General features: G+C 40.4%; 8 protein-coding genes across 23 annotated transcripts; 3 read left to right on the forward strand and 5 right to left on the reverse strand.

The window, feature by feature from the left end:
- Nucleotides 1-6,468: 6,468 nt before the first annotated feature.
- On the reverse strand, nucleotides 6,469-42,369 carry pigk (phosphatidylinositol glycan anchor biosynthesis, class K). Of its 2 annotated transcripts, none has more exons than XM_072363918.1 (11): nucleotides 42,247-42,369; nucleotides 41,984-42,037; nucleotides 41,819-41,910; nucleotides 40,790-40,925; nucleotides 39,137-39,248; nucleotides 37,702-37,798; nucleotides 35,470-35,587; nucleotides 32,851-32,961; nucleotides 31,480-31,652; nucleotides 20,808-20,883; nucleotides 6,469-7,827 (listed from the first exon to the last, which is right to left on the reverse strand). In XM_072363918.1, the coding sequence occupies exons 1-11, from the start codon at nucleotides 42,310-42,312 to the stop codon at nucleotides 7,711-7,713; spliced, it is 1,152 nt and encodes a 383-aa protein (XP_072220019.1). In that variant the 5' UTR covers nucleotides 42,313-42,369; the 3' UTR covers nucleotides 6,469-7,710. The 2 variants fall into 2 exon arrangements, with proteins under 2 accessions (XP_072220019.1, XP_072220018.1); XM_072363917.1 differs by having other exon boundaries at nucleotides 41,984-42,073.
- Nucleotides 42,370-44,099: 1,730 nt separating this feature from the next.
- On the forward strand, nucleotides 44,100-133,704 carry ak5 (adenylate kinase 5). The gene is made up of 14 exons (XM_072363976.1): nucleotides 44,100-44,452; nucleotides 45,783-45,969; nucleotides 47,837-48,004; nucleotides 51,944-52,116; nucleotides 57,602-57,715; nucleotides 75,993-76,184; nucleotides 88,298-88,388; nucleotides 95,651-95,724; nucleotides 108,396-108,441; nucleotides 109,280-109,324; nucleotides 116,736-116,899; nucleotides 129,402-129,518; nucleotides 129,874-130,074; nucleotides 133,045-133,704. The coding sequence occupies exons 1-14, from the start codon at nucleotides 44,393-44,395 to the stop codon at nucleotides 133,117-133,119; spliced, it is 1,707 nt and encodes a 568-aa protein (XP_072220077.1). The 5' UTR covers nucleotides 44,100-44,392; the 3' UTR covers nucleotides 133,120-133,704.
- Nucleotides 133,705-134,509: 805 nt separating this feature from the next.
- zzz3 (zinc finger, ZZ-type containing 3) lies at nucleotides 134,510-155,019 on the reverse strand. 6 transcript variants are annotated; one of them, XM_072364567.1, is made up of 14 exons: nucleotides 154,799-155,019; nucleotides 148,858-149,080; nucleotides 148,547-148,581; nucleotides 146,614-148,354; nucleotides 143,501-143,639; nucleotides 143,075-143,222; nucleotides 142,843-142,955; nucleotides 142,045-142,116; nucleotides 140,723-140,824; nucleotides 140,289-140,384; nucleotides 139,877-140,026; nucleotides 137,536-137,670; nucleotides 137,019-137,119; nucleotides 134,511-136,143 (listed from the first exon to the last, which is right to left on the reverse strand). In XM_072364567.1, the coding sequence occupies exons 2-14, from the start codon at nucleotides 149,013-149,015 to the stop codon at nucleotides 135,999-136,001; spliced, it is 3,135 nt and encodes a 1,044-aa protein (XP_072220668.1). In that variant the 5' UTR covers nucleotides 149,016-149,080; nucleotides 154,799-155,019; the 3' UTR covers nucleotides 134,511-135,998. The 6 variants fall into 6 exon arrangements, with proteins under 6 accessions (XP_072220664.1, XP_072220667.1, XP_072220665.1 ...); XM_072364563.1 differs by having other exon boundaries at nucleotides 134,510-136,143; nucleotides 146,614-149,080; XM_072364566.1 differs by lacking the exon at nucleotides 154,799-155,019 and adding an exon at nucleotides 154,493-154,559 and having other exon boundaries at nucleotides 134,510-136,143; nucleotides 146,614-149,080.
- Nucleotides 155,020-156,093: 1,074 nt separating this feature from the next.
- On the reverse strand, nucleotides 156,094-173,806 carry usp33 (ubiquitin specific peptidase 33). 2 transcript variants are annotated; one of them, XM_072364570.1, is made up of 24 exons: nucleotides 173,650-173,806; nucleotides 169,771-169,869; nucleotides 169,543-169,596; nucleotides 169,368-169,430; nucleotides 167,080-167,229; nucleotides 166,734-166,842; nucleotides 165,312-165,381; nucleotides 164,020-164,133; nucleotides 163,762-163,840; nucleotides 162,301-162,745; nucleotides 162,067-162,207; nucleotides 161,755-161,867; nucleotides 161,321-161,493; nucleotides 161,142-161,212; nucleotides 161,018-161,051; nucleotides 160,862-160,907; nucleotides 160,584-160,764; nucleotides 160,304-160,430; nucleotides 159,992-160,161; nucleotides 158,181-158,262; nucleotides 157,960-158,068; nucleotides 157,175-157,277; nucleotides 156,461-156,529; nucleotides 156,094-156,286 (listed from the first exon to the last, which is right to left on the reverse strand). In XM_072364570.1, the coding sequence occupies exons 2-24, from the start codon at nucleotides 169,852-169,854 to the stop codon at nucleotides 156,129-156,131; spliced, it is 2,745 nt and encodes a 914-aa protein (XP_072220671.1). In that variant the 5' UTR covers nucleotides 169,855-169,869; nucleotides 173,650-173,806; the 3' UTR covers nucleotides 156,094-156,128. The 2 variants fall into 2 exon arrangements, with proteins under 2 accessions (XP_072220671.1, XP_072220670.1); XM_072364569.1 differs by having other exon boundaries at nucleotides 161,755-161,870.
- Nucleotides 173,807-174,929: 1,123 nt separating this feature from the next.
- On the forward strand, nucleotides 174,930-187,985 carry miga1 (mitoguardin 1). Of its 3 annotated transcripts, none has more exons than XM_072364578.1 (16): nucleotides 174,930-175,013; nucleotides 176,236-176,392; nucleotides 178,400-178,571; nucleotides 179,472-179,599; nucleotides 179,924-180,056; nucleotides 180,179-180,315; nucleotides 180,502-180,625; nucleotides 180,862-180,962; nucleotides 182,032-182,141; nucleotides 182,246-182,318; nucleotides 182,546-182,632; nucleotides 182,720-182,818; nucleotides 183,879-184,013; nucleotides 184,124-184,177; nucleotides 184,344-184,460; nucleotides 184,937-187,985. In XM_072364578.1, the coding sequence occupies exons 2-16, from the start codon at nucleotides 176,294-176,296 to the stop codon at nucleotides 185,153-185,155; spliced, it is 1,788 nt and encodes a 595-aa protein (XP_072220679.1). In that variant the 5' UTR covers nucleotides 174,930-175,013; nucleotides 176,236-176,293; the 3' UTR covers nucleotides 185,156-187,985. The 3 variants fall into 3 exon arrangements, with proteins under 3 accessions (XP_072220679.1, XP_072220678.1, XP_072220677.1); XM_072364577.1 differs by having other exon boundaries at nucleotides 174,965-175,073; XM_072364576.1 differs by having other exon boundaries at nucleotides 174,965-175,067.
- fubp1 (far upstream element (FUSE) binding protein 1) lies at nucleotides 187,063-197,087 on the reverse strand. 5 transcript variants are annotated; one of them, XM_072364572.1, is made up of 20 exons: nucleotides 196,954-197,087; nucleotides 196,375-196,498; nucleotides 195,634-195,669; nucleotides 195,508-195,544; nucleotides 195,351-195,397; nucleotides 195,197-195,268; nucleotides 195,048-195,105; nucleotides 194,797-194,959; nucleotides 194,462-194,560; nucleotides 194,230-194,346; nucleotides 194,037-194,139; nucleotides 193,541-193,780; nucleotides 193,272-193,432; nucleotides 193,018-193,169; nucleotides 192,837-192,913; nucleotides 192,595-192,720; nucleotides 192,201-192,275; nucleotides 191,735-191,797; nucleotides 190,191-190,363; nucleotides 187,063-189,933 (listed from the first exon to the last, which is right to left on the reverse strand). In XM_072364572.1, the coding sequence occupies exons 1-20, from the start codon at nucleotides 197,044-197,046 to the stop codon at nucleotides 189,925-189,927; spliced, it is 2,025 nt and encodes a 674-aa protein (XP_072220673.1). In that variant the 5' UTR covers nucleotides 197,047-197,087; the 3' UTR covers nucleotides 187,063-189,924. The 5 variants fall into 5 exon arrangements, with proteins under 5 accessions (XP_072220673.1, XP_072220674.1, XP_072220672.1 ...); XM_072364573.1 differs by having other exon boundaries at nucleotides 187,063-190,363; nucleotides 196,408-196,498; XM_072364571.1 differs by having other exon boundaries at nucleotides 187,063-190,363.
- Nucleotides 197,088-198,976: 1,889 nt separating this feature from the next.
- Nucleotides 198,977-204,908, reverse strand: slc25a24l (solute carrier family 25 member 24, like). 3 transcript variants are annotated; one of them, XM_072364031.1, is made up of 10 exons: nucleotides 204,604-204,908; nucleotides 204,381-204,507; nucleotides 203,843-203,930; nucleotides 201,939-202,050; nucleotides 201,663-201,857; nucleotides 200,431-200,568; nucleotides 200,229-200,339; nucleotides 199,733-199,900; nucleotides 199,521-199,659; nucleotides 198,977-199,429 (listed from the first exon to the last, which is right to left on the reverse strand). In XM_072364031.1, the coding sequence occupies exons 1-10, from the start codon at nucleotides 204,724-204,726 to the stop codon at nucleotides 199,242-199,244; spliced, it is 1,389 nt and encodes a 462-aa protein (XP_072220132.1). In that variant the 5' UTR covers nucleotides 204,727-204,908; the 3' UTR covers nucleotides 198,977-199,241. The 3 variants fall into 3 exon arrangements, with proteins under 3 accessions (XP_072220132.1, XP_072220134.1, XP_072220133.1); XM_072364033.1 differs by having other exon boundaries at nucleotides 201,699-201,857; nucleotides 204,604-204,907; XM_072364032.1 differs by having other exon boundaries at nucleotides 200,431-200,563; nucleotides 201,694-201,857; nucleotides 204,604-204,906.
- Nucleotides 204,909-207,590: 2,682 nt separating this feature from the next.
- dnajb4 (DnaJ heat shock protein family (Hsp40) member B4) lies at nucleotides 207,591-213,575 on the forward strand. The gene is made up of 3 exons (XM_072364418.1): nucleotides 207,591-208,014; nucleotides 210,038-210,618; nucleotides 212,759-213,575. Exons 1-3 carry the CDS (start codon nucleotides 207,804-207,806, stop codon nucleotides 212,987-212,989), a joined length of 1,023 nt encoding a protein of 340 aa, XP_072220519.1. The 5' UTR covers nucleotides 207,591-207,803; the 3' UTR covers nucleotides 212,990-213,575.
- The last annotated feature ends 1,485 nt before the right edge of the window (nucleotides 213,576-215,060 follow it).

The following is a 215,060-nucleotide window of genomic DNA, read 5'->3' on the forward strand; positions in this document are numbered from 1 at the left end:
GCCCAAAGGTGAGGCACATAGATCAAGATAACAAAGGAAAATCAAGTACAGCAGAGGGACACACCTCAATTATTAGGCTGTAGAGCCTTCACCTTGATCGATAAAATGTCTTTAATCTGCATTGGATGATTAATGGCTCATTGCAATGTTGAATATACAAGTAAGACTGAGGAACAATTGCTCTTTTTCACGAATATAGCAATTCAAAGGCAGATGAATATTATTTTCATCAATCATTTTTCCCTTAATGTGGTCTCTACACTTCTTCCAAGTTTTTAATACAAAGCAGAATGTTCTTTAATAACTTCTCCAAAATGTTAGAAAAGCATGACAGAAAACCTTTTTTTTTTGCAGTAAAACCCAACAGCATTTTTCACAATTCCTATTAATATAATTACTTAAATTAACACGACCCAGAAATGTGACATAAATGGCTAAATGGATTAACTTTAGTTAAAGATAACTAATTGATTTAGGATCGAAGAAGTTTTTGCTAAAATCATCGACTTTCAAGCTGATGCAGTTGAGCACTCAAATGAAACTGTGTTTTTTGCTTTTTGTTCATATTCACAGACTGATTTAAAAATGGATATAGCTTTGGCATCAGTGCTGTTTTGAGTCCATGAACTGAGTTTTTAGCTATTGTCATCTTGGGTATTTTTACCGCCAGAAGCAACATGCAAGGGGTAAATGAGTGAGAACCTAAGGGCACCAAGCAGGTTAACTCACCTGTCACTCAAAGCAGCCCTGCAAAAGAAAAAGCATTTTTTAAAGTCTTCATATAATACAACCTCAATTCCCCAAAAAATTAGGATGCTGAGTAAATGTGGATGAAAAAAGAAACAGGGTCATGTTTACCTCCAAGTAGCATCTCCTCTCCTTTTAACAACAGTATGCAAACATCTGGAAAGCAGGCAGGTCAGTCCAGCACCTGGACTCTTCTACTATGAAGCCATGCTGTTGTAATAGATGTATATGACTTAGCATAGTCTTGCTGAAATATGCAAGGTCTACCCTGAAAATAAACGTCATCTGAATGGGAGCATATGTTGCTCTTAAACCTGTATGTACCTTTTAGCATTGATGCTGTCCTTCCAGACGTGGAAGTTGCCAGTTCCATAGGCACTAATGCACCCCCATACTATCAGAGAAGCAGGCTTTTAAACTTAGCACTAATAGAAATGGACTCGACATCCACAATTAGTCTGACCGCAGAACAGTTTTCCACTTTGCCTCAGTCCATTTTAAGTGAGCTTTGGTCCAGAGAAGACGGCAGCGTTTCTGGATCATGTTCACATGTGGCTTCTCTTATGCATGATAAGGCTTAGAGAGATAGCTTTAAGCTGCATTTTCTGGATGGCACAATGATCTGTGTTCACAGATAATGGTCTCTGGAAGTGTTCCTGAGCCGATGCAGTGATTTCCGTCTGTTCTGAAGATCACAGGCATCCAATGTTAATTTTCCTCTGTGTCCCTTGCATGCAGAAATGTTTCCAGAGTCTCTGAATCTTTTGATGAATGTACTTTCTTTCTTCAAAGTCTTCTAAATTTTACCTCTCTCCAGCTTAACTTCAAAGAGACTTTGCCTCTCTAAGGTGCTCTTTTTATACCCAATCATGTTACTAATCTGTTGCCAATTAACCTAATTAGTTATAACATGTTCCTCCAGCTGTTGCTCTTTAGTACGACCTAATCTTCCAGCCTTTATGTTACCCTGTCCCAATTTTTTAAATGTGTTACTGCCATCAAATTCAAGATGAGCTCAAGTTTTCTATGAAATAGTAAAGCATCTTACTTACTTACTTACATTTGATATATTTTCTACATTATATTGTTCATGAGATCTGCAAATCATTGCATTCTGGTTTTACTGACATTTTACACCTTGAACCAACTTTTTTTGGAATTGGGGCTGTGCAATCATATGAATTATGAAACAAAACTTTACAATTATAACAGTTTAGAACAATTAGTCATCCCTGTACCCAGTACAACAAAATTAAAAGCAGTCTGAGGCTGCATACCTACATCAAAGCTTCAGATTCACGCTGGAATGAAAAACGTTTATCACTTCCAAGTTTAATCATATTCCACCTCTGGTACAATGTTCTCATTGCATTTACTAGACTGAAAATATGTTGGAGATATGAATACTTTGATTTTAACAGTAAGTCTTGGGGGGGTTGACTCATTATTTAAGCCACCACCCAGTGGCCATTTGAAGAACTGCAGTTTTTTTTCTCACTTCCAAGTTGGCTTTGTGTTTTTCCCACTTAGGCTGCCACATGTTTTTTAATGTATAAATCTTCTTGACAGCTATATTGTATATTAACATTACAAAAAGGCTATCCCGGTCCCTATTGATCCTGCCCTTACCCTTAGAATGTGACTAATGAAAGCACAGTTGTTGGTCAGAGGTGCTCACACCATGAGAGCATCTTTCACGGTGCACTTCCTCATCAGATACAAGGACATGGCTGTCTCTCATGAATCGTAAACAGCCGCAGCCTAGCTAAGATTGCTCCTGACATTTTAGTGTAGAAAAAATGTGTTTTTATTTTCGAGATATATTGACCCAGCTGTGAATGGCTGTGCCCAATTTCCCTGAAGTGGTAACTGAACTGCATAGTAAAGGAAAGAGAAAATAGTCAAGGCTTTTAATCAAGGGCTTTCTAGAGGAAACTAAACTGATGTTCTGCAGAAGATGTGAGGACTACAAGATGCAACAAATTGAACAAAAATTTGAACAAATTCTTCAATTTGTTCAAACAACAGTGTGAACATGGAAATATATGGATATGAAACCAGAAAATAACAAAGAACATTTAATAAAAGAATATTTAAACTGACACCAACAAGTGATTCATTGATGTTGTAACAAAAGCTAAATCATTAAATAGTAAAATGTTGTTTTTATATTGCATCTTTTTGCTCTGCAAGTCCTTCTCCACAAGAGAATAACCATATTACAACCATAAAAGCAGGGTAGAAGAAGAGTGCCATTCACAGAACACCATAGAGGAAGAACGTGGAGAATCCAGTGGTTATAAATGCTTTTTTTTGTGACAAGTTTGAAATGGTTGACTTTGTCAAAGAAGTGAAAACATGAGGAGGTTAAGCAAGTTTGAGACAGGATGCATCACCCGGATGCCCAACTGCAAATGAAATGACCTGTTCAGTTTTCACCTGAACAGGTCATTTAGCCAAGCGATGCAGATGCAGTATGTTGCTGGACAGTGAATGGCATTTGAGATGGTCGCCATCTCCAACTTTATCACAAGATGTCAGTAACTGCAGCACAGAATTCCTTAAATACAAAATCAAGGTCTTAACAGGAAAAGGGTTTTAGCACAAGAAAACAGTTTAAATTAACCCAGAAATAAAGTTTTTTTTAAAACATGGAAACCACATTGGATCTGCTCAGTTATTACAGCTCAGGAGAGGTGCAGTGCATAGATCAGGAGAAGTAGCTGACAACTTAGAAATATTCTATGTGGTCTTTTTGAAAATAAAAAGTCAGAAAAGGAAAAGGCCCTTTATTAGGCTTAGCAATCATTCCTTATTGTAATTAGAGTTTACGAGTCTATGGTCATTAAGCTGTAAAAGTGACTTTCAACAGGCTTTCTATCTTTGTTATTAGAAATGCATGTCCACATGGGGTTATTCTCGCTATGCTGTCAGTGCTGAGATCTGCCTGTATCCCTTAGTTACCCTTTTTTTAGGTCACACATTGTGCTTCCGTTTGGAGGCCAAAACCAAGTCTGACCAATTGCAAGGCATTATGGTTATTGCTGAATTTCTCCCTTTCAAGCTCAAACGGTCCTTTTCGTCTCTTTTGTGAGAGCTCTGAGAGTTGTTAACCCTGAGGTGAGGGAAACTCTGGCTTTCCAGCTCCAGAAAAAGAGGTCACTTGACTTGTAACTGACTCTGTGAACCTGAACTGCTTGTCGGCAGGTTTTTGTCAATAAACTTAGAGTTTCTCTCTGGCTCATCCCCTCCAGCCGAGCCTGAAGAGGCTGTCTGACACACCGTTTCTTTTCGTTATCTATAGTCTGTATCAAAGCGCTTGTAAGCAATGTGCAAAAGTTTAAATCTTTTGAAATATTACTATCCTGGTTAGAAATCAGCAGATGTTAGAAGACTGCTGTTCTAAGAGTACTTTCATACAACTGATTTTATGATCAATCCTTCATCAAAGAGGTGTTAGAACATGTCTGAGTGAAGCTTTCGACTACCGAGTATTGGCTGCTCTAATCATTAAACTGAGAACCGAGACTCCTTTTTTCAGCTGCAGAGCCCCAGAATCATCATAACTGTGATTTCAGGTCTATAAGTGCATTGTGTCTCATCTGTTTGAGCCTATTTTTCATCCTCAGTTATTCATTGGGATTTTGTCTTGCTGCCTTACAGCTAAATACGTGTTAGAAAATACATTAAAATAAATTATGATTCCATCATGATTTTTAACGGGGAGCAGCTTTGACTCTGCCTCTGTTCCATCTTTTTGTTAAATAAGCACAGTGCTCCACATTGAGAAACATTCATTTATACCTTTACTGGATTAAAATGGAGCCTCTTTATTTATCTGTCGCAATGGTGAATCACACAAATTGAGTTCCATTTATAGTTTGATTAATTTTTTTCTATTTATGATGCACATACGTAACTCAGACTCACCTAAATCTTAGTCACTTTTTCTTGCATTCTGAGTAGAGGAGACGAGGAAAAGAGTTGCCCAGGGGACATACATTTAACAAAACTAGACATTTGAACCAACATCAGCTGAATATAGAGAATAATCATACACAGATGCATCATTTGCCCAGGAACACTAGAAGTAGTACTGGCAAGGGTTTGTAAGTGCAAGACAAGAATTTAATTAAACAAATCTTTTGAAGCTTAAGCGTCTATCTAACGTTTATTTAATAGTTTAAATCCACCATTTTTTTCCATATATATTCCATGTACATTTTCCTTAATTTTCTAGCCTTTTATTGTGTTTTATGTGCAGCCTAATGTGCAAATACAGAGCATGTTATATAGCTGGGCTCAAAGCATCAAGGATACAAGTCACAATATTATGGCAGTTAACTTTGATAGCAACGCACCTGAGTACAAGTCCCGTTCCACCATCTGCTTACAGAAAATTAGTTTGTGACTTTATGAGAGGGTTTCCTGTAACCATGTTGGACAACAGACGGGCCCAGCTTGGAAAACTTCGACATTTCATTTTATTTGATAAACATCAGTCATGTCCCCTTTATAAGACCGAAAAAGATTTCTCTAAAAAATGATTGAACTACTTTTAAATGAGTTGTTTTGTTGGTTTTACTCTGATCTGTTTGCACTCATTCAACAAGACCGTCATAAGTAACATAGACAAAATAACTGTTCATACAACAAGACTCAGTTCTGATTCAAAAGATTATGTTCACCCAATCAATATACTGTATATATAAAATAAACAGAAGAGAATCACTGGAAATTTTGTTGTGCGCACGTTTAAAGATTTCGTGGAGAAGAACAAAATCTGCAACAATTACTGTTGTCATCCCTGGTAATCACTGACTTTACAAACACTCTATGACAGGCGAAGCAGCTGGAAACCCAGAGTTTCCATGGAAATTGGACAACCTGTCAGACAATGTCTCCGAACGGTGTGTGCATTTGTGTGAAAATCATTAAATTTAGCAGGCTGCCACACAGGACTAATGTCACTGCTGCTCCACTTCTAAAAGACAAGTCTATGTTTATGCACTCACTGGTGAACACAGACGCTCTTCTTGGCTCGAACGACATGTGCGACAAATTTAGATAATCCTGCCCGGCTCTTCAGCCTCAACTCTCTCCGTCTCTTTAGAGATGGCTGCTCCAATATTGCCCTGTCACCGGTTTCTTCTCAATGAGTCAGGTGTGACAGAAAACAGACACTGATCTTTATTAGCATTGGGAAACCATAGTGACAGGAGTGGAGGGCCTCAGCGAGAAGCAGAGCGTATTCAATTCCATCTGCCGTTTTTGGAGTAGGAGCAAGAAAAACACAGGACATGGAGTCCATTCTGAAGAGGGTTTAAGATCAAACAATTCCATCTGTGATGCAGTGGCTTTAAGTTATATTGTCTCTGCTGCCAGCGCGGTGCACACTGATTGTGTGTGGAGAACTGAGCAGCTGCTCAGTCTTTTGAAATACAAGACTGCAAAAGAAAGGAAACTGCATTTAAAAGCCTCCATGGTCTGTTTGAAATGTTTCCTGTAGGGAAAAACAATAGAGCAGAAGTGTAAGTCAACTCAAGCTCCACCAAATCCAAGGATGTCTTTGTGGAATAGAAAAAAAGGCTTACACTATCTGTAGGATGGGATACCATCGAGATTTGGAACAGTCAGCGTAGATGTGATCTCTTAAAAGCAGATGTACAGTGCAACATTATTTAAGAGCAATTAGGGAGGCTTAAGAAACAAATCAGGCAATTAAGGATGTAAATTTATTCTTTTCATTCATCGTTTCATGTTTAATCATGGTATCAAAATCCTCCAATTGAGGAAATAAAAGGCCTGCTGCTCTTGCCTTTTTTGAACAGGGAGCAGAAAGAAAAAACATTTCACAAAATAAGAAAAAGGAAAGAAAAAAGGGCTGCATAAATAATGTAAAAGGTACACAGTGGCTGACGCAGCAGCTGCCTTCTGATACATATGGTTTCATTTCCAACTCCATCCATTTTCCATTTCAGCCGGGAGGGAGATTGGCAGCGGGCAGCCGATGGGCGGGTCTTCATGCCAAGGAGCGAAGATAAAGTACGACCGGTTCAATCCATATACCACAAGCATCAGTCACCCACTCCCCCACAAACAATGAGTCGAATGCAGAGTGCTTATGGAAGGTGAAAAGGCCAAGGTGTGGGTGCGTGTGAGGGGGGGGCACGTCACAGCATAAAGGAGGTTGGTTTGGGACGCCCAGTGCCTATTACAGTTTTCACTTGCTTTTTGCTCCTGAATCTCAAGACGCAAAATAGCCACGAAAAAGCTGTCCATCACGCAGAATACAATCAGCTGTGAACACGGCTGTGAAGCTAATGGATGTTTCCACAGAGAGGGCAATTTACTGAATAGGAAAGTGGATGGGTCCATCAAGCGAGATGGGATTATGTGCGATTGTTATCCGTCATAAGCGTGATACAACGGTCAAAGAGTGTAATGTATATGGACAGGGGAGACATTAAATAGTAATCTCTCCACAGCCCACTCACAGCCAATCAGCCCACTCTCATTGTGTGTTTTCCTTTTCTGACCCAGCAGACATTCCGAGTAGCACTTAAACAAATAGGCAGCCGCTGTTGAAATATGCAGTGCAACGCGCTCACAAAATAAATTTAATTATCTGCAGGCTCAGTTCACTGCATTTTAAACCTCACACAACTGAGAATCGGCTTCACAAAAAGAACATTGGACTAACAAATAAATATCTATGCTGAAACACAAGAAGTTGTTGTAAAATGGGTGCAAGGTGCACATCTGAAACCAAACAAAGTTTTCATTTAAGGGCAGAGAGCAATCATCCCAACAGTAAAAAAAAGAAAGTTTTCACCAAACCAGTCGTCGGTACTGCACATCTCTGCATTTTCAGTAATATAAGCCTGCTACCAACAGCACCGTCCCCCTAATATCCCCTCAGCTTTATGTCCTCAGATGTCCAGCAGGGCAAACGCTGAATCCTCAGAAGATGTGTTTGAGATGCTTGACGCCGTACGTCTTGAAAAACACCAGGAGGATTAAAGTCCATAGGCCCAGGATGAAGCCATCAGGAGGATGCCAGTCTTTCTGCTTTGGTTTCTGCAGGAGGGCGGGTGAGGAGAGGTGAGGAGAGGTGAGGTGGGGGGGGTGAGGAGGAGGGAAAACAGAGGGGGACGGGGTGAGATTGCAGGTTAGTAATAGTGTGTATATTTCTCCTGTTGAGGCCACCACTGATTGTTCTGTCATTCACACAGGCAGGCAGGCACAGAATCCCACATACACTCACTTTATCTCTTCAAACACTTTATGTGCGCTATCTGCAGTCTCACGTACACAAACACAAAGGTTCACACAGGAAAGCGGGTGGTAGAGCTCATCAGTACACCTCCCCTGTCTTGTGTTTGTCCCATTCACTGCCACATCATCACTTTGTGTATGATTATACTTTTAAATCTTGCTCATATTAAACATGCATCTCACAAGGAGCACATTTATATGCTAATGTGGTGGCAATATTCCACAGAGAGATGAGATTTAACCTCTAAAAAATCTTCCAAACTCCTCTGCCACCGATAAAGCTGTAGATGGGCTGTAAGGATGCACTGAAGAGATTTCTGTTATCCCTCGCTATACAAGCTTCCAATCGGGAATCACCGGTCAGGCCGGGCATCCCACAAAGCAAAAAACCTACACACCGTACAGTACTCCAAAGCCACTACACAAGTGCTACTACAGTCCCCAGTGTGCAACTACTTCTTCTGAAGGACATCCATGTTGGCTGCAGCAGAGGCTAACCGTAAATCTGACAGAATACCCCGGTGCCAAAGCCTCGTCCATCCAGCATCATTTGTGCACAACGGCACAGCCACAGGATTCATTTTAAATTGTATTTTCACATGGATCCAATGCCACCAGTAACAAAAGTGAAAACAAACAACCACAAAGGTTCTGCAGCACACCATTTTTACTGTATGACTAAAGAAGGTACACTCATCTCCTCACAGCCATACATTATCTGCAAAACACAGAATTAGCAGCTTCTTGGTGAACAGAGCGAAGCATCGAGGTTAATGAACACAAAGCACCGCGGACTGAAATGTGGCATCAAATGATTTCTCATCGCAGTCCTCGTTTTTACTTTGATCACATGCTTTCTGATTTGAATTACAGTTCTAGCACAGATAATTAGGTTCTGTTGAATGAAAAAGGCTCCAAAGAAAAACATGCTGATAATTCATTACGGTGAGATATTGAGAAGATGCCCGTTGGATACTGAACCAGATTTATCTGAACAATCATGTCCCACGACACATCGTTTTCATCAGGTGACAGGTCTGGACTGCAGGCAGGTCAGTTTAGCACCCAGAGGTCTTGTGCGCTATAGGCCCCTGTGGTGCAGGGCCCATAACATCTGATGGCTTTTTTTCCTCTTTACATTACTTTTACTTTTATACTTTAAGTAGTTTTGAAGCCAGTACTTTTATACTTCTTCTTGAGTAAAAAGCTTAAGTTGATACTTCAACTTCTACAGAAGTCTTTTTAAACTCTATATTTATACTTCTACTTAGGTAATGAATGTGAATACTGTTGACACCTCTGTCAGCACCCGGACTCTTTTACATAATGTTGTTTTATGTGCAGAATGCAGTTTGGCATCATCTTGCTGAATTAAGCATGACCTTTCCAGAAAGAAAAAAAAAGACGAAAACAAATATGATAATAATATAATAAACAATAATAAAACTATTACTCGTCTGACCGAGGTGAAAATTCACCTTAAATAAATTCCTGTTTCTTTCTCGTTAGCAGAGCCCTATTTAAAACGCTGGAATACTTTACAGTTGTTAACAGCGCCACATTATAATCGGAGTAGTGAGGGTAGCAAGTTAAACTGCCTTGCAGGCAGAATATTTCCTCTAATCTTCACGTCTCATTGGTAGCATTTAAGCTTTGAAAGAGTGAAGTTGCCTTGCAATTTCATTCAAATAGACAGTCTCATATTTTGCTGAATTTCCTCTTCAAACAAGAGGCGAGTACTGCTGAATTGGCATATGGAGAATGGAGTCCTCTGCTATATTTGTCAGCACATATAAATGAGAGGCTGGCACATTCAATACTGAGGCGTGTGCTGAATATGTCTGGTGACTGAAATTACCACCCAGTCGGCACCAAATGCCAATGAAATCTGTCTTTGGCAGCGTAAAATACACACTGGCTGAGACTGTAACGTTTGAACTCCTCTGTTATATTTAGTTTAATCTCCCTGCTGACTACTGAGCAAACTCTGTCCATCAGCCAATCAAATCAAAGCTAAACAATGGCTCAATCTCAAATAGGCTTTTCATCGGCGCTCCAGCAGCACAACGCAGCCTTATCTCCGCTTTAGAGAAGAGGTGATGATGAGCTCGGCCCCAGTGAATGATAAAGAATCTTCAAAAAACTGCACCTGGTCCATTTCATGAAATCTCCTTTGGAACAGTCATTATTAAATCTTTTTTTGCTCCACCTGGGAAAAATGACTGTACTTTCTTATTAGTTGAATAAGTCTTAGTGAATCGAAATTCATTCTCAGGAAGTGTGTACCTGTGTTCTCATGCTTCTCTGCAACCTGTGTGACCTGCACTGTTTTCTAAAGGTTGTTGTTACAATCCAAACTCCAGGTTGCATGATGACTTTGTCCATTTCCAATGTAGAGGGGCTAAGGACAGCAGTAAAATTGGATTACGTCTGACTTGAAATTTATTTAACAGCTCAATCAAGTCAAATCAATGGAGTTCCACTGCCATCCAGAATGCTAAAGCAGAGACTGCAAAGTGTTGGCAGCCCACGTCAGACCTGAGCTCGTAGATAGCCGTGCCGTTAGACAGAGTCAGGGCTGCAAGTCAGAGGTTAACAGCTGCTTATTTAAAGTGGCATTCACATGAGCTTTAATGTTCTGCTTTTAATCACATCGTTTTTCTGAGGAGAACCACAAAAAATTCAATTAAAAAAGGAGACTTATGTTGATTCTGACCTGGAGAGCAGCAGTGCAGCATCAGTGTTAGAGAGTTAACATGAATGTAGGAATGACAGCTACACAGTGGGTTTTTCTAACTATTAGGATACGTGCATCTCTGCCAGTTAGTTACAGGTAACTTTAAGACAAAGTATAAACTACACACAGTTTTTCCACACTTTGTCGTGTTTCAGACTCATCTTCATCTAATGCTCTTTATAGACACTTTTCCCACAGAGCAAATCAAAAGACTGGCATCCTACATCTCTCAGTGGTTCCTCAAAATGCAACGTGACCAGTCGAGCTGTGCCTGACAGAAATCACTGGACATAATACCGAAGACACACACCAGTCTGTGTAGGGTGTCACAATTAATGGAAGAATTAGGAGGAACATTCAAAAGGAAAGGTGTGCCAAACAAAAGACATGAGTCTGACAAAGCTGCTTTAATCCAGCACACCATGAAGGCTGTACATACTAAGGTAAAAGCTACACTACACTGTGTCTTTTTTTTCCATTGGAGAAAACTGTGTAGGCTGATTAACAAAAAGCATTTGAATCGACTTTAAAATGCGTCTGGAACATGAATTGTGGCGAATTCGAAGAGCTCTGAAAATGTTCTGTCAGCACCAACATCCTTCAACAGTGTCTGACTGAAACTAAGAACAGAGTGCTTCAACACACAGACTGACTGCAGTGAACAGCACAGAGAATGATGCTCAAACTATAAAGGGAAGCTTTTAGCATCTCAATCAATGGTGCTTTGTGGGAGATTGACAGAAACTACAGGAAACATCTCAAGCAACAGATTTTGGCCTCGGTTGTCTGACATCAGAACAACAGACATCAAAGTGGCTGTTTAGTCCAAAAATAGCCCAGAATTAAAAAGTCCTGAAAACATCATTTCACTCTAGAAGATGGAGTACATTCGGATGGAGTTTATGAGTTTTGAGCTACAGTTTATCATTGTAAAAATCGTTAAAAAAAAGATTACAAATAGATGTTTTAAGGTCTCAACTTTAGTCATAGCCTCTAACGCCATGTTTTGTGGTGCTTTAAATACATTAAGGCTGTATCTGAAGAGATTATATGTGAAACAGGAAGGCCAGGCTGTGCAAAGACTCATCATTTTCAAGGCTCGTCAGGCTTCAAAACCTTTATTTTTAATCAACGTAGTCGTCTACACAGATGACACAATTGCTGTTATTTGAAATCTATAAACTAGGGATGTATCAATTCTCCAAATCAGTTCATAGATTTTTGAATCGTACCCCTTTTTTGAGACAACAGCTGATTGGGCTCCTTTGAAAGCAGCTTGATTTGTCCATGATGAACACTCTTATGAAGCATACCTGAATGAACTCTAATAATCACAACTTTCACTAAACTATCATGCTGTAGCTCTACATGCTTGATAAGCAAGAGGAACACACCAGGCTGATAACTAATCAATATGATTAGTTCCACTCGAGTTTCCATCAATCAACCCCATTGAGGGGATTCTGGAAGGGGAAAAAAAATAGCATTCCATTACATATGTTACAGAAGTCATTTCATGTAGATCTGTGCTGTACAGAATGACCTCCTCATAAAACAGATTCTCAGATAAATGGTATTTCATCTCAAAACGCAGCTATTAAATCTTTATTGTCCCTAGAGTTCCTCCAACATCCCTCCATTTCTCTGTTAGGCCGTTACATTGTTTGCTTATGTTTAATTTCATGCATAAAGCTGCTGCACTTAACCTTACTTTTAACATTTCTCTTCTCTAAAATGTCCCATTATCACTTCTGTTCATGAGAGAAAGGCAAAGGTGGCGAGAGGGATCTTAGGTGTTTGTTTCAGTATTCTCTGTATTGTCACACCCCAATGTATAAATCTCCTGTGGTATACTTTAATTTTTAGTCTTTTATTCTATCATAATGGATTATTTTTCATTTTCAAATTTTTTTTTTTGCCAACAGTTTAAGATTTGAAGTCTTTATATTTGCATAGATTTGAGATTTTCTTTATTTCTTTAATACTAAATTAAACTAACACAACAGACAAACTATCCTTTTGTGTGAAAGAGGATCTATCCTCAAACTATGGTAAATGACTGATTACACCAAAATCAGCTTCTGTGTAGGAGGCACCCTGTAGCTATTCTATGTTTTTTGTTTTGTGAAAATTAAACTGAGGATATTTACATGATACTAAAAAACATAAACTAATTGTTGTGTTTTTCCAACCAAAAATGGACTTTTGAAATGCATACACACACGTTAATCTGACCAAAAGTTCATAGTCGGGCTTCTCAAAAGCAGAGTGACACCCACAGAATAATGCAGTTGGTGACCAGATCCCTCCTACATGCATGCGCTAAACTCTAGTCGAATGAGGCGTCTTTCTTGTAAAAACAGTCAATTGTAAGTGAATATTAATACAGCCAAATTCCCAATAAAGCTGCTCTGATTCACATATTTTTGTGTTTCTGCCCGTTACAAATACTGAACGTCAACGCGGTTACTCAAAGCATTTCTAGACCGAGCTGTGTTCAGCTTTACTTGCGTGTACGAAGATATCCCGCTATAAAGTTAAAAGGGGCAGAATGTCTTGAACATCTTCTCACACAGTCCAAGGCATTGCAGGGTTGGACGTACTTAGTCGATAATTCAATTCCCTTCCCGTGCATAAATACCAGGACCTTCTGATCAATGTGGACTTGTCTGTCCTAGTTTAGCTAAAACAGTGGGATCTACTCAAATCGAAAGTGAAATTGCCAAATGGCTTGAGACATCTTCTTGGATGTTTTCTGGTCAAACAGAGGGATCTCTCCCCCTGAGACATTTACAAAATCACATGAATACTGATGCACCACTTCAGACCCCCGTCACGTGGTCACTTACTTCAAACAGCATAAATGCAGCAAAAACATGCACAAACGCTGGCTTTTTCTGCTCTCAGAATCAAGCATAACAACATGTGAGTTGGGTTTCTTTCATCTGCAGTCCACTGGCCAGCAGGAAGACAAGAAGAGGAGCCGAGTGTTACACATCTGGAGGACGAGGCTGAGCCCGAAGCAGCATGTTAATAAGAGACGACTGGGAGCATGTGGCCAGCGGGGGCAGCTGACCTCTGAGACGGTAGTAAGCACAGGTGTGTGTGACTGTGACTCTTAGTGGGTGTACATTTATAGATGCGTGTGTGTGGAAGCTCCTGAGATAAAGAAGAGCAAAGGGAGATGGATCGAGTGTGACAAGTGGCCACATCAGCACAGGCCGCAGAAAGAAAAGCAGATGTCAAGAGGAAAGTGAGAAAAGAGCAAAACAGAAGAAGCCATTTTCAGATAACAGTCAGATGAAAGATGGTGATATACATTTTCACCAGATTAAATCTAATAAACTAAATACTGTTTTCACTTAGTCATTTATTTTGTCATAAAATATGTAGCTGGATCAATAATAAAAAAATCTGCATGCCACTTTTAATTGTTTCATATTAATTATATATTTAATCAGCAAAAAATTATTAGAGAGTAACAATTAGTACCAACTGCAATTATCTACTCCATTAGGACTGGATGCCAGACCACATCGATAGATTAGATTTGATTCTATCTATATCAACACATCATTAAGACTGCTATATCAGCTGGTATGACCTACATATTGCAAAACATTCGGGCATTTCGGAGCCTCGGTTTGAGTACAGAAACACTAAATGTGTATTTAGGGTAAAAGAACAAAACTGGCCAAAGAGTGACCTCATATGCTGATGCTCATATGGGAGGAAGTGCTGCTGCTTTTGGATATGAACTAATGTGTGAAGCAGGGCTGCATGGCACATGAAAAATTATCTTAAATCTAAACATAACAACTTCATTTAAAATAGCTTGGAAAGGAATTGTTTGTATTAGAATTATAGAGGTGATTTTATTGAGAAGAACATGGAAAATACATTTTTAAAAAGCTGCTAAAGAATGACTTTTTATCTTTTCTTTGTTGAACATTTAATTGCTTGAGCATTGAAACGGCTGAGAAAACAGCCCTTTGTCCCCATGAACCAGGGAACAGTCATTATTCTCTCCTCTCGGGAGTGACGCTGGAGAAGAATTTGAAAGATGGAAGCTAGCAGCAGAACTATAACGCATAGTCTTCTCAGCTTCCTGTCTAACCAGGGAGTGAGGTGGTTACACAGACTCCCCCCCTGTGGGTAGTGAGCTCTCTCTGGGGAAACCCATGGTGGCAGAGATGATGAGCACACTGCCCCTCTCAACACAGTCGGAGAAGTTCACCAGTAATGATGGTTGTGAGGATGCCAGTGCAAAAACATTTGGTGGATGCTTCATTTCCCTCAGACTAAGACAAATCAACTCCAGTCTAAGAGAAAGCCACATCACTGCTCATGTTAGAATGGAAAAAACATGCAACTAAACCTTCCTTTTCTTCCAATAAATGATCATTTTGCTGTGCACTTGTCATCCTTGTCTCTTGTTTGCAACAAACTCCCTGTTTTCTAAGTACAATTTAAACTGTGCTCACTCCCCTTTAAACTGTTTGACTGTAGATCAGTAATGTATTTCCTTTATTATTCCATCCATTGATCATTTTATGGTTTTAGGTCACTGCTATTAGCTCCTTTGACTGCCAGCTTCTGCAGCAAATCTGACAAATAACCACCTCTCAGTTACTGGGCTCTTCTTATTTAATTTGGCTTAAAACAGAGATATGCCACAGTGGTGCTCTGGTGTTTGGCCTTTAAACTTAATCCGTGACAATAAGGCCAACAGATTCTTCTCAAAATCCAATTTGTTAAGCACCCTGAGATCGGTGCCAATAAACCAAAGCAGAATGTCAATGGCTGTCAATGTTGGAAAATTCCATTTGTACTGGTATCATCTGGCTGTTTTTATACTTACTTACTGAATACTTTAGCCAATGAATATCTAGGGTGGCTTTTACAAAAAGATTGAAAATGGCCTCTTTAAAAACAGGATTTTCTGAAAAACTTTCTTCCCTCATTTGTTTTTGACATTTATGTAAGTTTTCTCTCTATCAAAAGAAAAAAAAATAGCATCTTTTTTAAATTAGGAAAAGCAAACATGAGGGAGGCAGGGGATAAAGCCACTAACCACCAAGATGAGAGAGCAGAAAGGTAATGAATGTTCGCTGACCTTCACCAATAGAACTATTCACATCCCGGCATCAAAGACAGGAACCTACGCTGAAGCAGTCCCCCCCACCACCACCACCACCACCGCCACCCACACGCGCACACACACACACACACACACTGTTGTGTATTCAATTCACCTGTAAAAATCAATTAATGGCTCCTCATCTGATTGATTCGAGCTAATTAACATGGATATGCGTGATGCTAATGGTCAGGAGGGAAGTCCGAAGCACCTTGTCAAACACTCGCACTCCAAGGACAAAACGACAGAGAATTTATGTTGTGCAGAACCGGATGAAGGAACATTCGCCACTGTGCACTGCTGGGACACTCCACTGTCTTGCCTTGACATTTATGCCTCCAGTAAATGCTGAGACAGTCAAAGCATTGGGTGTATTATTCACTCGTGAAACATGTTTTGCTTTTCTAGACAATATACAGCAGAATTTCAGAGCATCAAAGCAAATCCCAGCTGATATTACATTAAACAGACACAGATTGGGTTTGGCCTGTGATCCAAATAATCCTAACATGCACGTTTTCAGAAGTGACATTGTTGCAGGCTGAGTGAGGGTAGGAGGATTTGGCGAGCAATGTGAGGGAGGCGAAGCATTAATTTTCACTGTTTCCATTTTCAATTCTCTGGAGCCATATGGGGTGGCGTCAAGCTGGCAAAAGAACAAATAACAATTTGACGCCAGAGACCACAGCAGCGAGGGAAGGGGCGAGGGAGTACAATACACAAGAGACTAAAAAATAAGAAAAATAAGAGAGAGACAAGAGTTATTTCCAGAACTGAACATATTGTGATTAGACGCTGGCAAGAGAGTGAGATACGTGACGTTTTACAGAGAAGGTGGCAGTACGAAAGGACTCACACTTTCATCACCTTCAATGACGAGGCATTAATCAAGTCATCACATGTACGAATTACACAAAGTTAGTTTTCCCTCCATATAACAGGTCCTGTGCATCCACTGTGTGTTTTATAGAAGACAGTCAAAGAGACCAGAATAGGTCTGTTGTCTGAGGTTCAATCTTATCTTGATCTTCAGATGAGATTTCTGATCAGCAACAACAGCAGCATGAAAACAAAGATATCTCAGAGAATGCTGCACCCTGTATGACAGCTAATCAAATAGAGCAGCGCTGTCAATGGGCTTGATAGACATTGGTCATTCTGCTGCAGTGCAGATGGACTACGGTGAAGGAGAGAGATGACTCAGTTTGTCAGAACTCCCATCTTCAACCCAGCAGGGGCTCCAGCCGATAATCGAAATCCCTGCCAGGGGTCGTTGGGTTGCAGAGTGTGTTTGTGTGCTGCATGTGTGGATGCACTTTTTCTAAAAAATACGGGGTAAAAAGAAATATGAGAAAGACAGAAAAACATCAGAAACTGAAAATGAGCAGGGGGGGGGGCAAAGAGGGAGTGAGCAAGATATAGAGCCAAGTAGCAGATGGAGGAGACTTAATGGGGTGTGTTTGTGTGAGTTATTGTGCAAGTTTTCAATTGTGTGATCATCATTTTCAATCCATAGAAGCAAACAGTTTATGAGAAACTCTTATGAACAGCATGCAGCAGATCTGACGATTCTCAATATTTACAGGCCTTTTTAGGCAGTCCCGAGCAAATATCCCCCACTGGGGCAGACCGCCGCTGTTTCCCATCATGACTCTCAGTAAAGTTCTGACAGGACTCAGTCCTGCGGTCAGCTTTATTTCTGTGCTCAGGCTTTAAAATGGAAAAGCCCGATTTGAAATGTGGCATCAGTTCAGAAACTGAGATTACTTGTGTTTATACAATTAGAAGACAATAAAAAAAGTGTAACATTTTAACCATCAAAAATTGAATCGAAGACAAAACTCTGTTTGTGTTTTAATTCCAAGTCAAAATCCCTTGGAGGCACAACTTACTGTATGGATCATAACACTGAAATCAGAAGGGAAACCCATTTGATTTTTAAAATACTGCAACAAAGATCTTGAGATCTGTTGTCAAAGTCGCTTTATACTGCTTTAAAACAGACTAACTGTTAGAGCTTCTGCATTTTCAGATCAACAAAATTGAACCTGCAAGTGCTGACTATTCCAGGAATACTATAGTTACAATCAACATTAGCATTCCTGTGTTAGTGTCTGCCTGCTGGATCTCGGGCTGTTCAGTGTTCTGCCACCTCCTGAGTTGTCTGAAGGCATTTTCAAACCTCAAAGTCAAACTCGGGTTCATGTTTTTGTTATGTTGTGCGCATGCAGTCCCGTCAGGTTTGGCCTCACACTGCACACAGGTTCTACTCAGTTGGCCCCGTAATAATATTAGTATGGAGTTACCACAAGCAGCAACAACATCAAATGCAATAATCGAGACCAGTTTAAATTCTCATGAGAACTGTGATCTCACCGACAGGCATGAGGTGAAGGCCTCGGTCAGGTCAGGCTGGCTCGGACAGTAGTGAGCGGGAGTTTGGCTGTTTGATCCCGACTGTGGTCCAGAGTTTAGAGTTTCTAAATCTACTTGGCCTTGAGGCCTGTGTGATGTAGATTTCGTCATCCTCACCTGTCTGCAAGGGTCCATCGGGTCAGTCTGTGGCCAACCACAAGCTTCCTAAATATTTGTAACAACACCAACTGAGCATGCCCACAGCTGGACTGATCTTCATTTAGAAAAGCAGTGTGCCAGACACAAAGACAAGGAGTTGAGGAATAACACTGATGGTTGCTCTGCTGTTATCCACACCTCTACAATGTACCGTAGTCTGATTACATGCCAATAGATGGGAAACTTCAGCAAAGCTGACTGAAAAGGAAATGCGTATAAGACAGTTATACACTCTACACCACAATATAACAATCAGCACCACAGAAAATTGGCACTCTGAGGTATAGAAGGTAAATGACAAATGGAGGAATATGTTAGAACTGTTTTTAGCTTGTGTGGCTCATCAAATTCTATTAAAAAGAGTACATTGGCCATATTAATACAACTGTATTAACTGAAATATTTATTTATGTTGGCTTTTATTCTACGTTAACATAACAGAATGAGTTAACTTATTGAATAAATTTGGCTATGAAATAAAGCCGAGTTGGTAGTTGCATTGATATAGTTCAATAAAGAAAAAAATCTTTTAAATATTTCAGATGACATTCTATAATGCAGCATTTTTTATGTTTATTCCTCCCAATTCCCATCTTTTCTACTCAAATGAAAGGGAGTAGTTGTGTCACTGCCGGACTGACGTGGACAGGTTGGGTGAAGAGCTGATCTAATCTAAAGCAAACCCTGATAACAGATTGTGCTTTGTTCCGACCTTTTATTTCAGCATGTTCTGCTGGTGCGTTGACCTTATGTTTGTACACATACGATGGACACTTCAGCGTGGTGTTGAAGGGAGAGACTGCTCTTTGTTGGAGTGTTGGGTGAGTTGTAGCATCTCTGAAAACATTTAGCTCTCCTGCTACCAACATCACAACTGATGACAATTTCAAAACAAAGTCCCTATTAAGTGTCTGTCTGACACACACACACACACACACTACACACACACACACACACTACACACACACACACACACAAGACCTCAAGAAACACCTGTATGCTAAGAACATATCAGAACAAATTCAAACAAACACCACATTTGAAAGTTAAAGTATTAGTTAAACTTGTTAAAGGGCTGATATCAGTTTTTCTGTGTACTGCTCGAAGGAGCTCACGTGCCACAGTTTGAGAGCCATGGATCTAATGGAACACAAAGGAAGTGGACACAAAAATTGTTCAAATCTTTGTTGATTTCACTTTGGGAATAATACATGCGAAGCCTTTGTAGATGCTTTAACTTCTGATTTACTGAATGCTGAATTTCTGATTATCAAACATTCTTGTGTAGACATGCAGGGCATTAAACCCAGAGGAAAACATAAGGTCTATCATTTTTACAAAGTACAGATGGGCAGGTGAAATCCATCACAATTAAACCCCCAACCCCCAGCCTGAAGAAAAGAAAACTACAGTGCACAAGCTGATATTATTGCGATAGCTCTGCACTTTAAACCTGAGCTGCTGAGAGACAGCTGAGCTTCAAATGTAAGAGAATATCTGCTGTTGACTTATCTTTGGCAAAAATTGCTGCTGCTGCTGCTTTTTGTCTTTTTAATGGCCTCATTAATGGCCTGCTGGCCTGGAAACATCTTATAATAGTGATACAGGACCAAAAAACAGCTATTTTGGATGCAGAGCACATGCTCTAAAGGTGGATCGAGGAGGAAGAGGTGTTCATTTGTGAAGGTCGACCTGACTGAAAGCCTCAATCCATTTGGGAATGAGGTGAATGCACAATTCATCGCCACAGACATGCCTATCCATTCTGTCAGATTTCACGGTGGCCCCTACACACCGAAACCAGGAGGCAGTTACATTTCACACTTAGATCTGTCACCATGGAAACGGCACAAAGACATCTGTTGGTGGATATTGCCCCGAACTTTCTGCTCTGTGTCAAAATCAAGGACAAGCGAGGAGGTCTGAAACCGTCATAACCCCAAAAAACTATAAATGGCTAAATAAATACGTTTGTGATCATAAATGCTAATAAAATTAAAAAACAAAATCATTTGTACAAAAATAATACATTTTTCAGCTTTCATTTTAATGTTAATGTTATTTTGCCACTCACCGCCCCCTAATGTGCATATTGAAGGAGAAATGCTTACGAGAATGAATTGTGCAAACATTTCTTTTTTTAATCCATTTTAGCATGAGCATATAAGCTTATTTATTTAGCCATTTATATATTTTTGTATTAATTTCTAACTATGACAGTTCCAGTCGTGCATGGACGAGCTTGGGCACACTGCAGATAACACAGCCTGCGCATAAAAAACATGAGGGTGGGTTTGAGTGACCCAACCAGTGTTTGCATGGGTCTCTTACCTGATGGATGATCTCAGACACGGGCAGCTGGTCAACATAAGAGTACACCTCACTCTGCACCTCTTCGTTCACGTGACTATAAGACACAAACGGCTCTCTGTCAGCGTGTACGATTAGCAGTGCAATCTGCTGCAAATACACACCTTTTTCCCTCCAGATAAAACAATGTTTTTGATAATGATTTCATCACCAGAATTACTCCATTGCACCATTCACCACACTCAGCAAGAAAAGACAAAAATAAAAACAGATTATTTTGTGATGCATAAAATGCATCCTTTCTGTAACCCACTCACCACTTTTTTTATTGAGCTCCAATACCCCCCCCCCTCACAGAGCACAAGCTTTTATAAAAACCTGACAAACATCGATGCAATGTTTCAAACTAGCCAACTTCAACACTCAAAGAGTTTATTTCATATCTGTAGTTAGGTGTTTCTACACAAATACACAGCATCTCCTGGTGTTTCTGTAAGCCTGTCCTCTCTGTGCACAACCTACAGATGATCAGAACCACAATACAGTACGATCATGTTAGGGAGGAAGACACTGTTCCATACTTTTCCTTGCAGATTAGTAGCCTGGCCAAATAGCTGAAAAAGGATCAGTTCGGTGCTAAAAAGTACATTGTGTCCAAGTTGTACCAAAGTGGTTCTTTCAAGTTAACTCTGATGAGTTACTTACTGAGGATGAGCAGATAATGAAACTCTGGGCCAATTGCTGAAGGGCGATACGGATTATTTTTCTCACTTTCTCTTTAATGCCACAAAATCTAAGAAATATGCAGAACAAAAAACAATACTGAAGTATTTTAGCTACCATCTTTATTTGGGCGCAAATTCTATGAATTTAAAACATTTATTTGTAACCTTTCATATAAGAAGTTACTTTTCGAATACTTACAAATGGCTTTTTCAGCTTGTTAAAGCACTCGATTTCTCTCTGCTTACACGGCCAAACAAAATGAAATGTACAGAAATCTGTCAGTATCATGACATAGTCAGCGCAACACAACCAGGACACAGCAGGTAATGTCGGCCGCTGCTGTCACTCGATGTCACCCAATTTATAAATAGGCCGATTAGAGTTAACAAACCGAATATTGGCCGATGCTGATGTGCATCACTATTAGATACTAGATAGATTAGATACCATTGTCCACGTCATTTTGGGGCCTGAATTATTCAGAGATAAAAAAATTAAAAAAACAGAATGGAATTTGTCCAATTTTGAGTAAGAAATGTATAACTGCAAAACAGCTAGTTTGTAATCTTGAGGAGAAATTCTCTGCATCCAATAAAAATGCTAATTTTGAACATGTGATGAAAGATAAACAGAAGTGGAATCGATCAATGCATCTCCTCTACTCTGTCAAAAGCCACTTAACTTTATTTTTAGAAAGGGGGGAGTCGCAAGAATCCAAAATCTGCAGGGCGAGTGATTAGTGACAATTATTGGTACTTATAATTAAAAGTTAAATATAATTTCTACTTTTTATTTATCATGGATATTCACGTTTCACACTGCGACCAGAAAGTGTAATTATAGTAAAGTACAGAGTTTTATTGATAGGAACATTTTCAGAAATGCCACTGAATTTCCCTCTGCATTAATAAAGTATCTATCTATCATTCTAACATCCATTGAGCCTCCACATTTATATTTCAAAGTGTCAATAACAGCATTTCCTCATCAGAATTATATTCTATCTGCCAGAATAATTAAATTCTATTAAATGTGACTATGACAGAGAATGACAGACATACATTATGTCAGTCTGAGATGATGAGTTTCTTACTTATTTATATGTTAAAACACAGCATCAGAGTTCCAATTACTCTACATCAAATACAATTTAAAATGTCCACAATCACATTTTCAGAATGAAGAGAGGGAATTATGGATGTCTACACTATATGTGCAAAATCTCGAGTTTTTCATTTCTGATATCTGAAATAAAACTTATCAGCAAACAAAGTGGAAATTTCTTCATTCCAAGATGCATCACAGTTTAGGCGATGCAGATGATCACTGTGGGAGGAAGGTTTTCTAAATTTACTGTAATAGGATAGGCAATAAGGCAGATAGCGCAGAGTTTCAATAGCAGACAACTGCACACATCTGGAGATCTTCTAAACTGAACAGACAGCAATAAGATGATACACACAGTATGTATAACATCTGATTTTGTTTAGGTAATGTAACTGTAGCCAACAGAGGCGTTTTAATCCTAACCGAACGTCTCTAACCTACAGGCACACAATGATCTCAACTAATCAGCCAGAAACCAAAGAGGCACCGTCTGTGTCAACTTTAAGAGCTAAAGATTTATGGTCCTATTAGGCCAAGAACCTTTAAGACCTTGGACCGGCGGTATTTACTCTCATTACTCTCAAGTTTTTTTTCCCCAATAAATGTTATACCTGCACTCCACAGCCAAGCAAACACCCAGGTGAAGAACTCAGGAAGTAAAGCTAGTCGAGGAGCCATTACACGTGGTTCATCGACTTCCATGGTGATGGATTATACTTTTACATTATGTACACTACTGAGGTGGGTCACCCAGACACTAGCACTTATAAGCAGCAGCTTTTTATATCAAAATATAGTTATTTGATTTTTGATCACACTGATATGAGCAGTAATGAAGAAAAAAATGTGTACTTTTGAGGATACAGGACATTGAGATGCACCTCGTTTTTAAACAGGTGACCCATGAAGGTCAATACAGATTCACACTCCAAATGACTAGTGAAAAGTGGACTGTACACATACAAAATTTGAGTTTATTACAGCAAGAATTATGCTATAACTATATATAACTACAACAGATAATTCATTCTAAATCCCAAAAATTAAAAGGTGCAAATCTGGAATTAAAAGACCAACACACGTGACTGGATAAGTCATACCATTTGTCCCAGGAAAACTGATGTTTTGGCAATTTGAGCTGTTCATTTCGATCAGGAAGAACTGATTTATGGATATCAGCTATGTTTAAACTGTTTGCTTCTGTGTTACTTTTTTTCTTCTTTTCTTTCCAATGTCAAAACCAACATTTCATGAATGGCGAGAAAGCTTGTTTTATCCTTTCAGTTAGTGTACAATGACAAACGACCTCATGCAGGAGAAAAAAATCTCTTTAAATAAAGAAAAGGCCTCTTCTAAACTCTTCATTCCTTTCAGTAAGTTAACCTTGAAACGGTGTAATTGTGGGTTAGAAGTAATGACATATTCATTAACAAAAGCATTTAATTAACACAGCTGTCCTACAATGAATGCCGGCTGGAGCTCAGGGTCTTGTTCCACAACAGTGAAAAAGGTCCTTTTGTTGTAGATGATGGACAAATACGGTAAACATGAAAAACGACACAAAACTTTCAGATAAGGAACTAGTTATTCAGTTACTGGGCTTTCCAGCTTCAGATACTCAAAGATCTGATATATCAGACAAAAACTGTGGCACATTTCCTTAAAAGACGGAATAAGAGACAGTCCCACACACAGCTGCAGTAAATACCACAATAACATATCCATGTGTGAAACTATTCCCAAACACACACCACTTTTGGTAGCGTTTGCTTAACATTACCCACAGAAATTATGAATAAATAATATGCGTGACCTGTTTTTTTCTTTTGTAAAGTCTTCCCCTCCCAGTGGGAATGAGAAATGAGCTTTGGGATGAGTGATTGATAAGTCAGAAAGGATTTCAGAGAAGGACAAAGACTGTTTATTTCCTTTGGTTTCGTGGGATTTGCCAAACCATAGCAAAACTATGGTGTTCCACCAGTCTGATGAATAAATCAACTGGCCTCCATTCACTTGTTACCACCAAATCAAAGAACTCCTTTTTGCCTTTAAACCACAGCTTGGGCTGACACCAATTTAAATATCTAAACTTTCAACTTCATTTTCACCTCCACAACCCACTGACCCGCTGAGCAGAATACTCTCCAGTCCAGCTCTCACCTGACAACTAAAGCGAAATCACCTGATGCTGCCTCTATAATAACTATAGAACAGTATGCCTCGAAGTAATAAACCTCTCCCTTCTTACTTACATTAGCTTATTCATTCATTCACGCTGTCGATTGTTTTGTTACCCAAAGACCAAAAGCTTTGTTTACCTGGTGTTTGATTAATCAGGCTTTTTTTTTTTTTCACTCCTCAATGATAAATCAAACCTAAAGTGCTGCTTTAACTAAATAACTTGTTTGCTACAACAATTTGGTTGCAACTAAGGACAAATTCAGGATTTTAGGACTGAACAATGCGTAGGTCCAAGCTGACAGATCAGGCTTTGATAACTTCATCATATACACTATATTGCCAAAAGTATTCGCTCATCTGCCTTTATGCGCATATGAACTTAAGTGTCATCCCATTCTTAATCCATAGGGTTTAGTATGACGTCAGCCCACCCTTTGCAGCTATAACAGGTTCAACTCTTCTGGGAAAGCTTTCCACAAGGTTTAGGAGTGTTTTTGACCGTACTTCCAGAAGCGTGTGGCCTGGCTCACAGTCTCCGCTCTAATTCATCCCAAAGGTGTTCTACCGGGTTGAGATCAAGACTCTGTGCAGGCCAGTCAGGTTCTTCCACACCAAACTGGCTGGTCCATGTCTTTATGGACCTTTCTTTGTGCACTGGTGCGCAGTCATGTGGGAACAGGAAGGGGCCATCCCCAAACTGTTTCCACAAAGTTGGGAGAATGAAATTGTTCAAAACTCTCTTGGTATGCTGAAGCAGTCAGAGTTCCTTTCACTGGAACTACGGGGCCAAGCCCAGCTCCTGAGAAACAACTCCACACCATAGCCCCCCCTCCACCAAACTTTACACTTGGCACAGTGCAGTCAGACAAGTACCGTTCCCCTGGCAACTGCCAAACCCAGACTCGTCCATCAGATTGCCAGATGGAGAAGCGTGATTCATCACTCCAGAGAACGCGTCTCCACTGCTCTAGAGAGTGGCGGCATGCTTTACACCGCTGCATCTTTGCATTGCACTTGTATGGCTTGGATGCAGCTGCTCGGCCATGGAAACCCATTCCATGAAGCTGTCTACGCACTGTTCTTGAATTAATCTGAAGGCCACATGAAGTTTGGAGGTCTGTAGCGATTGACTCTGCAGAAAGTTGGCACCTCTGCGCCTCAGCATCCGCTGACCCATCTCTGTCATTTTACGTGGGCTACCGCTTTGTGGCTGAGTTGCTGTCATTCCCAATCGCTTCCTCTTTGTTATAATCTCACTGACAGCTGACTGTGGAATATTTAGTAATGAGGAAATTTCACAACTGGACTTGTTGCACAGGTGACATCCCATCAGGGTACCAAGCTGGAATTCACTGAGCCCCTGAGAGCAACCAGTTATTTCACAAATGTTTATAGAAGCAGTCTGCAGGCCGAGGTGCTTGAATTTACACACCTGTGGCCGGGGAAGTGATTGGAACACTGCGAAATCTGTGAGAGGACTTGTCTAAACCGAATAATCGATGCAGGAGGGGGGGTTGCATTGTGTTTTATCAGGTTTTAATGTAGCTTTACAATGTTCCGTGTCCTGAGGAACTGAAAATATTCATGGGGAACTGAACCGTGACAATTTTGTTAACACCAAAAAAACAAATAAATAAATATGACTGAATAGACTGAATAGATAAATAAAAGGGAAATAGAGACAACAATTAACCTGATAAGCTTTGCGTTTTACATGAAATATAACTATACTGCAACTATAAGAACTAAAGTTATGCTTAAAAAAGAGTTTGAAACAAAGTTAAACAACAGAAGTTAAGCTAACAGAGCAGAAATCCTGAATAATAAGACTTGGTTAAAAAGGCTTAAAAGCGTGCCATAACAAAGAAATGAGAAACAAGAGCCATCAAAAGAAAGACGAACACGTTGATGCAGCTAAAATAAATGTCCACTAAGTAATGGGAAGTAGAGCGAAAACAAATGACATCCCTGTATAAAGTTCAGAGAAATCCTCGTGTTGGTGGAAAGCACAAAAGTGCAATTAAAGGTAAGAGGAGGATGGCAGAAGAACTGCAGCTGAAGTCACAAATTGCCTTTCCCTCTCCCAATATGTATAAATTGCCCTTATGCGAAGCAGTAATTTCAGGCTCTGCTGTCATTATACCCAACACTTACACCCCATTACAATAATTTACTTCCACCAACTTGCCAATATTGCTGTGGAAGGTTGTGAAATTTATCTTGCCATTGTTTTTTTTTTTTTAAAAGACTGTAACATCACATTCTGACACAGAGTCAGACATAGCAGTACCAGCTAAATGTCACAGTCGAGTGGAGGTTCAAGTGAGTGGCTGTCTTTCATAGAAAGTTCAAGCCAGCCAGCTTCTGACAAAGTGGGCATTATCCTCCTGTGAGCCACCCTGACTCTCCTCCAACCACTGATGAAGCAACCTGTTCGCCTTCTTTTTGTGTTTCTTTTTTCACTTCAGTCACAATTGCTCAGTGCTTCTCTTTCAAGGTTTTGCTCTCTTGGCCTTTTCCTTTATCCTTTTCTGTGATTACATTGCCTTGACATACTCCTCTCAACATGTCTGTGCTGTAGGACAGATGTTTCTCTGACAGACAAGAGAAAACAGGATAAGTTGGCAAATGGGGAGATGATCTCCTGCTGAGCTCTGTATGAACGCTTTTTGCCACTGGAAACATGTCAGTGAGAGCACTGATGCCTCATCACCGCTTTACCCCCTCCCCCTTCAACTTAGCAAAGGAGATGAGCTCTAATTCAATTCAAACCACTTTCCACTTTATTTTCCATGACGAGATTTTTGAAGAGGATTTTTCAATCCACTTAAGTGATTCTAATGGATGTGGATGCCCCTGATTCCCCACCTTCAGCTTTGATATCACTGCCGTCTCCAGCTGCCATCTTTAGGTCAGACAAATTTCCTTTTAACACCTGCAATTTTTTAACCCAAGCAATTTTTGCAGATCCGGTTCTGTGCTGCAGGTCACAAATTACATTAAGCTTGCTTTATAATTCAATGGGGAATGAATTTGGCCTTAATTCGACAGTTGTAATCATTCTGGGAACAACGTAACCTGCAGGAGGATGCGTTACGGTCAACAACCAACTAGGGCTTCGAGTGGATAACTACAGTCTCATAACGGCGTTAAGCCTATGTCCATTAAAATGTACTCTCCATCCACTTAATGGAAGAGTCAGTCCTGAGGAAAAAAGCGGAGGTTTAGAAATGTGACGACTTAGAAAATGAGGCAAAGCGAGGCACGTATACCAGCACACATGTAATTGTCTTCTAAAAGATGGGTTCCACTTGTCTGAGTGGCCCAACAAGTTGAGAAAAGTGGATTACAGCAGCACTACATTTAATAAGAGCTTCTTTCATACGACTTCTCTGTGGGGACACTCTCTACAATCCATTTTCAGGTCTTATGAAACACTCTTATTTAACTTTAGCAGCAGCATCTGGACAGAGGTCTCATAAAGAGTCTGATCTGTGGTCTCTTTGTGATTACTTTCTGAGATCATCCCAATGTGTTGGCAAAGGTTACGACACACCGTGGTCCTGTTTTTTTGGACAAAAGCCCATTTTTTCCAGATTTTTTCACTCCTTGAGGCAGTAGAACATTTTTCTGTTAAGAATGATATTTTTACTGCTGAAAGAAACTTTCTGTTTCTTTCCAAGTTAGCAAGGACGTTAAATTATGTGGTCACACTTTGCTCGTCTCTGAAAAGATCACTAAAGAAATCTACAACTTTTCAATAATGAAAATAATAATAGTGCCCTAAAGGTTGGCGGTTCGATTCCCACTCTCACTGCTCACAGATTGGTGAACTGACAGCTGGAGGGTTGGCAGTCCTTGTCACGGCCGAGGTGCCCTTGAGCAAGGCACCGTACCTCCATGCTCCCCGCGCGCTGTGATTGGCTGCCCACCGCTCCATCTGTCTCTATGAGTGTGTGACCCTGTGCATGTGTGCGTTCAACAGGTGCCAACCTGGATTAAATGCGAAGGAGAAATTTTGTGTATCTACATGACAATAAAGTCTTAATCTTAATGTTTGCAAAGTAGAAAATCTTCCTACATCCTTTTCAGCGTGCTGTGCCTTCAGGAACATCTTATGTGATGATTACTAAAGGAGAAGTCACACTTAATCTATTTAGGCCTGACATTCACAGCCTGACACATGCTAGCATTAAATCCTTTCAAAATGTCAGGGCTGAATAATTAGCTGAATTGTATCACTATATCAATGGGATATTTTAATTTGAGCCGTTTTTGAGGCAGAAAATTCTGAAGTACGCACCCAGAATTAGAGAATTGAACACTTCTTTAGACGTCCCTGACCTCCAAAGGTGGTCTGTGAAAGCTTTCTGCTGTTATAGTTTGGAGAAGCAAAATGTCGCAACAACTAACCTCCCATTTGTTTTCCACTGTAAGACTTCATTAGAAACCTTTTCCCACACTGCTGTCAGACGCTAACAACATTTTCAGCCTAACTGTTGCAGATAGAAGCATTTCAACTCTGCTGTGCTCTCACCGCTGTTTAACTTTTGCCTTTCGTGGTATTCCATATGGGTCTGATGGCAAAGAATTTCAAACATGAGGCGAAATAGGACCCAATCCTTTGACTTTTGCTTTTTTTCAGACTCACACAGACATAAAGATATCCAGATGTTTTTCATTTATATCTGTCAGATTTTGGTCAGGTTTTATGACTTCCACTTATGTATGATGGTTCAGCAGAGTGCAGTGTGATCTAATCCTCATGAGAACTTGCCTAAAATGGCATCTGCTTCAATCTGGATTTTTCTTTTTTTTTTGCCATAAAAGTAAAAAGTGTGCGAGTCCAACATTCAGATGATAAAGGGAATAAAGACCTGCTTCTGTCATAGATAATCTGATTTTATATAACACCAGCTCAGACACAAAAAAATATTTGTGGACTCTGCAAATGTCAACACATATAATTTGATTACCAGTAAAGAATGAAATATCCCTGAGGTTAAATAAAACATCAATATAAATCATGTCATATGACCATAGTCAAGAGAATATGCCTGTGCCCCACATCTTGCAGTTTGCTAAAGGCTCAGATGCAGCCCAGACACACCCATCAGTCCCTGTGTTAACAACCAAATCGGAACGAGGCTACAGAAGCACTTTAATGTGTCACGGTGTGACAAAAAGCACCGTTAGGCTTCCTTAAGTCTTTGAAATTTCGCCAAAATGGTTTTTATCAATCTTAGAAATAAAAAGACACTGCAGGTGCTTCGGTGCATTACTAAACTTTGCTCTATTAAACATCAAATGAATTGCTGGGTTCTTTCTTTAGAAATTAAGATGAAATGTCTCCCTCTCCCTCTCCATAGGACTGAATCAGTGCTGCACCCAGCTGGGGTGTTTCTGTGCTGAGGCAGACCTAATGTGTTGGCCCTAATCAATAATAAGGTAATAGGGGAAGTTGTGTGCAATGGCAAACTAGCCTAGGGCCAAAACAGCCAATGACTAAAATCTGTATTGCAACTGCCTCTAATTAGTAATTAGTAGCCAGCCACATAAGATACTTTAATGCCTCCCAGTGGTTCAATTAAACCTATCTTAATGAAATTAATTAAAATGTGTGGTTGTATGGGAGTGGGAGTATGGGGGTGGGGGGGTATTCTTGAATAAAGTTTTAATTTCCTTTACATCATTTATTAGAGCACAATAAACTAGCCCCCTCCTCCCAGCCTAATGACTCAGTTGATGAGGAACTGTCATATGCATTGATTTATTAGCAGCATTAATTGTGTGTTTCTTATGACTGTGTTTAGAACGAGATCAGCGTGTGTTCGTGGGAGAGCAAACATGTCACCAGTAACAGAGGATGAGTTAGACAGCTTTATGTAGCCATCTAGTGGCTGAGCCCCTTTATCACAGCAATATGAGACGACTATATTGGACCACAGGGGCTCAATATGCCCCCAGCTCACAGCCACTTCTGAGGAGTGGCAGAATTCAAGTCTGCAGGTAGAAAAGCAAAGTGTCAAATTATAATCTTTGTTCTGCTCTTTTCTAATGCTTCACTGATTATAAAAACTGCAAATACAGACAAAACGGCCTATATATAATTGCCCCAGACAATCAAGTCACTGGTCAGCCTTACAATCAGCTCTTAAATTAGCCACACAGAAGTCATCCACTGAGTGGTTTACTCTCACAGAAACAGGCCGTTAAACACATCATTAGTGGAGAAATCAATATGCTGATGAGAGACACTCGAAACTGAAATCAAAATCTCGTTAGTTGGGAGCTAAACATAAAACTAATTTGGCCCTTGGCATTTCAGTTAAAGCACACAGAGGCTGACATTAGTGAAGGTTGTTATCCAGGTTTTCCCTAAACCACCTCTAACACCACAAAGAGCTTTTCAGATGCTCTTATCATCACTTCTACTGTAATACGTTGTGTCTCTGTTCTTCACAGGTATAAAATAAAGTGCATCTGGGAGCTAAAACTATGATCAACAAGGAGCAATTTGAGGTGGATTTATTGCAAATGTCCCACAGTGAAGCTGGGTTACTTTTAAATTATTTTTCTGATTAAAATGCCTGGACAAAGAATTTGACTGCTGAGGTTTTCCTACTAAAGTTACCATTATATCATTAAAATAAAAGCTAAAGCTCTGACTTCAGCTTACCTCTCCCTCCATTGCTGGATGGGGTCGGTCAAGTTGATGGCTTCTGTGGTGAGCTCGACTTTTCGGACGCTACCAAAGAAGTCTGTGATGAGAACACTTTCTGGATCCCTCAGGAACAGGTCGGTACGGTGGCCCGGAGTGGACACGCATTGACTCTTGGGACAAACTTTGAACTGTGAAAGCAGAGACAACAATCTTCACAATAGGATTACACACCTCTATTCATAGGAGCAAAGTGTGAGGAGCCTCTCATTGCTGCACATCAGTTGCAAATCTTTCAGTCTTTCAGTTTTTAAGCTTGATGAATTAAATGCGCCCTCAGATTTGCCCCATTTTACAAATAGAAACATTAAACCCAAGGTGACCATCATCTCTGTCAACAGAACATGCCTTGAAAAGAAATGTGTGTGTGTTAAAGCAGTTTCGTCAGAGGGCGAGCCATTTTAGCCTGGATTTAAAAAGAAAATCCATAGTATTGATCCTTAATTCCACAAAAAAGGACCAGAACAAAGAGTGCATCTAATGAGACAGAAAAACTAGAACAAAAAACTTGCACTAGTCAAAGCACATTGACTGAATAATGACGTGAGGTGTTTTGAGTCAAATCTCAGTGCAGCAGATATAATGAGCGGTCCCTGGCCCAGCGGATCTCTCCAGGAGTGTAAAAGATGAAAGAGGAGGTGCCGCTGAGACCAAGCCATGACCTGAAGCGGCATCGCCCCCGCCGTGAGTCAAAGTCAAACAACCATGACACAGTATTAGACATTCTGTTTCAAGTGTGCACACGTCCAGCGAGGCGTGTGTGACTTTCATCTGACTCCTTCAGGACCAGAAGTTTTTGACAACTCCTAGAGGAGGTGGATAGATTGTGTCACTCCATTTTAGGTATAAAGCCCAGACACTTTCAACAGAAAAGCGTCGCCCTGTCACAGTTCACAAATTTGTATTGACTGCGTGTTGTATTCTACTGCTGCAACTAGCAATTATCTTGAATGACAACTGTTTTTTGTCTGTAAACTGTCAGAAAACAGTGAGACATGCCCATCACATGGAGCACAAGTCCATCACCACAAATTATACAGACAGAAAACTGACAGAGCATTTTTTTTCCTTTTTTTAAGTTTTTTCCTTACTTGATGGCTTAAATGACTTAAATTAATTTCTAGTTTTATTTGTCAGCTATTTGCCTGTTTGACTGATTGTTTCAGCATATTTCTTTTTTATTTCATTTTGTTTGGTATCATCTACTCAATACCGTTGGGTTTAAAACGATGTATTGATGGGGTCTCGAACTGTGGGAAGTTGTGATCATCCTGTTAAATTTTTGACAAACTTGAGTATGAAAAGCAGTGAGTGCACACTCATCCTCACCAGATCATTCATGTTGGTCTTGCTCGCAGGGTGGATATCCTCGAGGAACTCCAGCAGGTAGAAGGTGTAACGGTCCATCAAATGGACTCCTATGGCCAAATCTGGCTGGTGCTAGAACAAAAACAGAGGAAAGAAAGTGTCAAGATGAGATGATTCTGTGTTTAAAAGCATACATTTAACTTCTTTTTTTTTTTTTTGTCATGTCAAAAACAATTACGTGTCATCTCCCATAGATTTATAACCAAGAAAAAATATCACTTAATATGAGTGAAAAGTCATGGTGAATATTGTAATTTTGTATGTGGAATTGTGAATGGGAAGAGAAAGAACTGAATCACTGCTCCGTGGTGACTGGCTGGTTTTGTGACTGCAATCACCTTACCCACAATACACAGAGCTTTGCACATAGTGTATGCACTGAATTAAGTTCTTCCAGAATTATTAAGAGATGTTGTTGGGATGAAACAAACAGAGCTGACACCAATTGTGGTGCAATGACATCTACTTTGACAACTCTGCTGCTAACTATAACTTTCTGCCTCGCCCATAAAACCCCCGCACAGAGGAGCAGGGTAAAGTGTGTAATGACCAGTGACAACATGTAATGTGGAGAGGAAATAGATGTCAAATGAGCATCAGGTCACAGAGTTACTGTGTACTTTGTGCAGCGCAGTAAGTGCTCACAGAAAGCTCAAAATCTTTGAGGTTTTACAATTACTCACACACTGAAAAAAGTACAAACAGCATTCGACAAAGAGTATCACATTTCACGCTGGTATAACAAGATTGTGAACAAACGTCTGCCTTTTTACACGTACACCAGTTTTGGAGCAACATCATCTTTATTTCTGGGAATGTAGTAACTCTCTGTGCAATATCTGCTGTCTGTGAGCATCATTTTGGTCTCTGCCAACTCCTGAGGGAAATATCTGGCTTCAAGCTGCTTAATGCTTCAATATCTTCCCAATTCTTTCAGAATTTGGGGCATTTTTACAAGAAATGCTTACTTTGGCCAGAAAAGAAAAACACACTAAAGCCTATGTTGAGACATGTGTTATGTGTACTTGCACATGAAAACTTAAACATCTACAGCATTAAGACAGACTTCTGGCAGAGTTTACTCACCCAGCTCCCTAAGAAGTTTTATAATATATATATAAAAAAAGAGCTAACCCATAAAAATAACCCATAAACAGCTTACAAAGTAAAAGCTGTGCATTCAGCTGGAATTTTGGACTCGTCAGCTGATAAAAGATGCAACTAAATTCAGGAGGCAACTGTGTTTAACATGAAAGCAACAAACCTGGCAACAGCTGAACTGATATCTGCAGCTTCCTGAATTTAACAATTAGTTTAAACATAAACGTCTCACTAACTTTTGAATGTTTCAGTGTGGCCTTTTTTACAATAACAGCCTGGTAGTGGGAGTCTTCAAAGAGCCTTTGTCTGTGATCACACACTAAAGGCGGTTAAAGCTGCATGTCCCTGGTAAAAGGTCAGTATGGTGCACTATGAAAAATGGATGTTGCAGTGCAGACCTCGTTAGGCCTGATATCACTGGTGAGATAAAAAGGAAAGATGATTTTCGGCCAACAGCATCCCCAATTTGAATGACCCCAGGCTTTTTTCAAGCATTTACACTGAAGGTACAGGGCAGATGAGGCAAATGAAGTCGCTTCTCACACCAGAGTGCTGGGAGCTGCCTACGCAGACAGTTAAACCAGGAAGTCTGCTTCTGCTGTTTTAACTCTAAATCTCTTTGTGTTAAACGCTTCTGCAGTTTGCGGATGTTTTTTTCTGTGCTTCAGTACATAATCGCTGTGAAACAATCAATGGCTGTTTTACTGCACTGAATAACTTCTTTACTATGACAACCGCTGCTGCCTGTGTCGTCTGCCACCGCAGCACCGGCCAGAGGAGCGTACAGGTCAACAATAAAGTGCGCTTCAGCTCCATTCACCTAAAATCTACTAATGTGGCACAGTTTTATAGGAGTGTGGGCGTTTTCATTCATGCCTTCGAACATAACTGCAATGAAATAATCAAAGTTAGCACGTTGTTCCTCTGATTTTACTGGCGTCTTGCCATAATCTGAGCCATTTGTCGCCATTCATTCTGCTTTACTCAACCATTGAAGCTCCCAGTTTGCTCGGTCTCTGCAGCTGCTTGAAGAAGAAGGAGTTAAATGTTGCATCTTAAAACAGTAACAATTATTCCTGATGTACAACATAAAATCAACAGATCTTATGAACTATTGTGGATATTCAACCTGAGTTGACTGAGATGTAAAAGAAGAAATAAAACACTGGATATAATCAATCAATCAGAAATGTTTTTGTGTTGCATGCCCAAGGTTCAGGGTCATTGAACCTTCTTAGGATGGACATTTTTTATGCATTCTCTCCAGGAAATCTGTTTTCCTGTGGTTGGAACAGAAGGAGGTGTGATCTTGTGATCAAAACGCAACTTAAGATAACACAGATTTCACCAGCATATGACTTTAACTTTAACAGACATAAAGAAACACTTCAACTTTATTTTGTAGTGACTGCGACGTGTGGCAACCAAATGGATGACTTCATTTAAATATTGCATAAATCACGATGGAAAGTAACTCACCGACAGGGAGTCTTCCCCAACCTGACTGCTGGCCAAAGCCATTAGGTTTGGAGAATAAAATCTTTCATACATGGACGCACCCTGACAGGTGTCAATGATGAAGAGCAGCTCGTTGTACCTGAACAAACACACCCAGAGAAAAAAGGAAGATTACACACATTCTCAAATTAAACCAATGAGACAACACACAGCTGGCATTACACTTGCCCATTTGCTCCAATAAACCGTTATCACACCAACCTTCTAACTGTCTTTCATATTGCAGTTACCATAGCGACCAAGTAAAACCAATGGCTCCATTCAGTCCTGTTAACACTCCCACACACCATCTCATCCCCACCCTTCCTCCTACCCTCCTGTTCTTCCTCTACACAGAGAAATTTCCCGACAGCGTCTTTTCTTGTTTAGAGAAACAAAGACTTTTAAATCCCGCTGACTGAACCGAGGTGATCTGGGGACAATGAAGGGGGGTGGCTGTAATGTGGCAGTTCAAGTCTGCAATTATCACATCAGCCTCATAGCTGGCGTCACCAAGCTTTTATCTGGGAGCCTGTGGCCTGACTGTAACACAGACACTCTCCTGTTGATGATGATGGGTTTGGAGGACAATGGAGGCACTCGCAGCAGAAAGGTGCCAGCTCATTTAGTCGCTTGTGATTTACAGATTACAGTTGTACAGCAGCACATTAAAAACAAACACGGCTTCATTTACAGGCAGAGAAAGGCTTTTTTTTTTAAAAAAAAGAAACAATTCAAGCTGAAATTAGTATGCAGCAATCTCCTTGCTATTATAGAGTGAAACGGATCAAGCTGCTGTGAAAATAAGATCAACACTTTCAATAAGAAAATAGGAGCAAGTTAAAACTTTATTCTAAATATTCAAATAGAAAGACTATTTGAGGCCTTAAATTATATTGGATGGTTCATGTTCAGAACAGATAAAGATTAAACGGTCACCAAACGTAGACATTTTTAAATCCAGGTTAAAAACATTTATTTTCTCATGTGTCTATGCATGAAATCTGCACGGAATCTTTTAACTTATCTAGACTGTTGCTTGTTTTTTTACATATTTTAATGTTTTTTCTGCTCCCTGCTGCAATGCTTTTATTTTATGTAAAGCACTTTGAATTATTTTGTACGTGAAATGTGCTATACAAATAATTTTGACTTTGACTAAAGATGGACAGATAATCAATGAAAGCCAGAAGCCTAATTTCAAAGTTTAGTCATCTAGATCTTTATCGGAAATTCCCCACATTACAGGAGACGTTGTGAGCAGAGGAGATCAGTGGATCGATTTGTCAGTTGATTTCACCAACACGGCTTAAGATTTGCTGCTTTTCTTTCCAAATTATAGTGACAGTGTATTTTGGGATTTATTTCAGAAAAAGCATCTAAGAGGCATCAGACTGAGCTAAAGTGAACTGAGACGTACGTTCACCAGAATGTGTTCCAGAGCAGACTTGACAATAAAATAAATTCTGGTTGCTGCGCTAACATCAACATTTTGTGATCATTTCATTAAATCTCATTCAATCTCACCTGGATAACAAACAGAAAGTGGCCTCACAAATGAAAAATGCAGCCAAGTCCTGACCAACATGTATGAATTTCATCGAGGTCACCCTTTCTGGAATAATGGGGCTAAGGGTCTTTTCCTGAAACTGTCATGTTTCCACGGTTACCCCGACCGACAAATCAAATATCGGCTCCATCAGCTTAGAGTGTGTTGGCTGTCAGCTGGCTGCAGTCTAACGCTAGATGTCACCACATTCTACACACTGGAAAATGTTAACATCTTTTGGGAGCTTTTTTAAGGAATCAGAAGATTTTACTTCTTTATTTAGTTTCATTGACTTCTTCTCGTTAAAGGTTTTGATATAAATACTGTCAGTGATGACACTGAAATCACTGATTCTTTAATATCTCAACCACTAGAAATTACCAGAAAACACCAAAAGCAGTGAGAGAAATACGATCATTATTAAAATTCTGTGCCACCAAACTGTTGATGCTATGAGTCACTGAAGCACTGCATGACATAAATCATTATGAAACATCCTGCAGAAGATTGTCCTAACCAGTAATTACTAAGTGTAATGCTGCTGCACAGCAAATAAGCTCTTAGGGAAAGTAAAGGTCAAGTAAAGTGGACTCGCAGTCGGAAAATGACTATATTTTATGTCACTTAGCGTAAGCCCCTTGTGTTTGATCATCAGGTTTATTCACCTCCTTTTCTGCCACATTTGCTCAAAAGCATCAGCCAGTTCCACATTACTGATCTCCTCCGAGTCCTGAAACTTCAGAAAGCCATTCCCGCCATGGCCTGTTGATGAAGTAAATATTGTTAATAACACACCTGACTTTGATTTATAATGAAATACAATCTCTATATAGAATACAATAAAACAAGACTATAAGGGATGGCAGCAGTATGCAGAGAAACATCTGAAAGGACAGACATTGGGAAAAAGAGATATTTTTAAATAAAATCTGAACCTATTGATTGAAAATTATTCAGAGGTTGACTTGGATGGATGTCGACTTTATTCTATGTGTAATAAAGTGAAAAAGAAACACCCTCTTTCAGTTTATAACAGCATTTCAGTCAGGTTGAGGTCTGGACTTTGACTGGACCATTGCAACACCTTGATTCTTTTCTTTTTCACACATTCTGTTGTAGATTTGCTGCTGTGTTTGGGATCATTGTCCTGTTGATGACACAGTTTCAGCCCAGCTTTAGCTGTCAGACAGATGGCTTCACATCGGACTCTAGAATACTTTGGTATACAGAGGAGTTCACGGTGGACTCAATGACTGCAAGGTGCCCAGGTCTTTACGTCCTACCATAGATTCATGGGCAGTAAGAATTGCTTCCCTTAGATCCAGGCCGATGTTTTTCCTCCATCGTATTGTGTTAACACACCTTAATAGTTCAGACCAGAAAACTAACAAAACTAGCTGAACTTTTAATGAGGTGCTCATATTTGTTGTTGATCATTCAATGCAGTGCATTTGATTAGCAGCACCTGGTTGCTGCTAACTCTCTTAATTCCTATGGAAGCAGTGCACTTTTAGGTCATGTGTTGTGCTCATCTGAGGTTACATTTTCCTCATTTTAATGACTGTTTATTATGTCCTGATATGTAAAAAGCTTAGAACTGAAGGAGGGCGTACTTTTACTTGAGTGTATAGAAATAGCACATTGATTTCTCAACTTCCGATTTAAATCTCCTTTTTCTTGTTCTTATTCAAAACAGAATAAGCAGACAAAAGAAGCTCATGTTATGATGAAGAACAGAATCCCAGCTTGTCTGGGTAAAGCCGTAAAACAGGCAATGTTTCTCAGTTTAATAAAGTTGGGAGTCTAGCAGTGTCAGATGAAACGCATACCTCACCCGAGACCACCGCTGCTATCTTCATAAAAGTTCATTAGCTTTGATTAAACTGAACATTAACCTTTTGGAAAAGAGCACATGCAGCATTTAACACAATAACCGTCCTGTAGCCAATAAGAACGGCTGCTGCTGAGGCTTTCATTTGCCAACTAAAATGATGAAAATATACAGTTGGGACTTTAAATAAATAACTTTCTAATGTACTCATTAAATAATATCTGCATTTACATTGTGAGGAAACAAACTTAAGTGTGTCCTTTAAGCACCTGTCAGGTATATGAGGATGTTGCTTCGGTCATCAGAGAGGAGGCGTTTGGAGCGTGGCGTGCTGGCGGGGAGCCGTCCAGTCAATACTCGCAGGAAGTTCTCAACGGTCACCTAAAATGAACAGGATATAGATTTCTGATCATTGTCGAGCTATTGCTCAGACTGAAAGTTATAGCTTATCTGTCTGAGACAAACAAAACACAGAGCAACTGTAACGGTCAAAAGCTTTTAGGGCTGACAGAGGAATGCCAAAAACAGTGGTTCCACAGTTCAAGCTAGCTGTACTAAAGGGATATTTAGGAGTTGCTTAAAGTTAAAGCTGTATTTGTTAGCAGTCAGTGTCTTACCTGCAGTACACAGCAGTCAGAGCGTAGAGTCAGAAAGATTCCTGACGTGGTTAAAGTTACAAACTGCTCATAAGAGGACGAGCAGAGTGAATTTGTCGCCATCTAAAAACAACTCAAATCTATAAAAATTTCATAGTGGCTTGAGGGAGAGCTATATTGTGGATTTTTACACTCCATTATTTCTGCATAAGACAGTTCTTTACTTTGTCAGATTCAAAGTTTATGTAGCAATACGATTCGCAGTGTGTTTTGCTATATATCCAAGTTGTAACATCATGTAGCAACATGGACTGTAAGTATTGCACACAACCCCACTTGGAGACAAATATCCCAGAAACTCGAATGTTAAGATGTTCATCCTTACAACAGAAAAAAAGTTTGGTCCTTTAGATTATATTCAATTAATCTAACAGATGCTTAGAAGTGAAAAACACATCTCAGTGTAATGGGGGGGTTTGAGTATTTTGCACACATACTTCTTCGTGTGACCGGGGGAAGTTGGGGATCACACCAACAACCGTCCAACTGAAAAGAACCCACTTTACCTCTTTATTGACAGCTGCCTCTTCAGGTGATTTCTTTGTTCAAGATTACTTTACAGGGGTTGGATTTACTTGTTATTACAGTTTAAAGCACTACTAAAGGCATCACTTCCACTAAAAGTATTTGTCCTTGTGTTACTCATATTCATAGATGGTAACGGCCAAATGACACCAAAAAGCAGCTGGTGATGTTTTAGTGCCTACTTCCATTCTCTATATCCAGGTGATGGTCAGTGGGGTCCGTAAAAGCTAACAGGCAAATCCTTTTTAACCTTTTCGACTCGTCTTTTAATCGCACTGTGGAATCATCTTATTACTTATCTGTTTTGCTTTCTTAAATCATCACAAACTCTTGTTGCACATGATTATGGCAAAGCAAGCACAGACAGAGCTGCAGTGATTGTTTGGATTTACGTAAATACGCGTACAAAGCAAAGTAACTAATGAAAACCGTGAGTAATTAATGATACAGAGCAGCCAGAAATATTTGCATAGCGCACCTTTTTATACATAAACAACATGGCAGGATGTTCAAATTAAATGTTCATGTATGGGAAGCTTAAAAGAAGATATGCGGGTTAAAACGCTGATGCTTGCTATATATACCAAACAGTTCTTGTCAAATCCTTGTTAAGCAATCTACTGCTTTCACCATTCAAGATATTGCATGTAAGATACATGATACTTTGCATATTCCTTATGATTAATTATCGATCAGAAATAGTTGTCGCTGTATATCTGCTTGACTGCACCGTGAACTGACCTCATATCCTCGGTAGTCCACCTCGACATCGTCGCCGTACACGTTAAGCTCCATGTTCTTGTGGCTAAACACTGTGGCGGGTTTGGGGTTTCTGTGGTTACATGCCATGTCATCAGCCAGCATCAGAACTATGTGGCTGGTCAAAATAAAAATAAAACAAACAGATTTAATATGAATGACATTGAAAAATGAGTAAAAAGACAAATGCTGCAGCGATGTAGTCAGACATGATGAGTGCTAGACTGATGCTGAGATACAGAGCATCAATTAGATTTTATCACATGAATTAAAAGCAGTTTTTACATACATACACATTGACTTCTCTCAAGTTGATGGTAAATTCAGTTTATTGTTGAAGTTTTAACTGTATAATAAATACAATGCGTTTTGCACAGTGTGAAGAACACAAAGAAATGTAAAACTATAGTTAATCTTCCTTTTAAAAAAACACATTTTCGACAAGATTGATGCAATAAGCGTCCACATTAAATTAAGGAAGGAAGAACATAAAACTGGGTGATCTATAATCAACTTAACCAGGGGTCCCCACCTCAAAGCTTTTATTCAAATTTATTGTTCGGGTCTTTTTTGTTGGTTTGTCTTGGCAGAAAAAATTTGGGGGTAGAAATTCAAATATCAGGTAAGCTGGAAATTCTAGCCACTTTTGACATTTTTAAACATGTTAAGGGGTTCAAAAAGCCTAATTTAATTTTTTTTTAAATACTTATTTATTATACTTATGGCTAAATATACTGTACATACTTTGGGTAAAAGGCTCAGGTCACACAAAAGGGGATCATAACACACTGTATAATGTAAATCTGGTGAAACTTTCTGTAAAAATGTCTGGAACTGGGGAGGTTGAGGATTGAACCAGCAACCTTACAATTAATCAACACAGATTAATTGTCTGCTTCTTAACTGACTGACTAATCACTGCAAGAATATGATTTAATATTTGTTGATGAACACCGATACGTCTTTTGCAATTCATGTCAATACCGCCTAAAACTGATTGGTATTCATTACCTGTCAGGGATGCCCAGCCTCTTAACACTTCTGTACACAGACAGAGTATTGGCCACATGTCGGTAGTTGAACCAGAATCTAGAGGTACACACCTGTTTATGGATAAAAAGGTCAGATAATCGTGCAAAGAGATAAAGAAGCAAGGCTACATTGATGAAAACTCACCAGGACAGCCCAGTTGTTTGTGTGGCCGCTGCTGAAGAACTGTCCTGCGCTATCCTGACCACCAAGTGAGAGAAGAGAGGACAAATAAATCTGTATTTTAATTTTAAATCATTTTGAATGATGGGAGCTATCAGACTCAGCACCCAAAACAGTTAGCATGACAGCACACAGAGCTAACAAGAAGGCGATTTCTCTGGGAAAACTCAACACAAAAACAAACAGTCATGGTCGTAAATAAGCTGCATGTGTAATAACACACTCACCTTGATGTTAAGGCTGTGGGTCATAAAGTATGCAGCAAATAAGCTTAGTAAACTGAGTAGTTTCATTGTGCAGCGCTGTCTCCACTGAAACAAGGAAGTAAAACTCCTGGCTCCGCCCACCAAGAACTTCCGGCTGGATGCATGTCAAAATAAAAGCTTAAATACTAAATTGTAAATATTGACGCCCCTGCAGATTTATGCTTATATTCAGAGTTGCATGAATCTTTAAATTAAACCTTCTTTAAATTCCAGAAATATGCCACCTTGTTTGCTCTGAACAAACACGTTGAAAACACGTTGTTGAGGGATTTTTTTGTGATCAGCAATGTGCAGGTTCAGCTGCAGCAGATATGAGAAACTATGACAGATTGAGTTTTAATTAATTTCATTTCAGTGGATCAGTGCTTTATTTGCTGAGAGTTTGACAGTAGTTATATGTTTTTATCAGATAAAACAGATTTGGATATCATTGCATGGACAGTTAAAGAATTTATATCAGTGTGAACAAATCAATTTAAAAGCCAAGACCAAGAGAACCAAGAGTATAATTAAAGTCATTGACTGCACCAAATGGACACCAAATTGACTCTCAGCTCTTGTAAAATGTTTTCCACTGAATTAATTGATATCAACCAAGGCAAATGTGCACAATCGGCTGTTGCTTATGTGGTTTTCTTTGCAACTTGTGACAATTTATATTCAATTACAGTACTTGAGGGACTATTTCACAGTTGACTGCAGGTTTAATTCAGCTAATCATCATGTAGCCCGATACGACAGATACCCTGATGAGAAATGGCAAATGTAGATTTGACATCAAATGACGCAGACAGCTTTATATTCAAATGCCCTCTCCAGGAAATTGGTAAGTGTCTCTGTAATGACACAGTTACCAGGTAATAGAGATCAAAATACATGAGAATCTGAGAGCCCAGTCATGAGGTGAGGCAGTGAAAAAAATTGTCCCTCATGAAATTCTAATGTGACATAGCTGCACAGCAAGCAGAGGGTCAGTTGGAAAGCAGCATCAAAATCAGTTTTGATACACAGCAGGGTGCCTTTACAGGGCAATAAGCCACTTTAATCCCCATCACCTACGTCTGCTGCATTTTAACCTACTGCCAGCCGGCACAGAACTCATCACAGTAATGTCCTCTGGGAGCAACTTCACAATAGAAAATGAAATACCGAGAATAGATCAACAACAAAGCAGTTCTCCTCTAGATAAATGTGACCATGATTCCATTTTTAATCTATAAATAAGCATTTCATTGTTAGGATGTTTTATCTTTGGAAGTGAATGATTCTTGGTCATGCATATGGAATGATCATCACTGTCTAATGCTTAACTAATCTCAGTTATTGTGTGATACAGCTGAAGAGACTTGAAGTCAGCTTTCCGGTTGTCAAGATGATCAGTGGCCTTTAAGAATCAAATCATATGGAACCAAGAGGAAAGCAACTATTCTTGCTCCTGGTGTGCCAAAAAGAAAAGGTCAGAATGACCAGTGACCAGAAGGGCTGCCATGCCCTTGGTTATGTTAAAGTGATGGGAAACTAAGCAGCTTCTTTGCACGACAAGCTGTTAAACGGTGGAGCTGAAAAATAATTGATGTGGGGAAACGTGAGCTTGCCAAAGAAGGAGATAAAAGAAAAAAAAACATTTGTGTGCCTTGTGCTGAAGGTCCTTTGAGTGCAGCTTGAAAGTAATACACTGACGGTTAAAAATATCTCTAAGCTTATTCCACAAAAATGTCAATAATAATAATAAGTTTCAGGGTTAACCGCGTACGCCACGTGGAGGCGGTGCGTGCGTTTTTTGGCACACTAGGCGCGCAGCCATTGCCCACTCAATACAGAGAGACATACACGCGCGCACGGTGCGTACTGGAAGCGAAGCACTGTAGGAGGAAAGACAGACAAGACACACATCCGCACCACTGAGGAGGAGGGTGGCGCGGTGGAAAAGCCTGTAGGAATCCAGTTGTAAAGTCCGCACAGGAGGAGAAAACATGCGCTGAGAGGAGATCTGCCAGGAGCTCGGTTATTAACCAAAGATTACCTTACAGCACTGAGATATCTGAGGAAAAGAGGGGAGAAAAAACACCACGGACAAGTTGTGATTTCAAAGGAAATCCTGCTGGAGATGAATACCAACGATGCCAAGGAGTATCTCGCACGGCGGGAGATACCTCAACTGTTTGAGGTGAGAGATGGTGCGCGCTTTATGGGGTTGGCATGACAGTACACGCTGATTTGACTGTGATATTTTTCTACCAAGATGCATGTTCGATGTTCTGCGATATGCATGACAGAGTCAGGGTACAGATCTTTCTTTTTTTGTGCTATCTGTCACGTCATGGTTGACGAAGATGTGGATACCAGGCGCTGAAAGCTTATTTATTGATAAAGTAGTGGTTTAGATAACAATTAGACCGAGCTGGTCCATAATGTTGCAAAACGCTTTTTAAAAGGGTGCCTAATTGTAGTGTGTGATCACAATTAAATCAAACAGACCTCCGACCTATTCAAGTTACTAGTTTTCAGCTGGACTCGTTCATGTATGGGGCCAAATTAATGTGAGTATTGTGAAAATAAACATATTGAAAACATATGAAAAGTTCATACATTTCAGTATTATCTTTGCAATAAATGAAATCATAAGACAGCATTGGAATGCTATTTTGGCAGCACACAGACATGAAAATACTACAAACTTATCGAGTGTCCAAAATTAACTAAAATTTTGCAAATAAACTTATGAGTCACTGGCTTGTTTCTAAGCAGCACTGATGGACACATCATAGTTTACAGGAATTATGAGATACAATATTCCTTCTCCTGAGAGGATCTTAAATAAGCTCCACTACTTAATTACTCTCAATCCCCTGTGTAGTGCAACTAATGTATGCAAGCAATTCCAGCAGTTTATTTACTGTCAGTTCAAATTACATTGAGCAGTGAAGTGGCTCATCATCATCATAACTGAGATTTTTCTTTTTACTGCTTACAATTGTTGCTCAGTAGCAGGGTATTCATTACTCATTATATATGTACATTAAGTTGTTTTTTAAAAACTTTTTAATGTGTTTTTTGTGCTACTGGTGCACAGAGTTATAGTGATGGGGCTTGAGATGTAGAAGGAAGTCCCAGAGGAAGATACTGTTTTGAAACATTTAGGACCAAGGGGGCAAATGTCAGACAAGCTCGCTTGTATTTCAGATTGGAGTTGGTTCTCACATTAATCACAGTCAAAGGTTTTGTTTCATGGCACTAACGACAGCGAGGTCATCTGGCTCCTGTGTTGATTTGCCAGCCTGAGTCCAATTTCATGGGTGTCTGACAAAATTAGATGTTTTGTTCCCCTGATGGACCCAAGCCAAGGCAGCAAAACTTCACCTCATTAAAGCGGGCAACTCAGCTCCACCACACTGTCACCGAACAGCACATCATAACAAAGATGTAACGTTGCCAGAGCATACATCACCTCCCTCACCCTCAAACCTCATCAAATCCTCTTCCACTGTTCTCTCCAGAGCCTGCTGACAGGTTTGATGTACTATCGGCCCGATGACCCCATCGACTATTTGGAAAGCTGCCTGAAGAAAGTCAGGGAGCTCGGAGGGCTGGACAAAGTGCGGTGGGACACTTTTGTGGGCCAGGAGAAGAAGTCCCTCCCTCCCCTCAACGGAGGCCAGTCACGCAGATCCCTCTTCAGAAATGGTGAGAATGCAGCACACATTAGAGCTGAAATAGCATTGTTTTACTGAATGAATTTTAATCAAATCTCAATAAGTATAAGACTATTTAATACACAAAAGATGTCAGAGACTGACACCAGGTTTCAGAGAATTATTTAGTAACAAAAGTAATTACAAGCTGCAGCCCTCAAACCCATCAAATTACACATTATGGTGCTGTTTTTACTAATCAAAATTCTGTCACAAAGAAAAAGGTGCCAACATATTCTTTTTTATCTTTATTTCTCTGAGAGAAATTGGCAGTAGTGCACGTCACATTCCTCTCATGCACAATCACAATCAAACAGGCTCAGTGTTTGAACAGGAAAGGGTGTTGACATTTTTACTGGACCTTCGGAGCCCCGTCGTATGTACATTCTTAAAACCTTTGCACTTCTCTTTAGGCTTTAAAGACTTTTAAAGTAAAATGAGATTAGATGCTCTTTTTTTATCCTGCTCTAGTTTGAAGCAAATCTGTAAACATCATCTCTCTCATTCCAAAAAAAAGAAAGAAAAAAAAGTCAATAGCTGCACCGACACATTTTTCAGATAAAACTTGTACCCCTAACCCTGTGTGGCTTTCACTGACCAGTTCAAAGACGAATTAACATATACAGTTGATTATTAACCACAGTGGGAGGAAAATAAAGTTCTCCATTCATCAGCCAGTGATTCCAGCTGCAGTTCCCAGCAAGTGTAACTGATAGCAACGTTATGTGAATGCAAAATGTTGTAAGAATTTGCAAAACAAACTCAACTTCACCTGAACTGGCCACAGGATAGTAACATTCTCATTTACCTAGTTTAACTAGGTTTATCTTTACTTCAGACATTAACCTCCCTGTTTGTGAAGTATGCAAAGCATAGGGCCAGAGATAGTTGCTGCCCGTTAGAATAAGATAGAATAGAATAGATTATACATGTACAAGTAGAAATGTACTGACACTCACATCACTCATTCTAAGAAACTGTACAGACGTGTAGAGATCATACAAGCAGCCGCAGCCAGATGAACGATAGAGGAATTTTCTGCTTTCAGAATTCTAAATTTATCTTCCTCTTTGTGTGATGTTGTCTTAAAGATGTCTGAAACCGTTGCCAGCTGCTGCCTTGAGCTGCTGGGAACTGGAAACTGATGAGGAATATTGATAAATGCACCTTGTGGCTGAGGCTCAAATCTGCCAAGTTAGAAAAACTCGATGAAAGAGCATCGAGTTCTGGTAACCTAAAAGTATTCCTACTGAGTCTAAATGTCTGATTGATACATTATAAATGTTAAAAACAGCCCAATTAAGTTAGAGATACAGGCAGCAGGAGCAACGTTCAGTGCTAAACTTTTTGCAAGAAATCGTATGTATTCCCTTTAGCTTGGCTTTACTATTGCTATTGCTGCAACCGTATGATCAGTACCATTATGTGTAATGAGATGATATCTGCTTTACATGTAAATTATAGCAGCTCTCACTTCCACTTGAGTAGCTTGGAGCAATGATTTCTATCTCTAGTAGCTGTTAATGTTGTTAAAGCTATATAATCAGTGCTTTCATCACTAGAGACAGCAGGATAATTACCAAACTGAATGAGGCACCACTGTTTGAATGAATCACTCTGATGACTTCACATCTAATTTAGTGTTTGATTGTTTAAATACACATGACTCTTGTTTTTGCTCTGCAGTGGGTTCTGCAATGAAAACACCTGCATCTATTAAATGACTGATGACACAAATGTGTTGCACTGCTTGGCTGACGAAATCCGAAAGCACAGTCAATGATCTTTTAAAAACAAAAGCCGACTTTTTTTTTCTCAATTAATTGCTTGTCTTGTGTCTGTGTGTGTCTCTGTGACAGTGTTGCCAGACAGCCCCAATTTTCCCTACAGAAGATATGACCGCCTCCCTCCCATCAGCCAGTTCTCCATCGAGAGCGACTCCGACCTGTCGGAGACAGCGGAGCTCATAGAGGAGTACGAGGTGTTTGATCCATCCAGACCGCGACCCAAAGTCATCCTCGTCATCGGTAAAGGACCAGTCCAACAGACAAATACACAAACACAGAAACTATACGCGAGTCTGCACTTGCATTGAATGAGAAAGATGAAACGCAAAATGACTCAGTTTATTAACCGTTTCCTCATCACTTGTTTTTCATTGGATGAGAAACAGCAGTGAAGATCCTGTTGGTGTGTGAAAACAAAGCAAAAAAACCAGTGTCTCTGATCAGAGCTCTATCTATTTTTATCAAAAAGTGAATGGATAAAAAACACAATACAAAGTGGTTTATGTTTGCTGGTTTATGATCTAGAAATATGTAATATGTGGCCTGAATGGGAGTCTATGACTTGGGGAGAAACAGTGTATGTGTATGTTTTGTGTGCATTATTCCTGGTTTTATAAATGTACCCCCGCCTCTTAGTTAGTATCAGCAGTGTAGATCGAGCTGCATGTCACTCTGTTAGACACTCACGCTCTCCTAATCTGATTACCTTGACTTGCCTGCATTAACCTGTCAAATACATTCATTAATCTTATAAATTAATAGTGGCAGTTGTAGTGACACTAGATTAGCTCTTCTGAAATGTTTTTATAAACTAGTAGTTTTTGGAGATCGAGGATGAGCTTGAAAGAGACTTCAGCGTATTTTGGGAGTCGTTCAAAGGGCGTCAGTAGCATTGTGTTATGCTTTTGGAGGATTTTCACTTTGTCTGTTAATTGGATGATAGATATTTGTCCTTGCAGTGCAAAGCCAATTCCTCTTCTTTGAGATCACATTGTGTCCTATTTAGAGCAAAAAGCAGGATGTCAGCCACTGTCGTCTCTGTGGAGGATCATGTTGAATGTTTTGTCCGTCAGGTTTGCAGAGACGGGCCAACAAACTCCTGTATGGTCAGGGGGACGTTGGGATGAGACTGGGTTAAGAACTACAAAGTGCTGCAATGCATACAAATTGCGTCATTATAAGACACAGGGGTCTTTCTGCGTCTCTCTTCAGCAACATCTCCAATATACCATATTTAAATGTTTTATTAGCTTTGTAGGTAGGGGTCAAATTGACAGCATGAATAATGTCTGCTTGAAATTTCTGGGATTCAATTCAGGGGTGCAACACATGTGAGGCAGCTGGATTCTTGTGAAATTCACAATTTCGAGCCGTCTACTTATGAATGTGTTTGTGGTTGATATATAGTGGTTCATACCAGTCAATCATTTCATACTGACAGCAGTGGTTGGGTTCTAGGTGTGACAACTTTCAAATAGCTTCTCCTAAAGTCCTCTGAGCAGATAGTACTGTACAATCAGTTGGATGAGAAGGGGAGATTATTTCTCTGTTGAAAGAAGAACCACAAATAACAATCTTCTCCCAACTGGCTTCGGCCAGGTTCCCCAAATGTCACTGATATGTTGAATTTCACTTATGATAAGACATTTAAACTAAACAGGGGCATATAAACTACTTCATATAAGTCCATGTCATTTATATACAGTATATATATATATATATATATATATATACTGTATATAAATGACATGGACTTATATGATATATATATATATATATATATATATATATATATATATATATATATATATATATATATATAAACAGAAAGTAGGGTACAGTGAAGTATTCTGTGAGACTGTGTACAAATTATATAATAGACAGTCTGGGAAATCCACTTCTTCAAGGCTTGAGAGTGAATTTACAGCAACATGCTACAACATGTAATGGTACGCTGCAGATAGGAGAGCAAAACTTATCACCATAAAGTTCCTAAAACAAGAGAAACACATAACCAAGTTCTTTTTGATGGCAACAAAACCTGCCCACCTTTAGCATTTGAACAGAGAAATCCATGGATCAACATGAGAGTGACAGAACTAGCTATTTCCCAACTATTGCAGGAACCTTCACAAAGTCGGTTTTGAGTAATTTGAGTCTAATTGTCTGTGGAAGGACTTTTAAGCATGTAGCATTCACTGGAATGTGCTGGCAGAAAGACAATGTAATATTCATAACTATGTTTTAATTAAAATGAGCCCTTTATAGTTGTAGATAGCTGCAGACGGGCCCTGCTACATTAAGTCTGCCAATTACACAGCCGTGTAATTAAAGTAGTACAGAGCACACAAATAAACGGTTCCTTCATAGTGGCCCCTTTGTAATTTTCACTATTACAATTGATTCATTTATGTGCTTGAAATGGGAAATGAGATCATTCAATGTGTTGCAGTCTGCAACTTTACAGCTACTGTAGAAGCTTCTAAATTCTACATACTATCCCTCTATTAGTTTCGATGCTACTGCAATGCTATTCCTTCACAATTGTTATAAGTGTTTAGTTGAGATCATCATGGAGAATGCAGTAACAAAACTAACTTGCAAAGTTGTTGCAACATACATGGGAGAATCAAGTTGTTGACCGAAGTATGCTAAAAGCCAGTATGCAATATGGCAAGATAACAGCTTTTAGTATTGGCCCTCTTCTTGCTGACCTATTAAATTGCAGATCAAAACAACTGACAAACGGTTTAGCTGGAGGCAAATCAGTACCATGTTGAAGTGAATTTGACAGCTTTACAGGCCTGTACATATTTTAACAAAAAGATGCACTTCATCCCTTGTGCTCTGTGTTGCTGGCATCTTCTTCTTCTTTTGTGTAACTGTAGAGCATTCAAAGAGCACCTAGGTCAATTTGAGTCGAGTTGAGTGTATACATTCAGGAGTAATTTGACCCTTAACTGCATTATATGGGTTTGTCAGTCCAGCTTTAAGAGATTTTCTTTTGTTACATGATAAAGGAAGTGTGCTGTGCAGGCTGCACCTAAAGCAGGAGGTCTTTGCTCCTGTTAGATATGGCTATACATTAAGGAGCAGCGAAAGGACTGAAAAGACGCAGAGAGCAGTGAAACACCAGCTGAGGATAACTCACTGTCAGTCTTTGCTTAAGGTAGTTAGGATGCAGAGTTAGGGAAGCAGTTGCGTGAAGTGTGGAAAAGGTAATCAGAGAGATGTTTCAGTCATGCCTTCTTTCACACCTCTGTACACAGCTTATTCACAAAGTTTTTTTCAGACAGAAGCTCCATTTCAGGCAGATTAGATGCAGTTTAGGAGGTCTAAAGGGATTGAATGATATGTTAAGTGCATCATTGCAAACACTAAATACCTGTAGGATACTTTTAAAGTCAACGTTTGGATTCACCTTTTACTTGCAATAATAATCACCCCAGTGAAACCTGACTGCCAGAAGTGGACCAACTGAGATCCGAACACAAAATATCTCTGAAATCTCTCATGTGCAGGGATTTTCTTCACTTGGTTGTACACTCTTCCCTCATCCCTTAAAAACCCTTCTTAACACTGAAGCTTGTTCTCTTACTGATTTCATGTCACTCTGGCCTGACTTTCGACCAGGTGACATTTTTGGAGCAGTTAATATTTCTATGTAAACTGGTCATTCTTGAACCCTGGAATGAAACACGATTATTTCTCATCATCTGTATATTATTGCCAGTGACTAGATTTCAGATGTGCAATATAACTCTGGTTCTGACATTTGCACATTTTCTTATATTCTGATCATTTCATTTCTAAACTTCAGTTTCAAAGCTTCTGAAGTTTTAAAACATTCTGTCACTGCTCAGCACATAATTTTCCATGGCAATGCAGTGAAAAAAGATGATTTGTTATCAAATGTAGGAGGTTCACACATACCTGTTTCCTTCACCGCACCATCTCCACATGCCCCTCACCCCCACAAACACTCGCACAGCCCAGTCACAAACACCCCTCTTCCTCATGTGCAAACACAAGCAGATTTGAGCACAGATACACACAGCCTTACATATTTCTCTCACTCATACACACACGCGCCTACACTTGCACGCCCACACGCATAATGTTTCACACTCACACGACAAAATCTCTCCCAAACATCAACAGCTCTCCCTCTGTGCCTAGGTGGCCCTGGCAGTGGCAAAGGAACTCAGAGCCTGAAGATTGCTGAACGCTACGGCTTCCAGTACATGTCTGTGGGCGAGCTGCTGAGGAAGAAGATGATCCACAATGCCACCAGCAACAGAAAGTGGAGTCTCATCGCCAAAATCATCACCAACGGAGAGCTGGCACCACAGGTAGCAGAGAAACATAGAAGGAGAGGGGTGAGGAGGCTGAAACAGTAGAAAATATTAGAGGAGGGATGACTGCCTAGCATGTCCAGTCACTGTCAGGTCGTTATCACAGCACACATGTTACAAGGGTCTAATTGGCAGTATCCACAGCACAAGCATGCTGGAGTGAGGGATGCTTATCCATCTTATTAGCATTCATCTGTGGAAGATAATGACTCGGCCAGAGAGGAAAATCGACGCTGACCCCTCTGTGGTTGTTTACACTCGACTCATTCAATCACCATAAAAAAAATACATGTGATACCCTCACATGTGCCTATTAAACATGTGTAAGACATGAACCATTCCAACTATGCACATCATCTTAACATGTAGCACCTGCTAATAAAACACAACTCTGTGCCATTTTTGAAAGTGTACAGAGCATATGAAATGAAAAGCTGCTGCTACCTGCAGTTCCTATGACTGAAACAGGTTTGAATTAGTTGTGATCAACAAACTGTCTCACCAAAGCTGATAAACAGCTGTATACATACCAGTTATGGTTCCATGTTTGATCTACAGTTTTACAGATTAGTCTGCTGGGAAAAATTGATAAAAATAAGATAAAATAATGAAGAGAAAGTTAGTCAGATTTCACTCTGGCCTGATGAACACACAGTTTTTGTCCCTTTTGAACTCAAGTATGAGTTTATTCAGCATGGTTTGAGAACTGTGGAGCTTGTTGAAATGTACAGCAACAAATACCATAAAAGTTGAGACTTTATGTAAAATGTTGATATACAACAGAATGAAATGATTTGCAAATCTCATAGACCAATATTTTATTTACAAAAGAACATCAACATCAGATATTGAGTTGGGACAGGCACATGTGTAGCATCCCCTCTTCTTTTAATAACAGTCTGTAACAACCTGGGAACTGAACCAACCAGTTGCTGGATCTTTGGGAGAGGAATGTTGCCCCATTCTTGTCTGATATAGGATTCCAGCTGCTCAACAGTCCTGAGTTGTCTTTGTCATATTTTCTGTTGCATGATGCTCTAAATGTTTTCAGTTGATGAAAGGTCAGCCCAGCACCTGGAAGCCATGCTATTGTAATAGATGCAGTATGTGATTTAATATGGTCCTTCTGAAACATGCGAGCATATGTTACTCTAATAGCTTTATGTACCTTTCAGCACTGATGTTTCCTTTCCAGATGTGCAGGTTTCCGGTTCCATAGGCATTAATGCATCCCCATACCATCAAAGATGTAGGCATTTGAACAGAGCACAGATAACGAGCCAGATGGCCCTTCTTCTCTTTAATTCAGAGGACACAATGTCCATGATTTCTAAAATAAATCTGAAATGTTGATTCCTCTGACCACAGAACAGTTTTTCACTTTGCCTCAGTCCTTTTTTCAATGAGCTTTGGTCCAGAGAAGACGAGAGTGTTTCTGGATCATGTTCACATGTGTCTTCTTCTTTGCATGATAGAGCTTTAAGCTGCATTTGAACATGGCAGAGTGAACTGTGTTCACAGATAATGATTTCTGGAAGTGTTCCTGAGCCCATGCAGTGATTTCTATGACAGAATCATGTCTGTTTTTAATGCTGTGCTGCCTGAGGCCCTGAGGATCATCCAGTGTTGACCTTGGGCTTTGTCCCTTGCACACAGAGATGTCTCCAGATTCTCAGACTACATCAATGACATCATATACTATAGATGATGAAATCATCTAGGTTTCCACAACTTTACATTGAGGAACAATATTCTGAAATTTCTCAGCAATTTGTAGACACAGTTTTTTGCAGACTACTTAAACTGAACTAACCTAGTTAGTTGGCAACAGAAAATGCTGAATGTAACATTAGTAACTATGTCACTTATTATGCCGTATTTACACAGTTTATTGGTCTGCTCAAATGTCCTTTTCTCAATGCTGTGAAACAAAAATATACAGTATAACAGGCTGTAAATGTATCAGACTCGCTCTTAATTCTAACACAGTGACTTGCATCCCGTCTATGTAGCAACAGTATCTGCACTCTATTTTTTTGTCCTCAGCCAGTGTGTCCAAACGTTCAGTTGATTCAACATTTATTCAGATGTCTACACATATCAACTCCCCATTTACTCATGGAGCCACTTACATCCACTACCATCTGTTTTCAGTAACCATGAAAAACAGAGAAACTCAATGCAGTAGCATAGAAACCCTGCCAAACTTGAAAGTATTGGACTATAGAAGGCAGGATTTGCATGTGAGTTTCAGGCTTCGGTGGCCTTTTTTCCTATTAACTTTGAGTGATATCATGCAGCCACTCATTGTCAAGCATTAGTGGATCACGTGCATATGAATGCCGCCTCAGAGCAAACTGATGCAGGCACATTGTCAGAGAAATAATGTTCACAGCATGCCCTTTGATTTAATAGACCGTGTCCATGTGCAAGAAATAGACAAATAAAAGAAAAACTGAAGTTATTGACTAAAAGATGTAAAACGGACAGAGTGGTCTGCCCTTGTTAATCTCTTATGATTTAATCACATTTAAAGACAAGTCTTATATCACTCACCAGCCGTACATAGACCAGTGTATCAAGAGTGTTTCTTTTTTTGCAGTGAGTGGTCCTTAAATAATAGCATCTGTTAAGTGTTTCTCTTTCATATAAAATGACCTAGAACTGTCTGAGTGATTCTGCTTGTCTGCATATATTTTCAGTAACATAATGAAAGCACCTGAGAGGATGGTCTTTACTGTCAACACGAGCACTATGATGAATCTGTGATGCTGCAAGGCCATAACATGGACACGAGTCCCCGCCTGCGTCATGACGAGCTCCTTTTAGCTCGTGTCCTCTCATGAATTATCTTGAGTTACTGCCTCGCTCACCATTTATCATCTTTTGCTCTCATGTCAGAGCCCTCACTTCTCCCTTGTAGCGATTCAGTCCAGATATCAGTCCAGATATCAGTCCAGAAAGCAGTGAGACAAACAGCAAAGTAGGTCAAGCAGCAAACATGTCCGATCTCATAAAGTGACTTATGGCATCTTGTCAGGCCCCTCATTTCCATTGAGTAGTTTGGTAAATAAGTTTAGGATGTCTAAATGACTCATCATGGAAAGATTGAATGAGTTCTAAATTGGAGAACTGATGACAGTACTGTTTCTGTGAATATTGCATTAAGATATATAAATGATTCACAGCTGGTCTTCAATGGTACCTCTGGTCATATACATCTTCTCCAATTTTATTCCAGTTGATTCAAAAGATTTTACAATCATTAATTAAAGTATTTGTCTGAAAGGAATATTTGGTTGCTGATCCTGCATGACAATTACACAAAGACTGCTTTAGATTTGATCATTTGTCAGAATAGGATAAACACCCTATTTCCTATGTCCGTAGGAAGATGGATCTCTCTCAGAAGGCTAGAAATTGATTCCTCTTGTCTCATCTTTTTGGAGACCAGAGTAACTGTAACCGTGTTCATTTGCTGCAAGTAATGCTGAACACACACTAAGCACCACTTCATGCTCAGCCAACGACCAAATGCTGTTTGTCTCACTGCTGGGTCATGTGACTCAGTATATTTATGAACCTATGTTCCCTCAGAAATCCCACAGGTCTTCTCAAAAGAGGCTCTTGGATGTTTGACAGCCTGCTCTAAAATTAAAGACTGAAAGCACTTTTGCTTTGATATTCTTAGACTGTGAATAATCTTCATCTTAAGAGGACCCCAGCAGAACCCAGGGTCAGTTTAGACTCTTAGCTGTATTACCCTGTTGAGTGGCTGTTTTTTTTCTTTTGAATCATACCCATAATATTATACTTTATTCAGGAGATTCACCCACTTAATTTATCCATTTATGACGAGCCAAGTTGAGTACTTGTGCTTGCTGATCAACCTTTTGAATTGTGTGTAGACTCCACCCACAAAGTGCTCTGTCTTCAGTGTGGTAGTGGTGCTAACCCACTCTAACTTACATCTCCATTAAATCCCATTCACATTTGGTATGTAGCAATTCTTTCATCACCCCTTGATTGCCTTTTGGACATTCTGTTGTTGCCTCGGTAATCATGTTCAAATGTTAGACTTTGTCCTGATTACAGTAAATAAGCATAAACCCATTTAATGTAATTCAACTGTAGTTTAACATTGACAATAATTCCTTCATTTGATTTCTACAACTATAATAGAAACAAGCAACAAAAAAGAATAAGAAATCCTGTAAACAGACCAATCCAAAACCCATGTGGCACACACATTCACATATTACGAAGGCTGATGAAACAGTTGAGCCTAAACTGTATTTTTGTATATAAATACTGACAGAAAACCCAGAAAGACAGCAAAGATTTTCAGACCAGTGAGACTTTGGTAGTGTGATGTAGTTGTGCACATGAAAAGTGCAACAGATAGTAGCATCATCATCATCCGACACAGTGCTCAAACAGACCATAAATCTTGCTGTGTAAAAAGGTTTCTCTAAGGCTTGATTTCATCAGGGTGCTCTGAGAGACTTCATGAAGTAGTTTAAAAGAGTCTGTACTGACTTTATTCTATTCTACAATATATATCTTGTACACATTTACTTCTTGCCAATAACACCACAATGCAATATTGATGCATGTGGAAATTACAGTCATACAACACTTGCAGGGATGCAGCCAAACAAATGTCTGAGCTCACAGTCTACTGCACCCGACAGAGAACGCCTGTAAGCGACTGTTGTGTATAATGAATGAGTAAATGGGGGAAATTCTGGGCCGAAATTTGAGGAGATTCTCTGGAGCTGCTGTACAGTGCTGTTGGTGGACCGTCTCTATGAGATGATCCAAACTCGATCCACAAAGTGGATGAGGAGGCTTTTCTTCGATTAGCTTTTCTGATTTTACTCTGTTTTATGGAATCTAGATTAGGTTTAGTCTCTACATAGTCTGCAGGGCCACTGCTCACATTCAGACGCAGGGGAGGAATTAAACTTCTGGATCATTCGTCTTATTTTCAGATCACAGCATTGCTCATGTATCTCTTCCGTATTGCAAGATGCATTCTGCCCAGAGAAATGCATTCAAACACGTTGACCTCCTCCAGCCATGAGGAAGTAAATGATGCTAAGACATGTTGGCACTCCCTGGCTTCAAGAGCTCTTCACTCTGCTGTGGTCATAAATAAACAGTATTAATTGTATTGCAGAATTGTCCTGTGTGCTGCTGTACATTTTTCCAAGATTCGCAGTGAGTTTTATACATGCAGTTAGCTTTACTGAAGCTGAAGTTGCTGCTTTATGATTTATGCTGAGTCTGTCTCCTCATGGAGAACCCACACCTCCCCTCAACTCTTCTTTGTATTGATCAAAAACCCATGAGCTCCCTTCAGATACAGCAGCTGTTTGTTTGGGTAGACTGGAAATCTTCGTTATTGCTTCTTTGACATTTACAACTGAGGCTCTGAGTGATGGTAATAAAGAACAATGTTGTGTTTCCTCTTTTCCAGGAGACCACAATAACTGAGATAAAACAAAAGATTATGAAGATCCCCGATGCCAACGGCATTGTCATAGATGGGTTCCCTCGTGATGTCGGACAGGCCTTGTCCTTTGAGGACCAGGTGAGTTTTTGTTTTTATGCATATCCATCCCCTAAGGACCTTTTTATCCTTGGGTCAGATGCCGTTTCCAAGTTTCTATCTGTAATTACTTAACAAGATGAGTCACTCCTGCAGGGTTGTTTTCACACACTTGTAAATCTCACTGAACTCTTAACTTTTTTTTGCTTAAAGAAGATAAATACTAAATAATGTGAGGACACATTTTCCATTATACCATGCAGGCAGTGTGCTTCACTAAGCTTGCTTGAAACTAACACTGAACTTTCTGAAGCAGTCTTACAACACCACCGGTTTTGTGGACTCCCTCTTGGTTAGGTCACTCACCTTAGGTCACTACAGTCAAAGATTGAGACCCTGCGAAGTTGAGGTTAAGGAAAGATTCCAAAAAGCAAATAATAATTGCTTTTAGTGTCAAAAGAGGAGGCCGGATATTCTTACTATTATCAACTTTTAAATGAGCACTCGCTAACTTCATGAGTGGGAAAGAACTCCTACTGTTTATTTCTTTAATTAGTTTTAGCTTTCAACCAGCTTGACTGCATGATGCCTTTCTGTTAGAAAGGTCACGGTCTCTATTTTGTGATGTAGACACGTCACACACAGTAAAAGATGTTGTCATTGTGTCAAACACACACAGAGAGGCATTATAACAGCCCAGTGCTGAAGGCCAAATAAAGTATGTAAATGAGTGGATCATACTCCAGCTGCTGGAGTGGTTTTCTGTCAGTTTGTTCCCCAGTAGCATTCAATCTGACGTTGGCTTCGTCAGCTGCTCTGTGGATTCAGTAACAGCCGCAGGGTTTGATGTGTTTGAGATCAGGGGCTGCGCAGCATTCAAGGGTACCTGTAAAGGCATTTATATACTTTTATAACTAATAAATATGAATCAGATGTGCAAAAATATCTATTATCTTTTTTATTGCACCATTACGATTATTTCAATAGTGTAAAATTATATTTTCACGTTTTTATCATGAATAATTTGCATTTGACATCAAGCAAACAAATTCTCTGCATGTTTTGAAACTAATGACAGTGGCTTTGTATATTTCATCTTACTCAAAAAGGGAAGAAGACAAATTTGTGTGGGTGTTTTCTTCTCTTACATAGGGTTTTGGCCCCAGTTTTGCAGAAGTTTGTAGATAGATTTTCAAAGTTAAAATGTTAACTTTCTCCTGATTTATAAGGGCTGCAGGCAAAATGCTTCTGAATGTAGTTGATAGACCTACAGCAAATCACAGCATGTGTGATTTAGCCCTGGTTTTAAGCCTTTACTGGCATAGCTTTGCCTTTCAGTTCAGCAAATAAGATTTGTCTTCATAATAATTAGGAATTTATGATATTCTCAATGAGGAAATTGGTAGTTACTGATGTGAACATTGACGAAGTTTCAAGCTGCTGGATGAGCATGTCTTAAGGCAGCAATTAGATGAGATCTGAATGGTGGCATTGTTAAGAAACTGCACTAATTATAATTAGAGAATGGCACCAATTGGAAGTGGATACAAGATATGTTGGGCCATTTTTTCTCTCTTTTTTTCTGACAAGCTCAAAGCACTGATTATGTAACTCTTGAAATTTAAGCCATCTGCCCCTTTACAACATTCAGCATTGATGAGGACACATCATGCCGTTTAATCTGGAAGCTCTTAACATTAACTTCTTTATTTATTGTTCTTGCTTGCACAATCACTTTGGTCATCCACATTTTAGAAATATGGATGTCTTGCTTGTGCTATCCCTAATCCACAGGTTTAGTTGAAGTATTTCAAAATGACCAAAAGAGCAGCTTATTAAATTACAGTGAGTGAACTGAGGCACACCAGTTTAGCTTTCAAACTCTTATTAAAGATCCATGTCGTGGTAAAGTGTGGAAAATGTGGTTTGGTGTTGTCTTGCTGAAACAAGCAAACTCCTTCATGATATATTACTATATTATTATATTATAGTACTATTTGCAGTCTGAACCTCACTTCTACTTTTGAGATGTTTTTCTCAGCATCATTGCCAGCTGCGTTTGATATTCAAAGGTTCCCTTTTTAGAGTCATTGACAGATGGAATTTTGATAGTATCTTATTTTCTTCTTTATAGATAGACAAGACATCTTTTGGCATATGATATAAAAGCTAAAAACAAGTTAGTGTGCCCTCGGCATCATCTGGATGTTTCATTTCTGCTCTTACATGACATTTCACATCAGCATTGGGCTGAGTTCACACCAGTCCCATTCGTAGGGCTTTTAGGAAGCATGTTACAGCTGCTGCCTCTGATCAGCTTTTTCTCTTTTCACTGCCCAGTCACTGCTCAGTGTCCATGAAATAAGCACATAGCTCGAGACTGGGCAAAGATGCTGCCCGTTTGACTGGCAGACTTGTTTACAGTCTTGCATTATCAAGTGTCTGCCTTATTAACAGTACTTGAGCAAGACTTCCAAATATCTGTCAGTTGTTCTGGATGTTTTGCTCTATTCTTGAAAAACAATATTAGCTACGAGAGTGAGCTGAATTCTTAGCAGGGATATTTAGAAAGAGTTTTTTTCTGGCAGCCTGGAGGCTATGCTAGGTTGTAATGTTATGTCTAAGAGGGATATGTTGGAGTTGGAGCCTTCTAATGGAAAGTCAAGCTTTATAGTTAATCGGTTAATTATGTGACACAAAGAGGTCGATTGCTTTTAGAAGGAGTGACACGCTTCAGCTCATTCAATCTTTCTTAATGTTTATCAACTTTTAAATGAGCGCTCAATAATTCATGAGTGGTCAGAGTCTATCTGGGTCAGTGTTAGGAAAGCCTGACTTCATAATCTGGTCATTAAAGCTACACCACAGGGCCAAGAGAGAAAGAAAGAAGAGTAGCAAGTCCCATTTGGAAAGGATAAACATTCCAAAAGAGGATGAATATTTGCTTTGTCCTGTAGCAGCTGAACTCATTGTTTCAGATATTATTCTGCTTCTCAGACGCAAGAGGTGGTAGTTTCCAGATGTTTTACAGAGAAGCATGTTCAAATTTCAAAGAATTGTTTTTATCTTAATCCTCCTTTTCATGTATAACAATAATTTGTATTTAATTCTTTTCTTTTCATGATTGCATTATTAGATAACTAAAATTGTCTGGATATATAACAATTAAACTTTATCATCAACTGATTTATTTATTGATTAATTCAGACACCAAACACCCAATATGAGAGTGTATTTTGTCTGAAAATGTTTAATTTTGTGCAGCCATCAGTCCAGAAGCAATAAATAAAAAATAGATAAATAAATGGCACAACGTACTGTATGATCTGAGAGCATCGAACCAGTAAATTATACTGAAAAATGGCTTAAAATATTTTTGTTTATCAAGATAATTCCAAATGAATGTAGTTCAGTCTGATGATAACTAATTTAATTGTTGCTCTAATTGAATAATTGACAAATATGTGAGATGTTTATGTTATTATTGATTTCCTCTGGGCTCTTTGTTGATGTTATTGCAACATAGCTAAACCTTCCTTGTTTTAGCTTATGGGGAAAAATGTGAAAACCTTTTGAATTTCTTTTGAAATATTTCAGGGATTGTTTGTTTCATCCTTCCTTTTTTACTTCACTGAGCCAAAGTCATTTGTTGAGGCTTGTTCAGTCACTGAACCAGCAAGTGTATCAATCAATGACACTGTGTTTTGTTGTTGTGTCAATTAAAGACGCTCTCAGGCAGTGTGAATATAAATAACAGTGACTAAATGGGTGTTTGTTGTGTAACCAGATTCGACTCCTCTGGAAGGGTAATTTTTTTATACTTTATCTCATCTTTGCAGTGACAACACATACAGTAAATGGCTTGCTAACTTACTTGGGCTTATTTCCACAAATTTTTAATAAGATACAGTTTGGTCGAAAAAAAAACATAACTGGACCAAACGTTAGAGCAGAACGTTAAAGGGTTAATAAAGGCAGCCATAGCTAATCAACTGGATGAACAGAGTCTTCAGTGAGTTGACAAATGGTGCAAAAACCTCACATACTAATCACTTATTCCTTACTTCACAATACTTTCTATGTAAGCACACATACAAATTGATAGTCATGAAAATATTAACACATTCATTGTGCATTTTCCTGCACATTAAGATGCAAGTGTGATACAGACAGCAAAGTTTTTGCACACAACAAAATGCATAAGACACAAAGCCAGTCAAGGGGAAACATACATAACTGAATAGAGTTCTGATTGTGAATCCAGAGTCAGACAGAATTTAAATGTTACATTTGTAAAGCTTAATGTGAGCACTCATACATAGTGACAGAATCCTCAGCACTTTATAGGGCTTTCTATTGAGTGTCAAAGCTTTTTAGCTCATTATTGTCGTGTTTTTGCTCATTGTCACTGCTCACACTCCATTGCAGCCTTTTCAGTAGACACACTTTGACTCCTTTTTGGGGGCTGAAGAAGCAATCATCTACCTGCTTCAGTGAGGCCACTCTCATCTGGACAAAACAGGCAGCACTGTGTAGATCATGTTCTTTGATTTCTCCAGTGTTTTTAATACAATTCAGCCGGCACTGTAATATGAGAAGCTCCAAAAAATACAGGTAAATGTCTCCACAGCCACCTGGATTATTGACTACATGACAAACAGACCACAGTTTGTGAGACTGAGGGATTGTGTGCCTGAGAAGGTGGTTAGCAGCACAGGAGCACCACCGGGGGCTTTACTCTCACTATTTCTCTTCACTCTGTGCACCCCAGACAAGTATAAGTCAGAGTCCTGTCATCTCCAGAAATACTCTGATTACTCTGCAGTTGTTGGGTGTATCGGTGATGGACAAGAGTCTGAGTACAGGGAACTGGTCAGTCACTGTGTGACATGGTGTGGGAACAATCACCTCATCTTTGATATAAAAACAAAAAAGATGATTGTAGATGAAGGAAAAGGCCACACCGTATACTGTGACAACACTCTGAGGCGGTCTACAGTAACAGTAACTGTACTTCTTGTGGAACCTTGGGTCCTTCAAAGTTTATAGAAAACAAAAAAAAGATACAAAAACTATGCCTTTTATTTACTTTACCATTTAATTTTGTATTTCCCTAATAGATATGATAATTTATGATCAATTTATTTCTATATTTATTTGTCTATATTTATTTTCCTTTGCATTTTTCCTCTAATTATTTTCCATCAACATTATGATTTCACAATGTATTTTTTACTTAAATTATAGTAATTTTTTTATTAACTGATTAAGGGGGGGTTATCTTGTGCCATTGGCTCACTTTCTCACCTACTGGTTTATCATCAGGGTGCAGAAACCCACAATTTCTGATAAGCATGACTTTCAGAGAAAAATTGTTGTTTTTCTTTTTTTGGACTGGGCCTCGGGAGTAGTCCCTACACAGCAGGACTAAAACCAACTTGCCAATTGCCTTAGCGTTTGCTTGCTTTTATCTGCAGGTTTATGCTCCTGTCAGTATCAGAGCCTCCATGAACAACATTGTTGTTGAGCTGCTCTCACTTTCAGGCTGATTTTTCCTACTGCAGAGCCAGTTGACCAATAGAGTATTTTAATGGAGGTCTTTTTTTGTGGGAAAGACTACATGATCTCATGGCACTATGCATAAATAGTACATCACTTCAGACTTGTTTTAATCTTTTTGCACATTTTCGACACTATTAAAACTTATTATCCCTTCACAGTACATAGTGTGCAACTGTGAGAAATAGCAGGTGGGGGGAAGTTAAAACAACTGTGGGAGATGTGTCAAATAGGTCTCGATTCTGTGGTGTCTTACATGACAGCCAGTAGACATCCATCACCCTACAACGAGCAAATAAACGGTGTTTATTGTGTGTACATTGTCGTGTAGCCAGACATCGCAACCCTACTACAACATGCTGGACTGTCTCAGAGGCCCATTTGCACAGTCCTGTCTGGTGTTATAGACCTCAGTCTCTGTTGCGCTTGTGCTCAGCACCTGTTATTGGGCTGCCTTGTTTAGTACCTCCCTGCCATCTTTCATACCAGCCTTTTCTTGCCACTGATAGAACTTGGTGTTATATTCCATGCAAGGGTGTATTCTTTCAAGTTGGTTCTTTCTCTGCCACTTGTGTCAGTAGTTTTAGGGACTAACTAGGCAGATCTTTGTTTTTTCATCATAGACAGTGGCTCTGACGCTCTCTAGCCCCTGGCCTCTCTCCTTCTGTGTCATGTACAGTCTCAGTATTCAGGAGATTGACAAGTTGGCATAGTAGTATCGTCACTGCCCTTAGAACAGTCAGTGTTTTGATTTCTGGTCAAGGCATGCCTCCAGCAACTTTGGAATAATACATGAAACAAAAACCAAGCCATGCCAACTCGGATGTCGCCTGAATTAATTCAGTCTGTGTCAGAAGTTGGGGGATCAGGACTTACTAATGAGACATTCAGGGACTAGAGCAGAGAATAGAGATATTATTTCCTTTAGGTCCCTATTTCTTGGTTAACGTAGCAGCTTTTTTTCTTTGTTTTTAGATAAATAGCAACTCTTCTATGGATGCTTGGTCTATGGCTGAGCAAATCATCTGAGGCACATTCTTGTGTGTGTACATTCTTTAGCCCATCACAGTAACCACTGTGGACGTCCAACCCTCTTTAATGTCTTTGTTACATCTTTTTGGCTCTGTGATAATTGTACCTCCTCATCTTGTCATTGTAAAGGGGCCAAGTCTCAGCATAATGAGAGCTCATAGTATAGTTGCTTCTGTCTCCCTGGTCCACATAATCTTACAGCAGACTCCACTCAGTACCTGCTTCCTGTCTGGAAACTGCCTGAGGACAAAAAAAACAAACAAAGAAACTGGAGAACATAATATGTGGCTTGCAGATGTACAGCAAGAATACGTTCTAACCATTTAATACCCCCACAAATAGGCACTCCAGCCTCTTTGATAGAGCTCACAAATGAAGTATTACTAAGGTTATAATCAACCACTCAAGCGGTTTCACATATGAAACAGTTAAGATTTGAATACATACTTTTCCTCAGCATCTATACATCTGCCGAGGGTGTAAAGGAAAATACACATAGTTTGAGACCAACTTGCCTCTGTCGCTGCACATTTTTGAGTAAACCACATTCAAGGAGCCTAGAAGTCACATAATTAATTCCTCATCTCATAATTTGCAAAATCATGACTCAAGACCAATAATCTCATGATTTCATTACAGCTGAGCACACACACACATATATATTATTGTCACATTATTTAAGTTGTTGTTGTCAAAGAAGGATCAAAAGACCTTAAGGACCGGTAAAAGTGTACTGAAAGCACGTAGATAACACATTCATGCAGTTGTGTTTAGAACTGTTTCCAGACGACGGGAGATGATGACCACCCAGCCGGTAATCACAGAGGCAGTAGTCACGGGATTGGCAATCAAATAAACTGACATCTGGTTATTAAAGAGCATTTTGCAGCGGCTCGGGAGCAAAGAGAGAAAAGCAACAGGGCTGGGCTGAGACAAATTAAGCGCTTTTACCTTGTCCTGTCAGGGTTGAGGCCAATAGGTTTCAAGTTAATGGGAAAAATCATGTCACAAAAGCATCAATGTGGAATATTTACATGTGGAGCACTTCAAAGGAATAGTCTGACCTTGTGGAAAATATTGCTTTAGGGTTTCTTGTCAAGAACTACATGATTAATGCTCTTGTGTAATTTACCATAAAGTATTTACTGTAAGTGATAAGCTTAACTTGGCAGAAAGACTGAAACAGGGGAAAGTGCTGGTCTTGTTCCCACGTACGTTCAGCCAGTTTGTTCCTCATTTGAAACTATAACTCTGCAGTCCACCATCATCTTAATGTAGTTACTGTGTTCCCGTAGCCGAATGTTACACTTCTGTAAAGTGTAACATTTATTAAGCCATTTATTAAGCAACATTATAAAATATGACAGTCTGTGTGAAGAATCCTGAATAGAGATCCAGGGGAGAATTTTGTAATGCCAGAAATGAAGACTGTATGATGCTTTTGGTGCTTCTTGCCTCTGAAAAGCCAATCGTCTGCAAAACAGGGACATATATCGAGACAATCATGCTGTAGCAGTGATGCACGACTGAGGTTCACAACAGTTCAAACTGTATGGTGGCTGGATTACAGATAGATTTTAAATATGCCCTGCTTTGAAGAGGCATGGAGAAGATATTACATCATAATTGCCAAAGTTAGCATGTAATAATGACCTTATAAAACTGCTCATGTTTTGGAAATTCAGAAAACTCAGGATATACAGGATATACTCAGGAGAGGTCAGGTAAAACGACAGAGATATGTATTTCAACCCTCCTCAAGTAATGCTATTGTAAACCCAACCAGTAAGTGACAAAAGTGTCTTAGAAAAGTGTCATTTATGAAAAGTGTGTTGGGCTCAGTCTCACATCACATAAAGGCCCACAATTGAAAGTGCAGCACTTACTGTAACTGCTCTATCAATCAATAATATGTGAAAATGCACATATTTACGTATTTGTCTCCTGCCACTTGTAGAGGCGGTACATGCCATTAGGAGTCGTATTGAAGGGAACAACCTGTGTGACTATTTCAGTTATAGAATTTGTTCAACATATTGGCTGAAAAATACAGTAAAACGTAGAAAGACAGTCTTAAATTCATACTTTGAACACAACCCTCAAATATAATGTTCTTTTTATGCTATACACGTATGACTGGAAACCTTCTCACTGGTGGATGAACCCACTACGACCAGCTAGACGTCACCATGGATAAGCACACTCAGTTACAAGCCCTCACTTTAGTGGCAGTTGTTGAGACTCCTCTCCAAAAGTTTATATCAGGCCTCTGCCCAAGACTGTTAGACCTGATCCCTGTCTCTTTACCGGAAGAGGGACATCCTTCTTTGCTCACTTTGGCCATGACACTCTGAAGGGGGCTGTTCATGTAAATTAAGTTTGTGTTGTGAAAGGCTGCACAGTCCAGCACATAACAGAAATACTCCCTCTCTCTCCAGTGTTGGCTATACAACTCACTATAAACTTCTGATAAAAAAACAACCTTGACTCACAGAAATGTGTAAAACAAAGTCAGTTGTGCTAACGGACACTAATTGAGTTTATTTTTTTCAGAAAACATAAAACGTTATGGACCTGTTCCCAATTGTTGCATCATGTTTCAATTCAGTACCAATTACATTTTTCAGCCTTTTGTTGCCCCCATTCCAACTTATTTACGACATGTTGCTGACATCAAATTCAAGATGAAATATTTACCATGTACCCTGCCTCTCGTCCGATGACCACCCCGATGGATTAAGCGGGTATAGAAAACGGATGGATGGATGGAATATTTACTATGTTTTATACGCGTTTTTTAAATGGAATATCAGTTTATTAGAATATCAAATCATTGCATTCCATTTTAATTCAGTTTTACACAGCATCCCAACTTAATGTATTATATTAATGTGTTATATTAGTGGGGGGTTGCTACTGTGTCTTGTTTACCCAGAACAAGTTTTCCACTGACTGTGTGTTGGAAAAAGGCTGTTTTAGCTTGTCTGCACTGCATAAAGATAGATTATGATTTTAGCAGACACTTTTATCCAAAGCAACTTACACTGGTTGGTAGTCAGGGTAAGGGGTCTTGCCTGAGTAGCACTACTGGAGGTAGTACCTTTCATGCAGGGGATTTGAAGCTATGTCACCCATGTGAAAGGTGGCAATCTTACCACTACACTATCCAGTTATCCTCTTGACACTTAAGTGTAGAAATAATAACATTACTAAGCACAACTAAAAAAGCTCTGGAGTTATAATTTTTTACACAGTAAGCCTAATGGTTTCCTTCTAATTCTAGTTTTATTGTAGAGCAAAGTCATAGCTGCAGCTCCCTGTGTAACGCACAGACAAGGCAGCAACTAATAAGCATCATCTGACTTTCTACAATTACTCTAAGCTGGAAAACAAATTTTGTTTAAAGTCAACCATTGTGGTCATTTCGTCTCTGGTTTTACGTTATTTACTGCACTAGCTTAAAGAAACCTTTTCTTCTTCTTAATTTTTTTTATGCTAAAGATGTAATAAATGCTGTTGCAGATACTGAAGTTCTCAGTTGCTAAGAAACATCTTTATCTCTATTCGGAATCTGGTTTCATATCTGACACATTCAGCGAGCCCGATCCCAATCAAACCTCCTCCAGACCCATGTTGACTACATGTCAAATGTGGCCTCTTAGTGAGCTGCAAAAATGTTACAAAGAGAAAAGAGATGGGAAGTGACAGAGCTCAGGGTCTATGTCATTATATGTGCACACTGATGTATTTCTCCCATATAATCAAATCATAGCCAGCAACAGAAGTTGTGAGTCTATATATAGACGAGTTAATTGAACACAGAAAAACAACTGCAGACGGGACAGAACAAAAGAGGGCATTATGGACGTTATGTATAATAGTTTTGGTTATCTGTTATCTGTTTCCACCCAGAAGTATGTTGTTCAGTCTGCAAATGCAAAATGTTTTTTTCTCAAAACAAACCTCCAAAATACAAAGAGGATCGGTATTGTTTCACATTCTGAAGGCTGCGACCAGCACTTTTACACAGTTTCACTGGAAAATAATAGTTCATAGTCGTCTAACCTAAATGTATTTTCTCCTCAACCATCACTCAGCTGTGAAAGAAATGCTGCACAGTCCTGAATGGTCTGCTGTTAAATGTCCCAGCGGGGCTGCTGAAAACACAATTTCTCTCTTCATCATTAGCAGCAGCAAAGCGCTTGTAGGCCGCAAGAAGAGCTCAGAGACCCAGGAAAGGAAGAAAGGCTGAGGTAGATGCTGCTGTGATTAAAGATGAAGGAGCCAGACAAATATAACGAAGTTAGAGAGTCTGGAAACTTTATGCAAACGTTTTTAAAACTACAGGCAGAGACTCAACCATTCAGATTTTAATGGACCGTGTTTACACGGATATGAATTCAATATAATGATTTGTGAAATAGTTTTACTTGGGATGATGAAGTGTTGTTGGGTGTATTTTACTAGTATTGAATTAGTGCATCAAATTGAATCAAAATGACAGTTCTAGAGAAAATTATGGGCATACTGTAGTTTAAGAATCTTTTTTTATGAAAGTGGTTAAGCTTTGAAAGGCTGACTGAAATGCAAGGCCATATTATTTATAGAGACTTTTTAATACAAAGACTATTCAAAATGCTTTATATGAAAACCTTTGATTTAAGAGAAGTGTAATCAATAAGAAAAGTCTTAAATATTTTTCCTAAGATCAGCCTTAAAATGTGAACTGAATGTTAAGAGGATGAAACATTTTCCAGGACAGCAGGTCCTTGAATCCAATTAAAGGGTGAAACGAAAGCCAGTACAAGGATCCTTAGGTCGTAGTTATGTGTTCTCTTTTCTTGGTGTTTGACCGCAGCATTTTGAATGAGTTGCAGATGTCTAATTATTGCATTTCTAAGTTGTAAGCTTGAAGAAAGTTTTGATTTAGGCTCTAAAATTCAAATCCAAATAAACAGTTTCACATATAATAATTACATAATAAAACTAGGAGTTGATTTTTAGAGCTTTACTGAAAGGAAACACTTGCCGTACTTTTTATTTCCATATTTTTGTGAATGGAGGAAGCTTTGCTGCAACCATTGGTTGTTGTCTCTTGAAGCAAAGGACTAACAGGTATGCAGAGCAAAAATTTTTTGGAGAGAGCTCTAGATAAACATGACTGTCTTAAGAATAGGAACAAGGAAAAGTAACTGCACAACCATAATAATAATTGATCCTAGTAGGACTTATTTTTCTACTGCCCACTTAGAAGTTTGATCTGAACCTCATAAAGAAGTCATCCGCAGTATTAAATGCGGCACTAAGATCTAAAAATACCAGGCGTTAGACTTATATAATAGACCCTTATTAAAGCAAGTCAGTTTTGTTGCTGAGACCTTACCTATGTGACCTTGAAACAGAAACTCTCAAGCAGCTTCTGTCCAGAAAACAAAAAAAAAACTAAAATGGAGAGAGAATGCAGAGACCTCGAAATGGTTAAAAAGGATACACTGACTTACCAATCATCATCATATAGTTCTTATCCTGATTGTTTTGTATCTTAATTTGGGATTCCCCAGATTTGCGATGTGGTCCTCTGAGGACCCACAGCGGCCATTTTCCTTACTCATCCCACGCTGCCCCTTTACCCTTTACAGCATCACAGCAGCCATTTAGTGGGCCTCTTCAGCAGAGCTGCTCCCTTTATAGCTGCCCAGAAAGACCGTCTACCCCTTCATCCTCCCTTCAAGTCTTTTCACAAACAGATCTGGAGGGGGCAAGACTGTCTTTTCATCCACGTCAACCTGCCTGTGGGTGGGGGGCTCGAAATCCAGAACAGACACACACATTGGTGATTCTAAATTGACCTGAATGTGACCTGGTGTGAGCATGAATGGTTGTTTGTCTTGTTTGTCTCTGTGGCGACCTTTACCCCATCTCACACCCAATGACAGCTGAAATAGGCTCCAGCCCCCCCAGGACCCTGAATTGGATTAGGCGGGTATAGAAAACAGATTAATGGATCTGAAGTAAGAGAATTTATCACTTTTCTTGAGATGAGTTGCAATCGTCCAGTACTTCCATGTAGAGTGAACTTCATAGGGTTTAGCCACGGTAAGTAAGACTCCAAACTGGTTTATAGGCAGCAGAAATGCCCAGGTCAAAGGGAACTGTGAACTGTGCAGGGAAGAGCTGTACAATAAGTCAACACTTCATATTAAGAGGAAAAGGATTGCCCATCAGTTTTTTCAGGTTTCTTGAGTTACAAACTGAAAAGTTTAAGAAAAACATTGCTTATTGAATCATTTACTGTATGTATTATCGTAGTAATCGATGTTCATTACTGATTTGATTTAAGAAATTGCCACAAAACTAGAAAGTTTAATACTTTAAACAAGATACTGCTGACATTAAAACTACCCTGTTAGCAAGCCTAGCTAAGTTTGGTTTGGCTATTGCTTGTTTTCTTGCTAAATATCCACATGGTAAATGACTTATAAACATTTTATTTTTGGTTTCCAGTATTTAGACATTTAAGCCGCCCATCCATTAGATATTCACTTTATCCACCACATGGTCACAAGCAGGATGGCTTTTGGCTTGAGCTTCTCTGTTGCTCCTTTGAATGCAAACAGGAAGTATTTGACTCAGGTTGTAATGGTCTGTTTCCACTTTTATGTGTCTTTTTATACACTAAACAGGTTATCAAGAAAACAGCTCTTCACTTAGAGGTTTTATCACAGGCTGCAAAGCATGTTTGTGGAGAGTTATTCATGTGTGTTTGTTTGGACAAGTTATAGTCGAGCCATTCACAGCTCCCCGATATGCCTGAGAGTAAAAACCTGTTGTTTTCCCTGAGAACTGCTGGATGGGGAATGTTGAGGGGGGAAAGTCCTAGAACAGTCAGGTTTATGCAGATGGATGTCTGATAGTCTACAGCTACAGATGTTCAGGGAAGCACATGACGGTAAACAACTGTGGACTGATGCACCTAGAAATTTAGTTCTTTATATGCAGTGGCTCTGACTGGTACAAAGTTTTTGTTGTTTTCGAATAATTTCCTATTTCTCATTGTACACATGCTTCTGCATATAAGTGTGTGGTTCATCAGTTTTTGCTTTAAAAAAGATGTTATCTCTCTTTTGCAGCTTAACAGGAAGCTGCTTGAATAACTGCCATAGTATTAGTTTATTTCTCCGCTCTCTTTGAGTTAGTTATTTTTACTTTGATCGACTGTATTTAGCAGAACGGATTTGTGGTTGGTAGACGGATCAGGTCAACTTCAGCCCTCAATTACACCTTCATTAGGTCTCTGTGTGTGTGTTCTTGAAATGAGGCCTATCATGCGTTTCCCAGCCCCTTAACAAAAGAGATAGCATCATCAACTGCACAGCCGGTTTAAAAATAACCAAACATGCAGTTGATATTTTTCTTCCCATGTGATCTGAAGACAGATATTTTAATGATTAAAACAGTGAAAAGCTTCGTGTGACAAATGACTGCAGTGTCCAACAGTCCATCCACATCAGCTAGACGACCTGAGAATAGTATAAGGACATGCGCACGGTCGCTATGGAAACTAAAACTTTCATTTGCAAGACTTAAAATATGAATCCCGTTGCTGGAGTGGCATGCGCCTCAGTGGATGCCGTTTGAGCTATTTTTGGCTCTGGCATTGCGCCAGATCAAATGCAGACTCTGGAGTGTTCATCATGTGTGTTTCATTGAAATGAAACAAACGGTAGGAAACCAAGCATCAAAGTATGAATAGTAATAAGCTTTTTATAGAGGAAAGTTTCCAGTGGTGGTGAGTTGAATGAAGAGGTAGAGAGAGATACGAGCATTCTCAATTGAACTCTCAACACGCAGCACACACATATGTGCCCGTTAGTTACTAAAGAATGCCTGTGTGAGCTCCTTATTATATGTTACATAATATTATATATTGTATTGAAGGTAATGCCTATACATGCTTCCACTTAGTAATATTATTTGACAGTATAACATCCTTTGTCACTATTTTGCTAATGTTATATAGTTGTACCTCCCACTAAGATCTTGTTAAAAGCTTTCATGGGCTCTCTTGAAGACATCAAGAGTTAGATGTTCAACTTCAACTTCCTTCAGCTTAACAGTTATGTGCTTTTCTTATGGAAAAGGAGAGAAAAGACATATTCAGCTGTTCTGAGAAGGCTGTGCGAGAGTGTTTTGGTTTTTTCTTTCTAATGGAATTGACCATTCACACACAACATCTTGTCTGTACCATGAGAAAAGATAGAGGAAAATTTAATCTAGGCAGCGGCTGAGTAACCAGAGCTGCTTATTAATGTTTACAGGGACAAAAACAGAGTGAACCACCGAGAAGCACGAAACAGCACCTTTCTGAAAAAGACATGCAGTCTAAGATGTTACATATAGGCTACGTTGTGTGGTTGTGTCTTTGGGTAAGGCAACGCAGAGACTTTTTTAAACACCTTCACATTTATGTTGTGAAATGTGTGTAAAATATGTTATTTGTGATTTAAACTAAATCATTTTCAGGCACAGTTATATCACTGCTCCCATGGCTATATCAACGAGTAGCGCTTCCAAGACTCTGGACGATCTGTTTTTGTTGAAAGGTTGAAAGGTGAGGTGAGAGGGTTTGAGAACAAGAGATAGGATCACTTCCCATCTAAAACAACCATAATAAAAATGTGGGAATTATTTTTGGCTGTTTTGGTCAAAGAGTCATTGAGTGGCCACTTTATTGGAGTTATGAGGGTTATGGAGTTGGATGTGGATAAAATTGGATGTGGTACTGTCAGTTGTTGCTGACCATTTCTAGAGTTGAGCCAATTCGTGCTTCCATGTAATAAAAAAAAGAGACATTTATACTATTGTTACAACTCATTTACATTATTGTAATGCCCTGTATTCAGGTCTCCTCTGGTTATCATTAACTGTTCCAAAATGCAGCAGCAAGGATGCTGACTAGAACAGAGAATAGCAAACACATCACTCCAGTTCTTTACTAATTTCCAAGGTTTCCTGCTTAATCACAAAATTGATATATAACTATGCTGATTACTTTCAAGGCTCTCAGGGGACAGACCCCCTCTTATATCGCAGAGCCTCCATTGCACTCAACTCCCTGGTAGCTTAGATCTGGCTCCCTCCCACTGTCACAGCTTAAATTAAAACATGACAGAGCTTATGAGTTCATGTTCCAAATTGTAGAACTATTGGTGTTGGGTGTAACATTGCTCCCCCTGTTTTTAAATCAAGTTCACAGATACAATTTTTAACCAATCATCCTCCAGTATGAAGCAGAATGAAGTCTTCAGTTCTGTTTAGTCTCCTTTCGTTTATGGGTGTTTATTTGAGTTTCACTAATAATCAAACAATATGAGTAAATTTTTTTGTCACAACTCATTTTTTGTGACAGAAAGATTTGTCAGAACAATGGAACAATGTCAAGGCTCAGTGGTGAGAGTGGGTCGTCCAATAACCGGAAGGTTGGCGATTCGATTCCCACTCTCACCGCTCAAAAGATCAAAAGATTGGTGAACTGACAACTGGAGGGGTGGCAGCCCACCTCTTTGCCACGGCCAAGGTGCCCTTGAGCAAGGCACCGTAACCCCATGCTCCCCAGGCGCTGTGATTGGCTGCTGTCTCTATATGGCCCTGTGCATGTGTGTGTTCAAAAGGTGCCAACCTGGATGGGTTAAATGCGGAGGAGTAATTTCATGTATCGTATTAACATGATAATAAAGTCTAAATCTTAAAGCAGGGTTACTCGCAGTGACAAACCAACAGCTTAATCACAGAACTTTGGCAGCAAATAAGCTAAATATTTTACCATTTAGTTAGAGGAGACCAAGTCAGGGCGAGAAGAGAGCATTTATTTGGAATTGTACTTGTCTTAGACCCAGAAACTCAAATAATTTCATTATGTCGTATTGCTCCTGTATTGACAAGAAATAATCAACACTTTTCTCATATGATACAATTTAGCTTTGTAAAGTGTGTGTTTACAGCTTGCTTTAAAAATACATTGTCATTCTCATCACATACAGGGTGAGATGTCCTTTGCTTTCACGTTCTGGTGCACATGGGAATTGCTCTACAGCTGCATATTAGTCGTTACCCTCCTGCGGCAGTAATTGATGTAGTGGCTGCATCAATTGTAAACTGCAACAGGACAATGGCAATCTTTAATGCTGGCATATCACTGAGTGACAGAATGGCATAAGGAGGTCAGAGGGGAGGAAGATGTTGACCCAGGAACTGAATTCTTGTTTGAATCCAATCTTGACTCTTGCTCTAATTCATTTAAAAACGTACCTGGTTAAGGTTAGGAAAACATCATTGTTCAGCATTCAAATACACAATAAAAATCTATTTATTGTGGAAAGCTTTGTCGAAATTTTCCTTGTTGCCATGGCAGCGCAACTTTAGGGGTACACTCCCCATGTGAGCTGCTGGACAAGTGTCAGTATGTGGTGCCTGTATGTTTGTCACTTAATGTACGAATGTCTTCTCCCTCAGTGTGTGATGCTCTTAGTAGTCCAGGCTTTTTTTCTTCCACTAATTTTCTTCTTTAATGTGCTCATGAAACACTTTTGGCTTTCAGCTGCATGGTGGCTTGAAGGCATGCCTCAAAGGGTGAGCAGCTCTCTCGCACTCTCCCATTGTGACCAGTCTGCTGAGCAGTGAGATCATAATTAATTTTCTTTAGGCAGCAGACTCTAAAGAGGCAGGAGCTAAACCCGAGTGTTTCACACAGATGGTGACAGGTGTTGCTGCAGCAATGTACATTATGAGAAAAATCATGTTTTTTTTTTTACATTGAAGAGCTTAAACATATTCTACTTAGCTCCAAAATTAAAAATTTGAACCTGTAAATGAGGATAATGCATGCTCCTTAACTTTCTTTAAATATATGTTCATATTATCTACATTGAAGTGGTTCAAAATGTCCTTCGAAAAAGCCCACAACTGATATGAAACAGGAAAATATTAAGCAAAAACGAATTATTTACACCAAAGTAAGACAAGTAACGAGTAACCACTGTGATAGTCACAGATGCAGATGTGAGGTATTGTATTGTTACATCATAAGATGTAGAAATACACTTTATAAATGGCTTCTCTGTGACATCTAAAATTAAAACTGCCGTCACAGTTAATCAGTGGGCTGCATGTGTGATCGCACCAGTTGTGTCATTTGCCATTTCATCACAAAAAAGAAACTTTCATGTGAGCATCTACAACCTCCTCTGTTTAACAAACATAAGTAATATGAATAATAAGACTTATAAATAAATTACAATGATAATAGCAATAAAATCATTATCTTGCAGGTTATGTTCTTATTTTCCTCTGGGAGAGTGAACAATATCAACCTGCCGGGCTCATGATCCAACCTGTGCTAAAACTGCTTCCTTGCAGCTGCAGCTGTGGTTCAGTACAGTGAGATTAGTGGGCTTGCTTCAATTTTTACAAAGGTCTTGGTTTGTGTTCCCTCTCTCCATACCTCACTGAGATGACGTCTTTACTTTTGTAAGAACCAGAGTTAAAATGTTCCCAACATTCTGACCTGACCACACTGGATTGAAAATGAGAGTGACCTTAGCTGCTGCCCTCGTCACTTTGCATCAGTGTTCAGCTCAGGGTCAGATTATGACCATCACATATAAATTAAGGTTTATCTGAGCCATGCAAGACTCACTTTAATGGCTCCACACACCCTCTCTCTCCACAGATCTGCACTCCAGACCTGGTGGTCTTCCTGGCCTGCACAAACCACCGTTTGAAGGAGAGGCTGCAGAAGCGGGCTGAGCAGCAGGGACGACCTGATGACAACCCCAAGGCCATTGATCGCCGCCTGACCAATTTCAAACAGAACACCATTCCTCTGGTCAAGTACTTCCAGGAGAGGGGCCTTATTGTGACGGTAAGGCAGGAGGAAAATGATGCACCAAATGTTTGAAGTGAACCTAACATGCATGTTTTTGGGCGGTGGGAGCAAGCCGGAGTCCCCGGGGAGTCCCATGATAGATGGATATATAATATCCCTTTAGGATAAATTAGGTATTTTCTTTCATTTCATTCTTTTTACTTTGTGTGTTTTTGAGCTGATTGTGAGAGGTTTAAAACTGTACATTATGTAAGATTTATTTGTGAACTGAAAGTGAAGGAGAACCACCGGGTAATGTGAGACAAGGAGCTTTGAGAGTCTCTTCGAGAGTCTCTTCAGTCACCTCCCTATTATCTAGCACTAAATCATATATTTCAAGCTTTCCACACAGTTATTGTTCAAATTTGAATGTCGTTAATTACAGGAATTTCACATGACATACATGTGACATCAGGCTTCATTGACTTTCATTAATCAACATACATTTTCCCACACATGTAAGTTGTTGGAGTGTCTCTTCTATTCACTCAAAACAAATTCCCCAAATATTCACTAAGTATTCAGTTAAAGCACCTTTGGTCAGTCTCAATTTTTCTTTAAAAAAATCATCTTTCAAGCTCGATACAGCTTTGCTTTGGAGGTTTATCCCATTTTCTTGGCAGATATGTATAAGCTCAGCCAGGTTAGAGGGGATTTCTGCAGCGATGCTATCCTGGTTCACATTCAAACTCTGACTCTGGTTGAGTCTCCAGGACTTGGTTCAAATCACTGCCTTGCTGACCCTTTGCACTTTGTAGAAGATTATCAGAGGGGGTCACTCCATGTTTATATGAATCTCTCTTTTCCTCTATTCCAACTAGCTTCTCAGCTTCTCTTTTTGAACTTCCAACTGTATGTTTCAACCTTTGTTTCTTCAGATCAGGATTTTGTCCCTCGTGATGAGCGAGTCGTGCAGGTGCAAAATGCCTTTTGGAAACTTCGCAGTGGGCTGCCATATGCTTTAAGTGAGGAAGGGCTTATGTCTGTGCACTCTACCATGAGGGCTTGGTTGGTGGTTTGCTGCACTGATGGTGGTGCTGTGGGTTTAGCCATCTTCACAAAAGAACTCAGGACCTTAATTATCGTGACCAATGACTTGGAAGTTATTCACCTGACCTTGATTATCCTGCTTGCTTCTAAACTTCTTCAGTTTCACACTGATGGTGGCTTCAGTGTGTATGGGCACTTTCTATGCTGCAAAAAATCTGGTATAATTCCTGAGATCTGTTCCTGGACACAGTCAAATCTCACAGTTCTATAGACATTATCTCAACTTCAGGACTTTGATTTCACTCTAACATAAACCATACGTGAGACTTAATATGTATTGTTGTAATAATATGTTTTTTTATGTGGAGATTGATGAGTTAAAAAATATAGTATCAAACATAACAAAACAGCATTTTTCCTATGACTGTTGATCGTGATAATCTCATCTTTGACCCCTAAACTGAGTAGTTCTTGGCATAGTCAAAAACATGTAAGCCGGGGCACCGTATAGCTCAGCTGGTTAAGCAAGCGTCCCGTGTACAGAGACTGTAGTTATCTGCGCAGCTGGCTGAGGTTGGATCTTGTTCTGAGGGCTTTTGCTACATGTCTTCCCCCACTCTCTCTGACGATGCTGAATAAATTCATATTTTTTTCTCTTTTTGAACGGGGTTAGTGTGGAATACTCATGAGTTGTCAGTATATTACTTGTAGTAACCTGCAGTTAGAGTGCTCTCACTTTAGAGAATGAGGGAGGAATTCTGACAGGGGAGCTAAGCTAATAACTACTCACAAGGCTGTCAGAGAATAGTCATCTCAGTTGATCAAAATCTCATATATTCATAGCAGTTCAAGCAAATATTTTATTTAGAGAATTTAATATCATGTCACTTTTCTATCAGACAGTTGTTTACATTGTCACTACTTTCTCAAGTCTAATAGAAAACACATTCAACGTTGCAGTCTCATCAGATGAAAATTTAATGAAGATGTTATTGGCATTAGAGAAAACGTTGAAGCATGACTGTCAGCAGTAATTTAGAAGTTTATGTAATTGTTGAAGAGATATGTGATGTAAACATTCTTATTCATATTGCATAGGGGTGGTTGGATACTTGCAAACTTGCAGATGTGTACATTTTGGTGACATAACTGAAGAGACTGCTGTTGAGGTCTCAGTGTTGATTGGGGACTCTTGGATCTCCATCAGACTGTGTGCTTTGTTGCAGTGGAGCATCAGCTTATCCTCGATATGTGTGAGTCGAGTGTTAATAAGAGACATTGGCTTCTGCAACCAACAGCCTGCTCCTCTGGTGGGAGTCTTATTGATCTGTCTCAGCCAAACTCATCTTCCTTGCAGCAGAGGGATTACTTAATAACTTCTCTAACTGTATTGCTTCTGAGAGAGACACTTGGTTTTTTTTCAATCAAACGTACGTGAAAGTCATTGTGAATCACACAACAAATCAAATGCTCTGCAGATTATGTATCGGGGCTTCGTCTTTGTCTGTTAACACATTGGATTTCTGCTTTACTTTCTGCTGTGTATTACAGTTTATTTATATTTACTAAAATATTACTACATTTTCTATACTACCTTCACTGTGTTCTTGTATGTTAGGCTCTGGTTTCATCCCTTTTGAATCTCATTTCGGTCGCTAGTGATTTTCACATCCATTCTTTCATCCTGCAGTTTTCTAACTCACTCATCATGTTTCCAGAGGCTAACATCAGCAGGTGACACCACTGTTTGTCACAGAGCTTACAGTTTGACAGGCAATTTCTCTTTTTGGGGGGTGGTTTGTTTGTTTTTAGATACCCTAACTGCCATATCTGTAGACTGTGGAAGTTTCTGTTTCTTGTGATCCTCTTGTGTGTAATGTGTTTTTCTGATGCAACCTTTGGGAGAAATGTCCGTGTGATATATGAAATACAGTATTCTGTGCATGTTGTATGTCATGGGATTTGAGGTTCAGTGCATTCAACAGATTTTTGGATTGAGTTTCTTTCCTTGTTAAACAAAAAACTCAAACCCTAGTTCTTTGTTTCGGGCGTCGTAGGTCTGAAAATACCTCGCACAGATTTGCCGTGGATTTTCACATCACACTCCCCTGTCAAGGTGGAAATATGAATATAAAATTATTTCCACCCCAGTTGCAGTTCAAATCATGCTGTACCTCCTTTGCTGTACCTCAGAAGTGAGAAGTTAAGTCTCTTTGGTTCCTTTTTGCTTTACTGTTAATGGCAAAAGCCTGTCACCAGCTATATAATCCACTTAAGAACTAAATGAGCTGGTTATGCTCTATTCGTACTTTCTGAGATCTTTTGATTTGGAAATCCAACTTTTCTCTCTATTTCAGAACCTGCCATTAAAAGATAAACTTCTCACATAAAAAAAAAAAAAACAAAAGAGACATTTATGGAGCCTATATGTGACCGAATAATTGCTACATTTTACTGGTGTTCTAACTAGCTGGGAAGTCATTATATTACTCTATCTGTGGCTCCGTGCAGCAAGGTTGTGCCTCAAAGACGGATCGGCGTCAGCTGCCCATGGCTGAATTGCAGATGAGGGTTATAGAAGAAAATGTGATAATTGAAATTTAAATCAGTTTGGTGTGTGTTAGCCTGAGTTGGGTTTGCTGTGTGTGTAAGTGTGAGCTCTAAGACTATCTACTGTTATCACTCTCGTAAGAAAATAATGTGCTTCAGCAAAAGTATGATCTCAAAAAAGATGGATCCTTTAAAAGATAATCCATTAAGACCTCAAGAAAATGCAGCCAGTGTATGAATATTTCACTTTAAATCAAGAGCATTTTATATGTTGAGACAGCAACACACAGCTCTTGTAATGTGAGGCTGCTGGGCAGTAAGGAACCGGTGAACTTCCACATTATCATCCAAATGAAAAGACCATGTTCCTCATCTATAACGCCTCCGACAAAGAGACGGAGAGGAGAAGACTCAATTTGACTCTGGTAGTCCCAGAACAGAGAACTCTTCCAGCAGCTCCAAATTAGTCTCACTTTCAATTTTGACTTTTTCATTTGGACCATAAGTCTGTATTTCTAGTGTACATTTTTCTAAAGGCGCAGGCAGGGCTCTGAACTCTCATGCATTGGGAGTGAGGCTCACACATCCATTTTTCATGCACTGATGATGTCACGGCATAAAAACAGGAGGCTGACACTCTAAATGCAGACAGAAAAGAGCAGCTGTCTGCAGCAATAGGAAGGTTTTCAGAAAAATCAGCAGGAAATATCCATTATAACCACCTGCGTAGCTAACTTATTCGAGCTGGTCTTGGTCCGATTTATGCAGTGACTGGAGAACTTTATTCTATAGTGCTGGCTTATCAATAAGTGTCAGGAACCACGTAAGGAGGTTGGAGTGGAGGAAGGCAGGAGGGGAATGGACATTCCACTACCAAACAGTGACAAGTTTTTGAGTCACTTTCTGCTGTTTATCTTTTGTCTTTATTTTTACATCCAGTCATTATTTTGTCTTCTTTTGCTCTACAAATGTAGCCCACAATGTAATTAGGAATTAAAAGACAGTCAGTTGAAGTTAGGAAGCCATCATAAAATACACAGTAAAATACATTTTATTGCTGATATTTTCCAAGTCGTCATGACGACACAGTCCACAATTGTTACATGACCAGCTCTGGAGAAGCCACACATCAAAAATGGACACTTTGGGGGTGTTTCAAAAGGACACAGCCAGCTCCGGACCAAGTGAGACGAGATGGGAGTGAGAGCAGGTTCTTTGATAAGATGTGTTTTGTAATTAGTTTTTGCGTCGGCAGACTAAAAACGTTGGATTTGAAGGCTGAAGTTGAAGAGAATTATCGAAATTCCAAAACTTTTGAAGAGAAATGTAAAATTTTAAACTACAGGATTAACTCCCCATGCTTTAAACTGTTTTGGACTGTCTCTTTACTTATTGTTTGGTTCATTAATTCTTATGTGACCAGAGTCTATCTGTACTGATGTAAAACCAGAGAAACATTTTCTGCAGCCTGCCACTTTCTGTAAATGTCTACACAACCTCTGCATTTCCCACCTGACTCGACTTAATTAAGACAAAGTAACGTCGCTAAGACACAGTAAAATAATTTCCCTAGAGTGCTGTCTGTTCAAAGAAAATCATATAATATCCTATTTCCTGTTAGCTTGTCTCATAAAATATCATTCTCAAGTCTATGTTGTGATTTTTATCAATCCCAGTGCTGTTATTCGGATATCAATGATAGATATCCTCAGCATATATGGTCTCTTGAGGATTTACAGCTACACTCCCTTTATTTATCTTAGTTTAATACAAAATGTCCAAATAAATTATTCTATTAATTTTAAGATAATAAAAAGGCTTTCAATTCGTTTTCCCAATCAGCCCGTTTTGAACTTTTTTCTAGTATTTTCTGAAATGATTGTGCTGTCTCTCACATTGTTTTGTCTTTACATGTAATGGCAGTTAAAGTGTTGTTGCCAGGCAACTGTGAATAAAATCTGGTCAAACAACATCCTCCAATGAAAAACCTTCAGGAAAAGGAAGTAGTCCAGAGATGTCGCTACAAAGGCCATGCAGTGATCAGGGTGGATTGATGGGTCAACAAAACACTGATGAAACATTTCTCATTTCAAGTTGACAGTCAGTGTATCTATTAAACATGACCGCATTATTAGAAATATACTTTATAGTGTAACAATAATGGATTAAAACCAGATATCTCATATGTTAATATTTTGTTCATTCATGTTTGCTTTGGAAACTACTTGTTTTTCAGAGTAATCTGTTCATTCTTGCTGAATACAAGATTTCAGCAGCTTAACGGTCTTTGTTTGTTGCCCAGTTCTCCTCTTTGTGATGCTCCAAATATGATAACACAGAGAGATCTGGACCACAGGCAGGTCGGTCAAGCGCATGCACTTGCAGGTCTAAAATAACCACCAAAAAACCTATAAACATGAACATTGATGTACTCCTCGTCATCAGACAGTGGCTTTTCACCTTTTTCTGATAACTGCCAAGTCTAGCTCATCTTTGACACTTGGAACTTGATGTTCCAAAAAACAGCTTTTTACCACAGAGAACTGAAATGTACCCAGACTGGGCTTAAATCCAGAGTAATGATGCAGAAACATTTTGTAGACCATCAGCTTATGTAAATGCAATGTTATGCAAACTGTATTGGCAAATATATAGATGAATTATGTTGGTTTTAGTTTCTTCGGTTGTGTAGTTTGTTGCTGAGGTAACAAAGGTCTCCTACAAGCAGTCTGACATGTGTTTTTGTAGAAACACTTTGAGAGTAATTTCCTCTATCTTAAGACCCGTGAGTAAAAGAAGTCTGCAGTCCCTAGCTGGGTGATTTGAACATTGAGAGCTTATCGATGGTTTGCCCTTCCTGTGAATTGCTGTTGCCACTTTCTTTCAGGCTCTCACAGTGCGTATCGGACAAACGTGTCACTCCTTCTTCATTCTCAGTGCACCTTTGGCTGGCCACATCTTCCCTGCAATCACACGTTTGACAGCTTGGAAATCAAAAGGCTGGCAGAGTCTTTAAAAGAAGAAAAAAACACCAACTTTATAACAAATGATGTTCACATTGAACACCAAGGTGATTCTTGATCATTAGAAGTAACACTTTAAGAGCTCTGCATAAGTAAATATTTTCATATAAGGAGAAGGTATGTTGAGTGGTTTTTACTTTATTTGCTCTAAAAAAACAAAGACTGTCTCTGTTTGACTTTAGTTGTTGAGCTTCTGAGCAGCTACAGGAATGTGAAAAAGAAAGTGGACTTTCTTTGACTCTATGTATCAGAATGAAACAAAAAAAAGATTATCTGGTACTCACCAGGTCATAGAATTAGACAAATACAATCTGTGTGGGTAATGAAGCACTTCCATTCACATTCCTTTGAAATCAGTAAAAGTGTATTTTTACTTATTGATGATACTTTATTTCACATTTAAATGAGAAACGATGTCTGCAGTCCCAATTCAACTTCTGATATGTTCCCTATATAAATAACTAGTTATTGCTGTTTAAAACAGTTACAAACACATAAATAAAAGCCTTCCAGTCAGTCAGTTATCATCAGTTGATAACAAATTATGATCTTTAACTACCTGAAACTGGTTTGATCAGAGTTTACCACCAAATTCCTCAGGTGAGCAACAAGCCGTCTCATGACTGCTTTGTTTGAGAGATGCAGACACTTTAACACTGCTGTTCGTTAAAGATTAAAACCTTTACAGCTGTGTTATGGCCCACTTATAAGAAACATCCCATGGTGTTCATTATCTCAATTCTAGATTAACTACTTTGTCCTAAACTCTAATTTTAAGGTTTGATAATATAGAATAATTTATGAAACAACAATCTGAAGCTTATATTGAGTTAAAGCCATACTATTTGTAGCTTTTCTGATGTTGTTTTTTCCTCTCAAAATGTTATTTTCAACCACAGTAAGCAGCTGTTTTCAGAAGGGGTGCTAGATCGAGTAGATAGACACGGTTAGAGATGAGCAGCTTATGAACAGCTGCAGCTCCACAGGTGATAGACAGCAAAAACAGAGCTAAAAGAAAGGGAATATTAGACTTAAATCCACCATGTGAACACAAAAAGGACTCTTTATGAGGTTTCCACCAATGGGAACGTCAGTGGTTTAATCCCTGGCTTGTCCAATGTCCTATCTTGTGTAAGACATTAAACTCCATTAATCTATCCATCTGTGAGATGCTGCCTAATGGAAAACAACAGCCTAGAGATTTGTTACCATCTCACAATTTACAGCCAGGGTTTGTGACACTTGACGTTTTGGCCATGATGGCAAATGTACTTTTTTCTGTGAGACTGGGTTGTTGGTTGGGTTCATTTGTTTGTCTGTTTGTTTGCAGGATTAATCAAAAAGTTGCTCATGGATTTGTGTGAAGAATTTACAAGAGATCAGGCGGCTTAAGAGTTATTGACTTTTGATGTCGATATGAATCTCCATCCAGGATATTTTACAGTCCAGAACTACTCTGGTTTCATCAAGTTTTCACAAAATTGATCATTTTCAGGAACATTTTCAGAGGAAGGAAGCAGTGTTCAAATCACCAATGATGGAGAAATTAAATATATATCATATCATACCTGAACAGAACAAAATTTAAATGTTCTTCCCCTTTCTTTCAGCTGTCTGTCCTGGTTTGAACGTTGCTTGTAAAATTTACAGAAAAACTTTATTCTGATCGGATATGTTTCTTTGGCTCGTCAGCAATCATCCCAGGTGAACAACCCTGACTGATGAATGCAATAACATCTTACGCTCAACTGCCAGGCCTTTACGTTTCAAAGTAATCTGTTCATTTTAAATGTCAGCCCCAATGTATGAAGTCATAGCCCCACACCAAAAGTAACCATCTCCACGTTACAGCCAGCAACCAGAAGTTGCTGTGAGGAGGGATAATTGTTTGTTGAGGAAACAAGAGAAGTTGTCCTGTCCTTGTAGGGAAACAGACTGATCTAATTATGTTTTTCCCGAATGATTTCAGCTGCAGCTCTCTGCCAGTGTGCTGTTAGATGCCATACAGATATAAACAAAGAAAAGACAGCTCCTGCTGCCTTCCTGGGTGTCTGGAGACTGTTAAAAAATATTTTTCATTATGAGAAAAAAATAACACTGTCATGAATTTCAACATTTCTCTGGCACTGAAATACAGCAGGACTACCTGAAAATATTACTCAATCCTCATATCTAATTCTATTTTGTTCTATGTCTGTTTCTATCAATAGGTGAGCCTTATGTGGCCTCTATATAAAATCTAGGAATGTTTCTCATGAATTGTTGTGGTGAGCAGGAGTCTGTTCAGCTCAAACTTTTGTGCTGGAAACCGAAAAAAGTCCAGAAGGAGCAGCTGCATTAAGCTGTGCATCAAAGACTCAAGCATGATTCAGCTGTTTCCATTAATCTACTTCTCCTTCTGAGATCTTTGAGATTATGGATGATGACTTCTATTTCACTTCCTCCCACCTTGATAAGAAGACGCATCATTTTTGTACTTTTTTAAGGAACAATTCTTTGGAGACATTTTTAGCCGCACTAACATCTGTGTGTTTGCACTCTCTCGTTATTGTATTGACAACGGATGTCTAAGAACACAGCGACTATTTGCTGTTGCCCCTGTTCATTTCAGGATGATTTATTTTAAGTTTAGTGTGGAGATTTGTGCATTTATATACTAGTTCCCTAATTGCGTAAGTGTTCTGCATTTAGAAATAAGCTTGACTGCAAAAAGCAGTCTTGATGATGTGACCTTGCCCAGCATAAACAACTTTTAATTAACTGCAAACATGCAAAAATTATTAACCTTTTTCCCCAGAAATTAGATAAAGTGTAAACAGTCTATTACTACACTGTTTTACAATAACACCTTTGTACTTGTTTTTAGATTGAAGCAGGAGGAGGTTTTGGTAGATTTGCAACTAGATAACGTTCACAATCAGACTCTTATTTTTGGTTTTGGTAAATGGACTGTACTGACCACTCAAAGCACTTCTAACACTGAATGCCACTTTCACCCATTCACACACATCCATACACCGATGAATGCATCGGTAGGCAACGTGGGGTTCAGTGTCTTGCCCAAGGACGCCACGACATGTGACCCAGGGAAGCCGGAGTCACACCACTGACCTTCCGATTGGTGGGTGACTGCTCTTCCTCCTGAGCTACAGCCTGCAGCCCTTGGTAAAAGTTAAAGGGGAAACAAATACTTTTTTATCAAATGTAAATTAGTATTAAATCAAATCATGATCTTAGATCAACATTTAGTGCCCAAACCTAACCATAAAAAAGCTGTAGACACTGTAGACACTGCTAGAAATGTGAATAGAAACCCAATCTGACACATCTGAATGAAAACAATACAAAGACAACAAATTATATGTTCAAACTAAGAAATATTAATGTTGTAAATATATATATAGATATATGCTTACTTTGAAATTTATTCCAGTAATATGATTTAAAAAGAGTTAGAACAGGAAATGTGAACCATGTTGAATATACGTTTATCTCTTGTTTGCTGTAGTCATGAAAGTGAAATGTTCTACCCCTCTGCTTCATGAAGGATTTCAGCAGTTTAATACTTTGGGAATTTATTTTTTCTTTCAAATCGGGGCAAATGTTTCCACCACTGACAGGTCTGACCTGCAGGCAGGACAACACTCAGCTGATCACAGTGGTGGTGGAACAGCTATTTTTTAAGTTTGTAGGATGTTCGATCCATAATTTTCAAGCAGAGCTTCAAATTTACATTCTTGAGACCACAGGGCAGTTTTTGATTTCACCTCAGTTTATCTTAAATGAGCTTCGGCCCTGACAAGGTAAGGCAGTGTGTCTAAAACTTTTTTTATATCACTCCCTAAAGAGAAAAATATACATAATACACAAAGTGAATTCATTTGATAAATGATACGGAAAGGAAATAATGAATAGTAAAGAGTCAGTGTGTAGTTCTACAGCTATAGGCAGGAATTACCTCCTGTATCAGTCCTTATTGCAGCAGACCTGAAGAAGCCTCTGACCTAAGACACTGCTGTTTAATTGCTGTTTTGTAGAGGGTGTGCAGTGTTTTCCATCATTTTTAGCAACTTGAGCAACTTTATTGCACAATCAGCTCCAGAGGTGTCCCCAGAGCAGAACCAGCTCTCCTTATCAGTCTGTTCAGCTTCTTTGTGTAAGAAATATCAATTTTGTTTGTGAATGCTTTGATGAACTGGGTTACCCGGCCCAAGTAAGTATTGTGTCGGTTTTTAATGCAGCACGGCTTGGATATCAGTCATGTTATCTACAAACATAGAATTATAGATTACATTTTTTTATAGTATGTGCTCTACATAATGAAATCTCCAAATATTTAGCTTTTTGGTTTGTTAAGAGATGTAATAACTGCTCACCCATGCTGTCCTCCTTGAATACCTCAAACCTTAGCCTTTCACTCTCTTGCTGGCCCCGTCCCAGCTTTTTTTAAAACATTCATGTACAGTTTGTGTCCTCTGCCTGATGAAGAGACGCTATACTAACAAGTTTTCACTCCAAAAAGTTAACGCTGCTAATCCGTCCTTGAAAAATTAGACTCTCTGAAAAGTCCATCGAGTTTCTTGTCAGAATTAATGGATTTTAGAGGTTTCCTATGCTGGTATCTGAACAAATTCTGGTCACGGAGACAATGCATTAAGTCTCTTTTTCTGCTGTGATACAGACAGGGAGAAGTCTGAGCTCCACAAATGGTTTTTGAATGCCACACTCATTGGGGAATACTCAGTCTGATCCCCTCTGCTCCTCTTCTGCAGGTAGACTCAGGGGAGTCTCCCACGCAGTAGACATTAGACAAAGGCTTCTTTTTTTAGGTTGTTACCATAGTAACCTCAGGAGGAAGCTGGCTCTTGGAGGTAGACTATCCTTATCATACATGTCTCCTGACCTCCACTCCCACTACTGACATTCACTCATGTCTTTATTTAGTCTTGACTTAGTAACCCTGCTGAGAGTCACACACCTAAAGATGCAGCAGGAAACAGGGGGTGGTCATATATTCATTTAGATTAGCACAAAGTCGTCTTTTGTCATTTAGCTGATTGTCATCTGCTCTGATGACAGCAAAACGACAGCCAAGAAGCAGAATGGAGGAGAGAGGAAAGTGTCTGTATCAATCAGCCTCCAGTTCACTCACAAACCAAATTCAGCATGGTCCATCTGCAAGAGCTGCATGTGCGAGGGAAGTCAGCCTGTCGTTGAATGATCGGAAAGAGACCAACTGACACAGAGGAGAAGCTAATTAACGTAGTGTTATTAAAGCTTCCAGTGTATGCTGAATACAAAATGACCCGAGTGTGCAGCTGCCAGCATCAGAGCTCATTTCCAACGTTTCATCTTATTAGGAGTCTCATTTCTGATGTCACAGTGGATTAAAAGACAGAGCTCGGTCACAGTGATTTGGTCGTCATGTTTCAGTTTCAGGTCATGAAGGTTTCAGGTTCTCCTGAACAAAAGGTGATGTGTTAAAGTCATTGTCTTGACAGCATAAACTCAGAAGTGAAGATTATTTTTATTTTACTTTCTATTCAGTTGGACGCTGACCGGGACGAGGAGGAGGTCTTCTGTGACATCAGCATGACTTTGGACAACAAGCTGTTTCCCTCCAAAGAGCCTGCTGCTGGTAAGATCACTTTATATTTTCTAACTAATGACACGCCTCTTTAAATGTTAATTATTAGCTTCTGCAAGATTATCTTGTTCAATATTTAAGCCTCAGAGAGAGTTTAGATCAGTGAATCATGTTTGAATTATTAAATGCTGCTTCTGGTGTTAAACACAAGGCAGCCAATATTGTTGGGATTAAAGACTTTTATAAAGTTCTGTAAATTAGGTGTTTGAAAGTACAATTATTTAGAGAACCTTCAGTATGTTCAATTACAAGTTCCCTATTTGATTTTGGTGTCTATAGGAATGAGGAATAAGCTTATTCCTATAGACATGGATTGTTTTTCTTACACTGTTCTGTGTCTTTAAGACATTTGAAGGAGTTCCACAACATTTAGCATGTGTACATGTACAGTGAAGTATAGCTGATCTTGACTATAACATTTAATTGGGCCTCTTTCAGCTTGTTAGCTTAGCTTTTTTTCCGTCGACCTATTAAGCCAAAGACAAAAACATTTAATAAACTACGGTATTCAGATGGCAGTGAATTCATATTTATTCACATTTGTTTTCAGGTTCTTCTGTTATTTAAATTGAACATTTACATGCGGGAACAATTCAACTCCCACCTGCATTATCTGTGTGTTTTAGTCCAGCTATGAGAAGTGTTATTTAATTGCAGAATTTCAGTTGTAGTAACATCTTTACATGTTTAATAAATATAATATGTTATTAGCTGCATTGACATGAAAGTCTTCTGTTGGGGAGAATGACTCCCTGTGGGTTGGACTTTTCCTAAGACTTTTTCATATAAACCAAAGACTGTTGAAGTGAATAAAACCTGTGCATTTCATTCTCTGAAATACATGAATATTATGCCTTTACTTTATTCCAGGATGTATCTGATAAGTTTAATAATAATGTTGCAGATTCACTTGAGTGTCAATGTATTACTAAATATTTTCAGACTGATAGTCTAGGACCATTTCCATGCCATGGCTTTTATTCAAGTATTTCTACACTGGTGTTTGGCTATTTTTGTTTAAATAAGGGAGTAGGTAGAAGTAGCATCAGATATGGGGTATAGTATTACTATTAGCCCAATCCTAATCCTTGAGCCTGCTGCATTACATACTTTACAGTTCTCTGCTCCAATACATCTGATTCAAATGAATGGATCATAATGAGGCTTCTTCAGATCCTGATGTAGAGCAGGGGAAGAGTCCAAAAAGCAAGATAAAAAAAACACCCTTTTAAATTGAGGTCATGATGAATTAAAGAAAAAAAAAACCTGGGTCATGGTTTATTATTGTGTTAGATTGCGTCCCAGTGAGTGTTCCCATACATAAATAATGTTGTCAAAAGAAATTTTTACCTTAATAACCGGGTTACACACACAGTAAGTAACATCCTCCAGTATGTTTACCAGCTACTTGCACATGTCTAAGATCACCAAAAGAGAGAACAAGTGAAAACCAAACACATCACCCACCAGCTGCCTGGTTACCACACGAGTTGGCATAGCAACCGGTGACAGAGGGTTAGCTGCGCTTTGTGAGAAATACAGACTAAACAAGGTTAGAATGTCATGCAGGCTGTTATGCAAGATCTGATAATCAACTGTTTATAGATCTGCGTTCCTGACTGAAAACACCTCATGTTGGTCTGAAGAATGTGATCAGTCTGCGCACTGCAGGTGTTTCTCCACCAATTTCATAACAGGTTTAGTTCTAGGAAGAAATGTTACAGCGAAATTAGTCATCAGAACATGCCTGGTTTTTGTTGCATATCACTCATTATTTTATAACATCATTACAGAGTGTAGGTGCAACTTGTAAATGTGCCCATGGAAGACATTTTGTGTTCTTTACAGATGCATCAAAACTATTTACACTGAATATAAAAAGGAGGAAATGGTTCATTATTACTTTGTAGTTCAGTTATGTTTCAAATGCATATTTTATGTATAGGCTTTTTACTTACACAAGCCCAGAACACGATTAAACAACTTCCTCTTGATTTGACTGATACAGAAACAGTTCTACATTTTCCTCTGATGGAAAGCTAAATAAGAAGTTCGATAACTTTACTCTCTTAGACATCTTTGTGGGCCCCAGGGCAAAGATTTGTGGTTGGGCTGATATTAGCCCCCCACTATAGAGCTTCTCAAAGGTAAATATTGTATTAGATACATGACCCTCACTTTTCTACAGTGGTGAACTGTGGCTGTTAGACAACAAAAGAAACACAAGAATGATGAAAATATTAATTATTATGAAAATAGCTGTTGATTGCCGTGATTGCAGCCGTGCCAGGCGGCTGGCAGCCATTCAACACTCCTATGATGGAAAAACACTACATTTCCTCAAAGCTATTGAACACTAAATATTCAAAAACAGAAGAAAATGTGTTTAATTATTGAAATTCCATTTGACTATGGCCGAAATGGTGATGTGGTGGTCAGCACTATCACCTCACAACAAGAAGGTTCCCATATCAAATTCGGGGGGGGGGGGGCTTTTCTGAATGGATTATACTGCAAATTAACTCTTCGGTTAATGTCTCCAAACAAACTCAGAACAGTTAAAAGCTGCAGCTCAAACCAGCTCAGTCCATGCTGTAGTACACTTGCATACGAGGGGAATCAGGTTATTGACCAAAGTATTTCAGATCCTATGTTACTGTGGGAGGAAACTTTCTTTCTTTCAAGTATGTAAAACGAGAAGCAGAAAGAGTCTGATTGACAGTCTGCATTTCCAAAGCAAAGTGATTTGCTGATGCTTTTTGTGGCCAAAAACACAATTTTTAAAATATCAAACTGATAAAGAAAAAAACGTGGATGAGTACAGTTTTATTAGGCTGTAATAGTGTGGACTTACTCATTTCTACTGTTATGCGGGAGGTATGTAATCCCCAATCGCATTATCTAGGCGTGTTAGTCAGCCTAAAGCTCATAATTAACAAGCTATTTTTTTCTTTTTTTTTAAAGCTTAGTGACAATCAAAACATATTACACAACTCCTCTCCAGTGCAATGTGCTTTATTCACTTTGTTTATCGCTGCTGTGTCAGTACGCGATGTGAAAAAGTTTCTGCCGTCTGAAATCTGCTGTATGGCTTAATTAACCCCCCAGAGAAAATCTTGTGACTGTGGGCTTCATAAATAGCGTAAACTGACTTCTGTATTGTTTTTGATGCATCGTCATGTCACAGCGCAGAGACGCAGCCGCACCGCTGCAGGAAGCCGAGTAAGAACCGAAGGAAGTGATTATAAACGTTGACAATTACAGAAGACCACTCAAGCTGCTTGTTCTTCTTCATTTTAAAAGCAGTCCAGTTTTATTGTGGATAGCTTTTGTAATTCTGTGAACAGTTTGCAACAACACATTCACGCAGGAGGAGACGGAGGCTCGTGTTAGGAGATGCAGAAACACCACGAAGGGGAACGCCAGTATGTTCAGATAAACCGCTGCCCAGTGTGAATGAAAGACTGCATGTTTTTCTGCTTTGAGAAGTTGACTTTTAAGTTAGATTAACCCACAATACACTCAGCTGTTTGCAGCATCAGGCGGTTGAGGCCAAGCACATAAAAAGACACATTTTCAGGAATCCTTCACACTCCTTCGTGCTACTTGACACTCTTGTGCAGCTCCTTTATACACTCTTCAGAGCAATTCTTTTCATGACAGCTTTCAAATACTCAAGAGAGGCAGAGGGAAAGATTTTATAAACATATAGCACTTTAGTCTGACGGAATTTAAAAAATACAAACAAAATGAGCAACATTCAAAGTTTTAATGATTAATAAGACATCTCTCAGTACCAGTGAAAGGCTGCTGAAAACTCTTAATGTTCTCCGCCTGCCTCGTATTTCCTGCTCATGCTGTTTTCACAAGACGGTCAGGTCACGTGTGCACGAACATGCAAACGTGTGCTTCTCTTTTGCAGTAGATGCAGCAGATGGAAACTGCAGCTCCTCTTCCTCTAAATAACCCACCTTTTTCAATGAAAAAAAGATTCCTACGAATAGAGTGATATAAAAGTCCAACATGACCAGTTTTAGAGATTTAGTAGGGTTTTTCTTTACAGGCTGCACCTTACAGTAGGTTTCTCTTTCAGTTTTTTGGTCAGTTTTCTGCACATTTTGGTCTGCATTGCTGCTACTCACTGAAGGTCATATTCTGTCCTTTAAGATGCCTGCAAACTAAGATTTGAGCATCCTGCAGTTCATTAAACTGTCACAAAATGTAATCTGTTGATCAGTGTCCTGGAAGATGAATTTCTTTGTCTTTGTGAATGTCTTTTATGTACATGAACAGGAAAAAAAATTACTGCTTTTTTATGGTCTATTGAAAGATTGTAAGGTGGCAGAGTTATTCATGCTCGTCATCCAGGAGACCACAGTTCTCATTCAGCTCAGTATATTTTACACAACAATTTTCGATCACTATTTACTTTCACTTTCAATAACTGTTTGGTTAGATTTAGGTATGAAAAACTATGTGTTTAGGTAAGGTTCATAGTTGTTGGTTCGAAACAGAGGTCGTAGCACTGCAAGATGGCAAACACCCTAAATTTCCAACATGGTTAGAACTTTGTCCCAGGCACCTCTCTCGCAGTGAAACGTAGAACTTTTGTTTTGGTCCATTTTTTTGTTCCATTGGTGATGTTTTATAAGAGAAAGTCTAAAGCCATGCTTCGGAAGCCTTTAAAGTGTTGTTATGAACTCAAGAGAAGTGAATTTTACCTCATGAAGGGTATAACTGCTGTCCACTCCAGATTCCATTTTATTAGGAGTTATTATGGAGTTGCACTTTCAGGTTTGTTCAAAGCAGTGTGATATCTTTACATTTCTTGAGGTTATTTTTCTCGTGTTTTCTGTGAAGGAGACGCACAATCGGTGCTCCGTCAAGAAAACCGTCCTAAAAGAAGTGCGTTATTTTTTTTAACGAGACACATAAATGCAGACTGATCTGAAATCTGTTTAGTCTGTAGCTTCAGTTTGATATTGTTTTATAGATAAACTGATGTTCTTAAACTGGATCTGATGTGGGAAAGTATGGGGGAAAAGCTGCAGGAAACAAAAAAGATTAAGCAAAAGCTAAAAATAGACTCTTCGAAAGGAGAGATTGGGCTCTGGTCCATCTGCTGCTTGTAGTTCCACCAGCGAGAGGAGGCTGCTGCCACTGTCCTCCGGCCTTGCCATCCACCGTGATTATCAACAGCAGGCATCCTGGACTGAAGTGCCGCTGACGAGCGCAGCCTCTGCCACCTGACATCACATAACAAAACAAAGAACCCCCACACTGTCGTACCTCAGGGCCTCACCTTCCAGGGACGACATGCACTCTGACATGTTGCTGACTCTAAAGTTGTGAGCTGTCAAGAGCACACGGGACAGTTTTTTTTCCCCCTCAGTGCATTCTGAAGCTTTTTATCATAATACATCTAAGAAATTCAAATCTCTCTGGAATCAGCCTGAGCGCCTGAAGCTGCATCGTTGCATAATCTAACGCAGCTTTTTGATCAGGAGGCGATGATGTGCAGGAGAAAAAAAAACACGCCAAAGGAAAGTGTTATTCACAACCCATTACCACAGAGGAAGGATACAAAGATGTGTTAGAATCTTTAACGCCACCTTCCAAGGCAGCTTTATAAAAAAATTAGGTCTGAGTTCAGGTGTTTCTGGTGCTTAAATCAACTTAAATTTGTGGATATGTCACTGTGTGTTTGTCCATGCTTTGCACGCATGTGCAAGACTACATCTGGTAAACTGATGTGAACATGAACAGTACAAATTTAATCAGCTCTTGACAACAAACAGCACCAGTGTTGATAACTGTATTACAATCGTGTTCACTGTGTTCAAGTCCTATATAACAAAAAATGACTCCTGACTCTAAAATGTTTTCTGTTTTTCCATCTTTTAAATGGTGAAAAGCAATCATTTGCCATCTTGTTAAGAGCTATAGATACCTCCCTTTGCACTGAGTAACAAATTAGGAGTTATTAAGCTTAGCAAAAAAAAAAGAAGCCTGAGCAAAGCAAAGTCCTTGCGCATCTTCAAATTACAACAATAATATATGTAAAACGAGGTCATTTCACCTACTTTGGCTTCATTGAGTCTGCAGAGTGTTATTTTCCAAATTGCCCTTGAAAGTGCTCTGCTCATAGCAGCAAGGATTCAGCTTAGCGCTGCTGTTGATGTAGATTTATCGTTGTTCTCGTCTGTTGTGGTGAAAGTAAAGCTGAATAAATCAGATTTGAGCAGGCAGAGCATTGGTTTCACGCTCTGATTGGAACTGCATCTTAAACCAACTCTGAATAAGGTCTGGATTTTTTTTTTTTTTTTAAATCGCATTTCATGCACTTTTTTTGTCATCCAGACTTTCCAAAATCAATTTGGACACAGTCCAAATATGCCAAGAAATAAATAAGTGAATTGTTGTTACAATCCACTGACTTGGCTGAGAGAAACGGTTAGAAAAGAAAAGGGTTTATTAAATTGATTAAACCAGATAATTAAAGTTAAAAACTTAGGCAAAGAGCAACAACGATGGTGATCTCCTGCAAGCTTCACCAGGTATACCTCATATCCACACCTTTTTAAGTTCAGCCAGTGATGCAAAACCAGGCAATGAAGCTCATATACCCCCCAAAGATTGTTGCTCTGCCACTGAAAGAATAGTGTGGTTGATGTCTCTTTACTACTGTTTTGAAGTCTTGACTTTATGATTTTGTCATCTGACTGAAAACCTGAAGCCTCTATGCAAGTCAATGGGTCAATCTTAAGACTCACCCATCCATTATTACGCATAAAATTGTATAGTTTTGAATTATGGATTATGCCATGTTTAACCTCACCAATAACATTTCCCATAGGGACTAAAACTGTTTTCTGCACCAGGCTGTAAAGATGTTAACACTTTATCTTGGGGGACTATGGATGTGTACTCACTGACAGATCCATCCTCTGGTGGTCATTCAAGGAACTGTAGTTTTGGTACTTGCATGTTGCTCCATATTTTCCGTCATGGATGTTGCCACATGCACAGAATACATTTTCAAATGGCTTGATGAGTTTGTGAGGAGTTATGTGTTTGTATTTCTTGCCTCTTGGCTCCAGCCTAATTATTTTTGCACATGAGTCATGAACTAGAACCTAAAACAGTACGGAATAATGTAATGTAATAATGACTAGTTCCAAAACACAAAGCTATGACTTAAGGCCTAAGTACATGACATATTGATGATTGTTGATGGATTTTTCTGTCCACAGGTCCAAGTGAGCTGGATCTCAGTCTGCTGGGTGAAACAAGCAGCCTGGCCGACATAGCCTGCAAGAACTATGAGGTAAGAATATTATGTACAATCACCAACTGGATGAGAATTTAGTGTCGAGGTCCAGTTTTAATTTGAGAAATACAGATGCTTTTTTAAATTCAAAACTCATCATCCCTATAAGTAAGCCCAGAGCTTTCAGCTTCAATTTGCTGAGAAAGGCTGTAGGAAACTGAAGCTTCAGAAATATCTAACTAAACTAAAAGTGTTTACCAGGTTCCACTGATCGACTGTTCACATGTAATGTAAAAAGACGAGAACCCTTCACTATAAAAAGATGTATGATGGGTTTGATTCCCACATCAGAGAATGTGTCTTAAATCGAAAAGCTGTTGTTTTATCTCTTAATTCACTCTTCATGAAAGCCTAGTAAACATCAGCAGCAGCTTGATAGATATTATTCTTTCACTGGGCTGTTTTATGGCATTACAGAAATCCAATTTCAAATCAATCAAGATCTCTATCAAACAAAAGCTCAGCTCTCACATTCTCCCTGCTTTTCACCTACAACATTACATAAATGACAACTGCAAATTAACTTTTCCAAAGAGGCAAAAAATGAGCTCATCATATCGAAGGCAGGGTGATTCAGCACTGCAAATGTCCCGAGATAGCGAGTAATGTTGTGTAATGCTTGGCAACGTTTCACACGAGCTCCATTCCTCCACACAATCTGCAGTCAGTGAAGCAATAACATCGACCTCTGTCTCATTTAACATCCTCAGAGTGTCTGAAAACAACATCTCTGTCCACTTTCTTTTCCTCTAAGAGCAGATGTAGGCTCTTTATTGCTGTTTTCAAACTAGTCAGGGTTTCCTAGCTATACACATTCTCTCTCTGCAGCACCCTTTGTCACATTTAGTCAATTGAAATCTTGGCTGGAGTAGTGGGGAAGTTTTGGCATTTTGTTCAGCAGTAATTCACTGGTAGTCGATTTAGAAAGCTCTCCTCTACAACTCTTCATCTTTTTTCTCTCGTTTCTCCTCTGATGAATAATCCATCCTAGCTTCTTTTCATCAGATTTCAATGACATTTTTTTTCCTCATGAGGATGAGGGTTAAAGCTTTGAGACCTGGGGGCACTTATCTTAAATTTACTATACTTTTACAGATTAGGAAAGCATAAACTATCATGTCCAAACTGGCCTTCATGCTTTTTAGGGGACTTGAGGAGGGGGTTATTCTATATGACTGTAATTATTGTCTATATTCAAACACTGATCTTATAGCAGTGTTTATTGAAGGAGCATCACACATTCTGGAAAAGAATAAATGGGTTAACGTAATAGGGAATAAATTAAAGAAAACCAAAAATTGCTTCCCAACTAATTTAGCTTTTTATAAAACGCATTATACTTCTAATGATATTACATAAAAACTGATGCATAAAATACTTAAAAAGTGCAGAATATAGGTAAATACAGAATGTACAAGTGTTCATTTATAAACCTTTGTGAAAAATATAGGAAAAATTATTATTTTATGTTGTTATTTTTTCTCATATTAGAGCATTTATTGATGTACTGCAACTGATTTTCTGAATAACTTCTTACTACTTCAAAGGTTTTTTAACTTGTTGTTGTTTAGGGATCCAGAAAGTGTCGTAACCATCTCTTTTTTCGCACTTTGCGTCATAGAATAGATTTTTTTTTATACATTTGAATTTGTCATTTTGACAATGTGAATTCATGCTCTAAGACATATTTTTTAAGAATGTCTTCTGACCTCTTACTGCGCAGGTATGGCCTATTAGCTTTTGTTCTCCTTGCTACTCCTACACTAAGCCATGGGAGAGGAAGCGTCATACAGTGGGGTTCCTTCTTAGCAGTAGGAAAAGCATATTTTAAGTGAAAGATGAATGCAGCCAAATCTAGAAAGCTTCTTGAGGGAAAACTAGCTCCAGAGGAAAGCAGACAGAGTTTAACTTTCAGAACCCAAAACACAGACTTAAAACTTCCGAGAACATCTGTGGAGAGACCTGTGATGAACCCAGGCAGATGAGCCACACAGAATCTGTCAGGTATAATGTTTTAAACTCAAATCCAGGTGTTCAGACTCGCCAGATAAGAATTGCCTGTATGATTGCAGCTAAATTGAGCTCTGCAGTTTGCAAAACAAATACAAACTTTGCTTTGTAAAGAATTTGTAGAAGTTCCTAAAAAAAAGTTTGGACTGATGTGGTGAGATCATAGAAGAAACTTGATATTCAAGCTCAATGCTGTTTGATCTCCATGAGTCATGTTCACAAATTGAATTACTCTCACAGCCAGGTGCTTTGTTACCTGAGAGCCAGCATCCTGCTGGGTGTCTCCAGGGCTTTGTGGTTGACTGTGATTTCCTAATAAAACACTCTTTGTCATGCCAGATAAAGGTGACCTTTAAATGAGGCTGATCGATAATTAAATGATGCCATCTACTCATTATTCAAACACATTCAAAGCCTGGATAAAGGCTGCTCTATCCATACTATGACGTGGTAATCCTTGAAGAGGAACTACAGAGTGGCTTCAAGGCAAGTAGAGTGCTAACAAAACCAGGCAGAACAGCTCACTGAAAACGGTGATGACCCAGTGCAACCCTTTCTGTGTTGATCAGTGACACAGTTTTTCTCTGTGAGGTTGAACAAAACCACCGGGCCGCCTTGTCAACCCTCATTTGTGGCGTCTGATATCAGAAGGAGATGGAATTTGCAGTGTTCTGATCAAAGAGGGGCGCAGAGGAATGAGGCAGCAAGACAGAGTGGATATTTTTGACATGGTGCCAAATCTCCGGGACATAACCTGCAACAATTCGAGCAGGAATTTGTTCATAAATAATGCTTTTGTTCTTTCCCATTAATAACTGATCACATATAGAAAACAAACATGCAATTTCTAAGTGTGGTTTGGGTGACTCAACTCCACTCAAAAAGCATTTATCGTTGGTCTCTTGTTTTGCAGCAGCAGATTTAATTAAATGGAAAAAAGTGGATTTTTTCTGACCTCTTTTTGTGCTCCATCACAGTAACTTTTGTATTAAAGAGAGGAGAAGCTAGTTTGCAGCCTGGGCTGTGCTTTTACTAATATGAAAGCTTATAATTCATAATGTGTACAACACTGACTGTATCCATCCATTGCAAGTGAGCAGGGAATTGACATTATTGTGTTGAAGCTGCTGTACTCCTTAATGTCGCTGTGTCATATCCGATTAAAGCACAGTTCATTTGAATCTCATGGGCTTTAGCAATGCTTTCTTTGCTGATGAAAGAAAAGCCACACTGCAGCCACTATTGCCATATCCATAAAACCAAAGATTAATTTGCAAATGCAGCTAAAGTCTGAACAATAAGTGCATCCACAGCCAGAGCTACTGCCAGCAGAGCCAGGATGAGCAGCTGCAGCTGAGCCCACAGCCACTGGCTGTATGCTGTCACAGCTCGACCTTATGAGAGGAGTAATGAGCAATCATCTGAGGAGTAATATCTTCAATTTTTACAAGATCCTCATAATGTATCCCTAAAATGTCAGCATCACACCTGCTCTGAAATAAAGGGAAATAAGAAAACTACAGCAAGGAAATGCTGAAGAAGTGCAGAAAAGAATTACCCACTGTGACCCTTCAGAGGCTCTTTAAACAATGAAAAAAGGGCAAAAACTAATTAGTATTACCACTTTCCTCTGTGACATTAACCCCTTAATTTCGACTGTAGTTTGTTTTCATTTTCCAACGGAAAATGACCTTAAATTTAGTCAGTAAATCTACAAAACTGTAAGGCCAAAGTGAACATGAGCGGACTGTATGGATGAGTTTAAAGTCCACAGCATAGGTAAAGCTGAAAGAATCTGCAACATTTTGCAGCCTTAAAAAACATGGTGTGTGTTGTGTTTTATTAATAGATACAAGCTGGTTCCAGTACAGGTGGAAGAAAATTAAATATTGAAAGAAGGCCATGAAAAGTGAGCAGTGAGTCACAACAGACACAGCTAATTTCCAATGAGGTGCTCCAGACATTTTTACGTTCTTTGCTCTTCTTTTAAGGAGGACAGAATCCACATTTATCAACCTTGCAGAGAAAATGTTTAAATTCTGTCTTATGAATAAAATTCAGAATTCATTGCTTAAGTACAGATAAAAAAAAATACATATTTATCAAACATGCTCATGCTGGTCATATGCACTTTAATAAGTAATCACCTGTTAATAAATCCGTCATATTCCAAACCACCGTGCTCATGGCATTCATGGTCATTTACACTGGAATGTCCTTTTTTTTTAAATAAATTTTACAAGGACAGAGCACAACAGAACTCATACCTTTGGACACACATATTGCCAAAATCATTGGAAATACATTCACTTTTGACTTGTTGCTGGTTTCTCTGAAATAACTGTCATGTGGGAAATGACAATCAACATAGATGGTGTAATCCGGCTGTTTGAGACACGCTCCATTTGTCTGCCGTCTCATGCTTGCAAGTGCTGGTGTCTTAAAAACCCCAGCGTGGACAAGACTTGCACTGCACCAGCTTTCATTTAATTAATATCTTTCTGCAACAAAGAGTCCAAATCACAGCATTCCATGTGATTAAACAGGATCTCTTTTTGGGGGCGGTATCTGCTCAGAGGTGCTCTCTCCAAGCAGGTAAACGCACTCTGAAGACGCGTTTACCTGCTTACCAAACCTTCTAATAAGACCAGATCGGCCATGATTTGTCTTCAATTATCTGCCTGTCACAGGTGTCTTTCGTAAGTTTTGACACCGGTTAGGCTGCATGTCTGTTTCTACCTAAACGTACTTACTTAGTAATTATTCATTTAAGGAAATAAAGAAATTATGAGGATGATGAGATGGGTTTTTTATGCTAACAATGCTTTCCATCTGCAGTTTCCTTCTTCACCCACTAGATTATGTACATATACATGCTGTGCACACATTCCTACATTTTAGCTGGTAAATTCCAGATATTGTGCGGGAATGTTCTCAAATACTCATTACGCACACATCCATGCACATGAACAATTAATAAATGAAGGCCCTGGTCTGTTTAAAGCAATGCTGTATCAAAGCTGCACCTAAAACCAGCCCTCAGCTACTCATATAGGGGCCTGAATATGTTGATACATGTCAACCTTGAACACTAGCACATAAGTTGAAGCCTGGAAGACTGATTTACTATCCTTCAAAACAAGAATGCAGCTGTCTTGGAAATATTCCAACGTACAGCTGCAGCATTGTTTAAGTCACAGTTGTTTCAGTACCTTCACTGTGTTCTAGCTCTCATAATCTCTCCACCGCTTGGCATGAAGTGTAAAAGATATGGATTTTTAGATCATGTTTTATATACGTTTGGAATGTGGAATCTCTGAAAACAGACGTATACGCTCGTTACTGTCACCATTTCTCGACAGTTACATCTAAACCGAATCGATCAACAATATTGGAATCTCTTCAAACACATCATACAAGAAGAGTCACTGCAGATGAATAAAGGGGATGACTCATTTCAAAGTCTGCAGATTTCTTAAAGGTTAAACAGCTTTGTTCACTGCCACTCTCAGTGATAAATATGCAGGATGCCTGCTGTATGAAGAGCATTCTCCAGCCGACCCAAGAGTCTCAAGACTCATTTTAACGACATGATAGTTCAATACTGCGTCCAGAGGTTTGAAATAAATGAGCTGAGGGCGACAGCAGCAGTTTATTTAATTTGATCATACGGGTGACTCACCAAGACAGTTTGATGAGAAGAAATTGTTTCCACAACTGGAGACAGAGGCATCTTTTGCTGTCGCTAACAAAGTCATCATCTGGAGATGTCTAGAGTTTTAGCCTCTTAAACACAGTCAATTAAACATTTTTGGTTAAGTCGCAACAACAATTTAGATGGGAATTTTATTCAATTTGGTATATACATATATACCAACGGATATACATGTATAACAATATTTCCCTTTAGTTTCTTTTTCTGTGTGTCTCACTGATTGGATGGAACAACCTCAGATTTGCCTCTTTCAAACACCAAATTCACCAAAAATATGTCCCACTGAGCAGTTACAGCAGCTTCTTATGCATTAATAGGTTAAGGAGCAAGACTGCAAGGAGCAAGACTGCATGGCTTCATCCATCATCCATAATGGATTACAGATTTGGTGCATTAATGGGCTGAAGTGCCTTAATTGTGTTACAAATGTGTTACAAATAGGAAACATTTATGTTACAGCAGACTTGATTATGTTAAAAAAAAAATTGTTTCTGTTTACATTGCAATGCATAACTTTAAAGCAACCCTTGGAAAGTTTGTGAACGTGTTCTGAAGTACATTGATTTTCGTGTTGCACATTTCTGGGCCTGAAACTGCCCTAAGCTCCCAGAGGCTGAGGTAGAAAATTGTTGCAACTCTACACTCTACTCTATGCAGTTAAGCATCCAGTGTGTAGGATTCAGTTGGATTCATAAACAGAAATGCAAAATAAGATTAATAACAATGTTATTGTTGGTTGCTGCTTGAAGGTGTTGATGTTAGCACTATCGCATCACAGCAAGAGCGTTCCTGGTTTGAATCTCACCTGTGGCCTTTCTGTGTGGAGTTTGCATGTTCTCCCCATGTGTTCTCCTGCTTCCTCCCAATGCCCAATAACATGCGTGTTAGATTAATTGGTGACTCTACATCAACCCTGGGAGTGAGTGTGCATGGTTGTTTGTGGCCATGTGATGGACTGGTGACCTATCCAGGATGTACCCACCTCTTGCCCAACGGCAGCTGGAATTGGCTCCACCCCCCTCGACACTGAATTTGACCGCCTCCCAAGCAAGCATTTCAGATCTTTTCTTCATATTTTTAGTCGCATGAGTTTTCCCACATACTTTGAAGGCATCACCACCTGATGTCTCATGATTCTCTAAAAATGCAATTCATATGCAATATGAGCATCAGTTAGATATCAAATATTTAAGGCCCGACTCTAAGGGCTTCCTCAAGATCAATGCTTTGCTTGGAGGAGGTCCTGATGGCCGACGTGTTGATTACTAAAGTGGACTCCATATGATGCCGGCGTCTGCAGAACCTTTTCATTTTTTCATATTTAATATTTATCAATTACCAAGCTGAGAAGATAATGTGAGGCCTTTTAAAGCAATAAAGGTTTTAGATGGTCTTTCAAAGAAACTGCAACGGATACTGATGTCATTTTAGGAACCGTTTTTCCCACTGTCCTCTTATAAAATGCCTTGTGAGTGTGTTTGTCTTCACTGCATTACATTAAGAACTGAAGCTAATGATGTAATCTTTCAGGAAATTTAGTTCAAAATTAAAGGACCTGTTAAATAAAATGTTACTGCAAATTTTAAACCCCAGATTAAACATTTCTTTAAGGTCTAAGAAATGTCTCAGTATCCTCCAACAGGTTATTTAGTGGAGTTTAATAAGTGTCACACCAACAGTGTTTCTTACCAGGTATTTTGATGCGTTTATATACATATTTGTTCTCCATCACGTGGAAGCAACGCATGCTGTGCATGTGTTTCTGCCTCTGAGTCATCAGACCATTTGGTGGAACCCACATGCCAAGCTGGCTTGTTGCTGGCACCCAACACTCCCCCGTGCAGAAAGCATATCCATGCTCTGCTTGTCTTTACCCCGTGTCTCCACTATTCTCCAGCTACAGCTACACTTGAACTCTCTGCAAGCAGGGAAATGTTGAAATCCCAACCTTTGCAATCAGAGCAGTGTGAGGTCAAGAGTTGGCTGTAGATGGAAATGTCAGGAGAAGCTGTTTTTCTGATGTCTGTCAGGAGATCGTGTTTGATTTCTGTTTTCTGGCAGTTTCTGGATCTCTGGATAGCTTGATTATCGTCTGCTTCAGAGCATCAGTTCAGTTCAGCACTTCGACTGTTGCTACACTAAGGGGAGTAGTTCATGGACGAAAACATTTGTATATTCATTAAATACTAATATGTCTTCTCGGGAACAGAAAAAGGCTTTACTTTGAATTATTTTGTAATCTCGTCTTCTTCATTCACAACAGATCAACATTACCCACTGTGGGTCATTGGTGTACTTGCTGATCTATTCCCCCATTTCTCCAAAATCAAAATGACAAATATACTCTTTGTCTGTCCTCTTCAGAGCACATCTGCGTTAGCTGGATAATGTCATTTGTCACAAATCACCAAATCTGTTACAAATCATTTCAGCAAAATAGATTGAATTTGCTTAAAAATTTAGCTACAATAGGATACAATGGGTTGGGTCAGCATAATCTCCTTGTTATGTTTCATGGTGTTTAAGCCTAAACCAAGAAAGTAAACTGAGGTGAAAACACAGCCTGACCGACATGGCTCAGCTACAACAGGGATCTGAAAACAGGGAGTTTTTTCACAGCGGGAGCAAATTACAAACAAAGGGCCGATGTGATGATTGGCCAATAGATTCCAGCTGTGCAGGGAGAGCAGAAAACAAGCCCACCCAAGGAAGCGACTGAGGAAGTGAAACAAGAAAACAAGTCATAACACAACAAATCACCCCTAAAACGAACTGAACAAAGCCTAACACAGAGAATATGAACACTTGAATTAAATTTATCCAACTCACATAATCAACTCGGATCAACAAGGACACACTCTCAGCGGCTACCTGGGTAATTTCCAGACTGACCACTTGTGAGTGATTTGTACTAAAGAGCTGGCTGAATAACTCTAAGGTCCAGGTGAAAGGTTTCAGTTATTTGCATTTTCACGTGCAAAAATGTAAAGAAAATGTTTTGAAAACTTCCGGTCTGCAGTGCCTGTGTGAAAACGACTCCAGTGATCAGTCAGCCGGACCTCGGCCCTAAGTAGATTTAGTCTCCCGATGCTTTGCTCTCGTCAGAAACATTACAGCTGTTAGAGGACTTTGTTGGATGTAAACATTTTACTTGGCGGTGTACTTTGAGTCAAATATGTTGAGAGGACCACGTGTGATGAAATGCGGCTGATTCTCCTGGAAGTTTGGTGTCGTAAACATTGTGACGTAGTTATTTAGTATCAGGGCCTCACACTTATGTTCAGCCAGGTTAAAAATATGTGGACCTTCTTGGACTTAGCAGAATACTGCAGCACACAATGATAATTTGTCAAAAACAAGAAGAAAATTGTTTGTTCTTGTTGTTTTTGAGCACCTGTTTTTATTCATTGTGCCGACACCTTTTCTGGGTCTTGTTTTTGCCAACATAGGGATGTATTAAGGCCATGTGACACCAAAACGATTCTACTAAATTACCTCAGCTCAGTTTGTAATGCCAATGTGTATTTCTATCCACACAGAGCTGGCAGGCAGCTCGCAAGTAATTTGCAGTCTCACAATCTTCACAGACACACTTGCTTTTCACTGGAACATGAAATAAATCATGGAGGTGGTGAAGCTCATGATGTATTGTTTGGGCTGTAGACAGCAGTTGCTTGTTTCAGATCTTTGCAAATGTGTTGCACGATTTGAGGGATTTTGAATGCCAACCGACACACTGGTGCAAAAACCGACTCTTCACGACTGTGCTAAGCTCTATTTGAATTATTCATCAGCATTTTAATTTTAACCTTTTCTGCTTTGTAATGATTTAAACAGAAATGAGGCAGCAATTAACTGAGAAGTCCATTTGCCATCTCAGCCCGAAATATTTGTCCCCTCATATTATCCCAGTTTTTTGGGGAGTTTTTTACAATAGAATAGTTTTTGTTAGATATTGGACTGAATGATTTGGCTTAAACAGCTGGTGAACACGTAAACATTATGAAATCACGACATTCTTGTTACTGTAAATGTTAAATTTATCTTCAAGGTTTTTCAAGCTTCAGGGATTCAAGAGTATCAAGAAGAAAATTAAGCAATTAGAGGCATAGATTATTAGAATATTTCTGTTTTACCAGTGGGTCTGAAACGTGTTTCTAATACCTTAAAGTTCCATTATTCGTGCTTGCAGGCCACAGCAAAGACGCTCTGATAAAGCAGCGGCTTCAACCAGTGAACATAAACTCCTTTTTAACTCTTAAACCCTCTAAGAGGTGGTTTGATTTTCCATTGCCAGAGAGTGAAAAATATCACATCACACACCAATGTCCTGATATCACCGGTGTTGTTTAGAGACACTGTTTTAAACAACAGTCGTGTCTTTTCCAAATGCTGACTAGTATTAATGGGCGCTGCTTCAAACAGGATTTATACTCTTCGCTTCGTATTGTGTATACGTATAAACTCCTCCAGCTTGTCATATTTAAAACACCCAACGATGTTTATAAAAGAAAGTTGCAAACGCCGTTTATAATTTCAGTTGAAAGAGACGAATTTGAATGCCGCTCAAAGCTTTATGTATTCTGTCTGGTCTCCATTAAGCTGCAGTGAAACAGCCCATATTATGCTCTTTCATTTTGTTTTAGGTTTATGATAGAAGACGTTATTTTTTCTAATTTTGCTCATTGCTGCTGCACGTCTTGTCACCTTGTGTCCGAAACGCCACTAAAATACCTTGTATACTCTGATTGGTCCAAAATGGTCGAACGCGAGGCAGCAGCTCTGTTCTTCGAGTTTGTTCAAGTGACTTTGCAATTGTGCTCCATGATGATATCATTAAGTAAAAGAAGAAAAGGCCAGACTTCAAACAAGGAATGACAGGCAGTTAAGGAGCCCTGCCTTCTGTTGGAGAGAATGAGACGCTTTGGTTTGGACTTGTGGCGTTAAAACCCTAAGCCAACCCTAACCCTTTAGTGTTTCAGCTTTAACCTAATGTGAAATAATACGAATTTATGACTCTTTAACAGTTAACACTTGACTCATTAGTCTCTCATTTGTGCCAGAATGATGCAGATGGCCAAAGCTTGAGAGGATAGTGACAGAGACCCGCAGCCATCGACTGTGACTAAGTCATTTCTGAAAATGGTCCCCAACACGTGAAGCTGTTATTTGTTTGTATATTTGTTTGACAGAAAAAGTTTGTTGTGAGCTTATCACTCGATAGTCATGACTGTGTGCTTGAGGCTTTTGAGTTTCAGTCCTCCTCCGAACTCCAACCATGAGTTCACTCCAGGGAGACAGAGGGAGACTCAGTCAAACTCAAACTCATTCTTCCTTCTCCCAGATACAGTTGATCTATTTGTTCTATCTTCCTTTGTCTCTAAGAAACAGTTTGTCGGAATGCATCAAATAACATGCTGGCCCAAAATAAATGTGTTACTACTTGGCACGTGCAGCTTGAGTCAAAGGCGAAGAGTGAGGCCGATAAATCTTAACGGATGGGGTGAGACAGCCTTTAAAGAACATCTAAACTGTTAGCCAAAAAAGTTACAGAAGCGGTTGGGTGCAGACTTCCCACACTTCAACTTTAAAGAACAAGGTTTTCAAAGTTAACCATCCAATAAGCTGTTTGGGCACAGCCATATTCGACCTTTCCTGTGTCCTTTTTCCAGATACTCTAGACAGTATCTGGACATGTGCCATCACCCCACATCGGCAGGGTCTGAACACACATAACAGCACTCGAACAAAAGGCAAAGTTGACTTCCAGCTGCCAGACCATCTGTCCCTGCAGTCGACTCCTGTGCAACAAGACATATCTCACCAGTGCAGAGGGGGAACGTAGCATGTATGTTATACAGCAAGGGAAAAAGTACAACTGCATCATGTTTTTAAGTCAAGTCAAACAGAGCTGGTCTGTCTGGAGTCGTGATCCTCAGTTGCTCTTCAGTTCCGTCTCTCCACATTGTTATGAAAGCTTGGATAGATGAACATGACAAATGAGAAAAGACACTTTGTACCTCCAAATATAAACTACTGCAAATTGATGTATTTTTCACTTATCTGGTCCCAAGTGAAATATTAATGGTTCCAAACTCTTGACTCTTCACTTGCTGTCTGGTGCATCTTTCATGTTTGAAAGCCTCAGTTGTGGAAATTCAGTATCTTTGTGACCATCTTTTCCAAGTTGATTTTAAAAAATGACTTTCTGTAACCACAGGTGAAAAACCCAAAACATTTCCACACATTTTATAAGCTTAACTGTTTATTTCACCTCTTTTTTACTAGAGTTTTGGCTTGTTTTTATTATTATTATGAATTATGGTGCACTTAAGGGTAAAATAATGCCGAGTATGTTTTATAGGAGCTCATAGTTTCTGCAGACACTTCCCCCTTAAATACTTTTAAGGATGCTGAAGTTGCTCCGAAATTTAAAAAAAAGTACTGGAGGAGAAATTTTTGGGATTTAGTTGTAAACATCTTTTTTGAAACCCAGTTTCATTTTATATTATACTAACATTAAAATGTGGTGAAGTTTAGTTTCACCACAGCTTCACCACAGCTACTTTAGCTTCTAAAAGCCCACAAAACACATGATAATGCCATGGCAGTTATTTTGATCTAGTTTCTACAAATCTCTGGTTTTAGCTTTAAACCAATGTGCTAATTTATTTCTGAATGAGACTGTACGAATGAAATAATGACGTTTATTATCAACTTCTGTGTGGGGGATTGTTTCTCTTCTATGATGAATAGCCATATACAGCCCGGGAAGTGAAATATACAAGCAGGTATAACCTTTGAAATGGGTGTAATATAGTTAAAGATGTTTTTAAAAAATGTAAATTAAAAATAAGAACATACATAAAAACCAAAAATATGACTATACTCTACATATAGTACATTATACTGTTGTTAATCTTAAATTTCTGTTTTTCTCCAGGTTGAGGAAGAGGAGGAAGTTGGCTATGCTGAAGGAACCACAGAAAGTGAGTTTATTCAGTCTTTGGTTTTTCACTTCAAAGGCGAGGAAACTACGGTAACATTCTTTCCCCTTTATATGTCCTCTGTGAGAAAAATACACCAGCATATCTCCTCCTGCCGTCATAAGCTGCTGACTGACTCCATTCGGCTTTTCAACACAACCGCACAAACTGTCCCTTCTCTGTAAATGCCACAAGTGTCATGTAGCTTTAATGCTATTGACCAGGCGTCTGAATGAACCTCCCTCTGCAGCCCTGTGAGCATACGTGTCTGTGTGTGTGTGCGTCGCTCTGCATCAACAGTATTGATTGGGTGACGTCGGGGGAGGCTCGCCTGTTGATTCACTACTGCCAGTCAGATCTGATGTTTATCTCATCAGCTGCACTAACGTCTCCCTGCAGCAGCATGAGACTGACAGGAGGACAAGCCTGCATTTGTTTTGCATGTTGACTTCTGGATTTGCATGAGCTGCACGTAACACATGAAATGAATTGTGTCTACCAGGTGTAATCATTTTTTCTGTGGTGAGATTTTGCATTGTGTGGCCAACAGTGGCATGGAAAAACAGAAACATTAACGTGATATAACGTCCTCATGTGATGCACAGTGCCTCTGTATATCTGCAGATTTCCTGTAAAATTCGTCAGCCCCAGTTACCTAATCAGGTCCCGCCCACTAGTCAGATTCAGGTTTGAAAGGTTTAGAATAAGGCCTTTCGTCGTCATGATAAAGATTTAATTAAAAGAGCAGGGAATGAATTGTGTCCTCACAAAGACAGCAGTACAAGGATGCGTTTGCTGCTCTGCACCACATGTTAAACTGAGATTTTCTCACTTCCGACAGGTTATTGTACAGAACAGAAGAAACCAAAGGTCATCTTCATGATGGGTATGTAACCCCCAACACACACACACACACACACACGAAACATGCAAATATTTCAGCACTGCTACAACACGCCTCATTAGCAAGATAAAAATGAGACTACAATGACCAGCTGTTGATTGTTCAGCGGGCTGCTCATTAAACTGGCCTCATACACACACACACACATTCATTCAGACTTCAGCTCAAATGAAAAGTCTGCATTCAGGATTGTTTCTGGAGGGAAAGAAGTGAATGCTTGTTCTCTGTATGAAAATTCTCAACTAGACTCAAATGGGCTCTGCAGATGTTCCAAAGTTCCATCTGTTTGCATTCTTTTGTAAAACAGTAAAGCATAAATGTGTATTAAGACAAAGCTGCTCTCTTTCACATACTTTTGTTTCTTTTGTGTGGCGGCTGAAATAAAAAGACACCCATTGTTACTATGTGTTGCCTTCTGGTCTCATAAAGCATGTCGTGAGTGTCGCTCTGCTCTAATAAAATCCTGATTTTATAGCCGCAGCGTCACCTGACAAAATCACCATTAAAGAAACTTACAGACAACATCTGTGCAGGGAATTCAGCTACAGGTACGATGATCACCCGCAAAGAAAAATAGCCTGATTCCAGTTCTGTGCATGTAAACTGTTACAAGGACTTTGGTCCAGTAAAATGCAAAAGTGGAGCTGTAATCTCAACTCACCTGTGCACGTAACCCTGCTCAGTGTGTCCCAGCTTAATGACTGGTACTGTACATCAGATGAAAAACGTAAAGGTCCATCCTATACTGATGCAGCTGTGTTATGTAAGGTTGGTTTCTAGCACCATTGAAGTTATTTGCATAAAACAGTTCTATTTCGTCAGTTTGGGGCTGTTTTCATGTTGCCAGATCAAATAAGGGATTATAAACGGGTGGAGCACATGCAATAGGAGTTTAAATCTCTAAATCTCAGTCACATAATTCATGGTTCCAAGCTGAATTACGGCTCTTTAACAGCCAGATCTAAGACAGCGTTTTTATACTGCTGACAAACATCAAAGGAAGTCAATCAAATTGTGTAACCAGCTTAAGTTAAGATTCAGCAACGATATTGTTAACACAGTCACAGTTCCCAGTCTGTGCAATGTGACAATTAGCTTCTTCTGTTTGTTTTACGTCACTTTAAACTGAACGTTGACTCTTGGACAGCTGGTCGGACAAAACAAGACTTTTGAAACAGATAAAAATCTGATGTGAAAACTAAAAGTTTTCTGGACACATTTGGTCTCTTTTTCAAGCCAGATGTTTGCTTTTATTAATCTTTTCTATTGAGCAAATTGTGATAAAATGCATTTTGGCCAAACAAAACAAGACAATTAAAGACATCAGTTAAGAAACCTATGGACATCTGTTCACTCATTTCTTTACATTTCAGTCTGTCAACCTCGATAAATACAACTAAAATCAGAAAAATCTGGAACAAATGCAACTTTGAAGCAACACCAACGATGTGGTCATTTAAATATCATTTAATCAGCTCTCCGTGTGTGTTTGTGTGTTCTGTGTCACAGCTGTGAGGTGTTAAAGCTAACATGAAAAATCCCACTGATCTTTATTAGCACCAGTTTGTCTGAATATTTGAGACGCAGACATTGAACCAGACAAAGAGCTTTTCAGATAATTGGAGGAAAATGTCACCTGCATATAAAGCAACTGTCATCCAGACTCAGATGTGTCCCCTGAGCAGGTTTTAAACCACATAATGAGAGGGCAGCCACAATTACAATTCAATCTCTTTAAAGCCATTTGCCATCCTGCAGAAAACAGGAAGTTCAGCTTTTGTTGCAAGTGTCATCTACTTTGTCTCATCTGAGGGGAGCCGGACATTAGTTTACCCTGCTGTGACTTCCTATTTTCAAACTCCAAAAAGCTCGAAACCAGCACGTTTCTCTGCTCTTCAACCCACAGTTTCTACTTTCTTTCCGAATCTCTAGGTGTTACTTACACCTCTTGTTCAGTAGACATTAAGTTGTCAAAACTGCTTTGATTTAAAGCTGAAAGAGAAGTTTTATCCTATATCATTTTTCTTCACATACTGTTACAAAAATGGTGGGAAAGGTTGCCCTGAAATCGTCATTTCTTTATGTTAAAGACACCATGAAACAATCAGAAACCATCATACGACGATGCTGTTTCTTCCTCTGTGACTTACAGACCTAATTATATTACAGACCTAGCTCATATAATGGTTTAGTCAATTCATGTAGTTCATCGATTAAAAAATGTAAATAAGCCTTCCAGTGTGTGGATGTGAGGGTTTTATTTCAAACTGATGAGCAGCTTGTATTGGGGGAAACTAAAAAGCATGCTAGATTTCGTTTTGCTGTTCAGATTACATGCATAATTTACCAGACGGCCCCGTGACATCCACAACTGCATGCCTCGTCACACAGACTCCCTCCTTGATTTTATTTTGTTCTCGCTTTGGCTTCGTTTGGATCAGAGCATCGAAGCTACTAGATAAAGATGAACATTTAGCCGTTGGCAGGACAGGTTTGACTAAACATCAGTGAATTATTTAATAATGAGAATGATTTAGAGTAATTCACTGCTCATTCGGGGTGGACTGGGTCATAAAGTCGACCTGGGAAATAGTTCCTGGTCAGCCTACTCTCTAGACAAAGCATTTCTCTGTGTCTTTGGAGACTCTCATGCATGCAGAGCACATCAGGAAATGAGCCGTTAAAACTCTTTCAGAATTAGAAAACACTTGTCTGCTCTTCTCAGGTAAAGTAATCGCCTCACCTGAGCCCTTGAGTAGAATCAATGAACTGCAGTCGAAGCTTTCTTGATGTAGAAACCATATATATCTGATATGAAAGTTAAAAAGTTATTGATCCAGTGCCGTTTGGATCCACCAGGAGTCTGTTAAACATGGAATAAAGTTATACTACCTATAGAGCAATAAAAAAACATTTACAAGTCATTTGAACAAAAGAGATTTGAAAAGAGAAGAAAAGATGCCAAATACACAAATTATTAGTAGTCTAACAAGGTTTTGGCTTGAATACTTTTCGTTTATAGCTGCATAAACAAACTAATAACTCACATATCCACTCACTCGCCATTCTTTGATGAGGAGGGGTTTGTTGCTTTGGGCCAGCTTTAAATCTGGGGCTGTGCTCGCTGTCTTCTGCCCTGGTCTCAGCTGTGTGTCTCACCCATGTCACCTCCAAATCTCCACTTTCACCCAGCAGCAGCAGCAGCAACATGAAAGTTTGGAACTTTGGGCACAATAATGCACCTGCCTCCAGCACCTTCTTTTTTGTTTTATTTGAAGTCAGTGCATCTGTGCTCTATCTTACTGACTGACAGTAAACGGGACTGAGACGGACCCACATGAGTCTTAGTTAATTGGCCACAAAGAAGGGATATGTGAAACTAATTGAAAGATCCAATCATATTAAATCGTTCCTCCATCACTCATCCCTCCAGGGGCCCAGTAACTACACATTATTGGCCAGTTTTATCAAGCCCAATTTTAAGTTGAATTTCTTTCCTTCCCTATTTTAATACAAAGTGTGCTTTTTGGCCCAATTTTCCAGCAGCCCGCTGAGCAAACTTGCACCCCAGATAGACAGTCAAGACAATTTTTTAAACTTGATTTTCACAGTGTTTAGTTTTTCTAATTTTACACCATTTTTTTTTTTATTGGAGTTTGATTCCCAGCCCTTCCTATTAGCTTATCTCACCAAAGCTCTACTCAGACTGCACCCAGGAGTTTGAAATCTTAATCTTACTTAACATTTGGAAATGTCAGAAACCACACATCCAAAGCTGGGTGATCTCCAAACATTAAGTCATGATTTGTACAGATAACATTCATCATCCATAGTTATGAATGCAGCGTCAGTGGAGAACAATCCCCAAAGTGTCCTCAGCTTTGTGAATACTGGCATTCAAAAATGAAAGACCTCATTGCTGTTCGGAGAAACATTTCAATATCAGGTTTTAATTGGATACTTTCTGCGCATTAAGAGGCGTTTAACTGGCACATCTCAATTAGTAGAAGTGAGAAGCTTTTCTCAGCTGTCAGCCATTTTTCATTTAGACTCATTTAGATCACCTTCTGAGACTTTGAGGAAATTAAAATGTAGAAGGGCAGAATACACAAATTAGATTACTTTGGCGATTTTCACTCTAGATACAGCCCTCTGCCTTCTTTGCCTCATGTAACATCTCTAGTCCTCATCTCTGTGTGCCATCTCGCTCTAATTTATTCCATCTGTCACTTTGGCTCCTATCATGGACAGTGCTGTGACAGTGCTGTTCACACATTGTGGGATGGTTTGAGCTTCTCAAATCTGAGCCTCCGCCTAGCTGAATGAAACCAGCAGCTGGGTGCAAACGCCTGCCGAACCTCAACAAATTGTCCGACTCTCAAGCTTTTATTTACTAAAAATAGGAGCTAAGGAATTGTGACAATTGTACAAAAACCCGAATTTGCAGTCAATAATGTTTTGATTTTAACAGCGTGTATTATCAACCTTTACATCTATATTCCATTCTTTCATCATCAATAGTATCATGACATCTCTATGTCAGAGCATCTTAGGCCTGAATACAAATTAAACTAAACAGACAGCTTAATTGAGCTTGCTCTTTGGTTTTATTGTGATTTTTTACATCAGATGTTTTGTCAGGATGGCTGCTAAGGGCACTTTAAGTTAGTCTGAGTATTTATCGATACGTTTCTTTTGTTCCTCTTGAGCTGTGTGAGAAACTGGTTACACCGTAGGCCTGAGGCTGCCTTATTTGCCTCTCGTTTTTAACCTCTGCAGAGTTTGTTTCCCCTGTTACTTTTTTCCATTCAGCAGTTTTTATTAGCAGACCAAAGAAATGTTGAGCTTCTTTGTTGTTGCTTTCATTGTCGTGTCTGTTTGGCTATGGGGCCATTAACGTTTTTCTATACAAATGATAAATTAGGGGCACATCCACAGTCACTCGTGGTAAAGATGGTTTAAACATTAGGCTCAAGCATGTGTACAGCATTTCAAAACTGTTATGCATATTTCTGCTTTTGTCATTCTACATCAATTTAGTCATGAAACTGCACAGAGTTTTATGCATTTGGCTCCAGACAGCCAGAGTAAACTGCTACAGGATGAATATAATCTCAACCATGGATGCTCAGCTTGATATGTCACTCTATAAGAAACCTACTTGAACTCCTAACAAAGTTGTGTAATACCTACAAAAAAAAGTATAGTACTACCTTTTCCTGACCCTTTTCCTGTTTATGTTTAAATCTCACCCGAGAATGGTTAGTGTTAGGAGTTAAAAGTACAGTTATGTATGTGGTTAGGGTTTGAAAAGTACACGCTTTTACAACGTACTCATTTTAAAACTCCTGGGTTTTATACTCCATCACACGACTCTTACGCTGTCCTATACAAAATAACAGCCTAGTAATCCGTGGCCATATCTCAACTCTTAACCATAGACTGACACTAGTATGTTCTCATGCAGATAATTCTTCATATAATATCTTTTCTTGTGAGACTGGGCCTCAGTTTTACACCAAACCATGACGACTTCCTCACTGTAACCAAGTGGTTTTGTTGCTTCAACCTCAAAAGGTCATTTTGGTGCAGAAACCAGCAGTGAGTGAGAATGATTCTCACAGATGACTGACCCACTGAACAGTGTAGTTGTGGAAAATCTTGCTTATCTGATCATGTGTGGCTTTCCCAGACTGACATAGATTTAGACATTTATGTCTTGTCCATGGAAAGCTGCTCAGAATAAGTTTAACTGGCTCACCGGTGACCCATTGACTGTCCAAATAGGTTAAATCAGTTCCTTTGTGTTTAATGTACAATAGATTAATCCATAATCGCTCCCGATTTCTTTTCAGTCGTCCCTGAGTGAACTAAGTCTGGCTTATGTCTCTCCTTGTTCTCTGAGGAAATGGAGATGAGGGCGTTTGCTTATGCATGTGAGCAGAGGGCAGCGGCACTCAAACTGCGGGAGAATATTGATGAATATGAAGCACATCCTGAGTTTTATTACTTGGCTCAAGGCAGCTTTTGATGAATCACTGTTTGTCACGGCTTTGTGGCCACGCAGTTCACCTGCCATCACCCTGCTCACAGTGCAGCAGTCTGACACGGACTGTTTTCTGACCTTAAGTTAAATTGAAATTGTAGCATGTTGCAAGTGTTTAAAGAAACATTATTATTCCCCTTTTGCTTTAAGCCATATAGCAGCAGCTCTACTCCCTCCAAATGGTCGCGCTCCATTGATACTCCATTTGTACTTAAGGGCTGTGTCTCAGGTAAAGACTGGTTGTCCTCTAACTGGAACAGGGCTGAAAGATTTAATCATAATCTTTTGTCCATGATGAATCTGTGGTTTCTGTGAAGAAGTGTTTTAAAACCTAAACCTCAGGTGAAAATAGCCTCCTAAAATCTGACAGTTTTCTTAAAACTTTGACAGACCAGGTCGCTGCATAGCTCAACTGGTTGAGCAGGCATCCCATGCACAGAGGCTGTATTTCTTCGACGCATCCAGCCCTGGTTTGAGTCCCAGCCTGGGGTCCTATGCTGCACCCTCTTGTCTACTCGCTGTCGAAATAAGGTCACGAGTGTCCAAAAATCCTTTGACAGCACTTTTCCCCTGAAATCTTTATTGCTAAGGTTTTAGATATGAAATTTTTAAAAAAGCGCTTGTGAGATGAATTCTTTGACCTTTATTATAAATGATTGAATTTGCCATTATGTTAATCTTTAAAAAACTATGTAGTGTTTATGAGTACACAGCTTACATACATTTCACCCAGTCTTTCCATAATTTATTGCTGAATGGAAGAAGATTCTTGCAATCAGGTTTGAAAATGTATAAAACACCTGAAAGCAGAAGTGTGGAAGCTGTTATAGCAGGGGACTGTTGAACCTTGAACCTTGAACCTGAATGATATGTCCTCATACATTTCGCCATGTAGCCTTAGGCTTTAATTTGAAGATGACAGTATTTGTTCAAATTTGGTCCATAGAAAGAGGGCTAAAAGGACGACAGTGTTATTTATTGTATTGTGTTTTTTGTTTGGGGCTAGGCTTTGTGTGCGCTTGAGGGTGTGTGCGTGGTCTGTGCTGTTAAAGTAAGCAGCAGACAGGTAAATTCAGTTAGAGGGAAGAATGATAATTATCTGTGATAACCAGGCTCCAGGCCCCTGGCAATGAATCAGACCTGTGAAAACACACATACAGACAGTTCATCCTCTCACTTGTTATCAGTTTCCTCTCCCACACACCTTTTTCCTCTGATAAATATCCACATGTAGACTGAGCACTCTCCTACACACTCGCTATCCGTCTCCATTGTCTCCACTCCCCCAATTTTCTCTTTTCTCTTTGCTGTGGGGATACTGACAGATCGCTTTGTCTGTATGTACAGGTGGTCCAGCCTCAGGTAAGGCTCTCCAGTGTGAGCGGATGGAGGAGCGGTTCGGCCTGCGTCGCGTCACCCTGGGCGACCTTTTGTGTAGCGAGCTGCAGTGTCACAATGAAAGAGGGCGCCACCTGCGGGACGTTCTGGAGAGAGGAGAGAAGCTGCCCGAGGTCGGTTTGGTACACTACTCTATCTTTAGGGTTCAACTAACAAATGGTGTTTCATGTTTCAGTACAGCAGTGGAGCTGAATCCACACAATTTTCATCCATGATTGATATTCATGACCACAGTCATCTTTTACCCCAAGTTCTGATGGCATTCTGCAAGTAGTACAAAAAAAGACAAGCTCAGACCTTAAGAAATATGGGCACGTGGTGCGCCCATTTTCAGCTGCATAATTTACTAATTTATCAAAACAAAACAGCCTTTCTGTGGAAATTACATTATATCTGAAGATTACATCAGCGAGCGGCTTGTCTGGAACTGATATAAGAATGGAGGTATTCACAATAAGCAGTGAGAGCAAAAAAATGTCCCGTGGCTGAACGTAAAATCAAAAATAAAGATGTTGTGGAAGACCTACACACAGGTTGATCTGTGGGAGGACTGGTGAAAAGGTATGAGCAGAAAACAAAACAAGATCTGAAAGATTATTATAAAAAAGAAAAAAGGTAGTTTTTCTTTTTTACTACTGAAGAGACTTTTGTCACTGAGCAGCTTCCAGTCTGAGCAGATATTCAGATACTAAGTAAAGTATTTTCCTGCCAAAAGGACTAATTCAGTAAACCAGAGAGGCAAGACTGAAGCAGCAATATCACAAAGCCAAGAGCGCCAAAAACCGTGTTTCACAGAGATTGTACAGCTGTAAACAGTTTAGAAGACAGGGATGACATGTCTGTCTAAGCTTATGTATAGGAGCTGGAAACAATTTCCCTGACACATTGTGTAAACTAGATAAATTATTCACATATCCAGACAGTCAGAGAATACAAACATGCTCATGAAGGCAGAATCGGCTTCATTTATCATCCTTATAAACACTGGACAATCTGCTTGTGGATGTCATGCAGCATGCAGGGACTCTTTAAATGTCACTGTGGTGATGTTAATAAGCTCACCATAGTGTGAAACCTCACACAGCCTGCGGTAGGTTCCTCATAGCGGGACAGCAGGCCATGGTAATGGTTTTGTGTAACTTTATGGCTGCATATCTGAGTTATTCAGGGTCAGATATTTAGAAAAACTGGGTATCATCAGTACAGTGACCTATGCAGAGTTTCAGAATTATATTGCCTAAGTGAAGCAGATGTAAGAGGTAGAAGTATACTATTACAGAACTCTGTGGCACTCCATGTGGGAATCTATCGGAGAAATATGACCAGCTGAGTGCAGTTTATGTAATCCCAATAACATGTTCCAGTCTGAATGATAGAATGAGACCAGTGGTGCCAAAAGCAGCACCGAGATCTAACAATTAAAGTACAAAGAGATCTGAGACCACAACAAGATTCATGCCAAGTGTCAAAAGTGCTCTTTCTGTGCTATGATTTAGCCAAAATTCTGAATTAATATTTTTTAGAGATAGAGATAATGCATTCCTGAGTGCCCAAATACAGTAGCTGCCAGCGTTCATTTAAGAATCTTCATAATGAAGCTGGATGCAGCTCCATTTATCCACAACACCAGATCAAAAGCTTGCTGTACTTATCCTGTTAAGGATGGTTTAATTTGATTGTTATTTAAGAGTAAAACATCTTTAAAAGACATTTGTTTAGATGAAGAATTTAGCTCAGAAAGCTGAGTGGTGTTCTTAGATTGTTCACAGAATTTAAGTAATTATTATGCCTGGTTTGGCTTTTCTACAGGAAAACTTAAAATGTTGTTGCTTTAAATTGTATCTCCTCAAACTACAAGTTGATTAATATTTCAATTCTAGAAGTAAGTGATGAACAAAGATGGTTCCTCTTTAAATGTCAGTTTTCAGTAAAACTCTAAATACTGTATCTGCATAAGCAAACATTCAGTCCTCTTTGAAACAGTACCTACAGATGAATGTGAGTAAAGATTTTACTGGAGTGTGTGTGTGATCTGTCTGATCTCGTCACATGATGCTTGATGAGGAACAGCCAGAGTTTGTAAAACGGCTTCTTTTCCTAACCCCAAACGAACCACACAGTAGGTGAAATTAAAAGCTTCAGATGGACACACAGGAGACTGAAAGAATGGTGTCCAGGCAAAACAAAAAGGAAGAGCAAAGCTCAAGAGATAACCTTCTAATCTTTTAAAGATCGCATACGATGGTGCCAATGAGAAAAGCTGAAACTGTACATATCTGTTTGTATTCACCTCAATAAAACTGAACAGCATCACTCTTTATTTGATAACTGAGCAACCTGCAACAACCTAGAAATATAGATACAAACTAAAGTAGAATAGTACAACAGCAGAAAGATATGTTTGAACAATATTAGTCAAAACAGCACGTTCTGGTAGGTCATCAAGGTTGGAAAGATCCATGAGATGTCAGGCAGCCACTCAGCACACCCACACTGTCCTTTAATGTTAAGATTAAGCATGTGATCATCCACCAGCGACTTAAAACTGGCTCATTGTTCTTAACTGTTCTACTTCCTGCTGTAGGTGATGAAGGAGCAGAGCAAATATTTTAATACCCATCTTTCCTTGACATATTAACATCGCCCAAATGAGACTTTAACCACATTATCAAGGTGACAAATAGCTGAGCTTCCTCGCCTCATTTATTTTGTCAGCATCCACTTCTGTGATTGAAGCAGCACAGACTGAGCAGTGATTCACTCTGCTGCTGGTCGGTAACTCAGCAGTGGTGGTCAGGAAGCTTTATAACTGAACTGTGCTGCCAGTCTGTGACATTTCACATCAAAACACTCTCTGCCCTCACTCACACACACAGTCATCCCAGCTACACATGTTCAAAGCTGTCCGTGTGTGTGTGTGTGTGTGTGTGTTCAGCCAGCATATTGTGTGCAGTAAACCTGAATGAGTGACAAATATTGATTGAATGTTGTTTATTCTTTCTCTCTGCTAGTGCATTCTCAGTTTGTCAGATCACACCGAAGATGAACTTCATTTGTCCTCGGAGAATTATTGAGCAAAAACAACGTTTATTTACCATCAAAGGCAAAATCTTGAAGATTTTCTACATTTTCTTCTTTTCAACGAATTCCATTGAAAGTTGTGCGTACAAAGCCTGATGTAGCCTGCTCATCAAAGCCCTATAATTGTCAAAAACAAACCCTCAGTGAGTCAGTCACACTGCATGACATGTTCTGTTGTCACAAGGAGCACAGCAGTCAATTTATTTCGAGCCAATCCCACATTCATCGCCCTGCTGCCAGAAAACACAGACCTGAGCAATGATTGTGTATTAATTAATTACTGAAAATAGTCTCCGACATTTACTTTAATAGCACCTTTTAAAACAGCATAATCCATGTGTTTAAGGTAAATTAAGCCACTTGGAACAAAACTTCACGTCAGTTATCGTTTTTTAAAGATTAACAATTTGGCTCCCTGCCACTCACCTGGTGGCGCCTGGGACAGTCTGCTCATTAAATGTGGTGTTTGTTCTATTAAGACTGCACATAGCACAGCTTTGTTTAAGGGTTAGGGTGATAAAACAGGAAAAATCTGTTTATCTCTCTTTGTCATTTAATACAGTTAAATTATAATACAGTTAATACAACTATTTAATCTGAAAATGATACAAATAGTGGATATGAGTTAAAAAATTAATTTTTTTAGTAAATTTTCTTGAGGCCAATGCCTAATGTTCAGGATCTTGAACAACAAGTCAAAACTTGTGATTTTTATGTGCACTTTGCTGTGAAGGGAAACTTTATAAATAGGTACATTTAAGACAGAAGATTTATTAGATTTTGCTCAAAAAAGATTAAAGAGCTGTGCAAAAAACAAAAAATCTTGCTAATGAAATAACTTGAAGTCATTCTGAACCATTAAACATAGTTCTGAATGACTGTAATTCAGCACTGCAGGGGGCTCATTGGATGCCAATGGCTCAGTGAAAATGTGCACATGCTGCTTAAAAGTGTATTTTGTGACTTTGACAATTGTGCACAATAAGACAGCCTCACACATCCCGAACCCCCCCCAAAAAAACCTGCTGATCATGACACATTTGAGCTACAAAGCTACTAAAGATTATATGAGATATTTTCCTTCTTTGCAATAAGATTTCATTGGAATTCTTACTGCTTGACTCAAACGTATTCTGCAGCACAGCTAAATAAAAGATCCACATGATTTCTTCTGTTCTGAGCTAAAATTATGCAAAAATCTTTAAACTGCTGTTTTCACACAAGATCTTCTGGTATAACATCTGTTTAATCCATTTATTTCTATAAAACAAACAAGAATGTGGACAAATCTGCAGAAAAAGACTACCAACTGTTGCCATCTGTGGGCATCCAGGCCATCAGTGTGAGCTTTTGTTTTTCCTCAGAAACTGTTGATTACTCCATGCCTCCATACTATTTGGGTTTCAGCTTTATTCATTCTTTTCTTTTCTTTTCATCCCTTGAGTTATCTCTTCAAACTGACCTTCATTCATAAAAACAAACATCAAAAGTTTAAAATCAATTCTAAAACGGACTAGAAGCCAGTGGAGCGACGAAAGGACAGGGGAGATATGCTTGTGTCTGGGCGTACTGGTTAAAAATCGGGGAGCAGCGTTTTGTACCAGTTGAATCCAACTAGTCCAATAGAAGACTGGGAGAGGCCAACATACAGGGCATTGCAATACTCCAGTCTCGAGCTAATAAAAGCATGGATTGCTTTCTCAAGGTCCTAAGAAAAGGCTTCACATTGGCCAAGAGACGGAGTTGGAAGAAGCTAGTTCTGACCACAGAACTAATCCGTTTGTCAAATTTTAGCCTGCAGTCGAACATCACACCAAGATTTTTTATGTGTGTTTTAAAAGAAGGGTACAGGATGACCGAGTTTTTTAGCAAAAGTGCGAGACAGTGGAGACGTACCGAACAGAATACATTCCGTTTTGACTTGTTTCAAAGTCGCTGCAGAGACAAATTAGTGTAAACTTACAATGAAAATAAAACCTTACCTTGAATAAGACAAAAAAATCCACAAACATTCTACAAGATTTCTTACAAGATACTTTAAATTTGATGATTATATTGGACTGATTTCTTTTATCTCACATGAACACAAACAATAAAGTAGGAAGAATAAAAAGACCAACCGAGTCTGCCTATCGCCACAAGATTAAAAAAAGTGATGCGCTGAACAGATTGAAGGCTAAATAAAAACCTCCCACGCACAGATTTACTTTAACTTTGTTGACTGGGTGGAGAAACCTGACCACTTCCTAGCAAAGCTCAGCTGTCTAAGCCTCTTACGGCACATTAATGCCATGCCCCATGTGTTCTCCAACGTGAGAACAGCTAAATGTTTTTTTCTTTTAATGACTGAGACGGTAATATACAGAGAAAATGAAGGACAGTGATTTAAAGAAGAATGAATAATCCCACAGAGGGTTTACTGAAGTGCACCTCTCCTAGTTTAAAGCAGAACATCAGAGGTGAGGGGTTTTATCTTCCAGTGAGATAAAATGCTCTGGCTCACTGGTGAGTGCAAAACTGTAACGATGATACACGGAGTTTGACTTGTTACCGCTCTGTTGCCTGGCAACACAGACGATGCAATTCATTATTCACTGTGAATCATGTCCTGTCTTTCCACATGTGAGCGATAAGTCTGCACGCAGACTGTCACACAGGAACAGCTGTGAGGTTTCCCTGATGTGAGGTGTCCTACATGTCCAGTCTGTTACAAAGTAACAAAAGTAGAGTTTTCCTGTGCATGTTTTCTGCCCCTGATTTGAGGCATCGCCTGTCAAACAAAACTACATGCCTGGAATAATATAGGAATATAAACCACTGTTTCCCCCGATCCCTCATTCTGCAAGTTTTTGTCTTGAAGTTTATCGTGTCGGCCTTTTCAGCAGTTAATGAGCGTCTAGCTGCTGATCTTTTAAATCAATGTATGCATTACAGAAATAATACAATGACTACAACTGTCCACTTGTCCAAAATGTAGTCTGTGTTTGTATGTTGCAAGATGGTGGCATATTCCTAGAATGTTGTTCTTTGTTGGGGAGGGTTCAGATCACATGAATAAGCCATAATCATAGATTTTTGTAACTGTAGCATTTTCAAACACGTATACCAACCTTTAAACATTTATTCTAACCAGAACCATGTATTTTTAACTCCTCATCATAATCATGTGCGGGTGGGAGCTCAGTTGACAAGCAAAGAATCTTAAATTGGAGGGAAGTAGATACAAGTTACAAAAAGTATGTCTTTCAAACCAGCGAGCTCTTGCAGGGATCATAGATTAACACTTACCCTTCTTCCTCTTTACAAGAGTTTGTCACAAATTCAACAGTTGAAATGTGTAAAGTTGACATCATCAGGAACATGAATGGAGAAGAAGGATGAATTGAAGACTCAATTTCAGGGTTTTAGACCAAGAATATACTTGCTTTTTAACCTTGCACTTATGTAGGAAGCCAGCTCCGTTATCAGCGGGATTGTTAAAATGCTTTCCTGTCTGCTGAAAGACACTGCAATCGTACGCATGTCTTGTCCATTTTCTTTGCCAGCTCCGTCAGTATGAAAGCAAGAAATGTTTAAAACTTCCTCCTCATTCTCCGTCTTGCTCCTGGTCAACATGCATAGCGTTTTTTGTTGTTTTATTCAATTCATCTGGGATTTTGTGTCCTTTTGGAAAGCTCAATTAGTCCTTTCCATTTGTAAACAGCTCCTCTTTCGACTTCATCATCATAAAATGTGTTGAAAAGAGTCAGCAGTATGAAGAGAAAAATCACTCAAGCAGCACAGTTTCTGATCCAGTGAAGACAAATCTATGTTTTGCAGAATATAAACTCAGTGGAAAATCTCTACAAATACAAAAAGCACACAATATGTGTTCTGTATGTACATTCTAGAAAATTCAATAAAAAGTAATCATAAGATAAATGCTAAAACTCACCATAAAAATCAGACAAAAGCTGACCAAATTTAATCGACCACTGCATCTATCAAGCAGCTCACATTAAGCTCAGCAACTCCACTGAAAAGAATGTGGGGAATACATTGTAATCTCAGTTTTCTAGTTTATCAGGTAACTAAACCTTACACCATCTAAAACAATTTTTCATTAAGGTCATCGTACTCAACATTTCATGGAACGTTCTGGTAATTTGGGAGGTGGCAGTGGGTGGTGCTGTTGGAAGGAGGATAGGAAACAATTACAACTCAGCTTAAAAACAAACAATTGAGTTTGCTCTCCAGTGATGTAAGACTAAACTGAACAGTTTAGTTTTTGCAACAATTACACTCAGCTGTGCTTTGAAATGGTCAAGATTACTCAAGATGCACTGCTCTTATGAAAAGAAATGATAAACTACAGATAGTTTGAGATTAGAGTAGCTAAATGCAGCATTAACGGGATCTCTGCGGTTTATGTTGTCATATGGACAATACAATTGCATAGAAAGCAATCACATAACCTTACTTAGCTGCAGCTCTAGTGCTTCGAATATACGTCGGTAAATAACTGCTTGATGTTACCTCAACTGCAGAACAAACAGATAATTCAGAGAGGTAGTTTTTTATGTATACACACACACACACAGCATATAATCTAACCCTCTGCTAGAGACAAAACGCTTGAAGGGAGACACGAGATATCCACACAATACAACCAAAAACATGACAATCTACCACAAAGCAGCTCAGTCCAAAATGCCCAGCAGCAATAAAGCATCATAAAACACTTTTCAAACAACCAGGAGATTAATAAACTTTCTAAGGGCTTCAGAGCTGGAGGCACTTTAAGCATAATCATTAGACAGTAAAAACCAAGGGAGCATCAACCAGCACATAGTGGAGAGCAGTTATCCACACAATCATGTTCTGAACAAAGCAGAGACAGCACCAGCACACCTCTGAGGCCTCTGTTTTACTTTAGCCCCAAGCTAATGTAACGTCTATGTGGTTGAAGCTAAAATGATGACAGATACTTTTCCAATGAATGATGCATTGATATTCAGTAACACAGACATGATTATATCCTCCTCAAAGTCATCCTGATGTTAGTCTATAAAACTGTGAGCAGTGTTTGAAACAGAGTTGAAGAGAAGTAAACGTTGCACCCTTCAACTCATTGAAGCAGGCACATTTCATTTTTGTTGTAGGGAGTTGAGGTCATGTGTCTTTTGTATCAAGTTCAAATAGCTCAGTGCTAAAAAGTAGCAACCACAATGCTTTCACCCATTTATTTCCTGTTTCCAACTGTTAAGTTTAGCACTTGAACTAGTTTTCTATTTTTTGGAGCAAGAATTGATCACATCTGGAGAACAGGGTGGAGCTGGAAACTGTCATGTCTCGGTGTGTTTGGTTGCCATACTGTATTCCCGCTCCCTCTGAGGGTGTCTTCATGCACGACACTGAATTCTAACTTGATAGTGTTTCTACTCTCAGACAGTACAATCAGCCTCCAAAATCATACCTCAGTCCATTTCTACTCATCATAACCAATCACCAAACAAAAGAAAAGAGAGAGGGTTCCAGATTTCAGCCCAATTCTCACTTAATAATTATCAGGTGTTGCATTCAGCGGTGCCACTCCTGGTAAGGTCCCTCCTTTTCCCTTTTTCCATCTCTGCAGAGGTCCTAACAAGATGGTGCTCTCATTCCAACATAATGTGACCAATTTTCTGTACATACAATAAGATGTAGATGAGGGAGAGGGAGCAAAGAATGCTGTGGTATGGTACCAACCATACAGCAAAATCATGCAAAATAACAGTAGAAACAAGGATTCATTTCATTTGTACAGCACCTTTTCTGTAAGCATGCAGAATAAAGTCACACAAAACTGACAGCAACGAGGGAAAAAAGTTGCAGGCACAACAATCACATAAATTCAGGCATGAAAATAAAAAAAGAAACCAAGTCAGTTCAAACTACAAAAGATTGTAAAAAAAAAACTTATTTGCAAGAAATAAAACCTGAAACAAGGTAAAAGCACTGAAAAAAAAGTCCTGAGAATATGCAATTCCATGAATGTTTAGTTAAGTTAAAGGACCTCCAAGAAAGAAGAGAGAACAGGAGCAAGGAATCATCATCTGAAATGGTTTACTCAGGCTTTGCTGTAAGCCTTGTCAAAGAGGAGAAGTTTTTGGTCTAATTTTACAAGAGACCCGAACCCAAAGTGGGAGCTGGTCCCACAACAGAGGGGCCTGATCGCTGAAGCCTCTGCCTTCTGGCTCCTGCAAACTCAAGGCACCACAAAAGCCAGCATTATAAGAGTTAAGTGCTATGTTAGGAAAATGTGGGACTATGAGATTAGTATTGATTTAAAGAAATAGAAATGTAAGGAGTAGAGTTTCCCAACACATTCAGCACTGCGGTGCCTAGCACTAAAATTTAGACCGTGTATTTGTTGGTGTACATCTTTTAGGATAAACCTGATGTGTTTCTAGATGTAGAGTAATGGTCAGCTCTATGATCAATAAGTTAATGATGGAACATTGTTCTCTTTCGAGGGTTTAAAAGTTGAAGCTAATAACAAGTAAGAAACACAGCGTTGCTGAGAGGAAGTCCCTCTGAAACCCCCATTATCATCCCAGTTAGATCAGGCTTATACGCGACCATCGGTGTCTTAGAGAAGACATCTTTCAATAATTCAGTGACAGTTTCAAGAACGCGGGTTTTGGTAGCGTCTTGAAATTGACATCAGTCACATGTCAGAGCTTGAAACCTCATTTAACAAAACCAGTATTTTGAGGCGCAGCATCAGTTTGATTGTAGAATGATTTTGAAAATTAGCACCAGCACACTAATCAGAAAGAGTGACTCTAACTAGTGACACCATGGTGACTAGTGGGGAAAATGTATTGATCTGATATTTCATGTTTGTTGAAGTTTTTCGGACGTCTTTTGGAGCAGGCACCTGGTGGTCATGAGTGGTATTGCATATTTGGGCACTAAGGAATTGACTTCTGATGTATACTATATATGATTTGAAAAGTTGCAAAAGCTGAGGAACAGCTCATTATGATGCCTTTTTGAGATCAATCGTCTCGCTGTCTTGAGATAACGACATGTTTATCCATTATCACGACAAAGCAATCCTCGTCATCTCGAGACAATGGCAAAATGAACCTATTATCAGTGCAAAATGAGCTTCATTATCTAAATATAATGAGTTGTCTCAATAATGCGTAATTAACCTATTATCAGTACAAAATTAGCTTCATTAGTTAAATATAATGAGAGTTAAATCGTGGTCTGGAGGTGACATTAAACTTGACTTGTGTAGAATTTACACTTCAAAAAGATAAAAAAGTAAGAAATATAAAAAAAGGACTTTTTGCAATCATGGCATTTGTACAATAAATGCCAAATGTTAGCGATTTAATGAGTGTGTTAATGAGAAGGGGAGATCATTAGTATCCACATCATTTCACTGCGACTCCCCCTCATTAAATTGATGTCACTTTTGGCTCCAAAAACAACCCAAAATGCTAAAATCAAGGCTTTAAAATGATTTTTCACACAGCTATGGTTAAAGTTGCAGTGCCCATGTCTTTGCTTCTATATGGTATATGGATTTATGCATGTGATGAGTACATGGCTGTTGTTCTGTTTAAGTCATTATGCAGCAAAATTTCAAAATAACACCTACATCTGTAGAATTGAGGGGTGTTAGGATGTAATGAGCAAGCTCTGCACCTCTGTACCATTAAACAATGAAGCTACAGCACACAGACAGAACAGGTGCCGAGGCTTTGAGTCATCCTGGTTACATGAGTGACAGGCACAAAGCCAATATATGGTAGCCAGTACATGTTATATCGAGCAGGATGCAAGCAATTAATTAGTAATTCTGAAGTTTAGCCAGCGTTATTAAACTTTAGCCACTTATGAAAGCCATCTGAACCTCTTCTAACCTGACATACCTGTTAGGATTGCATCTGTCTGGCACTGAACAGAACCTGGTCTGAACACTCTCTATCCATGCAAATATTAGAAAAATATTTTAATTAAAGCTGTTGTTGCTAAACAGCCTTCACCCTTGAATTTGTATGGGCTACACACAAATTAAATCTCTAAACTGTTTAGCCAACAGATTATGGTGTCAGGTTACCAGAATTTAATTTTCAGTGGCATTTAAATAGGCTTTTCTGTTTAAGTCACAGAATGCACAGGGATTAAGCAACAACAACAAAAAAAGCAGTGTAGCACAATTTAGCCCCATTTCCCTGGCAAATGTTATTTAATTAAGGTTTCCTTGTGTTTATCAGCACTTATTCAACACAACTCATTTATCAGGTGCCACTTTGCCAAATATCCACTTCGTGCAGACAGGATATGCAGTTCTGTCATTCATTTCTTATGTGGACAGCTTATGGGATGCCTTTTGTGGTACTTAATTTGTTGTTGCAATACTTCAGACACCACTGGCAGCACTAGCTAGAAGCTGAGTCATTTTAGCTTGCAAAGTATTAAACTTAGAAATAAAAACAACAAGATACAAAAATCAGGAGCAGAAACAGGACTGGTACACATGGTAGAGCTGTGACAACAATCTGGCAAGAAACCATGCAAAGCAAGGAACATATATACTGAGAGGGCTGATTGGATGAGTGGATGCAGGTGAGTAATGATACAAGGGACAGGTGGTAACGTGGTGAAAGTAAAAAGGCAACTGAGGATGTCTGGGGGTAAGGCAGGAAACACCAAATTAGGAAAAGCTCTACGAAGAAGCTAAGGGGAGAATCCACCAGAATATTATCAGATAACACCTATAAGTACAGTTGAACTAAGGCAAATAACATGCAAACTAGATGAGAAAACAAAACCCAGAGAATTTAAATAAATCATCAAACTAAAAGCAGCATCAAAGAGGTAAAAAGGTACTTCACAGAGACATTCCCACTGATGCAACAGAAGAGCTCTTTCAGAAGGCCTCGATGTACAGTGAATGTGAAATGTTCCGTTTCGTAGTTTTATTGGTGATTTGATGTGCACATAAATATTTTGTGCATGCCTGCTTCCTCTTTTGGTAAATGCCACTCAGCATCAGCAGGGGGCTTCCAGAATAAAAGCTGGTGTAGAAACTTCCCGAGCAAGTTTGCAGAGAAGCCCAGAAAAGGAGTTTTAGATCACCATAGCTAAGCGCCTCATGTTGTTCACCTGATTGTTATCAGTTCCATTAGGATCGTTTGACGATTTCCTATTTTTGTCTACAATGACCTTTGCACAATTGCTCATGTAAATTAACTGGTGAACAAAATAAATTCAAGCACCAGGTGAAGTTTTGAGTCAAAGCTTCCTCCTTCCACCATTCAGACAAATCCTAAAGTCAGATCTCAGTATGTGACAATGTGTTTGTCACTTTGTCAGCGACCTGCATGTTGCATGCTGCTGATTCCAAGGGGAATTCTTGGTTGACTCTTAAGTACGTTTAGTTATCAGTTGGAATTCTTGCAGGACTGAGTAACTAAGAAGGGGGCTGAAGGAGAAAAATGACCCGCAGATATACAGATATGATGTAAAACATTTGCTGTGTGTGTTCACCAGGACACACTGCTGGAGCTGCTGTGTGACGCCGTGGCGTCGTCTGTACGGCAGGGAAAAGGTCTTGTGGTCAGCGGCTTCCCCAGAGACCTGAGACAAGCGGAGGAGTACGAGGCCAAGGCAAGAGCACCAGAGTGCCGGAACACACAGCAGACATGTGGTCAGAAAGATGAATTAAAGATGTTCTCCTGTATTCACGCAAAGGAGCGCAAAGTAAAGGGATTCAGAGGAGTCATGCAGCACGGCCAGTGTGATAGATGAGAATTAAATGTGACTAAGCGTAAATGCAAGACTAAGAAATGTGCCAAAATGATGTTTGACAAGAAGGACACTCAATAAAATTGATTCAGGTGTTCAAATTGATGATTTGTGCATCACTCATGAAACAAGCAGAAAGATTAATTTGCCGTAGCTGACTGACAGAATACAGAAACTCTTTAAAAGCTGACTTTTCTCCTCCCGTGTTGTGTCTCAGATCGGGGAACCCAGCGCTGTGTTCCTGCTGAACTGCTCTCCGGACACCATGTCCGGTCGGCTGCAGTGTCGCGGGAAATCCACCTCCGGCTTTAATGCCGCGTCAGACACAGAGAGCACCCTGCAACAGAGGGCTGAGAGCTTCTGTAGTGACAGCCAGGCAGTCGCTGCGCACTACCAACGCAAAAGGCTTCTGCACACGGTAAGAGTAAGAGGAAATTGTCATTGCAGCCACCTATTTGAGTGGTCAGAGGTTGAACACCTCACTAAGACAACTTTCATCCCTTAAATGAGAAGTCAAACCCAATTTGTCTTTGCTGACATCCATGAGGAGGTCCTTCAGATATGTTCAACAAGTCCCAAAGTAATCGTGTCAACATCTCTCATATTTGGCTGTAAGCCCACTGGTGTTTACTATGTGAGAAGTGGAGACCGAAAGCAAGAGGGAGGCAGGGAAGGAACTGAAGGATGATACAGGCCTCGACAAGCCAGGATATCTTTTTAAATAGACATTTTTTCCTCCATTTAAAGAAACCATCAACGTCCAAATGAGAGTGCAGAAATTCCTACAATCATGCAAGGCAAGTTGGAGGCAACTCTGTCCACAATAACAAGATGTCAAAATGCAAAAGAAGAGCGCTTTGAGCTTCAGCAAAAAGTACGCCTCATTTGTGTGGATAGAAGTCAAAATTAAGTGTTTGCTCAGTGTGACGTTACAGCAAAAGCCGATGACAGCCCAGGGAAACATCAGAAAAGTGGTCTGTAGGTGCCATTGTTGTCATGGTTTCCAGCTCATGCTCATTACACAAAATAGTGGGCATTCATTAAATCCAAGTTTCTCCATGTACTATGTGTTAATGCTACTTCACATAAATGTTTTCCTTGTCTGCTGAGCTTTTTACACAAAGCTAGTTGAAGTATAGGTTCACATTTCATGTAAATCAACAGTACAGTGCTCATTAGCATTGAGTTTAGGCATTTTAAGCACAGCACAATTATTCCTCCTGTTCTTTTTGTGATTAGCACAAAATGTACAATTGTTGTTCTGTGCTGAAAAAATTAATAAACTGCTGCAGAAGCCAGTGTAGAGCTTGAGCTGTCTTTTGTCAAATCAAGGAGAAAAATGTGCTCGTTATCGTCCCTGCACTCAGCTCGAGAACCAGAGGAATCTGTGATGAGTTAAACAAATCACAGTTGTGCATTTGTCTGGCGATGAAAGGCTATCGCATCTACCGCAGCACAGCAACAGCACCGTCTAGACAGACTAAATGTTCATGTTATATCAAGGGAGTGGTGGATCACTGATAACCAAAATAGCTACAGCTACTATAATTAAACAGAGATGCAGCAGTGATGAGCAGGAAGGGCACATATTTATGTCGCTGTTTACAAATTGCCCTCCTCATTTTGTTCTAAGTGGATTTAAGATATAATTAACATCTCATTTGTATTCTATCTACAAAGCTGCTTTCATAAACCATCACAGTGGTGACACCAACCAGTAAAACTGTGTTTGTGAAAGTGAAAAACGGACCTGAAACTTACCTGAAGTCCCCAGCGTCCCACTACAAACCTTTTATTCTTTACATCTCAGGACGGAGCCCAAATAAATAAATAAAAGGAGAAAAGACTTCTGTTTGATCCCTGGAGCTTCGTTGAGGGCTCTGGCAGGTGATTGATTTCAAGTATATTATGGATAAACGCCCACAGGTGAAAGCAGGTCATTAATGACACCAGCAAAGTGGTCAAATAGTCTCATACATGTCATTTAACTAAGTTAAATTTAACTAAGTTAAATTACATGTTGGCATTCAAATGGGAGCCGTGATATAAGCAGCTCAAATGTACTAAATTGTAAGAAAAAATGGTGGAGCGCTTTCATTCTTGTCTCTTTTACCTGGGGACACGCGGGAGCATCCGTTTCCAAATGAGAGGACGTAATGACCTCCCACAATTAATTTCAGCAGCAGAATTCAGAGTGACACACCCTCTGGCCTTTCATCTCTTCTTATCATGCAGAAATCTATTTTTTCATGCTGTCCTGCTAATGAGGACTCACGTTGATAAATATGCAACGTGAGGGTCGGTGTCTTCCCAAATAACACTTCAACGTGTGGTCCGGAGAGGACGGGAATCGAATCGCCAACCTCCTCCTGAGCTACGGCTCAAAAAAAGAGATCAGGACAAAATGAACGTGTTTGTGTTGTTATGTTGAAAAATACCTGAGATTAAAGACTGACACCATAATCTTTTTATAGATATAAAATGTTTAGAAGTGGGCTCTTTTTTCACATATGACTGTCAAACCTGGGCTGATGCACCTTCATTGTACATCCATGTAATTAGTGAAAATACAGAGGCAGAACCGAGGGATGTAGTTAATCCGCCACTGATAAAGAGTCTGAGCAAAGGAGGTCGTAACAGTGGTGAAACAGGCTTCCTGTGCATGAGGTCAAGCCTGCACCTCTCTAACCAATTACGTTATCGTCACTTGACTCATTCTGCGACTGTGGCTTGATACACTCTGATGAGGGGCTGCGATGTCTGTTATGTGTGAGTTACTAAAGAAGAACAGTGACAGGTGAATGCAGACATCTTTTTTCCACCTGCAGATATGTGAAAAGGACTAAAGACTTTTATACAATCGGACATATTTGTGCATTAGCATGAGTCGCCCCCTGCTGGTCATTAAAGGAAATTCATGATTGGTTCCTCTGAACTGGTCTCACTTTTTAGAGCTGAATGCTGCAACATTTCCAGGCTCAGGTTTACTTCACCGACAGACAATGAAAGAGGGGCTCATTACACACAGAGAGAGAAGAATTTTTAATTACCTCTACAGCAGAGTTGGCTCTTTTTGAACGTTATTGCTGCTGAAAGATGTCTTAAAGGTCGGATATGATTCTTTGTGGGTTTCACTGACCTCACTGATGTTTCCTTTCACATGAGGACAGGTAGAAAATCATATACTTTCTGTTTGGAGGTGAGCCACTCCTTTAAAAATTTGTTGTTTGAACGTTTAAATGCCATATCAGGTGTGTGTGTTTTTAAATGCCACCGCAGGTATTGAGGTCATCAGTCTGCTGTCAGCTGCAGCAAACTGCTGTCTCTGCTGACTCTGTGTGAGGATGCTGATGGCTTCTGAAAAACTTCTGTCCATCTCTGTCTACAGATTGATGCCGAGAGGTCGCCAGATGAAGTGTTCGTCCAGATCTGCCAGATGATGGAGTCCTGTTCCCCCTTCTGATCCTACCCTTTACACCCCCACGTTGTGCTGTCCAGCAGGCCCATCTATGAAGACCCTTTCTTTCTCTCCCATCACCTCATGACCACTCCCACCTGCACCAGCTCATTGAACTCCAGTGGTATGCATGTCCCACCTGCAATCGGTTAAAACCTCTCTCTGCTTCTCACACTGACACAGTGCCTGGTTGTCACATTTCGCTTCACCCACTTGCATTATCCCCACTTCCCTCTCACATCAACCTCAATATATGCTGCCAGCTGCCAGACTGAGGCTCATAACTGTACAGAGACAACCGCATCCCCTGCTGTGACTGAGAGCATGCTGGATGTTCCACCAGTGGAGCTGAGCTGGAAAGTGGAAATGTCAGTGTGTGATCGTGCTCTCATGCACAGCACCATGCTTTTTATTGTAACAAGCATGCGAGACTTACAGTCTAGCTTAAACTGCCTTTTGTGCATTGGAATAATAAGCAGTGGCAAATTAAGAGTATTAGGATTGCTGCATTAGTATGTTTGCGAGCTCATTGTACAGGTTCTTGTTTGAGTCTGTTTATCTAACATTCAATAAAGCCAGTGCATTTGCTAAACGGTGTATTTGTAAGTGTGTTTATTTGGTGCGTTGCATGCGGGTCACAGCTGATCCAACAGCCCCATCTGCTGGTAAAAAGATGGCAACAACAAAAGCAGAAAAAATGAAAGCAACAAGAGGTTGGCGTCCCACTTTGAATGCACAAAAAGATGGTTTCTACAGCCACTTTGAAGCAGATCCACAAACTGGACTCTACATCAGAAAGAAAGTTACCTTTAACTGCATCTCTCTCTGCGTCAAAATATCTGAAGTCCTCCCACAAAGAAAATCTGCATCCTCACGACAAGTGCATGTGGTTCACTCAAACTCGACTACAAGTTGCCCAAAGTTAGGATGGTGGGATGAAGTCCTCTTTGGAAGCTTTTAACTGCCACTTCCCTTCAGCCAACACAAGCTTTGATGAAAGATCTGACCAACTGGATAGTGTAGTGGTCAGATTGATGCCCTTCATGTGGGATATGAATGCGAGTTGCTTTGGATAAGATCATCTGCCAAATGCATGAACATAATGTTCAAAAGCTGCAGGAATTTTACAGCCCTGGTGGGTTTTTTTTAAAAGTTTTAATCACCTAATCATTTGACTCACACTAAAGAAAAAAAAAGCGTAAAACTTCATTTTTGTTTAAAAAAAGAAAAATCTATCACTCAGGTGCACTTACAGTGAATTAGTGAAGCCCACAATTTAATGTGATGTTTTCAGCTACTTTAAACCCTCGTTACACCAATAAAATGTCCGTAAATAGTTTGGATCAGAGTGATCTCTCTTTATCAACACATTATCTAAACCTTAAGGAATAATACAGACTCAGATGTAGAAACACTATTTTCACATACTTTTATTTCCACAGTTCTCCTCTAGCATTTTTTTTTTTACATTATTTATTTAAATTTTTTTTCTTTTTTTTTTTTTTTTTACATAAGAACAGACTGTTATACACAGATATCGAAGCGGGGCAAAGGGGGTGAGGGAAGGAGACGAAAACCATACAAAATGTTGTCTACTCAAGCACAACAAAATCTATGTGTATAAAATTGTGTGGGTCGTTCCACTGTGGAGGCACCAGCCACTACCTCGATTATTCTTTCTGTTTTTAAATAGATTAATAAAAATACAATCTTTTAAATGGACCTTTTAAAGTGGGCTGCAAAATTAAAGATCTAGAGGTATAATAAAAGGATCGATAACGTAGGACAGAGGGGGTCGATGGAGCCACACAGGAAGGGAGAGGAAGTGGCCAGGTTCAGGATCCTTCGCTCTTACAAAAACAATGAAAAAAGAAAGAAAGAAAGAAAGATCTTTTTTGTTTTCTTTTTAAATGGCACACAGCAACTAGCAGTGGCTACTTTTCACTTTTCACCATATACTTGAACACTCAACATGATCAACAACGGCACACATTGGGAAAAGGAAAAAAAAAAAAGAAAAAAAAAAGGAAAATAAAAACACAGCTTTGTGTTTTTTTCCACGTTTTCATTCGCCTGCCTTTAGAAAGAGCTTGCTCTCCGTGCTGTAGTGCTTCCTTGTCAGACATGTTTTAGTGGAGAGAGCAAAGAGAAAGGAAACAAGAAAGTGTGTGTGTGTGCAGTTGAAAGGTGATGGGGTAGAGAGCAGCGTTGTGTGAGTGGTAGGGATGGCAGAACTTCCTGCAGTCTGCAGCCATAAACAGTGTCTGCTAAATTCCTCCCGCTGCACCCCGTGATGCATAAATACTTGATCTATGGATACCTAGCTAAAACATCTTAGACCATATACACACATACAAACCACCTATGCGTATCTCAGCTGACGACTTGACCGTCCACGTGTCTCCATTCGGCGGTGCTTCACCAGAATAATCATCAATTGTCCAGTTTCAAAGCAGCACAGGGAGGTAACTGGAGGCGAAAGGGGGGTGAGGAAAAGAGGGGAAACAGGGACAGCCCTCCTGGAGTCACAGAGCTCGGGAATGTTGCGTGCCTTCTGTTTTCTTTTTGTTTCTTTTTAAAAATAGTGTATCATTTCAAATCACAGATCCATTGAATAACCTGGCTAAGGTGGAGCAGGGCCTCCTTTTTTTCTGAGGAACCAACATGGCCGCCCTTTGCTCAAGTTAGGGAGGTCAGTTACCAACAGCCCCCCAACCAGCAGCACTGAGGTCTGCTCTGAGGCCCCTGGCTGTCTGCCTGCCTGCTGGCCTTCCTGCCTGGCGGCGGGTTAAGCAGTTATCTTGGACTTGGAGGATGGAGCCATGCACAGAGTGGCCTGTGGGATATGTGGAGAGAGCCTGGAGCTAGGGGCGCCTGGGACCCTGTCATCTATTGGCTGGAAAGTAGTTTGGGTCCAGGTAGTTGTAGCCTGTGCTCTGTGGCAGGCAGTAGTCCCTGTCCAGAAAGGTGTCTGCCTGGTACACCGGTTCCAGGTGGTGGTTCGGCTTGTGGGTCTCCGTCTTGAACAAGCTGGAAGATGAGCGAGGCAAAAATAAATTTTGAACCATTACAACAGAAGTTCTCAGTTCATCAATATTTCTGGACTTGGCAAGCTTCAGGTTATGGACTGCTACCCAGATATTATCCTCAAGGACTGCAGGGCACACAGGTGTCTGAGGTAGCAAAGGTCTGTGCTAAAAGCCACAGTTAATACTTCATACTTACAATTTACTACTTGCACATTGCTGGAGAATATGCTACTTTTTCCATGGCAACATTTATCTGACAGCTTTAGCCTTTAGCCAACCGAGCCAAATAAAAAAAAAAAAAAAATTAAATTTAAAAAGTCCTCGGCTGCTTTTCAAAGGAAACAAAACCAGGTTTAAAACCAGGGCAGCGCGTCTCATAGTTGAGGTGCAAACCTGAGATGTGCCTTAAAGAGTTCCCACTCACATCATTAACATGAACACGGGTGTTACCCTCTTTCAGGATGGCGCGTTGGGAGAATCAACAGACGGAAATGTCCTCAAATTGTAGAAAATGTGTGTTGTTGTGGATAGAAGAAAGCCCACATTACAAAAATACTTTGTGGGTGATAGTGTGAAAGTAGCTTTTGTTGGTGATTCATAGCAACCACGCTGCGTCGAGAAGAACAGTCTTTTATATTCAGGGAGTGACACCTCTATAAGCCACACTTTGAGTCTCATGTTCCTGGACACATCATTGTTATACTTTTACATTTCTTCGTGATTTCTCAGGGTGTTCAATAAGAACATGAAGAATACAACTGTGTGTTATAGACGTTTTGTCAGACCATCATTCTGGCAACTGTATGACAAAAATCCCATTCAGCAACACCATCAGTACACTGATAATCATTTCCATACATGCACGTTAACTCTCACCAGTCAGAACAGTTGGAGCAGAAATCAACCGAGTTATCTGGCGGACAATCCTGACAGTGCCACCGCACTCCCTGTATGGGCTCCATCCCGCACACGTCACACTGCACAAAATAAAACACAAACACATGCAACATCTGCAGAACACAAGACTGGATCAGTGTCAACGCAGTTTCACACAACACTCTCCAACACCGGAGACGTGATCTGAACGGAGGAGCACAACAGAGAAAGTGTGAAGCTGGATTACTGCTGTCATGAAGTTTGATGAGGTGAAAGTTTGATGTTTGAAAGCGTGCCAGTATTTTTTCAAGTGTTCAACAGCTGCCTCTGCTTTTCTTGAATCTTTCTTCATTAATGTCTGCACGGTTTATTGTTGCACAGTGTGAACACGTTACATACTCAGCAGGAACACTCTTCGTCTCTGCTAACCAACTTAAAATCTGACCAAGGAAGTCATTTACTCCACAGACATTAAAAGCATACGTATGTATAGATGTGATGAGAGCAAAGGTTTCACCTTATAGCCTAAATGCCGCATCCCAGCATTATCCTCCTGGATCTCCTGCAGCTTCTGTTTTTTCAGCCGCTTCAGCTCCAAAAGCTCTTTATACTCCGGTAAGTTCCTCAACTCCTCAGGGACACTCTCCTCTTCCTAGGTTTGCAGGAAGGAAGACGCAGACAAAGAAAGGAGAAATCAGCGGAGGACGGACAGGCATGGTGACGTGCAAAGACAAATCCTCTCAACATAACCTCGACCCAGTCTGATGAGGATATTCTCTTGATGCATTTGTACTGCAGAAAAATCTGTAAAGAGCATGAGTTTCATTTCAGGCCAACACAAACATAGACACCTGCCAAAGGTTACCTTCTGTTTGGGCTGTTGCATTAAGCATAGATGTTCTTTCAGCTTCAAGTACACAACTGAAAACTTCCCTGTGTTTCACTTTGTTATTCTGGTTTATATAAACCTCAAATTTCTTGTGTAGAAGAAGAAAATAGGGCCAAGGTACAACTTTTTATTTTGCTGAAACTATCAGTCACACTTGGCAAGCTGCTGACACAGCTGCCCTGAGCAAACCTTCATTCCTTCCTGCATGCACAGCCAAATGAAGGACAGCCTAGTGAAGTGAGAAATTATGGTGCATGCTGGCAGCACCTTTGTGACTTAACTCCACATAAGCAAAGTCAGAAGTTTTGTTCGCAGGCTGAAGAGACAGCAGTCTGTTCTCAGCAGGGCACAGAAAACTGGTTTTATTTAAAGGTTACTGATATCAAAAGGAGGGGAAGAAATGTCGGTGCACGGATAATGGCGAGCATCAGTAGTTCTGCAGTTCAAATGTTAAGAGAAATTAAGATAGCCAGACTCCCTGCTCCTATTTAGCAACTTTAAACAGTAAAAACAGTCCTGATTGAAGTGAAAATGATCACGGGTTAAACATCTGTTCAAGCAGAGCTAAGAACAGGAAACTAGGAACAGACTGAATGAAAGCACATTGGTAGGAACACAGCTGTGTTAAAGGGATTTAAAAGCTTGCATCATTTTGGAATAATCCCATATCGCAATATTTTCTTTTTCAGTGTTATTTATTTAAAATGATAAAGAATGACATTAAGTGCTACACAGGATCCTATAAAGGCCAAAACTCATGACAAAGCTGTGGCTATTTCTCTTTAACAAGACAAGGAAGAAGAGGAGGAGCAAACAGAGCCACAAATAATGTAGTTATCAATCATTAATCACTTTTTTCTTTCATGGCTGAAAAGAATCAAATAAATCCACTAACACCCGTTTATTTTTAGTGCTGTGGGAAAGAGTTTAACTGTCATCCGCTCCCAAGTCAGCTCCGCAACGCATCAATGGGAACACAACACCTAAGGGAAGGTGCTAATTTTCAGGGCAAATCTCACTTCTTCTTTACAGAGAAACATGCTTACTGAGCATATTTCCAACACTCCTGTGTGGGGCTAATGTCCGTTGTACAGGTACAAATTAAACTAGTCCAATTAGCCCAGAAAGTTGCCTCAGAAAACTGCCATCCAAACACAGCCTGCAGGGTAAAGTCTAAAACAATCGCTGCTGGTTGTCATTTTTTATTAACCTTTATTTATACAGGTAAAATCTCATTGAGACCCAGGGTCTCATTTGCAAGAGAGACCTGTTTTAGGTAGGCAGCAGCAAAACACAAAACACAGGGTGACTGGCAATAGAAAGGCATAAACTTGTTTTAGTGCAGTGAAATAATCTGTTTAAACACGTAACATTTGCTCTACCAGTGTGAGAAGACACGCACATAGGAATAAGATGGGCCCAGTCATTCCTGCTGCGTGGTGGGAAACTTAGTTTCTCTGCAGCTGATGAAAGGCTCACTGTCGCTCATATAGTTCTTCATTTATGGAATCAAAAATTGCTTATCAGCTTTTTCTCTTTTTCATTTCACAGAGCATGAAGGAGCTGCATACCGCTCACCAGCTGCAGTCCCTGTGTTTAGTTAATAATGTTGGGAAAAAAACTCTTGGCCTATCCAAGAGCCCTAAAAGTGAGTAAATAATCATTTATCACACAGACGAGGTGTTTTCCATTTGTATCATGGAGAAAAATTAAGCTGGAGCGACTCATTTTAATTAATTTGCCCTGCAATTTAAGTACTACACAGGCCAGCATTACAATGTTAATGCTGCACCAATGTCTCGCAGCCCTAACATTCATAAAATAAGCTCTGAAAAGCATATCATGCAGATTTTACTTGTAAGTCTTATCTCGCAGCAGCAGCCCATCAAAAGGAGAGAGTCAGACGGAACAGGATCCGTTACTAAATCATCTTCAACAACAGATAAATCAGAGCTGAATACGGACTGACCGAATCATCAGCAGAAGGGTCCTGCACGCTGTTGTAAAACGCCGAGCGCTCGTCATCTTCGTCCATGTAGACCGGAGGCTCATAGGAGGTCAGGAAGGTGGATGGTCGGTACAGGTGCTTATTAAGGTGGTGCTGTCTCTTACTTGAGGCCTGGAGAACGAACAAAAACAGTCATTGAAAACAACACATTATACATTATTCTAATGGATGTACAAAACCCTTTTTCAGAAAAGTTGTCTAAAATGTAACAAAAACTTGAATCTGTAATTTGTTAATTCAGTCAGACGCCACAGGACTGCTTCACTCAAAGCTAATGCAACAGTAATGAGTTAAACGCCAAGTTTTAACAACCATATTCATGAACTGAAGAAGATTAGCGACTCAGTATGGTAAGGATTTTGATGAATGATACCTTCTTAGTGTACATGCACAGGTTGGGTGTCCTTCCAGGCACAGGGATGCCAGCTTTCGTCAGTTTGATGAAGTACTTCTGAACTCGACTGGCAACCTGGAATGTTTTAAGAGGAAAACGGCTTCATTAATCATTTCGAACTGAGAAACAGCTGCTTGATGTAATTGAGGTCATGCACTTGTATCGTCCCGCTACTTGTAAAGAGGCACTGTTATTATACAAGTCAGTCTACCTTTTAACACTGAATGGCTTTTACTCTTGAAATGTACCAGTTTGTTTCCTTAGTAAAGGCAGAAGGCTCTGAAAACTGCTGCTTTTGCGAGATGAGCTGTCAGTATGTCTTGCTTTCTTATTTTTGAATGTGCAACCAAGTATTCTGAACTAAAACATTTATAGAAACAGCTCTGACAGGAATGCACTTTTTCCATCGTCACCTGCTTGGCAGTCCGATTGCCGAGCTCATCGGCAATCTTCTGCCATCTTCTGGACTCGACTTCTTCAGGGGGGAACTTAAGAAGAAGCTGTTCCAGTTTTTTCTGTCAAAAGACACAAAACATCCGGTGAAAAATGCAACAAACGTTCTCACTAAACCCCAAAAACAAATAAATGGCATCATAATTCATCTGTTGCAAATAAGCTAGGGCTGTGGTGGGCACTGCAGGTCCAGTCCTGTTTGTTAGGTTTTGAGAAGCGTTATTCATATGGTGACCACATGGGTGACTTTAGCATTGCATTCAATACGTTTAACCAACCACTGTGCATTTAAATCATCTGGACCAATCAGCAAATGGCTATTTCACGTATGGTTTCACTCATATTGGTAAAGCTATTATAAGTTATAAGTAGGAGCTAAAATAAGGGGCCTCATAAAGGAGCTCCATCACCTACATTTGGTCTGCAGTTCAGATTAAAGAGGAGGAACTGCCTCAATTAGCTATAAGAACGTATAAAAAGCTCATGTGGTTTTATAAATACTGGCAGAGCCAGTACTGTGCAGTCAAAGTGCACCAAAGTGGTTCCTAACCTAGAACCAGTTCCCTCTGTTTTGACCCTTAAAACACAGGATCAAGGCGTGAAAGAAAATGCTGCAACACTGGCATCATCTCTTTGCTGGTCCAGAGTAAAGAACTGCTTATGTTGGGGGTCGTGGAGGGTGAGGGGATGAGAGAAACTACAACTGTCTGAACGCCATGCTTCAAAAGAAAACAGTGGAGTATTTAGTTTGTCAAAGAGAGTTTAAAATAAAGAGCTTTAGCATGGATATAACATGAGCTCAAAATGTTCTGATGTTTTAATATTACCAGACATCAGTTTGCAGGGAAAGTAAGAAACACTGATCTGTACAGATAAAGCCATCTCCCTGCACTGCAGGCCTCTGATGAAATACATTAGAGGGAGTTAAAAATGTAGTGGGAGAGCTGTTAAAGTGACGTGATGATATGGCTCTGTGGTCAAATGTTGAACCAGCCCTGAACCGGCTGAACCGAGCCAGCACCTGGTGGTCATACTCATCCACCACAAGCACACTTTTCTCTGCTTCTATTATGTTCAGTCAGTGGCAGGGAAGCTGGAGCAGCCCCCACAAATGAGCTGAAATACTTTTTAACTGGGCAGAAAAAAAAAAAAATCTATATGTTCTATATTAAAAAAAACATTCCTTTAAAGCTGATGTGACTGTGTACTAATTAATTGGTAAGTGATTAATGGTAACTCCAGTGTCACTTTGGATCAGCCTGCTCTTACTGCAACTACCAACCTGTTCCTCCACAGTCCACAGCTGGTTGAACGTGTCAGGCTTATTTGGGTGACAAATCCTCCCCCTGATCATCTGTCAAGAGCACACAGTAGCAGGCATGTTTAAAAGACTGACAAGACAAAAATAATGGGCACGCCACCATTTGAAAGGATCTTTACAAATGAACTGCCTGGCAATCTGAATCCGTTGCTTTGACAGAGAAAGTCTGGCTGTCAGATGTGACTGGAGACGTGTCGCTGGGAGGATGCAGAACAAAAAACGGCAACTCCTTTGACTGACAAACAGAATCCTGTTAGAATTCAGACAGCATCGTCTGTGGTGGCTCAATATGAACAGAAAGAACAACGGAAATAATAAAGCGTTTGCTCAGAGTTAACTGCTTTGCACCTTCTAATTCAAATAATCAAGCAAGAGGGAAACCTGGATGTAGCTACGACTGAGAGAAAAGACGCACACACACACATAACTGAAGTAAAAAATTAAACATAATCAGAGAGATGAAAGAGGCCTGCAAGTCATGTTTCCATAGATACCACCTTTTGTGCTCACATGTTCTAAATACTTAACTGTGCTGAGAAGTAAAACTGAGGGATACGAGTTTGGAGGAGGTGTAAAATCATGGTAACCTGATGATTTTGAGGGGCGACTTGCTGGAGATTGGTGACTCATCAGCTACAGTTAGAAACTGCTGCCTCTGCATCTGCCGTAATGATATACTGGGAGGCAGCTACAGTTGTGATGACAGCAGTGGCCTGATCGCGTCGTACAGAATACTGAAATAAAGATGCTGAGACAGACCTGCGTCTGCCTGCCGTTCTCTGGGGCATCACTCGTGGGTAGAGAGGAGTACATGGTGGAGCATTCGCCTTCCTTCTTGGGCTCAACGGGACTTTTTGGTCGAAGAGGCAAACCTGTTGTCGAGTAATAAAATAAGTCTTACTGGTGTTTTTTGTTTGTGCAAAAAATAAATAAATTTAAAAAAAGGAATACTTGGCAAAAGAGACCAAATCCATTCTGAATTCATACATGCCTTTGTCAAAGATCAGTTTCAGCTGCCTGGTTTTGCGTTTCTTGTCGCAGAACTCCTTCTCGAATTCACCAAGGCCTGAAGTGTACTGCTCCCAAGCAATGTCAGGGAGCTGAACGACACGCTGGGGGCACGGCAAGCCCAGATTCACCTGAACCAGAGTCACAAGATTCAAGGGTCAAAATCTCACCAGAGAGCATGTGGCCTCCTTCAACTTCAGTCCAGAGAAAATGTGAACACAAAAGAAAACAAACCGGTCAACATTATGAAACTTCTCTTCCCTTTTATGTTTTAGGCCATAGATGTTTGAGGCTTTGAACCTTTTGCCTTAATAACCCTGCTCAGTCATCACTGACCCAGATCAGCATTTCTTTGTTGAGCACTACAACGCTTCAGTGTATCAAAGGCAAAGGTCTGCATTTTTGTTACCCGTTTCTGCAGCTGCTCTGCAAAGCTGATGGGATCCGCGAGTGCCTCTCTCTGATGACATGCCAACGTCTCCAGGTCCAGGATGGCCTGCGTACGCTGGGCCTCCAGCACTCCGATGGTCTGCAGCAGTCTCTGGTAACTGGCACAGTGACCCAACGTTAGTCATGGGAAGAATGACAGGAATGCTTTCATTTTTTAACCTGACACATGCAATGCTGCAGTGCATCAAACTTTTAGATGACAGCCCATGCATAATTCAACAATGGTGCTGAGAATCTAAACAGTTGCACAAAACATGACCCATTTTCCACTTATTCTGCAAGCACTGTGTTTACAAGTGTTATGACCTCTTTCTCTCCAATTACCTATGCGATTGCTGCAAACTGTTTATCTTCCTAAACCTGCAAACACTCACATTATTAGTCACTCTTCTGAGTGGCTGGCTGAAACTATGGTAAAGCAAATGCACCACAACACAGGCCTGGTCTGTAACCATCTCTCAGATTTCACAGCAAATTTCAAAACCACTGCATGACAAACACTTGCGTGGTGCAGCGCTTGAGCAGCCTTCAGCACTACAAGCCTGACCTTTCCACTCACAATCTCTGGGGCAACAGAACTGCAAACTACGCTGCCAATGACAAAGTGCGATACTGACTCAGAGGCCGTACAGTTTGAGAAGGGCGGATGGAAATCGACAGCATCCTAAAAGGATATAACCCAATGCAGGTGCTCGCAGGAGCAGAGTGGATCAATCTCTCCAAACACAACATGAATGAAAATCAATGCACAGGACACGATTTATTCAACAGCTGCCAGCAGCTTAAACTCCTACGAGCAGAACATTCGGATGAGTGAAGTGTGTTTAAAGTCAAGTTTGCCTCTCTGGTCAACACAGCAGCAGTTTGTGGCACAAACACCGTGTACATTTCAAGTTCTTCAGAGTGATTCTGATTTAATTCATGATCCCTGCAAGAGGCAGCAACAAGCAGATAGCTTCCTTAGATGAACACATCCTCTGTCCATTAATCTGTTTGGGGGAAATTAAGAGGACTTGGCTCTGCTTCTCATTACTCTGGACTCTTCCCAAGTGTCTGGGGACAAGTCTGGTGTTCCGTTGCCACCTACTAACAAACAATGCCCCCCAATGAAAACCTGGCCTGTACACTCGTGTCGATATATTAATGGAACTATAAAATATTTTGGCTTTTGAATTTTAAAAACACACAAACCTGATGGAGAGCAACAAATACAAGACATTTTTAAATTTAAATACATCAAGTCTGTGTCAATTCTGTATATTTATCTAAAATGTCTCAACACACCTCCCTAAAAGTGATCCTGGCTGCATTGATTGAATGTTTCAAACTTCTCCTTATTCAGCACAACCCAATCTTGGCATGCGGTTGAAACTTGATTAAATTACCCTGTAATATGAGAATAGTGAAATCTTACTCTAAAGCCTCTATCCAAATTTAAAACATTTACCAAAAGTGGTGTCAAAGACAAGGGGACTTTAGCTGAAGATCTTTCCGAGGCCACAGAAAAGACAAAAAAAAGAGAAAAATCTCAAGCCCTCTGCCTGTAAAGATGAATCACAACTCAGCTGACCGGCCACAGAGCCTGACTGAACGCAGCGAGGGAGCTTTCCACCAGCATCAACATCCAGATGTTGTATGACAACTAACAACAAAACTACAGACACAGGGCAGCGCTGTGAAATTCATTTCTCATACAACTCTTCTTACAGACGACAGATAACGGAGGCATGAACACTGTCATTTTAAAGTATAATCTTCTCAGGTTTTGTGAGACTGACAATTAGCAGTTAATTCACACAATACCCGCAGATTCAAGTGAGAAATAGAATTGTTTAATATGTCAAACCGAAACAATCAGACAGAGGCTATAGATAGAAGCCCATGAATACTATCTCAACTGCTGTGAAAATTCCAAAAATAACTGCTGTAAATAACCATCCTGTCAAATTGTTGGTGGTGCAAAGACCCAGATAAGCTTCAATGTTAACCCGGCATCTCTACAAATGTGTTACAGGTAGTTTCTGCTACCAGGATGTTACCATTAGATCTCTTTTGAGCTCTTTGGATTACGGGGGGGTTGTCTTTGTGGATTGGCCTTGCTTCCCACAGATCGGTATCTGGAGAGTTTGGAGGCGTGGTAAACACATAACACTCTCTGTTGTGCTCTTTGAGCCTTTCCTTGCTTGTTTTTGCAGGACTAACAGCTGTCCTGAAAGGGGAGTGCTGTTGACATATGGGAGGTGTGATTGGTCTGCAAAAATGCTCAAGTGGGTGGCAGGTGTCAAAGTAACATCCATGTGAATGCCAAAATGCATGTTTTCCCAATAGAACATTGCATCAGAACAAGATGCGAGCTTACCCGTCAGCAGTTTCAGTGTTCTGACTGATCAGCCTTTAAGGAGTGACCACAACTACATTTTAAGAAGTAAAACGCTGGGTGATGCTGAATTAACCACCACAACTGCAATGTTTCTATTCATTTTTCATGATTCTATGCGAGTGTATTGAATGTTAAATAAATACACATATTTATTATTGATAAATTAAAACAATTGTACTAAGCTTTAAATCAGATAAATCAACGGGATGTTATCAGGGTGGACAGTCATTGGCCTAAAGGCTCCCACAGCTAAGCCTCCCCGTCACTCTCCCTGGGACTCCAATGGAGGCGTGTGGGCGATTGCTGCTACCTGGGCCTCATCGTTTGAGCCAGCTGCCACTGGACGGCTGCACTCCCCGTGGACGCTCTAATAGTTCAGAAAGCTGTACCATCACGGCAAATTTTACACACACACAAAAAAAAGTGCAATAATATCGCATGGGGCTACTGAGAAAGCCGAAATCGTTACTGGGTAAATGACCTAATTAAGACAACGCTAAAAAAAAAACACTCGAGGCATTTTCAAAACGTCAGAATATTCTTAGATACGGGAAGCCCTCGTCGCTTCAGCTGCACCTCTTGCTCTTTCAAAACTACAGACCAGAAATAATGCAATAAATCACAGTGAGGAACATGTGTGAGAGCTGCAGCAACAACAGATTACGCAGAATCCCTGGGGAGCTCCCACATACTCTTTGTTGTGTTTAAGGGCCAGGTGGTCCGACTCAAAGTAATACACGTCTGGCTCGTCTTCTTCCTCCTCCTCCTCCTCCTCCACCTCGTCCTCCTCCTCCTTCTCCGCTGTTGCCTGGCTCGGTGTCAGACCCTTGTTGCTCTCAGTCTCTTGGTCTTGCATTAAGCCACTGCCCTCAACTCCTGCCCGGTCATCGGGATTTACAGAGACCGGATCCTCACTGGAGGGGCCAACTGAGTTCGAGCAAAGAGGTTCCTCCAGCATGGAACAGTCCTCCTCCACCTCCCCTTCTTCCCTCAAGGGACCATTGTCTGTAAGAGGAGAGTTGGGTTTGGAGGAGGACACTTTCCCCCCAGACGCAACTCTCCTGGGTGAAGTCCGCAGGGTGTATCTGTGTTCATAGAGCTCTGTAAAAGGAGGGGACATGCTGGATATTGAAGGGTTGCAACCTGGCTCTGTGGGGGAAGGGGGTGTTGTTAGTGGGGGTGTAGTTTCTCCTGAGTTGCTGTTTTTGATTGAACCACAGTTCATGTTCATGGAGGAGGTGGAGGCAGACGCTTCCTGTACTGGTGATGGTGGCCGGCCATTAGCATCGCTCTCACTTTCTGTCACCTGCTCTTCATGGGCCAGACATAATGGGTCACCGACTACATCAACCTCCATTTCCTCCACTTCCTGCTCCTTTGCCACTACCAACTCAGGAACAGGATCCTCTGGAGCACCCTCAAATGTTACTGCAGAGGAGACAGACGATTCCCCTGAGCCAGAGACCTCCATCTGCCCAGGGACAGAGTTTCTAAAAGGCACACAGGGGTCAGGGGATGAGGGAGCCCCCATCGGACTGCCATTGGGCAGCGACAGGAGGTTAGCAGCAGAGGTGAGAGTTGCACTGGGCTGTTCAATGACTGTGCTAGATTCCTCTGCTTTATTTTCTTTGAGTCCGTTAGAGGTCTTATGAACATGAAGGTGTGAAACTGCCCCATCACACTCCACACGACCGTCCTCTGCATCCGCCCCCATCAGCTCATCTTCCTGCTTACTGAGAACAGGTGAGGCAGGTGCTGCGTTAGCTGAGTTTTGGCTGAGTAATTCTTCACAAATGTCCTCTTTACTGGGCTCTGGGACAGAGACTGGACTTTGAGGTTTCAGAAGCCCCTGGTCCTCCTCCTGTCCCTGAGACTCCTCGGAGCGGGAGCACTGTTTCGCCCTTTTGATTTGGGGACAGGTGTCCTGCAGCTCTTTCTGTGTGTCACAGTTCTCGGGCTTCTTGGTACTAATGTCTTTTTCTAAGCAGGACACGCCCCGCTTCCTGGAACTGGTCCATTGATCAGCCTCACCCGGAGAAGCACTAGTGTCAGTTACGTTTTCCTGCAACAAGGCCTGTTGCTGGCCTTTTTGCAAGCAAGTGTCCTGCTTCTCATCCTGATTTGTGTTCTGTTCGACATCTTGCTTTGACTCTTGCCTAGAGTCCTGTTTTGACTCCTGCCTAATGCCTTGTTTAATGTCCTGCTTCGACTCCTGCCTGGCGTCCTGCTTGGCGTCGTGCTTCGACTCCTGCCTCGACTCCTGCCTGGCGTCCTGCTTGGCGTCGTGCTTCGACTCCTGCCTCGACTCCTGCCTGGCGTCCTGCTTGGCGTCGTGCTTCGACTCCTGCCTCGACTCCTGCCTGGCGTCCTGCTTGGCGTCCTGCTTCGACTCCTGCCTCGACTCCTGCCTCGACTCCTGCCTGGCGTCCTGCTTGGCGTCGTGCTTCGACTCCTGCCTCGACTCCTGCCTGGCGTCCTGCCTGGCGTCCTGCTTCGACTCCTGCCTCGACTCCTGCTTGGCGTCGTGCTTCGACTCCTGCCTCGACTTCTGCTTGGCGTCGTGCTTCGACTCCTGCTTCGACTCCTGCTTCGACTCCTGCCTGGCGTCGTCCTTCGACTCCTGCCTCGACTCCTGCCTGGCGTCCTGCTTCGACTCCTGCCTCGACTCCTGCTTGGCGTCGTGCTTCGACTCCTGCCTCGACTCCTGCTTGGCGTCGTGCTTCGACTCCTGCCTCGACTCCTGCCTGGCGTCGTGCTTCGACTCCTGCCTCGACTCCTGCCTCGACTCCTGCCTGGCGTCCTGCTTGGCGTCGTGCTTCGACTCCTGCCTCGACTCCTGCCTGGCGTCGTGCTTCGACTCCTGCCTCGACTCCTGCCTGGCGTCGTGCTTCGACTCCTGCCTCGACTCCTGCCTGGCGTCGTGCTTCGACTCCTGCTTCTTCTTGGGCGAGCGGGCCCTTGGTAGCGGAGACACTGAAGTCTCCTCTGGCTGGGCAATGCTGCGGTTCCTGAGGGTTCGACCACAAAAGTTCTCATCCAATCCATTGAGCCCAACTGATGACCTTGTGACACGCGAGGAACGGGACGCGGCCATACTACGGTGGGTGCCTACAGTCTCCTCATCTTGGTGCTCTCTCCTCTGCAGCAGAATGTGGGCACCTGCAAAACACACACAAACATATACAGATGAGGACAAAATTATAACCCCCTTATGAAATTTAAAGTTTTTGTCAAAAAAATCCCCAAGTGCTTTTGTAACAGCGCAAGGGACTGTAAACAAAGCATTTCTAAACATACTAGTTTTCTTTCGAAAGCATAAAGTATTTCTATTTACACACAAAAGCAGAATTATTTCGGGGAAAAAGCTCAAACTACCTGAGTCAACATTATTAGCCTCCTGGAAAACATAACTTTTTTTATTGAGCCATGGCACAAACCACTGCTTTGCAATGATGTGCTTTAACTTTGTCATGCTCAAAGCTTGTAAAATCAAATTATAAATTAGAGTTATCTTCCAATTTACGCACGGTATTAAAAACTTCAGCAAGGGTTTAAGCTTGAGAAAGCATCATGCCAAAAACAAAATAAATCAGTTTAGACGTAATGAAAAGAACGGTTGATGCTCGCAAAGCAGGAGATGGATATACAAAGTTATCACAGTGTTTCCAAGTGTCAAGATCTGGAGTAAGAAGTATCTTCAAGAAATTCAAAGACAGCCACACAGTTCAGAACAAGTCTGGCAGAGGTAGGAAGCAAAAGATTCCAATGACTGTGGAAAGAAAACTAGGGAGAGATGTGTATAAAGACCCAAGAACAACTGCCAAGACACCAGTGAAAGACTTAGTGGGGAATTGTAGTCTCAAAGAAGACAATCACGAGAACCCGACACAGGAATGGACTGCCAGGTCACAGACCAAGAAAAACTCCACTTCTGCAGAAGAGACGCCTTCAAGCCAGACCGAAGATGCTAAGAAAAACTGGAGAAAGATTATGCACACTGGAAGCACATCCTTTGGTCAGATGAGACAAAACTAGAGCTCTGGCCATTGAGACACTGCTTGTGCTTGGAGAAAGAGGGAGAGGCGTACAACCCAAAGAAAAGTGTCTCCACAGTGAAACACGGTGGTGGGAGTACTATGCTGTGGGGATGCTTCACTGCCTATGAAGGATTTGTGAAGATTTTGTCAGAAAGTGAACGTTACTGACCGGCCTGCACAAAGCCCTGACTTTAGATACCATGTGAACTGAAGACCAAGGTCCATGCCAGAAGACTATCAAGCCAGGAGGACCTTGAGAGATTCACCAAAGAAGAATGGGCAGGATCGCTCGTTGAAAACTACAACAAACAACTGCAAGCTGTTATCCAGCAAAAAACATACACAACTTAATATTAGCATCGGGGGGGGGGGGGGGGCTAATAACTTTGACCCTGCTAGTTTTTTGGTTGCGTGAAATTATTTTGTATCTGTGTGCCAAGTACAATAATGTGAGCATCCAAAATACTCTCTCAATTGTAGAATTAGTATTGCAGGAATAGTCTTGACTAGCTTCAGTGGTCAGCCATGCTAAAACTAAATGTGGTATTTCAAACTAGAGTTCCCAAAAGCGCTACTGTTAAATACTGCTTAGTTTCTGAGCTAATAGCAGAGAACTATTGATTTACTCCATCTTTGCAGTCAAGCAACACCTTCTGCCTACAGGCACAGCTAGATGTCTTCTACCAGGTCTGTACAAAGAAAATCATTCAAAAAGGTGGGGAATCATCTGAGACAAAACAGTAAAAAGTAAGGTCAGATCTTCCATTTAAACCAAATGAACAAACACACAGCCTCTGCAGACTCTTAATAAATGGCACACAGCTTCGGAGCCCATCTGTTTGCGCTTGGCAACCAAAAAAGAAATTATGTCTGCAGCCCAGCAAGCATTTAACTCGTAAAAAATTACCCCCAAAGCCGACAAGCTCTGGATTTTTAGAACTACAGATTGTCTGTTTAATAAATATAAACCATGTAAACCACTTATTTATTTTGTGGTTACAGATGCAGCAGTTTGAGCAGAGCTGCCCGGACCTTTCCTCTCATTGGCCACCTCCTCCAGCTCTTCCAATGAGTTACTGAATATTGTTACAGCAAGGGCATATTCATTTCCTCACTGCAGGGATTACTTCTTATGCTGAGTAAAACTAATGTGTTTCACTAGCTGACTAAAATCTACACTGTAATTCTTCTACACTGCAGACTTTGCTTCGTTATTGTACAATGAACACTGAGGGTTGTTAATCTCTTCAACAGGTATGCCAGGAAGCCAATGGACTGCTAAATATTTCAGTGCATATAAAAACTATAAAGCCAGAAGAACAAAAATTTTACACAAGTAATGGCAATAAACATCCTGACTCAATTCAAGGCAAAAAAAAAAAAAAAGTAATGCAACTGTCCCTTTGAGTCTCAAATGAAGATAAACTGGGGAAAAAAAAAAAAAATTAAAATATCCTGCCTTGTAGTGCGAACTGGACCATTGATTAAAACTAAATCCCACCAGTCAGTTATACATCAATAGAATAGTTTCATCATATACTTAATAAATATATTTCACAGATTAAAGAGTGATCAAATCTGAGTTTTACATAATATAAACACCTTAAAATGATCTTACTCAGGTAACACTGAGATTGTAACTGAAGTAAGATAATCTGGATAAGTAGAGCGGAGTTACTCATCAATGCAAATACACTGACACATACGCGCATCTAGTTTAATCAGCTTTCTTTCTCCATCTCGAAGTCAGAGTCGAGAGGAGGGAAACAACCAATATAGCTCAGTCTTCCAAATAATTCAAACAGTGAAACCACAAACAGAATAGGTATGCCACCATCTTAACAAAAAGATAATCAAGCTACCTGTGAAGCAGCCATCAAAGTAGTAAGAAATTTTAAGATTATAGAGAAAATCCTCTGGTTAGACACAATAAATACTCCAGAGCACTCCAAGTAAACACAGACAGGAAGGTTGCCACGGAGGTATCCTCAAGATCAGGTCCAACTAATATATCCAACAGAGAGGACAATGGAAATGTAATGCGGTAAAGGCCATATTAAAGGGACATTCAGTGGAAGATTATCTCACTGAATGTCCTTCTCCAGAAGACGAGACACAGTTTTTCATTGTAAGAAAGAGAAATATTGGATCAACTGACATTTCAGCTGTGGTGCTCATTTACATTAATTCCAAGTACATCAATCTGTGGGCCGAGCTCTGTCAAAACTCATTTAAAAGCTCTTTGTTGCCTATGCTGGGGAAGTCCCTCTCTTGTTCTTATTCTGCAGTTTACTAGCACAGCAACATCAAAGCCAGAGGCTATCTTTGTTACAAATACTATTTTGATCATTTTTCTGCAAGGAGCAAATTCAACAGTGACCTGGAACAAGCAATACCATATGCACATATTACTCACACTCCACTGAAGACTCCAGCTGAGAAAGCTAATGTGATTTCTCCATGCATACATGAAAAAAGAAAAAAGAAACTGATAAAGAAAAGCAGAAAGGAGGGGAGAAGGGGGCAGATTTTTCAGGCAGAGCACTCATCCTGGCACTCAATCCCAGGCAACAAATTCAGCCAGTTCATACCACCTGCTCCAGAAAAGTAGGAAACTAATCACTACATCAAAAATAATTAAGGTTACGCTTCCTTGTCCTCATAATTAACAACTGACATGGCCTCAATAATTAATCAATCAATCCTTCTGACGCTGCAATTAGTTGTCTGTTGAAAAGCTGCTCTAAGTTATGTACCCAACATAACAACAGTGCAAACCAAGCCATCACTGCGTTGTAAATCTGACCGCTCATCCTAACCCGAGGCTCCAACCAATGTCAAACATGCCTGACAGAGGTGAAATGGCTGGAATGCCATAAAATAAAGAGCACAAGTGGCTTTCATATTTCACAGTCCACGCTGTTGCTAAGTAGGTACCTTTTTTTCCGGAGGAGTAATTGTTAAACAGAAAGGATCCTTGGAGCTGCACTACTTATCGCCACATTAGTTACCGGAAAGTATAAACAGTGTTAACATTAAAATATACACACACACACCTTAGGCCAGTCATTGAAAATCTGAATAAGAGGTTGAAGGAGTTGATACTTTCAGGAGAGAGAATGTAAAGATGTAAAATATTAAAGATGCAAATGATTTTCGGTGGCCGCTACAATGATCCAAATAAACAACAAATCTGAAAGAGGCATTAACATCCTAACCCATAACTAATATGAGCACCAAGGCCCCAAGGTCTAACAAGGAGTTAGAAGAAGACAAAAGGTTTGGAGCCACATCCTGAAAAGCCAAAAACCACAGTTGCATTTGTATTACCATTAATAATTGCAAGGTTGGAACAATAATAATAATAATCCAACTCAAAGAAGTGTTCAGTTCAAATACAAGTTTAAAGCTCAAAGATTAGCTTATCTCTTAGACAGGGACCCATGTGCAACTGTAATCAACCCACTTCCTGTTCCTCTCTAAAGCGCTTGTTTGGCTGTCAAGTTATGGTAGCACGTGTTGATTTTCCTGCATTACAGTTATGACAGATCTGGTCTAAATGAGGGCCACTTTGTAAATATTCACGTTGCACTGTTTTAGTTGGATAGTATGCCTTAAAAGTCCACATACGCACAGAGACACGCACATTAAAAGTAAAGTGGGAAGGCTATTATTGACAAACCAGCTGAGTTTGGGGAGAGAAACGTGATAATGAAATAAGCTTTGTGCAGTTCTGTAGCGGTGCTGTGATGCTCAGCTCTACGCTGATCTAAAGTTCCAACACTTCAATACGGCCTACTGGCAACAAAAAATCCGCGAAGTTGTGCTGGCATACATACCGATGAGAATCGCTCAAATCCCAACATCCCGGGTAATCATATACCGCGAGCTCTATGCCACAAAGTTGGAGGCACGAGGATGCTGTTGAAACTAGCGAGACTAGACAGAGGTGCAGTGACACGTGCAGCCGGTTAACACTAGTGTGAAGCATGTGAACTCGACAAATTTAAACTTCAGTCTCGCGTTGGGCAAGACCACTCGACTGGTCCACGGAGCTGGCGACACAGCTAAACGTTAGCACGGTCCAACTTCTCAGCAAACCTTAGTTGAACTAGCATGCCGTTTAGCGGGCTAACCCTAGCAAACTAAATAACCGTTAGCTCTCACTAGAAGCTATATATCAAACATTAACGTTTCAGAGTCAAATCACACACTGTTGCAAAAGTTAAATGAAATATTACCTTAGACATCCCCCACGGCACTCAACTGACAAATACTCTGCAATCTCATCTTCTTTTTTCTTTTTTTCTGTTGTGATCGACTAGTTAGCTGAGTTGGCTAATGTTACCTTAGCTAGTTCTTCTCGGCTAGTTTTTCTGTAAACTGCATCGTGCCAAGGCGAATCGTGTCGATTTAATGAGTCCCCCTCTATCAACATTACTAGTTTCGGTCACATGCTAGTTAACTCAACAGCTGAAAGAAATGTTAGCTACAACAATACCACAAAATCTGGGTGCAGGGAATTACAACTAACAATGTGTTTCGCCGAGGTTTATGTTTCAGCTGCTGCGTTCAGACAGAAGTAGCATGGTTAGCAGCCTAACGACAGTTGTAAACCAGTTAGCAGCAACGGCTAGCTGCAGCAGCCTCATATTAGCTAGCCAAGCTAGCTGATTGTTCCGCGCATAACTTTGCCGATGTATTGGTGTGCAGCCAACAATTACGGTCATACGCATTTCTGGTGGACTAATAAATTCAAGTTTTTGCATTTGTTCTACTACAAGCAACTAACTGGAGGTACACTTCAAAACAGCTTTTGAAGCTCAAGAATTAGACATACCTCACTTCCGTAAATTTGCTTCACGTTCGGCCGCAGCCATGTTTTCAATCCAGTCAACTAGTCGGGGTGTGTGAGCCGACTCAGCCGCTCTCGTCAAAATGCAACACTATCCTGTACATTTTTGCCCTTGCCAACAGTGCTGTTGGTCAAACACCCTCGATGTCACCTTGTCTTATTTATGACCGTTTATAAACACTTTTTAAGTCACAGACAGCACACAGTATAATCGACTTCTCTCCTCTTATTTCTCCTTGTTCATACTCCAAATCAGGTAACGGTAACAAAATCAAGGGGGCAGTGTTCATTATATTTTCGTCAAGTTTTAATAGTGTCAGCCAGCAAAAGTAAGGATAGATCTCACTTAAATGCAGAAACTTGGGAGTACAGCATTCAGTTGACCCATCAGCCAGCACATTAAGCAATACCATGCCCATACACAAAAATAATGCCTTTAATTAATTAGATTGCGGATTACATACTACAAACATTTCTACTGCTGTACAATTTAGTGAAGATAGATCATGATTGCGTGCACATTTTATGAGCAGCTTTGCATTTACATGCAGTTACATGTGATGTTAAACTGTGCTTGGGTGTTAAGCATGCATTCATTGCAGTCTGCCTGCCACATTTTTTCTACAAAATTAAAAAAAAAAAGAAAAAAAATCTACTGACATCATTAAATTACTCAAGTGCTGAGTATTGACCAACATACTACCAGTATTGATACATTCAAATACAAACCAGACATCTGCGTGGAGCATGCCAATTTGTACGTCTACAGAACAGTGCAAAACACAGTCATTCCTGAGACTAGTCAGAAATTAGTCCCTTCATAACCTTTTGATATTAAATCACTTTAAGAGTCTCCCTACCATTCAGTGGACAATTTTTTAAATTTAAAAAAAAAAAAAAAAGCGTGCTATATCTACAGCATGATGTCTTGTGATTCATCAATATCAGCAACACGTGAACATACAGTATGTGCTTGTTTGGTCAAGAAGAAAAACACAAACAAAAGAAATATGGCATTCAGAGGAAATTTTAGCTGCACATAATTTAAATGCTTGGTTCTGAAAAATAACCAGACACGTGAGTTCTACAGTGCTAATAGAAATTTAAGAGCTCTTTATACAGATTTGTACAACACGACAAACCTTTTGCACGTTACACGTTAAATCCCTCTGTCAAAGGCAGTCGCGTAGCAGGGAAGATGAGGTCCTTTGCTCGAATGCGTTTGAAATAAAAGTGCAAAATAAAAGGCTATTCTTTTTTTTATTATTATTATGTCCTAAATGTTTTCCCCCATTGTCTGCTGTCAAATGCTTGATTAAACAGAGCGTGTCTCCACTTCGATCTTCTCTTCCGACTGCGACGACTCTACTTCCTGGTGGCTGACGTTTGGCCGCACGGTCACGAGTGGACCGCCGCCGTAGATGGAGTGGAGGAAGTTCCACGTCTCCTCAGAGATCTGTCCCGAGTCCGCACCTACAGGGTAAAAACAAAGCACAAGCATTTATTACCAAATAGTAAACGTAAAGATCATTTCAAAACACACAAAGGCTTTAAAGAAGTTGTTATATCGCAAGATTTATTCGTTCCTAAAGAATTAGACATCCATTTTCAGGCAGTGTAAAAGCATTCAAATATAAATACATGTACCTTGTTTGAGCGTTAAATGGCCGTTCTTGTTCACCGTTATCTTAGAATTATCAATGGGTCCTGGAGGATCTAAGATACAAAAGAAAAAACAGACTAAAGTCAAGTTAAATTCACATTATTCCTAATCTTTCCGGAGATGTATTTCAAATACTAACTGACTCAAAGAGCAATTATGTTAAAATGTCACATTTTTCTGACATGCAATGAAAAGCCAGTGCTGCTCCCCCATTTGCTACAGAGGAAAAACAACATGAAAGGAGCAGAAGTCAAAGTAAAAGAAGACGTTTGCAGACGTGTCAGCTACAAGCAGTTATAAATAGATATGACAATACCAAGCGAGAAGGAAAAAAAAAAAAAAAGAGAAACAAATCTATTTTGACACTTCATTTTGCAGGAGCAAGAGAGAAGCCCGACTCTGGGGGCTGCAGCAAATTCTTTGAAGATACATCAAGAAAAAAAGGTCTCCACAGTTTAATTTGAGAATTAGTCGTTTCTGCTAACCAGAGACTTTGGGATCTTCTATTTTTCTATACCCATCCCCCCCAACAAAAAAGCAAAACAAACTATGTTCCAGCTATTTGTTTTAGAAGACAAATCCACATCAAATTAAATCATCACCACATAACGGGTTTCATGGGGTAAACATGTGACCTTTTAACCAGAAATTCAAACAGGACAGGTAGGGGGGGGAGGAAAATACCCCAGACCAATTACCATTGTCTTTTCCTTTGACAAAGCCCTCCCACTCACGAAACCACTGCATGCTGATGCAGTATATGACCACCGGAGACTCCTCCTCCTGGAACGCCTTGTTCAGCTACAGAGAGGGAGGAAAGAGAGAGGGGGAAGTGGGGGAGGAGTGAGTGGAAGAGACAAGAGGGAGGAAGAAGGACGTAAAGGGACGGGGGAGGAGAAAGAGGAGGGGTAGAAGGGTGGGAGCAAAAAAGAAAAAAAATTAGGTGAGGATGAAAGGATTGAGAGGAGAAGAAATGGAAAACCTAATCAATTCTCTCTGGTAATTATTCCAATTAGAGGACAGTGTTAACACCACAGTGCACCAATTTCATCTTTCACAGAAATAACACAATCCCTGTTCTTTCACTCTACATGTCGGCTCACTGGAGCTTTTTCTTTTCTACACACACAAAACATTCATGTCCTGTCTGAGCAGCCATTGTGTGACTGGGCACACCAAGCAGGCATTAACAGCTGCATCTGTCTCAATGCATTCATGATAAGGCTTTTATCTGGCTCACGCCTCTCATCTGCTGTCGGGGTGAAGAGCACCAACACATGCAGCCCATCAACTGGTTAAACAGACTGGAGAATAGGTCTATATACACACACACATTAGTCGTGGCTGCGCAGAGGCAGAGAATACATCATCATTCACACCAGGTTTTTTTTTTATTGTGTCTGGAAGAGGCTGTGTTTTCTGCTCTGCTCGGGCAGTCACCTTCACAGCCTTTTAAGTAAATGGATGCTGAGAAAGCGCTCACCCTGATGAACATGTCCAGCTCGGATTTGCGCCGTTTTTCTAGTTTTTCTATCTCAATCTGACACGTGTGGCAGACGTACAGGTGGTTAACAGCTGGCCCCCCTCCGTACCTGCAAGCAACAGCACACAGAGGAAAAGATGAAATTCATTTAGAAGGGAAGTCACCCTGATAGCGGAAGATCTGAACATGTTTACAGCCAGTCTCACAACGGGCCTGTGTACCTGCTGTAGAGGTGATCCCACACGTTCTGTGGCAGCATCACCACCAGATCATCAATGTACGTCGCTTTGTTGGGTGGCACACCTGATGAAACACATTGGAACATCAAGCGTCACATCTCAAAAGCAACGGTTGTGTGTACACGTTTAACAGAGCAACAGATCGGGTAATCAAGTGTAACTAATCAGAAATCCTTGAATTATGGCTTTACGAATTCATCATCTTTCTCATTTCTCCCACAGCGCCCTTCACCAGAACAAAGGTCCCCAAACCAGGTGTCCGACCTCCCCAACGGGTCTCAAATTATACAAAAGGTGGATATGTTTAGTCGTTCAGGTGTCATCAAGGAAAATAACACCACAATGAACAGTCATATCATGGATATTAGCACTCAGACTGCCAAAACCTGTTGTTTAATGTCTTTTTTAAGATCGCTGGATCGTGGACGGGGCTTTCAAAAGGATGGGAAAATAAAACAGATACTTCAATAAATTATAGAGGCCTAATATTTTTGAGCTCAACAAAGCTCAACATTTCCAGTCTTTCCTGGTTCCTATGAGCTGCCCCTTTTATTGAATTTTCATGTCAAATTGCATACTCCACAATTTCGTTGTACCCTGGTGTGCAATGACAATAAAGCCTCTTCTATTTTCTATTTTTAATGTAACCTGCAAGGGCTCAGAAGCCTCAGCTAAACTTTTCTTATTCCACCCTTTCTAATGATTTATAGGACATGGCTGAACCTTAATAATTACACATCTATTAACTATATGTTGAATGAATTTCTTTCAAAACAAGCTGGTAAGCAAGTTGATGGGGACAAAATGAGAGCAGAATATTTGGAATTATATTAAATGAAAAATCAATTTTTTCAGTAATGTTGGTTCATCTTGAAAAGCCCCCAAACTCAAAATATACACAACTCCCCTTTAATGTTGAATTATGTCATCTTATTAATTTATAAGACATCATTAACACCCAGAAATCTTAAGAAAGAGCTAAGAGTGACAGCAGATACGGCAAAATGTCCGTCTTCAGCACAGTGGGTCTTTTAACTAAGATGGTTAAAATTCAACTGACCACTTAAATAATAAATTACTTATCGTTTCCTCTTAAAAAATATATTCAACCACCATTATAGGGCTATTTATCTTTTTAACATACATATTTCCATTTTCAAAGGAAAGAAAAGGTTCTCCTGAGCCTACATGTTGTCACAGCCTGCCAGAAACAACAAATCTGGGTGTACACTTGCACAGGAAAGTGAAAGTAAGCTGCGATACTTTCAGACTTGTACTCAAAAGAAAACAAGTGGTTGTTCTGCCACAAAGCAATCACTGTTTCGCTGCACTGATATGATCTCGGCTTATGTCCCTGACAAGCCAGTTAGAGCTGGGGGGTGCAAATAAGGACGAAACAACCTTCAGGTATCTGTTTGCACAATGAAACGTATTCCCAGTTGCCATATTATCAGATTTTTGTTTTCCTACTTCCTTTTCAGCTCTAAAACTTCAATAGTCCACTGATGGCAGAGCTCAGCTGCACAAGCCCTTTTAAGATATTCATCTGTGCAAAAAGAGGAAAGAAGGATCATCTGCAAAACAAGCAGTTAAAACCTTTTGAAGCCTGCTGTGGCATGAAGGAAAGGCAACGCACTCTTTGTGAAAATCAAACATCTCCACCAACAAAGCAAAGGCTGTGCTAAACAGGGCAAACCACGGTTTTCCACAAACTATTTGGACACAGGACAAACAAAAAAGGGCAATTTGACCTCGGAGCGGTTTCAGTATGGAAGTGACATGGTCATACGCACCTCCGTGCACACACAGAAAGTCGTCATTGGAAATGGGCCCCGGCTCAGCAAACGTCTTGAACTTGTTAAGCCACTGGCGGGAGATGTAGAACTGCAGCAGGCTGGGCTCCATCATGTTGAATAAGCCCGACACCCTCCTACGTTCTTTCACTGCGTCCTCGTTGCTCTTTCTGCGACAGAAAAGGAACACATTAATCAGACATGAGAATATCAAACCGGCACACCGAGTCTTAAAATGTTAGAGTGACAAATGAGGGCTTGTTTACAAATGTGGAGTAGAAAGTGGTGCTGACGTCTAATTTGCTGGCTTACTTATAGAAGAGCACATAAGCTTCAGCGTTCTGGACACAGGACTCAGACACCTCGGTCACACTTTGGTCATCGAATTCATACCACAGATTGTTCATATCATTCCTGCAGTATGCTATGTAGTGGCCACCTGGAATAGGACGAAGAGGGATGTGTGAGAGCAGCATTCAAAAGTACATGTGAATCTTATGTGCAGGCTTATAAATGCATGACGCTCGTATATGCCAACTGATGGCAGCTGCCCCGGTCTCCTGCAGAAAGGGGAGGAACTGTGCCCACTCACTGCTGGCAGTGCCGTGGTGACAGATGACTGACAGCAGGTCGTAGTTGGTGGTCTGGGCGGAGCTGTCTTTGGCCAGAAAAGGCTGCAGATCCAGGCCCTCGAGTGGAAACGACACGTGGGTGCTTATCTTGGTGGAGAACATCAGTTCGTGTCTGAAGCGCTTCAGGTGAACGCACAGGATCTGGAGCAGAGAGGTAGAACGTTCTGTCAGAATGTTTGACCGAGTGGATGTGGATGTGGGTTTTTTCTTTACATGAATGACCAGGAATTGTCTGTACCTCGGGCAAATTTTGCATTTTACAAAATTTGACCCCATTTCGTAATCTAAAAGAAAAAGAGGAGAGGAAATCATTACAGGTCTATTTGTTGTTTTCACGTACCCATAACTGCAAAAATAAATGGCACAACATTCATTCGTAAGGTGAATTACTCACTTTTTGCATTTTTCACAGCTGTACATATTGTCTCCTATAAAAAATTTTAAAAAACACACAATCATTGAGACATCAATCTTTGTGTTGGTGTTAAAATAACATATTTTTGACCTCATTCGCTTACCCTTTAGTTCATCTCTGGCAAAGAAAGCTGCAAGACAGTCTTGTAGAGTAACCACCGGGCCCCAGAACCAGCTAGGAAATACACAGAGTTGTTTATTTACCATTAATAGTATGTTATTAGATACTACATAATGTACTAGGTAGTACATTAAATATAAAGCACGTTTTACACACACACACCTCTTGATGTACTCCATGACAAATGCTATCCATCCTTGAGGTGCATAAGCTTCCCCACAGGAGCCAGCTTTTACCAGGGAGGTCTGGTGGGTGGATGAGTGGAGCTTGGCCAGGTCTTCCTTCCCCGGAATGGGCAACGAAATATCCTGGAAGTTCTCCAGGGTCACAGACACCTGACAGCCACAGACCGCAGAGACCGTAAAGCTTCAGCTAGGGTCACATTTTAATATTATGCTACATTGTCGCAGAATATCATCCTTACAATCAATATCCAATCATAATCAAAAGTTTATAAGGACATCGGAGCTGACCAATCATACCAGAAACACAATGTCCCAGCATCTAGTGTCACCCCGCTGTTACACACTGACTTTCAAGGCCAGTGGGAATGCAGAGCGGTGTAACGCACCCTAAAACTAAACAGATACACTTACCCGATCGCAGGTGAGGCACTGAACTGAGCTGACAATAGTCCCATCAAAGACATCCGAAATGACACTGCAGTATTTCTTCTGACGCTTGTTCTTTGGTGGGGTGAATGTGGTGACTGCTGTTGGAGGTCACAGGCAGAAATGTGAGAATACCGATTTACAGTTCAGTATGTCAAAGACAAAAGTCGGCAAAGATAGATGGGATATTGTTACCTCCCTACTCTCCTTACAGTACCAGCTTTCAATTTAGACGTGACTGCATCTGATCATTCGGATGAATTCACCATCTAACCTCTGCCAGCAAAAGCTCGGTACCTTTTTTGTGCGCAGGGTTCAGGCCGGGCCAGCCAGACGCAGCTTTTGGTGGGCTGCTGGACATTTTGGGAACGTGTCCTTCCATGGGGACTGGACTTTGTCGTCTTGTGATGTTGGACATTTGGATATCTGGAAAGCAATCTGGTAGAAGGAGGAGCAGGTTTTAGGTTGTTAAATTAATGCAGGTATACAATCAATAAAAAGATGAGAAGGAATGTTAGCCAACATTCTTACCCGATGTTCTGCCTTGAACCTTGATGGCTCCTTGGCTGCTGATAATGGGTGTGGTCTCTGCGGTGGTGTCGACATCTTTGTCGATGTCCGCCCCAGTGCTTCCACCCATAACACCGTTAACGCTACAGCGGTACAGATCATTAATCATGTTCTTCTCCTTCTGCCACTCCCTGTTGGTCTGGATCTCATCCTGCTCAGGAATCAGCATCTCTGCTTCGTTGGTGTCGTCCATCAGCACATTCCCACCCTGCGCCTCGTTATCGGCCCTCTCACTGCTGCCACAGGACTCGCATGACTGGAAGTCATTGTCCGACTGGCTGTGGTGGTCCTCCTCGGGGCCATCATCGACCGTGATGCCGTTGGACTGGTCGCAGGACTCTAGAAGCGGCTCCTTCAGCTCCTCGTGAAGTTGATCCATCAAGCAGCGCAGAAATTCCTGTGAGTCCTTAAAGGTCCAGTTAGGACAAAAATGTAAACAGTTTGATCAAGTTGCCAATAATTTGTAGCTGGTAAAATGAAGGTTTTTGCCTGTTTCACTGTAGTCTGGGGGGGACATAAAAAGTTAATTCCCTCTCGAAGAAAAAAAAAAATCATTACAATCTAAACTCCAAAGAGAGTAAAGCTTTCCCATAGCTAATCTTTTTTAAATTAGACACAACAACCCCTTCACCTCCTTGTTCATCCCAATTCTGGATCACTAAATCTGAAACCCAACACTCATGAATGTGTAATCAAACTCAACGAACCTCAGAAATCCAATCTCTCTCTTCAAGCCAAATTAACTCTCCTCTCCCAGGAGCTGGAATGTTAACTTCATTCATAGCAATGGAAAATCCAAAGCTGTGCAGCCCAGCGTGGCGTGACAAATGAATATTCCTCAGCTAACTCCTCTAAACAAACACTGGCAAGCCTAGAGGAAAGAGGCAAATTTATCATTTCACCGTCATTCAGGCTTACAGAACTCTCTCTTGCAGGCACTGGCCGAAGACAATGCTTCAGTTTAACATCTCTTAAAAGCCCTTATGTCTGTAATGTATTAACTTCGCTTTCAAGCACCACACAGAATCAAATCAAGCGTTTGCTCTTTGGGCCAAATGTGTGTGTGTTTTAAAATGCGGAAGGCCCTTTTTCTGATTTAAGCGAATGTAATTCTGCAGACCAACCAGAATAAAGTGGCATGAAGTGGTGGTGAAATAAAGGAGGCTGGTTAAGATTTGGGGCAACTTCAAACTTTGGGGTCAGAGCAGTAACAACAACCAGCTTGGCACACATTTCACGCTCAGAGGGGAAGCCTCAGAAAGACAAAAACCTCAGTAACAGACCTACTTCTGTATCACAACAGGCAGGGAAATACACTCACACAATGGCTGATCAATTTTTAACACAACACTGCTGAGCAACCGAGGCAACTCCATGATTAAAAAAAGTAATCTATCTATTTCATCTTCTGGGATGACCCACCTGCTGAGAATACCCTCTAAACATGGGGTTTACGGCTTTGATCCCCTGGAACAAGTTGGTCGGGACCACATAGGAGGGTCTGCAATGTGAGAAAACACATCGTGCTTTACAAAAAGAGCACAGGTGCCATCATAAAGTAAAGGTGCTTCTATAAAAATGTTATTCTGACAGGCAGAATAAAATGTGGCTTGTTGGTAAATAGGTTGAACGAATATATGTTTTAAATAATAACTGACAGAAAAAGTGACAAAAGCCTACCTGTTCTTGTTCCACAAGTCAGAAACCAGCTTCTGGTAGCTTTTGCAGAGAGCAGGCTTCTTGTCTGTTCTCACCAGGCCACCGCATTCGAGAAAAAACTGTGTCAAGGGCGGGCTGTGGGGAGAAAAAGGGATGGATATGTTACCTTTAGGAAAATACAAGATTTTAGTCAATATCTTCTTTAAGGAAATAAAAAAAAAAAAGAGAGATACTGTCCGACGATGATATGATTACCATCTGACAGTTTTTGGTTGCACAGTTCCAAATAGTTCTTTTTTCCACAACATGATCACGCAGCACCGCATCTGTCACAAACAGATGATAAACGGATGGGAGGTGAGATCCGCTGAGGTTTAAGCTTGAATTTCTCCAAAACTACCATCTCTACTCGGTATTCTTTATTCATCTCATTTCATTTGCAGACTGATATCACATATTACCAGATGTACTTTTGCCATGCAAGAAAACCCCCGACACAGTTGAAGGACATCAAAACAGCTGAGAGAGAAAAAACAACAACTGCTTTGGGGATTTCATCTGACGGATACAGAATGGACAGGAATTTGCAAGAATGAGACTCAGTACAGAATAAATAAGGCATGAAGAGTTCCTTCCTTTGGCAAGACAGAAGTCTTTCGGACTGAATAATGACCCAGCGGTAACTGAGAGGAACGCGCTCGCACAAATAGACATCAAAGGAAAGTTGGGAAAAAGGTCCCTCCTCCTGCAGCTGCGTGACTAAGATCCTCCTGAATTTGGAATGTGATTTAGATTGCAAATTTTGACCCACATCATCAGCAAAACCCATGGGTGGATGCTTTATAAAAAAGGGGAACTATTTTTGTTGCGTGTGTGTGTGAACAACAGAAAATGCACAAGTTAAAGTCATAAAGTCGCGTCAGACGGGACAATAACAAAGGGCCAGAGTGGAAGAAAAGCAGTGAAGGGGCCAAAGGGAAAGAGGAGAGGAGAAGAAGCACCAGAAGAGACGGAGAAAGAGTTGGTGTTGATTTGTAACAGAAGAGTCTACAGGGAACTACAAAAGGCCATTTCTGGCGTATCGAATGGTGCACTGCACCAATTCTCACTCAGTCATCGTTCTCCCTAATGAACACAGCCGTTCACAGCCGGTCATTTCTCACAGTAAGCAAGAAACAGGCAGTGAATAAAACAGCCAAAGGCTCCGGGAAAAAACAAAGGTGGCATAAAAGTGTGGCCAATGGGATGCAAGTAACATGAAGATATATCACAGGGAGCACTGAAAATGTCAGAGTAGTTGATGTGGGTCTCACCAGTTGGACAGGGCCTGGAGGGCGGCGTTCATGTAGCAGGTGTTGCCAATATTCTTCAGCCCCGTCAGGCCTGAAGGAGACAGAGCACAACCGCGGAGTTAGAGCAAGCCTCTCATCAAACGCTTGTACACTTTGATGGCAGATGTGATGTGTCTGCATGTTCACTCAGACACAAGCCATTTCAGGGATTAATATTTTACAGCAGGAGCAGAGAAAAGGGCAACCTGGTGCATTCTGGCTGAGCTGACATACAATACTGATATTTATGACTTGTAACATTATTCTTTGCCCCATTTCTGTTTTCAGTGTATCATATATGGAACTACTATTGAATGCAAGATCTGTTCTCAAACCGGCACTGAGAAGATGGAATAACAGATTTTGAAGATCTTTAATCGTGCATGAGCAGCCTATTCTGCAGATGATATTACACCTTAAAGCTTAGCTACTCCACCTCATGGTCACGTCATCCATGTTTGCGGCAAATGTAATTGTTGTAGTGACGAGTGGCCTTGCTTTAGCGACACCACGTGAGGTTTCAGACGACATGTCACAGCACTGAGTGAAAAATGGTGACTCTGTTTAAGGCTACAGCTACCCTACTGCGAGATCATAAAATAAGCAAAGGGACAGATAAAGCTGCATTTTTCATCTGTACTTCAGACACTGTAGAGGCTGCGCACATTATGGAGTCATAAGATGACAATCGGATGTAGCGGCTCGAAATCAAGTGGAATAAGTTCATTATATTCATCGTTGGAATGGGGTTTCAGCTGGTTGCTATGATAAAACCGTTAGAAGATCTGAGAAGCAGGGTGAGGCAACACATGAGCAGCCTTTTTCATCAGCTCCAGTTCTTTGAAGTCTGCTCGGTTTGTGAGGTCGTTTACAATCGAAATTTACTGTCCTTTTCAATTCCAATCAGAGCCTTCGCTTTGAACTCAGCCGACTGCAGATTGCTCTGCTCCCGTGTTTGAGGTGTTCATTTTTAATCATATGAAACTTGAATTAAAAGATGACAGAAATGTAATTAAACTTCAATCACTTTGGTGACTTTAAAAGTGTTAATTCATTTGTAAACTGACTGGAAAGAAACGGCAGCTGTGTTCAGCCGACTCTTGATCAGACTATGTAACATGAATACAGAAAAAGCTTTGTTACCATCATTTAGATGGTTTGTTTTCCTGATCTATTTGTTGATCTATTAGCAAATGTTGGCGGGAACAACTTTAATTGTACTTGACACCACATCTAATATCACTTGGTGTTCATTTGCAGCACAAATCCTACTTGTGAGCAGATGTAATAAACACCAAAGATTCCAACATAACACGATCAGCATATATTTTCTTATGCACAACTTAACTCAACTATGCAGTTGTGTCATTCATGATGCGCCATGTCAAAAAAAAAGACGCTCACCTCTGGCACGCAGGTCGTCCTCCTCCTCAGTCTCCATGTCCAGGTCTTCACAGCCTCCATTAGAGGGCACTCTCAGAGAGGTTGGGCTCACAGGGGACCTGCTGTTATCCTGGAGCAACGGGCACACACAGACATCATCATAAAAAGCTTACAGAGTGAGTGAATAACCCCAATGTCAGTGTGACTAAGCTTCTGGTAAAGTTGCAGTCATCATGCATCATGATTATGCAGTAAACTAAACCAAAGCCATTCTGCACCAGTTGCTGCTAAACCTGCTTCCTGGTTCAGACGAACAACAAATAAACCGTAGCTGTACAACACTCGCAGAGGGAAATGTTGCGCTTACCTGACTGGTGTTGGGCGGTAAAGGGAGGGGTTTGGCGTTGGCGTGCGGCGAGTGAGGACCTAGTTTACGTTCCAGGAAAACCTCCTTGCCACAGGCGTAGCACCACACTCGAAGCGTGGTCAGATTCACTGTGAGATTGTGCCTCGTCTCCTGCACACAGATACGTTAATAAAGATCTGGTGAACAGACATAGATTGTTTAAACAAAGTGAAACAAGAAAACTCTGCAGGATCAGCTGTTCTTTGCTAAATATTAACAGTTTCTTTTATGATAAAAAATACGTATAAACTACAGACTAAACTGTTACTCAGAATCTAGTATCACTGATGGTCGACCTTAACAGGAGTTTCTATTGGATAAAGCAACGGTTTCCACTCAAGGTAATTAAACTCAAAATGTTACAGTACGATTTTAGTTGTTTTTTTTTTTACTTTTAAATAAAAAAAGTAGTGACATTTAAATTTCAACACAAGCACATAATCCACCTCAATGAGGTGTCAAATCATCCTCGTAACGCAGCACTTAAGCACGCTCAGAGCGAGCCATTTGTGTCGGTTACAGGTGGAGGCAGATGGGTGCTGCAGAGGAAACATGGCTGAGTTCTCTTGACCCACTGCCACTCTGAAAAAAACACCAGCTGCCTGGCAGACTGACACCAGACCGAACGTGAGCAGCAGCCGACCAGCAGACTCTGTATTATTCATCAGGCCCGCATTAGCCCTTACACGGCAGGGCGGGGCCGATATAGCCGAGGTGACACACCAGACGGGGCACGCCCCAAAACTTCCCCATTTAAATATTTCATGAAGCGAAATATACCAAGCGGAGCATTAATAAAAATCCTAAATTTATAGGACAAATGTTCTTATTAACCCAGATAATATTCTGTCTCGCCATTAACTTCAACTGATATGATTCGCTCCGCAGCAGACACACACACCAAGAATAATACCTGAGAGAGAGGGAACAATGTAGTAAAACCTGTCTGATCATCTCAACAGCTTTCGTTAGGCACACAAACAGTTTGCCCAGAAAAAGCCCCGATAAAAGCTTTTTTTCCTGGTGCAGTGCTGGCGTCAGTGAAACATCTGCCGCAGTGTGCAATCTTCTTAAGAAGCAGGTTGGTTCTTAAACACACTCAACCGCTGGGTCTCCTGTCATCTTCTCAAGATGATCGCATCACTGAATTTGCAGAATTTCACAGAGCAAAACACTCTCTACTTTCAAAGCCCGAGTAGGTCGGCAGCAGGGCTTGAGTTTCTTATCTGCAGCATACAGGAAGATTCTGATCTAGTTTGAGGCGCACTTTATGGTGCATAATGATGTTTTTAATGATGTTTCAAATATGAAAACATGCAAATGCTTTTAATTGAACCCTGAGGTGTCGATTCAACATCTTATCAGTGGAATTAGCAGTAAATCTAAACCTCAAAACTCAGAGATGCTCTTTCGTATTCAATCTCAGTACAGTTTGGCTTCCACATTTATATTCCTATAGACAAAAAAACCATCAGATCTGATCCAGTTGTTGCTTGCAGTGATGAAAATGAGATTCAAATGTTTCTTCCCCCTCTGGCTTAAATAACACTAATTAAGCATTTGCACAAGGTTTAAAGATGCCTTGCAACAAAACCTTCTTACACCAGGAGACAGAAGCCCTTCAACAGACCCTTTCTGGACAAAGTTTGATGTCCATGATGGAGGCACCACTAGGCAGAGAAAACTAGTTGCCTTTCTTAATTAGTCTTCTCTCCTAACCCCATTTGGCTCTAGCGTGCAGAGGGAAAAAGTCTTAGTCAACTGTGTGAACCTCAGAGGGTGAGTGAGCTGCAGAGCAGCAAGGAGGAGCAGCTACTGTAACCATGGAGCTGACAGTGCTCGTGAATCTCCCCCACTTCCCAGGGGAATGGCAGTTAATAATGGATGATCCACTACTGAATCTGAACTGAACGTGGAGGCACAGGAACGGCTTGGTGGCTTTTAACAACACGTGCGCTTCAAAAAGTTATAAGATGCATATGCAGGCTGTGTGATCAGTGAGAAAAATGTAAAAATAAAAGCAGTGCTGGAGGTAGTTTCATTCTAAGTAATGACTCTTGGGATTTTGATGTGGAATTCCTGTCCTGGACTGCCATCTGTGCCTCCTCTGCTTGAAACTCCCTCTTTTGGTTTCATCCATTCCCAATTTAACATCACAGTCAACTCTTCATCCCTTTGAGTTGCTCTTTTCCACTTGGTCAGTCATTTCTCTGCTAAAAGACATTTGCAAAAGCTCTGAGATCTCTAACCTGCGAGTGAACAGTGCTGTGGTCGGCGTGAGATTCTCCACAGCCCACATATGCACAGCCATTCTGGAGAGAAAAACAACCACAGGATTCAGACACAACAGTGTAAAAAAAAGTGTTTTGAGGTCGTATTTGGCACAGTCAGATCAACATTTGTTCCTGGCACGCATCGACTTACCTCCAAACACGCCCACAGATTTGGTCCTCTGACTTTACAGTCTTGGCACTGGCCCTAAAACATATGAGGATGCTCAGGTTAGGAAATAATTTGGAGGAAAATTAGGCCATCACTTCTGATTAGTCATGCTACATTATTAAATGACTGAATAGATATATAAAACTGAACAGATTGAGTGGTAATCTATGTGTAGGTGAATGGGCAGGGTGGAGAAGGAAGGCGTCTCACATGGGACTTCTGTATCAGTTCCTCCTTGGTGATCTCCCCCACGCAGTCCAGGTGGGGGCAGTCGCAGCAGGACGCTGGCGGCATCACTCACAGACTGCTCTGAGGATCCAAAAGAGAAATAAGAAAAACAACATTCAGTTCAAATCCAAAAACTTCCTGTAGTCATACTTACAAAACGGTGGGGCAGCAACAGGCTACTGAAACCTGAGCCATCACCACACATGATGAGCTTTTCCATGCCTGCATGACTTAAAAGATCCTCTTAACATGCTTCACTGACTTGCCAGGCCGTGGATCAAGAACTCAGAACCAGACTTCTCTAAATTCTGTCACACCCAAATATGTGATGTGCATCTTAACAGCAAACCCTGGATTTAGAGCCTTTGTTTTGGTTTTGAGGCACTCAAAAGGAAAGTACAAGCTGCAATGGCGTAACAGAAACCGTGAGTGTGCAGTATGTAAATACCTTGTTGGCTTTCCTGATCACTGCCTGCCATGCATGCAGGTGCTTCTTCCACTCAGGCTAGCAATGATGCAGTAAAGCTAAATGCTCTGAAAATGAATGATGCATTGACGGGAAAGTCACACCAGTGACGCAGAGCATCAAAATTTATGGTCGCACCCAGTTTCCATTCCTGATGGCTAAATGGGAAAGTCTAAATCCAGAAAACCAGACAGCCATGAATCAAATGGGCTTATCTTTGACATTGTCATTTAGCAGAAAGACAGAAATGTTGAAGAATTACAGACACAGAACTCTAACATGCAAATAAGCTCAGGCCATCAACCTCTTCTTTATTCTTTCTACTGGATGTATGCGACATTACGACCCTTTCCTTCCACAGACCTGTCCTTAACTTCCCACCATTAGGGATTTTTTTAATAGAATTATCTATCCTCTGAACTGTAACCGTGAACCCTGGTCCTCACAGTGGAGGTCAGGAGATGCTGCTTCCTTTAATGTGTAACGCTAATAGGCCGTAATTATTGATCGCTGTGCAGAGGCAGTTAAGATACTAATTATATATTGAGTTTTATAAGCAAACCAGACAACTTACAAACCTTCTGCTGCATAATACAGGCCAAGCAAAACGATTGAAATGGCAGTCCAAATGAATGATGAATTCCTGCTGTAACTTTATTACTAAAACGGAAGCATGATAGCTACTCAACAAGACACGCAGTGTACAGTGTGATGACGAGAAACCATTGAGACTTCCTAATATCAGGCGTCTTAACAAGGCCACAAGGTCCCATACCCAAAGAAAACAAGGCACCAACTCAGACAGCCATCAAGGGGAGTGGGGCACATGCTGGTAGAACGACAGCGGACGTTCACGGGTTACTCAGGGTCTATCGATCTGGAGTTTTTTGTTTGAGAAACTGTTACATCATAAAACAAACGCGCCTCAGTGAACACAGGGATCACATGTCCCGCAAGTCAGAAATCATAGCAGCACTGTTTGGTCAATAATTTAAAGACACAACAAAGCACCTCTGAAAAAGACAAATAATGGATAGAATGCATTTTACAAAAGAGAAAAGGCACGAAAAGAAAGAAAACGAAAGCCCTCCACTGCATAATACAAATGATGATGCAGTGATAAAGCATTTATCAGCCGGCTAATGCTTTCCAAAAGTCCCCGCAGCATTTGATATTTCACTCTCTATCGATACTGTACAAGGAAGAAACACAGTATAATGAATATAATACCAGCCCTCTCTTTTTAATGAAAAGACCTCAGACTTTAAATTTGTATGGTACTCTGTAACAAACAACACACCAGATCGAAAGTCTGGCAACATTTATGCAAGACTGCAAAGAATTTACATTCAGTTCATCACATTTGAACTATACTGTACATTTTATAGATCTTTTATACCAAGAACGTGCAAGTTTGAGTTGTCTGCAAGCTTATATGACAGCTGACAGGCGGAAATCATAAAAGAGTAACACCCGCTCACACTTCTGTGTCTTTGGGTTATGAGGTGACTGGGTTTTGAGTCTAGAGACGCTGCCTGTTTGCAGCCACAAAGCACGACTATTACTCTTCCCTGCAAAAAGAGACATTTAAGCACATTGCTTTCGCTAAGTTCAGGTCAATTAAGAAATAAGCATCAACACAAAGAAGCAGCAGACTGAAGTCCACGTTCAGAACGTGCAGGTTCATGTGACTGTTTCCCCACTTCATCAACACCATCTTATCAGACTGGTTTACACAACATCTCTGCCTTTCATACAAATAATAAACTTAAACATATTGATAAGAGGCAAGGTTAGGTATATTTTCTTTTTATCTTATTATGCTCCTGTAATTACCCTGAACTTTGGAAGCAGCCGATCAAACGGTCAAGTGAAATAAACTCAGCTTGCCTGCAGGAATACACACCGACCATTACAGCTAGTACAACACACCAGGAAATTCTGATTAGCCAGTGGTTTCAATATCAAGCCTGCAGCGACAACGCAATGGAGAGAATATTTATGCAAAACCTTTCACCATGGCAAACTGTCCTTTCCGCATCTCCATGGGCAATATGACAACAGTGGAAGTAAACTAATGCATTTCTTCAAGGACTGTACCGAAGTCAAATGTCCTGATGATTTTAACTTTACGGCACATTTGAAAAGGGAAATATTTAAATTGCTGCTACCACTACAGTCATTCGTTCACTCTAAGATGAACATTTTAAACAACGAATAATCGGACAAGGTTATAAATTACAACACACTGTTAAAGATTTAAAACCTTTTGGTCTTTGAAGTCTTACAAACAGAAGCAAGTGTTTGCTTTTTTCCTTTCCTCTCCCTTTAACAATTTGACAGCCCCTCAGATTTATCCGAAATCCCTTCATTTCCAGTGTAGTTTAAACTAGCTCCACCTCATGCAGCTACAACAGTAGTATAACACTTACTCACTAATGCCTCAATAAAAGTCATCTGGGGGTAAATTAAGAAAAATCTAAAAAAATATATGCTTGTCAGAAGGACCAAACCAGTATTTATGCTATGTTATCTCAACTACATTGATGCTATTACTTCTGACTATCACTTGAGTAGTCCTTTTCATGCAGGACGTGTGCAAGTATCAAAGTATTTTAGCATTCCTGTGTTTAAGTGTGTAAACTTCACGTGAGCGCCTTCACCACCTCAGTTAAAGTCGGTACAAAGGGGTGTACATTCAGGGTGGGGCTTCCACACAAACCACTGCCAGCAAAATTTACCCTTTTAAATTCTATGATTGAGAGTAATGCATTGACACGAACAGGTACACACTTAATAAACGCAAGCTCATTTTCATACCGGCGTTGAGTAAAGAGGCTTCCCACAACAGGTTAACACAAAACACTGGTGAAAATGTGACGTTAGCTACGTTACCTGGAAGTCAATGGTAGCTAGGTGTAGTGTGTATAGAGTGCCGTTTTTTAACTTAAAATCAGCTGTTTTTGGTTTCGGTTTAACAGAGGAAGCTAGTTCCTAATTTTCAGATTAAACATCGCAAAATGTAGAAGTGTGTGGCTATGGCCTATGGCTGCTACTCATACCGAGCTGTCAAAGCCAGGCGAGGCACTGACAGCGTCACAAGCTGACTAGCAATATTTCGCTGTTAGCTTTAGCCAACTAACAGTAACCGGCCATCCCATAAATTTTCAGATTTTCAACCTAGCCCTAACGTTCACAACTATGTAAAAAAAATGGGTGTCTCTAAACAAAATATTTTTTTTTTAAGTGAGATGGTTCCGTGCTGATAACCATCTCGATTTGAACGTGCTAACTGATTAGCCTGCTAACGTTCCTGCTGATCACCGACGACTCCACAGTGACTACACCTCAGCAGCTAGCTGGCATCCAAAAATAAGAACAACATCGGTCCTTACCAGCTCAACAACAAGACACGCAGCTTCTCAGGTTGATCCAATTCTTCTTGGTGTATCAGACAAGGAATCAGTCTGTATTCAAAGACATAGTTCAGAGGACAATCCTTCACAGTAGCGATAAGGGATCCTGTCTCCCAGCGTGGTTGCTAACGTTACAACTGTCCCCGCCCCTCTTCCGGTTTCAAAAAAATCATCCCATCCTACTATACTGTATCTTTTGTTTTCATGAACTTTGTACCTAGTCAGGATTACATCTGTACATCATCTCAATGAGCCTATTAATAATCAATAAATAGTTATCTCATCTCACAAACATTGTCAGCTATAAGTTAAATGTGAGAACATGCTTCAAATAAGTGGGCAAAAGTTACCTTTGTGAGAAATTATAATAGCTATAAAGTGATAAGGATACATTTAAATATATTTCCTCAAGGATGAGTGGCCTACAAAGCGTGACCAGAGTCACCTGATACACAATACACAATAAACCCATCCCAAGTGCCATCTAGTGTGAAAAGGGAAGAAATACCCAGATACCCAAATACTCCCACAGCATATTTCTCTCATCAACAAAACACGTTTGGTAAGAATTACTTTTCTCCTTCTCTTTTCAGTAACTCGTTCAATTAAACTTTATTTTCGTCTATTTTCACGTTGATATTACAAGAGGGATAGCACAGCAATTAAAGCATAGGAAATCAGCCTGGGAATGAATATATATATAGATATATATGTATATATATATAGATATATATATATATCTATATATATATATATATGTGTGATGAGGATATATATATATATATATATATATATATATATATATATATATATATATATATATATATAGAGAGAGAGAGAGAGAGAGAGAGAGAGAGAGAGAGAGAGAGAGAGATAGTTAAAACGTGTTGCATATTTTGGTAAAAGTGCACTTGGTTTAAGGTAATAATAGGGATATAAGTTCGAGAATTGTTTTGGGAAGTTAACATTGTGACATGTAAATCAAATGTCCAATAAATCTGTCTCCTTTCAAGAGTGATATTCTTTACTCCAAAGTATTTTTTCAATCATTAATTTTCCTGTCTATTTATTTATTTATTCATTTGTATTGAACAGCACTTTAGTTGACTCATTTAAATGTAGCTTATAAATAAACTTGACTGTGTGATGAGGATAAATAATGTACGACTCGTGAATTGTCATGTCATCACTGACTTTGTTATGGCTGTAATACTAGGGAAAGCCGGATGATGGCGCAGAAACTCCACAACAACAATGACGGGATACATGCTTTCATTTTGAAGGCGAAGCCAGAAGAGCGCGTGGAGCTGCACAAGCGAGTCCTTCATTCGTCAGCAACTGAGGTCAGTTGGAGGACTGTGTGAACAACTGCGAGTCTGTGAAGGAAACCTCAAAATGTATCGGTGATATATAACTCTTTTATTATCGGTTTATCACATCCAATGAGCAGAACTGATCCGTCAGTTTGTTTAGTTTTAGCTAATATTACAAATGTAGCTAGTCCGCTAGTCGTTATTAGCCTTGTTAAATAAGTTAGCCTTTAGCTGTTCAGGCAGGCTAGTAAGTGAACCATGAGCTAATGTGATTATGAGTTTCTCTGCCTCTCATGTCGGCGGATTTATCCCTGGAAACACTCAGAAATCTTAAATCGTAAAATAAATCATTCATTGATTGGAAGAGGTTTGGGATGTTACGAAAGCTAGTATGATTACTTCACAATGCTTTACAAGCGAGCTAACAAAAAGTGTGCTACGGTACAACACATTACCTCCTAAAGAGAAAATTCTAAGCTAGAGGTACAATACCATACTGGATTGACAAAAAATCTAGTAATGTTCACAGTAGACCTGCATATTAGCATCCTTATTAATGTAATGTTCAAATGTTTTTATTAAACCCTTTTAAAAGCTATTGTTCGGACTATATCAGTCTTTTGATAAATCTATTGGAACTATCCCTTGAGATGTAGTAAAGTGTTCATGTTTGCAGAATGCAGATGGATAGAAATCAGTCAGCACTTGGAAGAGGCAACTTTTTAAATATCTTCCCATCTTCTCCTGAAAGCTTCTGAGATGAACAAACATCACTAAATAAGACATTTTAAACAATTAGAACAACGAATCGACTTGTCTTAAGGTTTTAAGCTTCAAAGACTTTCTTTTATCTATGTGGGTGATCCAGGAGTCGTGGTCCAACACTGCGTAACAGAAAGATAAGGCTCTGATTTACCTTTGCACTCTGACTGCTGCTTTTCACTGGTGTAATGTTGGTTGAGGTGTTGGGATAATTTCATTCCTTTTTGTAGATGCTCTCATAGTGTTGTAGTTTAGGGAAAAAACCCTCAGTTTAACAGGCTCAGTTCTTTAAAATGCGTTATTGTGCAGGTAGCAGAAGTGTAAAAGCATTTTATAATAAACACATAGTTGATTCAACTTGCTCTTAGTCTGGGCAAACGTTGCCTCTTGCATGTACTGTACAGTCAAGGTTTTATGTTATAGCGTCATTTTATCCCCTACTGAGCCTCCAAGGTTAAATCCTTCTACTCACTCCTGTCATCCTGTTCAGCTGCAGTGGAACGATGATGGGGACAAGAGAGCTGCCAAGTCATGGATAGAGAGCCATAATGACACATGAGACCCTCACAAGCTCCCAGCTGTCTGTCAAGACTGCTGCCCTGCGCATGGTTGACCTACCGCTGTCCGTGTACAGCTCCCTGGCACAGGTGAGCCTTTGTCTGGGTGTGGCAGGTGTTTCTCCACCTGTCGTGCTGCTATCTACCCGTGTGCACATTTGCAGCCTCATGTGCATGCTGTCAGTACATGTCGTGGAGAAACTGGGACCAGCAAGTTTCTCTTTTTTTATAAATACATATATTTTGTATTTATTAGTGCGATTGTTGTGAATCAGAACTAGTTGCCCATAAGGTCTGATATCTCTGAATATGGCATCGTTCCACTTCTGTGTAAAGTGTAACTTTAATCAGTAAAGAGTTTCTGGTGAATGCTCTTTGCAAAAGAAGGAAACATCCACACCTGCAGCTCAGATAACTGTAGGAAATGATGGTGTTTTGCAGGAAGTAGAAGCCAAAATGTAGTTTTTTCAAACTAAATAATACCTCGTGCAAACTGAGCTTTTTAAAGTGTTATTTGGAGACTCACTTTTGTATTCATCCTTAATAATGACAAAGATATTGCACATTAAATGCTCTCCGGGTTAATGCTCAACAAAGAATTCACAGGGGAATCTTAGGTATTTCCCACAAGGCTTTTTCCTTTTTTTAGTTTCTGTCTGCTTGTATTTGTTTGCTCCCCGGGGCAACAAATGTCTGGTATTTTCCATGTGTTACCCACATGCTGTGTGTTTATAGGATGTAAGCGTTTGCGTGGCTGGAGTCACGGAGCCAGTCTGATATTTTTAGAGTGCTCTGGTGGGAGCCTGTCTGATGTGGTCTTAGAATGGAAGCTGAAGCACTCTGTCCATTCACTACCCTTGTTAGACGGTCAATATTCTGACTGTCATGCCTCTTGACTGATTGTTCCTGTAATCTTTAGTAGCAGGGATGTGCTGGAGCAGAGTCTTTGTGGATAATTGTCTCATTCAGGGTTTCTAACTATAGACTTAGGTGGCTTTGCATGCCATCTGAAATTAACTCTATTTAGCAGACAGGGAGCTGATTCTCAGTCCTGCTTGTTACATCAGTTACATCAGTGTCTCTCTGCTACATTTTGATTGATGCAGTTATTTCCAGCATATTGTAATCAAGGTTTAAATCAGCTCTCCCGAATTGCTTTGAAGGAGGGAGGCATCGGAGACAGTAGCAATGCTGATTGTATAACTATTATAAGCATATGTGTAACTGAGTTATTTATAGGAGTTATTATTTACTCCTTGTGTTGGGTTTTTGTAGGGTGTTGGTTTTATGTAAATATTTAGTGAAAACAAGCAGTTTTCACACATGCACCGATACCCTGAAACTATCAACACGTTTCAGAGGGAACGCATACGTCTCAATCAATTCTGGACATCGTGTGCCCTTATTAGTGCATTTATTAGTATAAACTCCAGATGATTTCTGATTGAAGAGCAGCTCTATCTGTAGAATTCACAGCCGGTAGGAAATGTTCTGCTTTGTCCTAATTTAACTGTCGTCTGTGTTGCTTTCAGTTCCATTGTTGTTGGTGCTTTGACTTTTACCTTCATCTCATGCCTCTGTCCTAAATATGCTGTCATTTAATGTCTTTTTTTTACAACTAAACACAAAGTCTGCGGAATCAGTTTAAGTTGATGTAAGTATGATATGAAGTCCGAGTGATTGGAGGGACTATTTTTTTAAGGAAGTAAAAGGTCACATTTAACCAAACAGAAACAAGACCAAATTTCCAAATAAATGCATGTAGTTGCAGTTATTTGACAAAGTCTTGATAATTGTCTTTATTTAGCTGTTTGAAAATGACAAAATGCTTTATTTCCACATTGTTTTCCAACATTTAATAGACATAGCCAGAGTTTACGTCCCTTCAATTTTTGCTAGATTTGTAAAACGAACATTATTAATTTAACTTTTTTGAAACATGAAAGTATCATTTAAAGCTTTAGAGCTTTGGCACTTTCTGATCCCCACGCTCAAACCACAGGGTCAGTTTATGTGGGCAAGCAACGAGCTTCAGTTTGGTCAAAATTCTTCTTTAAGACATAAATATTGAACTATTCTTCGCTGTTTCTCTTTAAGGTGAGTGTCAGCACAGGCACCAAGAAATTGGTGGCTGCCACCGCCTTTGGCACTGTCTCGCTCCTCCTCCTTGCTCGCCGCTTCCAGAGGAGGAAGGGCAGAAAGAAAGCTCACTCGCCGCAATGGGAGCAGGCTGGTTTTGAGTTTTTCTCACCGGCCTGTGCAGAAAACGGTAAGACATCCTGATGCTGTGGTATTTCTTTTTAATTTTCACCAGCAGCTCACCGGCTCGTGACCTCTAATGAGTAAATAAGTCAATCTCGTGGTTTGTCACGCTGTCAATCTGCCATGTGAGGCGGCTTCTGTATTACTGTCAACAAACTCCAATTAAATACTCTAATCTCTGATTAGTGTCCCGAAGAGGAAGGCTGTTAAATGAGCAGTTCATCGGGGTGATAACGCACAGCACCGTGGTCCCTCAACGCAGCGCCGTAAGCGTTTACAAACAGCCTCAGTGGCGTCACAACACGGCAGGAGAAGCCGTGGAGGAGGTCATACAGGAAGTACAGTGTGCACACACAAACGTGGTGCACAGTTTGAACCTCTCTGCTGCACTTTTAAGCGTTTTGCAGAGTTGGACAAACTCTTCCTGTGTACGTCAGGTCAGAAAATGCTGGAGCACAACCCAACGTGGCACTAAAACGCTCGTAGCTGCAGCTATCACAATGTCAGTTTTGGTGCTTATGAGAAAGGCGGCCAAAGACACGCGTGTCCGAGTCTCTTCTTGACAAATAAACGTAGTGTAATGCATCGTGGAAATGCAATTAAAAGCTTAAGTGCTGCTCGACTCTTTGATTGTTTCCTTTCTCAATTTATGCCGACCCTGTCGCTCTGGAAATCAAAGCAATCTCAACAACTTGTGTATGAATTTCACTTCTAGAATTAGTTTAGGCCAAACAGAAAGACTGTCAACAGCCCACTGCCGCAAAGTTTAATTTCACGCCGTATTTGTCAGCAGATCTGCAAACAAAGCGTATCCACTGTGTATCCATGTTACGCGTCAAGATAGTGTGAGAGTCTACGATGGTGTTTTGATAAGTTTATCTCCCAACTTTCAACCTCATCTTCCCAGATAACACCAGCCAAAACATCACTTTCTCCTTCAACTCCAAGAATGGATCCTCTGGTTCGTGTTCTGGTCTGGTTCTCACGACAAGAGATTACAGAAAACTGTCTGGCTCTCTGCTGAGCCTGGCCTCGGTAAGACAAGTCCACAGTTTGAATAGAGCTCGGTGACATGACATCACAGCCCTGCTGAGCGTGAACTCTGCTTTAACTGTACGACACAGTAACTTAAACCACGATTTTAGATCAGTGAAAATGTTTGTTTTTTTTACTGATGGTTAGTAATAAATCATGGAAAAACTGTAAGTAAATAAACTGTAACATAAAACACAGAAATGTTTCCTTTTTGTTTTACTCTGCATTGGTATTATGTTGGTAATAGAGTTGATATGAGGTGCGTTTAACTCGCCGTACGCTCTGCTACTTAAAGGTTGACTGTGTTCCGCTTTGTTTCTGCAGGTGAAGAGCATGAACTCGTCCAGCAGCAGCACCTGTGCTAATGAATCCACCTGTTGGGACGATGTGGGGGACGCTGATGTCTGCAGTGTGGTCAACTTATCCGTCACCACGCCTGAAAATCTGTACCTTATGGGTAAAGAGGCGTTTATTCCCCTTCCTCTCACTATGTTTGTAATTAGTAAAGAGGACATGATTCCTCAGGTGCTAACTGCTTTAAGAGACTCAGTGTGTGTGTGTGTGTGTATTTCCTTACAGGTATGGATTTATTCGAGGAGGCTCTGCGGCGGTGGGAGGAAGCGCTGACATTCAGGAGCAGGCAAGCTGAGGACGATGCGAGCTGTGCGTCAGTCAAAACAGGAGCCGGAGACACCATCGCTGAGCAGAGCATGGAGGTAAGGGACATTCAGCAGACCCAAGGCTCGTGTCCACATAAGTCCTCTCTCAAGGAAATCCACTGCTGAGTTGTTTAAAGAGGATGTTAAAAGTAAGGTGAAGAGAGAACGATGCCCTTTATATAAAGAATTAAGGTAAAGTTGGATCATCTGTGTCTCATTTGTGTTTGCTGTCTTTGTCTTCAGGAGGTCATCAGCACAGAGTTCATCCACAGGCTGAAGTCTCTGCTGCAGCGGGCTTACCGCCTCCAGGAGGAGTTTGAGGGAGTGTTGGGCATGTCAGAGCCTTCATCCCACAGCAATAGCTTGGGTGAGTCGCCCCTACAGCATTATGTGTCGAAAACAAAGCATTGTGGGGTTTCAGTCCAGTCCAGTAACACAGGACTCAAAAGAAGGTCCTGGAACCTGCTGCAGTCTCCAAAATGTCTCATTTCATTGTGTGAAAAGAGACAAAAATGTTTGTGTGTAAGTTGCAGTCGGTGCATCTGTTTCAGTGAAACAATGAAAACTCTAAAGCTGTGTGAACGCTCTCATTCCCACTCCCAGATCAAATGGCAGACCTTCTGGCCGGAGAGGAGCTGGACGACGCCTGTCTGAGAGACAGCATCAGCATCGCTTCCACCGACTCTTTTGTGTCTGCTGCTGAGGTGAGAGAGGCGATAAACTTCAGGCTAAATCACCTCGTGCACACGGCAGCATTTGATCCTGGTGAACAAAAATGTCTTTGTGCATTTGCATGCTTGTGTAGATACTATTAGATTTAGTCTCATTGTTCCTTATAGATCAGCTGCTGTTGATTTTAAAACTTCAAAAGAATTAAAGTAGAGATTGAGCGCAGCAGCAACCCCAAAAAGCACCTTTTTCTGAAAGTGTCTGAGAGACCGAATCTCTACGTGTGATTCGCAGCAGGAGTTTTACTCAAATAGCTTTGATCTTCTTGCAGGTGCACCACCTGGTGTGCTGCAGAACTCTAGATCTCCTTTACTCGTTAAGTCTCAGTAGGGGCTTGAGCCGTGTATCCGGTGCAACAGGGACACATGACCCGCAAAGTACCAAAATAAAGTGGTTGTTATAAAAATAACATCCAGCTCGTTGCTGTGGCGAAAAGTTCAGATCAAGGTGTAAAAGCCCCCACCAGCAGAGATCTAATGATGATCTGTCACTGTTTAATATTAAACTGGGGGGGGGGGGTGACAACACATCTACAGCAGCCTCATTTTAACAGAATTCCTCAGAGCTTTACATTAATTCAGTCACATGTACAAACTTGTTCAACATTCACTGCCCAGTGAGTGGAAGACAGCAATTAAACACGTGTTTAGTTACCTAAAATAGACCTGAGCAGTCAACACGTAACCTATTATTACTCTGTGTCTGGTATTACTCTGCGCTCCACACATGGACACGACACAGCGAGCTGTTCAGAGCTGCAGAACTCCGCAGCTCAGCGCAATTTAAGAACTAGTAACAGACTTATTGAGGCTGCACGAATGCATGTCCGGCCTGTTTACCACCAGGCTCTTATCAAGAATGTGCAAAAAACGTGAATTGGAATACATGTAGGCGCTCGGATGTTGCTGTTTTCTCGTTGAACTCATTTTAAAAGCTCGGTGTCGGCCACAAACATGAACATGAACGAGTTTTGCACACTTCAAGCCTTCTGTGTGGCAGAAAAATGCTGTTTATTTAATCTGTGACCATCTGTTTGGCCCTCAGCTGTCAGAGCACAGAGAGCTGAGGAGTGTTTTCGCTCTGGGTCATCACCCTCTCTACGAGGAGGCGCTGCAGATGGCTGAGGAGGGCAAGATCACCTGCAGGGTGCTGCGGTAATTAGTCATCAACACATTGAATACAGAAGGATCCAGATTTCTGTGTGGTTTGTGATCATTCTCAGCTGCTGATTCAAAATTAAAAACCTTTCTCTTGATAGAACTGAGATTCTGGAGTGTCTCGGTGACTTGGATTTCCTAGCGAAGTTGCACTGTGTGCGTCAGGCATGTCAGGTACAGTCTAACTTTGATCAGTTCAAGAAGGTGGTTCTCACTATTAGGAATGTTGCATCAACTGCATATTTGGAACATCGTGGGATTGTTGTGCCAAACAGCCGCTATGTTTAGTCTTTTTCTTTCATTGTACAATAACAGCAGTACGAAGCCTTAACAAACCACAGAGAGCTTTGTTGAACTCTGCTTCGTCAGACGGAGTAACAAGATGTCACTTTTCTCTCAAGCTCATTTTGTGTGACCGGGCAACCAGGATGTTTCTGGCTGACACGGGAAAGAAGATACTGTCTTCCATTATTGTTAAAGCACATAAGGTGAGAGCGACGCCACGGCCGGTACAGATCACACAACATTGTCTGTCGTGTTGTGCACCAGTCACTCTGCTCTGTTTGCTTTTGCAGAGCCCAAAGAGATTTGAAGAAGTGTTTGAAGAGATGATTTCCTTCCTGGAGCACACCGAGCACTGGGAGAACACAGAGGTGGAACTAGCTACAAGAGGGGTCAGTGTGGCACGGCAGGGATCAAACCATGTTTAACATCTGAAACAGTGATGTACACGACGTTTACACACAGCAACAACAGCGAAACTAAGCCAGCAAAATGTTCATTCATTAAAAAGCAGAGATGGAATAAAAGCTATGAGTAAAATGAGTTAAAGAAACTATATCTAATGTCTAAAAAATCTCTAATGGCCTTAAAATAACATGAGACACCCACCACCAGATGAGACTGCCTGCTTTCTACTTCCACTGGGGTCATTTAGTTTGAGCCACACAGTGATTTACAAGAAGAAGAAGCCAGATTGTACAAGGTTACAAATGGAATTATCAGAATGGTGATTTATTGACTTTTTAACATTTTCTACAATATTAGAAAAGCGCCGCTTGCATTTTTAGCTGGTTCCTGGTTAGTTCAGCCTGAAAGTAATAAACTCCACCAGGAAGTTGTCAGGATGGGTTCTTTCGGTATTTCCTGTAGAGCATACTGTGACCTTGTTTCTGACACATCTACATGCAAGCAAATGCATTTTGGAGCCTGAAACCAAAGGTTTTGGAACACCAGAGTGAAGATAATCCCTGACTTTGGCTGTAATGTTTGTGTGTGGAGGTGTTTTTTATTTTATTTTATTCAAAGTGTCAGATTATGTGCAGTTGGCACCTTTGCCTGAAGTCAGATGATGTGTAATTTTCCACTTTGTTGACATGGTAACTAACAGGAGATGCCAGCTAGATATTGCCAATGCAGACCTTGTACATTGATAAATAAATGCACATAAATTTAAAGTTACTTTAGAAGTGCACAACAGAGTCTGACCCAGCTGCCAATGTCCCCAAACCAATCAGACCTTGAGTTGTTGTTGACGTGTCTGAAAACCCTGCGGCAGCTTCCTCTGTATGGTTGAGCTCCGAGCCCAGCCACTCTCCAAAGGAAACGCATTCAGCCGCTTGTATTCGTGGTCAAAAGAATGAAATCAACTGTGTATCTGATGAGAAATCAGTGAGGAGATGTTAATACAAGAGTAACGCTCTTTAAATGCTGTGTCATCGTCGTCCTCACCAGGTGAGACACTTTAACTTCTACGACATTGTGCTGGACTTCATCCTGATGGACTCTTTTGAGGACCTGGAGAATCCTCCCATCTCCATCCAGAACATGATCAACAACCGCTGGCTCAACAGTTCCTTCAAGGAGACGGTGAGTCAAACCACCAAGGGAATAATGACAAAGTCACACACAGGTTGCATGTCCTGTGAAGAAACTTGATAGTTGTAGTCATTCCTGTGGATTTTGTGTCATTTTCTCAGGCGGTGGCGTCAAGCTGTTGGTCAGTCCTGAAGCAGAAGAGACAACACATGAAGGTACAAATTAACTGTAAAAGGAGTGACTGCTGGAAGGCGAGCTGTGGCAGTCATTCAGCGTCTGTATTTCCTGTCAAACCTTTATCTAGTCTGTGGTAATACTTATCCAGTGTTTATAACCTGCGAGACAGGACAGCCCCTCTGAGACCTTTGCTGTTTTTCTCAGGCGCCAGACGGCTTCGTCGCCCACTTCTACACCGTGTGTGAGCAGATCAGCCCCGTTCTGGCGTGGGGCTTCCTCGGGCCAAAGAGCTCCCTGCACGACTTATGCTGCTTCTTTAAGGTCAGAAACCACGCCAGGACAGCTTGATATGTGCCGCACCGGGCAGTCGCTGGTTTCCCATCCAAATGTTGAGGGGAACGAGTTTGATTTAAATCACAGCAAATCTCATCAAGGCACCTCAATGATGCAGTCCAGTTCATACAAAGCCTAGCTAAGGAAATCTTCCAGCAGATTTTATGGTCCACATTAACACCTTTTAACTTAATTTTATGTCTCGAAGTGTTTCTTTTTAGAAGTCGTAACCGTTTCAATTGACCGATTACATATTTGTTTTTTTTTGTTTTTTTTCATGTAAGACCAGTTTAAAATGAGCTTTTCAGTAGTTTTTACATTGTTCTGAATGCTCACTCATAGTTCCAGAGAGCAGTGATCAGCTTTTCTTAATATCTTAACAGTTATTATTTTTAGAAGACCTAAAGCTGCTGGCTGAAATGGGTTTTCAGTGCACACACTCATGAATCTGGGCTCTCCTGCAGGACCAGGTGCTGCACTTCCTGAAGGACATTTTTGACCTGGACAAAGTGCGTTACCTGTCGGTGGAAACTCTGGCAGAGGACATGCTCCACCTGCTGCACCGCCGCTCCGAGCTGCTGCTGGCCTACCTGGGGGCCGACTCGCTGCGGCCCCTGAACGGCTGCAGCGCCCCGCAGGTGCAACTGGTTCCCAGCGCCCTGCTGGAGGCCCAAGTACAGTGAGAGGACACGCTCAGTATTTACTCTGTGGTAAATTCACACCGACCGTCGGACCAAAGAAAACTATCCGTAGGTGTGAGCGCACCTCTGGTCTGCGTCGTGACTCCACCGGCTTTCACATCCACTCATCACACCTCCCATCATGCCATGTGCTCTGTGGGTGTGGATCCAGGTAAAGTGTACAGACTGTCTGCCTCCATGCATGTTCATCACGCCTGATGTGGCCTCCTCCTCTCCTCAACCCTCACAGTGCCATGTGGGTGCAGTCACTATGGATTATCATAGCAATAGTTGTGACTCAAACTTATGAGATGAGATACCGACACTGTGTAAAGGTGTATTAATTGCAGTTAAGAGCAGCTTGTGTGACACTAAAAGAAGGTATTTTACCATATTTATTTTACTATAAAGCTAGAAGATGCGGGGTTTGGTTTTTTTTTTTCCCCAGTAGTTGTAGTTTTTCTTGTATTCATAAGTGGATCTGTGATCAACTTCAGCATTCAGACCTGAAGAAGGGTTTGTCAGGTTTATTGAATGTATCCATAATCACAGCGGACAGCAGCAGTTAGTCTAACCACTGTTAAGACTCGCACGCTGCCCATCGTTGAATGATGGAGCTCAAGTATGATGCAGGTGTGAAAGGAAAAAGGGAACAGGGTTACAAACTTCCATGAAATATTCTCAGTGCCCAATCCCAGCTCCTCCCATTGGGCCGACGCCCCCTTTCCTTTAGGTAGCAGTGGTCATCCATCTCTTCTGCCAGTGCGTGAGGAGAGCTACGTGATCACTACTCCTTCATGTCTAAAAAGGGCATGAAAACCTTACTGCTGGAACATAAGTGGTAGGAGCAGAGATGAGAACTTGTGCTGCTCAGTTTGTCACTGAATGTCAGACAAAGTTCTATTTAATGGTATCTGCTCATCGCTCACTGCCATGTACAGAACGCGCACAATTAGGAGTGAATAGAGTTTCTAGTCAGAAAACTATAGCGCTTGCCATTGTGAAGCTGCTGAACGGAGCCCCAAATAAATATAGTTAATTATGAAGACAAGGTGATCCATGAAGAAATAAAAGGCAACCGCTGCTATAAGTTGAGGTTTTTAGGCAAATGTAGATGGTAAAGCGTGGAACTGGAGCCCGTAGTGACTGTTTTTAAGGGTGTTTTGACTTAATGATAAACTGGATTATTGCTACAACATTAAAAGGGCTTCAGTTGACTTTAAACCAGCTCGACCGGTGCAGACCTCGAGCAGTCAGGCCGGATGAGTCCGACAGGACACCTTCAGCCTATAAAACTATAAAAGTCAGTTCCAACATTTACTCCAGTCACAGGTAGTAAATTTATCAACAATGTTGCTTTAAAAAAAAAAAAAAAAAAACAGAACACGCTTTAGTTTTTCCATTTCAGATACGCTTAATTTGTGCTTTTGTTGCATTTCTGTAACCAGGTTTTGCTTTGGGACATTTTTTTTTCTTCTTCCAGGGACAGAATGAACGAATAGACCAAAAACTGTATTATTGTACATATTAACGGGTGTCATTTGAAGGCCGACTTGCAGGTCGTTTTGTGCACTGAAGGAAATGTGTCGACTTTATTTTATGTCTAAATAAAGTACACAAAGACGAATTTGTCTCATTTATTACGTTGTGCCTCTGAAATACGAGTCTGGAACAACTCCAGTTTGTAACAACTTTATTGATGAACATGGCAACATTTCAATAGTCAGAAGTTAAGTCAAAAAACAAACCAATAGATTTAATATACACAGCACATGAAACCTTGTTTACCTCTAAGGCATGCTCCTTGTTTTGTCCTCTACACCCCTTCGAACTCTGTGTTGAAACAGAGCATCTCACATACACAGAATGGACACCCTCAATCAGCATCAAACCCTTTTAACTACAGAAAATGGTTTTTTTTTCCTCTCTACGCTGCACCTCCAAATTTGCTGTATTAAAGTACATGAGTTCCTGCTCTCATCCAACTTTCTGAAGTAATTTCAAGTACAGTTATAGGTGAAGGCATTCAAACAACCATGAGACAGCTCTAAATACACTATGGCATCATGGGTAAAGTAAAAACAAAACAGTCAATCCAGGCTGGTGAAACATGTATCTGACCAACACTTTGCAATCACAAAATTTAAATTTCATTGCGTTGCTGCTTTACCTTATCACTGGAGCTCTTGAACGGTCTACGCTCAGCAGTGGGATTGACTCAAAGGATTCCTCCTTTTGGGGGGGAGGGGGGGACAAACTACGACACGGCCTGATTCTACGACCTAAAGCCTGCAGCATCCTCCAACACTGTGAGCGAGAAGTGAAGGCAGCAGCGTTTCAATAGTAGATTTGCACTGCACTTGAAGGCAGATTCACACCACGACAGAAAACAGTATTCAAAATAAAAAATAGATCATGTAATTCACCGTTTTCCACCTAGCATTTGAGCACATTGCTAACTTCTGGCAACAGGTTTGCACGGCATGCAGTTTGTTACACCAGTGTCAACTTGAAGCATCCTTAAAAACATGTCGCTGGCAAACTTACCAGAAGCAAACAGAACAAATAAAGCCTTTTATCAAACAATAAGCAGATACGACAATAACATTTCCACTTATGCAACTTTTTGGGTGGGAGAGTCACTTTTCAAGAGTAAAACTTAAATGTAACGACTGGTTGAGCTCATCATGCAGTTCATTAATTAACAAAAACAGATCCTAAAAAGGGCTGTTCATACGTGAATATCCTGGACATTTCTTTACTGCTAGGCATAAATGCATTGAGGCATGTTAACAACACAGGTAAGCATTTCTTTGCATTTATAAAGGCTCATGTCACTGGGCAAAAACACTTTCTCCTTAGGTTTCGCTTACCTGTGTTATGCGGCAGAACCTAAGGTGCAAGGTCTGGGATGACACTGCAAAGATCAGATATATTGCACTGTTTGCCATCAGTGAACAATGCAGTCAAATATTGTTCTGACTTGTAATGTAACAGCCTTTCACAACAGTGCCCCCATCAGATTCATTTAAAATAAAAATCAGAATGAGTTCTGGGCTAATCAGAAGCACTTCAACTATTAGCAATCCACATGCTTATATGGGACATGTAAAGAAATCATCAGCAGAAACCTAAGCATGCTACACTGGTATTTTGTGCAGTTCAGGAGATTTTCTAAGCAATTAATGGCATTTGAAAACATTAACTCAGTGGCACTCAGCAAAGGGCAGATATTCAGAACGCAGAAACCACATCGTTACAGTTCCTACCGGCAGTGAAACGGCGCCCACATTCAAACCCTCAGTTCAGAAAAAAACCCAACTGGCACTGAAATGCTACCTACACAATCTAATCATACAGTAAGGTCACAAATATGTCTCAGAAACATGTGGTACAAGAATCATCAGTCTAACTTTAGTTCTATGCCTCTCAACATTTCATACTTACCCATAAGACAAGGGAAATGGGGGGGAAATGGCAAATTTTCACAAAAAAAGTACTACATCCTCTGCAGTTTTAAGCATCAAAAAAGGCGTGAATTTCTCAAAGAGTCACAGTTTTGTACTTACATTACAGGAGGTTTCAACTGATGGATGAAGAGGCTGCTTAGCCACCCCCGACCCTACGACAGCTACGCTCTTATATTGGATAAACACTAACAGAATGGGCACAGCAAAGACGACTTTTGCAATGTTTTTATATTAAAAAAACATTTTAAAAAAACAAATTTTATACACAACGTGGAAATGGGCAAGGCAAATGTTTCAATACAGTTTCTTATACAGTGGCAAATTTACCTGACTGTCCTGGAAAAAGAACAGCACAAAAAAATATATATATGTATATATAACACTAAAAATATGAAACATTTTCTTGGAACCACATTTTCTGAGGAACATGTTCAGAATACCTGCTTACCGCTTTACTAAACTTGCCTGTGGAGGAGGAAGTGACTATCAAGGCAAAAATACAAGCTCAACAATATCTGCAAACCAGGCAAAAGCAAAAAGGAGCGCCACAGCAACGCAATTAATGCATGAGATACGACACACAGATACCTGTCGACTTTCTTAAGACAAACATGTCTACTGCTACAGTGAGTAACGTCAGGAAACAGGCATAATAAAGGACGTTTGTCAGGTCTGAACCACTCGGGATCATTGCACGCACGTGTTTCTACGAGCTTTATAGACAGTTGGAGAGAGACAGGACAGCACAACTTCCAAAGTCAACCTTTTTGGACAACTGAACCCATAAACATGGCTCGCATTTCAAACTCCCCCCTCCCGCGCCCCTTCTCCCCCCCCCCGCCCAAGGTAAAACAAAACATACAGCAATTCATCTAAACCCGTTCGGTTTGAACCACCCCAACTTACCAACACAGGAGGTTTCAGTTTGTTTTATTGCAAAAACACAACAGGCAATAGCATTTTTAAAACTGAGATGATTTACATGGTAATGTCTACAGTTTAATAAACATGAATTCTAACCACATTAAATGTAGATACAGGGCTGGAATGACCATATGTATAATTACCTCACTAAAAACAAAGCATTTACAAGAAAAAGAAAAATAAACAACAGAAGAAAGGGAAAAAAAACAAAACAAAAAAAAAAAATCAAAGAGGACGTGTTCTCCGGGTTATCTGCCATCTATGTGAAACACTTTCAAACCAAGGAAATTTAAGATCTTCATCAAGGCGTCTGCATCCAAACATTTAACAAAGGATTTTGTTTCGACAATGTAGCATTTACTTTATGTCCACTTCACATTACTGGCCCTGTGCAGAAGAAATACATAGAAGATACATTGCATGTTAACAGCAGAAACAGTGGACTCAGCTTCCCAAAATAAAAAGCTAAAAAAAGGAGAAAATTAATTAAAAAAAGCCTGTGTAGGGAGGAAGTTGTTTAGTTAAGTTTGTGAAGCTGCTGCAGTCACTGGAACCCTGTTAAACCCTGAGGAAGGAAGCGGGTTACGGAGCAAAAACACTGAGTCCAAATGAATATTGAGGGCAGATTCTAGTTAAGTGTGTACCTGAGGAGCTTGTGGTGCTGCACCCATCGCCTGAGGGTTGGCTGTGCCGTAGTACGCAGCCTGCTGCCGGTAGTACTCCGCCCAGGCAGCGCTGTAGTCTGGCTGGCCCCCGGGCTGAGTGGCAGCGGCAGCAGCTGCTGCGGCTGCTGGTGCGGCCTGAGGGGCCGCTTGACCTGAAGGGTCAAACAAAAGGACCCATTGGTACGGCCCAAATACAACAACACAGACCCCTCTCTCTGTAACGTGTTCTCTCACAGGCGCAAAGTTGTGTTCCAACATAAACGGCGTCCTAATTTACCATTAAAGCACGTCTATGAACTTAAAACCAGTGGAACAGAAAAACATGGCGTCTCCAGCGCGTTATTACAGCAACACCACAAAGAAGCAGCTTATCTTAGGAGGCCGTAAAAATCACCTCATCTCCAAAGAAACAACTAGATTCTTGGCCCTCATGTCAAAAGTTGGCGTTCACCATTATTTTCAGACCTGAGTGCAACAAAATATGCAGCACATGAAAAATCTGAGTTTTTAAACCGCCTGCTGGCTCTGTTGCACGAAGTCAGAGCACGAGTGAGCGTGTTTGTGTCCACACAGTCTCACTCTTACAACAGAAAACAGTATCAATATTATCGCATGATTCGAGCATCACTTTAAGCATTACCCGTGCAATCGGGTGCTAAAGGCAGTGCGTGTGCTGCCTTTGTGGACCGATAATAAGTTCAGTAAATCTCAAAACCCACCGCATACACAACAAACATCTTTTAGACAAAGAAACTATTGAAACTGATGTAAAAACCATTTGTGTGCATGATTCAACTGATGAATACTTAATGAAACGTCTACAGAGACTCTTAAGGGTTAAAAAGGGTTCAATGGATGCTTTTGCTAAGCTGATCTGAAGCTCCTAACACCCTGTGACTGAGTATATCCATGACAGAACACGTTACTCCGTTCTATCGACACATTCAAACAGTTTTTGCTCCACAAAGAGCTACATGAAGCACAGATTTAGTTCACGACAACTGAAATGGCCTGAAGATCAGGTGCCATTATGGCCTGACTTCAGTCTTTAAAAGAGCAGGACAGAAAAAAGAAGGCAGATGTGTAAAATCAAACAGGACTCATCTGAAAGCAGCCAGTCTTATATGAATAGTTACCCGGCTACAAAACACAGTATTCTTATACAGAACCTTTTAAAAATAGCATGGAAAACTACACAATAATTGACTTTCAAATGCCTAAAGTCTTTAACAGGTTGAGGCAGGAGACTATGAGAAGGGGAACGAACCTACCACCCACATCTCTGGGTAGCAGGTCAGAAACCTTCTGCTTTTCTATCGGGCAGTTGAGTGAACAGCAACTCTACGACAGAGAGCTGATAGAGAAGCCAACCACCCTTTAACAGCATTCATCTCAGAGTTAAAAAGGTCCATTAGATTAGACCCTGATCAACTCTGCCAGAAAAGCAACTTCACTGCACAGCTTCTGGTCAATTTTCTCCATTTATCTGAGCTCCTCCTTCATCTGTGACATGAGGTACTGACCTTGTTTTTTGTAATACTCCTCCCAGGCTTTTGTGTAGTCCTGCGGTTGCTGATTCTGTTGACCTGCAAAGAGAAGAAAAACGTGTTAATGCGCTTGAGTCCCATTATAAAGGAAAGAAAGAAAGAAAGAAAGAAGAACAATCAAATCATCCTACATTGCTTATATTCATAAGCCCCAAACATTCATGACACATGCCATCATTTCAGACAAAACCCTGAAATAGTCTAAACAATGAGATACTCTAAGCTCATTATGGTGGTTCTGTGTCGACAGCTCAGTCCTGCAGATAGTCAACGTGTTGCAGTCTAAACAGCACAGGCGTAAAATGTCAAAGCAAGTGGAGGAGCACTGAAAAAAACCCAGCAGGCCAAATATCCAGACCTGAAAAAGAAGCTGACTGCACGCTCAGTGGCTGTTTAGACTGGCTTGTGTTAATAGATGAACACTGAAACTATGTTCATATACCCATTTTCTTGTAATATTCCTCCCAGGCCTTGGTGTAATCTGTCTGTCCACTCTGACCTGCAGCCTGTGGGTCACCTGTTAAAAAAAACGGTACTTGTAATTAGTGAATCATTCTCAGTGGTTTGTCCTCCACCTGCCTGGGTTGGTCTCTCAGCCTAGGGATGGTGGAGGAAAACTACCCTGTCCCTGGGGTAATATCAAAGAGATATCAAAAGAGAAAGGCTCTCTGCAAAAGCAAAATGATTGGAAAGTGAAGCCAATCCAGCCTGTCTTCAGTTAGCAACAGCAGGAAGAAGTGAGCACAGAACACTGCTAAAGTCAGTCTAGCTGGCTACACTGCTCTATGCTTATCCAAACAGACTGCGTCCACCAACACAAAGAGCACTGCTGTTACCTTGGCCATTGGCTTGACTGGTGCCTGGAGCCCCGCTGGTTGGAGTCATGGAGGCCTGCGGCTGCTGGCCGTACTGAGCGTAGTAGGCTGCCCAGGCTGCTGCGTTGGCATCAGCTGCTGCCTTATCTGGATAAAACAACCAGCTTTTATTATATAGATCTGACTTAAAACCCTCCAAACAGCAACATAAATAGGAAATCATGACTGGTTTTAATGTGTTCCTGCTTTAAGTGACTACTCACTTGGATCAGGTTGTCCCTGCTGCCAGTGTGGATACCCATTGCCCCATCCTTGAGGCTGATAAGGAGCAGGAGGACCACTGATGACAGAAATCAAACAAACGATCAACTCTCCACACGCTTGGAGTCTAAATATCCATAAAATCATTACGAGCTTTAAAGGAGAGAATAAAACTGTACATACTGTGGTCCTGGAGGTCCCTGGTTGTATGGGCCAGGGTTGTATGGGCCCATGGGAGCCCCTGGGGGTCCGGGTGGCCCTGGAGGACCATGCGGACCTGGACCTCCGTGTGGACCAGGGGGACCGTGTGGGCCACCCATCGGGGTAACTGGACCCTGAAAACCAAAGAATTGAGGCACACTGCAGTAAGTAAAGAAGCTCAAAGAGCTTTAGAGACATCTTCATATGAGGGGGTGGGATTATTCTAAATGACTCACCCCAATTTTCTCCTCCACCAGCTGCCTGGCGTAGTCAATCTGTTGAGGGGAGCCTCTGACTGTGAACATCTTTATGTTGGGATCAGCGTTGGGTGGAGGGTTCCTCTGGAGCTCGATCCTAGCTCCAGACTGCTGGCTGATTCCTTTGATTGTCTCCCCACCTGAAGAAGAAAAAACACAAAACCTTCCCTAAACCACAGCATCAGCAGCCTTAAATGTTCTGCTCAGCTACACAAAACCAAAGTGTGTCTTGTCGAGGAGCCACTTACCTTTTCCAATGATCAGTCCGGTCTTCATGGTTGGAACTGTGAAGGTAAACTCCTGCAGGCCACCAGGGGGCCCCATGTTCCAGTTTCCCTGCCCACGACCGCGCCCCCTGCCACCTCCATGCCCCGGGGGTCCTCCAGCCTGGACGCTCCTCAGCAGGTCAGAAATGATCTCTGCTGCGTGCTGAGCCTGATCAGGAGGGCCCATGATCTGTGCTATCCTGTCCGGTGTGCTGCCATCATCTGAACGGAGGAGATGGGGCACAGCTGTTAAACTGCATCACAATCCCGATTAATCATTCTACTGTTTGCCAGAAATCAGAATGAAAGCAATGCTCCTTTTAAATCAGCACAGCATCTATGTGTTCAGGTCTCAGATCAATGTAGGGTTAGGGTTATCCATCAGCTTGTCAGCGTGGTGCATGAGTTTTCATCACAGACCATACACACTTTAAACCAAAGTCTAAATCACTTCACTCATTTCTTCCAAATCGCTCACCTGGTTTGAACTGAATTCTGACACCCGTGTCACTCTGTATTTTCTTGATCATCTCCCCATTTCTCCCGATAACAATTCCTACAGCAAACCGTGGGACGGGAACCTAAACATTTGACAGAAAAATCACATTTAAAACAGTGATTTAAACTCAACTCCAAGCAGATAAACAAAAAGAGGTATGACCAACACTCACGTCTAAACTGTCTCCACCTCCTCCTCCTCCACCTCCTCCAATCCTCGAGCCATACTCTCCCCTCTGCTCTCTGAAGCCCTGGTCTCTGATCAGCTCCATCACCATCTCTTTGGCTTGCTGAAGAGAAAAGAAAAACTCATTTATAGTGTTTCCATCTGGACAAATAATCAAACAAACAATTAGACATCTTATGATAAGATATCCTTCATTAATAGCCGTGTCGATGACTTACTTGAACTTTAAAAGGTTCCCCTGAGATGCGGAGCGGCTTGTCTGCACCGGTGTTCTGGGGCCCATCTTGGATCATGACCATCTTCACTCCAGCTCGTTCCTGTTTAAAAAAAAAAAACAATCATCAGTGGGTCAGATGTTCTCTGGACATTATTCTACCGTTTGCCAGAACTCAGAATGAAAGCAATGTTCCTTTTAAATCAGCACAGCATCTATGTGTTCAGGTCTCAGATCAATGTAGGGTTAGGGTTATCCATCAGCTTGTCAGCGTGGTGCATGAGTTTTCATCACAGACCATACACACTTTGTCTGTCTCGTTTTCCCCCGGACACTCACCTGAAGACTTTTGATGGTTTCGCCACCCTTTCCGATCACAAGTCCGGCTTTGGAAGCAGGGACCATAATTTCCTGGACGGTCATTCCCGGTCCGTCGTTGTGGTGGAACGCAGGGGCTGGACGTCCCTTCTCAACTATCTCTGTCAGTAGCCTCTTTGCAGCCCTGATGGGAGAAAAGAAAAGAGGGTGTGACTGACATGACCGCATGACCGATTTTTTTTGGCATGAAGAAAAAGGAGTTTGGCGCTTACTGGATTGATTCTGGTGCTCCTGTTAATGTCACCGACCTATCTGGCATTCCTCCGCTGTCTGAATGTCAGAGAGAAAGAGCTTTAGACACAAATCTACAACATCCAAAACAGTTTTTACACCACAGTCAAAGCAACAAATCCAAGCTTACCAGGAGCAATCTGTATTTTACATCCAGACTCCTGCTGAATACGTGATATCTGCTCGCCTCCTCTTCCGATAACTAGAAACAGAGGGTCAAAAAGTAAATATAAAAACACCCACCAACGTAGAAACTGCAACTAAACTTTAAAGTAAGAACTTACTGAATCCAACCATTCCATCTGGAACCTTGAACTCCTCAGATGCCGACCTGGGAATGAAAAAATAAATAAAAATTAATAATAAAAAAAATCAGCTTCAACTTGACTAAAAATAACAAGTTTTGTTTGTAAAACTTTCAAATCCAACTCGACCATCTACCTTGTGGGGCCGCCCATTCCTCCCATCGCTGAGAATGCTACATAAAAAGCAAAAAAACATTAAGATAATATTAAGACCAAATTGTGACCTATTTCTGTAGATCTGAAATAATCAACAATGACTCACCATCATTTGTCGCTACTTTCTTCGACTCTGGTTGATCTGTCACACAATGACACAAAAAAACCAGAATAACTACCTTCTACTATAACCTGAAAATTACCCGTATATATAAATAACTTCTGAAAGTTTTATTTACACGACCTGAAACTTATGGGAACTGTTTTCTATTCAGCCATCATGTCACCTGGGTGGATATAATGTTTAATCTTCTCAGACTGCAGTTTTGGCCTCCAAAAGCAATGAAAACAATATATTCCCGATAATAAAACCCAGCACACTCCTTTCATTTACACAGGTAGCTTTTTTCCCCTTCCTGAAAGCAAAGACTCACTCACTGTCAGGTTGTTGCACCTTAAATGCAGTTTCTATGCAATTTTACCAAAGACACCCATTTCAAATTTTTTTTAAGCAGCTCACTACTAAAATAAAATCACATTTACAGTGTTAGGCATTAACTCCACAAACAGCAGATGAAACAAACAAAAACAACCCAATACACATGCCATTGTTAACAAATCACCGGAGGTTTCAAATAAAAACATGAAGACATACAGCTGTTAGATTAGTAGGATTGTACAGTGTTAAGACGTATTGATGAAAAATGCAGTGATGGTGTCCTATAGTAGAAATAATGGTGGGTTAGGAACATTATAACAGAGGTGAATGCAATTTTAGTAGCTGCTAAAACACGTAAGCAGGCGTAAACTATAAAGACTTGTATTGAAATCGATTTAAGTCACTGACCGATATCCAGGTTAGGCATGGGAAAATACCCACCAGCGTCCTCCAGGGGCCTTTTCTGGCCTCCGTAGCCAAATTCGTTTGTTGGGGGTGCCGCAACACCGTCCCCGCCAATCTTCGCTGCGATCTAAAAAAAAAAGCAAAACCAAACATTAAAAGTAATTAAGAAACACGGTAGTTAACGTTTATTTGTTTGGGGTTTTTGTCGTATATTAAGCGTTTTGGAAACCACGTTGCGTGTGGCCTACTTTTTTGTCCGGAAGTCGGACCAACAAAGGAAAGCTTAAATTTTCCTTCTTAAGTTATCGATTGCTGTAACGTTTATATTTTAAACTAGTGCTTCTAGTAAGTTTTATATTTCTATAGCCTCGAGTCTGATCTCTCATCCACGATCGCTTCTGGAACGACATCTCTTTTCACCTTTACAGTGAGACGTAACGTTAGACATCTTCATCAGACATTAGCTTAGCCTGTCGTGATCTCAACGGTCAAAAAAGAAACGAAGAAAAAAAAACACCACAAGCTCTGTTCTTTCCGACTTTCAAATATTAAAAGTTTAAATAATCCGAGGGTTCTTCTTACCTGTCGTGCTCGCTGTAGTGCGTCTTTAAAAGCATCGTTCATGCCACCGCCAGAATTAGAGGACGGGGGAGCCACGCTGCTGTAGTCTGCCATATCTGCTGCTCTTCTCCTCTGCTTCTCTACAAGATGGCGGGTTTCATTCACGGATGCTTGAACGGAAAACTCGCGGTAACTTGCTTGCTCTCGCGATAACAGAAACCATTGCTTTGATTCAGTTCCTCTTACCTCTTAAGAAAACGGCTCTCGAAATACACAAGCTTTTGACTATTGCTTTCTGACTTGCTATTGTGGTTGTCCTCTTACTATTGTCTTTTCTAATGTTGTTAATATATAATACATATAAGTATATGATATAATAGTTGGCATTGTGACCAACACTAAGTACCCTGTGCCATGTGTGCTTTCAACAGGTGCCAACCTGGATGGGTTATAAGCGGAAAGCAAATTTCGTGTATTTCCTGTACATGACAAATAAATCTGATCTGATCTGATCTTAATAGTTGGCATTATAATAGTTACGGTTACTATTAATGAATAAGCATGCTGATATTTTCATTTTTGGAATAGAATATCAAGCTTTTATTGTCTTGTACAGCAAGCCACGCTGGAAGTACAACGAAATTACGTTGTTATGTATTTACCGATTTTGCTATTTTTGTAGTTGTGGTAAAAGTGGTTTGTATTGTGCTGTTTTTATGCTTGCAGTTTTTACATATGATTGGTGGGGGGTTTTTACAACAGAAAGTGATAGCTAAAAATGGTTACCAACATGGAATTACAATCATTAGTATTCATGTAAAATAAGTCAACGGGGAAAAATGCAAATGTTTGAGAGTATTGCTGAGTCAGAACTCCCATCAGTCTCACCAGGTTCTTCCAAAAATAACATCACTACTTTTCAGTCCACACACTTGCTTTTAGCAGCCAAATATGAAATGCATTTATTCATTCAAAACGGGTCAATTATAGAGAATTTTTTCTATTGTCTCAATTAAAACTCAACTTACAAACTAGCTATAGCAGCCAATCAAATGTTGTGAAGTGAAGTCACTGGTGGATTTCTAACAAAATATGTGTAAACAGGCTGAGAGTTAATCAGATTACAAAAATCAATAACTATAATCAGGACAGATTATGTTTGGAAAAATGTATAATTAGATTATAATTACAGTGTTAAGGTTTAGTTGATTACATTTTGATGTCATTGTGAAAATGCAACGTTAAAGCAAACAAAAATTTTATGTTAGGCTACATATTCGTAAGCGTTATCTAATATGACAAGTCAATGTTGCGCCTTTTATTCAGCCAGTCTTGTTGGTGACTTAAAAATATTTGCTTTTGTGATTTATATATTAAAAAACATTTCTCATGTTCAAAAATAAAACGCACAATACACAAATGCATCACTTAAAATTATGCAAACTGCATTTGTTGGCACTCAAATATGTTGGGTTTTTTTAAACTAATACTTATTAACTATACTTAGTCACTCAGAGTGTTGTGACCATATTAATTTTTAAAATATTTATGCAGTATTCCAAAAGTATTCATTTAAGATACATTTCTTTGTAACCAGATTGATTACTAAACACAACAAATTCAATGTAATTTGCAGTAACTTCAGAATAATCTATCGCAATCCTGAATAATGCAGCTGCCTAACAAAAATACTGAATGAGTCATTTCAGAATGCCTCATTTCCAAATAAACAACCCTCATTGCATGTTTTCTTTTCACATTCATGTTCTATTTTCTGTTTTCTTTGTGAGACTCTTGAAGATCAATGCTGCTGTTTATAGTTGAGCCTGCTTTGGGCTGTATTATAATGTTTTATGCTAATCGTAAAAAAAATTGAATTGGAAATAAATGTTATGATGTAGCTGCCTTATTATGAACTATGGTCATTATTTCTTACATTGATAAATAAAAATAAAGTTTTTTTACTAATTTAAAATCAAGTAATTGCCAGCAGTTATATCAAAGAAACACATCAGCACTGTTAATGATACATGGAAATAGACTTTTGGTATGCAGCTGATTTTTATTAAACCCCCAATAATACTGTACATTTATTTATTTACATAGTGGATTTCTAGTGCACAGTTATTTCACATTATATATTTCAAGTTACCATGTATCAGGTCTTCCGTATTCAGAAGCTCACTTGTGTTGGTTTCACTCTTGATCAGAGGTATTAAAACTTGAAACAAACAGGAAAACTTCAGGTATTTTCTAACACGTAAACAGAACTTAAACAGTCACAGTTGTTGGATTTTTCTCTGTGTTTCTCAAGTCTCCGTGGAAGAAAAAACATCTTCAAACTTCTTTGTCAGAGTGTAGTTTATCAGCGCACATGGAATAGCTCTGATGAAGCTGGCTCCCATGCCGTTATAATATCCTCTAAACCCATTTCTTTTGTATATTCCAATAAGTCCCGGTAACACACCCGAGGCCGAGCGAGAACCTGAGCTGAAAGCTGGAAAAACAAGTCAAACCGTGATGAGTAAAACATTATCTTGGATCGCGTCCAGTATCTGAAACTGTGTCAGAGTGTTGACGTTTGGCACCTTGCGCTTGCTGCTGAGTTCGGATCACTGCCAGCGGGTAGCTGCTCATTTGTCCAGAGGCGAAGGCCACAAAACTGAAGAAGAAGAGTTTGGAGTCACTGTTGTAGGCTGGATGGCTCTTAGCCCAGTTCATGATTGACTGCAAAAGGAAGCACATTAGTATCTCTTCAAATTAAAGTGTACTTGATCTTTCTGGAGTTGCTCCATCTCACCTGATGAACTGCACACTCCACACCTGCGTACGGGATCATACAGAGGATGCTGGGCTTGAAACCTCTGTAAAAGGAGGACAAAGACTCTTGTCTGTAAATGGATCGGGCGCACGCCGCGACACCTCGATACGTGCCGGCCTGCTGCAGGTTCAGCCTCACCTTCAACACCTGTGAAACAGAGAGGATCATAATGGGAGCACTAAAACAAGCCCCCACGGACACACTGAACAGATTTCTCATTTTAGAAATGGACAGTAACATTCTGCACCTTGGATTTATAAACACAGCTGTTTCACTACACCAGTATCAGGGAATCTGTTGGGAATCAATTGAAGTTTTACCATAGGATATTATGATTACAAGTGATGAAAAGTCTCTTAAGCGATCTTTCCAGACGTATCTGTAACATCTCAACATCCTCCCGGTGTTCAGGTCACAAAATACAGGACAGAACAGAAATGTGAAAGTACTCAGACCTGCCTCTGATCTCTGATACCTCTAAAGGGTAGAAGACAGCGTGAGCGACTGCTCCGGAGATGCAACCCAAGCCGAAGCGCTGCTGCACCGTCAGGGGCTCCTGGGTTCTGTTTTGAGTGTAAACCTTCATCTGGATAGAACAGAGAGGCTCTGAGTGTGCTCATCAATTGGAAACAAGAAGCCTTTCATGTATTATTCAAATCAGAGATGCAGGGTCTCACCTGTGCATAGACAAGGCACTGCAGTGTCGACTGTGGTGTTCCTTTCAGCACATTGACAGCGTTGCCTTGCCACATCGACCGCAGGCCGCCTGCCTTCATCTCCCGAAAGCCTTGGGAGAGGGCCTTGGATCCGCTAACCTGTAAACGAAGGGGACACATACAATACAATGTCACGGTACTGATTAACCTAATTTTACTTGCTCCATTTCTCAGAGCAAAAACAGCACTTCAGGCAAAAATAAATCCATATTTATGAGACTCATAAATTATGTGACTCATTTCATGTGGTTTAGATGTTAAGGTTATTCTCTATCCCACAGTACCACCAAGGAGGCTTCTTATCGATTCCATTTTCATCTTGTAGCAACACAACAGGCCCGAACATACAGTACTGTCAAAGTCTACGAACAAAGCATCAAACAATGGATCTTTAGGCACACAAGTGACCCTTTAGAGTCATTTTCCAACTCTGGTCCAATTCTATTCATTTTCTTTTGTAACTGTACACCTTTCTGTGGCGTTTTTTTGGTTATTTCCCTGTCTCTGCTCTCTTGTTTCAAATATTGAGTTTCTTTTTTCACTGTTTTGTATCCATATGAAATCATTTTCTGTCTTTTTGTAGCTTTTTGGGTTTGGGAGTTGCATCTTTTTATTGTTAATTTGTGTCTCACATTTTTAATTTAGCATCTTCATTGAAACTAGCAAATAACCTAAAAAACTGTGGTCAAGGATATCTTCTAGGATTCTAGCTGCTCAACAGTGCTGGGTCTTTCATGCTGCTCCAGATGTTTTCGGTTGCAGTTGAAGCTTTACATTTCTTTGAATAAGTCTCTACAATTTTTGAAAACCTGAATTTTGGCAGTTCATTCTGCTTTGTCTGACAGATCATCTGAAAAATACATAAAAAACATAAACTTTACCCCTTTAAAATTAAATCTATAGTTCATTCAAGTTCATTGTTCATCTACAATTTGTAATTGTGTTTAAATGCGGATGAATTTGAATAAATAAATCCCTTATTGTGTATCCCCTGTTAACAGTCTTCAGTTCACGTATAATGGAAATATGTAGTGGACTTTTGAGCCTAGATTCTGGCCTTAAGGTGAGGTTTTCAACTATAAATTTAGTCTCTCTTGATAACTTTTGGATGCATAATAACTGAGATGAAGGCTTTTGACTGAATTTAAAACTCTGCACACCTTTAACGTGCAGTTCTTTCAAGATCAACCTACATGAACTTCAATAATGATGACAGAATGACACCTGACCTGAAACTGGGTTTTCAGACGGTCTATGGGGGCAGTCACAGTCCGGGACACAGCATCTGACAGTCCAGCGGCCAGAACAAACGTTCTCCAAGCACCAAAACCAGACGCCTCCTCTGGGAACTCAATGGGCATCGCACGGCTCTCCCCTACATCAAAAACCTGCCGGAGGACCAGCAGGGGTATTCAATTTGAAGTCCAATGAGGTCATTTCTTCAAAATGATTGTGTTAGTTAGTCTCACCAGACTGTGTTTCCACGAGGACACCAGCTCCCCGATGTTGTCCACAGGGTTTAGGATGATATGGTGCAGGAATTCACCCCAATCCACCGTCATGGAACTGTCCTTATCCATCCTGGTGACAGCGAACACAGCAGAAACATAAAATGAGTCTTTATGACCTGCTGTATGCTGTTTGTTATAACCAAGTCCAGTAAAATCTTTACATAACAGTAACAGCATGTTAGAATTCAGACATTGAATTATTATGGATGTGTTGTAGCCCAAAAGCTTAACTCATTCATTTACTCTTTTGTTGCTGGAGGCTTAGTGGTTTATTCCCAGCATTAGTGAAGGGTTGCGGAGTTTGGAGTCCTTTTGTAATGATGTCATGTGAAAAAGAAGGTGCAATAACACATAGCATATTACACCATGTCATTATGTGATTAACCAAAAAAAAAGCCAACAAGCAGGAGCAGTGTGTGAAAAACCACCCTATGATTTAACAGCTTGTTGAACCATCTTTAACAGCATTAAGGTGGAGTAATCCTGTTCTCTATGACGTTAACAGTCTCTCAGATTATTATGGAGGAACATTGGCCCACTCCTCTTTGTTTGTGGGAAGTTGTTTCTGCACAGCTCTCTTAAGGTCCCACCTCAGCATTTCAGTCAGGTTGAGGTCTGGACTTTGTCTGGACCAAACAACACCTTGATTCTTTTCTTTTTCGGATATTTTGCTGTAGATTTGCTGCTGTGTTTGGGATCATTGTCCTGTTGATGACCCAGTTTCAGCCCAGCTTTAGCTGTCGGACAGATGGCCTCACATTTGACTCTAGAATACTTTGGTATACAGAGGAGTTCACGATGGACTCAATGACTGCAAGGTGCCCAGATCCTGTGGCTGCAGAATAAGCCCAGATCATCAGCCCTCCACCACTATTTGACAGCTGGTATGAGGTGTTTGTGCTGATATGCTGTGTTCAGTTTTCTCCAAACGTGCTGCTGTGCATTATGACCAAACATCTCCACTTATAGTCTCATCTGTCTAAAGGACATTGTTCCAGAAGTCTTGTGCTTTGTTCAGATGCATCTTTGCAAACCTAAGCTGTGCTGCTATGTTCTTTTTAGAGAGAAGAGGCTTTCTCCTGCAACCCTTCCAAACAAGCCATACTTGGTCATCCTTTTTCTAATTGTGCTGTCATCAACTTTAACATTTAACATGCTAACTGAGGCCTGTAGAGTCTGAGGTGTAACTCCTAGGTTTCTTAACAGTTTCTCTGAGCATTGCACAGTCTGACCTTGGGGTGAACTTGCAGGGACGTCCACTCCTGGGAAGACTGACAGCTGTCTTGAATGTTTTCCACTTATGAATAATCTTTCTTAGTGTAGAATGATGGACTCCAAACAGTTTGGATAATTGCTTCTCAAAGATGTCTTTCCTCCTCATCATTGTGTTAATACACACCTGAATGCCTTTTGGCTTAGTTTGTCTTAAATTAATAATGAAATGTTGCAATACGTATTTAGTTGTATCTAAGTTTGTTTTTACCCAATTCTAAGACTTTATAGGGGCCGCATGGTTTTATTTCCTTATGTCTTGATATGTTAAACCTTGGAATTGAAAGAGAGTCTGCTTTCTTTTTCATATCATTGTACTATAGATGATGTCATCCAGGCCAGTTGAATGAAGTCCTTAAAATATGTTAATTAAGCTTCATAACTGTTAAATCCCGTTATAACAAAAATAGACATGACTGTAGACACTTAGTACAATGATGCCAAATTAAAAACAAATAAAGCTGTACAGAAGATGTGAATTAGTTCTATGATTGAACTGCATAAGACCACTGCAATTCCTTTTTTTTCAACTAAACAAAGTGATATCCAATTATTATGAGTCCATGAGGTAGTGGGCAAAAAAATCTTACATTTGTATAATTTTTTTTGCATTCGGCTTTGAAATGACCACTCCTAACTCCTTAAACAAACATATGATGTCCTCCTGGTCAATCACTCCTGATCAGAGAAGAAATACACAAAATTAAAAACACATACGGCTTCTGCTCCTCCTGATATTTCCTGCAAGATATCAAGTGATAATTGTGCCTAAGGTTTCTGTGTGAGTGCAAGGGTCACTGAAAAGTTGCTGTGCTGTGTACCATAAATAGCTCTTGTTTATCTGTGCCAGTCCTTTCATGTCTGACCTTGAAAAGTGCATTTTACGACCAAATAAATCCTTCAGTTTAGATGAAGAATAAATCCAGGTCGGAAACATACACATTTGTACAAATTATGTTCATCATGTTCTTTATAATGTGTAAAAAACTAGGTGCAAAAGTAAAAAAAATAGCCAATTAAGAAGTAGTCACGTGCTCTGCCTTTCCTGTAAAAAAAAAGACAGAATTCCTAGAAAAATAGGCTTCTTTTTTCAGACGTGTGACTTTTAAAAAAAGCAGTATCACTCACCGCACTTGTTCTTGTCAAGGTCATGAAAGTAAATTTTCCATTTCTTCTCTCTGTCTGTCATGTAGCCGAGAAACTCTTTATAATCCAGCAGGCCATCTTTGTCTTTGTCATATGAATCAATGATATTCTAAAGGAAAAACATACCTAATTCATTAGCAGGTTGTGAATGAATTAGACTACAGAGGTACACATAGAGGTCATTAAGCACCAGATAAATTACTACCTGGACCTTTCGATCCGCAGACAGGATCCCATGTTTCCTCATTTCCTCGTGGAGTTCTTCCACTGATATGAGCCCATCCTTGTTCTGGTCCAGTTTGACAAACAAGCCATGAAACTGATCCATGCTTCATTGAGAAAATGCAGAAACTCTCAAAGTATAAAAATGTTGGAACACTGCCTGGTTCATTCGCCGGGGGTCCTTTTGAACGAGAGGATTATTGCATTGATGGTCATCAGAGATTACTGACCTGCAGCTCTGCACCGACGCTGACTCATTGGTTCAGAGACTCTGCAGCGAGAGAGCTTATATCAGCTGTCTAAGAAGGAAGACTCACTTCCTCTGCGGTGCAGCAGGTGGTGCTGTGGATGCAAGAGAAAACACCATGATAACCAGTCTTCTTCAGTACGGTGTACATTTTAGGACATCCTCAGGATCAGGCTTCAGCGTCATACCTCAGAAGAAAAGGTGTCACACTCGCACCAAAAGGCTTCATAAAAAACTTGTGTCAGACAAACAAATGTCAGACTCAACAGCTTCAGCTAAAAAGTTGTCATTTAAAACGGCTTCAGCTAAAAAGTTGTCATTTAAAACGGCATCAGCTCAAAAGTTGTCATTTAAAACGGCTTCAGCTCAAATGTTGTCATTTAAAACGGCTTCAGCCCAAATGTTGTCATTTAAAACGGCATCAGCTCAAAAGTTGTCATCTAAAACGGCATCAGCTCAAAAGTTGTCATTTAAAACGGCCTCAGCTCAAAAGTTGTCATTTAAAACGGTATCAGCTCAAAAGTTGTCATTTAAAACGGCTTCAGCTCAAACGTTGTCATTTAAAATGGTATCAGCTCAAAAGTTGTCATTTAAAACGGTATCAGCTCAAACGTTGTCATTTAAAATGGTATCAGCTCAAAAGTTGTCATTTAAAACGGTATCAGCTCAAACGTTGTCAGAATGTAAATTTCATAGCTGCGCTCCTTCTCCACGATAGATACGGAGGAGAGCGTTTAGGAGTTTTATAGTCTTTTCTTTTGCGCTGCCGGGAGATCGCCCTGCAGTGCTGTGATCTGCTGTGTTTCTTTATTTAAATAAAACCCTCTTGTAACCACACGACCCTGCATCTGCGTCCTGAATCCCCTGGATCCCCTGAGCATGGACACTCACATGTTGTTATGTGTAAAATAAGGAGGAAATAAAGGTACATTTTAGGTACCTCATTTGTGTTAATCTTATATGAAATATCTGATACTTCAGTTTAATCTGCTGGCACATCTGGATGAAAACGTTATTGTGACCATGTTTCCCTGTTTCTGAACTGTCAATAGTTTGTTGTATTACTTTAAAATCATATATTGTTAGTATATTACTGTAATGTTGTCTGAGTATTGTTTTGAATTGCTTCTGACCTGAGCTGCTGCTCCCGTCTTGGCCAGAAAAGGAGATTTTAAATCTCTTGAGTCTCATCTCCTGGTAAAATAAAGGTTAAACAAACGAGATGATATCAAATAAACACAGAGTTCTCGAGTTATATCGCATGTTAAACACGTTTTATATTCACTCAATTCACATATCGCTCAATACAAGCTACACTTTTGTCTGTGTATCGTTTGTGTTCATGGAACTGAGAGGTGGAGGTGCGGGAGGTGGAGGGAGGGTGTCAGTTTTCCGAGATGACGTCATTCAAATAAACCACCACGAGCAGGACTTTTTTGTTCACCTCTCACCTCGACGATGTGTAAAGGACCCATGTATAGTGAATGACGGACCTCAGCATTTGCTTTCTAGAAAGGGCCGCTGGATCCCTGCTCGCACACCGTCAAGCTGGACTGAACCAAACCGGAAACTGGCTGTCAAAATAAAAGTGACGTGTTCCGCGAAATGTTCCCCCAGAAATGCTCAGTTAAACGGGGTTAAATAAAAATCATAAATTTTTTTTAATGTTTTCTTCCAAGCTTTAAATGGAAGACATAGCCTACTTGTATTTTTTTTAAGTGCTCATGTTCAATAGTTCCAGGCTCTCTGAAGGTCCTTCAGAGTTTTTATTCGGACAATTTTCAGGGTGACGTAACATTTTGTTCAACTTCAACACTGACCTATGAATCATTCAAGCATAGAAAAGGCACCAAACCCAAGAGATAAATAAGTGTTGTGTCCACACATAACAGACAACTTAGCAAAGAACCAATTCTAAACTGTATCTTCAGACAAATTTCTTACAAGCAGTCTGTCACAAGGACACATCATTTGTGCACATTTATTCAGATTCATCATTGAAAAATGTAAAGATAACTTTCTTTTTACACTGACATGATGATTCCCAAAGAACAATTAGCTGAAAACTTGGCATATCTCAGCATGGTGTGCGGTGTGTCTTTAAAAGATTTAAGGTAACAAAAGAAGAAGTGTCAGGCCTAAAAGCTACAGCAGATTAACAGTATCTGAAAGTCCTTAAGAAAGAGGAAACAATCCAGCAGACACAGGACCTGAGAGATGCATCTGGACCTTCAGTTGATCCATCTGCTGTTCACTGAGGCCTCATCAGAAATGATCTCCATGGAAGGGTGGCTGTCAAGAAGCCATTCTTAAGGAAGGGAAACAGGGAGAAAAGGCTGAGCTATGCCAAATGACACAAGAAGTGAGCTAAAAATCAGTGGCAACAGACCCGGACCTCAACATTATTGAAGCAGTGTGGGATAATCTGACAGAGAACGGAACAAAAGGCAGCCAACATCCAAATAAGAGCTTTGGGATGTCCTTCAAGAAGCCTGGAGAACTATTCCTGAAGACTCCTTAAAGAAATGACAGAAAGCTTGTCTAAGAGGGTTCAGGCTGTGTTGAGAATAAAGGTGAGAGATGCATTCACTGGATGTTTTAATGTCGCACATTTAGGAGGAAATCATGGATCTGAGGAATAAGCTGATGTCAAACACACCGGAAGCAGAATGATGACTGCGCGTGACTTGACTTTGGCGCTATGGATGCAGGGGAGGGAGCTGCGGCTATTTAAAGAGGGTCATCCAGTCCTGGATAAATAACAGAGGCTCCTCGGCGTTGACTAACAACCTCCAAATGGTCCTCATCCTGCAGCCCGTATCTATCTGCAGCTACTTATTGTTGATCAGTTTGCTGTGACAACCATCCGTCGACCAGACCCAGATCCAGCAGCTCTTTTATTTTTTATTTAGTTCTCTCTCCCATTTTTGAGGATAATGGGTAAGGATTATTACAAGACGCTGGGTATCTCTAAAGGAGCCTCTGAGGAGGATATAAAGAAAGCTTACAGAAAACAAGCGCTGAAATGGCATCCGGACAAAAACAAGTCTGCAGCCGCCGAGGAGAAATTTAAGGAAATCGCCGAGGCATATGAAGTCCTGAGTGATCCGAAGAAAAGGGAGATATATGATCAGTTTGGAGAAGAAGGTAATGTGGATTTCTTTTATTGCTTTCATTCGCCGTGTTGCCTGTTTGGAGCAGCTCTTTATCGGCATAGAAACTCCCGTTATACTCCCCCTGTAAAGCTTGATGGCTGGATGTGAAATACAACTGGCTTTAATTCAAGTCACACACTGCAACCAGCAAACCAAAAGGCCCAGAAAACAGCTGTTCAGCAGATCATGGGCCCACAGCTCTGTGCATTTTATTGTAAGGATTAGCCTATTACATCATTTTCTTTTCTGATATAAGCTCTGTTTAAAAAAAAAAGACAAATCAGTTTCCACAACAGATTTCACACAAAGATGTGTTATAGTGTGTTAAAAAGAATGTATTTGAATCATTTAACAGCCTCACTGTAAAATATGTATCAGCTGAGTAGTGTGTGGACATTTCAGCCCAGATAGCTATGGGTGGAACCCATTTTCAGCGAACTGACTTGGTTTCTAACCATGATTTACCCTGAACAAAAAAAAGGCTCAGTGTATGAGTGTGAAAGGGTGTGAAGTCTAAGTAAATCATTTCAAGTAAAACCCAAACCTTTGTGCTTTTATGGCCTAAAACCAAGCAATATTGGAGAATCTAATGGGTCCTAATTTGTGGTTAGATGCATTTTGTTGGATTAACCCATCACATGAGTGAGACAATGACTTGTTATCAAGGACTTAAGTTGCTTTTCCTTTATTAAAGGTCCCACTTTATACCCCTTTTTAAGAAGGTTAAATCTATTTTTCTCCCCTTGGCTCTACCTGTCCCTTTTTAGTAGCCTGGTGCCCCTTTTTCTTGCGTGGATGAAGACATTGGTCTTTTAATGACAGTGGTCATTTAATCCCTCATCAAGGGTGTTTGGGGTCATTAGGATAGCTAAATGGTCTCTAGTCTTAATCTCCAAACAGAAAAGAGGTATATATCCGACTTGCAAGAAAGCAAAATGGAGGGGAGGTCCAAATGATATGAGCAAGGGGAGGAATTGGGCTCAGACATGTTTTGAAGGCAAATTTCAGCCATAAGCGCGACAGATGGCTCGGTCTATCCTGCCTGGACGCCCCAGGTTTCCAGCTCTGTGCCACACTGACTGTTTTAGAGTCTGGGGCTTTAAAACAAAAAAAACAGCAGCATCACACTCCTATGTCTGGAAGAGCACTGTCCCTTTCCACCTGTTGCCACGGTTACTCATGCTCCTAATGTGTCAAATTTAGGGGGATATAATGGCACCAGAGAATCTCTGAAAAATCATGAATTTACTGAAAAAAAGAGTCCTTTCCATTACTTGATGTTGAACTTTTTTTTTATATCTATAGATGGTGCAGGTCCTGTTGAATGGAGTCCGCCATTTTCCTCCACCATTAGTCTACATACAATGGACTAATGACTGAACTGGCGTTAGTTGATGCCTAAAACAGGCCAATAAACATGGTTTATAATCAAACCAAGAAATAGGAAGTTCATTCTAACAAATGAATTCTATTACATAATTATTTCTAATAAATAAGACTTAATCAATTAATTATGTATTTCCTCTGCTGATAGAGATTAGAACATTTCCCTTCAGTTTAGTTTACTGTTTTTTTTTTTCCCAAATATGTGATGCCAAATATTGCTACAGCATTAAAAACAGTTGCTCGTTCACATGGCAAAAGGAATTTAAACTAAGATGAATTTTATCACAGCATCAAGCTGCAGCTGACATTGTTGTTCAGATCAGGCCGTAACATTTAAAAAAAAAAAGAATATGGCCACCAAGTCACACACTGTTCAAGTTAACATATTTGCTTTTGACACTTTGAAAACCTGAAAATTCAGTTTACATTAATTTAAAGACAAGAAAAACTGACAAATGGCCTTTTAGTCTGTGATGTGATGTTAGTTCAAAAGTACAACTGAGTATCAGGCTTAATTCCAATTAATTCCTTTTGACAAGAGTACGTATCTCTGTTGTCAAAGAGGACCTAATTTGAGCTCTAAATAATAATGTTGTTCGGACTGATAAATCATTTTTGTTACCCACCAGGTCTCAAAGGTGGAAGTGGGCCCACTGCTGATGGACAAGGCCCCACCTTCACCTACACCTTCCACGGGGATCCTCATGCCACCTTTGCTACTTTCTTTGGGGGTTCCAATCCCTTCGAGATGTTCTTTGGGCGTAAAGCGAATGGGCGAGACGACGAGGACATGGAGGTGGATGGAAACGACCCTTTCAGCTCGTTCTCCGGCTTCAACCTGAATGGCTTCCCTCGGGACGGCCACATTGGCCTCGGCGGGCAGCAGCGCCGGAAGCAGGACCCGGCCATCATCCATGAACTGAGGGTCACCCTGGAGGAGGTCTTTCACGGCTGCTCCAAGAGGATGAAAATCTCTCGCAAGAGGCTAAATCCAGATGGCAGGACCATGCGCACGGAGGACAAGATTCTCACTATTGAGATCAAGCGGGGATGGAAAGAGGGAACCAAGATCACTTTTCCACGGGAAGGAGACGAGTCGCCCAACACCATTCCTGCTGACATTATTTTCGTCATCAAGGACAAACCTCACCCTCACTTCAGGCGGGAAGGCTCCAACATTGTGTATGCTGTTCGTGTGAGCTTGAGACAGGTGAGGCTCTTTCTATTTTGGAGTGTTGTAGTATTAATAGAGGCTGATAGATGGATTAGTCACACACAGTAGTGTCCAAACAAGTTAACATTTGAACGCTGCTTTAAAGCTCTGCAGTTCAAACTCTGAGAAGCCTGGTTTCAATCAATAACTGTAGGTAGGCCTTTAAACCCTGGCACACTGAATGGGAACTGTACCGAGCCACACACACTCGTTAGCCGTGCACTTATGTAATCTAGATCATCAGCATTGAGAAATAGGAGCTGCATCACAGCGATGGCAGAGAGGCGACGACCGCCCACGTGCACGCAGGGCAACATTCAGTTTTATGGTTCCTTCCACTCTCTCCAACTCTGAGTGATAAAACTCACTGGACCAACTTATCTGATCAATATTTGCAAGCAACAGCTTATGACGATCAGCAAGTGTAAGCGCCTCTTTAAAAACAGAAATCTGGTCATAATGCACAGCAGCACGTTTGGAGAAAACCAAACACAGCATATCAGCACAAACACCTCATACCAGCTGTCAAACAGTGGTGGAGGGCTGATGATCTGGGCTTGTTCTGCAGCCACTGGACCTTTGAGTCCACCATGAACTCCTCTGGATACCAAAGTATTCTAGAGTCAGATGTGAGGCCATCTGTCTGACAGCTAAAGCTTGGCTGAAACTGGGTCATCAACAGGACAATGATCCCAAACACAGCAGCAAATCTACAACAGGATGTCTGAAAAAGAAAAGAAGCAAGGTGTTGTTTAGTCCAGACAAAGTCCAGACCTCACCCTGACTGAAATGCTGAGGTGGGACCTTAAGAGAGCAGTGCAGAAACAAACACACATTAACAAATGCAAACTGAAGCAATGCTGTAAGAAAGAGAACCAAAATTCCTCTACAACAATGTAAGAGACTGATAAAGTCAAACAGAAAATTAATGAATTATTATCTACATTTTGGCTTATTTTGGTGAAATAAATAATGCCAGTGTTCTATGTCGTGTGTTGTTGTTCATTTGATATTTTATTTACCTCGTCTGAAGTCTTGGTGAGAACCAGATGATTTCTTGCAAAATCCCAGAACATTAAACCCTAAAACTGAAGTAAGGTGTACTTTCTTTTTCATGACTGCAAATATATTCGTGCATCAGCAGAAGAGTTCTAAATCGGTATGGCTTTGGGTCGTGGTTATTTGAAAAGATAAGTAAGTTTTCCAAAGCTTTCCACCACGTCTGACAGGATGACAGAAGAATGACAGAAGTGAAAAGAAGAAGATCAAGAAGGTCAAACTTTGTCAGAATAGTTTAATAATGAGCTCAGTGTTCAATTATCTTTGTTACAATGTTGATCTGTAATATAGAATAAAAGGATTATTCAGAAATCTTCTCTTATAACAAATGTCAAACAACTTCTCGAGAATCTAAGTATTTATAGGAGGGCATTTATAGCTGAAGAAGGGTGATTCAGATTCATCACTTGTAACAACTGGTTTTCTACCATTTAGAGCATCTGATAATTAGGCAACAACTAAATAACTACAAATGCTGTTCTGAGATATTGGACCAAGTCTGTGTTATTACTCAATTACCAGAAATCTGCTGAAACAATTCATGATTATAGGTGTAAAAACTGTTGGCTGAACCATACTATTACCGTGACCTAAATAAGCCTCAGTGACAGTTCAGTGTCGCTGTTTGTGCAGCAGAAGAAGGCAGTTGAAATGATATTTTCACATATGAAGTCTTTTGTTTTGAGTACACTTGCCTACAAACCAATATTAAATACATGTTTCGAAGTGTGGTGCATTCACTGAAGGGGGCACCTACAGTAGTGATGCTGTGAGAAAGAACAGTTTATGTTGTGCCTCATTTCTGCTGCATTAAATTTGGTTCAGTGACGTCAAGCAGTACAGGTAGTTACAGAGGAGAAAGATAGGTTATTAAATCTCCCTTTGGCCTCACAGGGCTGCTCATTTTGGTCTCATGCTTGTGAGAGTTACTGGCTGTATTCTGAGACAGACAAGAACATTTCTGTGTTTAATCACAGGAAATGAACAGATTCATGTGTTATTCTTACCTGCAGTGAATCATGTGGGGGTTGCTCCTCACCTGCTGCTCCTCACTGACGTCTTATCTCTGTCTTTGCAGTCTCTGTGTGGCTGCTCGGTTACCGTGTCGACGATAGACGGGAAGACGTGCAACATGAAGGTCACGGACGTCATCAAGCCAGGCATGAGAAGAACTGTGGCCGGGCAGGGGCTCCCCTTCCCCAAAAACCCCGAGCAGAGAGGAGATCTGGTGGTGGAGTTTGACGTGAACTTTCCCGACATGTTGCCTGGCAACGCCAAGGACGTCCTGAAACGGCATTTACCTGCTTAGGAAGAAGGGACTGAACGAGTGGGGGGGGGGGGGGCAGTATGAGAGCGCTGACCCTTGAAAAGAGACACTCTCACACAAGGACGGCTCTGACGGTTTGCAGACGGACCCCCAACTGATGAATGTGCAATTTCTATTTTTGAGCTTTTTGTTGTTTTTATAGATATCGTGCATGCTGCCGAGCCAAAACAAGTGCCAGTGACAGACTGCTTGGAGTGTTAAGTTAAAGGACACACACTTTTTGTAAGTGGGTCTCTGCCACGGCCATTTGATCTTTTTGTTGGTTGGAAATGTTTGGCTGCCAAAACAATCCCAGTGATCCTGTTAGAAACTTTAGTGCCAAACAGAACGTCGTCTTTCTCTCATTTAGATCCGACGGGATTCATAACTTTCATGATTCAGCACTTTGAAAACCGTCTCTCGTGGTTTGTTTGTTTTTTTCCGTCGCGCTTCAAATCATAGACTGTCTGTTTGTGTGCAAGTCTTTCAAGAAGAAAGAGGTTGAATGAACTTACATTGTGCAATGCGTGCATTTTCAACATTTACACGTAAAGACTTGAATTTTGAAATAAATATTTACCACATGAAATTATCTTGAGCCGTTTCAGTCGAGGAGAAGAGACATTCAAAGAATCCTCTTCCATGAAATGTTTCATTGATAATCGGTTTAAACCTGCTAATATTATAATAATTAGAATTATTAGTTGCCTGTGTGGCAAGATGATAAAAGAGGGTATTTTTCAAGCCCAGCAAATTAAATTAAACTATATTTTGATAATGAATTGTGAATATTTTGTTGATGTAAAACATATACGGTTACATTTCTGATGTGCAAAGATCAAAATTAAAAATATCTTGACTGAATGTAATGTTACAAGTTGCTAATGGCAAAAGTATGAATGTGTAAATATAGCTGTCTGGTCTCAGCTGCTCAATTTCAGCTGCCAACATGAGAGGCCTTTATGCTTTCCCACAAGGGGACGCCACCTTACTCATCAAGACTCAGGGGCCCACAAAAGGGGAGGCTCTAATGGTGTCGATAGAGGAGGCTAAACCCATCTCTCTTTTTGTTTATCTATTCATCTCTGAAGGAGGTTGTGGAGTGGTGCACTAATTAATCCTCTTACAAGCAAATATTTGTATCAAATGTTGCATCTGTCCCTGAAATACTTCTTGTGTGTACATCAGAATGAGTCAAAAGATTTGTGCAAATGCTGAGTCACTATCAACCAGGGAGGCTGGAGTGTAAACACACCTGCTCAGTGTGGGAGCTTTCCAGCCGGCAAGCTTCTCTGTACAATAGCAACTGATCTGAAACCAGATATTTACGCATTTCCAATCATAGTTTCTGTCAGTGTATTGTGAAAAAAATCACGCGTAACTTATCTAATCCAGAGTGCATTACGTTCTAGGGGCTAGATTTAAAAAGCATGTGTCTGTGTCAGGATCCCGTGTTCAGTAAACGCCACGTTATTAGATAGCCTGTTGAAATTCTGCATTGAAATGAATTAATTCATGTATAATTTCATATAGATTACTCTGCTCACAGTAAACAGCTATTATCACAATATACCACGATCAGGAAAACCTTTACCTTTCATGATTAGTATTTGAAATAGTTCTTCAAAGCTTGTTTTTTCTTGTTATGTCTTATATTTTCTTTTTATTCAGGTAGCTGAAAAGATAAATATTCATGTCATACAAAATGAACACCTTTAACAACACGTCAATAAAATAGTAGCGACAAAAACAAGCTTCTATGTGGAATAACTTCTAACTCGCCCAATAGGAATCAGTATTTTGTGTTTTTATAAGCGTATCGTTGTCTTTTTGCACTGGGGCTACTACATTGAATTTAATCTCAATAATTTCCTTAGGTAAGCACAAACTTAACAGGAAAGAGAGATAAATATGAATATGATAAGAAGGTCACATCATTTCTGAAAAGTGGCCACTGCATTAGCCAAGTTTATATAACAATACACACAACATTTTAGGGATTTAGTTTCATCACTGAACTATCAGTGAATTATTACAGAAAATAAATGTCAGATTAAAAATTTCTGCTTGGAGC

Source organism: Leuresthes tenuis, unplaced genomic scaffold, assembly GCF_036924035.1.
Source record: "Leuresthes tenuis unplaced genomic scaffold, fLeuTen1.0.hap1 SCAF_14, whole genome shotgun sequence".
Lineage (NCBI taxonomy): Eukaryota > Metazoa > Chordata > Actinopteri > Atheriniformes > Atherinopsidae > Leuresthes > Leuresthes tenuis.

Excerpts from the sequence above, each read along its gene's own strand:
- pigk (XM_072363917.1), bottom strand. The coding sequence starts at position 42,312 with ATGAAACTACTCAGTTTACTAAGCTTATTTGCTGCATACTTTATGACC. Across the intron at positions 39,249-40,789 it reads TGGACTACCGAGGATATGAG|GTGACCGTTGAGAACTTCCT; the intron begins GTCAGTTCACGG and ends TGTTCATTTTAG. Across the intron at positions 32,962-35,469 it reads TTGGGGAAGACTCCCTGTCG|CACCAGCCAGATTTGGCCAT; the intron begins GTGAGTTACTTT and ends TTTTTGTTCTAG.
- ak5 (XM_072363976.1), top strand. The coding sequence starts at position 44,393 with ATGAATACCAACGATGCCAAGGAGTATCTCGCACGGCGGGAGATACCT. Across the intron at positions 76,185-88,297 it reads AGAGGGGCCTTATTGTGACG|TTGGACGCTGACCGGGACGA; the intron begins GTAAGGCAGGAG and ends CTTTCTATTCAG. Across the intron at positions 108,442-109,279 it reads TGCTGAAGGAACCACAGAAA|GTTATTGTACAGAACAGAAG; the intron begins GTGAGTTTATTC and ends CACTTCCGACAG.
- zzz3 (XM_072364563.1), bottom strand. The coding sequence starts at position 149,015 with ATGGCCGCGTCCCGTTCCTCGCGTGTCACAAGGTCATCAGTTGGGCTC. Across the intron at positions 143,223-143,500 it reads CAGAGCAGCTGCAGAAACGG|GTGAATCTGGGCTTGCCGTG; the intron begins GTAACAAAAATG and ends ACTCTGGTTCAG. Across the intron at positions 136,144-137,018 it reads TGCTCCAACTGTTCTGACTG|CTTGTTCAAGACGGAGACCC; the intron begins GTGAGAGTTAAC and ends CTCATCTTCCAG.
- usp33 (XM_072364569.1), bottom strand. The coding sequence starts at position 169,854 with ATGCCGCCAGCGTCCTGCTGCGACTGCCCCCACCTGGACTGCGTGGGG. Across the intron at positions 162,208-162,300 it reads GGTTCAAGGCAGAACATCGG|ATTGCTTTCCAGATATCCAA; the intron begins GTAAGAATGTTG and ends TCCTTCTACCAG. Across the intron at positions 156,287-156,460 it reads CCATTTAACGCTCAAACAAG|GTGCGGACTCGGGACAGATC; the intron begins GTACATGTATTT and ends TTTACCCTGTAG.
- miga1 (XM_072364578.1), top strand. The coding sequence starts at position 176,294 with ATGACACATGAGACCCTCACAAGCTCCCAGCTGTCTGTCAAGACTGCT. Across the intron at positions 182,142-182,245 it reads ATCACCTGCAGGGTGCTGCG|AACTGAGATTCTGGAGTGTC; the intron begins GTAATTAGTCAT and ends TTCTCTTGATAG. Across the intron at positions 184,178-184,343 it reads AGAAGAGACAACACATGAAG|GCGCCAGACGGCTTCGTCGC; the intron begins GTACAAATTAAC and ends TGTTTTTCTCAG.
- fubp1 (XM_072364571.1), bottom strand. The coding sequence starts at position 197,046 with ATGGCAGACTACAGCAGCGTGGCTCCCCCGTCCTCTAATTCTGGCGGT. Across the intron at positions 196,499-196,953 it reads CACTACAGCGAGCACGACAG|ATCGCAGCGAAGATTGGCGG; the intron begins GTAAGAAGAACC and ends TTTTTTTTTTAG. Across the intron at positions 193,170-193,271 it reads TGGTGGAGGAGAAAATTGGG|GGTCCAGTTACCCCGATGGG; the intron begins GTGAGTCATTTA and ends TTTGGTTTTCAG.
- slc25a24l (XM_072364031.1), bottom strand. The coding sequence starts at position 204,726 with ATGGATCAGTTTCATGGCTTGTTTGTCAAACTGGACCAGAACAAGGAT. Across the intron at positions 201,858-201,938 it reads CCTCGTGGAAACACAGTCTG|GTTTTTGATGTAGGGGAGAG; the intron begins GTGAGACTAACT and ends GTCCTCCGGCAG. Across the intron at positions 199,430-199,520 it reads AACTCAGCAGCAAGCGCAAG|CTTTCAGCTCAGGTTCTCGC; the intron begins GTGCCAAACGTC and ends TTGTTTTTCCAG.
- dnajb4 (XM_072364418.1), top strand. The coding sequence starts at position 207,804 with ATGGGTAAGGATTATTACAAGACGCTGGGTATCTCTAAAGGAGCCTCT. Across the intron at positions 208,015-210,037 it reads TGATCAGTTTGGAGAAGAAG|GTCTCAAAGGTGGAAGTGGG; the intron begins GTAATGTGGATT and ends GTTACCCACCAG. Across the intron at positions 210,619-212,758 it reads TTCGTGTGAGCTTGAGACAG|TCTCTGTGTGGCTGCTCGGT; the intron begins GTGAGGCTCTTT and ends CTGTCTTTGCAG.